This window comes from Gasterosteus aculeatus, chromosome 17, assembly GCF_964276395.1.
Source record: "Gasterosteus aculeatus chromosome 17, fGasAcu3.hap1.1, whole genome shotgun sequence".
Classification (NCBI taxonomy): domain Eukaryota; kingdom Metazoa; phylum Chordata; class Actinopteri; order Perciformes; family Gasterosteidae; genus Gasterosteus; species Gasterosteus aculeatus.
Window position 1 is genome coordinate 14,717,888 of NC_135705.1, and position 226,263 is coordinate 14,944,150.

Sequence of the window (226,263 nt, forward strand, 5' to 3'; positions counted from 1 at the left end):
AGCAGTACCATTTACATTAATGCAAGCCTTTCATCACCAGCTCCCCTAAAGCATGGCCTCTCTCCTTCTAATTTACTTTAAACACACACATTAGTCTCATCAATAAACACTAATGGCTCTTTATCAAACAGAGGTCTATTTCCCATTTTTCAAATGAAAACCCCTTGTCCCTGCAAAGCCTCCGAGTCCGATCTAATCCATCGCCGAGATGGCTGATCCATCCTTTCTCAACATCCTCCACCACAGCAGCAAAGTGAAGACAATAACCAGCATGCAGGCCTGTCCAAATACAGGCCAGTGCTCGCTAACATACAGCCCTACATCATACATGCGTGTAGACAGTAATGGCTTTTCGTAAAATACCTCTTATAGCTCTTCTTAGCAATTTACATGAACACAAAAAGGTAGCTGTTTTCTTCTAGTCCATATTTCCCCATTGTAACAATCTTCCTGTGATATTAGGATACATAAACAAAAGGCAAAGTTACCATGATGGCGCAGCTTTTCGTTTTTTGTGAATTAATACAGTAATACTGGATAAAAGGGCTTTTGTGCCACACAGAGCCACTAGAGAACAACATACTTGGAAGATGAAAGCGCTTATCTTTGAATGCAGCATTCGACAAAACAATATTGCAAGAGAAATCTGTAGTCTGCAGGAACAACGATGGGAAAATACTGGCACTAAAATAACAGCTCGGTGCAATTGATTTAAATTGCAAAACCTTAACTGGAATATCTTTTTTCTATTTGCCATATTTTGTTCTTTATGTGCCTTCACAACTGAATGATTATCTATTATGATTATCCGTCTGGAGCAACGGATTTATGAACATGTTGTGGGTTCCGAGGTTTGCTTTAGGATTGGACCACATGAAAGCCGAGGTGAAGGTCAGTAGCGCAGGCCTACTGTGGCTATGAAAACATCATGGGTGTTTTCTCACTCAGAGACAGACCCCTCATTCTGCAGGGACACCTTAAGGAGAGTTGGCCAAAAAATAAAGTGGGGCAATTTCATGAGCACCTTAAAGCAGAAATACAATCAATGGCACAAAGTGTTGGATGGAGAGGCCGGTCTCTCATCAGTCATTGCATCTTTAGCCCAATAATTTTGGGCTTTGCCTGTTCATCAAATATCCAAATTAGCTTCATTGGTAAATAATATTTATAATAATATTTTACCCCTGGTATTTCAAACTGAAGGAAGTATTGTTACTTATGCTTGACATGTGTTTTTATGTAGCATTTTAACTGTGAAAGGGAAGTACTTTTAGCTACTTCATACACTCCTGTGTTTGATTAAGGAATGTAAAAAATCTGACAAATTAATTAAGCTGTAATATAGCTGATAAATAGAAAGCAGATAAAAATGCTAAAATCCAACTAGAAATAGCAATACAGCCCTGAATTCAAACTCTGACTCTAGTACAAGTATTTTCAGTCAAATGTAGCCTGCTTAAAGAATACTGTGAGTGAAATATAACTACAGCTATCAGTTACAGTTCACAAGTAGTGCAGTAAAAAACTCTGCTATTTCTACTTATGTTTTGGAGTAACAGTATAAAATAATATTAACTGGGAAATATTTAGTACAAGTACCTATAAATTGCTGTATTTGAGTCAAATGACAGTACGTCTGTAAGAAGGGGACGCACTCAAAGATAGAATGTGTTTGTGTTTTGGAAGTGCAGTGCAGATGTTGTCATGATGCGGTAACAAGAATCTACAATTGTTTCTTAACTTGGAATAAATAGTTAGTCTGTGTGAGAGTAAACCAGTGGTTCCCAGACTTTTTTCTGGCAGGGCCCCTTTTGAGAATATAAGACCCCCCAACCGCACCCCCACCTCCTGAAGAAAATGGGGTCGTTTATCCTTTGTTTTGAATGAATGGCATTATAATATGTAAACTATATAAAAAGTGTTTTTATGTATTTATTACACATCACTTTACTTTTCCACTTTCAACCTTAAAGTCTCTCTCTCTCTCCATCTCTCTATCTCTGTCTCTCTCTGTCCCTCGCTCTCTGCCTCTTTGCTGTGCTCCCCCTAGTAACCTGAGCCAGGTGTCTGGGGGACGAGGTTCGAACACAACGCATGTCAGTTCCGCTTCCGTTTAAAAGAAAACTTTAAAAGTGTGATCACATGTTCAACTAAGGTATGATTCAGGAAATAATCCGTTCAAAGTTTCACATTTTTACAAAGACATCCACACAAACTTACTGACTTCATCACAGAAATGTATGTTTGACAAACAGCTCGGATGTGATATAAATCTAAAGATCCCAGTGGAATGAACCGAGTTCTTCTTAGTCAAGTTTTGCATCAAAGTGCAATCTAAAAATTTATATTATGAATTTATTTCATCTTGTGTCCTTGCTATCTTGATTATATCTGTTTTATATCTCATCCATCTTTCTCAATCTCACCTCTGTTTCTCTCCTCAGGAAGAAAAGGGATCCAGTCGGGCCTAAACCCACCCGGGGCATTGGAGGGGGAATTACAGAGCTTAGTTCTCTCAACTTGACCCCGCTCCTAATTACTTGTTGGATAAGTCTTTTGGCTCCTAGCGGAGTGTTGTCCTAACCTCCACTTGTCTGCTTTGTGTCCAAACATGGAGAAAGGAAAACACGTTCCAGTGTACCAGGAGGCTTAGCCTCAACCCAGCGTTCTCACAGTCTAACGGCCCACCGCAGGCTCCCAGGGACACACGCAGGTTGGACCGAGCACCCAAGCTTACCTCGGTTTCATCTGCTGGAGAACAGTGATGAGACATTTTAAATGTCTGGTTTTCATATTCAACACTCTTTGCAGCAAAAGACAGAAACACAAACATGTACAGTGCAAGCCGGAGACAGCTGGCTGGCTGGTGTGGATGGTTTCGACGCTATATTCCCTTTTAAAAAGCAGTAACTGGCGGCAACCTGCGGGGAATTTGCCTTCGTCAGGACATATTGTCTCAGATATTTCGAAACCCTTTTTGAGAACCTCCCCTGTAATCATGGCGACTTCAAAGACAATTTTCAGCGCGACAGCTGCGGTGTAATAATCCCTAATGATGGATAATCACACAGCACACAGAAAGAAGAACTCATCTTTGCATTGCTGACATGACTTTACGCTTAGCAGGGACGTGTTGGGTTTTTGTAATTGGTTTTGAGTAATTTGTAGCATGGATGGTTGACTGAGAGTCACTTCCTCTGTTTTTATGAGTCACACGTCTGAGTGTGAGTTGATACACTGGTAAATGATAAAGTATAGCTGAAATAATTTTTACCAAAAGAGTAAATTATTATGACTTACTGATCTTATCTTCTCAAGTCATCCCACCCCCCAGTTCCACCGCTGGGAAAGAGCTTTCTGCGATCACCGTACTTTAAATAAAAAACTCAAAACAGGGATCATCAGGTTTAGGGATTATCTTTTAAATGAGAGCTCCACAAACATCTTACGGCATGTCTTCAATTCTATCAAAAAAACGACAAGGAACTTTGGTGGAAAAAGACAATCCTCCAGGGACTGAATAAGTTAAAGGAGAGGAGTTTGTTTCATTATTGTCTAATAGCTTCCATAGCCATCACCCTTTACCCCCAATAAAGTTTCATTGGCCTGAGGATTGAGTCTGGATTACATGGTAGCTCTACTAATAATGTCAAACACATGAAGAGACCTGACCCCAAAACTCACCCATCAGCACAGCGAGCAAAAGGTTAACCTTTCACCGGAGTGTTGAGAGTAACACACTGTGTTTAAGCGAATGCAAATGGACATGAAATTATAATGCATTAATAACATGTTGTGCTCGGCATGTGACCTGTATTTAGGGCTTGCCGTCTCATGTAATTGGCATTTGTTTTCTTCAAGAAGAGCTGCGCTGTAAGAGGGACAAGATAAAAAGGCACAATAGCCTCTGCCTTTAGTGTTGGTGTGTGTGTGCGTGTGTTTGCGTGCGGGTGTGTATGCGTGCATACCTCAGTTTGTAGGCTGCAGCAACTGTACGTCCCCCCCCTGGGGCTGCACTGAGAGGCTGGTGCCAGACAGTCTCACCTAGTCAGGTTGGCCTGGGAACGTACTCGTACCGCCTCCCGTGTCTTTCTTCCACTCACACATGAACACACACTGCTTGCACTGTCACATGACTGCATGCACACTGTGCACATCATAAGCTAATGAGCCATTATATTGTCATAAGTGTTTTATTTGCACCACCCTGGCTTTCAACTGTGTTTTACAATGTTCATAAGGCGATGACTCAGACACTTAGCAGTTGTTTCCAGTTTGTCTCCACACTCAGGTGCACACATTCGTGACTGCATGCGGGTCTGCATGCTCTACGTTTGTATTGTTACATGTGCTTGATATCCAAACAATTTTACATGTGTCGAATCTGAATCCGGCTCGATGTTCACAGTCCGGTTTGCGATGATGTTCCCCCGCTCAGGCTCAGGAACCATTCATGATATAAGAATTTCTTTATGTACACACGCTTCATTGTCTTTGCATCTTCAATAGGTTTCCCAACATTTCTCACCTAAATGATGGAACACAACCACCCAAACCAAGCAATCACACATGTAAAATAAAAAAGGGATGCTGGTTATGTGGCAGACAGTTAGGCGGTCTTTCGTTGCATGCTCTCAATTTGCATTTAATGCCCGAGTGGGCATCTAAGAAAAGAAAATGATGACTCTACATACAGTAAAACTTTGATGAGGAATGCTTGGCAATGACTTCAGTCATCGCATTCGTCTCATAAGTTGAATAAAGTGATTTGTCTTCTCGCACAACAGTTCACATTGTATTGAAAATCTGTCAACATCATTGGTTTGCTAGTGTAACCACAACGTGGAGCAGAGGGATTGCCGTTCCACCCAGAGGGAAGGGCGCACAGAGCCAGGCTCACGTTGAGCAGACGGGCTCTCCCCAGTGTTCGCTCGGAGGAATGCAAAGTGTTGACAAGAGCTCTCAGTATCAGCTCGATTCCTCCCACGCACCGAAACACACACCCAAATGCTGCCATAGATTCACCAGCGGACGTTTTTGTTGAGATGCATTTAATCTCGGCGTCAACAAGTTATGCCAGAATACGTTTTAAACTGAGCTGATGCGATGAGAAAAGCCACACCAACGTGCAGGGGTGATTTATATTGAGCATTTAAAGAGCTGACGTGGGGTTAACTTACAGTAAAAGTTATTCCGGATAGGCTACCTCGTAAAAACTACAGCACGAATGAGTGCCCATTGCCGTTGGCACGGATACCCAAAAGCCTTCTGCTGGGTTCCACTTGTACCGTTTATCACTGAGCTGGAATCCATTTTAAAAGATCAAAACTACTCAGGCCTAAAGGTCTTAGATTTAGTTTCATGGCTTAACTCAGCTTTACTAATGATGCTAATAAGAAGTTAATGTTTATTTAAATCAAAATGAATTCATAATTTGTTACACGTATTGTTTTCTGTCACAGAACTGAGATGAAACCTGCAGCGTTTTTGTTATGTTGCGCCTTGGTACATTTGGCTCATCATCTTGAGTTGTTGGCAAGTGACCCAGCATTTATTAAGTGACAAGGTAATAAGGCTTCTGTCGTGCCAACGGTTCACTTTCTCCTCCCACAGTGTTTTTTCCCCCTCTAAAGCCTTGACCTCTCTCAAATGTTCCATTTGGTTACAGCGCACAAGATATTTCTCACTAAAGCTAAAGCAATAAGTTTGTGACCAACACACTAATGTCCGTAAAGTGCGGCTATGATAAATGCAGCTGTTTTACAATTGGAAATTAGATTGTAATTAGCTTTGATTGATAGCTTTCGTTAAAGAATGTGTGATGATGCTGTTGTGGAAGACATAATGGAATAGCAACTGTGAACACAAAGAGCAGCGCATGTGATTCTGTTGTGCTCTTATACAAAGGTTATTGGGTAGAGTCAGCTTGTAAAAAGTCCTCAGAGGAATTTGCAAACAAAGTATATATTTAGCTCTAGTCAAAGCTGGACCGGCTCTCACAGCCTGTACCTCGGTGAGTCAGAGTTTCAACATCACCTGAAGAATATTTGGCACAACTACTCAGCAAGCGATGGAAAATTAAAATGGCAGTTAATGCCTTTGGGTGAGAAACTATTATGGGTTTGTGTTCATTACAATGCTGTACAAAGGGAATGAAAATTCCTAAGCTAAGTGTTTACCATCAAAATGCCAAGAGTGAAATGATTGTAATTAAGCCCACAAATACCTCTGGCTTTTGTAACAAAGCTGTTTTACTGCCTTTAGCAGCATGCAAGTACTTTGCCTTCACTGAGTGGTCAATGCGAGAACTTGGGCTGGGAATGACTCTGGAATCCTACCAATCAACATGTTATTTTATATTGTTCATGTGTGTTTTTTTACCGGTTATTGCCAATTCAATATTGTGATTTTAAGTATCTATAAAATGTTCTTACTGGATTTGTATTGCAGGTCTTTCCAGCAGTGATGTGTCACAATATAATATTAACAGTTTAACACAGAAAAGGAAACTTGAAGAACAGCCAAACACTCAATGTGGAATATTGGTGGTTAAGAAAATAAAAAACATTTAATTAACCTAAAAGAAGGGTTTTAAGCTTTGCCAAGATAGAAATAAAGATCATGTAAAAGATGCCGGGGACCCGAAATGTCAGACTGTTTGTTTGTTTATGGTCCAGCTCTGGAGCTTGAGGGCTAAGGAGACCCTGTATTCTTAAAAACATTTTATTACACTTAAAATAAAAGGCAATGTTTGAATGTCACTTTATTCAGAGAAAAAATGAAACACCGAAACAAACCGCAGCATCATGAGCGTAAATCTGTATTACATGATAGAGACGAAGTATAAAAGTTAAAAGCAAGTATAAAAGGAGAAGTTGTCTCTTTTTATTGCATCCGTTGTTCGTGGCGCCTACAATAACCAAAATGCAAATTAAACTCCTACAGTACGGGAGGAGATTTGGATATATTATATTATTAGCAGCTAATAGCAGATTGTTTTCTCACATGTGCACACGCAAATGATCCTGGATCAACTGACATAACATAGGCCATTTATCAGACTTCTACTCCCTCTTGAGCCAGTTTTATAAACTTTCTTGACATTAACAATGCAGTTATACAACTCACGTTACTCTTCTGTAGTTGAATGAACAGGGACCCTATTCGCTCATATATAACATGATGCCGTGTGTTAATACAAACAGTGTTGCATTACTCTCTTTAATGTTTTTTAGCCTCCACACACTAAATATGTATTTTAACAAATTAGGGGACCTCAGAAATTCAAGGAACCAGATCTGCGTAATAGGAGCTACAATTTAATTTAATTTATTAATTCATTCTGCAGGGAAAAGGCACATAAATCAACAGTTAGACAATAGACCAGAGCAGACATAACAGGCTGCAGAACGGTAGTGCAAGCACAGTGCAAGCACATATAGCATTCCACTGAAGCACATAACATACAAACATACATACAACAAATATACATACATACATACATAGCAACACTGATCAAGACAAATGCACATTTAGTGTGGCGGCCAAGCATTACACCAGTCAGCTGCCTTCACACAGAACGTAGATCGGCCGAGCTTGACTTTGTGAAATGAGTGACACAATTCATAACAACAATAATGCAAGCTTGTAACAGTTGTTTCATAGTGAATGTCACATGTTTGCACTAATACATAGTGTGTTATGCTGAACATCAAAGGGCTACAATTAAAAAAAAAAGGTGTCAGTGCATCATCCATGTCACCCTCAGGATATTTGTTACACAGTTTTAACTTTGCTGCTCAGGCCTCAGCACTTGTGTGAAAACAGCATTTCAACTGAATTCATGAAACAGTGAATGAATATAAGTAGAAGCGTGTGTGTGTGTGTGTGTGTGTGTGTGTGTGTGTTTGTGTGTGTGTGTGTGTGTGTGTGTGTGTGTGTGTGTGTGTGTGTGTGTGTGTGTGTGTGTGTGATATGTGTGTGTTAGGGGCTTATTGTAAAGCTTAGGTGTGTGCTTGTTTGTAAAAATAGCATTTTGTGTTTCGCTGCCATACGGAGTATTAACAAGCAGATGTCAGTAACGGTGAGTCAAAACCCCTTGTGAGTTTAAAAGGAACAACAGAAATCTCCGAGGCTATGAGCCTATTAGACACAGCATGTTTTATTTCATGTGGACTTAATTCTATCAATCCCACACTCAAGTATGCCCTTATATCTGAGCCCTGCTTTTCCCTCAATTGGAAACATCTTCTTAGAGATACATAAACATACTTAAAAAGGCCTATTTTGCTCTCCATTTGGGTCCTGCCTGAGATCTGATTTTCCTCTCTTTGATGTTATGTTCATATTCTTCCTCCTTCCCAGCAACACATGTCCCTCGTTACATGACGTCATGGCAACGAACAATCAGTTTGTCAAAACACATCTCCTGGGCACCAAGAGGGGAGATGAGAAGGCCGAAGAATGGCTGAAAACGGAGGGGATTGTCTGGAGTATTATTGAAGCAGTAACAGATAGCTCCTCTTAGCGTCGCAGTGCCAGCGGCTCCAGGGCCTCGGCCCCCGGCACCTACTCCTTGATGTTGGCAACGGGCCGCTCGGGGATCGGATCGGGCCGGCTCGTTGACTGACAGCCTCAATAAGGCTAATTACAGCGGGCTGCGGGGCCCGGGCGAGTTGTCTGGCGACTCCACCCACTGTGGAGCCAGAGCGACTGTGTTAACTACGGTGTTAGAACAAGGTAGGCATCCGCCAGCCAGCGCCGTAAACACACACACACACACACACAGTCCAGGGCGCACAGCAGGGGAACGCACTCACGTTAAGACAAAAGACAACCCTCGAAACAACGATGCCAATGTGTGTTACGGTACCAGCAGTAGTGGAGTATAACATTTGCTCAAAGGTGGTTCACTACAAATGTAAAGACACTTTTAGTCCACTGCATTTATTTGACAGCTTTCAGTTATATTATGTGATTTATAAGATATATTAAACTGTTACAAATTCAATTTATGCAGCTACACATTAATGCATCACTGATAATTATATTGTGTTAAAAATATTGTGTATTGTTAAAAAACTAACCTCTGGCATTTTTATTTTTCTCATTTTTCCACCACAGTACTGGCATTTCTTATCTAAGTAAGGAATCCAAACACCTTCCTCCCATCACATCTTAATGCCACGTGCATAAAGTATTTGTGAGACTGAACCTATGCTCTTTTCCTATGAATATTAATGATTTTTTTTTCTTGATTCTAGATGAGAGCTTCTTCATGTCGTGGAACATTTTGTAGTAAGTAAAAACGCTTTAGCTTGATATTGGGCACATGAGCGGTGTGTGTGCATGTGTGTGTGTGTGTGTGTGTGTGTGTGTGTGTGTGTGTGTGTGTGTGTGTGTGTGTGTGTGTTAGACACGGCAAACTAAGGACCAAAGACTATCACAATGTTTATACATCTGAATGTCTTGGGTTTGTGTGTTTACAGAATGTTTACAACCATGTCCTTTTGCTGTAATCACTGATTTGCTTTGTTTTAGATGTAACATTCAATCAGATATGTTGAGACATTTTTAGAATGAACATTTTTAGGAGACAAGAAAAAAACTCTTTGGAGCAGCTAAACTGCTTTGTTTCGCATAAATCATAAATCAGGTGCAACCTTGCCTGGAATTTGTGCTTAATTAGAATTCTGCTAAATCACAGTCATTAAGGCGTATTATAATTAATTATGGTAATTGGTAATTACCGTTTTCCCAACGCTACAACAGCACCAGCATGTTGCTTCATTTATCATTACAGGGAGTTTTAATTTAATCGGGGACAAGAGGTTTTTTTGGTGCCGCGGTCGGACCACCTGAACTTGTCTCTCTCTGGAGAGAGGATTTCAAAGGTTTAAAAATTACACTTGGTCGGAAACACACAAGGCTGACACCTGCCAACGTGAAAGACGTTAATGTCTTGTCTGTTTCAATAAATTCCTCGTGCTGAGCTGGGACGCTACATGACACATCATCAGTGAAGACGTTAGTCGGGCAAACCCACAGAGAGCGGGACAGAGATGAGTGTGAAGTGAGTGGACCGGTGTGGGAGGCTCATTCCAAAGTCTGGAGTCCCTCCGGTCACTTTACTATCAGCCCAAGGCTTTGAATCGGCCACCAATGTTGGGTCGTCCGTCTTCCTCCCTTTCCTTTTCTCCGCTGCTCTTCCTCACCTTTTTCCTGCTCCACGCCGCTTTGTTGTGTCTAACTTGCCTTTCCCATTTCTCTTCTTATGCTTTGCGTTTTGTTTCCTCCTCACATTTCACTTAAACGGATGCTTAACACAAATGATATTCTGTGCAAATAGGGCCTTCAAACATTTAGTCTTCACCGTTCCAGAGGAGATTTAAATGAGAACTTTTAATCCCTGAATCCATCGTCAGTTTCTGTTTATCGTTGAACTGCCAGTAAACCTGTTCCTGTGTGTGTGTTTGTTTTTGATGTACACAAGTGATCCCCGTGAGCTTGCGTGTATACAATAATGCTTTCAGGGGATTGGGCCCTACGTTGGGCATTTTAACTTCAGTCAGCGCTGCATCCTGATATCCTGGTGTGACTGGTTTGAGGGGGTAATTCACTCCACCAGGAACACAGGCTTTTAGAGGTTCCACATGTGCCTTGGCACCAGACAGAAGAGAGGCCGGTTGCTTTCATTAATTGCGGTAACATTCCTGTAGTGTTGTCGGGGAGTTTTATTAGTATTAGCTTTGCCGGCTCGCTGTCATTATGCACCATTTAGAAACCAAATCCTTCCCACGGCTGTCAGGTCTCCGCCGTTAGAGATGATAGTTAAGCACTAAAAACATAATATTAAGTTGATAACGTCAGGTCAATCTTATTGACTAATTGAAACTATCCACCAATCTTAAAACAAGGCCGTGAATATATTAAGGGAAAATTAATTTCATCTCAGCTCACAGTCTCACTGTCACTGTTTTTTTTAAAACAACAAGAAAAATTGCAGAAACAAATTACCTGCAAATTAGGACTTAAAATTGAATTATGTGTACCGAGTTTTCTTTTGCAAAGGTTGAGTGACAACATGTTTTGCAGACTTCCCTTGTCAAACATCCCAGAAGAAATGTCAAATGCTCCTTTAATCCCAGCGGCTCACTGGGTGGATTCATTGAAGCAATCATCCTAATAACAGTAAATCCCCAATAATTGACATGTCAAAATGACTTGCAAGAATGGACTTTCTTTCTTTACGGACCTTTAAAGAGGCCAAGATGATCCAGCAGGTAGAAAATGAAAAGCAGATTGACTGTTGCAGACGGCATTAACCCCACCTCTGGTTGAATCTCTTCAGGTCGGGCCGGGCTACTGAAACTGTCGCGCTCCTCACTGGTTTGATCCGAACCTGTTGACAAGGTCAGATGTAACCGGCTGAGAGGTTGTCATGACTGACTGCAAAGCGCTCTTGACTCATCTCATTTTTCAGTATGTGATTTAACTCAAATGTGAGGGTTGAGTAAAAAAAAACGCCAAATCGTCATTGAAGATTACATTTTAGAGTCTTTTGTGAGCACACCGATAATCCTCAACATGTAGTTTGGGATAAAAAAAAAAAATCTAATATATTTAAACATTCAATAAATAAACAGTTTTTACTTGGACTGCAAAGCAGGTATCATGTGCCATCAGATGCAAGCAAATAAATGTGATGTAGTGGTGCTTCTTGTGGTTGTCTGGATATGATTTGTTTGCACCGTTAAAAGCGGGCAGGAATTGTTTGTTTTTAATGACCATGTTATCCACCATGGAAGCATGAAATTTTATGTCTTTTTTCCATTGAAACCTCCAAAATCAGCCCAGAACTCAATTTCACTTTATTAGAAGTTTAGTTTCTTTAGCATATAAGCGGGTATTTGACTTTTATATGTTTATTGCATGCGAGCACAAGCAAGATCTTTTTGTTTGATTTACAGCCATTTAAACTCATTACCTCCTGCATCATCGAGACTTGGTGAGAAGAAAGCAAACTGCATGTATGTGTGTGTGTGTGTGTGTGTGTGTGTGTGTGTGTGTGTGTGTGTGTGTGTTTGTGTGCGTGTGCAGTACGTGCGCGCTGCTTGCCCGGTGGTTTGCCGTCTCTCCGCATGGAGGAGAGACTTGAGGAGTGAAGGAGGAACACTGCTGCCATCCCACTGCAGATCAAACACACACCAGGCGGCGCGAGGACGGCAAACAGTCAAAACAGAACCTGATCTTTGGGGCAATTATCAGTGTTTGCTTAATCTTTGGAACGTGCTGTCGAAAACCAGGGTCAATGGCGCTGCTTGACTCCCCCCTTTTAGCATGGGGTGAGAGCAGGGATTATTACTCATTAGGACTTCACAGTTAGGTGTTTGAAGATGTGGGGGTAGCGGGGGAATGCGTGTGAGTGGACTGACGCGTCTCGAGGCTTTATTGCCTCCATCAGACACACGGGAGAAAGAACGGTGGGTTGTCTGACGAGTGGTGTGTTTGTGGAGGACACAATTTGCGTGATATTTGGTTTAAATGGACAACAATTAAAAATCTCATACACAATTCGCGTCATAGATTTTTTTATTTACTCTTGTTTTGGTGACACTGACACTCTTTCAGCCTTTTTCAACGTTAACCTGCTGGCAGTATTCTCCCAACGATTCTGTTACCTGTTTGTTACCTCAGCATCAATTAAAGCTATTTGAAACCTCAACTACCCAAAGGCTCCTGCACCGTACAATTAAAGGTGGCGTGAGACCCGGGTTTGCTTCACACTCATTTCACACAGCCTTTAGTCGAGGGGCCTTGAGGGCTGTGTGAACGGCTTTATTGGATAGCAGAGGATTGATAATTACCTGCAAAAACTAATTCCACCCAGCCTTCGGGATATTAGGTTAGGTATTTAGCTTAAAGCTGCAGTGTTTAGTCTCTGATTGTATTTTAAGAGGTGTGAATATTGAAAAGGGTCTTTCATTTAACGTTTAAAAGGCCGATAAACTATACGTCTTTTTTTTGTGGGACACTTTAGAATTGACTTACTGTTAATGAATGTTATATTTCATAATATCAAACAGCTATCAAACTAAATTACTTCATCTGGGAATAAAACCTTGATCCACATATCCAGAAATAAACTATAAAAATAATTCAGGAGAGAAATCGTATGCCTGGCTAATCAACACAGACCGATTGTTTACTCTCAGATGGTGAAAGTAAATGTTTTATTACCAACAGGATAAATTACCAAAACCATTGCAAACAAGATATAAAGTACTAAGTAGTACTTTTCACTGTTCCTCTTTCCTCACAAATAGGAACTCTCTTCTTCTCTGTCTCTTACTCTCTCACACACACACACACACACACACACACACACACACACACACACACACACACACTCAAACATCTTGTGGTCATGTAGTGACTAACCCGGGGGATGAGAGGAGGCTTCATGCTGACAGGATGTCGGTGCTCAGTGGGAGATGGCTAACTAGTGGGAGCATCAAAGAATAGCTAAATCACCGCAGCGCGGTCGCCGCATTCCTCATAGGTGCAGATATGAAAGGGGTTTGTGCAAAAAATGTGGACAATCTCAGATAAGATTTGATCTTAGCCAGTAAAAATAGTAGTTAGGATAGAAGTTTCTATCCTCAAATGTCTAATTTCTTTCCTGAATTTATCACCAACCTACGTAGAATTCTCAGCCCTCGATACCTATTTTTCCTTGTACTTAACAATGCAATGTGTAACCGTACAGCTGGCTTCACTTTGTAGTTTACTGTTGCCTCTTTTCAATCCTTTGGCAGCAGTAACACAGTAACCACCGTCCTTATGAAAATCTCATATACCACTCAGCACACACTGAGGGGTCGCGTGCATACATGCATACTTCCAACAGCTTGGAGCGGTAAAAGTTGATGCGGAAAGGAAAGGAAATATAATGGGACATTTATTTGGTGACAGCTTCACTCACTGTTCCTCTGTTTCACGCTGCCGCCATAAAATAGATGCTAAATGGAAGTCATGAACAAACGACACCACATTGATTTTAAAAGTAATGGCTCTCAGATAGCTGTGCCAGGGATGTATTTAAGTAAATGTGTTTTAACAAAAAGAACCGGTTAAATGCATTATTCATATTTGTTTGCATGGCTCTTTGCTCGTTCAAGTCAGATGACTTTTACAAGTGACTCAAAGTAACTGCAGGTGACTAAACATTGACTTTATTTCATCAAAAGCAGGGTTTTTCCCTCCGCCACATCTCAGCCTCACTATTGTGTTGTGGCCATTCTCATTCATCCTGAACTGCCGCCTCAACCCCAACTCTCCCCTGCCAAGCCAGTCACACAGCCAAACAGGACGGGCTTTGACTGCCACTTAATTACACACCGTTTTACTCCACAGTTTACCAGTCAAAAGGAGGGGCCGGCTGGGGGTATGTGGATGGCTGGGGGGAGTTGGGCCGGGGCTACGGGCCCCCAGTATCCTCTCCATCAACGTCGGCAGCCCCCACAAAGGCCCTCGTGACAGAGGATGAGTAGTTATAATGCCGTGTCCGTGCCTGCCGCTCAAAGTCACCCCATTCCTAATTGCCCTCAGAGACGGCAGATAATGGAGGGGCTTTGAAGTGAAAATGGCCCCTAATGAGCGAGAGAGAGGCAGAGAGAAAGCCAGGGAGGTAGGTAAGGAGCATGCGGGATCACAAGGGTGTACATATGTGAGGATTGCCTGTCAACCTTTTTTACACGAAGGAGAAAGTAAATGTGACAAGAAAATGTCAGATAAATGTGGAAGAATAACAAAGGGTGTGTGATGGGGGCTGCTGCAGTCCTGGGTCAGTCCCACTGTGCTCACGGGAGCGCACAGGGGCCTGAGACGGGAGTCTGAGACGGACACTCAGCAGGGGTCCGCTTCATCTATCTTCCTGGACCCCTCCGTCTGCAGTGTAGCCTCCAGGCACCTGCCTCCCCCTTAATGGTTTGCCTCGGAGCTCCTCTCTTGGTCTTTGCCTCCTTACATCATACTCTCTTTTCTTTTATCCCTTTCTGTCAGTCTGTCCACCCATCCATGCCTTGGTTCCCATCCCTCCCTCTCTATATGGGTTTCTGATGGACAAATTGACAATGGCACCGCCGCTCGGTCTGGCGTCAGGGCCTTTCCATCGCAGAGACACGGCTGGGATTCTTTACGTTGGCTTGCATGCTTTCACATGACGCCAAGGGAACCCAAATGATTTACACACAATGCATTTTCCTTTTTACTGCAGGCTCCTTTTGTCATGGTCCTCGCTACTGTCTTTTGATTACCTTTTCTTTGTTATTGTGATGAAGCTCTCTCACCCTTGTCAGCAGGCAATAAAGTCAATTTACTCTCTGGGCCTACAGTACTACTATTACTAAATACTATTACATTCGAGACACAGAGCTTTGTATCCGATTTTAACAACAATTAGTCTTGCTCCGCAGGTATTTACAGCATTCTCAAAGAGACTTAAAATTATTATTATCTGTTACTCAGTTTTTTTTACAAGTCAAGTTTTCTTTTTTTAAATTTAAACACGGACAGGAATCAAAAGGGACTTTTTTGCATTTCTACAACTTGAACCAAAATTTTTATCAATTATAGAGGTTTACTGTATCTTTGTGTGTTTCTTTCCTTTCTCTATATTTCTCTAGACTACAGTTAACATTTGTTTTGTGTTTTCCACAAAGAGAAACTCTGTGCCAATGTTAAAACATAGTTTACCATTTTCAATGATACCTAAGTTGTTACGTGTTAAAGCAGAAAACCAGCATTCCTCACTATGAGCTGAAGTTATCTGATCCCACATTAAAATGGACTGAAACTTTAATTGAAAGCTTCTCTTTAAACTTGTTGTCGAGGCACCGGACAGTTCTAGTGACCTTTTGTCGCGACCCGTTCTTGTTGAAAAATGAAACACAACTCACTCGGTTAAACGACCAGTTAACTGTAATCTGCTTCATCAGCCGTCGTGATACTCCCCTTAGCCTTTGTCTCCCTCTCCCCAAGATGTGTTTTTGGTATGGCCTGGCATTTCAAAGGAGGCCCTCTCTTCTGGACAAAGACCAGAGCCAGCGGGGCCCTTCTGAATGACAATACTTTGAGGAATCAGTTGGTATTTACTGCTCAAGAGGTGGAGTGCATTAAGCCGAGAGACTGATTGTTGTCCTGTTTGCCTTTACTAATTGGCTCGAAGGCAGTGAGCTGCTGATACAATTCACAGGGAAAACACTGATCACAGGAGGAGATGGGGAGGGGGGGGGGGTGGAAACTCCAGATTAAAAACTGTATGGTGGGTTGGCCCTCCGAGGACTGATGAGAACATTTAGATTGTAAGGACATATGGCAGACAACCACGTGCAGTAAAACCTTGTTTATTCAATACTACATTATACTGTGTGTATTGCCCGATGCTGAATGAGGTCACGACCCACTTTGCATCCAATTATATTGTCTACATAACACCAATCAACCGCCACAGTGGCGAATTCTTAAAAAACGTTTCATTTCAGGATCTTCCACAATCCCTTGTCCGTCACAGAAACCTCAGAGAACGTCACCCTGGAACTCGAAGGCAGGAAAGTGAGGACCAGCGAGACCTGGTTCTGTCTAAACGGGAGTACTTGTCTGCGTAGTAATCAGGACAAGCTGTGGTGAGACTTGGCTTGAATTCACAACCCCAATTTCTTCCTTCGCAGTGGAAGAAGACATGGAGGAATAACAGAGGGGAGAACGGTGAGCGATCGTTTTTGCTGGACGAGCAGAAAAGTCGCCATACATGTGATGAAAGCCACAGGTTGAAGAGGGCCGCCGTGTATCTTTGTGCGTGTATCTGTGTGTGCAGAGGTGTTTTTTTGTGTGCATGTTTGTGTGTGTTTCAAGTGGACGCAAAGACATGCCCAGAAAAACAGAGACGCTACTCATCAACGTTTAGGTCACAAGAAGCCCAAATTGAGTGTGTGACATTTAGCCGAGAAGGAGACGGGAGGAGGAGGGGGGGGGCTCGAAATCACTGCAAAGCCAAGAAGTTGGGCCCTGAAATGGTCATGGTTGAAACCAGTATTCACAGTGAATTTCCGGCCGCAGTGCCGTGCCTAAGTCGCCTTGATTATTTTCTGGTTCAGGGGTTGCCGCATTTCAAAGCCTCCTGTCTGCCCACGTCTGTGATTCGGTCTTTTTAAAAGGGCCTATATTTCAGCGGAGAAACGCACATGAAGACTTTAAGCAAAATTAAAAGTGACTCTCAATCACACAAAGTCCTCAGTCTTCCCTTTGGGGTGTGGTGGGGGACCTGGACGTTGAGTAGGCTGATATTTGAGTGTGTTTTGGAGTAGAAGGTTAAATTTACAGTGAGACAGGAAAATTGGGGAAAAGTTCTTTAATGCAAGACAGCCACGAAGCTCAGCTGCTTCAAACAGTGAGTAGGTCTTTGTCCTCTGTGAAGATGCATTGCTAGAAATGTACAACCACTCTTTGTCGAATGGAAAATATAATGTGCAGCAGGCAGATATAATTGCTTGCATCTTATGTGAAATATTTGTTGGATGTTTGTTGACAGAACAGGTCATTTTTGAATTTCAGCCACGATTAGGCAACGATGCCTGCTGCGCACAATAATTTGCTTCGATTAGATTTCAGGGACATTTGAACTATTACGTACTATGATAAGTATTGTTAAATTAAATAATTATCTATCAAAATAATAATTATCTATCAATCTAAAAAATACAGCGCAATATTTGTATATAGTCTTTGTATATAATGTGACATCCTTGCCATTTCAGATGGTGCCAGTGAATACAGAAAGACTGTTCTTTTTTTCTTAAACTTACTTTCAATGTTTTTTTGGTAAAGAATATTCTTTTCTATTTATGATATGATATGATATGATATGAGTTCTGTAGCAAGGCACCTTTGAATCTCACTATATGATTGTATATGCGACACATAAACATTAATTGATGTATATTCAGAGATGTGAACAAAGAAAAGCAACTTGTGCTCACATTTGAAAGATGAAATGTACGAGTTGCGTTATATAATAGTGTCCAAAACACTTCTGTGGCCTATATTTTTGCACAATAAAAAGTCATGACAGGCCAGTGGCATAAAGTGGGTATGAAAGATTTACCCATTAAATCTTGAGAGAAATTAATTATCCATCAAAACTCCTGCAGGGTACGAAAGGGGAAAATGAAAGCATTCAGATGAGTATGAGTATAAAGTATCTGTTTCACATAGTCCCTGTCGTTGTTCATGCCCCCCCCCCCCCCCCCCCCTCTCAAGACATGAAAGAGTGAGCCTCATAATAAAATGGAATAAACCATCTTCCAAGGTTGAATTATTGTAATTACACGTAATTGAGTGTTTGGCGGCAAAACCATTTCCTCCTCAGATCCCGCATGTACTTTTTGAAAATCACGATCACTTTGTTCTTGGCCCCAGCCACCGATTGACCTTCTCCGATTGCAGTCTTTCCTGAACGCCTGTGACATGAGACAGAGTGGGACTTGGGGGGCTGGTTAGGGTGGGGGGGCGGCTGCGTGCTATGTTGTCACAAGATGAGTTACTCTTCACCAGTTCCATATGGTTTCATTCATCTGTTGGGCTCATTTCTCTCCCTTTCCCCTTTTCGCTCTATTTATAAATACATGAAGCCGTGTGCAACGTTTTAGCCTTGGCCAGAGGCTGGGGTTAAGAATGGGAGAAACCACCAAAACACAAATTAGTTCATGTTTCATTCCAGTGTCTCTGAGGAGTTTGGTTTGTTCTGGGGAAGAAGCACATGCCTGTACAGTAGACGTGCCGGAGCATGCATAATAGCGGCCATTGTTTTCAGGTCGCGCTGGTCCGCCAGCAGCCTCTCAGCAGAAGAGTACCAGTTCAAATTGACCGACCAGTTGAGTTTTTTTCATTCGTATTGTGCGGGTCAACAAAGATTACATGAAAATTCCAAACAGTTATATTCTACCACAGTATAACATTCTCACTATGAAATAGATTTTCCGAATGAACCCGCTGACTTGTGCTAAGAAACTCAACATTACGTTTTCAAGGGTGCAGCAGTGAGGATGAGGCAATGGGGCCGGGCAGTGACCTGCTTTGTAAATGCTTCCATGGAGCTTTTTACCCCTCAAAGACAATTGTGGCAGTGTGACTGTACTCGTCTGTGTCAGCCCCGTCAAGTTGTAATGGGGTGATCGTGCAGAAATTGCAAGAAACTATTTAGTGAATCCACAACCAATGCCGTCAAGTTTAGCTCAGAGGGAGAAGCAATATAATTGTCGTTCCAGTGGTGACAAGGAAGCAAGATTAATTCTGCCTGCACAGTTCATTCATAGAATGCCTGTTTTTGCTATAATAACAGGATGTGACTTTTTAGTGGAGCTAATTAGTTTTTTCCTTAGTTGACAGGATAATAAACTATTCATTTTTGGTTGAACGACTATTGACCAGAGTTAATATTAAGACCTTCAGGGAAAAACAAAAAGGCTGCATTTCAGTTCAGAATATTTTCTTTGCATTCATTATAAGCAGCAACGGTCCCCTGCTAAACTTTCTACAAGAATATCCAAAACACTTTGGATAATCATAGGAATAAAAAGTAAACATTACATCAATTTGTCTTTTAATGGATAAAGTTAAAATGCCTCTTTGATCTTAAAAATAAAAGATTTCTTAAACAAAAATTGTAATTCCAGTATTCGTAGTCGATTTGTCAGTGGGTATCACGCACTTCACTTGATTACATGGACTCCAGCTCAAAAGTAAGTTGCAATTGGGAATGTCAGGTTGCCATTTTCTTATGATTGGCTGATGAAAGGTATAATTTAAGACTGCCAAGAGAGCGACTTCAAAAGCTTCCAATGCCACATTAGGCTGGAATGTGAAAGCTGTCCAGGCAAAAAATTATCCAATTTTCCACTGGCTTTAATTACAAAGAGGATCCCCTTTCATTGGTGGGTCAATTGCTGTCCATTTCTGAAGTCTATTGTAGAAAATGATTAAGTCAAGCACATCCACAATGCTTGAATCTGGACTGTCGTAATGTATCAATGGGATGATTATATCATATTTACAAACTCACATGTCCACAGTCTGCAAAACAACCTCCAAACGGATGGTATAAAGAATCAAGAGACATTTGTGTGCCTTACGAGACGAAATGATGACATTGATGGCCATAGTCCAACCATTCAGTGGCATGAAGTAGTTACTTTAATAACTGTTTTGTTTGTGCTTGTGGTGAAGGGTAAGACAAAGTAAAATAAATGGGTAAAGGGTCATTTGCCCTGTAACCGTGTCTTTTCACAAAGTTTCCCTTTCTTGGCTCTCACTTTGCCAGCAAAATAAAAGCATGAATTGTGGTTAATCCCTGGAGGAGAGAGACATTGTGCCTGAAGCCGGTTGGTAATGGGCAATGCCCTCTCTAATCTAAATAAAGTTAAGCGTCTGCATTATGGAAAATCCAATTTGTGTTTGCAACATCTGTACTTAACCTATGGGTTCTTTTTTGTTCCGAGCAGCTAAACTGCATGTATTTTCCGCAATTACTTTTCCAAGAAACTTACATGCACATGACCTTGCATGCAATGCTTATGATTTATATGCAAAAACTGGGTCCTGGCAATTATGATACTAAAAAAGAATTAACATCTAAATATTCTCAGACATGCAAACCCATGCACAAATTACAGCACCCTGAGAAACAGTCAAAGCACAAAAGAACCTTTACCTCTTCTCACACAGACGCACAGTCATACATAGTTTCATCCAGACAACATTCAATCATTTATTTAATTTCCATTTGACAATTAATAGTAATAATGAGTATTTAATTGCCAATTAAATGAACATGACTATCACAAACACTGTCACTTTCGATCACTACCTGTTAAATCCTGTGTCAGGAGGGGCAGGGCGAGAAGAAAGGCGACAATGTTTGGTACGTGTCCAGAGGCTTTATTGTAAGCCTACAGGGTGTGGCAGGTAAGCCTCCACCTCAAAGGTAACAGCTCCCTCCCATGTAATTGCTCTTCATCAGATCAACTTGCAGGACATTCCTGCAGACGGTTTCAAGGGACTACTGCCAAAAGAGTTAACTGCCATCAAAAGGAACAATCTACAGTTTGAATCTGCGGTGGTGGATGGCATATCATTGCGTCGTTAGCGCAGGTTTCGGACCACACCCCAATCATAAACAATACAGACAGCACTGAGGGACTTATCCAAGCAAATTCAGAAGGATAAATTTAGACCAACAAGCAAGCAACATGCAAAAAGACAGAAGCTCTTTGACAAAAGACTGTCATTTGCACCAATGAGATTTCTTTTGACAGAACTGGGACTATCCAAGCGAGTCAGAGGAAGGATGCATCCTCAGGCAAAGCAGAGATAAAGGCCTTTGATAGAATTAAGCCAACGTCAAACAGCCAGTAGATGAGTCCTGTGAAGATAGAGCATCCAGGACTGACAGGTCTGATAATAGTCCAAACAAAGAGAAAGTGGAGATTAAGGGGTTCCTTTTCAGGCAGTTAAGTGGACTGCCCAGAGGACACTCCAAAACATGGCTCATCTGTCAGGGACGGGAGCCATAGATACCGTCACTGACTCTTCATCCAGGGGCCAGATGGTATCTAGGTATTCCTATGCTGTACTGTAGTTTTTAGGGTATTGTCAATCCGCTTGATCAGCATGTTTGCAAGACAATATTTGTTAACATTGAGCTGATAACATTAATTAGAGGAATAATAAATAAAGGGAATGCAATAGGCGAATAAGAACTATATTGGAAAGAGTTAGCATCCAAGCAAACAGTACGTAAGTGCAAGGGTCAAAGGGCTGGCAATATTCATAGCTTTATAATAAAATAACTATGGGGGAAGTGTAAGTGATCGACTCTCAGAGCAACGATTCCCAATCATGTCCCCCAAGCAACTAGCTAGGGAAAGCTAAACTAATAATAAAAAAAATATTTAAAAACAACATCCACATGTTTCTGTAGGGAAGGAATGTAAGAGCCAAATTTGAATACAAATTCTGTCATTTACAGTAACAAGCAGCCGAAGTACTTTTACTCAAGTACTGTACTTAAATGCAATTTTTAGTGAACTGCATATTTGTATTTTAAACTTTTCTTTACTAACCTCTAGAAATTGTTTTGATATTACACAGTTTTATATCTATTCGGTGGTGTCTGATAGTATTCAGTTCATATTCCATTGAACGTTTTTGAGTGGTGGGTTCATCAGAAGAAAAAGGCTGAATTGGAGAATAAGCACGACCCGGGAAAAGATGGCTTCTTAACAAAGCCTTTGAGGCTATGAAACCTATTTAGATAAAAATGTGACGTTAAACAGCAGCCTGACGTACTTTTTGCCATTCCGAGTACAGCACATGCTTGCAGCAAGCTCAATTAGTGTCTATCCCGTGGTGAGATAAAAGTTTGGAAACTTTAATACTCCTCATATTAACACATTAAGAATAATACATGTAGCCTTTTATGCCCAATATCTTTAGTCCTCAAAAAGCTGTTCTCTTTCCACAGTGAAGCGAAAAGAGTGAATGAAAAAAAAATGACAGAGTTAATGCTGAGCGGGCCGAAAATGAGACAGTCGCAGTACTCAGTTTTAACGCAGTCTAGCAAAACACTAACAAAGGAAATGAGCAAACCACACAGCAAGTAAGAGGCTTTTATTCAACACTTGGGTTCTAAACTGCTCACATCTGGGTGCCAACTCCTGTCACTTACAAATGAATGGATTTATGAGAAATATTACGCACAAATTACTACATTAGTCTAGACAGGACATTATTGTAGCTTTACTTACATTGGCATGACTGAGTTCAGGTTATTTTAAACAAATATGTATATTGGTATATGTCAAACATTAACAGCTTCCAAATTTGCACTCAGGACTAACTGGCATGAATCAGTTACTACTAGGCTACATTTCTCAGTGTAAAACTATACATAGGAGTTAGATTTCCATGCCAGATGAAACAAACTCATTTACACTTACTTCAAAGCATAATATGATTTTGAGAATTTTAAAATTATACAGCTTTAATTCGGCAGTTAAAATAAGTATGGTTGTGTGAACTTTTATTGAGGTGTCATTTGTTCTCCTTAAACCGTGGTTTATATTCTAAAATATAGTGTGTGTCTTAGCAATATAACCCTGCCCTTAGTAAACTGGAATATCTTTAAACAAATAGTGAGTTTCTAACCACATGGAACTGCCAGAAAGGAACAATGCTTGGCAGGCATCTTAAAAAAAAAAAAAATTTATGAACTGTTTTAATTGATAATGTCCTGCAGGTACAACAGTTCAAGGACTTCAGTCCTTTGAAAGAGGGTGTTCCGTTTGCTTTTTCATCAGCTTAATTTTCAGTGTGTAATATTCCTCTTGCAGCTTAAGGACAGCCTCTTGTCTTCTTAGCACAGACATTTCCAAATCCATTCGCTCTTGCAAAGCTGTGCCGTTCACTGCAGGTGGAGGAGATGAGTACAGAGTATCTACAGGTTCTGCAGAAGCGGCAAAGCCATCAGCACGATGAGTGCTAATATGCACCGCAAGTGATTTTGAGACGTTATCAAAATCTGTCATTTTATGTTCTGCTGGAGAAGTGGATTCATCTGAATATGTGGGGAGCTCAGGCTCTCTCAATGGATGATTATTTGAGAATCTTTCATCTATTTTCTGGTCCTTTCGATCTTCATCGCTGGTGAAAAAAAGAGTTTGTCAACAATAATGTTGGACAATAATATGTATTTTATCTTTAATGTAGTTGGTTCTTGCAAATTACCTATACCTATAAAGGACATTTTGTTGCAATGCTCCACTGAAAACTGTTCAAAATAAAGTTTGTGAAGAACATAAATGTAACCAGGACATCATTTGAAGAAAGTGGGTTTTGTAGTTGGAGTGAACAAATCTCAATAAATGTATTTTCAATAAATTACTGTATACAAAGTTATACTTTGTTTCAGTCTAAGCAAATAAAATAAAATGAATCACCTGTTTTTTTTAATCTCCAGCAACCCTGAGCTTGGAGAGTTTTCTGTATTGTGGTGCAGCATATCTGAAATGCCCATCACGGAAACCACCACTTGAGTCACAGTAGTGAGCTGGTCAACGGACAGGCCTTGTATAGGTGAAAAGTCAATTCACGCATTAGTTCATAATAAGCACAATACTATATATTTCAACTCAAACAATGATGTTCATGATTTTCTTTTTAACTCAAACACAATTTTTCTGCAACTATTCTCACAGTCTTGCTGCAGATTTAATGATACGGAGCATTACACTTTTCTCTTCACTTTCGCTAACAAAGCGCATTCTCCTCACCTGTGCCCGCTTGCCTTTTCTGGCGTTTGATCTCCACTTTAGACTTTGCCAGTAGATTTTCCCACTTTTTGTTACAGTCATAAACTGTCCTATGAATCTGTGGAAAGACATTGTTGATGGATTGGGCTACTTGCTTCCAGGCTTGTCTTTTATCCTGTATTGAAACTTCAATGCCGCACTTCCCTCTGATTGCTTCTTTTCTCTCCTGCAATAACTGAGCAAGAAGAAGACACTCCTGCTCTGTCCAGTTAGGTTTCCGCTTCCTGCTGGACATCCCTTCAAGAAGTTGTACGGGCAAGCTTCTGGGAATGGGAGACATATTTTGAACATTTGAGTATCTCACCTGTATTTGGTCATTTATATCCTTACCAAATGCATACGGTGCAGAAAACTGAACACATCTAGATGTTGCTATACTATTAAACATGCTATTCTAATTGAACGGCTATTAATATAAGTAGTTTCTTTTTAACTTAAGTAATTATATTCAAGATGCTTTTTTAATTTAAGATTTTACCTACCTGGAACCCAGTGACAGTGACGCAAGTCAGACCTTTGCTTGATGTACGTGTTATTAAGTGCAGGAAATGCCAACTTGTAAAAGAATCACAAGTAAAACCGTAAAATAAAATGTTGCTTTCTTCTCCGTCTCAGGGAAAATCCACAACGTCGCAGGACGATGACGTCGTCTCCTGGTGACGTGTCACTTTGTTTACAGCGTGCCCTGCGCTGCAGCTGCACAGTTATGGCTGTGGATATAACTTTACTTTTCAAAGCCAGTGTCAAGACAGTAAAAACCAGGAACAAGGCAATAGGAATAAGCGTTGACTCTACCAAAGATGAAATATTCAAGAGGATCAGACCCAAGAGTGGCTTTTCTCCGAAGGCGAAAGAAGTGGTGAGTGTTTCCTCAAGCTAACTTTAGCTAGCTGGGCTAGCATCGAAACAAACTTTACGCTTTACTGACAATTAGATATTGGGCTGTTTTATTGCCACTGTTGCACATGCTGTACTGTAGAACCAACAGTATGCCTATTAAACGTGTACAGTAATTTTATCAATTCATTTTGTACCACAATTTGCTAGACCCCTCAGCATTGTAACGTTACATATCCTTAGACAACCTTTTTTGACTGCATCGTGAAGGTAAATAGGAGGGCAATATGGATAAAATCTACGTTACTTATGTGATGGTATATTAAATCAATTGAATATATTATATATGATGGCACTCTATTACATTGATATTAAAATCATGGCTACGCCCATTATTTTGCCATTAAGCAGTCATGCTTGTGGATTCCTAACATTGCCCAATACACCCAGAGACATTGAAGGAAGAGCTGCTGTGGTGTTTAACTGTGTGGCAAAATCTCTGGTGAAGTTCTATACTCTTTAAATTGACCATTACATTGGCCAACCCCAATGGGACTCTTATATCATCCTTCTTGCTTTTGGACTGCAGGTATAGCTGGAGGGTGTTTTGATGCTCGCGTCAGCTATATTTTTATTTACTTGTCTGGTTACTAAGCTGTTCTGAAGCCTTCTCCTATTTAGATCAGGGTTTGTAATAGTACACACTGACCATATACGTTAAAGTGTTTCATGTTTTAGATGCCAAAACATTCCAAATGTATTTGCTGTAAATTGGTTCATGGAATTCAAGTAGGCTGTCAAATTGCAGTACACCAAATATAACATGTAATGGCCTGGTGAATGCCAGCAGATATTATTCATGTTCATGAAACACTTCCCAGTATTAAACAGAAGAAGTATTAACCTTATTGTATCGACTACGTACTTTAATCCCTTTCAGAGTCCTCATTCTAACCAGAAACCCTAGCTTTATTTTTGTGTTGATTATTTACTCAAAAGGAAAATACTTTTCCTCGAAGTGTTTAAGGATGCACCGTAGTTTGACAAGATCCACCGTCATCGTATTTGTTCGGAACAGAGTAACCTTCCAAATAGCCGTTAACCATAGAGAGCAGCTCGCCTTTGTCCCTCTTTCACTGCGTCTCTTGGCCTTTAACACACTCTGTCTGTTTCAAGATGTTTTCCCCTTGCAGGGTGCCCACTGCTCTCGTAAATGCGCATTGCAGTTAGAAATGGGCCATGGCTTGAGATTAAAAATCTTAGAGACGGCATAGGTGTATTCAATCCATTTGACTCATATTTACATCTTGAGCACATCATGTCTACCCACTCACAAAGATTTGAGGGATGTTGCCCCACACTCCGAACTACATTTTCTGTCTCGCACATAGCAAAAACGTTGTCTTCTGATCTACCTGCCTGCTTTTGTTACACGCCTGCTTGGTGTATTACAACAACTGTACTGAAGTCAGTGTGCTTCTATAAAAAAAAAAAGATGTGTTTTTTCGAACATGTCATCTTCTGGACACAACATACTACCAGTTGAACGTTTGGAAACATTTTCTCATTTAATTCAATGAGAAAGTCTGTCAAAACAACATACTATTTTTACTTAAACCTTGGTTTAAGGCTATAGGTATTTTCAGATCCTGCCCCGTGTGCAGTTCAGGAAAAATGACCGCTCTGCATGATAACTGGGAAGACAAAAGTTGTTTAAACAAAAATCACACTAGGCCAACTGGCCAGGCTCAGCAGTTTTATACCCAGAATACTTTGTGCCAACTGTCAGGTCCCAGCGCCAGTGCTCCCCAAACGTTGACAGGCCAAGATTCTGGGCTTTGAACCTACCCGGAAAATTGCCCAATGAGATCTGGACTTCAGACTGCGGAAGCCAAAACTATGCTTATAAAACGAGCAAAGAGCTTTCTCCTCCATCTATCTAGATTTAAAAGACATGGCATGTTTTTATTATAATGTTCTGTACTCGTTAAAAAAGGATTTCAATCCCAGACAAATATTCAGCTCTGTATTTACATCGTTAGTAAGGACATTTTTATTTCAGTACCTCTGTTGAAACACACATTGCTTTAAATATATATATTTTTTAAAAGTCGCGTGAACCTTGTGCTTAACCTGTCGGAAGGGCCTTCGCGGGTGTTTAATTAGTTCTTGAAATCATCTCACTGAAGCGACGTGGTCAGCGGTTGGCAGTAGGTAATGGATCATTGGGAACTACGAGACTTCACTCCATGTCGTGAGAGTTGATCCTCTGCCAGAAGTCCGTATGCCTGCCATGAATATCGTACACATAGTAACACAAACCTCTTCAAAGGCACCTTGAAGAACCACTTTACGTTTCCCTCGGGGAGTCAGGACTTTAAGTTGTACCCGATGTCTCCAACCATCAGTCAGGGGCAAACGCAGGCCTGGTCACAGCAGCCCTGCACAACTAGGTTTTTGTTAAGTTCCGTTACATTGATATTAGAAATGGAGGTTTAATAAAAGCAGTGGTGCTGATTCAAAGAAACCCAAACTTATCCTGTGGTGCCGGCCCTCTACCCCCCCCCCCCCCCCCTCCATCCCCCCAACTGCTGTGTCCCTCACGCTGCAGATATAATCTCAAACCATCTCGCTGAAGCAGCTTTTGTAGAAATTGAAATTGCGAGCCTGGAATGTCCTGACTGCTTACAGTTATGTCGTGGTTTTCACCCACATCTCGGCTATCAATTCTTCTCTGTACAGACTGACATAGGCAGCATTTCTTGGGCAAGTCCCCGCTTCACATGTATGATTCCATAAACATACTGCAATAACATTTTCTTTCGGCTCTCCAACAATTTCTTAGGGAAAGCCGATCCTCCCAAGAGCCAGTGATTAAAGGTGGAAGATCAAAACAGAGAAAATATTAAATTAGGTCCCCAGTAACAATGTTGACGGCCGGCACCTAATGCACAACAGATGTGGGTGCCCTTCAAGACGTGTACAACTCCAAGTTCCCACTGAAGCTTCACAGGAAAATAGAAGGAAAACATCACATTTGACAACTACACAGTGGACCTAATGAGTCTTTTTCCTGCTCAACTCCGCTCAGAGAGAAAGGAAATTCAGCATCTTTCAAGGCAACAAAAAAGGGCTTGATTGGCTAATAAGAGGGCCAGTGTTTACAGGGTGGGGTTCGGACAGGGGAATCTTTTACCTCACAGGGGTCCGTTTGGGGCACTGTGATCTCCATTTCACCGCTCACCTCGTCTCTCGCCGCAGCGTGCTGCCCTTCTCGAGTTTAAATGGAGAAGGTCACTTTAAAATTGGTAAATTGTGTGTAGAAAATAGTGCTTGGTTCCCCACTGTGCCTTCATTATTTGAATGCCAAAATTGGCTCCTTCTCACAGTGTTTTCTTAGAAACCCTGAGAGTGTGGCCATTGGCCTGCACTTAAAAGTATGTTGTGCTTATAGAGATTCCTCATGATATCTTTCATATTGAAATAGTATGCTTCTATATTGTTAAAACATCTCTGTTAGAATCAAGTTTACTTTATGTTTTGTGGATTTTGTCGAAGTTATGTTTTGGGACTTTATGGCCCCAAATGATTTCTGAAAAATAAAAGTGAAGTATTATTTAGCCAATAAAGTAGAGTGGGATATGTTAAATCTGCAATGGCACACTCAGGGCTGGAGAACAAACCTCTCTTTTTATGCTTTTAATAATGGTGTCATGAAGCGGGAGCGTGTTGGCAGATTGTGTTTAACAAGCCTTGATGGATAGATGTGGTTTATGTAAATATGCAGCCATTTAGGGAAGGTATGGAAATCTACCATAAAATAGATTCATCTTAATCGCACAGGAGAGAAATTTGTTGTATTACAGCAGCTAAGGGAATAGTGCTAAGAAAGGCATCAGGACAAAGTAATAATAATAAATAATAAAAATAACTACAGTTAAGATAGATAAATGGATATATTTAAAAAATCTAGCATATTTTATAAATATAAATGATTATATAATTATAATAATTGATATAGCCCGGTGGTAAATATTGATAGAGATTGTCAGTTTTTAGTGTTTATTGTGCAGTCTGGCAGCAGCTGGAAGCTTCAAACGCTGCAGGAGAAGCAGCCTGTCGCTTAACAGCCGGCCCTCTGCTTGGTGTGTCCTGCACGTGGTGGTGCTGCCGCTCGATCTACACCTCCACTGGATGGAGGAGGCGTCCCTGGGCAAAGCGAACCCATTTATCTTTAAAATGTTGGTCCTCTTGTTAAATACATGTTATTGTTGATCAAGTAACAAAGTTTAAACATTGAAAGTAAAAGCCCAAAGCGTAAGTTTCTGTGTAGCTAAAACTTTCTGACGGAAATATTCCCCAAATAGTATTATTAATGTCAAAAAATTATCTCAAGACTTAAAAAAAACCTCATCCACATGGTAAATAAAAAGTTAAGCCGTGAGGTTGTTGGAATATTGTCTCATGAAACATGGTATATTATTAACCCAGTGGAAGAGTGCAGCTTAAAACTGTATGGAACATTATCTACAAAAACTCTGCTTCATGGGTGAAACCCCAAAACACTTGAGCGGTCGCATGCAGGTAAAAATGTCCCGTCGTACAGCTGTTGGGGAGGACTGTGCTCCATCATGGCTTCGGCCATAGAGAAGTGATCAACCGGACGAACCTGCTGGCAAATCTTCTCTTTACCAGTTGGGTTAATCTTCCTACTGTTTTCCTTTGAAAGCCGGGTAAATTTAATGTTGACGCATCCTGTCAGGCCCGAGCACAAGCTTGGTTTTGTTCCGCTGCGTGCAACAAAATGCTTTTGCATGTTTCAGGTAAAGAAAATAAAAGAGGTAAAAATGGTGAAAATGCAGATTTACAGAAGTCAAACTCTTAAATCATAAGACCGACACTAGACCCTGCAGACTAACTAGTTTAAGCGGAAAAAAGTAATGCCCAAACGAGCAGTCTGAATAAAAAAAAAAAATGTAAATATGTCGTACGACTAAAACAGCAGCTGTTGACACTTTTTGAAGAATGCTGTGAGGCTTTGTTGCACAATGTGAAGTTATGTGATCTACGATTACTGAAATACTACCGAGGCAGACGACAGCGAGTGGAACACTTGACCCCGACACCTCAAAACACCGAGTCCGGAGCATGAAAGCACAACAGATGTCTGCTCCTCTGCTTGAAGATTTGTGTTGTGTGTGTTTAGATTAAGACAGAAATGCATTAAAGTGAATGCATCAATTAAAGCTAAAGTCAAAGTCACTGAGCAAACAGTCAACATATTGTTTGCTTACTACACTATGAATTTATAGTCGACGAGAGGCACAGAAAAGGATCGGGATGAGTTATTCTAATTATGTAGATTACTTATGGGATTTTAGCGCAAATTAGTTTGTGTTTGTTGCTGTAATAGAAAATAAAATAGAGCTATTTTTGTCTTCACTGACTGTTTGATTCAGGTTCCATGATTCACTCACCACGATTCTTCTCTAAAACTCAAAACAAATATTACTTCAGCACATATCTAAAATGGGGTCAGGAACCCCGTTCATGACTTATCCGCGATCTTAGTCTTTGATGCCATTTTGTGTTTGTTTACGGAGCTGACTAAAGCGTTCATACCGGGAGAAGAAAAAAACGAAACCCATTTCAGAGTCAGACATAAACATGACAAAAAAAAATTGTGCGTCTGAGTCTCCTCCACTGAAGCATCCTCTCTCCATCGGGCCCACGTACCCAAACGCAGCGCGGCGTGGCGTCAGCGCGGATCGCCCCCGGTCAGGACAAACCAGAGCATGGTACTCATCACCAAACTCTGTCAGTTACCTGCATTTAACAAAACAAAGGGCCGGCCAAGCGCTTCAGAAATCTGCCAGCTAAACCTTTTCCCTTTTCTTCCTCATAATAATCCCCCCTGATGGTTTGTTTAGGCTCAATCGGGGCTGGAGGGAACCGGGGGGGGGGGGGGGGGGGGAAGGAGAAAGTGAGGAGGTAAAGTGGGGGTCTTTGATGATGACGAGATTAGATGCAGCCCGGCAGACTGTCTCCTGCTGCCGTCGCTGCAAGCTCTGCCTCACACACATACGCACACGCACACACACACACACACACACTTATGGAGGTTGCACGTATTCGCACGGCCACGAAAAAACTACATACACACATATTTGGTGAGCCGCATGCACAAGGCCACCGCCTTCCTCATTGTTGAGGAATTACTTGCTCTTTAGGGTCTTAAGTTACAAGAGCAATTGATCCCTCTGACCCCCTGCAAACCCTTGAGGTTGTGCTGGGAATCCGAGCTCCAATGTATACACACAGGAGACGGCTCAACCCCCAGAGCAGCACTCTTGACACTCCCCGGCACCCCCACGACATGCGCACACACACACAATGCACTCTTTCTCTTTTTGTCTCTTCAATGCTGTGTATTTAGCACTACCTGCTGGGCCAAACGAGCAGTTCAATGGACAAAGTTTTGCTGGCAAATATATTCGGTACATATATAAGAGGCTGAAGCAAAAAAAAGGGGTTATATTTTGTGGTAGGCGAATGTCGTCTCAATAACACAGAAAAATGTGCCTCACAGTGGTTTTCTTGTTTATATCGTTTCCAAAAGGCTCGGAGGCTTTTAATAAGATAACATCATGATAATCGGAAATCTGCCACATGTTTAGTGCTCAGATTTCTGGGCAAATTTTTCTCTTTTTCAAATATCAAATCGTTGACATCAGGGAAATAAACCTACGTTTGTTTTCATTGTCCATTAATTCGATTCTTACTTTGTTTTACTGGAGAAACTGTCCGTAGACTTTCAGTATGTAGTAAGCAATTTCCCCCATTAAAGTTCTATTTCCTGAATTAGTTCAAGAAAAATACAGAAAATATTCCCATTTGAGACAAAGGAGCCTTTTCTTTCTTTTTGAAACATTTTTATCAAATGAGTTGTACATTTTAACGAACTGATTCATTGAGTTCTAGATCACACTAAATACTTTTTAAGTAAGATTAGATGTGAGTGTTTCATCTTAGAGGTGAGAAGAATCACAAGTGAAAACGATCACAGACGATAAATGGACCAGAAACAGATGTTACAAACAAAGACATTTGTCAACGATTCATTGAACAACCAATATGTTATTTGTCTCCTCTTCAAAATACATATTGCAATTGCAATGGAAATCAATATTACTAAATTTGTATAAAAAGTAAAAAGAATCTTTCTAACCCACTGGATCTGCACATTTGGGCTGTGACGCTGTAGTTTTGGAGAATCATATCAATCTTGTAGGAGTTCAAACTTCTCTCGTTCACTAAGATGCATCGTAATGGATCATTTTTTGACCAAAATAAAGGTTCTCTTCTCCCCTGGACGTCCCTCTAAGCTCAACTGCTCCGAATGACAATTAACTCTTGACCTCAAATAATTGTATTATTACAAGGGTCGGTTTGCCTTAACAGCCCTCGCCTGAGTTGGTGCCCCGCAGCGGTGACATACGTCACCAAATTACCTTCTAAACCAAAGAAGGAGTTCTGGCTTTCTAACAAATTGCTCAGCTCTGTTTTCCTTGACACCTTCTTTCTGCGTCGAAAAACATGTCATTTTTTTAAAAACGTCGGCTCGAATAAAAAGGCGCTTCAGGTCACGGCGACGCTGGGAATGAATGTTTAGAGACATTATTGGACTGCCGGTGCCAGGTTACCCCCTTACAGCCAAGGCAATTAGATAATTGAGGTTGTTAGAGTGAAAAAGCTGAAGGCTGAAGACAGTGATGTTATGATATCCAAATAGTCTCCCATGCTCCGGGGTCGCTGTCACAGTCCAACTCACTGTGTCATTTTTCAATCCTTAGCTTGTCTGAGTTCTGTCTTCTCGGGGATCTAACAGAGCCCGCTGTGTGCATATTCACACCCACTTGTGCCCTGCCAGCAGCGCTCTGTGGACAGGGAAGCAATTTGGTCTTTTTTAATATTTAACCAAATTACAGGAGCAAATATTGGATTGGACCAAGTTTCCTCCGGTTAGCCTGTGCACATACACGCTGGGACATTTTCTCTGTGATAAATGGTAACAGGTCATGAATTTTGAGCTTATTAGAGATAGCTCTGTATGCGGCCGCTCATGGTTGTATTTATGAGTGCTGTTTGACGAGGAAATTGCAGGCTTGATTTTTTTGTATGTCCCTGACTTGATGAATTGTCAAACGCAAATATTGAGAATTCACAGACAGACACTGGTCGCCTGTCACATTCAATAAATACAAAATGCTACATTTACTCCGGCTCTGTCTGAATGTATTCAGGAGAAAATAGTTTCTTGGTACGAGTCTGAAAACCTCTTTTCTTAAGCCTTGTCGTGTGGACACATTTGAAGGAGCAACAGAGGCGCCGCATATAAAGAGACTAATTGACACAAAGTGAATCAACTAATGCTTCTTCTCCCATTTTATCTTGGCAGATCTCGAACATCACCAAGCTCAAAGACTTTCTGCTACAGCACAGGAAAGATTACGTGAGCGCCGGAAGGTGAGTCCCGGCGAACAGTCCCAGTAATCCACCACAATCAACAACAGCAGCCGGTAAAAACCCCTCGGAGGCTGCAGGGCAGGTCGCCGCAGACAAAACCCTTTGATTTTCAGTCAATTCTGAGAAGGTCAGGAGTCAGTGCTACTTGAAGGTATCGTCAAATCTGTCTCCAGTGTGTGCGTGTGCGCGTGTGCGCGCTGTCTGCTGGCACAAGGTCAGCAGCGAGGAGGGTGGTCTGCAGCGGCCGGCTCCAGTCTAATTGTCTGGAATAATTGAGCTGCAAGCGAGTGAAGAACAAATCACGCCCTGGGACTAATCCCGGCCTTCCTCCCTTTCGAGGCCCCCTCTGTGTTCTGTAGGTGTGGGTGTGTGAATTAGCCTCTGTTTTGTTATGTTTGTTGATAAAGCCTCAGCAGAACACATTAGCTGAACATGAGCGATGTCAACGGGTGGAGTGCAGCAGCATTTAGTGGTGGGAAAATCCATCAAGAAACCATCAGTCATGGTGTGTCCGCGAGTCTCGTCTGCAGTCAGCCGTTCCCGTCTTCCAATTTTCTTATCGACTTCCGTTGACCTCGTCACTTTGACTTTGCCTGATAGAATAATGAAACACTATAGATAAAACTAAAGGCACTTCCAAATGTCTAGTAAACTATCGCAGCCGGTCATCATTTTAGACCAAGAAGGGCTGTGGTTAAATTAAGAGCCTAATTGATGGTGCCGTCAATCTATTCCAATAGAATGTTACATTATGTTACAAGTGTATCAACCAAAGATCCCGCTCTCAATCCCATAAGTATCAACTTTTATCAATGCACCATTGTTTCTTCATGTTGTTTATTAAGTTAGCGAAAGTTACCGTGTTAAAGTGTTTGGTATTTTTACTTGAAAAAGGACTTAAATGATGTATTAATCATCTAAATAGTTCCATCTTTACACCAGAATAGATTATCACAAGCTCTTTAATGTGTCTTTGTGTGTACAACAAATGTTTGTTGTATGGCAAAGGTCCACCAGAGGGGGACAGTGAGTTGCAGCTATGGACCACTGCCTGACAGCCTGGTGCTGTGTTTGTTATCGTTTTGCTTATGTCTGCGTGGAGCATCATGTCAGCTGAATGAGGAAAGTTGTAACGAGCCTGTTCGTGGAATGCAGAGGAAGAGTAGGGAGGAGGAAGGCATCTGTCAGTACTAAGGTCTTTGTTAGGATATCAGTCAAACGTTGAGCTTTTTATACATGCCCACAAAGTATTTCAACCTACTGTGATTGTTCTTGTGTGCTTTACAGTCTCATCTCGTCAGATTCAACCCGTATGACGGAGAATGAACGAGACCAGATTGACCAGGATGCTCAGATCTTCATGAGGACCTGCTCTGAGGCCATCAGGCAGCTACGCAATGAAGGTGCATGCTTGTTCTTTGCCGGTTTAACAGTGCAGTACGTTAACCCGTTTAGAGAAAATATACTTATATTAATAGTTTTGTCGTGCTTTGACTTTTAAATCACCAGCAGGTGGCTGGAAATTGTATCTTATTTTTATTTTATACTATCCTATACAAGTTTGTCTTCAAAAAGCAAACGTTTCATTGTCTCAATAGCGGAGAAGCAAGTGACGTCAGCCCAGGTAAAGGAGCACAGAGGGGCGGTGCTGGACCTGATTGAAATGTATCTGAGAGGTGAGTTCATGCGACTCTTTACAGTTGAAATGCTGCTCTCAGGTGTTTTTACTGCCCATCCGTTTGTCTTTAGTACGTTTACGGGCTCGAGTAGCTGCCTAATACGTACTTCATACCTCAAGTCACTTCACTAATGTTTCAGCACTAAGGACTGCATGGTTTCATCATGTGTACCTGGTTTGTTTTTAAGGAGTTTGTAAGCTGTACTCTGAACAAAGAGCCATCCGAGTCAAGAGAATGGTGGACAAGAAGAGGCTGTGAGAATGCGCACACCTCATTCACAACACTTGTTAAGTACTTTAACAACTTGCTCCTGATTCACGTGACCCCTCGCTCTGTGTTTCCAGGTCGAGACTGGCCCCGGAGCACCGCAGCAAGGTGGAGAAACCGCCGGCGGTGGAGCCCAAAGAGGAGAAGACTGTCAGGGAGGAAAGTCCTGGTGAGTCAGTAAGTCCCCTGACATAGATAAATGACTCAATAACTGAAATGCACATAATGTATATAGATTAATGCTGGAGGAAGTCCCGACGCACTCTCCTCTCCGTTTGATGAGACATTAGCATCAAGCACCACAGAGAAGTCAATGTGTTAAAAACAAGTCAAATAATGTGTCATGATATTTCGTTCCTCCCCCCACTGAGCTTCAATGACCTCCCGTTTTTTGGACGGCACCATGAAAATAGAGGCAACCAATCACCGTCTCTCTCCATCACTGCTTCATTATTGTAACACATTCTTGTCTTAGATCCAATGTGGTGAAATGAAAAGTGACTACAAGGATACCCAGTCTAAATATATCCATCTAAATAAATCCCTCTAAATAACCACTCTGTGTTATGTTTTCCCCTTCAAAGTGACTTGAGGTTCAGATCAAAGTGAATGACTGAGTAAGTGATGAAAGACATATTGTTTTCACTGTTCCTTCCTGCAGAGAAAAGTATGTCAGAGGTCCTGGACAACCCTGTCAGCCTGTGGGAGGAGAGCCGAGTGGAGGACGAGCTCTCTCCTGAGGAGATCCAAATGGTGAGGCCCAATCATCCTTGTGTTATACAGCACATGCGCACAACTGTGGGATTTCGCTCATGCACAGCTATATTTAGAGAGCTTTCTAAATGCACCAAGGACAGGCACACATTCATTGCATCACTGTCGTGTTTAAATCAAGTCATCGCAACGTGGCAAACACCAGCGATGAAGATGTGTCATTGTTGTGTGTTTCCGTCTAGTTTGAGCAGGAGAACCAGAGGTTGGTGAGTGAGATGAACAGCCTGGTGGATGAAGTGAGGTGAGTCCAACTCTGAACACTTCATTTTCTTTCCTAAATCTGTTCTGATGGATACATTTGTTACCAGGGGATGTCAGTCATTTCATTCTGTTCACACGTCTATATTGTTACCGTGGTAGCTGGAGAAAACTGGCTGGTTTGTTCCAGGTTGGATAAAAATGGTCATACGCCACCTATTGCGCGCCCCTGAAATATTAATGCCAGCTGAAGGGGCCTAAATATACTAGGTACTCTATTTTCATGGGATCTTTTATGCATTTCTTTTGTGCATTACAGGCAAATTGAAGGGAAGGTGGTGGAGATCTCCCGACTGCAGGAGATCTTTGCTGAGAAAGTCCTGCAACAAGTGAGCCGAGTTCCTTCTGTTTCATTCACACGGACGTTTTATTTTGAGAAGAGGTTGAAGTTAAACTCATCGTCCGTTTAACTTTCTGACAGGAAACCGAGATAGACGGTATACATCAGCTGGTTGTGGGAGCAACAGAAAACGTCAAAGAAGGCAATGAGGATATACGAGAGGTAACGCCACTAATCCGTTCTACATGTGGTCTTGAAACTGTATGCTACGTTTTTCCTTTGACTCTATTTTGTTCCCCAAGGCAATCAAAAACAACGCGGGCTTCCGGGTATGGATCCTGTTCTTCTTGGTCATGTGCTCTTTCTCTCTCCTTTTCCTGGACTGGTACGACAGCTAACACAACTAGCCAGCACGGACTCTATTTGACAGGAAACCGTCCGGGACTGGCACATATCGGCTATCTCAGAGAGAGGTGAGACTGAATGTACAGTCTACCATGTTGGAGCTGCTGTACAAAGTCTGTGAAGATTCTGTGTTCAAGTGGACTTTGGAGTTCTTCCTTTCCCTGATGCTAACTATCTAATAGTGTTTGTCTAGCACATTTGGGGATCCAATGTTTAAAAAGCCCATCCATGGAGGCAATTTGTCCACTTTTAAGAGTTTTTAAGAGTCTTTCTTTCCCACTAAAGCAGCAATGATGATGTAGGATTGGCAGTTGCTATTTATGTCTGTCTAACTGAAAAAAAAGTGTTTGGACCAGACTGAAGGAAACTGTTCAAAATAGCTTTGCCTTTACTTGCTGTTTCATGTACACTATTTAAAAAGTGTATACACTTGTGTACCTCAATGACACAAATTATACTTCACTGTCAAACCCTGATAAATGGTTTGCTTCATGGGCAGCAGAGCAATTTATTCGATATGTTATCACATAACTGTACTGACACTCTAGTAAAACTGAGCAATAGCCTTGATTCAATTCTGCGTGTTCTTTCTTTACTGGGGGTATCAATTTATACCAGATATTCCATCATCACATTTCATATTCATGTCAGGCTTTCAGATAACATCATGTGCAGCAGAAGGACGCGGCCTGCCCCGGTTCATGCAGCTAACGATAGAAACCATCTACAGATTTGATTCACTCAGCTTTTTAATATTTCTGCTAATCTGTTTATTAGGATTAATGACCTATCCCAGTGAATGCACTGCAGCGCTTAGATTGGTTTTCTCTGATCTTAACTCAAGGGAGCTGTAGCGGTAAACTGTATTTATTTTTAGCACCGAGGGGGTTTCAGCATCACTGGCGAGATTTCCTCTCGAATTGGTAAATGAAAATGTTCTTACATGCAAGCCGCTTGGACATGGGTAGTGAAATGTGGGCACTTTATTTCATTGAACAATTCTTTTACGTAGCAAATGCACTTCAATGGTAATTGTTACATTGTTTGAAAAAGGTACATTTGTGACAGTTCAAGGTAAATGACAAATGCAGAAAAAAGCAACAGGACAAGTGACTGCCGTCAGATCGTTCCACTACATCAATCTAAGTCTAGTCTCGGTGATGGCTACAAACGACCATCTATGGTGACATTAATCAATGCAAAGCATTGCGCAATACAGTGTCTTCACTAGCGATGCAAAAACATTCAGTAGCATAAAATGTGTGCTGTGAAAAGTGACCGTGAAGAGGCCAGCAAAGAAAAGCACATGTTGTTCACAAAGAGTACAAATGGCTGGAGACAATCATTAATGCTGGTTGAAAAGACTCGATGCATCAAATACTAAAGACTCCTTAACAGCACTATATGCAGAGAGCCGTATGGGCTGCGTCAAAACAACACAATTAAAATAGTATATTCTTTTTTTTTGCTGGTTATAAGGTTTCCTCCAGGTCGAGCCTCATTTAATCACAATATCATGACAGTAAAATGTTTTGACACAGATGACATCTGAGGCAAATGTGCTCTAAACTTTGTCGCTTCATGAGCAATTTACCACTGAGGTCTGACATGCACAATCAGTACTTGATCTATTTGAAAAGAAAAGGCTTAGAAGCCAACAGAAGTCGTCGCTGCTTGTGCATTAAAACAAGCAACGCAGACACAAGATGGTTCACAGTCGTTTCACAATGTGAGTACTAAAGTGAGTTCTGTTACGTGTATACATGTGTGTGTACAAAGACAGTAAGTCATAGTGTGTGTGTCCCTGTGGCTTTTCATACATGTTAGCCACAGTTTCAAAGTGTAAATAAATAACAACACATGCAATTCAAACAAACCATGAATCCACCCGTCGGGGAGGCTTGGTTTGCTGACTAAATTTCCCGCTACAGTAAACAACTCCCCAGAACTACATCAACAAGCCTGCAGAGCATCTCCAGGCAAGGTAAGTCGCTTCCTCACAGAACAGAAAGCCCCAGGACTCTGAGGTTTGCTTGAATGGCACAACCATATTATTTAATCATTTTTTATTTGTTTCTGAAGCAGGTGAGTCCACCTCCTGATCCCAAGTGGGTTAAGCCAGTTTCTGGGCGGTCTCCGTCTCCTGCTGGGTGATCTTTTCCTCAGACATGATGGTCATCCATGGAGATACTGACCGGGTGATGGTCTGCTTGGCTATGTTGTAGTGGTTGATGAGGGTGAAGAGGCGCCCGCGGCCCCCTGGGCCCTGACGGGGGTACATGCCGTACATCCCAGCCGGCATGCAGCGGCCTTGCTGCTCCGAAGAGAGCGGGAAGGAGATTAAAACAGCGGAGATGGGACAATGTGAGAAGAACACACAAGGTGACCGCATTATTATTCAGGACAGTGGAATTCAAACTGTGATTCATAATTCACGGATAAACAAGAAGGAACAAAAAGACTGTCAACACAGCTGTGCGGTTGGTAAGAGCGCAAAAGGGAAATGAATAGCCAGGAAAACATCCCTCCATCCATCCATTATATTCAACCGCTTAGAGGTCGGCGGACTATGACCGGGCACCAGATACAACTCAATAAAAGCTATGCTGCATTCCCTAATGTAAAAGGATGCATGTGAAAGTCGAATAATAATTAGGATAAAATCCTAAACTACTGTAATGCAGGTTGAAAGGAGTCAGCAAAATGCAAAGATGGTGGAAATCTAAATATGTTAATGTTAGTTTACAATAAAATAAAATCACTATCTCTTGCAGGGTCACTAACAATGATGCTCATAAGTGTTTACCGTGTAAACAAAGCTGTCGGGGCACGGCTGCTCGTACTGGTAGACCTTGTAGACGACCAGGAACACCACACACACCAGGAAGGCCAGGGCACAGATCACCAGCAAGGTCACCTAATGAAGAATAGGTGGGTTTATACGTAACAGCAACTCGCGGCCAGACGGGACTATAGTGTTCTGCATTTAATAACTTCAAAGGAAAACTGCTTGTGACCACCTGGACTGGGATACAATGTACTTGGATGTCCTATACTTTTTATGTGTCTGTACGAATCCCGCAGTTACACACAGCAGAACAGACGCAAGCACAAAGCACCGCAACAGGACATTATGAAAGGAACTATCTGCCGCGAAAGGGATGAAACGGATGCAACATTTCAAAGCGGGCTGATCAGAGGATGTGAGCTGTGTTCTCTGAGACAGTGATGTGCCTCCTTTCCTTTCAGATCTTCAGGGATTAAAGCGCTATAACGGAAGGAAGGGTGACACACCTCACAGAAGCGGTTTCATCTGTTGCTTTAGGACGTTGGGGAAGCGTATTTGCTTATTCTGCATGCAGACCACATGGTTCATGAATTTCAAAGTATGCACGGAAGTCTTCCGGCACCCAGGATTGTGTAGAGACAATTTCTTTTTCAAAAAGCATATGTTTTAATCATTATATATTGTGTGTAAGCCTTTAGCCAGCCAGGGGGGCGTTGAGGGAGGTGGGAGAGATGATGCCGTTTGGAGGCCATCGCCATGGCAGCAGCCGAATGAATTAGAGTGTCGGGGCGGGGTTAAGTGAATCATTGTGCATTATGTCTTCCTGTATGGAGGACAGGCTGCACAGGACGCAGGACACTCAGGTTGTCTGAGCAAAGAAGAATAACGTGAATTGGTGAGGGACTATTGTGACGGCGGTCTGCTCTGAGGACATGTGCGTGTGTTGAGTGTGAGAAACATGGGAAGTGGGACGACGCATTTCTTACTTTGAGTCGCTCAGAGACGCCTTCAATGATGCTGATGGAGAATTCTGCGATTTTAGGAGATCGTAGCTTCCCCTTCTTGCTCTCAATATAGTCAGCCTTTGTCTTCACCACCACCTGGTAGAAACACAGGACATGTGACATGTGACATGAGAGGAGATCCAATCAGCTGGCAGTTATAGCCAGAAAATGAGATTTCACAGAAGCGGGATGGGTAAAATGTTGTATTGTAATTATGAACACAAATTGTACTGTACTGTGGTAACACAAAAAAAAAACATTTCCCTTAATTCGATGCTCTCTAATTGGATGATTGCTGAGCAGAAATAAAGGAGCGCTCGCTGTGCTTCTCCAAATCAGTAGAAACATCATCACGCAGCAGAAATAATCAGGAGGGCGACCTTACCTTATCCGGTGGAGGGAACTGCAGCTGACTGGCATCTAATGGTGTTATGAGAGGGATGGTGTCAAACCCGTCTTCAGACACCACCTTCCCGGTATTTTTGTCGCTGAAATTATTCCCCAGTTTGACCATTTTCTCTGCAGCAAAAAAAAACCCGACCTGAGGGGGGTAAACATGTGCGTATTACTTCTGAACGAACGCAACATGGATCATTTTCTGTGTCCTTTCCGCTTCACAAATCCTATTCGTAATCATGTTGGCTTTCTTTTATTTTTCCACATGCAAACAGCAGCACAATCCCACGGAACGACGAGAGGCCCCTTGTGGCCCAAGAGGAAGCCCGTTAACGCACAAAAGCGCAGGAGAGGACGCGCGCGGCTTCGACATAAAGGGACCGATGTGTAACCGCGAGCCGGAATAGATCTGATTTCCCGCATCCGAATACTTACCAGCTCAGCAGAGAAGCGTTTTGGAAAACAGCGTGTTTCTCCTGGTGTGCTGAATATGTTGTCCAGTGCAGCGATATATTTTTTGTGTTGTAGGTGTGACGCAGCCGATTTGCGGGGATCTGGTGCACAATATGGCCAGCTGGCTGTTACCTCCGAGCTGGATGCTGCTGCTGGCGTCTGGCTGCACTGCAAGTGATGTAACATCCTCAGCGCGTCCATCCAGCCACACGCCTCTGATCCGCTGAATAATCACTGAATGCGATTAACACTCATGTTCCAAATGTATAGAATGCTTTATTATTATTATTATTATTATTAGAGGAATTCGAGTTACCCTAAAACCAATAGAGGGCTGGAGGGATGTTTACCGACAATTGAGAGTCAGTAGGGTTCATTAGGAAGTGTCTCCTATAAAATACATACTTTCATACAAATAATGATGATGATACTTAAAATGAAACTTGGCATTAAATCTAAAATGAAATGAATGAAACATGTATTGCTCTCTCTTTATACTCTGTACAGGAGGAACACAGATCTATATATTTCGGGGGGTGGGGGTGGGGGTTGTGGTGGAGGCAGCAGGTCTATGAGCCAAGATGGTATTTTCTGTAGTTGTTTACATTTGAATGCAAAATCTGTTCAGCTGTTAAAATGAAGGTAAACAAACAACCCAGCTGTCACATGATGTGATTTCATCTTTCTCTAAGGCATCAATACATATAATCTCATTATAATCTCATGTATGTTCAGTGCTCATTTGAATGTTTTTAGAAATATGTTTTAAAATAAATTGATCTGGACATGTGCAGGATTTTTTTTTCTTGACTTTCCTTCAGACCTTTTCATGTGTTGATTTATATTCATTGGAAAGTGTCGTGCCTGCGGACTTGGAGTCTGCCTCCTGCCATCCATCCAGTTCAGTTTCTCTTTGATCCTTTTTTTATGAGAAAAGCTGAGAATCCCCTGTGATTATCGGCATGCATACTGAGAGAGATACTCTCAGGTGTAATCTGCAACCAACCAGTGAAGATCTTTGAGAAAAAGATGAAACAGAAATCTCTCAACTCAAATGCCAAAAACCGTTAAATGTGTTGTTAAAAAAACAGTTGGTTATGGATCCCATAAGTCACTCAGTAAAATAATGATTGTTGAAGGTTTTGAGAGCTAGTTCTGTAGTGATTGGCTGTCATCTTTCCACATTTTACACTGTGGACTGCATGCTTATACGTATATGGCCAAATGGGTATATTTCCCTTTCTTGGTCATACAATGAATCTTTAATCTTTAAACATGTTTCTACCAATTTGTCTAAGATACAATGTAAGTAAAAAGAAAGTAAAATAAAAATGCATTTCCCAACGAGCACATAATCATTGTGAGAAACATGTAACATTTAAATGTTTACCAAGCCCTTTATTGGACCTCACTGTGTAGAAATGGAGAAATGAAGCTGTGTCTGTGGAGAGTTTCCAGTAGACTGTTGCCAGGTTACAGTGCAAATGAAAAGGGTTAAGAGAGGGTGCATAAATGATTAAGTCCAGCCTGTTAATCTAGTGAAAATGAAGCAGCAGAAGAGAAAATGACGAGATGGAAACCTCAGGTCTTTAGTGGACTGATAAGCAGGCCTGGTGGCTCCTGTGGATGCTGCTTGCTTGCTTGAATGTCTGATGAAGAGGCTGCGATGAGTCCGAGGTAGAAATGAACTTTCCCTCCCTCGGGTCCGAGATGTCAGAGGTCTCATAGGTTTCTTCAACAGGAGGACGACTCTTCATACAAATGGATTATTTGAGAAGTGTCACCCTTATGTCTTTTAATATGATTTTTATTAATATAAATATTTAATATTTACCAGTCAAATTATTAACAGTAAAGTGCAATGCAGACGTGTATATTGAATGTTCCCTTTGAGCTTTCGTTTTAGGCTCCTCAGGACAATTTTCCACTAAAATTAAATTACTTGTCTTGGCCTTGTACTTGTTGAAGTTGTTCTGATTTATAGCTTCAGACTAAAAACACATAGAAAACACAGAAATGTTTCTTTGTTTCATTAAGTCAGGACACTGTACGATGCACAGAATATGTATTGGTAGCAGTATTGCACAGATGTTTCTGCTGCAGTTGCCTTCTCTGGACTTCCCACTAGAGGAAGACACTCATTTACAACTGCTCATGGCTGCTTTTATTATGCATGGTGGGATTGACCATCAATATGACAAAATGTAACATTGATGCCGCTAAATGACCTAATACACAATTAAACAAAATCAAACTTTTAGTAATTGTAAAATTAGTATACGCAAAACCAATGCGCGTAGTTATCAAATACATGTACAGTTCCAGTCACATGTTTGGACACCCTTTCTCGTTGAATTGAATGAGAAAATGTTTCTAAACTGTAGTTACGTACTGTAGTGGAGTAGAAAAGTACGTCTGTCTCTAAATTTCCCAGTGAGCACAAGACGTAATTTTAACATTGAAATCTGGTTAAAATTACCTCTAAGACCTCATTTCAAGGTGGATGAAACATCAAAGTGCCAAAAAACGTCCATTTGTTGATAAATGTGTCATGTTGTAACGTAAGGTTGAAAGTCATTCCATCTTCCTCTACCGTCTCGGTCTCTCATATTTAGAGTTGCGTGGCCGGTGGGTCACAGTGGTACAATCCAGTCGTCCGCACCCCACAAGACGCTGCAGAGCTATCTTTTGTTTTTTATTAACCGTAGTGGGGTTTTCCTAAATATCATATTTATTTCTTGTGTTCTATTTAGTCAGCTAAGCATTTTGTTTTGCTTGTCTCGGACTTCCACTTGCCTATTTGTCCTATTGCCACTCCATCACCGTCTGGTACGCTGCAGCCACAGCCAAGGACAAGGGCAGGCTGCAGCGTGTCATCCGCTCTGCAGAGAGGGTGATCGGCTGCAATCTGCCGTCCCTGCAGGACTTGTTCGCTTCCAGGTCTCTGAAGCGTGCTAAAAAGATTGTGGCCGACCCCTCTCACCCCGGACAAGAACTGTTTGTGCCCCTTCCATCTGGCCGGAGGCTGAGGTCCATCAGGACTAAGACCTCCCGCCACACCAACAGTTTCTTCCCGCAGTCGGGCTCATCAACAGAGCCCGGTCCCCCACTGACTGACTATAACATTCCACCGGTCACTCCCCTTCACACTGCACATGTCACTTTAACTGCAATTCATCACTTTGTCGTCACTCGTCACTTTGTTACTTGTCTGTTACTTGTTCGTTAGTGCACTAATTTATGCTTAATATTTTTATTTTTAACTTTTTTAATATTTAACATTTTTAACTTTATTCCCTTGTTTTATACTAACCCATAGCCTTATTCTACTAACATTAACATTAGCATTTCATTCTACTTTATCTTATTACTTGTGCACTGTTGTATTGTCTGTCTACTGTCGCGCACTAACCGCCAAGACAAATTCCTTGTATGTTTAGCATATTTTGGCAAATAAATGTTTCCTGATTCCTGATTCCTGATTCCTGATTCCTATTCATAAAATTGCCCTGCTGCCACAAGACCACTAGATGTCAGAGTTTATTCAAAAAATACTATTTTTTAAGGTTGTTTTTTTTCAATGAAAAGTGCTATTGGAACTGATATTCGGTTACACATGAAAACATACATATTTGCATGATCAATAAAGCTGATGTTGACATAATAATAAACGAGACGTAGATTGTCAGGAAGGTTAACATTGTAAACCAAAAAAGCATATAAACGAATTAAACAAAGACATGAAAATGAATCTACAAATTAACTAATCACACTCTTCAAATGAATATATCTTATTATAATATATCTTATTATTATATATAATTATCTATAAAGAAAATGACGGTCCTTGTACAATGAGATCATTGTGCGTCCGCAAAACCTTTCTCATACCTCATCCCAGTATATATGTGGGGGCTGGAAAAGAAGACCTTCGAGGAGGCTTGGCGCATGACTTGTATGTGTGTCAACTCTGTCTTCTATTTGCAAACATTAAATGTCCTGTTTTTGATGGTTTTACACCGGTGTCGAGTGAGAATTTTTCTAACAAGTAGAAAAAGTGAAATACTGAATACTGCTGAAAATGTCTCACCTGAATTCACACAGTAGATTGTGACCCAGCCTTATATAGACCTGCCACTGCTGTGTCTTTAAAATCCCAGACTACTCTTGGCTCTTTGCCCAGAAAGTTCATTTCCAATCCAGCCACATGGACTGGTAAGCTCCGCCACGCAGAGAGAACAAGCGTTTTCCGTCAGAGAGCAGCAGTCAGAGCACGGACTCCCCTAAGGACGTCTGCCACTGATCGAAGGACTTCTCCATCCAGTGGGTTGTGAAGGACACGAACCTCCCGGCAGACCCGTCAGTCCTCTGAGAAGCCGAGGTATGATTTACTCCCTGAGAGTGTGACAGACACTGTGCCTGTCAGGTGCCTTTTATTCATACTGTTGTGTGCTTTGAGTACAACATATGTTCGCTGAAGTCAACTTTTACTGCTTGTGGTCTGCTCACTTTTGGACAGAATGCCAGATGACTCATTCAAATGTGTTGAGTCCGGTTTAAAAGTCCTGCCGCAATGTGGGAGCTATTGTCTTTTGCATGAACACAGATCCTCTTTTCATGAATGTATGATTGCCCTCACTAGTCGACCCAGCAGTGAGTGGCGGGGGTAATGTGCAGTACCTCTTCATTACTGCTCTTCTGGTGAAGACTTCCAGTAGCAAGCGACTTACGGACAGATGTTTGTCCTACTGGAGTCCCTGAGATCCTAACGGAGAACCTCGGCGTGAACAATAAGGTTCAGTTTTCACAGCCGGCAGCAGTGACCAGGCAGTGTAAACAGGATGGTTGTTGGCACGCACACACACACACACACACGCACAGACACACACACAGACACTGGTTGAATGAACAGTCGGCAGCGCTTTCGTATGTCATAAGCCAAGCGAGATGTTGATTCAATAAACTGAGAGGTTTGTTGTAGCTGACATGGAGGCTGCATCATGTGAGCGATTGTGCTGCTGCGGCTTCTGGAGGATTTTCTGGGAAGATGAGGTCACCGGGAGGCACACCCAGAGGATCGGCCTCCGAGCAGGAAAGGCCAGGGGGAGACGTTCGGCAGCGGCTCTGACTGAGTCACATGTCAGGAGGAAGCCATAGCTTTGTTGGAATTTCCATTCAGTTTGGAGAACAAGAATTTAGGTCTGGGTCTCGTATTCATACTGAGAGACATTGTGACGTATTCAGGGACGTTTCCCCCTCGAATCCACAAACGGAGGCTTTGACGGGATTACATAATGTGCTTTACCTTTACACCAGGAATCTGTGTGTATCATCTGTAGTGCCATCTAATTTCCTAACATTAAAAAAGGGCCACTTTGAAGAATTGTGCTTCATCGAGTATGAAACATATTCAGACTGGAATGTGGTTGGAATGAGGATCATTTCCCTTTTGCCAAAAACATCAAGTTGAATGACGTGTCAACTCTGTGGCATTTAAACCCCCCACTTCCTGACATCTCCGCTCCTCACGTGCATGTTTGCATCCAACAAGTGCATTTTTGGTGCTCAGATCTTTTTTAATTTCAGACAAAGTTTTCAAACGTTGCAATCGTGTGCGTTTTGAGCCTGCGTGCTGTGTTCTGATTTAAACAGAGGCTCGGTCACCGTGTGGACGGACACGGCTTGGAGGGCTGGCTGAGCCGGATGTTTGGGGGGAAGTTGAGTCAACACAGGACTGTTTCTCAGACTTGTGTGGCTTCTGGTCTCATGCGTCTCAATGGCCTCACAGGCGGAGACTGAGAATGCAAAAACACAGAGTTGCAGACGCAGGCAGAAATATGTGGTCTGGTTAAAATGAAGTGAAAGTGTATTGGGTCAAACTGGGAGGGGTCATTTTCTGGTTCTGGATCAAAAAGAGGGAGAGGAAACAAGCAATGATAGAAGAAGCATTTACATATTTGACTTGAAAAATATTGCAAGTAAAAGCTTTGCATTAACTTTATTGTTGCACGTTGTAAAAGCAGAGCTGGTTTGAATAAGATGATGTACAGCTGGGTACCCTTACCCATATAAATATAGTAATATAAAGTAAAAAGTCCACTATTTGTCTCAGAAATATAGAAAAGTACAAATAACGTATTGTAAGTACGCCTCCAAATTAAGGGCATATTGTTAAAGTTGTTAGAAGTACAACTGAAGCGCAAGTTAATAAGGCTCTTATAAATAATTATAAGAATTGTGTCATCCTTCATCGGGAATACCGTTTATTCAGACTTTATTTTGATCCATATTAGCCTATTCATGCACCAGATGACAGCGCTCCACTCGGCTGTGGTGAACCATCACATTCCGTAGTGCAGTGGATCACAAAAGAGGACTCCCATCTGTCCATGGCCATTGTCTTCATTTTGTGGACGTATTCACTCACGTGACTCCCTCATTGTGGATGTGTACACCGTATATTACAGAAGAACTTCATTGTCTTGCACAGCTGGCTGACTGGCTCTGTTATACACATTGTGAAACAACGAGCCACGCAGGTCACCACACAAATCCAAATGCATGCAAACTGAATTGTATTCATGAGGTGCATTTTCCTAAAATACAGACTCCCCAAAGCCGAGCCGAGTCCTTGATCACAATGGAAATGAATGACTTCCTGCCCGGTGTAGAGAACGATGACGATGATGAGTGAGTTGCTCCCTTACTATTTCTGTTTGCACGCTCGAACACAACGCAGACCTCTACTTATTTATTTTGTTTTGTTTTTTTTTAATCTTTTTTGTCTCACACCACAGCAGAGGTGTGTTCCACAGTCCAAAGTAAATGGTAAATGGCCTGTACTTGTATAGCGCTTTTCTAGTCTTCTGACCACTCAAAGCGCTTTAACACTACATGACATCATTCACCCATTCACACCCATTCATACACTGATGACAGGAGAACCATACACAGTGACACCTGCCATCAGTAACTACCATTCACACGCTGTAGTCGCAGCTACAGGAGCAATGTTGGGTTAAGTGTCTTGCCCAAGACATGCACATCGACATGCGGGTTAGCCAGGCCTGGGATCGAACCGACAACCCTCTGATTGGAGGACGACCGTGCTCCCCACTCAACCCAGTCGTAATTGTAGTGTTCAAAATCTACCATTTGATGTCAGGCTTCTTCCATAACAGATCATGAGCATGTATGGACAACAACTTCCACAATGGTGTGACAGATATGCGTATGTGGGTGGCAATATTTACGTCTTAATAAGAATCAGATCCGCTCACTGACAAGATAACAATCCAATAACAGCGGAGATTAGAGATTGCACAACTCTTCGCAGTCTGATGAACAGGAAATATCCCAGCGTTCTTGATCAACGTGCGCTGAATGGCAGGAAGTTGGTCAAAACAAAGTTGAATGTTGATCCGTCCGTCAGCTTTACCCATTTGACTGCGATAAAATGATTGATGTGAAATGAATGAAGTGAAAACCAGACAAACTATATACAGTAACATGCACTTTAAAAAAGAAAATTATCTCAATTTAATTCATCACCAAAACGTATAAAATCACAATAAGATTGTATGACCCCCTCCCTCACTGTCTGACCTTTGGCCCAACAAGCGGTGAAATGTGCTTCAACGTGGCTGACCAGGCAGAGGAGACGTATTACTGTGGTATCATTGCGACAATAAAACCGGTCTGTAATGACAATCTGGTGATTTTCCTCTAAATGACAAAGAATCCCTTCCCAGTTTTGCATAAGAACTTCTGAAGAACAGCACCTTGGTGTTTCCTCTGAAAGCGCTCTGTGTCCGGATCTGGTCGAGCCAGATTTCTCAAAAGCCCCGAGCCACAACCTCACCAAACAATCTAATCTCATCACTCACCACGCGCGCTTTCTGCTCAACCCCAGCGGATCCTTCCCTGTTTTATTACTCTGCAGTGGAGTTTGCCTCCAGTCAGAGCAGTTGAGGGAGGAGATTTGAAGGAGGGTGGGACAGGAGGAGTCACCTGTCAAAAGAGAAAGAGACCGGACAGCGTCTCACCACCACTACAAGCTGACCCGCCTCACAGAATATACGCTTCTATCTAATGTCCATCTGGTGACTGGAGGGATTAATATGGGTGGTAATATAAGTCAGAAGAAGGGCAGCGGGCGAGCCAGCGCGAGGAGTCACACCCACAGCGTCACGTGAGTCAAATTCCTCACCTGTGTAGTGCTGATTTTACAGAGAAAACAGGTCTGCATTTCTGCGTTGTGTTCAGCTGTACCTGTCTGAACTGACGAGCACATATTTGTGAACATATATGGAGTTATAGTCTTACAGTAGCAGTGACAAGAAGAAACACGCAACTGTTTTTCCATTTGGTGACAGATCGGCCTCGGTGAAGAGCGCACACTTGCAAACACATGCAAATATTCACACACCCGCACTGTTAACCCACAGATAAGACTGCAGACGGACGGCCTCACATGCGTACGTGTGCGTCCGTGTCCATTTTCCCCACTTATGACAATAATCAGAGGCAAAATGTTGATAATGTTCAAACTTTTATGTGCACCACTGGTTTGGTTTTGTGGAGACACCGACACCAAGTTGGGAGTGGTTTTACATGATCAGTTACAGTCCGGTCTAAACCGACCTGTTGTTTAATCATAACATGATCTCACCCTGAGAAATATAGCTCATTGTCAATATTTGCTGGAGGCAATTTGTGTGCTGTGTGATTGGTGAGGCATGACTTCAGACACACTGGGCCGTGAAACAAGCGCTGCTGCTCTGCAGCTTTCTTTGAGACTGTTCAGAACACACAGTTCACTTATGGAATAAAAACACATTCTACAACCACCGATAGTTACATTTACAAATGATGTTAATGCACAGCAGTGGACAGCTGGTTGACAGCGTTTTACAAAGAGTCCTGGTGAAATCCCGGCTTCGCGACAGTTGCGAGCAGAGAAATAGACTTTGCTTTCTGTCCTCAGCGAGGAATCTCATGAAAATAGTGTTGTTCAGGCAGTAGAGAGAGACACATAAAAACCTCAGTTTATTCTCAGTCATTCTTAACTTTGGTCGTTTGTATCAACCCCTGCTTGTGTGTTTGGGGTCTCGGTCTCTTCTCCTTTGACCCAGGCTTTGGGTGACTTGTTCTTCTGTTGGTTGGGTGACAGCAGGTCCGGCTGGCATGAATCCGCAAATCTCTCTCGTGCTTTCTCCCAGTTCTTTTGGGACTTTGATTTGGTCACAGAGACGCTGTCTAAAGACATGGTGGCGCCGGCCCCCAAACCGGACTGCGACTTTCGGATTTTCAATTGAATCTGTGGTGAAAGAAATAAGGAAGAAATCAAAATCATTGTATTGCAACATGTTTTAGTTGATGCAGAACCTGCAAAGAGGACATCCACAGGTCGTCTTACCGGGTCTCTCATCCCAGTTCCTTCTTTACCCAGTCCCTCCCCTTTCTTCCAGCCCATCTTTTCCAGCATTTTCCGTCCTTTGTTGACTTCGCTGATCTCCCTTTGAGAAGACAAAGACATATTACTTGGTTACTAATTCATCCATCGTTGTCTTTCTTAAGCGATTAGTCCAGAGCAAATACACTTACTGATGAACAGAAGCCGGTGCGTCGTCCCGTTGGAAAACACCCTCGCTGCCCACTGTCTGCCGCCGAGACTCTGCTCGATCCTGGTATCTGGGGTTCTTGAGAGCTTTGGCCTCCTCAAACTCACTGCTCTGTTTATGCAAAGACAACCGGGAGGTGAGAGGGCATAAAGAGAGGAGGAGCTCAACTGGCTGGTGCCAAGTCTTGATACCACTCACCTGCAGGCCGTATTTAGCCTTCATCTGCTTCAGCTCTTTTTGCCTCAGTGCTTCTTTATCCTCTTTGGTGAGACTCGGGCCTTTGGGGAGAATACAGCGTAAAAACTCAAATTATTTTCTTCGCATCTCTTCAAACATGATGAGGTTAAAGAGCCCAACTAATGAGTGCAATGTCGCATGGAGGTTTTGCTCGAGGAGAAAAAAGGTTTATTAAATACTTTTAACAAGTTTAGGCTTCCATGACTCTATACAAACAAAAAGAGGTGCTCTGTGGATGTGCCTCCGCTCCAGTTGGCTCACCTGTAGTCTCCTCTCTCCTGTGCTTGCTGAGGTGAGCCATCACCTGACCAGGCTCACAGCCGTCGCAGGTATCTGTCCCCGAGTGGATGTGAAAAGACAGCACAGTGTCTCCCATCTTCACCTCATCGCCGTGCATCAGTGCGTGTGGCTCACATTTGGTTTTGGGCTGAAGAAACATTGATTGATAACGTCAAAGCTTGAATTTACCGTTCTATTTAGAGGCGACAGCCAAGAGACAAAATGTTGACCTGCAAGATCCTGTTGCCGTTAATGACTGTTCCATTCTGGCTTCCCTGGTCCACCAGCATGTAGGCCTGCTGCTCCTGGTCAAAGTATACCTCTGCATGGAGCTGGAAGCAAACACCGTTCAGTTAGGGACATCAAATACACAAGTAAATTATAAAGAACTGGACAGAAATTTAAAAAAATGGTGAGTGGTACCTTGCTGACTCCCATTTCTGGTATTCTGATTGCATGGTCCATGTCCTTCTCTCTGAAACATAAGGACAGCAGGTTGTGTTGTTTGTGACTTACAGAGACGTCACATACAGTCTCTCAAAGGGGTATCTTTCAATTAATGTACCTCAGGACAATCAAACCCTTCTAAAACAACGTACATTACGACGGTTTCATGTCATGTTTTCGGGCGACAAGGCAACGGTTCACTAACCTGCCCATGGTGGCTGTAGAGTCGGCCGTTATGATGAACAGAGTGCCCACCTGCAGCACCGGGGATCGGACCACCGTCACTCTTACACAGGGCGGCCAAATGTCTTTGACTGCAACGAAAAGAAACCTGTGGCATTGTCAAAGGAACATGGCAGCCACAAGCGTTGGCAACTAATAACAGCATATGATCTCAAGAACACAAACAAAAGTAAAGATTCAACATTTACCCAAGACCTAAATTTGGCTTGTTTTTCCTCTCACCTTCATGACCATGAGTCTCCATTTCTGACTCTGGGCTTTCCTTGGAGCTGGAAGATGAGGAGGACGAGGGAGTGGACTCCCACTCCTCTTTCTCAGACTCTGTGATCTCACCCTCCTCTGGTTCACTGTTCCCCTCAGAGTCATCGCTTCGAGTCGGACTCTTTTTCTTCTTCGCTTTTTTCGATTTGGATTTCCTCCTTTTCCTCCTTGATCGATCCTTATCACCTTTGTGTGAATCGGTTTTCTGCTTCTTCCTCTTTGATGAGGATTTTTCACTCTCCTCTCTGTGTTTGGAATATTTCTTTCTACGTGGAGACACATCTGGACTGTGGGACTTTCGTTTCAATTTGGTGGTCCTTTTTGTGGTTTGCCTTTCAACCCACTCAGTTTCTTCTTCTTCCAACTTTACCTCATCCAAGATGAGTTCCTGCCATCGGACAGTTAACAGTGAGATTACCATCTGCAGTGAAGTTCACTGACAGGGCAAACTGGCTTTGTAGATCCCCTTTTTCTTGTCATTATCTGGTACAGATTTGTATATGGTCTCAGTCTTCAAAGACAATCCACTGAAGTCCACCAAATGACACTATTCGATTATAGGGTCCGTTTCACAAGTTTACTTTCTTGGTTGGGCCATTACACAATATTGTGTTCAAATAACCTCACTCACTTTAAGGCTGGTTGAACAAATGAACGTGAAAACTCACAGTCAATGTTTTTCAAAGGTATTGTTGTAACTAACCAAAAAAGCCACATTCCTTGGAACGATTTGAGTGTTATGTTAGTTAGGATTTTTCCTATTGAAACTACTTTGAACAATTGCTTTGTTGGAATTAAAGGGCGTACCTCTTTCGGAAGCAGTATTCCAGCAAGAAGAAATCTTCATTTTAGCCAATGAGTAAGCCACCTCTTGCACCTAAGCCAAAGGGTAATCATTTAGAAATCTAACCTCAACTTAAAAAAAATAATTAAAAAGAGCATTTGAAGACTGAGATCAATAGATTCATGACTATTTGAATCATACAGGTTTTTAAAGGGAACTACAAAGTCAAAAGCCAGCTGTCAACCACAAAGCATGAAATGTATTCATGTTGCGCTTGGGTGAAAAATCCAGGTGTTACATACCTTATCATTCTGGCGGGATGTTTTCTTGGACCCTTTCTTCAACTTTTTGCCCTTCTTTTCAGCAGTGCTCTTGTCATAGGAAGGCTCTTCAGCAGTTTGTACAGCCGCCACCTCAATCTTGGAATGAAATTGGTATCGTCCACTCTCTGCATCAAAGCAGTAGTATATGCCTGTGTTGGCATCATAGTACAACTGACTGGCCTGCGGGACATTCAAAACATGCACAGGATCAACAGACGTGTACACAATGACTGTCAGAGAAAAATAGTAATTGCTGAATGAATTACTCTATAGACTTAATTTGACTAACCGAGTCGTAGTAGAAGCCTGTGCTATGGTCATAGTACAGACCGGTTGTCTCATCGAAGACAAACCCAGTTTGTGTCATGGCCTCTTCGGCGGTGGCCCTCAACATATCAGCTATGGATCCTCCATTATCCTCCTGGAAAAGATAATGCTACTCATTAAATCATAATGTAAACTCCAATGTAAAGTTAATTTATCAATTCACATCAACAACACAGGATGTGGGACTAGGGTTAATACAATTAGCCCATTAATTAAGTTGAACAATCACTTGCAATGCTAATACGGATTTTTTATTCATTAAGAAAGAAACCGTGACTTCCACTACTTCAAGTAACTTCTTAAAATACAACAAACTTTTTAATAAAGCAAACCTCTGTTGTTATTGCAACACTGTCATCATGGTTAGCATTAGCAGGTGCTGCTTCAATCGGGGTTGAAGCCTCACTGCCATTCACTGCATCCACAGCTGCTACTGCGTTCAGGCCATCTTTATTGTCTGAAGCCTCTGGGTCCTGAGAGTGGCCTCCATAGTAGTAGTTGTAATAATCTGAGGAAGATGGAAAACGTGCAATAGCTTACTCACTTTCTGAAAAACAAATGATCATCTAATTTATTTTATGTAAAAACAAGAGTAACGCACCTGATTCTGTCCATTCATATTCTTCCGTCTGAGTTTCACTGTCGACTCTGTGTTGATCTTTCTTCTTCCGCTCATGAATCTCTGCGCTCAGCTGGTCAACCTGAGAAAAAGCATTTTAAATCTATTCAAGTGGCAGAAACTCTTTAAGTCACATTGATCGGGTGGGGGCATAAAGAGTTATAACGATTAACTAACTCAAAGGGATTTATTATCGAGCTTGAATAGCAGATGTGGTGAATAGCAGCGGTGGACCAGCTTAAAAGAAGACCACCTGTACTGAGGTCGTGGTGGTCTTGGAGCTGCACTCGCCTGTTTCCGCAGGTCCTCGTTGTAGCTCTCCGTGTTTCGCTGCAGCCGTTCGGACTGGTTCAGCAGCTTCTGCAACTTCATCAGCTCGGCTCTGCAATCGTGGAGGTCCTGCTTCAACGACTCCACTTTTAGACGGAGCTCGGTCTCTTCAGACTCTTCAGAGTCTTTTTCGCCGTCGTCGTTCTCCATTAGTTCAACTAGAGACGTAAACAACACACGTTGTAACCAATAACGTTTAAGGAAATCCGCATCCGAACATTAGTTAACGTTACATTTGAAAAAGCTAGCTCACCTAGCATATCTGTTACTTTTCACAAGACTGTGTGCTACATGTATATTGTTCAACACCGAACTACTGCTAGTCAAGCAGAGACACGGGTTGATGTTAACTAAGTTAGTGCTTAACCGTGCTAAAGTAGCGCTATAGCTAGCATTAGCCCTGTCTTCATTCGCTTACCGTTTGCGTCGTTTCGGTCTCTTTTTCAGTGAGTTTCCTGTCAGCACGACAGATGAGCCGATCTGAAAGTTGAAAATACACATTTTGTAACTATCCTGCTTTTCCGACACACTCGAGCACATGTTTTGATGATAATGAAACAGTTACAGTTATAACCGTGGTAATGTTTACTGTCCACCCTGTTCACAACCGCCATGTACTACAAGCTAACTAGCTAATTGTACAGCAGGAAGTGACTTCTTCTTTTGCTTTGGCGGACCTCTTCTCTATTTTCAAAATAAACTCCACTGCAACGCATCGACATACTGCTGTAGCTCAACGTCAGTAAGAAAACGTCAGGCATCTACGTTGTACACTTCATTTGTTTACCGTTTAAGCTTTCTTTAAATTACCATAGAAAAGGGTCCCTTTACTTTGCCATCCCTTATTTGTGGTCTTATGGCCACATAAGCCATGAAGTCCCTCTTACAAGAAAATCAGCCCTAAGGAGTGAAAGCACAATACTGAATAGATTATAATTTGAATGAGGTTTCTTTAGGGTGGACGTAAATTTGCCTCAAAAGCATTAAAATACGCTTAGTAATTATAACTTGTGGAATGTACAAATTATCATACACGACCTGTTTACTATAGTCTAACTATAGTAAAGTCTATAGTCTATAATCACAACAATTTACATTATACAGTGTATTGGTGTATACTTTTATGCTATTTGAATATACATTAGGTTTGTACTGTCTAAAGTTGTGTCAGGTAAAATATGCTATATGCTATTTTTAAGTTTGTGTATCCCTTTTCTTAAATGAATGTTTGCATTGATGATATTTATTGATATCAGTCTCTGTATAATGCATTTTCAGCAATGATTTTACGTGCAGTGAAGTACAGTGTCCGGGTATAACTATGCACTCTCACCACTAGATGTCAAGGCGGTTCTGCTTTTTGATAGCTCAGAGTGAAACTAGGAAAATGTATGAGGAGCCTACCTTCTCATTTGAGAAGGTAGCTATTCATCTCTGGCAGGATGTGGTCATGACTGAGTCTAAGCCAAGCGTTTTTCCGTTGCTATTGCTGATGAATATTCACTTTCACACCGTTCAGTTTGTCACACTTGTGTTATCAGATTATACTACCTTAAGGTAATTGTTGCACACATCCCCTCTGTCACGGTCTATGTTCGATTAGTCCTTCCTCTTCCTTATCTGTTCCTCAAACACACACACAAATATTTTCCTGGTTGCATTTTGATTCACTTCCTTCCTTTATGTTTTTTTCTTGGTCCCCCTCCCCCACCTCCATTGTCCTCTACAGATAAAATGCCCACTATTCATGGCCTGAGTGTTTTCAAAGTATGTTACTGTAAACACAGTGCTAATATTGTCTCTGCATTCTTGAGCCTTGAAGTTACAGGAATACTCGGTCATAAAAACTGTGTTCATTCTTTATTTTCACATGAATATCAGACATCAATGTGTCTTTAGTCACATTAGCACAAAATGCAGGCAGATTTTGTGTTGCTGTGACGAATGAGAAAAAGATTCACAATGTGTTCGGCAGGCCTGAGTTGTTTTTCTTGCTGTTTTCTCAAAATTGCTTTTGGGTTCCTCCCACTGTGTTTGAAATCTGAGCTCTTTGAGTTCTATTTGGATTTTGGTGGAGTGTCAGACTCCTTGGCAGGACCTGTGGTGGTGGTGGTAGAATGGGGTGGCCTCTTATCCAGACATGCACAGCTGCCTCTTGCTACCTACTGATGTTTATTGGTCCCATTTTTAGACTATAAAACGGGCGTAACGCTTTCATTGATGACTATTAGTTTGTGTTTAAAGAAGTGGAAAAGATGGCTGGGCTCTATTGACGTTTTTAGTGTGTTTGTTAAACTGACTTGGCAATGAAAAGTTATAAATGTACGTCAGAGATGGTAACATCAATGCAAGCAGGGCTCCCCTCATCCTCACCACAGCCTCAAGCCCCACCAGACCCAGACAGAAATACACGGGCAGAGGACAAACTCCTCCCTCTCTGGTCCAATGTGGAAACTCTGAGCCTGACTGAGGCACGTGTCCCTTCTCCTCCATTGGAATTTGGGAGGAGTTGAGCTCCTGCGTGGCCTAACCAAACCCTGAAGGAGGAGCACACTGTTGGAAAACAACAGGACACATAGGATGCATTTGCAGACAATATGACAAGACACGCCAGATAAGAAAATCTCCCAAAATGGCATACACATGTTCTTGACAATGCATAGAAGCTGTGGCCACATCGAAGCTCTGATATGTGCTTCATTTTATTTTGAAAACTTGCATATTAAAATACTGAATGCTGCTCAAATTTTAACAATGATGATGATAGAAAGATAGTTTCTAATGTACTTCTGAAAACACTAACAAAGTCCTATAAATAACATAATCAAGATAAAATGACAGATGGGGCTCAGGCACATTCAGCAGGGACCTGCATGGATCTGAGGCTGACTCATACGGGAGCAATCAGGCAACACAAAAGCAGGTCCATGAAGTGTTTTTAACATAATCAGTATAATCCCAAACTCTCAATTCATAAACAGAATAAAAACAGTGTATGGAGATGTGACAGAAGCTATAACAGGGCCAAAACAATTTTGTTTTTGGGGAATTTTCTAAAAGACTGGTGGCTGCGTTTTGTACTGGCTTAACATAAAAACCAAGATTTGATGACATAACTCCATGCATGACCTTCTTGAAATGCTCCCCAGGTCGAGGAAATATGAATGGAAAACACATGTGACGGGAGAGGTCATCGTCCAACGGCCTGGCTTGAGGGTGTGGACTTTGTAGGACCAAATACAATTATACATTGATTTATCTTAATTTAGCTGGAGGACATTTTAGGAAATCAAGCCTTTGATTTCTGGTAGATTAGACCTTAAGTGACATAGGCGATCTTGGTTTGACAAGAGCATATGAGGTCCATCCATATAAGAATGATGGCTGTTTTATTTGCAAACGTGTTCTAGTGGGAGCATCGAGGGAACATCAGGCGGGCGAGGATGGAGATTTTTTGGAACAGAGGTGCCACAGAGCAGAGGAGGCATCTTCAACAACTACTTTAAAAGTTCTGTGTGAGAAGTTTGATTTAAACCAGAGGCCGACACGTCGTTCAAGGCCATCCAACTAAACTCAGTTATTTTGGAGAACACTGTAGTACTGTTGACTTTCATACGCACATCCTGAGTGATGTCTTGCTTTCTCTTCCTCAACCACAGGTACCTGTGTCAGTGCCTTTTTATTATCAGCTAATGAGTGCATTGAAGGCCATGCTTCCCTGCGCCTTCGCTCCTCTGAATTGTTACCGCAGACAAATTGACTCCATCCAGGTGGATCTCCTGGGGCTCTCCGCCACAACTGGTTCCCCTGGTCGTGCCTGGCTGCAGAAACGCTAAACTGTGAACAGCTCAGCAGCCCGGCTAGCAGGCTTAGAAACTCGCCCAACATTCCTTAACCTCCCTGCAGAGTGAGGAGCCCCAACAGCGCGGCTCCTCCTCCACCTTCTGTGTTTGTTTTCTTTTGACTCCCTCCTTCTGCCTCAGAGCGGATCGTACCATTCTCCAACCACGCGGGGGAACTCGTTGCGTTGAGTAACAACGTGCCACGTGAGCCTTGAAGGGCTGCGGGCTTCCGGCCTCCCCCGCCGTGCGGCGTTTTATCCGTGGACCGGCCCGAGGTGAAGGGGAGCAGTCGAGAGGAGGGAGGCGCTCAGTAGAGCAGCGCTTTGAAAGCCAGCTGATCGGAGCCGCGCCGTTCTGCCACAGAGGCACGAGGAGAAGGAGCGGAGGAGGCAGCTGCATTGGATTGGAGCGATTTACAAATAGAAGAGCGGAGGAAAAAATGTCTCCTTCCCTGCACGGGGAACCGGGAGCTCGTGTGAAGAGAGAGAGTCTCTGTGGAAAGATGTGAGAGCTGTGGGCAGGAAGGACATCTGAGGAGGAAACACAGGAAAGGTTCGGTCCGTCTCTGCAAAGCCTTCCAGGCGAGACTTTAGAGTCCAAAGGAGGGGACAAGAGGAGACATGTCGTGGCTGTCACCTGTGTCGTGGGCCAAATGGACATGGACGGCGGTGAGAGGGGGAGAGGAGGATGAAGAGGGGCAGGAGGCCAGCGAGCGGAGGGAACAACGTGAAGAGGAGGAAGAGGAGGAGGAGAGATCTCAAGGCTGCAGGCAAGTGTCGTGCTGGAGTCCTGAAACTACACTGACGGTGTGATTCACGCTCTCTGATTAGGGTGGAGGATGGGGGATGGGGGGGGCATTCTCACACATGTGTGTGTGCACCTGTCGGATTGAGGAAAGTCTACTTCTAGGAAGGAAACGAAGGGGTGAAAAACACTCTTTAGCTCATGAGTGCCAACATTTGTTGTTTACATGCACATTTCCTAACTGTGTTGTTGTTGGGTGCTGAGACACACATTTGGTGTGGCTGTTGTTTAGGCCATCACAGTGTTGTGAGCTGGATGTTTCTCTCAGCCTCAGTGACACTACATCCTCATTTCTGTGGCTTCACACGGAACAACACTCCCACTGTGCGCTGCAGCCTGTTTGGTTTAGTTTAATGAGGTAATCGTTGCTCACAAACATGACACGCGCTCAATGCATCATGGCCGTATTCTCTCTGCTGCTCTGCTTTGATAATTTCCTCGCTATTGTTCTCAGTTTATTTTACTATGTTTGTGTGCACTTTACCCCCTTTGCTGATCAAATCCTGTAAATGTCCCTGCTGCGGGACAACTAAGGCATTATTTTATCTTATCTAAAAGTTTGATCTGTCTTCCACACTTTATCATTTACCAGAGAATGTATCGCCACTCTACATTTCATGCCAAAATCCATGTTTCATTTCCATAACAGTTATATAACCAAAGTCACATCAATATCTAACTGCACTGTAATGTGCCTTACAGAAGTGATCCGATCAATTTGAATGTTGCAGCTCTACAACTGTGCAATGTGCACATCTATCAAGATAAATACGTATACAATAAATAGTTTTTATGGTGTAGTCTACTGCAGTTTAGAGTGACAGGAAGGAGTGGGCTGACCCATTTCCTCTTTCTGTCTTTCTTTCTACTACTACTTTCTTCTTTCTCTCCATTGCTGTCATATAATCAAATTGTGTTACAAAAGCACAATGTAACATCAGAGGAAAGAGTATTGGGTGTAATATTGATGGATTTTGGACAGTAAAGACCTGTATGTGGCACATTAGTGCTTTTTGTCAATACAATATTAAAATATGTACATCAAGATTATAATCAGTAATCTTCAGATTTGTATCCAAAACATCAGAGGCTTTTTTCGTGGTATCATCCTTAATATCTTTTTTCTTTGCTCTACTTAAAAAAAAAAAAAAAAAAATCTTTTTTAAACCCTCCAAAATAGACCAACATAGAAGGGACCATCACTCTTTAGCTGAACTGCACTGATGAGGGTTCAGGGATGAAACAGAAATAGCTTTTGTCTTCCATACTTGCACATTTTGCATATTTTGAATGCAATTGTTTTAAAATGACTGATTTTCAGTACGTGGTCCCAGTATTCATGATCAGTTTCTTAGACATTTTTCTCCTCCGGCTTCCTTCTGTTTTGAAAGCTTGGGAAGTTCACACTCTCTCGGTCTCTTGCTTCCACAGCTCTGACTCAGAAGGCCAATTCGACACGCCTGAAGCAGCAACTCCTGTCCACGGCCCTGCGACCTCCCCGCAAGAGCGGGAGAACAACAACACTGATGCAGACAAAACAGGTTAGGCCACTGCTAATAAGTGAAAATAACAGACGGAGAGAAGACGAGATAGAGTTGGAGTACACACACTGCAGACTCAACACATCGGTCCATTAACATCACAAATAACAGACCGATAGGAAGAAACGTCATTTCAAGCGCCCAATACAGATAGTGTCCCTCCTTGAAGTTGCTATGGAAACTAGTCTTTTGCTGGTGCTCTTGATGTTCAGCCATCACGTGTCTCCACATGTGTTTGGCTCCATTTTCAAGAAAAAGGAAAATATAAATGTTTCATAAATGGGCCAACTAATCTTTGTATTTTAAAATAGTAATATAAAATAGTATTTTGTGGTAATTATGAATTCAACTGCTGTATCTAAACTGTCTCGTGGTTCATCAGCTTCACAACATCAGAGCAACACACAGTATTTTAGGAATGTACCTACCTGCGGCATTTTGCCGCACCTGCCTTTATTATTTGACTAATAATGCGCAAGTAGTGAAACATGTTCTGCATGCTTGGTATGTAAGATGGCATGCACACTGAGTTTATGATTAGCTGGTGCATTGCCATTTGAATCACCGAGAGGAGGAGCCTATTGCAGAGTGTGGGAATGACCCTTTCTGTGGTATGCAACAGGTTCAACAAAAGCTTTGGTTTGCCTCCCATTGTATTGGTAATAAAGGTCACAATTAGGGGAGTGGCTGAACAAGGCTTGTTATCAGGATGAAGCAATCTTGTAGTTCACTTTTGAAGCATGTTTTTAGAAAACCATGCAATTCTTATTTTGGTTGCAATAAATACTTCCTTTTAAAGCAGCTCCTCCAACATTTTCCAAACGTATACATTGTGAAGGTTAGCCAGTATGGAGCAAGGAAGGAGTTCCCTTTTTGTTTCCACCCCAAACATCCCTTCCTGCACCTGTGGATGAGGAAGTTTAAATCCAGGCAGGCAGGAGTTGAAGTGCCTTTGGGTTCTAAACATGTTGCTTACAGTGTTTGTTTGCGCCCATCCAACATCATTACTACACCAGCATCAGTCTATTCATGCTGTGACAGTTAATGTGTATTTAACAGATAATTAAAGCCTTTCCCAATGCCAGAACATTAACTTAATGTTAAAATACATTACATTAACAGATACTTGAAAATGACTTGGTATGTCTCCTGAATCGATATATAAACATTTTTGGTGAAATAAATGATCAAATAACTTTCTTGAGTTAATTCATGGATTATTATTAACAATACCATTTGTATACTATAACTATGTAAATACTATATTTTGTTTTAGTTTGAATAAGATATTTTGAGCTCCAATTTATGTAGGTGTGTGTTTTGACTGGAAACCACTGTTATGCACAGCTACATACATACACTTTTTACACATATTAAAATCATTGAAGTAGATCGTAAGAAAATAGTATATAAATGCAAAAGACTTCCATTCAGTAATCAAATGATATCATATGTTTGGCATATTATTACAAACAGGCCTTGCATGTGAGTGGGATTTATTCCTGCTGTGACATATTCTACCTTTAAAAAATGAGTGAGAGAACTAAAGGCAGTCCTACTTTTTTTCCAGTACGATTGTAGATTTTGATTAGGAAAATGTTTGTATTGGCATGTTGGTCTGCAGCAATACTTGACATGACACGGTCAACATGCAAATGTTTGTGGAAGTAGGTAGAAATACAGCAGGCTGTGCCGTCTCCGAGCAACATAATATTACATCACTTTGGCGGGTGTGACGGACATACTAAAACATGTTGATGCATCAAAAGGTTCCCTGGACGCAAAACTAGTTGCTCACCCTCTTGTCTTAAACACAATGCAAAACAAATCATAGCTCTTCTTTTTTTCACCCCCTTTTTCCAAATGCAGCCCATGGTTGTAATGTGTTAATTACCCGTTGTAAGATATTGCCATGGCAACAGCAGTAATATGAGCACTTGGCATGCTAGGAACCAATCAGATGTTACCTACATCTGAAAATGGATTTGATAGGAGGGCCATAGAGAAGAAGTGGGCATGCAGTTTTAAATATTGCATTATGAATTGTTATCCTTTAATTTAATGTTTTTTTTTCGTTTTTTCACACAATTCTTCTTTTAGATGCGGATCACGAGGAGCAGTTAATAGTGACTGCTCCTGTTTGGGATCAAGATATTTTCCTCAACCACAACATGGGTCAAGATGAGCCTGCAGTCCCCATGGGGGGCCCACTGGAAGTTAACATCCAGACCCTCGAAGCAGAACAAACAGAAGTCCATGACTCTGTGGCTGTTGCTCCATCCTCAGTGAAGGAACTTGCCGAAGTGGCTGAATGCACAGCGCCGTCAACAGAGCCATGCCGAGCCCCAGTCCTAGTTGCAGATTCTACCCCGGAAGTGGCTCCAGCTCCTACTTTAGCTTCTGCTTTAGAACCTGCTCCTACTTCTACTCCTGCTTTAGCTCCAGCTCCTGCTCCAGCATTAGCCCTGGAAACAGACTCGGTCCATAGCAGTGAACCTGCAGTCCACACAGCTCCAGACCCCCCTGAGCAGAAACCTCTCACTCAACCAGAACCACAGTGCAATGGCCTGGACCAGATGGAGCCTACTCAGAAGACTAAAACCAGCAAGTCTAAGCCTCCACCCCTGAAGGTAAAGGCCTCTTTGATCGAGCTTCCCCAACCAAATGAGGAACAAGAACTTCCTGTTCCCATGGGCACTTATAAATTCGACCCTGACCAGCTGGATGAGAGCTTTGACCCCTTCAAGTGCGGCGGATCCAAAATCCAGAACTCTCCCCCACCGTTCGGTTCGAGCTTGATGCCCAGACCCGAGCCAATCGGTGGCTCCACGCCTGTGTGTGAGGCCGGCTCAGCAGCTCCAGCAGAAGCCGAGGTGATGGCGTCATCGTCAGAGGCCAAGTCTGTGATGCTGGAGTTCGGCCTGGACGAGGGGACGGTCAGAAAGCCACCGCCGAGGAAATTGGGTGGTAAAAAGTCAACCGGCAAACTTGGAGCCAAAAGACAGAAAGCCAAAGGATCCGAGGCTCCCTGCAAACCCGCGCCAGAACCCACACTCTCAGAACCAGCATCAGAACCAGTTCCTCAAACATTATCACAACCAGTTTTAGATCCTCTTCCAGAAACTCCTTTGCCAGTTTCAGACTCTACTGCGCCAGTAAACCTCGATGATATTCCTATTGCTAAGTCGGGAGCGTATAACTTTGATCCAAGTCAGTGGGACGATCCAAACTTCAATCCGTTCGGAGGCAGTAGTGCAACAGGTAGCTCTCCGTTGCCCCCGAAGAGCTCCTACAGTTTTGATCCGGACAATTTGGATGACTCCGCGGACCCTTTTAAACCCTCTAAATCTATAAGCACCGAGGACTCTTCCAGTAGCCCCCCTCGGCCGGAGAACAAAGGGAAAGACGGAAGCAAGCAGAAAGCAGGCCACCCGGCCGGAGAGAAGAAAGTCAGGCAGATTCCCAAGAAAAACAAAGAGAAGACGATCACGTGAGTCCACAGCTAAATGAAAACATTCTTGCTTGCCACAGGAGTTTTGAGGCCGTGACATTAACAGCAATATTAAAACTTTTGATTTAACGTGTTTAGTTCACGTGTAATTATAGTTCAAGATTCACTTTTCTGAGAGTCCTCTTCTTTGGTTGCATCTGTTCGCTCTGAACACGAGCCAAACAACCACTCACAAACCGATTATTTACAGGCTGTTAGAACCACTAATTTCAGCTTTTGCAGGTCTGTCAGCAGCGTGCGATTTATGCTCAAATTTTAAATCAACATGATGAGCTGAACAAACACTCTCCTGTGTCTCTTCCCCCCGATCTGTTTTACGTTCTCTTTAATCAATATCCCTTCATTCTTCATCCTATCTACTCTTGTCTGTAACGCAACCCCCAACTGCTACTTTCTTCTACTTCTGCTAGCCCCCGGACATCTGAACAAGTCAAGTTTCTCTGTTTTCTGTTGTAAGTACTCTCACTATCAGCGCACTCTTTCTTTCGTGCATGCTTGCTTCCCATTTTACTCTCAAACATGGCATCTGCTTTGGCGCAACGCAGAGTAGAGCATGTGAGGGGGATAAACATCATTGGTTCCACCTCAACTCACAAGGTCATCAAGTTAATTTGTCCTTTCTTATGATCCCTCCCCAAGTTGGGCACCACCAGAATGGTTATATGCACCATGTAGCTCAAAAAGCCACAGACTCCCTTGCAGCTCTGTGGTTGTAGAAAGAGGAATTAAACGTTAAAAGTTTTTGCCTGCTTTTAGATCACTATATTCTGATTATTGCATTGTTGCCTTGTGCTTGTTCTGTAGGAATCCCTGTAAAGTTCAGAAATACGAGGACAGCCAGTCCTTGGTGCTTGACGTCTGCAATCAGGTGTGTTTTGTCAGCTGAAGTGATTTACAGTACTGCACTGAACTAGACACTGCAATGTCCAGTATCCAGCAGCTGTCCGACCTCTTGGCTTCACCTCATTCTACACACACACACACACACACACGCACACACACAAGAATACACTTTGACAAAAGCTGTCAGGAGCATCCGCAGAGGCTCCAGCTCTGCACGGCGGTTTTGCATGGCGACAGATGTGTGACTTATAATTCTAGAGTCAAATGTAAGTCTACTGCTACTGTTTGCCCTCAACATTACCCCCCCCCCTCCTCAGTGCCGAGGAGACATCCGTAACAATACTGTGTGTTGCCAGATTCTCTAAGATAATATATAGAAACAGTTTGTCATTTCCCACTCCCCCAATAATACCGTTTACTAGTGTAACTTTCTCAGGATAGTGCATCTGGAATATATTTATGAAATGGAGTTGTGTTTAATCATTGAGATTGCAATAGGTTATACTTGTTTATAGCTAAAGAAATGTACTACATCTACATTTGTTAAGATTTTTAATTCACAACATCCAATTTAAGAAAACATTTAGTTTACGCTGCTTAAAATCTTCCTGTAAGGAGTTCACTATGTTTATATTTACTTGCGTTTGATATTTGACATCTAATGAAGGGAATGCTGTCATGAATCTCATTTATAATGTGGGTCCTTTATCCTCCTCTCTTCTCTCCAGGAAGAGGAGGAGGAGGATGAGGTGGTGGTTCACACCCCAGAGATTAATCAGAGGGTTCATCACGCCACTGATGAGGAGAAGCTTGCCTCCACTGGCATTAAGGGCCAGACAACAGACCAGGAGGAGGGAGGAGAACCTGAATGCAAAAAAGCACCTGTGAGGAAATATCCAATCGATGATATTTCTTTCATGGATGGTACGTTTACATCTTCAAACCATCAACAGAGTTTTAAGTTTAAATTCCCTTTCGATGTAGCAATAGTGTTATTTTAGAGGACTTGCATTGTGAAAGGTCAGTGTCATGGTGCTAAAGTTGATAGAATGAAAATCCCATCCTCTGAAATTGTGGCCCCATTTAACACTATATACAAAAACATGGGAAGAAATAAAGCCAATTTCTCCTATTTCTTTTTCCAAATTCAACACACACACAAAAAAGTGTGCTTATGTAAGCTTGTAAGCAATCTGAGGGGGGGGGGGGGGGGGGGGCAGTTCCAACAAGAAATGGAAACTGTGAACAAGGAGAGCGATTCAGTAACGTACACCGTCTCAGTTACTCTGTTGGAGAACTAGAATCTGCAATCACATCATGTCAAACGTACTGAAGAAATACAATGGTTCCAAACCCTGTCCAGGATAGAAGAAAGTTAGAAACGTAACACGGGGGAAAAAATGCTCCAGATAGAATAGAATAGAAACCAGACAAATAGTTCTCACGTTCAGATACGTTTTTGACATTGAGCAATGAAAGACTACTGTGTGGATGATTCATTTGTGGTAATATAATGTGTAATTATTATAGTTAACAGCTCTCATTGAGTCGTGTGTTTTTTTTCCTCGTCAAAGGTCTTGACATTAAGATTACAGATCATAAGGAGGAGAAGGACCCCTGCAGCCTGAAAGAGGATATGGTAAGTATACTATAGGAACCACAGGGAGGGAGCAGAATAAATATTGAAACTTGTTTAGCACCACGGTTTGATCTCATTTAGTAAGACGTTTGGGTAATAAAAGCTCAGCATTGGTCAGTAGGATATACTTTGTTCAACTTTTTCACACGGGACTGTGTTGCTGTCTAATGTACTCATAGCTAATATGCTACAATAATTGAATAGTTTACTGAAACTGTATTCTAAGATGATCCTACTTTTGTATGTGTAAATTTGACACATTTGTGAACCGTTTTCCCAGAGTACATCTTGTGGTGATGTGATCTGAAATGAAAAGTTAAAGCAGCAGACGATGTGATTTGTGACATGCTATAAGGGATCAGCAAGGATCTTGACCGAGCCCACTGTATGTTTTCTGCACATTTCACAGAGTGAGATATCTATGATCCAAACAATAAAGATGGCCAGCGCTGAGGTCCAAGCCACAGCAGCTCTGTCTGCAGGACAGGACAACATGCATCTGAGTGAGATGGACAAAGCAGGAGTGCTCAGCTTGATTAGAGAAGAGGTACGCCACTGACCGAGGGAATGGTTCTCATTTAATTATGTATATCTCAGAATGGGTCAATTTATTTTATATAATATATATATATATATATATATATATAATAAAAATTCACCTTGTCATTGCCTGTCTTCCAATCAGATCATCACTAAAGAAGTTGAGGTCAGTGAGTGGAAGAGAAAGTATGAGGAGAGCAGATCTGAGGTTTTGGAGATGAGGTATGGAGCTTCAGTTTTTGTCTTGAATTCTTACTTTACTTTTAAAACTGTGTCGTAGACAATTAATATCAATGCTGTGGAGGCATAAAGCTGACCAATGTTGCACTTTCTATATTTTTTTTGTCTTGACAGGACAATAGTTGCTGAGTATGAAAAAACAGTTGCACAGATGATTGGTAAGTTGCTGCCACCCAGTGGTGGTAAAGTCTACACGGGTTGGACTATTGAGGACACAAATAGTGTAACACATGTATATGTAAATATATACACTTATTTATTCATACATATATATTTAAAGTTACATTTAAAATAGCAATGCCATGTTTCCTATTATTGGTTGCCGCTAATCTCCAAATGTGGCATGCCTCTGTAAATCTGGACCTTCATACTAAGGAAGGTGAAGGCTGACATTATGGTCGTTCCTTCTTTTAAACATCCCTCGTTCCAGGGCATGTGAATGAGATCAGGCGACCGGAGGTAAACCTGGGCCCAAGCGGTTCCTGTTCTGTTGAAAGGCGTCTAGACTTTAGCATCACTGGATCAGATCAAACATAATGTGCAGCCGGCAGATCCAAAACAATGTAATAAATCCCAGTGCTCCAGACTTTATCAATACAGTTTAGGAATGCACTAAAATCCTAGTAATTCATCTAATGATGAAACCACATAATTTGGTTTGCTTTTGACTTCAGTCTGTCAATCAGTATGTATACATCCATCTCGCCTTTCAAATGTTGTATTTTGACTTGTCTGATGTTTACAGAGGACCAGCAGCAGCAGAAGTCGCTGTCCTGCAGTAAGTCAGTCCGGCAGTTGACCGCAGAGAGGGACCAGGCCATAGCCGACCTCAACTCGGTGGAGCGCTCCTTCGCTGACCTCTTCAGGAGGTACGAGAACATGAAGGGAGTCCTGGAGGGCTTCAAGAAGGTCAGTGGAGCTTCAGCATGAATCCCATGAGATGCTCTACCTACCCACTGCCACAAATGAGCCAGGTCACCTGATGTTCTCCACGCGTCTCTCTCCAGAATGAGGAGGTGCTGAAGAAGTGCGCACAGGACTACTTGATGCGGATCAAGCAGGAGGAGCAGCGTTACCAAACCCTCAAGGTGCATGCTGAGGAAAAATTGGACAAGTAAGCTTCCGTGTCTGCTGTTTGTGATTCCTGGATAAAATCGTTACGCAGGTTTTTAAAAGATGAAAGCTCTTTTGCATTCGAAGACCAGACAGGATCTTTCTCTTTAACAGGGCTAACGAGGACATAGCCCAGGTACGTGCCAAGGCCGACTCTGAGAGCGTCGCTCTTAACGCCAGCCTGAGGAAGGAGCAGATGAAGGTGGACTCACTAGATAGAGCTGTCCTTCAAAAGGTAGGATGACTGCAAACATGATTCACTGTGTCGAACTATTTAGGCGCATGGCAGGGTATGCTGAAAAAACACTGGATAATTAATGTCAAAACCCTTTTAAAATAAAGATTTTAGTTTGAATTCTCTTTTGAATTCAGAAGTCTGGTAAAAAAAAATATTATGTTAAACAAATAAGATCACAGTCAAGATGATGTGTTGGCATCATGTCCAGTGGTCAGATTCTGCAGTACTGTTTTTCAAAGAGAGCAAGAGCAAGATTGTTTCTTTTGACGTTTGATTTTCTCGTTAAGCTTAGTGGAAGTGATGAGTATCTTCTAACCAGCCTTTTTCTTTTGGCTCTGGAAAGAAAAAGAAAAAAAGAAGATGGAGAGGAACGCTTCAATTAAAGTGTTTTCGAAAGTACTTTATGTACAGAAATCTGCTATATTAATCTCAAGTGATTCATCATCATCAAAATCATCATTTAGCACAGTTTTTAGAAATGCTCTTCCTCCGACACGCCTACACAATAGCTAACACTAGGGGGCAGTGTTTAATTTAAACCAGACTGTGGAAGTTAAGAGGATTTAAAGACATACTCATGATTGATCCCTGAACACAAATGACATGTTAGTTGAATGTTGTAGGTTGACACATCAGCTATGCAAAAAACGTCTATTGTACCTGTGCAGAATGATGTTTCTGTCATGAGGCTTTGGCCTATCCCTAATTTTCAAACAATCTTTTTCCCTCTGTCTCACAGAATCAAGAGATCGAGGAGCTAACAAAAATATGCGATGAATTGATCGCCAAGCTGGGAACAGAATAAGAGGCCTTTAATTACACCCTTTCTCTCTCATGATGTAAATACTGTACATGATCACACATAAGCACACCTTTTTCTCTCTCCCTGCTCACAATCTTTATTGCAAATGAACAACCACCTTTGGAATACAGATGGTTGCTGTTGTAACACTTATTTAAAAAATCAGGGCAATTATTTTTCTAACTTGGTATACTGGCTCATGGCAGTTAAAGAGGCACAACTTATCAAAGGCATGTTTTGATTATTTAAAAAATGTATTGATCTCGCGGAGGATATACAGTAATTTAATGGCACTGTTGTGTGTGTGTGTGCATCCGCATTCGCATGACAAAGACAAATGACAAATTTCTATTTCTGTTTATACAGTGTGTTGGGCACAAAACTGTAGGAAATAACAAGGGAGCTGTGGGAGAGAGGATGTGGACACACAGCATGCACATCTTTTAGCACAGTGCGTCTAGACTGTACTTGAATGTATAACAATACAAAAGAAATAGACTGATACAAAAATAATCCCTCTCAACCCTCACTTATGAACCACTAGAGGTGTATTACGATATCTATATCTCCAGAGACCCTGACCCCTGCCTGTATTTCCTCCTGTCGTCTGATTTTGCTCCTGTGGGCGTCTGCAAAGAAAGTAACCCCACAGCCAATAATCACGGTGTGGGGCCCGTTCTCCCTCCCAGGTCAAACAGACCAGTCCGACGCAGACGGGTCCATTTGGGATGAGAGGTGCCTTGGGCTGTTTAACATCAGGCATCCCACAGAAGGTTTGTGAAGAGGTGCAGATGTGCTTATTTGTGCTTCAAAACATAAATGCAGTGAAACAATGACAACATCTCACTCCCCCTCTCTCGCCTGTCGAGCTGGTGAGAATTTGACTACATATTCTACCTTTAACTGTGTGGGCGATGCCGTCTTTATCAAGGACATGTCTCTATTGATTGACTTAACTGGCCCTTGAGTATTGGTTTCCTGGTTTATTGGTTTTCATCCAAAAATTAACTATAAGGTAATTCATATTACTTGTATACTTTATATAGTATTAGTATTTCTTAGGTTACCTTTGAGTTTGTTTGTCTTTGTTCCACACTTTAACATACAAGTGAGTGGCATAGTGCTACCATAAAATTGTAATAATTTCATGATGCATCTGGGTTACAATGCAGGAACGTTAAAACTATTAAGCTGTTGCCGTGTACATATTTTTGGATTGTATTCCTATTTTGTGTGAACTGATGTTGCTGGCGTGCCTTTATGAAGTTTATTTTGTAACATTGTGGCCAACGTTTGCTGTACAGCTGTACAGTATAAATGTTTTATGATCAAAAACATCCAGAACAGTTATATTGTGGAATGTCTGTGATCAACCAGAGTTAATCAGTAATATGTAAAAATTATTATAATAATAATAAAAACAATACCCTCATTGCTAACGTAAGCATTTTGTGGTCCCAATGAATTTGAGGGAGCGCACAGGTTAATTTGATATATAATGGACAGATTCTTCTGTGGATGCCTTGTTTCGTCAGCACAATCAATTGCCAAATGTCCTTGTAAAATTACATGAGAGTGACTGTGTCCTATTATAGTGGTCTTACATTAGTCTGAAAGTGCTTTTTCATGAAAATACATTGTTAAAGTACAATATGTGTACATTTTATACTTTATGAAAAGAATATTGTTCTTAATATTTGTAAAAATAAAATAATTAAGTATACCCAGATTGTATGTTAACAGCTATATTTTGTGCAATCCTCAATAAATGGATAAAATGTAATATATTTCCTCCTTTACCTGAATAATTTAAGCTGAAATCAAAAACACACTGTCCATGTTGTTCCTGAAACCCTGATCACTGCACAAAACGGGAGCAAATTCAGCCGTGGTTTCTCCAACAAGCAAGCAAGAAACCAAATTCCGGCAAAGCCTTCATGCATACACATCCTGCTGCTTTTTACAAAGCTGTCATTTGTGGCATTTTGTTTGTGAGTCAAGAGACTAAAGCTTCCTCCAGCAGTCAAATTGAACAATTATAGCAAAAACGTATGAGCAAAACCATCTCCGGTCAACTGCAGTCCAAACAATATTCCTCTTCTATTTTAACTTGATTACAGGACAACCCTTTTCCTGCTCTCTTGGGCTACAGCAGAACGGCTGACCATCTTTTTAGACATTGTTAACTACACAGTGGATCCGTTCAACAGAAGAATGGACAGACTTTTTATTCTTTACCTTTACAATCCACAACAGGTTCATGATGATTACTCAGGCAAAACGTTTGAAACAGGATGCAAGTTTTTTTTTTGTTGTTGTTGCATCTATTTCTATATATTATATTATTTATTATTATATCAGACAATGCAGATAGAGACGAGGAATATCTAGATGGAGAGGACAAAACCCTTGAAAAAATAATTTAAAAAAATGGACAGTGGAAAAAAAAACTCATTAGTGCAAATGCATCAACATTTAAAAAAAAATAATGTTCATGACAATTGAATGGAAGAAGTCTCAAGGAATATTCAAAATATTCCCATAGTATACATGTACACATTAGACAAATTTATTGGAACCTTCTTACCACTTGGTGGTGTCCTTAAACCTTGCAGTGCCTCCAACACACTTTAAATAGAGTTTGTTCTAACAGATCAGTCAGGAAGGTTTAGACGTGGCAGTAGTCTGGAAAGCCGGGTTCCACATAGCTCATTTATATTTTAGGCACAGCTGCATCCTGCTGCTGAGCACGTCAAGAACCAAGATACACTGGTTCTGCATTGTGAAAGTATTAACATTCTTTTTTATCATTCATTTCTCCCACAAGTTCTTAAGAAAATATCATTTTTTCTATCCGACTGGTTTAATCAGCCACTCCTATATCTGATCTGTCCTGTCGGCTGTTGCAACATAAGCACAAATCCAGTGCACTTGACTGAGCTTGTTTGCTGGAAAAGGTTTACAGTTTGTATGTGCACCAAACAAAACCAATGTAGAGTCAAAAGTGTCACTTTCACTTTATACTATTTGAAAACCAATTTTTGGTTGCATCCTCACACTTGAAAAATAACTTGTTTGATCCTATCTAAAGTGCTAAAAAGAACATTAAAGAAAATACATTTTCAAAAGTTACAAGGAAGACAATGCTCACTTTATTTTTTCACTGAATAATAAATAAGTTAAGTCCACGAGCAGTCGATTTGATTTTTCATAACGTTACATGACAGATTTCATGTAACTCACAGTGTGCTTTTGTAACCCTGGTGATCGGGCCAAAGAAGGCGGGTCCTGGATGCTGAGGCGGCCTCTGATTGGCTGCTCTGCGCGGTGAGAAATGTGGCGTTAGCGCGCGGCCAGCTGTGAGGGGAGCAGAGCTAAGGAGAGTACTAAAGGGACAAAGAACCGCTCCCCATCTCATCCTCTCCAACAGGTTGGAAGTCCTGGGAAGTGTGTACAACTTGTTCTCCGTCTGCCGAGGTAAGTGTTAGCTTTCACCTCGCGCTACTCAGCTGCTGATGGGAACTCTTACGCGCATCAACTTGTGACACACTCAGACACCTAATAGCGACTTTTCTTTTCCCGTCCTCTGGATCCTACTTAAAACATAAAAGCAAGCTAAATTAGCATTTTCTACTTTTTAAAATTATTTTTATTTCCTACTCTGCAAAGTTTTTAACTAATGTAATTGTCTCAATGTTAGATTAGACCGAGCCTGGGCTACTACAGTGTGTTGACGTTTCATAATAAAAGAATAACCCAAACCAAATGATTATCATTACTCTGGTAATTACTTTGGTGCTGACATTGAAGAAGCTTGCAGTTTTACTTTAACTGTGGAGGTCAAAAGTCTTTTTTGACACTCAATATTTGGATCTGTGCTGACCGGCTTAACAGACGCTTGATGGTTGACTTGTGCTTTTCTGAATTGAACAATAGACTATTCAATAGCAATAAATAAATGCTGCATGTTGGATTTGACATTTTCCATGAGCATATTGTTGTCAAACAGATTGACATGTTTTCAATTCAATGAGGAAGTGTGTCAAAACCTTTGACTGGGACTACATATCAGTGTTAGATTTGCAAAAATATATGGGTATGTTGAATTGATTTATTCAGAAGTGCATTCTGAACTGTTATAAACCAATTTACAGCATTCACCTTGTTAGTTTATCAGTGTTGTGTTAAAAGGGCAAATTTAAAGAGTTCCTTCCTCCTGCAAAACTTCATGAGAAGACAACCAGATGTTTCAGATGATTTCAAGTGACGACTCACACAGTAGGAGAGTTTTTTTTTCAAGCGTGTGCGCTTTGCTGTGTGTCTGTTTGGCTGTTGCTATGACGTCAACTCCCCCCACCTCCCCACACACATATACACTTCCTCTCCTTAAAGCAAACTAAAGACGTGGAGGTCTCCTTACTTCCACTGTCTTCCTGGCCTTGCTTTCCTCCGTGATAATTATTCCCTGTGGGATTTTTGTCCCTCCGTTGACACTTTCATGGTTGACCATGAAATATCGGGGGCGGAGTCAGCTTTCCCTCTGAACGTCAGCTGCGCACCCCTCCAGGCACAGATCAGCAGAGATAAACTAGAGAGCCAGCCCCCCCGCCCTGCAGGAGCCCACATTTGGCTGCCAAGAAGAGAGACGGAAAAAAGTCCTTGTCTCAGCAGCATCACCCGTATTCTCATCCAAACATTTCAAAGTTTCTTCTTCGGATGTTTTCCCAGTGTTTTATTGAATATATTCAACACTTAGAGGCCAGTGTGCAAACTGGAATTGGAAAACAATTTAAAGAAAAAGAAAAGAGAGCAAGAAGAAGCGTTGTTCAGAGCTTGATCTTCTACTACAGATGTTTTCAGTTTTTTCCCTTGTTATCTCCCCTATGTCGCAGTTTTTTCCTCCCTCGTCCTGCATCATGCTGCGTCCAGTTGGCATCCACTGTCTGCTCTGCACCTTGCTGTGCATGTGGCCGTCCTGCAGCTCCCAGTCAGACTCCAGCGCCCCTGTAATCCAGCTGCGACTCGCCGGGGAGAAGCGGAAGAACTACGAGGGCCGCGTGGAAGTTTTCTACAACGGAGAGTGGGGGACAGTGTGCGATGATGACTTCTCCAGATCCGCTGCCAGAGTGGTGTGCAGACAGCTCGGCTTCATGGACGCAGAGTCCTGGTTGCCCTCGGCCAAGTACGGAAGAGGAGAAGGTAAGGCACTAGAGTTTATTAGAAACAAATGTATCCGAGCATTGTCAAATATAATCCAAATCCTCCTTAAATCATCTCATCAGAATCATGTTATCCAGCTGTCTAAGAAGTGAGGTGAGGGTCAAACTACAGTCCAAGAGTCTATCGCTTCAAACTGTTTCATAATTCCATGGAACAGAATGAGGTCCACGTTTCCTCCTGTCTGACTGCTAATGTCTGTCCTCGGGCACTGGTTTCCCCATTAGAGGAGAACTGTGACACGGCAATCACCTCTGAGCACGGCGGGAGGGGCCCGGGGGGGCCTAGAAACACTGGGCGTGTAGATCCAAACCAAAGACGTGATCTCACCTTCTCTCATTTTGCCCATGAACAAATTCCCCCATCGCTGTAAAGACAGTGATGAGATTCCCAACTCGATGAATGTGCCCACTGCTGCTGGTGGTAAATGTGAGCTGGTAGCTGTTAAGTAACTTAGTGTACCTTGTTAAAGGCACATGTTTTCCACTGGATTGGGCCAACCGGCCACTTTAAACGTGAAGCTATTCACTTTTTGGACTTGCTCCCAAAGGCAACACAGCCATTAAGTGATACATCCTGTGAATATAAGGTGGCACGCATATAATATTTTACATGGCGCAATCAAGAAGCAGTTGGATGTAGACGCCTTTACTGAGTAACTTTCATGGCATTAGATTTGTTGTCTGATCTCAGTCTTACTGTTTTCCTTTGTGTGAATGTAAAATGCTTTTATTTGTGCTTCCTTGTTGTTTGCGGAGACACGTGACCAGAAGCATTTTCCATTTCCCATCGTGTTGGTTTACACAATACACCAGTGAAAGAAACAACTAAATGTTTTTAATTGAAGACACAGCTACATAACAAGTACATGGACATCCCTTTAGGATGAGAACGTTTTTCCTGCAGGATCAAATCCTCAGCTGCCACAGCTACATTGCTAAACTTTGAATTGGGAAAGCATTTGTGTAAAATAAATATTAGAGAAGGTTCTTTCAGGCTACGGTTAAAAACAGGATGAAACGTGAACGCACAGAATTGGCTTTATTTAGATCTTTTGAGGAGCACCGCTGTGACAAGTTGTTAAAATTCACAGTGTAGGGGGGCTGTAGTTGGTGGCTGAACAGGCCAATAAAAGTCAACTGTGCACTGTGCTCGCTGTTCTTTTCATTGGCGTGTATATAATTACTTTCCCATAAGGCCTGCTTCTTTTAACACAACGATATATATATATATATATATATCGTTGTGTTATATATATATATATATATATATATATATATATATATATATATATATATATATATATATATATATATATATATATATATATATATATATATATATATATTCAATTTGTTTAGACAATAGTGTGCTGAGACCATTCTGATTCTCACTTGGAAACTCCTTATTAATAAAATGTTCCAGCGGTAATCAACTGTGTGCCAGGAGGCGCCTACGTGACCGTATAACATCCCCTCACTTTTTGGGATGATTGCGATGTTCCCCACCAACATGTCCGAGTGATGAGCAGTCTGTTCGTGGTTTCCATGGCTACAGCTGTGTGGTTTCCTTTAGGGCTGATTCAGAACAGCCAGCTGGACAGCATATGATCTGCTTCAGTGACCAAACATTTATTTGGCAGGTTTTTGCTGAAAGAATGCAACAGGTTATTTTGAAAACTAAATACACATTAGTATTGTCTGTGTAACTAGACTTCAGTTGAAGGGTGTGATATGTGGCTTAAGCCTTTAAGGCACAGCGTTACAAACACCCGTTTATAATTCCTTCCAAATGAATTCCTTATTAGGGGAAGTTACTGAGAACGGAAGCTGGTGGCCACATGAAGCTTAGCGAGCAGAGGCTTGGTTTGTGATAGCAGGGGTCAACCAACCATGGGATTGCATCTTAAATGTCCTGAACCACAGTATATCCAAGAAAACAGCAGCAACTAATCTTTTGCTCACATTCTCCTCTGCCTTTGATCCAGGTCGTATCTGGTTGGACAATGTGCACTGCTTTGGTACTGAGAAGAGCCTGGCTCGGTGTCATTCCAATGGGTTTGGAGTGTCGGACTGCAAACATTCAGAAGATGTCGGAGTGGTCTGCACCTCCAAGCGCATTCCAGGCTTCAAGTTTATCCGGAACCAGGCCAGCAGCAACGAGGTACAGTAAATAAATACGTCGGTAGAAAGTCACACAAATGTAAACACCGGGGAGGTCGCTTGATCCCCTCGTTAATAATGCTCAAGTGGCATTAATAATAATAATAATAATGGCATTCACTCATGGTTCAACAGCACAATGTTCTGCACAATAAAAAAGGGAACAGAAGATATGCTCATGATGAATGAAAAACCTTATCCCGGCGCGTTGCTCCAAGCAACTCACGGTGTTTTCTTCAAACCGCTGCAAGTCTTCAGACTGAGCCAGACAGATAATTGGATTGAACTTAATGTCTGTCTGTCTTTCGCTAGACATTAATATGACAAGTTGTATTCCGACAGTAAGACTGCCTTCAGATGGCTGTGAGGGTCCATGACAGCAATCATGATGCATGTCCTCAGTAATACTTAAAATATTAAACTAGTGAGATATAGTATGTGGGTCAGAGAATGTAGTATCAGACTGCATAAATATATTAACCAGCCTGACCTATGCTGTTTAATCGTTTAGTCGAATGGGGCTGTTGTTTCCTCATTTGAGGTATAATGTCTCGCTGTTTCAGAGATGTAAGTTAAGAATTTCTCTTTCTAATTAACCAGCATTTTAGTCAAATGTCTGGTCAGATGTGTCAATCGTGTACCATTACCATGTTGTGAGCTTGGCTAGCTGACTCTCCAGCAGTTACAGTTTGTAGGTATAAATATTCACCAACAATTCCTCTCCTTGTTGTATGGGTACTAAGCTAACAAAAACTTTTTTTTTTAGCAATGGAGTGTTTTGCAATGGCTACAACCTGTAGTAAAAATAATTGCCGAATGAGTACAAAATCCGTATTTGCAGACCAAAATGATACAGCAGTTATTCCATTAGACGTTGTCGCATTCATGACATAAAACCTGTGAAGTAATCCACAAGTCTGCATGTCATGTTGAGTCCACTCCGCCGTTTGCAATAATGACTTTGCCAGGCTGCTATTAGTCTGCCCCTGCCTCACACAAGGCCCCACTCAGGAGCTTGGGATATTTTGGAGATGACTCATTGAGGGGGAAGACCATCCTGTCTGGCTGCAGAGAACGCCTTTGTACCGGATGGAAAGTCAGGGTGGGTTTGTGGACACGCGGGAGAAAGGGAGGGAGGGAAGAGGGTAGAGGTAATACTTTTGCTTGTCTGAGAACAAGTTATTAAAAGGACTTTTCCTCACAGGGTTTCCCCTGGTAAAACCAGACTGATCGAGATGATGTCATAAAATGATGTAACTGCATTAATACCAGAGTGAATTGTGTGTTCATACACGTTGGGTGGGCAATTTGGCTGCGTGACCAAACTCTACAGCAGCCAGAACAGTGGCCGAGAGTTTTACTGGGTCGAGTAAAGGCAACACGCCGAGGAGATCATTCGAAATTCCTGTTCATCTTTCTCATGCCTAGTGGAGTCTTGGGAATGGAGGAATAGAAGATAACATGAATTGAACGTTTCTTCACACACTACTGAACGCTATTCGTAATGTTCTTCTTCGTACAGGTATGTAAGCAGCGACCTCTTGTTCCCTGTTGGTCTTGCGTATTTCGGGTCTCGGGGTGTTACTGCGATTCAGTCCCCCGCCCTGTAAATATTTCCCTGGTCTGGCAGTAGCCTTTCAAGTCGCAGGTGTGTAGCTACACCTCTCTAACCATTCTTGAGCTGACGTCAGCAATGGGGAGCACAGATCCTTCAATGTGTTTATTCACACCATGAATTGGCATTCTGTGCTCAATCGGGAAAGTTAACACCCTGGTCAAGCTTGCGCCTCGGTCCATGTAGAGGTCACGATTAAATGGGTGAAGAAATTGGTCCTTTTGCTTCGGTGTGAATGCTTTCAGCCTTTCCAGATTATAAATCTGTATATGTTTCAGATACCAGGAGCTTACCAAAGCTTTGTCTGCACTATCTTAACTGTTGGTGTTAAGGACGTGTCTGTTCATCTCGCCATGGTTACGGTTAAGATTAGGCCTTTGATTCTGTTTGTTCTGCAGGTAGTGACAAGTTTTTCAGTTCTGTATGTCGGGATAAATCAAGACATCACAGAGTTGCCTGAAACTTGTTTTTTTTAATGAGTGATACATCACGAGGCTACTTAAAAGTAGTTATAGTAGTTATAGGAACTTTGCTCTGGCAAGTTCAGCATTGACCACACATACCACCAAAAACATCTGTCTGTCATTAATGAAAACAGCAGCTTCCACTGGCATTGGTTGCAATAAAAGAAGTGGTGTCTTATACGCAGGCATAATATGAAGGCATTATAATTGACATAATATGAAGTTGAGACAGATCAGGTTAATTGGGGACTCTAAATTGCCCGTAGGTGTGTGAATGTGAGTGTGAATGGTCGTTTGTCTCTGTGTAGCCCTGCGATTGGCTGGCAACTGATCCACGGTGTAACCCGTCTATCACCCGAAGTTGGCTGGGATAGACGCCAGCCCCCCCCCCCCCTCCCCCCGCGACCCTGTGTGCAGGATAAGCACCATCCAGGACGATGGATGGATGGATGGATGGATGGATGGATGGATGGATGGAAGTTGAGACAAGCATCGCATTCCGTTGACAGCTAATCTGTGGCTTTCTTTCTTTGTCAGCCTGAGCTCTTTTTGTTCCCCACTGCTGCTCGATCTAAGTAATGTCAGCGTTTAATACCATCTGCTCTCCTCTGGAGATAAAAGCCAAGTCTGTTACCAGGGCAGCTTTTGTCAGCTAGTTATGCAACACTCCCAACAAAACAACAAAACAGACATTCCTCGCTGACTGAATCATTGTCAACAATAATGTTAATTATTTTAACATGTAGCATCCAATGCTGATGCCCGTTGCGTCCTACTATTTTCACTTTGGACTGTCTACCCAGCCACAGTTGCTTTATGTATCGGCATGTGTTTGTTTGGCCTTTCAGTCGGCAGTGGGGGGAGACATTTTTCAAACAGAACCAAACATTCAGATGGCACAAACTTTGTTTATCATCTGTCTTTGGGGACTTTTCAACTAACTCTTCCAGATGGGTTTTTCACGTGTGAATGATGCGCTGCATGTCATCAGCGTCTACAGGGTCTTTTCAGTCTTTATATGTTTGATGTTTATGAGAGAGGATGATGTGTCATTTATGGATAGTTGGATAGAAAGTGTATGGTTACATTAATCAGAGTTATTCCAGGATATTCTTTACTGTGTTTTCCAAAACGTTGTTATTCTTGCAGAATAGAAATTTCCACTCTTATTCCCTACTAAAAACAATGGCAGAGAAAATAAGCAATTTTTCGATTAATTACACACTTCTGCTTGCAGAACCTTGCATATCATTATTAACAGATTACAAGCCTAGAGTAGTTCATCTTCTTCCTGAAGGGATGAGAAAATAAATAAGAAACATCAGCAACTCCAGCAGCTGCAGTCTGCAACCACAAAACTCAGTGTGTTCACTCCAAACACTTAGAAGACGTCCAAAGCCAGTTGTAATAACAGTATGCAGCGGTTTGAAGCCTTTTGATTCGATGCACATTTAGACGGGGCAAAGGTTGCTCTCATTCTAAGGGAAACATCAATTTAAAGGAATTCCATTTCTTCACATTCCCGAGCTAAAGTTGGATTTGTCTCCAAAAAGAGGCTTGTGAGGAGTAGAGTGATCAAAGGGAGAAAAGGTTGGTGTGTGTGCTGAAGCCAGTTTCTCTCTTTAGAGAGTAGCAGACGGATCGACCACATGTTCAACATCTGCAGCAGATTGGGCCTCTGCACTCAATTATTTATCATTATCAGTTCATGTAAAAAAAAGTATGTGCAGTTCATATATGAATCAAAAGTTACATTTCATCACAGAATGTAAGACATTCAAATGTAAAATAAAGGTACCAACGAGTCAAAGATAAAAGGTATTAAAATGCTACTTTTTGAAGTAGCACAAGTGATTTAATGAGACAATTATCATGATTTAGTAATCAGTGATGTTTCCACATTTAATACAAAGACGTTTAGCATACCATATAAACTAGTATATCCCATCACAGCCAGAGACGCTGTTTTCAATTTAACCTATTCTTATATTTATTTCAATTTTGAAATATTCCCACACTAATAGATTTTACAATTGATTTAAGACTAGTTTCAGATTAGCTGTTCATGCGTGTGTCAAGTCTACCTTATGATTATTTTCCTTTTCGTTGCCATAACAGGAGTCACTGAGAGATATTCCAGATGCAAAGCGCACCTCTACACACAGATAGACACACACATACACACTTCCTCGTTCAAGTGAGTCAGGCAGACTTAGGGCCAGTGAGGAAGTGGGGTGAGGCAAATGTGAAAGTCATTTGAAAGAGCCTTGCTGTTCTCCTGCCTTTCATCTGAACTGTGCAGTGATTATCATTCGTACTTGTTTTTTAAGGTGGGGTTTGGGTGAGTGGGCTCGTGTCAGCAGGCACGTGCACATAAACGTGCAGCGGGGCTGCAGGGCTGAATAAAGCAGAAGAAATGCACAACAGTGGAAGCATTAGTGTTAAGGTTTCGGAAGCTCTCGAGGGAGGACTCAATCCTTTGTTCTCGTCCCGGCCGGAAACGAGGACACGAATGAGTCAATTCGTTTAAATTCAAAAATCAAAAGTTATTTAATAACTGAACAACGTAATAGGGATTACAATTACAAAGTGAAATACTAAGCGAACAGTGGAATATTTCGCGAAATAGAGAATCCTCTGAGCAAGTCTGAAGTGACTTATCAACGCGGCTGCAGGAGAAGTTCTAACAGTCTTTTCCCCGCCATGGTCCTTTGAAAACTCTTGAGGTGTGTCTTCCTTGGTGCATTTGAATGTCATTGGCCTCTTCTCCAAAGGGTCACCTAATCCATTGTCCCCTTCACGTCGAGGTGTGATGCTGCAGCTGTAACCTGAAACCTCTCTGTCCTATTCGTCCCTCACATTCCAATGCACTCAATGTAGATACAGTTGGCTTTATGCCCCAAGGAGTGAATTTAACAAAGCATACATCGTTTAAGTCTTCATCTTATAAATAGTACACTTTCATTACAACAACCCATCATTAATGATCACCGCTCATCACACTTCATCATAAGATCTAAAACAGTTCGTGTGGTTCAATTTTCAAGACATTTGCCTCAGTCGGCTGCCTTACATTAAGTTGTTCATTTTATTACCTGACAGGAGAAAAAACTCCCAAAAAACCCTTTTTGGGGATAAAATTGGGAGAAATCCATAAAGAACGGCAATTGGCATCCGTCCCCAGGTTTTAACATCACATTGTGACAGAATGTTAATGTGTACAGTGTTTATATGATTTAAATGACTATGAATTGTGTTTGATTGAAATTGCATTCACTTCATCTAACATGTTAATGTAATAACTAATATCTAACATCTCACAAACTATAATTCTAACACTAAACATCATTACACGTACTATAATTTCCTGACTAGGGGTGCACTTCTGGCTTAAATCCCTAACAATTCCCTCCTTGCTCACAGTTCACTGTGAGCATCTCTCAAAGACAGAAAAATTATCATACAGTCACATCCGTCAACAGTGATTGTCCCTCATCATCTACTCGCTACCGATTTCCCTGTATACTAGTCTCACTAAACACAATATCGATCAATCCCTGCAGGAATCCAAGGATGCAGGAGATGCAGCTTCATCCGTAGTGGACTAGATCATGACTGTAACACAAGAAGGGTTAACGCAGACAGGAATGCACTTTTCCGTTGTGCAATAATACTGACAAACCCGTTGGTGAGAGGATTGTCGTCGCCTTAGTTGTCTGTCAGCTGCTGGTTCAAGCTGGCAGTGGGGCTTGTGCTCTGGTCACCAAGCCACCAGGAGCTGTGTTGTTGGAGATGATCGCACAACAAACAGATCCAAACATTTTGCAGAAGTTACCGTTTCCAGCTAACATCATGTCTAAAGCCACTTTATTATTCTAGGCCATGAGTCTCATTTCATCCAATGACTCATGCAGGTCTTCATTTGTAGCACCTGTCTGTCATTAAATGCAGTTTCATCCTATCAACATTTTATTATTGTCCACAAATTCAGCTGTGATCTGATTCTGGAATTCAACATCATCTGGCACCCTCCTTGGCACCTTCTCAGCATCCTTTTCGCTTATTTATGTGACCTTCAGACTAATGTAGATCTGCCTTTCTTCTTAAGACTTTCTCTGGTGGTGTTTATTCCTGGTGATGTGATCTTAACTACCAGTAACTGTGTCTACTGTTAACCGCATCAGTGTCATTGGTAAACCGTGAGTTTCCCCTGAGGAATCGGTGTAGTTTGTAACACATAATTCCTTATTCAATCTTCTCCCACATGGCTGCTGTTGGAAACCCTCCTGAAGATGTCCCCCTGGATCTCTTAGTGAATCTGGTCTCCGTCGCTTAAAGTTCAACACGTATCAACACATTATATAGGGACAAGGTATCTGAAACTAAAGGAAAAACACTATAGGACATATATTTTACCCCCCCCCAGGGGCAGCTCTGGATGTGTCTTTCAAGTGATGCTCACATCCCTGTTTGTTTCTGGAGGGATGACATCATCAAACAGAATAACCGCTCTATATGTGGCGGTGCCACAGTGATGCTTCAAGTTGACAACACATGTTGTGGAGGAGAACATAACCAGTGGGTCAATGGTTGAGACCCTGCCCTTCATAGTTTACTCTCTCTCCATAAATGGACACCATCTCTCCACTTGTTGTCGTGTGGATCCACCTGCATTGAATAATGATCTCAGCTCTGTTTGGAGTGAAATAGAAACAACACATACAAGAACTTCTAGCCTCCTAAAAACAATTCTTACTTTCAATTCTTACTATGATATATGCCTTTCAACCGAGACAATGCTGTAGTTATCTGAATAGGCACAATTCTATGAAATGGTGGACTTCTCTCCCCTCCTTCTGTCCAAATGTTCCCAGTGAATGTGTCTAATGCTACTTAGTTTTATCTTGGTGATGATTGGTCATTGCAACCGAATAGACGCTCTGAACTCAAAATCCTCAAATTCTGATACTGTAATATCGTTGGCGTATGTTTGCATCCTGAACATTCTTATCATATGTGTTTATCAAGTGTCCCAGCAGTTCCCGTTCCTTCTCTAATCTGGAAATTGTGTGTCACATTAGCTCAGTGTTTGTGGATTTCTTCGTTGTATGTGTGTGCCTATACTTCTCCCCCTTGATGTTCCTCTGTTGGAACATCTGTTGTTGTCAGCGGTTTGGTCAGATGACACGTAGCTGTCATCCTAGACGTGTGATTAAGCTTCACGCTCCCTCCTTGGACCTCGGATCACCTCAGTTCCTGTGAGCAGACTGCTCTGCTAACCGGAGGTCCCATTAGGACAAGATTCCCCAATCGGCTGTTGAATAGAGAACCACAAGTGGTGCAGCTATGTGTGTGTGTGTGTGTGTGTGTAGGTATGTCTAGATGTGCGTGTGAGTGTGTGCGTGTGTGTGTGCTCTCCCAATTCATGTTGCTCTTTCTGGTTTACCAAACTCTTCAAGCAAACAAGTTCTACCATCTAGTGTGTGCATATTTAAACATAACTGGAACTCAACCTTTTACCCACTTATTTCCCAGTTTTAGCGTTTTCTTTTAATGTGGAGTAATTGTATCATCTGTGTGTCTCATCAGTCCTTGTGTCAGTGTATGAGAAGAGCAATGTCATTACACATTCGTTCCAGGAAGAAAAGTTCAGGTTGGATCTTCCTGCGTTGGCCATCGTCTGCTGTTATCCCAAAAATGCCACTTGAGTAGCTAAACTCTAACATCTAGTGTTTTCCTAAAAACATTCTAATCAATTTGTGAGTTGTTTCATTGATAGAAAGACTGTATGTTCTTCTTAACACCTTAAATCTATGTCATCTACACATCTCTGTTGTTTAGAATCTTATGATTGTGTTTTTCACTGCATGCAATAATGTTCCCAAATCGGCAGATACTCTAGTTGTATTCTGTTCTCCCCCAGTCCCTCATGTTGAGGTAGGTGTAAAAGCATCCCTTCACATAGCGTTTGGTGATGCTAATCACCCCCAGGCCACCTCCTGGCTTATCTAACAATGTCGTAAAACCCCCACAACGCCGTTTCTACTGGGTGTCGTTGCCGATCTGGACCGTCTCGCATTGGAGTCGCCTGTTCCTACTGAAAAGCCAAACATAGTTAACAATTGCCATGCACATGTATTCGAGGAGAAATGTGTCAGTAAATTTATCATAGTGAAATAATTCCCCCCATACCAACCGTGTGTGATTCTTAAACCTGTTGGGTGACTCTGAGATGAAATACAACCTGTGGATGGATTTTATGGCTCCGACACTTCCCCAGGATTCCTCCTCTTATCAGTTGTTGTTTTAGGGAGGTCTGCTCACTCCCTCCTCGACCATGAGTCGCCATCCCCTTTCAACCTCTGCATCCCCTTTGAAATCTATCCTCGTCCCTAATTCACTCCCATCTCAGCATCTGCCTGTTGTTTCTTTTACTGGGAGCTAAACTCCCAACAAAGTCATCATTTGTCCTGACTCCTGATGTTCACCTGATGGTGGAAGGAGTTCTCTAATGAACATAATAAACACACATACCTACCTACTACTACAACTGAAGAATTAGCACCTGGATGACACTCACGAATGTTGTTTTCTTAGAAGGAGAAATCCCTTCTTTGTTCTTGCTGTTCTGGTTCTGTTCCCTCTTGTTCAAATTCACTTCCTGCGAGTCGCTTTGGATTAGAGCCTCAGCTGAATGAAGAATGTGATGCGTTGACGTAAAGAATGCCTCTGCATATCTTTATCTGCTCCTAGAGTATTTACACACTGTTTTGAAAAATTGCCTTTCTCAAACGGCCTTGTTTCCAATCGATTTGAGGAGCCATTCATCTATAGAAATTTGGAATCTTCGACATAACTGATTATTGACCCCCATAGTCAACTCATGAAAAATGAACACCAACATTGCCTTCGTGTCCCCGTTCAATGATCCCTTTGAGTTTTTGCTTGTAGGTCTCACCCTCATGGTGTATGACTGTTCCATGTCTTCATCAACTAATTGACCAACCCAGTTCTCTTTGTTCATTCTAACCTCGAAGCAATCTGCTCATTCCAAGTATACACAAAAATGTTACCTCACATTCTCACCTTCACAGTCAATTTCTTCTCCTTTTACCTTCAGCCTGTTTGCTCGGTCATGATGACCTTTGAAAACCTATGCATTACTGCATAACTCTTCAACCTGTTTTCCCATTTTTACCACTTCCCCATTAAAATAAACCATTCGATGGCCTCACTGAAGGCCTCCATCATTATAGTCAATTTGCTGACCTTTGTGACCACTTTCACAAGTGGTCGAGCATTTGCAGTATCAGTCTCTAAAACTTCAATCAATGTATCAGAATGTGAACCTCAAACCCCGGTGATATCAACAAAAGGTTCTCCAAACCTTCAGGGTCATAAAACAACAATGAAGATTGTGAGTCCCCTGATCCCAAAAAGTACCAGGAGATAATAAATCAACTTAGCATCAGACCCATCTGTTCCAGACCCCCCTCCAGTGTTAATCTCCACTTTTATTGCTCTTCAGCCCAAAAGCAAAGCAGAGGGTGGGAGACGTGTCTGTTACCTGCAAACACAAACTCAGCTCATGCTTAGTTTGATCCAATCCATTCATTCATTACTGATAGATCACTAACCTCTCATGGTTAGCGTATCCAAATGTAAGGGTGTACTACTTGTTGAACATTACAGGATGACCGTCTGTAACAAATTTCCATATTTCGTGATCTGGTGCTATAAATGTTCCTTTGATCAGACATTTGCTTCCATCATCAAGATACTGTATCAAGTGTATCGTGCACTATACACTCAATAGCAGCACTCAACAATTTACCGCCCATCTCTGAATTCAGGAGAAAACTCGAAAAACTACAAACATTAATCAAAAAAATCGACAATATATACAACAACTCTCCTAATTCCTTATCACCTTCATTCCTCCTTTAAATCTTACACAACCTTATCTCTTAATTTCAATGACTGATTTCCCCTTTTTAAAATCAATCTTCCCTACGGGTTTAAGTCTAGTTTCAGCTGACACTCTCAGCAGTGTATAATCTCTAGTCTCCATTTTTCTGGAATGTGAGTCGTAAACCGTAGAGACTGAGGGTGCTTATCTGAGCTGTTGGAAAGCAGCGGGGGTCGGTGTGTCACCAGTTAGTTGTTTAGGGCTCGTCTGCTTTGTCTCCATCAAAGCAAGTGGCATCTGTTGCTGTGGTCACCACATATGGGGAGGTGGAGGCTGGGGTGTGCCCAACCTCTGGTTCTGCCTGGACTGCAGTGAGTTGGGAAACCTTCCTGGAGGAGCATTTGACCGTGTGTTCCCTTCATATTTCACTGGACACGTTCTTGACCAATGTCCCACCTGCCCACATATAAAACACACATCAACCCCATACCCTCCTTGGTAGTATCCACTCCCTCGGTTAGATTCACGGCCTCTGTCTCTCCCTCTGTACTTTGGTGGTCGCTGGTATCCTCTCAATTGGTTTCTCACTGCTGGACCTACGGTTGGATATGTGGCTTCTGGAGGAACAGGGTATTGAGGTTGTTCATCTCTCACCGACAGTTGTTTCCTGACTCTCTGTTTTTTCGTTGCTTCTGCATCTGCTGCTGCCAGTTGGATCTTCAGGAGTCGATGCGTCATCGTCCCCAGTTCTTCTTGCCTCCTTGTCTCCGCAGCTCTCTGTATTTTGTATAAGTGGGTTAGATGGTCTCTCCATGTGCTTTCATCCATGTCGTCCAGTCCCACTACTCCCTCCAACGCTGTTTGAACAGCCTGGGGCAAGCCTTGCTGCACAGTGTGTCGCCAGGTTACTGCAGTAGATTTGTTATTGTCGTGTCTTTCTCCTGTGGCCAAATGCCATTCTGTTTCTGCTCTCCTCACATATTGAGACATGTCTTCACCTTGTTCCATACTCAGACCCATCAGGATGGACATACTTGGCTTTGTAGGCCAGATGTTTCGCATTGTGGCCCAAAATACTCCTCTGACCTTATCAAACGGAGCCTCATCCTCTTGGTTGGTGGTTCCCGCTCTTGCTTCTAAGGCTCTTAGGTTGACTGTTCCCTCTAGACGGGCTATTAAGGCTCTCATATCTCCAAGACCCAACTTATCTGCCGTCGTGTATTTTTCAAAGAGCAGGATCCATGGGTTAGCTCCTTCTCCCAATGGCGGCAGTCCCTTCTCCAGCGCTTCCATGTCCCGATGACTCCAGGGCACAAACTCGCTCTGACCGTTGGCTTTTCTCAGTAGTGGGCACTGTGGGACAGGGGAGGCTGCAGGTGGCTCATTTCTTATAGGGAGAATATAGTCTGCATAGCGTTCTGGAGTCTTCTTCACCAGGATACAATGTCTATTGTGATGACATCCTCCATCAGCAACCTCTCCTTCTTTGTCGTTGTTTGGATGGGTCCTCTGCACGTGTATTTTGATAGTCAGGAGTCCTGAAGTAATATACAGCTCCTCTGCGGCCTCCTGGTATTCACTTGGTGTTTTACGGCCATGTTCACAGCCACCTGCTTCCTCCTCTCTGGCCCTGCCAAGCAGTTCCTGAGTCGTAAGCGCAGCCATCATGCAACCTGGAATACTCTAAACAACCGCTAAGCTGTCCCTTCTGTCCTAGGTGTTACTCTGTCACTAACAGCAGGAAAAACCAAACCAAGTCACCTCCAACAGCTGTCCGAGGAAATGTCAAATCGAACCATCGACCAGAATCGATACAGTAAAACAAATAACCAAATCTAAAAAGTAAGGAGGGCAATTTACAACATCAAATCAGTCCAATAACTGCTGTGTAATTACTAAACTATCTTGTTAGACCACTAAGTTAAATCAACTTATCAGTACCTCTAACCAAAAATTCAAATCAATCACGGAACTGTAAAAATTAGTATAATCAATGATCCACGCCAAAGACTATGATTACAATTAAACAGAGGAAAAAGAGAAAGAATTAACTATATCTCAAATCAAAACTCAATCTTCATTCAAAATTCAAAAGTCTAAAAATTAAACTTCAATAAAGTTAATCTTGATGTCTAAAAATGAATTACTCCAAATTATTAATCAAGGTTACAAAATTAATCAAAGTTATGATGATACAGTCAAACTGCCGGCAATATCAATCAGGAAGTATAGCAGAAGCACTCCCCCACAAATGTCGCCAGAGATTATACCACAATATAAACAATGATCCACCCCCAACCCAGAGACAATGCAATGACAGTCAATCTGGTTTCAGCTAAACATTGGAGATCGAAATCAAACAATTCATAACAGCTTCTCAAAAGCACCACATCAAAATTAAATCAACCTCCAATTCCAATCCAAAATCGATGCAGAACTATAGTACAAACCAAATTCAACGTGACATTACAGCACTTTAATGTTTCAAATAAACGTCAACACCAATCCAGATATCCGTCAAGTTGTCTTATCAATCTTTACACTATCCTAGTTAGTAAAGGCAAATGTGCATCAAAGTCAACGTCCGAACACGGAGCAAGTGAGGAAATTGAACTCCCCCCTCTTGTAATTCCCTCTACATCCACCAGATGGCACACTCAGGGGCTTTCCCCCCACGATGTGCACTTACTCCAACCAAATGTGGCGCTGTTCAGCCGATAGCTGAAGATCGAACACAGAACTACCAAAGAGGAAGTGCCTCACACCTCAGCACATGGATCGTAAAACGCTGTGTGCCGGCGTAGCAAAGAACAATGGGCTCAAGCTAACTGCTAACCCACAACGTGGTCAAGCTATCAGCACCCCGCAAGCCCCGCTATTTCCCCAGTGGAATTACCAATGAGACCCCGTTAGCCGCTAGCAAGGCAGCCCACGTGGTCCGGGTTGGACTACTCACCAACACCTTAATATGCTACGGTTTTACAACCCGACGCCGGAGATGATCAGTCTCCAGTTCGGATTCTATACATATATATACACTGTTAAACAATCACATACACATAGTAAAACATAATTTGGAACATCCATACATCAATCAAGCACATGCACCCCGCAACTCAAACACTCACGCACCACGTACTAACACTCACTCACACTCACACCAGCATTCAGATGTATATACACTATCATTTACACTAAAGCGCATATCCGCCACCCACCCCCTTCTAGACAACCTATATACCTAATTCATAGGATTTCTAGGGAGTGGAAAATGTTAAGCAGATCTTACCAGTCGATGCTGGATTTCTCCTTTACTATAACCTCCACCAGTCGCCGCTGGATTACCTTTACCAGTCGATGCTGGATTATCACTTTACCAGTCGATGCTGGATTATCACTTTACCAGTCGATGCTGGATTATCACTTTACCAGTCGATGCTGGATTATCCCGTATGCCAATCCCGTAGAGCAAGCTCCCCCCCCCCAATCTATTAAATCCTGCAATACCTAATTGTGAAGGACTTTATGCACAGAGAGGGGAAATGAAGAGAAGAGTCTTCCCTAAAGACGCCGTAATTATTGTGGGAAACCTAGTGGACAACATGCGCATCGTCACACCTCATGCGAACCCCCTAACCAATCCCATACGGGTCTACTTGTATGATTTTATCCTGCTGGTCTTTATGTCTCAGCAGACCAGTTCGCCGCCTGGATTTTTCTAACGCTCTAAGTGTGTACCTGAACGCACCAAACGCGCGTGTTTGGAATTTCTAAAAGCCGGCTCCCATTCGCATTCACTTTGCAAAAGTATGCCCCCACTGTTATTCAATATCAGCTTATTATATTCACCCAAGTCATTAATGTACTAGCCTTTAGTCTTTAGCATCTAAGGCCTTGCCTCATGGCCGACTGCCAGCACCACTCTAAATCTTCCCAAACCTACCTATCACAGAATTCATGAAAAAGTTTGTTTTACCTTGTTTGTACCCGTGGTACCTGCAGTCAAACCTCTCAGCAACGCCCTCCCCCAACGAGAGCCCCACGTTGGGCGCCAACTGTTAAGGTTTCGGAAGCTCTCGAGGGAGGACTCAATCCTTTGTTCTCGTCCCGGCCGGAAACGAGGACACGAATGAGTCAATTCGTTTAAATTCAAAAATCAAAAGTTATTTAATAACTGAACAACGTAATAGGGATTACAATTACAAAGTGAAATACTAAGCGAACAGTGGAATATTTCGCGAAATAGAGAATCCTCTGAGCAAGTCTGAAGTGACTTATCAACGCGGCTGCAGGAGAAGTTCTAACAGTCTTTTCCCCGCCATGGTCCTTTGAAAACTCTTGAGGTGTGTCTTCCTTGGTGCATTTGAATGTCATTGGCCTCTTCTCCAAAGGGTCACCTCCTCCATTGTCCCCTTCACGTCGAGGTGTGATGCTGCAGCTGTAACCTGAAACCTCTCTGTCCTATTCGTCCCTCACATTCCAATGCACTCAATGTAGATACAGTTGGCTTTATGCCCCAAGGAGTGAATTTAACAAAGCATACATCGTTTAAGTCTTCATCTTATAAATAGTACACTTTCATTACAACAACCCATCATTAATGATCACCGCTCATCACACTTCATCATAAGATCTAAAACAGTTCGTGTGGTTCAATTTTCAAGACATTTGCCTCAGTCGGCTGCCTTACATTAAGTTGTTCATTTTATTACCTGACAGGAGAAAAAACTCCCAAAAAACCCTTTTTGGGGATAAAATTGGGAGAAATCCATAAAGAACGGCAATTGGCATCCGTCCCCAGGTTTTAACATCACATTGTGACAGAATGTTAATGTGTACAGTGTTTATATGATTTAAATGACTATGAATTGTGTTTGATTGAAATTGCATTCACTTCATCTAACATGTTAATGTAATAACTAATATCTAACATCTCACAAACTATAATTCTAACACTAAACATCATTACACGTACTATAATTTCCTGACTAGGGGTGCACTTCTGGCTTAAATCCCTAACATTAGTCAGACCAGTCTCATGTTCACACATCTACATACTGGTCAGAAAAACAAGTCTACTCTCCATTTGGAAAGAGTTTAGTAATGGTCAAAGCTTACCCCACAGACCAGTAAGGCAGTGGGGTCGTCGTGGCGCAGGGGTTAGAGAAGGTGTGCTGGGAAGCACAAGGTTGTTGGTTCGATTCCAGGCTGCCCATGTTCCATGTCGAAGTGTCCCTGAGCAAGACACCTAACCCCTAATTGCTCCCCGGGCAAAAATGTGAAAAAGCCTTGGGTTTAAAAGTGTAATGGAAGTCGCTTTGGATAAAAGCGTCTGCTAAATGACCTGTAATGTAATGTAATGTAGTAATGAAAAGAACATTCAAACTAGGCCAATAATCATTTTTAATTCAGTATTTCCCACACAGACTAACTAAGTCTAAAGATTTCTCTTGCGACATATGACAATTTATAAATGTTGGTTTGGAAGAGAAGTGCTTTTGCAAACAGGCCAGATAATTAATGAATCCCTAGAGACCACACAGACAGGAAGTGACTGTGAGATGAGACAACCTCTTAGAGATGTTGACAATTAACCTCAGTATGACCTGGAGATTTACCAAACATATTATCTGTCAATTGTGAACTTCAGAGGTGCTGACGATATTTCCATGTATTTCAGACATGGTCCATATTTCTGTCAATATTTCTACATTGTGACTTGTTCTTTGTCATGTATAGTTATATTTTGTGGTTTTCCACAAGGACTGCTAAAAAGAGGGACCAGTGTGTGGATTTGCAGTCTGCTGAGTTTATATCTGGTTGTCTGGGTTTTGTGGCATGAATGCCTGGACTGGTCCCAGCTGTGGATATCGGTCCTCTTCTCTTTAGTCTCACACGTTCAGACGCCTGTTTCCTCGCTCTGTGCCAAATACAACACTGGCCGGACCCATCTCAGTGCTGCATTTCATACTCACCTCGAACCCCATGTCCTGTCTGGTATTTTTTCTTCACACCTGGTTGCTCACATGTTGCATTTTATTCCATCTCAAGTATCAGGTTTGCTTCAGGTAGTAATTTATGAGTATAGCTTTTGCATTTGTCTGGTTTATTTCTTTGTATTTCATTTACTTACATGTAGCTTTAAATGTAGCTTAAATAAAAATGTTCTACACTACAAGAAACTATCTCTACCTTGTTTTACCTTTTTTTTAACCCTAGCTCTTGATCGTGATCAGGATCACGTCTCCTTACTTTCCCGTCGTGCCAGACGCTGACGGAAAACCCTGTGTGGCTATGGCCTGCAGGAATCTCTCCAATGAAAGAGAGTTTTTTACCCGCTCTAACCACGGCGGTCGGTGGGAGGACTACGGTCACTGTAGAACCCGTCTGACTTCGACGTGGCTCCTCCTGCATTTTCATTCTTTAGTGTTTGGAGACTCTGAAGCCTTGAACATTCCCAGAGGCTGACGCCATCTCAGGAAACCACCCTGTGGGCGAACGTTTCATATTTCTGGGAGACAGGCCTGGTTGTTAGTTTTTTTTTTTGCAGAGTTAAGTAAGCGAGCCCTTGACTTAGATCAGCATTCCCATACCACTGAAGAGCTCAGAGCTTCGGCTCTTTTTCACATCCACAGTGCAACACTCCCACCCAGCAAGGAACCAACTACAGGACTTGGTAGAAGGAGGGACATGAACAATGGTAGCAGTTTAGTCATGAAGCCCCAGAGGTCAAAGGTTGCCATTCCTTCCCAACTTGGGGGTCTTCAGGATACATGATACTGACTGGGTTGGGTGACTCCGGTCCGACCAACTGGCTCTTTATTGTAGTCTCGACCATTTTAATCTCTGTCAGTAGCTTCTGTCTTAGCCTCTCTTTAAAATCTTGATAATGATTTCATGGAATATCACTGCCACTCTATTGTAAAACATATATAATGTTCCATGTATTCCAAACCAGTGTTTTTATTTTTGTGGTTCATTACAGGTTATTGGCTTACTGACAGGGATATACTTCAAGTAATATGTCAATATCCAGTGTCTTTCAGTGACCTTCAGCGAATATATATATATATATATATATATATATATATATATATATATATATATAGAATAAGAGTGAACAAAAATCTATTCATTCCATTTCTTTGCTGTGGAAACCAAAACAATTGGAGCGGTTTTTGTCAGATCTGTCCTGTCACATTTGATGTATGTTGCCCTCTCACTCCCTTTGGGCCCTTACAGTTGCAACAAGATAGAAACAAAAATTCCATCCATTCATCCAATCTGCTTTGGCCTCTCGGCAACACTTAACAGGTTCCAACAAAGATGTGGCCTTCAGATTTTTCAACTTGACGTACAGTATTTTCAAGCATATGTAGAAACATGCAGTCCCTAAAAAAACATTGGCATTCTCTCACAATACGTTCTCTCTATTTGACTCATAGGCCATATATTTACAATATATATACTGTATATATATTGTAAATATAATATATCATGTGGAACAGTACATGCAAAGTCCAGAGTACAGATAAAACTGGTCTTTTTTTTATCAGGAGTTTTCAAACATGCTGGGGCCAGGGACTCTTTACAGGGGAGAACATTTCCTTTCTTAAATTAAACAATTGAGATTTATTTACCATTTGTTTTGTTAGTTGTCATTAGAACAATTTGTATTCTAAAACATGTCCACCGAAATACCCACGGCCTGTTTCATAGTGATGAACAGAAACACATTTTAAGTTTAGAGAAAATGTCTCTTTGCTCGTCCCACTGCAGAGAAAAGTTATTAAATGATGATATCGGTTGTTTACCTTTTTAAACAGAGGGTGGTGGATTTATTCAAATACCATTTTGGACTCAGCGTGACTGCATTCATTGTTTACATTTCAAATGATCTTGATTTTTAAGAGCTTTCTGGGAATTAACAGTAATATTAATATTATATATTTAAACTTGCCAGTCTAAAGCTGACCTTCAGCAAGTGCTTCAACTTAGAAGTAATTGACTTATTGCTGTTTGTGAGGTCCTTTAATCACATGATTAGTGGTTAAATGCTTGGCTCCTTCTGTCTCTCCATGTCAAGAGTTCAGGCTGATGGCAATGGGTATACATTCAGCAAAGAAGGTAAAACTAAAACCAAAAAGCATGTTTATGTAGCAGTGTACTCTTTGATTAGCAGATGACTGAATATCCTGCTTAAAAAAAATTCCATGTTGAGCAAAGTTGTCTCCTTTGATTCAAACTAGTTGCACATTACCTGTAAAAATGTATATAAAGATGATCCTCTGCTGTTCTTTAGGGTCTGCCGGTGCAGGTGGAGGATGTGAGACTCAGAGCCACTTACTCTCAGAGGAAGAAGATTCCCATCACTGAGGGCTTTTTGGAGGTGAAGGACGGAGGCAAATGGAGGCAGATCTGTAGCGAGGAGTGGACACAGACAAACAGCAGGGTCATCTGTGGCATGAACGGCTTCCCCGGGGAGAAACGCGTTAATACCCGACCTTACAAGTGAGTAATGGGGCCTGACGCCAGCAATAGAGTTTGCAAACGCCAATTATGTCTTCACAGTTGAACTCCAACTTGAACATTTAGCTTCTAGTTAGTTACAGTGTTTCGGTGATGGGAGTATCGTGGTGCTGAATATATAAGGAGTTTTAAATTCTCACACGTGTCATCAACATAATTTCCGGCACATCACACATTCCATTACAAACACTTTTTTTTATTGGGAATATTGCATTTCCTGTTAGTCAGTTGGTGGGAATGTTTTATCATAGCAAAGCGACGTTGCATAACCGTGCTTGTTTACACTGGTCATCGCTCAACGAGTCATCTGTTTTCCAACTGAGATTAAACAGCCTTCAGTCTGGAGATTCTTGACAAGAAGCCAAATACTGCCAGAGGAAGCTTTAGCGGATGAAGGATGGAAACCTATGAATGCGATGCCCTTTGAAACAGTGGCTCTTTTGGCTACATTTCATTGTTTCCCTCTGAGCAAAACGTGACTAAGTGGCCTTACACAAAACCAGCTATTCCTCACACACTTTGTGTCTTATCATTTTAAACAGCTACTGACGGCATGTGAGACAATAACCAAATGGCATTTCTAGTGAGAAATATGCGTTATATTTTCTTCTATCAGAGAATGTAGAAGACCTTCCGTTTATTAGTTTCTAGTGACGTAGTTGCAAGGCAACGTGAATGAATGGGCCGAAATAAAATGTAGCATTGTCACGATTTTGGGGATAAAGCGTGAGAATACCACGTTCCACAACGTAGCTATTATACGTTTTGCTGTGAGACTGGGTTGCCCAGAGCCACAGTCCAACCACAGTCAGATTAAGACCAGAGAGACATGAGACATGCACTAATTAGCTAAAGACGAGAGTCCCCAGAATGATCACATGTAATGGCGTCAGGTTTTCACCTTTTAACTGAAGGAAGCACCATATACAGCGCATTAAACCAGAAACATGTGCATTGTTTTGTAGTTTGTTTCTAGCCTGTGTGGGTTTTAAAGTGTGTGGTCTCATGGCTCTCTCTCTGTTACTGAGGAGAAAGATCACATTCAATCTGTCTTTTATCTGGAACCACAAAGGACAGCGCTATTCAGCATACGTGCAAATAACAGTCCAATGAAATTTAAAAACTCAATCAAATCTAGCATCTCTTCAAATTTCACAGCCCACAAACTGTTGAAATTAGTCTGAGCTACATTCCGTTTCCAGCACCAAGCTGTAAGGGCTGAACGGCCGTAAATGGACCTCATGCTGGTTTGATTACATGGTCGGCTTCTTCTAAGACCCGGAGCTGCTTTTTTCAGTTGAAGACCTCCATTCAAGTATGGAGGTCATGGGAGTGTTAAGGCACTACACACAACACAACAACGCCCCCATGAGCTTCACGGCGCCGTGTGGTCGTTGTTCAACTCCTCACTTTAAACAGTGTACTATGCTACGATGAAATAACATAAAATAACAAAAAATACAACGTGTTTGCTGTGAGGGATTGCTCCTCTGAATTATGTTTCAAGTATGCAGGTTTTGGCATAAAGGTTACCAGAAAAGGTTGGATGAACTGAAAAAGCAGACAGTATATTTGGCGACAGTTTTTTTTAATTATATCATTCTCTCCCAGATTGCTGGCCAATCGTCGTAAGAAAAACTACTGGGGTTTCTCAGTAAACTGCACAGGCAACGAGGCCGACCTGTCAGACTGCAAGATGGGCAGAGAGATCGAGTTGAAGGGCAACAGCACCTGTGAGCAGGGCATGCCTGTCGTGGTCAGCTGTGTGCCCGGACGGGCCTTTGCTCCCACCCTCAGTGCCGGCTACAGGAAGGCCTATCGGGTCGAGGTACAGTTTCTTGTTTTTACAACAATGCATACTGAAATAATGAGAGAAAAGAACTGCAATATTTGCCGTAAAGTGTGTTTATAATGCTCAATGCATTTTCTATAGATACCTTACTGTTTGAATGTAGGCAGTGTGTCATGCAAAGGAGAACAGTGAAGGTCAATAACTAATTCTTGATCCAAGTCTTTCTGGATTCAAAAGCAAATAAGATAACCCTTCATCCTTTATAATTTCAACATTTTCTACTTAATCAAAGCTGTAGTCAAGCATCTAATACATTTGAGAGGACGAATGCTAAACATCTGATCTGTATACAATTGGATAGTCAGTGATCCTGTGTGGTGTTTATAGTTTATAGATTACCAAGGGAATACTTATTTTATATTTACCCCGCAAGACAAAGGGTAATGAGAATCCAACATAGACCAGATAAAATCAGGTGTTCCTCAAGATATTCTTTTTACACTTTCAGCATTTATGGGCAACTTATTTATTTATCCTGAGCAAATCCTATTACAAGAAATGAACGATAAAGAATATATTACATTGTTACTGAACGCTATAAAAGAAAGCAGCCCAGATGCACGTTGCAATAATATCCATTTTAAAAAGTTAACTTACTGCGGTGAATAAATACAGTTAAATCCCATTTTCTCACTTTCTGTGGTTTTGGGAAATAACAACATATCCGACTGTTGTCATTGTCAGCGTTTTCATTAATTTTAGCTTTGGGTGCATTGTTTCCGTAGCAACCCCTGGTGCGTCTCAGAGGCGGCGCTATGATTGGCGAGGGGCGAGTGGAGGTGTTGAAGAACGGGGAGTGGGGTACGGTGTGTGACGACAACTGGAACATTCGAGCTGCCACCGTGGTGTGTCGAGAGCTTGGCTTCGGTAGTGCCAAAGAGGCCATGAGCAGCGCCCAATTTGGACAAGGTATGATCCACAGATTAATATAACTACTATAACACAAAGTACAGTTGTAAATGGTGGTATGTTTAAATAAAGTGTTGAGTAAAGAGTAAAGTGATTAAAAGAAAATACGTTTAGGTCTTGCAAACCATTCATATACAATGTGATTGTTATTTTTTTCATGTTATATTATGATTAAACAAAAGAGCTAAATAACAGCTATTTCAGCCTGATTACACCCCCTCGACGAGTACAGAAAATTAATTTAATTGTTTACCCTTTTTTCTATTCTTTTTAAATAACAAGAGTAGATTTAGTGTTAACTGGATCTTCCAACACAGACGAATCGGGCTTGAATGGTACTGCCTGCCCCACAACTGGGGTAATAACAGTTTTGCCATTAAATAGTTCAGGGCATACTTTGGTCTTAATTCTTAAATATCCATATTGAAAGGATCATCACATAAAAAAACAGATATATTGTGAGCAGTGTTTTTTAAACAGATCTCCAGTCTAGAAGAAATAATAGGGTTATTCTGGTTACATGCGCTGACATATGAGACCGCAGCCACACATTCTCCCTCATACAGGTAGACTATAACATTTAAATACCACCCAGGCTTTTAGCTCTAATGACATTTTCACAATTATCACTCCAAAAAGGATCAGGCACAACTTTAAGCAACTCATTCCCTGCTGTGAAAATGAAAAGTGGAAACAAGAGATCCATCTTTCCACATCCTGTTTTTGTCTCACTTCAATCAGCTCAGACCTTCAGTCAGAATTATAATACATTTGGGAATGTATGCAGCAGCATATTAATGCTTATGTTTTTACCCAGAACCTGAATCTGTGAAATGTAATATACCACACAGCCTTATAAGAATCACATGTGCACTGGATTAGTTGTCCTCTCCTCTGCCTTACGCTCACACCAAAACACAAGAGCGCACAAAATGTTCCAGCAGCAAGAACCCAGCCTTTATGGGTTTCAGGGGAGGAACTCTTTTCTTGGAGAACACAAGGTTATTTGAGGAATGGATCTCTTTATGACCTAACCATCCGTTTCAGAAGTCACTGAAGTGGACTAAATAAGAATATAACGGAAATGATAGTTGTAGGTGATTACAGATTAGTATGAGGAATTTGTTCTCAGGCTTTGTTCTTATACAATGTATTTCTATGACTATCATTTCCTATGCCTTTCACTAAAGGATACAAACATATTTGTATTTTTGTGTGTTGCATTTATTCAGTTAGATGTACATATATTACTTTTAATTTGAATCATCAGTCAGATCTGACTGACTGACTGATTGAAGCAGCACTGTGTTTTTCTCCGCTGGCTGTCTGTCCGTCCTGGTGTCCGGTTGTTGCTCGCATCACTAGAGACATTCCTGCTCAGTCACATGGGAAGAAAACCAGAATGGAGAGAGTACACACGCACATGTTATTATGGAAACTTAATTTTTCACATGCCTTAAGTGTGTAATTTCCATTAGACATAGCTGACTGTGTGGCAGCTGTGAATTCTAGAGAACAGGAAATCTCACCATCTGTCTAGATGTCTGATGCAGTTTTACTCAGGAATAGTGGGCAGTTCTTCTAAGGTGATTGTCTGTAATTTACTGTACATCATGCTCACGCTCCAACTGGTTTTCAAATGCTTAAGTGACAATTAAACACGATGCCCGTGTTTGTTTCTCTGCAGGGACTGGGCCGGTCCACATGAACAAGGTTGAATGCTCTGGGTTTGAAAAGTCACTGACTGAGTGCCAATTCAACCGTCACGATTTGGGCTGCAGCCACGAAGAAGACGCGGCACTCAAGTGCAATGTCCCCGACATGGGCTTCAACAAAAGAGTGAGGACCTCTCTGCATCCCTATGGTATGAATAATATTTGTACACAACTGGAGGAAAACGTCTGTCTATCTTTGTCCTTAGCTCCGGTTAAATGGCGGCCGTAATCCCTTTGAGGGCCGCGTGGAGGTCCTGGCAGAGAGGAACGGCTCTGCGGTGTGGGGCTCTGTGTGCAGCGACAGCTGGGGGACTATGGAGGCCACGGTGGTGTGCAGACAGCTCGGCTTGGGCTTTGCCAGCCATGCTTTCCAGGTAAGGTGTAAACAACACTGTCAACACCTTAATGTCATCACGTAATATATGCACCTTGTGTTTGTAGAGAAATGAAAGCCGAAATATGTTTGGTAGAGGGGGGCCGTAGCCGCTTGTGGCCAAAATGGGTTTTTCAACACAGTTATCTACACGGTCCCTGTTAAATTAAACAAATAAACAAAAATAAAGCTTGGTTGATGAACTTGGACATTCAATGAAAATTAATCGTATGCATAAAATGAGAGGAAACCACTGTTGCAGCACTTCCCATGTTAATGTCCATGTGTGTGTATGTACGTGCGCTTGTTTGTGTGTGTGTGTGTGTGTGTGTGTGTGTGTGTGTGTGTGTGTGTGTGCCATTAACTCTCACTTTAACAATCTGAACTGCAAAAAGAGGTTAGAACTTTCTAGCTGAAGAGTTTAGCTTTAAACTCTTCAGCAGGAGTGGTGGGAAAACTTTTATGGGATGTTTGTTTAGTGGAGTTTAGTGGAGCTTTCTAGCACTAAAGCGTGTGGTATGACTTCATGTCACAGTAATGTCCTGCTTAAGTTCATGTCTTTATTGTTAAAGGACTCCCCCAGTGATGTCATAAGGTGAGAGGCAAGTTAAGTTAAAAAAAAAACATGTGTTCTTTATATATTTCTATTTTGAAACCAGGGTTGTGTCTGTTGTTTCGGATGATATAGGTCTGTATGTGTGAGGTCGGAAAGGTCGGAAAGTGTGTGTGAATCACAGGGACAGTTGTTGATAACAGGGTAGTGGAACTTGGACTCGATATGTTGCTGACTATTTATCTCCCTAAAATGCACATTTAATGAGTCTGTTTGCAGTCACCCCTTTAGTCAACACTGTGTTGGCCAACTTGGATTTTATGTAGATCATTTGCTCTATAAAAAACATAATAAAGTGCCAAGTCAAATAACCAGGTCATGTTATCACAGTACCATGTCTCTTTATCACTTTCAGTAAGTTGGTGGAGTAATACACTGTAGGTCTGCTCTCTCATTATTACCCTGGCAGAGCAGGGACACTTTCCAGTTTAACATTCCAGCACGCAAACCTCCCCAGCAAATGATACTGCTGTCTGCCCCTCTCCTCAGCCCACCAGCAATTCTCCCACATCCCTCAGCTCAATGTCTTTTTCGTGAATCGTCAACCTTCTTGGAAGATGACGCCAAGGGAAAGTATGAGTGGGCTTTTTTCGCAGGTGGTTTCATTGTGGTCTGCACGATGTTGTAATGAGGCTGAGTCAGCACTGTGACAGCAGAGCTCCCCTCGCTGTGTGTGTGTGTGTGTTTAGGTGTGTGTGGGATGTGTGATTTATCTATGTGCCCTTTGGGACAACTCAGATCATGTAAATGGTAAATGGCCTGTACTTGTATAGCGCTTTTCTAGTCTTCTGACCACTCAAAGCGCTTTAACACTACATGACATCATTCACCCATTCACACCCATTCATACACTGATGACAGGAGAACCATACAGAGTGACACCTGCCATCAGTAACTACCATTCACACACTGTAGTCGCAGCTACAGGAGCAATGTTGGGTTAAGTGTCTTGCCCAAGGACACAACGACATGCAGGCTAGCCGGGCCTGGGATCGAACCGACAACCCTCTGATTGGAGGACGACCGTGCTCCCCACTCACCCACAGTCGCCCACATGTCTGCAAATGAAATACAGGAAGGAAATTAAGATAATGTTTCAGCTTAAAAGCTTCCCACACAATTATCCAAAACAGCTTGAGCAACATGATCTTCATCCGTCTGAGTCCAGCTGGCTCGAGCGTTTATATTGTAAGCTTGTTACTTTGAATTAAGTCAGATTTAAATTAAATGTCATTTTGGAAATTAGGCCAATTCACTTTCTAGCAAGGAGTCAGATGAGAAGATTTTTACCACTCTCGTGTCTATATGATATTTGTAAAGATAAGGCCTGCAGCCAGTTAGCATAGCATAGCACAATAGCAGGAGGCCCGGGGAAACCTCGCTCTGCCCAGAAGATAACAATACCTCTGTTGTGTAGTATGGTATCACACAAGAAAAAAACTACAACTAGGTTGTATCGTTTTCTTTCAGATTTAGAATAATTGGATATTTTAAATTAACAAACTTTCCAGGCGTTGCAAGGTGGAACGAGGCTTCACTAGTCCTCAGACCTGAAAGCAAAAAACAAAGCTGTATATGACCTGGGAAATGCCAGAGCATATAATGTTGGGTTCCTGGTCTGTGAATAGACACTAACATTTCTGTGCTTCCCTTTTATCAGGAAACATGGTACTGGGAAGGAGAGTCCCCAGATGACGTAGTCTTGATGAGTGGAGTGCGATGTTCAGGGACTGAGTACACTCTGGATCAGTGTCTACATCACGGGAAACACATCCACTGTCCCAAAGGAGGTGGACGCTTCGCTGCGGGCGTCTCCTGTACTCAGTGTAAGAAATAATTAGTCTCTACATTCAGAACCGTCTTTTTTATTTTGATGAAATGTCACAGAAGGAAAAACACATGTGTAAATTATCAAATCAATGCCTTTAACCTGTTAAAGTTTAGCTGCTTCAGTTTCAGGGTCCTGGTGTTGTCAGCGATGACTCGCCGTCCCTTTGTCAGGAGTTACTTTAAAGAACTGACCAATCATTGGTGTCATTAGCACTTTTCCTATCGTGGCGAGTTGACATGTCAGCCGCAAAGGAAGTCTATGAACTTAACAGAAATATGGTTTGAATTCAAAGTTAATACCGTAATTTGCCGATGCATAAGAAGTTTACAACATTCTTATTGGATAAAGTATTTTAAACATCTTGTCAAAAGTTTTTGCCCTACAGCTAATTGTGGGTTTTTTTCTTTTTTTCTGTGATGAATGCTGGTCTTAACCACTTTGTCCCTGGTTGCTCTCACCCTCCCAGTGGCCCCGGACCTGGTCCTCAGTGCCCAGGCTGTGGAGCAGACCACCTACCTGGAGGACAGGCCCATGTACGCGTTGCAGTGTGCCCACGAGGAACACTGTCTCTCCAAAAGTGCTGAGACAGCGGACTCCAACTCGTACCGCCGCCTTCTCCGCTTCTCCTCCCAGATCCAGAACAACGGGCTGTCAGACTTCAGGCCGCGGGCGGCACACCACTCCTGGGTGTGGCATGAGTGTCACAGGTGAGACCTCAAGAACTGCTGTAGTTTGCTGCTGCTTTTATCATATTGGGGCGTCTGAAACCTGAAAACCTTGAAAACTGCATTTGTTGAACTGAATGAAATCTGTCTTTGCCACCAGTCGGCCTGCTCTTTCTGTAAACGTGGTTTTGTTCAGTGGGTCCTCGTGGATCGGAGCATGTGTGTTATTGCGGGGTTGTTAAACATAGGCACATGCAGGACGTTGTCTTTTGTCTCGTCCATTCCAGACATTACCACAGCATGGAGGTTTTCACCCACTATGACCTGCTGAGCCTAAATGGCACTAAAGTTGCAGAAGGACACAAAGCCAGCTTCTGTCTGGAGGACACTCACTGTGACGAGGGTAAATAGTCTCACTTCCCTGCGGCTCTGTGTCGAATCCTGCTAAGTTCTGGTTTAGCGAGATTCCGCTTTCATATAAAGAGAATATTGTTTAAGAAAAGAAAAAAAATTGTTTTAAATGTCAATGCCCAAACTGTACACAGGTATCCAGAAGAAGTATGCATGCGCTAACTTCGGGGCACAAGGCATCACAGTTGGCTGCTGGGACACATACAGGCACGACATCGACTGTCAGTGGATCGACATCACGGACGTGAAGCCTGGCGACTACATCTTCCAGGTGCGTTCGTCTGGCCACAGTGAAAAACCAAACATCTGCTTCTGGAAAGATGGTCCAATAGACCAAACAGATACCAAGACTTCCCACGTCTCCTCATCGGCTCGGGTCTGTTATTCAGCCTGAGCATGAGACCGAACAGCGGCTGTTGAAGGACACAGAACCTCAGTTACATTTCCAGTCACTAGATTGACTTTTTTTTGTGGCAGTGAAACTCACTAAAACAATTTTTATCGGTCCTTAGTAGCACTTACAAACTGTAAGGAAAAGAGAATGCTTCTTTCAGACAGAGCATTGTTTTTTTTGTTCTCCCAGGTTGTGATAAACCCAAACTATGAGGTTGCAGAATCCGATTACACCAACAACGTTATGAAGTGCCGCTCCCGGTACGACGGACAACGGATATGGACGTACAACTGTCAGATAGGTGAGACCCTTACCTTATACGCAGCACTGTGCTTTCTACACTGGGTTCAGGACCTTATTAGCTACGATGGCAAGAGTTCCCCTGCAGGGTTGAAGCTAAATATTGAATATGTTGATTTAAATACGGTTTCTGAAATATGTTAGATACAATTAGATATCTGATAGATCTAAACATCCTCATATTAAAGCTTAGTTAAGATAGTCAACATTTAACTTGCAACCTACCAACGTAGAGGCATTCAAAACACACCTTCATTTCCTTTAATCACTGCTCCTTTCTTTATTCCAAATGTTACATCACTGAAACTTATACAGACAATAAAGATAAAAAACATGTGTGGTTTATATATTTTATGGGATCTTGGAGAATGTATTGATGCGATTCGTATTCTTTTACTTAAAATGACACAACGGATGCAGTTAAATCCTACACTTAGTGGACATAAGTACACACCACAGAAGAAGTCCTGTCACTCCTACATCAGCCAATTGAATTTCAGGGAAATCTTTCATTTTGCCAAAAACACAAAACCCTCAACTTCTTCATTTTACTAAATGCAGAACGGGTACAAAGGGTCAAACATTCCAAGTCCTTAAATCTTAAACTTTAGTTATGTCATGTAGAGTGAGTAACAACTTCAATTATTTTTAAGGCAACAATCCCACGGTAGTTTTGTGGAAGACAATAGATATGATAAAACAAATTGTTAACAACAATTTAAACAAACTCTGGGGTTTCCAGTGTTTTTTCTTACGACTGGGTCTGGCTGGCTTTTGAATTTATAATTAAAATTATCTTTTTAACAGATCTGCTTCATATTAATGGATGTCAGTTTGAACTGAACTCTATATAAAAATCTGCCTGTAACAAAAGTTCCAAACAAATCCTGAGAATGTGTGGAGGAATTCAATACTTACTAGAATTATGCAACCGTCCTGCATCACTTGATACACACTGAAGTTTAAATCAAAACAAGCTAAGATCTTCTCCTGCTTTCTCCATTGGGCATTTCTGTTTACATTGGAATCTACTTTCTTTGTGATTATTGATCAGTAAACAACTGGAACTACATCAATAATGACCAAAGAGGTCAGGTTCAGATTTACAGCAGCAACTTCGAGGCTGTGGGGCGTGTTGTGATTCAGCGTCCTGCACAAACACCCTTCAGCAGTGTGGATTTTGCTGATGTGTGACAGTCAACTCTTGCCGGTGCCATTCTTCACCGTGCGAAACATGCTGCACCAAGCGGAGAAGGAGGCAAACCGTGCTGGACCGTAGTCATGCTCTTCTTTATCAGCTGGCTGTCTGTGGCCGCTGTGGAGCATCTGGAGGCCCAATGAACGGGGGGCCGACCTGGGCTGGACTGCCCTGTAGAAAATAGACCACCGTGATTAATGATATAATACACTACCGTTTATTACAATATTTGCCTTTGTTTTTATGATGCTACATGGTTAGCATCTTTCTCACTCATCTTCTCCCTGTGTGAATTCGCAGGTGGCTCCAGGAGTTCAGACGCAGAGGAAATGTTCCCTGGACTGCTGACTAACCAGGTGTCACACAGTTAGAACAAGGAAAGACGACGCAGCCAGAACTTATATTGATGTTTGACAACCACTAGAGGGAGCTTTGCCGTTTTGCTTCCTTGGAGCCTGGATTGCTGGATTGTTTTTTGGGATCAGGGCTCAACTGGTAGAGCGGACAATGATTCAGTGGCAAAGTGAACTGCTTGCTTGCTTGCAAAATCTATTAACCACATTCAGCTGTACAAAAGTCCATATCGCTTAATGTCGTGGTGCCTTTGCCGTCAGTGACTTGGTGCTTACCCGGGGAGATGTCAGGGAGGATTGCAGCCAAATAATTTATTATTATTATTGTTGTGTACTGTGCCAAAAGTTTTTTTCCAAGGCAAACTTTAAGAAAAGTCTCAAACCAGCCCCCAATTAGATGACACATTCACGTGCATGTTCTGTCTGCTGTAATAAGCATATAAATAGTCCACTGTTGGACTAAACTTGGTGCTACAACTGAATTTTGGACACTATGCCCCCACGAAAACAGTTGAATTTAAATTGCATTTGCTTTTGCAAGTATTACATGCTTTAAACCAAAATGGTAATTCATGCTACCTAGATTTATTTTCAAATGTAATGTCAAGGCTCCTTCAGTGCTGAACACAGGGAATTCCTCACCAGTTAGTTGCTTGCTTTGATTTGTTTCCTGCAGTGTTTTATGTCAATCTGTAAACATGTTCCATTCTCAATAGCAAGAAATAAGCGTGAATAGGCTTTCTTCTACCAGGGTTTTGTGTTCCACATACTTGAGCTAGTTTTTGAAAGTGTTTTATTTATTACGTTTTTTTATCTTGGTAGTTTCAGTAGACACACGTGTGCATCCCCTCAGCTTATTTATCAATGTCTGAGTTTTATTACATTATTCGTCAGGGACTATGGTAACATGGTGGATGTAGTGGAAAAGCCACAAATGTAGGTGAAAATGTCTCGTCATTGTTTTGTGAACTAGTTGTGGGTTTTTCTGTCACAAATTCAAGGATCCTTCATTTTTAAAAGAGTGATTGTTGCTTGCTGCCTGACTGGATATGTCTTGTGTGAATGTGCAAAAGTATTTACATTTTTAAAATAAATATTGGTGAATGCAAGTTCAAAATTGAATTGCTGAAACGTATTAATAGAAAGTCTTTGTGTGGGAAGCATTGCAGAAGTACTGAATATGTCACAGTTTTATTTGTGCTATCCCAAGTTAAGTGTTCTGCTCACTAATCACTGTGCTGGTTATAGTAAGTCAAACAGTACCGTAGTTAAAACTCCTCACCTAACCTTAAAATGCTTAGAACTTCCCTTTGTCACTCGCGTCAGTTCACCTGTTTAAGCGAAGAGGGGTTGCGTTTCCCTTCAATATCGCTGCCCTCTTCGGCCTCGTCCCTGCATCCCAAGCGCTCTGGTCACCATCCGCCTGGCAACAGCACAGTCGGTCCGAGGACGCTCCTTTACTGGCTGGATAAATTCTGGAAGATGGCAAAGCAAAGAGAATTTCCAGGATTAACACAAAATACCACGTAAGGGGTTCCAAGACATGAAGAGATTCAGAACAGATATGTATTCCACGCAGCTACAGGGCTTTTACAATGAATCACCTACCTGCTCGTCTGACGGCCTTCCCTTTGGCTTTTTTACTCCCTTCATTCAACGCTCTGGCCTTCAGCAATGGATGGCAAATGGAGAGCGCCTGGATGGCTGCACGTGACATTGCTATATGTTAGGACAATCTTTTGAGTCATTCCTCTCTTAACCTCAATCTCAGCACAACATACCTGCCGTCTCATTGGAGAAAACCCCCAGGGCATGCGTGTCGTCAACCCACTCAATCTTCATTCCACCATCACTGTGAAATACGGAGCAGCACTAATGAAGTTTGGTAGCTGGACCATTTGTCTGAGAGCTCAAATTACCTCACAATGGAAATACAGGATGTTTTCACACTAAAGGCCGGCGCATGCTTCTGCGTCTGCGCCGTTGCGTCGACGCACTCGTTTCAATTCATGGTTCTAAAAGGCTTGCGTGTGTTGCAGAGCAATCCACGGAGTATCGTGTTTTTGTTGAAGACGACCTAGAGAGTCACGTCTATTTATTTATTTATCATAGACTTTATTGCCCCGTGCATCGCAACTATTGCTTTTCATCGCGGACACGTTTATCCCGTATTTTCCTCCACAACTTTGTGCACTTCTCGACCGGCAAACCGCCGTTTGTGGCGATCTCCCTCTGTGAATCCAACCCGCTTCTACAACCCGCCAATGACGGCTTGTATGAACGGTCATATTTACATATTTCTTCCGACAAAAGTTCTTCAATCTGATCCGTTCTCTCGTAAACATTCTTCGTTTTAATAATGGCGGTATCGGCTATGAAAGCGGAAATGTGAGACTCCGTAAAGGATGTAGTTAGCGGACCAATCGGCCTTGTGCGCTGTCTAGAAAAATGGGTCGGCACACGCAAGGACGCAAGGAGGTGTGAAAAGGCACACAAGGGACACGCAAGGGGGTCTTGCGTCTGCGTCGCTCTGAAAACGCAGAAGCATAAACTAGGCTTTAGTTTGTGTTATTGTGTTTGCAGAAATATTTCTGATATATATTTGAAGTTGAATAAATGGCAAGACGGTGACCTGGTGAAATACAATGGAAACTTGATGCTCGCACCTGTAGTCTGCGAAAGCATCCAAGAGGTCATCGGTTTTGAAAGTCGGGGGAAAGTGATAGATCTCGATCACGTGGCAAAGCTTGTCCGGGATGATGAAAACACTCTCATACATGGAGTAGTCATTCTGAACATGCTGAATGGAAATGGTCTCCAGTTCTTTTAGATGTGTCTTGATCTGATAAGACAGGAAAAATACATATTATTAGAATTTGTGATGCTAATGTGTAATATGAAAAACAACAAATAACAACAAATTGAAAAAACACGCGATTATTACTGTGTAGATCAGTAAAATGCATGAACAATTAAGAAAGAAAAAAAACAGCAGGCATACCTCTTCAGTTACATCGTCTGAGTCCGTGCATTCGTCCTCCTTGCCCGTCTCATCTTCCTCCAGAGTCATGTCATTGAAGGAGGACATTGTCTTCTGCCAGACTAGGGGCTCATCTTCATCCACAGTCAGCAGCTTTTCTTCCTCTTCCTGAGGACAGATTGCTGAACTGTCACCAGCATGGTGGGAGATGCCCTCCGCTACACTGAGGGGACACTCCTGTCTGGATGTGGTTGAGGTTTTTTCTGCCGTTTCGGTACAGAAAGAAGAGTCACACGAAGTGCTAATGAAGCTACTTGAGGCTGGACCGGGCAACCCATGCTCTCCCGACGGGTCTTGTGAGCTCTGTAAGGAGAGTCTCTCCCGAGCGGCTCGTGGCATGTAGAGGGGTTTGTCCGGCCTCTTAGGTCCTCGGCCTCGCGATGAGATAGAAGATTTGGGCTTGGCGTTGTCGCCACCCGTCTCCTCCCGGTTTCTTAGGGGCTGTTCACACAGGCTGTCGTGGCTCTCCCAATCATCGGCTTGCTCATCCACACGCCTACAGGAAAATACTAAAAGTTTTATCTTGGCTTATTCCACTAAAGTATGGCAGCAATTTCAACTAAGACAAAGAAACACAAACGACAAACAGCACATACTAAGCAATACAGCAAAGTGGTTGATAGCACATCTAATAACCAAGATGTTGTCTGTCCCGGACCTTATCTCAGAGTGGCAGACCACCACCCTTCGGCACCAGCTGCCCCCTACTGAGAAGGTGGTGAGCCCCGGCAGGTCCTCCAGGGTCCTGTGGATCAGGTATCGCAGTCTGCTCGGTAGAGGAGGGAACAGGAGCACACTGACGGAGACACAGAGGGCACGTCAACACAGACAGAGACACGGAGGGAACCGATTTTCAAGATTAAACTTGGTTTTGAAGAAAGGTTCTATACAAGGAAACTGGGGGGCCTTTTACTGCATGGGAATAAATAATTACAGTAATACAACAAACACAGCCAGTCACACACAAACCATCGCCTTTGTAATTAAAAACATTACATAGGGTCATGTACTGAGAGGCAGACTAGTCTCACGAGTTTTTTTTTTTGTAAAACTGAAAAGAAAGTTACGTTATTGCTGCAGCTTACAGGGTTAATTTATATGTAAGAACAGTGTGTGACGACATGGTGCACGTTTTAATGAATGAAAGAGCGGCACTCTGTTTCTGCAGTGGTCCATTACTAACGCTTAACGGTACAAATGATAGTTTCGCCTCCACTGAGGCAGCGTCAAAACCAACTTGACATTTACCTCCTGTGGTCGCCGTTTTCCTGCTGGTATGTTACCAGCTCATCATTGACTTGATGAAGAAATGCAGCTTCTTCCTTCGGAAGATAAACGCCATCGAAACAAGGAAAGGCCATGGTGAGCAGAGAGGGCGGGTCCTGTGCAGAAGTCGGTGTATTGATGATCTAGGAAGAAGAATCACCCTTAGCCAAATGCTAATTCATCTCGGCCAGTAACGTAAGCTAGCAGCCGTGGCTTTTGAAAACGTAACGTGACGATGTGATGATGCCGGTTTACTAACGTGAGTTCAAGCGATTGGTCACAACTAGCTGGTCACGGTGCGTATGTTTATTACGTAAACCGCACGTGAACAACTCAAAACAAAGCTAGCAGACTTTGGATAACCTTATGGGGCTTCTATGCGGCGAATCGCTGCCAACATCCGAGAGCGCATATCAGGTTCATGCGCGCGAGCAAATCAAACATTCACGGGCAAAAGTCGGGCTCGAGAGCAAAAGTCTGCCTCGCGAGAGAAAAAGTGATTTGCCGCCATGGGCTTCGTGAGCCGTCCAGCGCGAGTTCGCCCGAGCTCTCAGTTGTCGTGCCTACCGGAGTGGTTGAAGAGCGCTTTACTCTTTTGAATTTGACTGGTGACCGTAACCAAGTTAACTCAGGGGTAGAAGCAGCGGCATTCAACGTTAGTAATCGTTCCGGAAGCAGATGTTTTTTGTGTTTCCTCAGAAGCCGCAAAATATCCGGTCGGAATTCTTCAAAATAAAAGCGACGTTGCTAAAACGCAACTATTATTTGAGTGGTAATAAATATTCTAATCAAATGCTGGGCTTTGAACCCATTGCCCAAACAAAATGCTACTGCTTATTCTATTTAAAGCCAAACACAAGGAACACTAATTTTACAGGCAGGAAAAACATTTATTTAGATTAAAAAAAGAACAATATTTGTAAGAAAAGTATAACATCTGCATCAAACACCAACAAAATCAATCATCTGTGGTGTTGAGTGTTTAAGGTTTCTGTGGCGATTGTGAGAAAGGGGACATTGACATTTGCAATGTAGATGGTTCATCTTATGAGAAACCTGCAACAGGACTTGAATGTGACTTTGGAGATCTAGTGATGTTGCACTATGACGCAGATGGTAGAAATCTACCAGGTCATGCTGTTACATTGTGATGGAGGTATTAACAGTATACATGCTCCGTCTTCAGTCACATGAATCCAGTTCAGAAATTTCAAGCGCATATTTCACAAGACATGACTGCACAACACCCCCCATCCAAAAAAGAAAAGTCACATTCATGCACTGATAAGAAAACAATAGCCTCAATAAAGGCTACAACCAGCATGTCAACACTGAGGAGCACTGCCCATAACAGGATTACCATTTACAGACTGTGCCAACCACTTTCTTAACAGTTCTTGGTGGCTATATGCATAATCTTATTCTTAATTATTTCCGAATACATAAACAAGTGAAATCACTTATATTTACCATGATCAAAACATGACATTTAACACAACGGCACAGTTCATAAATACCGGTCTTGATCAACTAGGACATGTTTCATACATCACTGCATGTGTAAAAAGACATGAAAGCACATTTCCATGTAAGGATAGAAAGAGTAGATTACTTATAAATAATGGCGAAAGGGATTAGATCAATTATATACAGTACATCCATTAAGGTGAAACAAACATCTGAATATGTGCTGCCAGACGGATGATGCATATCTGGCCAGGGTCACCAGCCTATACAGAAAGGTAGAAGGAAAGAGGAAAATTCTATCATGAATAGTCAACGGGTACAGACGATAAAGATTCTATCGTTATGACAATGTGTTTTGACTAGTGGATATTAGTAACGTAATTACTAAGTAGTAAGTATTACTAATAAGTGATCAATATGAAATCATGGAATTAAAAGTGGTCAGTCATCCATTTGACCGGGGCTACAACAAACAAACTGGACAGCTGACTTATATTAATTAATTCAATAATCAGATCACTTAATAATAAAACCCCAATATCTTGGGTTAGGGGCTAAAACAGCAATTTGTAGACAGAGGACCAAATTCTAAATATCTATCAAAGGGCTCCATACCCAAAGTTATTTATCTTCCTGAACCAATACTTCTGTCTTCAAAGATGGTAATTTCAACCTAGAAGATGGCAAGTTAAGAGAAATACACAACTCTACATTGACATTTTATTTATAGAGTTAAAAGCTGGGGTTTTTAAAGTACAATTCTTTTATTTATTGAAATCAATAAGCCAAATGCACTGACATCCTCTGTAGCTGTTACAGGACTGTAATAAGCCCGACACATGAGTGTCTCCCTACTTACATACCTGCCTGCTCTCTGCAGGCAGGTATGTCCACGCCAGTCTTTTAAAAGCAACTAGCTTGACACCTGTGTGTGCGACCAATAGGTCTGTTTGTTTACGTTCTTGGTAATAGGTTAACATTCTTGATAAGCGCAACCTGGAAGGACAGGCTGTCAGTTACTGACCTGTCAACTTTCTAGATAAATATGGAGCTAGTGGAGCTGGCTGCTTTCTTTGGAAATTAGTTGGTAAAACCGGACTAAATATTTCATATATTTCTTAAAAATCTAGCTTATTCTTCTCTCAACATAACCAACCCTAGCTTCAAAAGATTTGTTTGTTTTTTTAGTTTTAGATTTAGTGTATTAGCCACATGTCAAAGAATAACCTAGCAAAGAATGTAGATCTAAATATTACTAGAGGAGCCAAGCAACATCACCAACACGTGTAAGTCTACATCAGTATATCTTCATTACTTTTCTACCCTGGTGCATACTACTATATTTCAGCAGAAGGATACGACTCTGAGGCCTCGCTCTATGGGGTCGGTCAACAGCAAGCCCCTGGGAGCGTATATCTTCTCATTCTGGTCCTTAATGTACCTAGAAATCTTCTTTAACACCTGCACACAGAGAGGAGCACACACATTTAGGACATGCATTGTTAAAAAGATGAGCATTCGATAAACACAGCATAACATTAAAATGTCTTTACCTTCTCATAATGCGTTTCCATACAGAGAAATATTGTATAGGCAGTTAGACAAGCCAGGCAGCCCTCCAAATAAGACTTCCCCCCTAGTTTCTCTGCCTCTGCATACAAGTTGTTGAGAGTCTGGATTGTTTCCTCAAACTGCTGCTTATCAAGCTGAAACAACAGTTTGGATATTAAACACAATCTTTTAACATTCTTGGCATCTGCGTAAACACTATAACTTACATACCCTCGACTCAAGCTCAGAGGGAAACTTGGTCTGGAATTTGGAGATTGTCCCTGAGTTGTAGTCTCTCTGGACAAACACCTTGGAGGAGACAGCTGGCTGCCGGAGGTCCTGCAAACTGTGGGTCTGGAACATAAATCAATATTTAATGTGGCTGGATTCGAATTATCAAAAAAAAAGACCCCTTGAAGTTTATTACTGAGCACTATTCCTTCACCTCAGGGAAATATGGTTATGAAAATTCATGAGGATTTAGAAAAAGAAAACCGCTGTTTAGGGAATGTTACTCCACTTTTACCAAGCCACGTAACCATGATGCGACGGGAGACGCATGTTAGTGACGTTGGTCTGGAGCGGCGAAACTACAATTTCTCCGAAGATGTACTACAAAGATTTGCATTTAAGATGCCTTCGTCCATGTGTTGTTGGTGTCAATATAAATGAGCTATGTTAACGGGTAATTAACGTTACACGATCTGCGTTTCTCGGTCATGATCGTTATTTCTCGTGAACGGCCGAATAATATGACACTATTTAAATATAATTATATAATATAGGAATTGTGGAACGGAATTATTACCTTTACTTTCTTAGAGCATAGTCCTGTGATTCCTATGTTAAAGGAGCTAAGTAGGGAAGCATTGAAGCTCCTTCCTTAGCATTAGAGAATCCAGCCAGTCTTTCATGAAAGATACCAGTCTGGCGGCTTTACTCCGTGAAACTAACCACACAAATGATCACATATGGGATGTTGACATTGTTGACGCAGAATACTCGTGACATTGGGAAACAATACTACAATATAATCAAAATGAATGAAATACTATGATCGGCCTGTGGTGACTTTAGCTAGTTAGCTAATAACACGTTAGCTCACGTTTGCTGGTGCGTCAACGGCGCTGGAAAGTATGGCCAGACAGCCTTCAACACCATCCAAACCAATAAGTCACCGTAGACATGTTGACGTTACGAATTTAGCTATCCAAACACGTGTTAATCTTCAAAAACGAAAAACTCCCCAAGCCCACCTCAACAATAAAAACCTTACCTCAGCCATAGTGGACGCTTTTCTGTTACTGCTGCGCATCTACTCTCCAGCGCTTCCGACGCAATGCGACTTCCGGTCTGTGTTTTCATAATAAAGGTCTTTTGCAAAAATATATTGAGTGATCAAAGTGACATGCAACAGCACGTCTCGCTATGCCGTTAACGATATACGTTTCAATATTATTTTTGCAAACCCTCCAGAAGGATCATGTTTTATAAGATACGACGTAAGTTAGAACAAACCAAAAAGTGATTCAAAGGCTTCATCTGCCGTGTTGGATCTTAACACCCAAAGGTTTACGCTGATGGACACCGCCAGATAGTAAACTAGTAGCTGATTCAGATTGACTGGAAATAGCAGGAGGACTTGAACAGGAATTTCCCTGTTTTGCCCCATGCATATGTATGTGCTTACGCTATACTGCCTTATAGACATGAAGTGAACTCAATTGTAAATGGAGACATTCCTGTGAAACAAATTAAATTTTCTCAAGCCAAACATTTGGGTTCTGATTACTGAATGATTATGACCGCTGCAAATAAAACAAGTACTTTATTTCTCATCAGGCTATTACATTACTCATATGATACAGCTCAGTGAGCATTGTGGGATTTTGAAGTCTGTGGTTTTGTTTTAAGTAAATGCTTTACTTAATACGTTTGATCCATGATGATCAGGGAAAGAAACATGTCACCCGTCGGACTGGCTGCTTGAACACAGTAATTCAATACACCTGACAAGCACAATGACATGAAAACACATCTCTCCTGCGAGGAGACGTTGTGACCTGAAGTCTGTAGTCTGTGAGCGCTTGGAGCTTCCCAGCCAGCTTAGAGAGTTGCGGGCTGCTATCCAGAATCTCCAAATATCCCAAATCCTGCAGCTGGTGAATATGTAAGAAATCTCTTTCTGGTACATGTTCATGGCGGAGTTTAAGGCTTTTGAGCTTCGGAAAAAGATGTGGGATTTGAGCTGTGCGAGCTCCCAAATGTGAGGGCCAGGGGTCTAGGTGAAGGTGCAGGAGATTTGGGACCTGCACTGCTACAGCTGCCATGTCCTCTGAGGACAATCCTACAGCACACAGTGTAAGATTGGTCACTGTTGCTGGAATGGAGGAGACGTAATTCTTCACAGGTGGGCCCTTGGCAATGACCAGGGTGGACAGTTGAGGGAGGTCGCTCAGCCATGTGTTCAGTGGATGGCGATCAGGTGATGGACATCCTTCTGTCGTCTCCTGATTTGAGCACCTGTAGTAAACAGCAAGAGTCTTAAGGCCAGGCATCAGCCTCATTACATCTTCTGGTAATGAATGATCTATGCAGTGGATAAGCTCCAAACTGGACAAGACTGGGGAACCAGCTCCTCCTACAGGGCCGGGTTTGGGTCCTGAAATATTGGAAAAGGCGAAGAGTCTTTGCACAATGGACAAAGAGAGATGCTTCAACTTTGGCAGGCAGTTCAGTATCGAGTGAATCACCCAGATGGTTTCTTCAAAGATGCCCACCTGATGACAGACCAGAGATGTAAGATTTGTAAACTGGGATAGAGCAGAAACAAATCTATCCAGACCTGCGGTGGGAAATTTCACATCACACATGCTAAGTTGGGTCAGCTGCTGTGGGTGATAAACCGTAGAAGCATCGAGCAAGAGGTTAGTGCTGCTGCTTCTAATAGCCAGACGTTTCAGATTAGTAAAGTCCTTAATGCAATCGAGGCTGGCGTGGGAGCTCTGGTCCATTACCACTGTGGTGAGAGAAGGAAGGAACAGGGCGAGTTGTTTCCAGTCCTTGGCTTTGGTGCCCCTCATCACCACACCGGCGACTCCTCTGCGGCGGAGAGTGGCCCAGAATCGACTGTTGTAAGCCCCGCGTTGGAAACCCAGAACTACTGACCAGTCTCTCCAAAGGGTTCTTTGGTCAACAAGATGTTTGAAGTACTTGCAGGACGCCCGCACACTAAACCGGTCCGCCGGGGACAGATGCCTCAAAACGTGGATCCAGATCTCTGGCGGAAGTCCCACAGTCGGCTTTCCCATCGTTTGTCTGCTATCGGATGCGTTTGCTAGTAAGCGAACATCGGCCTGTATTTACCAAATGCCTGTTAACATCGACCGTTCCAACGCCAGACAAATGTAACAAACGTCATTTTATTTCCCCCACGTTTCTTGATCGTCGATAGTTGAGTGGGGCTTCTTCTTCTGTGGTGTTCAACTTCTTCTTCTTCTTTGGTGTTTATCGGCGGTTGGCAAACCATCTTAGTGACGGTGCGTTTCTGCCACCGTCTGGACTGGAGTGTGGAGCAGGAGTTTATCCATCCATCCATTATCCATTATCCCACCATCTGCACACCGCTTATCCTGCACACAGGGTCGCGGGGGGGCTGGAGTCTATCCCAGCCAACTTCGGGCGATAGACGGGGTTCACGCAGGACTGGTTGCCAGCCATTCGCAGGGAGCTACACAGAGACAAACAACCATTCACACTCCTACGGGCAATTTAGAGTCACCAATCAGGATCAGGAATCAGGAAACATTTATTGCCCAAAAATGTCAAACATACAAGGAATTTGTCTTGGCGGTTGGTGCGTGACAGTAGACAGTGTAACAATAGACAACAAGACAGCAGTGCATGATAACATGAAATGCTAAGTGCAAAATAACATGAAATGCTAATGCAATGGGTTAGTAATTTAAAGTATTTAAAAAGTTTAGAAATATTAAACAAAGTGCGCTATCGAACAAGTGATAAAGTGACGAGTGACGACAAAGTGACGAGTGAGAAATGACAGTTAAAGTGACATGTGCAGTAAGACGGAGAGTGACCGGTGGAATGTCAGAGTCAGTCAGTGAGGGACCGGCTCTGTTGATGAGCCCGACTGCCGACGGGAAGAAACTGTTCGTGTGGTGGGAGGTCTTAGTCCTGATGGACCTCAGCCTCCGGCCAGATGGAAGGGGCACAAACAGGTTTTGTCCGGGGTGAGAGGGGTCGGCTACGATCTTTTTAGCTCGCTTCAATCAACCTGATCCCCAGAGCAGGTCTTTGGACTTTCTTCCCAATTTACCAGACCTCCATTCCTTTCATCCCTTGTCTTTGCACTTCTCCCAGCCTGTCCTTCCTTTCCGAGCTGTACAGTTGTTGTACAGTTTCTGGTGTCTGGCAGTGTTCACAAAGGCCGGGTGGATGCTTCCATTGTGCAATGCTGCATTCCTATTTCTAGTCTTGACATTGTAATTTATTCTCCCCTGTTTCCTCCCCTGAATTTTACACTGTTCACTTTAGAATTAGAATTAGAATTGAATTTAAGTGCCCCCCCCCCCCACCTCGTCTCTTGGTCCCATTGTTGTTGCCATACACAGTTGATATTTTTCCTGACGATGCCCTTTTTCCTCTGCTTTAGATAGCTTTATTTATATTTTTACTTTTATTTAATTGTAGTGGATTTGATCTTATCGGTGATAGTGTGGCAACAGAAGTGATCGACACAGCAAGCATCCAATAGCTGGGAAGCTGACGCCCAAAGCTCCTCGTTGATTGGACAGTAGATTCATATAAACTCTGCTCGCGTCTTTCCGCTTCCTCTTTCTTTCACGCGACCCTCTTGTGTGAAGTAAGGACTTGGTTTCGCGCTTTCACAAAATACCTAACATGCAGTGGAATTATCCTATATTGTGTATATATGGATTGTTAAAATCGACACGTATCCAATCTAACACTCAAGGTTCAGCATGGTCTAACGTAAACACTACTGTGCTAATACTAAGCTACTGTGCTAATACTAAGCTAACGCTAATGTGCCGCGGCCTGTGATTGCTAGCTGGCTAACGCCACACGCTAGCTGTCGACCTCGTGGCGGAAAGTATAAACGTTAAACATATTTGTTCCGTTTCTAATGTGCATTTAGTAACTACTTTATTCTGTGTGTTCAGGTACTACCTTGTCTTTAAACCAGCTTTAAAGCGATCCTTGGAAGCACTGCAAAGATGCCCAGGGAAGACAGGGCCTCGTGGAAGTCCAACTATTTTATAAAAATAATCGTAAGTAGGCCCTGACTCGTGACATTTTATTGAAACTCTAGCAAACCTAATGTATATACTCTACCGTTTAATCTTAACATTGTGTTCCCCTCTTATTTGTAGCAACTTTTGGATGACTATCCAAAATGCTTCATTGTGGGCGCAGACAACGTGGGCTCCAAGCAGATGCAGACCATCCGCCTGTCTCTGCGTGGGAAGGCTGTGGTGCTGATGGGTAAAAACACCATGATGCGCAAAGCCATTCGCGGCCACCTGGAGAACAATGCTGCCCTGGAGAAGTGAGTCTTTTACTTGAGCTATTTGACATGTTTTTGTCAAGCAGGATAAGTTACAATGCAGTTAGTGGAGTACTGCTTTGTCGTTCCCCCTGCACACAATAACCTGTTTCCACGCTATACCTGTCAGTCAGCATCCCTAGACTGCCAGGCACGTACGGTTTCAGACAATTTACACGATATGTATTTGTAGATATGATTATCTGCACACCTATTGTAACCGTCAATTCCATGATTTGATAGGCTTCTGCCTCACATTAAAGGAAACGTGGGCTTTGTCTTCACAAAGGAGGATCTGGCTGAGGTCCGGGACATGCTGTTGAACAACAAGGTAATGAAAGTGAAAGAATCTCCAAATACCGCTCCTGATCAACCATGATGTTTGAGTAAAAGATCCCACATTTTTATAAAGCAGGATAAGTTACAATGCAGCTTGTGAAGTACTGCTTTGTCGTTCCCCCTGCAAACAATAACCTGTTTCCACGCTATACCTGTCAGTCAGCATCCCTAGACTGCCAGGCACGTACGGTTTCAGACACCAATTAACGCATTACGTTAGTCTCAGGCAACCAGGCAGCAATTTTGTAAAATATACTTATTTATATTCAGGAGTCGCGTGCATAATTGTCCCCCTCTAACAACCCAGGTACCTGCAGCTGCCCGTGCTGGAGCAATCGCCCCATGTCATGTGACTGTGCCAGCCCAGAACACCGGTCTGGGTCCAGAGAAGACCTCTTTCTTCCAGGCTCTGGGTATCACCACAAAGATCTCTAAGGGAACCATTGAAATCTTGGTGAGTTTGTAACGGTTTACTTGAAATGCTGAAAGGATGACTAAGAGAAGCTAATGCTGTCACCGAAATACTTCAGTATCAGTAATTAAAAAGTCTCTATCCCCAGAGTGATGTCGGTCTGATCAAGACTGGCGACAAGGTTGGTGCCAGCGAGGCCACGCTCCTCAACATGCTGAACATCTCACCGTTCTCCTACGGACTCAACATCCAGCAGGTGTATGACAATGGCAGTGTTTACAGTCCTGAGGTGCTCGACATCACAGAGGCTTCTCTGCATGCAAAGTTCCTGGAGGTGAGATTCTGCCATTGGTAGTTTAATGACAGTTTTCTCAATGCCCAATATTGATTGCTACCAGTGCATGGAAATTAACCATTGTTTATTTTTAGGGTGTGAGGAACATCGCTAGCGTTTGTCTGGAGATTGGCTACCCCACTCTGGCATCTGTCCCTCACTCCGTCATCAATGGCTACAAGAGAGTTCTGGCTGTTGCTGTTGAGACGGATTACTCCTTCCCCCTGGCAGACAAGGTATGCTTGTTAAATCATTAGTTGGCATAAATGTTACACTTTAGTTATACCTGTGTCTTGCATGTTTAGGAAGCAGTTTAAATGGAAAACTTTAATATATCTTGTTTCCTTTATAGGTCAAGGCCTTCCTGGCAGACCCGTCCGCTTTTGCTGCTGTCGCAGCCCCTGTAGCAGCTGCAGCAGCGGTGACTTCTGCAGCTCCAGCTGCTAAGGAAGCGGTTAAGGAGGAGTCTGAGGAATCAGATGACGATATGGGCTTTGGTCTCTTCGACTAACACAGCGAAGAAACCAGATCTGAGTCAAACATGATTAAATAAAATCTGTTAAATCTAAATTGTTGTTTAGAATGAAGTTATTTTAAAACATAAATTTTGGCGGTCAAAGATTACAGGTTTGTTAGAGTCCTGAATTCTATTCTGATAAAAAGTACTACCTGGAATTTAAATATTAATGACAAATTGTGTCATAGAGTGGATACCACAATCTGGAACAAGGTTCTAGAGTTGTTACACTACGTAACACTGCTACGGCAATAAGTTAATTGTTACAATGTATACCTATTGCGTTAACTGACATGTAACTTTTAAAAAGCCGGTTTTGGTAAACATTCCTTGTATTCCAACTGATTGATTTCACCAAAGCCTTCAGTTCATGGGGAAAAAGCTTGCCAGTTTATCCTGGCTCTGTTGCTATCGACATTAGCCCATACCAGTACTACAGTGCACTATTCTAGATTAGCAAGGAGAAAAAGTACAGCCTACTGACTGGATCACATGATGGGACCTAAATACAAAGAATTTAGTCTTAATCTAGACAAAGCACAAGTGTAAACTGCTAATTGTTCATTTTACCAATGGAAACTTCTGACCAATTTATCACAATGCAATATAACTGTTAAAGGAATTCAAACTATCAGGGTGACATGAATAATCAGTTTCAGGGTCGTCGTGGCAGAGCGGATGCGCTGGGAACTGCAAGGTTGGTGGTTAGAGTCCCGGCTGCCCCAAGTCATTCTCCCTGAGCAAGATGCCTAACCCTAATTGCTCCCCGGACAAAATGTATAAAGCCATGGGTCGCTTTGGATAAGAGTCAGCTAAATGACCTGTAAAGTTTAGAACTATCCTGGAGAACCATCAGTTTTAGGGTGGAGAGGTTTGTTGCTATGGACCGGAGGGCTGTTTAGAATAGTTTGCAGCTCAACGTTTTTTTCAAACACTGGAGGAATTTGGCCTAATTTAAATATGGTTTACTTAAATTCCAAAACTACTGTAAAATATGACAAATTATACTTCAGAGAAAGTATTATATCCATGTTGCCATTATCGATTTGTCTCACTGCAGTTTACAGGTAGTTCAGATTTAGTCCTGCGGAACACAAAAGGACTACTTTGCAGTAGAAAACAATGTCAGACATTGAAATACTATCATTTGACTTAATTCCATACAATGTATGATTTCCAAAGGTATGGACTCATTAAAGAAATCAGATGGGTGAGAAAATATCCTCTAAACCTTTAGTCCTTCAAACTTTGCAAAAAGGTTAAAATGGTGATTCCTACTATATGTTGCCAGATGCAATAACTCAGTCAATTTTAATGTGGATAGCCATGTCACTTCAGGGTAAGTGAAGCTTGATTCCATTTTAGTGTGGCACAACAGTAATTGGTATGCAATATTAATCAGCATTAATCATTAAACCTCTGAACAAGCATGGGTTAGTTAACCACTGGAGGCAAATAAAGCATTTTTTTTAAATTTCCGTTTAAATTAAGGATAATTTCACATTCACTCCTATGGACAAAAACTCATGCACTCATTATGGGCTTAAAACGAGACTCAAGTCCATCCTGAGCGAAGGAAAATAAAAATCAAAAGACACAAAAACTGGGGTATTTGAGATTTTATTGAATCATAGTTTGGCTCAAATCTGGTTTCTTTGTCAGTCGAATAGCCAAACCACCATGTGGTCGGGAAATTCCTCAGACTATTTCTGAGCAGCTCCAGATGTTAATGCAGCATCTAAAATAGTCTGGTCTACCAGGAAGGCCTTTACCTGTAAGGAAATAAAGTATATTTTAAGTTTTCCCCATTTACACTCAAGTAACATTCATGCCAACTAAAAGGGACAGCCAATGATTTAACAAGCATACTTGGTCTGCCAGGAAGGAGTTATCAGTAACAGCCAGAACTCTCAGCCATTGTTCCGGAGTGGGGCAGCAAATCGGCAGACAAACACTGAGGTTCCTCACACCCTAAAAAATACACAATGGTTAGTTTCAATGCACTGCTGGCAAGCAATGTTGGACATTGAGCAAAAGGTAATCATTTAACAGAATCTCACCTCCAGGAACTTTGCATGCAGAAAGCCTCTGATGTCGAGTCCGGAGGAGGACGGTTTTCTGGGATGGCACATTCACATGACAAGTGGAGTTTGCTCTAGCATGAAAGCTGCAGGTACCTGGGTTTTTAGAGGGAGACAGTTTAATATGAGACTGGGGCCAAATAGGAATCCCAATGGTAGGTTTTAACATAGTTACCTGGGACTCAACATAAAGCGTTAGTTTAATTGGTGTCTGAAACCGTACGTGCCTGGCAGTCTAGGGATGCTGACTGACAGGTATAGCGTGGAAACAGGTTATTGTTTGCAGGGGGAACGACAAAGCAGTACTTCACAAGCTGCATTGTAACTTATCCTGCTTTATAAAAATGTGGGATCTTTTACTCAAACATCATGGTTGATCAGGAGCGGTATTGAGATTTTCACTTGCATTACCTTGTTGTTCAACAGCATGTCCCGGACCTCAGCCAGATCCTCCTTTGTGAAGACAAGACCCACGTTTCCTTTAATGTGAGGCAGAAGCCTATCAAATCATGGAATTGACGGTTACAATAGGTGTGCAGATAATCATATCTACAAATACATATCGTGTAAATTGTCTGAAACCGTACGTGCCTGGCAGTCTAGGGATGCTGACTGACAGGTATAGCGTGGAAACAGGTTATTGTGTGCAGGGGGAACGACAAAGCAGTACTCCACTAACTGCATTGTAACTTATCCTGCTTGACAAAAACATGTCAAATAGCTCAAGTAAAAGACTCACTTCTCCAGGGCAGCATTGTTCTCCAGGTGGCCGCGAATGGCTTTGCGCATCATGGTGTTTTTACCCATCAGCACCACAGCCTTCCCACGCAGAGACAGGCGGATGGTCTGCATCTGCTTGGAGCCCACGTTGTCTGCGCCCACAATGAAGCATTTTGGATAGTCATCCAAAAGTTGCTACAAATAAGAGGGGAACACAATGTTAAGATATAACGTTATGAATTATTTCATACAATTGCAGCATTAAACGTTATATTAGCTTGCGTTTCACAATAACTAGGAGTCAGATGAGCCTTACTTACAATGAATGTTAGCTAAGTAGCAAGTTGGGAGCTCCACGTGGCCTCGTGTTTCGTGGGCATATTTGCAGTGCTTCAAAGAATCGCTTGAAAGCTGATTGTAAAGACCAGCGAGAACCTGTATACACAGATCAAACTCGTTAATACAACTAAAGCACATTAGTAACAGTACAAACGATAAGGTTACACCCGCCATGAGGTCGACAGCTGACTAGTCCCACCACCGTGTACTAAACAACCTTCATTCAGCGTTAAATGCTGTACGCAGTTATCTCATTAAGCCATACATCTAAAATTGCATTATTACACTACGTTTTAGTTTCCTCGTCTTTATTACTGAAAGCGTGACGCACAGTACTTACTTTCAGGAGCTGAGGTTGGCGAAGGAGACAGGAAGAGAACCACAAGACGAATTTATATTAGAACCAACTGTCCACTCACGACGGAGCTGCGGGCGTCAGCTGGTCAACCATTTGATGCTCGCTGTGTCAATCACTTCTGCGCCACACTATCACCAATACAATGAATTCCACTACAACCAACGCCCCACTACTTCTTCTTCTTCTTCTTCTTCTTCTTCTTCTTCTTCTTCTTCTTTCGAAGGCGGTTGGCAAAGAATGAATTGGCACAATACCGCCAGCGGCTGGTGCGGAGTGTGCACCGTGCTGTGTAGTTGTTGGAATGCTTTGAAGCAGCGATTCCCAAAGTGTGGGCCGCGAAGGTACTGCATGCGGGCCGCGAGAGGTCATTTACAATAAATAAATAAATAAAATGTTTTTAAAAATATTTTTATTATGGCTAACGCCCAAAGCTCCTCGTTGACTGGATCTGACTGTGATATTAGCTTTTTTTGTGGCCTCTTTTGAAGCTTTATATGTCATTTCATTACCTTTTGCCCCAAAATGTGCTTGTACTCATATGAATACGTCTGTCAATCCCCATTTTATTTTGTATAATGATTTTTATATTTCAATAAGGATGTCTGGTTGTTCTGAATGGCTTGTTTAAAGCTTACTAATGATGAACTTAAATCTGAACAACTGATTGCTCTCTGTGGTCTTTTGGCCACTGTAGTGGCCAGCATGTTTCCTGCGTGCATCAGTGATAATGTGAACCTATTTTAATATAAAATTCTGGAACAAAAATGCATCAATTAATAATTAGGTATCAAAATTTATCTAGAAACACGGTGAAAAGTTTATGTTTAGTACATGTGTCTTTCGAATATCCAGATTTCAAAATCTCAAAGTGACTGAGCTGAGCTTTATCATAGAAGTAATTTAATTATTTAGTCTGATTTGGGCTTCTGCTGCATTTCCCAACCTAGGGTTCACTACCGGACAACGGTTCACAAAATAAACAGGTAAAAGAAAAACACAAAATTACATTCCAGACACAAAAATGCCAGAAACACTTGTTTTATTTGCAGCAGTTATAATCATTCAGTAATCAGGACCCACATGGGCTTACACCCCACCCACACAAAACGGCAGAAAAGTTGTGGCTCATAAGAAAATGTAATTTGTAAAGTTTCACAAGAATGTCTCCATTTACAAAGTTCACATAATATTATTAACAGTAAAAGGCTTAGATTTTTTTTCAATGAATTATTTGACAGGATCCAAAATGATAAGGCAGTATACAGTAAGCACATACATATGCATGGGGCAAAGCGAACTCATAATTCCTCTTTATGTCCCCCTGCTACTTCCAGTCAATCTGAATCAGCTACAAGTGTACACTTTACTCTCTGCTGAGGGACTCGGTATGGACCCCTTGTCCATCAGCGTAAACTATTGGCTGTTAAGTTGCACCACAGCAGACGAAGCTCTCCAAGAATTCAGCCCATAAAGAGTCGAATCAAACGAAAGGCTGAGAACTCCACAGTGTATAAGACCTTATTGCATTGACGCATTTGACACAAGAGAAACATCAAAGTAAAAACAAAATGAATGTAAATACTGCATATTCACTCTGTGCGCACACAGTGAATCAAAATTACAAAGTATTATTGTCCCCAAAAAAAGAAAAGCAATCTTTCTCATGTCACGAAACGCAGCTTCACGTAAAATAAAGGTGAAACGAGTCATAACATCAATGTCGCTAGAGGCTTGGCTGTGGCTTGGTGTCGTATTCTGATTCCTGACCAGCAAACACCAAAATCCAGCTTCCATCAGTGAGTCAAGTACTAACATCCGCTCAGGGTCATAGTTCATGACTCAAAGTGATAATTAGGGCTGCATTTCCTTGAAAGTCTTACACACTGGAATCAAAGCTGGTACTTGTGTGTGAGAACTGAAACTACTGTTAGCCTGCATGCCAATAGAGCCAGCTCTTTGCATATCAGTGTAAACCCAAACAGCTCAAAAATATATTTATACGTATATTTTTTTTCATTAAAAAGGTGACAAAACACGGTTCTGCCGTCTAAATACAAATTTAGATTCTGATTGTACCAGCAACTGGCAGCCACTGCTGCTAAAACTCCACATATAAGAAAGCATGCTTCTAAAACACAATCAGATTGTAAATCTTTAACCAGGGTTTTTAATAGAATCAATACAGTGATAAATTCATGACAGTAGCAATAGTAAAATATGGAAAAATGTTGAACAGGAGAAACTTCTATTCTAAATTAAAACTACATAAAGCATGAAAATCTTTACTTTTAAAGTGGAGTAAAGACAATCAACTTTGTTTTGGCTTGTTTTAAATTCATATTGTAAGTTCAGCCGTATTTGCCGTAATACATATATTATTCTTATTGATTCCTTTTTGTCATCATCAGTCACTAGCGTTTCATTTTATTTGAGGGTAACTGACGCTATGCAGACTTTGTGGTAAGCAGGTACAACTTGGCCTAATGTATTTATATAGACTCATCTTGGATCTCTCTCCCGATGGGCAATAATGAATTCACAAGAGCACAAACATGAATCCTACGTATGCTCAAAACCTCTGGGTTCAATTTCATAGTAAAACAGTAGAAAAATAACAACTAGCTAACATCTGGCTCCTGTAAAATGCACCTTAAGACTGTCTCATCAAGAGATCTATGGTTGGAGTGTGCAAAGTTTGAAGTGGTATTTTAAAGAAGTAAAGAAGAAGACGGACACGTTTGGTGTGTGTGTCTGTGTGCATGTATGTGAGTATTTTCACTGTCATTTTTAAATGGCACCTCAATAGTTTCTAAAGCTAAAAGAATACAGGAGGGGGGGGGGGTATTTTCTTTGCTGCACACTCAAGGAAAACCTTAAATGAAGATCTCTTTGGGCTCTGTTAAAAATGTCTTTAGCAAAAGTGTGAAAGGCCAAGCCTGAGAGGTCGGACATCCGGGGGAAGCCCCTTCCATGCCGAGGGGCAATACCGAATGACGTGACTCACCGACTCATACATGCTAAACACGTGAGTGCACACACACATCCACACGTGCATTCAGACTAGTAAAATCAATGTGTGTACGGGTGTACAAACGCATTTATACACGAGCACACGGTCTAACTGAAGAGCTTAACGAAGCAGCCTTGGCAGTACGGCTTGTCGTTCTGCTCCTTGAAGGTGCCTTTGTTGAGCTGCTTAAGGCAGAAAGCGCACACAAAGTGCTCCGGGTGGAACTTCTTGCCCATGGCGGTGATGCAGCGGCCCGTGATGGGCTTCTGGCAGCCGGAGCAGAGCGAGCCGCGGCGCTCGTGGTAGTGCGACTCACAGTACGGCTGGCCGTCGTGGTCGAAGAAGCTGCCGTTTATGAAAGGCGTGAAGCACTCCTGCAAAATCAGAAGAGGGGAGGTTCAAAACACGCGCCGACGGGCTCGGTTTGCCACGACATTTGTCGGACACGTCCAGTGGCTCACCCTGCAGACGAAGCACTCGGGGTGCCACAGTGAGTTGAGGGCAGAGATGTAGTTCTCCAGGATGGCACGGGCACAGCCACCACATTTAGGGGCGAACATGTCGAAGTAGTCCTTTCTGCAGAACGCCTTCCCGTCCTTCTCATGGAAACCTAGAGGGCAGCAAAGACACACAGGGATTCGCCGTATGCTTCACTTTTGACATTTGCCCTTATTTTACTCAGCAAAGTGTCATGTTAATGATTGATGAACGCTCGGTACCTTCTGGCCCGAAAAAGGCTCCACACTGGGCACAAAAGAAATGCTCTGGATGCCAAGTCTTGTCCAAAGCGGTCACAACTCTCTGTAAAACAAAGGACAACCAAACGCTCAGTCGTTACATCTGTGACCCAAAAACAGTGGTTTGCAAATGGGGGTACGTGAAGGCACTCTGAGGGAGATTTGTTCTTCAATGAATTTAAAATGAGCATTTATTCAAAACGTTTTTTTTTTTCTTAAGGGGTGCTCGGCTGAAAGAAATGTTTTTTTACATCACAAAAAAAAAAGGTTGAGAGCCACTTAAAAAATGTGTCCGCTCTAAAAGATAGTCAACATACGGCATGAGCATGTATGTTTGCAATTAGGGAAGAAAGAAACGCAACGGAAAGTCCGACGCCAGGAGAGGGCAGGGGAAGTCCACAGAGGCAGAGTGGGAGGTGCTGGTCATTGCTGTGACTGTTAGCTCATGTTTTCCAGGCTGATAGCAGTTCTCAGCTGGAAGCATATTCATATTGTCAGAGGAGGTATTAAAACTTCCTCCGCTGCTACGTTAGTGGAGCTGGGCGACAACGGTGAACATGATTCTTCACCACCAGTAGGTGTAGTGTTGAAAAGTACATAGAAACCATTACAACAGTACAAAAACACAGAATGTAAATCACCAAAGTCAACTTAAATACAAAATATGGGGTTCAGAATCATTAGCAGTGAACAATTTACAATCAAAATAAATGTTTAACACACATATAAAAAGAAAGAATAAAAGAAGTGGTGATTTCGGGTAGTGTGCGTGTGTGTTTGTGTATGTTGTGTGTACAAAGGCTGGAAACTCGCTATGTGGAGTAGCAGGCAGTGAGAAGATAGGAGATAGTCCGTCTGTATGCAAATACTGCCTCTAGGATTGAGTGTGTGTGTGTGTGTGTCTGCTTTAGCAATAAAGGATGTAGTGATTTTTCCAGTAAGGCCTTGATCCATTAAGTTATGAATAAATACATGTAATTATCCACCCTTCAATGGTGAATGTAGCAGAGTGTGTGTGTGTGTGTGTGTGTGTGTGTGTGTGTGTGTGTGTGTGTGTGTGTGTGTGTGTGTGTGTGTGTGTGTGTGTGTGTGTGTGTGTGTGTGTGTGTTTGTGTGTGTGTGTGTGTAATTTAATGTATGCATTACTAACATCCAGTATGGGTCCATTACAGTAGTGGCATCGTGGTGAGAACAGGTTGTGGTAGTCCTTCTCACAGAAAGGCTGCCCCTCCCGCTCAAAGAAGTTCCTCGAGCCGATCTCATCCTGGCAGTGGGTGCACACAAAGTGCTCGGGGTGCCACGTTCTGCCCATGGCCGTCACCACCTGGTGAGGGAGACACAGCGCGTTAAACACACATGAACTTCTGGGGGAAAGACCTGGCTCAGCCTTGCATGCAAGAAAACCAACGGGATATTGCAAACTAATATCATAACTCAATGTTTAACGCAAGAACCATTATATATTCAAAGGTATTGCAGTCCATTGCAGATGGATCACGGTGCACAGAAAATAATATAATCCTGCTTCTTTAAACAGAAGTCTCTTCTTACTACGTTACCGAGTCGCGTAATGAGAAACAATAAAAGCTCTAATTCAGTATACCCTTGTGTGTGTGTGTGTGTGTGTGTGTGTGTGTGTGTGTGTGTGATTCAGCGCTATCATCACCTGCCCAACGATGGGTTTCTTGCAGGCTCCGCAAACACCTTTAGCCACCGTCTGGACTCCGAGCCGGTTGAGGTCGGACTGCAGGCTTCCAAGCATGTTGTCCAGCTTGTTGGCTGGTTTTGGGGGGCCGGTGGGAGAGGTCTTTCCCTGGGACAGGATCTGATGGACAGAAAATACCAAATAGGCTTTAATATCAAAGGACTACGCATGCTCATTTTTTAGCCTTACCTTCCTGTGACCGTGCATCATTTTAGAAACATGGTCATCATGTTTTCATGTAACTGCGTTTGTAAATGTCTGTTACATTTATCTGTCCCTGGATCGCTTGTAGGTAAACCAAGGAAGATCTGGTCGGCGGTTAGCCGTCTCCTCTTACCAGTAGAAGAGAGAAAATATCAACACAAGCCATGGACAAATTAGCCGGGACGAAAAATGTTTGCAGGATTCGATGATGATGTCCAACATCAATAGCCTGTGTTTGAATGCGCGTCTGGCCAGAGCAATGGAAGCAAACACAAAACCATCTCAAATGATGATTGGAGCTTTGGGACTCTTGAAAACAGCATCTCTGCTCCGCGTACTCTATCACGCACAAATAAAATAGCCAGGCTGGTACACAATTATACCGCAGCGCTCATCTATCGTCTCATTCTGTTCAAGTCCTCACCTGAACTTCCTCACTAAAGACAGAATGGATTGTTAAAGGAGGGACGGTACAGGACATTAAACCTCTAACGGCTTGTACCCGACCTTGTCCGACCTGTTGACGGACGTCCTGTGGGAGAAGCTATAATTGTGCTGGTAACCGTGGTGTCATGGGGCAGATGGGGTTTCAGTTGCACGCGAGTCTACCATTCCTGCACATGGCAGGGTAACAAGAACATGGGGCAGGGGGGGGGGGGGGGGGGTGTTACACTCCTCTTGCCTCTAAACGCTTCTCTCCACTCTGAACGCACAGCGCTCGGCGCCGTCAGAGGTCGGAATTAGAAAAGGGGGCTCAGTCTCTCCAGCTTGAATGTCAGCAGCCACCGCAAACCGGCCTGACTGACTGGAGTTCATACGGAGCTTTTAAGAGACTACCTGTGGCAACTTGGCACGAATAGACACCGGCGGTTGAAAACCGACCAAATGACCAGACAAGTTATATGACTCGACTGCTTGGATTTGAACCGGATTACCGCCAAAAAACCACACTAAACCACTGAAAGTTTAGAAGACAGAAAAGAGAAAGAAGGAGAATGGGGGTCCATGCCTGCATCGGTGGGAAGATGGGGTCATACTCGGTCTGACAGCCCACTGACACAAAGACCTTGGGAGGCGGAGGTGGCGTGACGGGCTTTGGAGGGGGGCTAGGTGCTGGAGGTGGCTGGAAAGGGGGGGGCGTAGGTTCCCTGGGGGGTGGAGTATCTTCCTTAGGGGGAGAAGGAGGGGGAGGGGTCGGGTCCTTGGGGGGAGGAGGGGGAGGTTCTCGAGGAGGGGGAGGGGCGGGTGGGGGAGGGGGAGGAGGTAGTGGGGGAGGAGTCTGCTTCACGGGGGGTAACTTTTTGGGCGCTGGGGGAGACTGCGGAGGGGGGAGGATTTTTCTCTGTGGGGCGGGGGATTCGGGAGGGATGATGATCTGGGGGGAAAGAATGAAACAGCAAAGACAGAAAAAGCACAGATGACAAAAGCAGACGTCAGAATGAGGGAAAGGAAATGGTAAAAAAAAGAAAGAAATTGGTACAACAAACTGAATTGTTTAGACTGAATGTCAACAGAAAAATACAATATTTCTGCCAATATCCTGAATCATTATATCTATTTAATTTTTAGGCTAAAAAAAGAAAAGCTGAACCACCAGAGTGACGAACTCTTGGTTTAAGATGGTCCCGGAGCAGCACTGAATAGCACTGGCTCCTACTGTGCTTCTACAATGTCTACCTTATCCACAGATGGCTGGAGCCTTTCTTCCCGCGTTCGCTGAGGGTTGGACATGACGATGACTCCCTCTGTCATCCAATCGTCTGGCTGTTGTTTGCGCTTGCGCTCCACTCGCCCAATTCCCAGTTTCCCCTGCAGCTCCACAATAAGTCGGTCTTGCGAGTTGCTCTTATTCACAATGACCGGTCCCATTTTACGTCGCAACATTCCTTCCCTGAACATTGGATGCACATTGGAGGTCTCTTTGGTGCGGCGGATAACCGACTTCAGCTGGAGAGCAGATGATACGAGGAGTTTTCGGTAGCTGAGATTTTGCCACTCACCAGAAAGTCCACGACGGGATGCAAACACGCGCAGAACAGTGCCGGCACACCGCGTCTCATTCGTGTGGCAAAAAGGCTCAAGCAGTGGCTCCAGAACTTACTTTTGTAAAAATGTTCCGGAAGTTTTGTCAGACACTCAAATATTCAATCACATTTGCCTGCAGATGCAAAGCACAGCGCTCCATATCAGAGGCACGGCATGCTCCATAGCACGGCTCAAGACAACACAAGTCCGTCACAAACTGCTTGCAGATAGGTCTGCACAGGTCAAAGACATAAACATTGTTCTTGTATGTTCTTTCAATTGCATGTGCACATTCATAGTGCATACTTGCATTAGCAATAGAAAGAATATTCACCCTACAGTATTTGTAGCACCACCATCCGGGGCCAGGCCAAGCCCTGTGACTAACACAGCAATGTGGACTGAAGCAAGTAGGGGCGTGCAAAGACCTCGCCTCGAGCAAAGCTTTCGACATCTGCCACAAATAGTGTTTACGGGGAGATTTCTCCTTAAGCCATTTTGTAATTGTAATGCAATGACACCACATGCATCACGCCACATAGATGGAGGGATTTCCCTTGTGTGCTTTTGCATAGCTCCTTTGGTACGCGTTGGAGCCGCTCTCCCAATATAAGCTTATTTTGGCTACACTCTGTGCAACACGGCCATGATTGTGTGGGAATCTCGTCTTAGGCCAAGTAATAGAAAGCTTATTTTGGGAGAGTCCAGTTGAGAGTCCTACTTGGCCAGAAGCAGAGAGTCGATCGACAGCAGAGGGCTGCTGTGCGGGAAGGTCCAGCGTTGCATCTGGTGTCCCGGGGCAGGTTGAAGGGGTGAAACACTCATCCATCCAGCTGGAGTCAGTCATGGGTGTCAGGGTTCCATCTTGGCTGAGATCAGGGTAAATTCCGTCTTCCTCCTCCCAAAACCGGTCTCCATCCCCGGACGTAACCGAAGAAGGTGGCAGGATGTCACTCATTCGGGAGGAGTTGGGGGCTAAGAGCTTGTCTAAAGCATCGTCTAATAAAGGTTCCCGACATGGCCACATAGAATCCATCATTTCGCCGTCCTGCTTTTCTGTAAGTTGGAGGGACAGGCTGTTTGATGGTACAGCTGGAAGCGGTGAAGCTCTGGGACTACTGGTACCTGGGACTGTGTAATTATTTCTGAAGACTGAGGCGGGACTTGAAATCCTTGGGCAAGCAGCCAATGGCAATGTATCGGGACAAGAACCCTTGGACACCCGTGCTAAACTAGAGACATACGGGACTGTTACAGGACTTGCAATGGGTGGTACTGGACTTGAAAGTCGTGCAATTGACACTGGACTAGCACTCTTGGGAACTATTTCTGCGCAAACACTTTTTGGAACTGGACCAGCAGTCTTTTTACCGTCTACCGGGGGATGACTTATAGAAAGTGGACCGGAGCTTTTAGGGATTGGGCTTGGATTCTTTGAAGACCAATTTAGACTGGAGCATTTAAGATCAGGTGGACTGGGACTCTGGGTTCTAACAATGGTGCTGGGGTTTATAGAGAGACTAACAGGACTGGAGCTGCCTGAAACAACTACTCGACTGGAGCCGCTGGTAGTGGTTACTGGACTAGAACCTCGGTCACTAGCGATCGTATTAGCGGAGACTAGAGTGATGGACGTGTGTGTCCTGCTGTTGTCTTCCGTTTGACTAGGAGGCTTTGTGATACTAGAGACACTGAAGCTCTCCTCCCGAGTGCTCTCACACGTGACACTGACATCATGATTCATCTGTTGGATCCGGGAGTGCTGAAGGCTCTTGAACGATTCATTGACTACAGAGGAAGCAGCTGCAGACGGCGAGGCCGAAGTACCATCTTCATCTATATGGAGTTCCAAAGGAAGAGGGCTACAGGGCGGCGTAGTGAAACTAGAAGCTAGGAGAGTATGCACTGAACCAATGTGAGGGTGTATAGACAGGGTTGTTCCTGGGGAACCAGCTACCAGGGAAGGGTCCACTGCCTCCTGATTCACAGATGACTGAGAGCCAGACTGAATCAGGTGCATTGACACAACGGCCGCAGTGTACAAACAAAGACGAGACATGAACAGTGGCAGAGGAAAGAGAAAGAGACCAGATAAAACACATTGGCAATGAAGGGACAGAAAAGTTGCCTGTCAAACAACACCTAGCAGGGTTTCTTTCTATGCAATTCTTCTTGAGAAATCATTCTTTAAATACTACAAAAATGTACTTAAATTAAATGGCTTTCATTTCATTTGAAAAAATGTAGTCTGAGGCGGCAGAAACGATACTTTCTCGTCTAAAAATGACTATGAGTAACACTCCCGTGTCTAACAATCTTCACAAATATAACATTTATGGTTTTTAATGGAAAATCATGTTAGTTTGTAGTTAGTTGCAAACCAACAAAAAAATACGTTGTATTTACGCTGACTTTGTTTCACTGAACGCATCATTTTCTCCATGAATTGAATTATGAAGCTCCGGTCACTTAATGTATGTCTTTGCAACACTGCAAAAGTTGATTGGGTTATAATATTATATAATATATAATTATGAGATCAATGTAAACGAAAAGCAGCGGAATATCTGTTCAATGGGAACGTTTCTGTGCGTTTCTGTGCCAGCTACAGCATTTTCATTTAACCACGGATACTGAAAAAACGCTGAATGAAATGAGTTTGACCCCACTTTCTAGAATTCATTTCCCAGTCAAGCAACCCCCTAAACATCTGCAGTGCAGTTCTAAACAATTACACAATGCCAAAAATAAACATCCTCTATCCAGTATGCTAACCCCTCCCTGACCCAAAAATCTACCGACCACCATACTCACATTGCTTTGGACTTTGAAGTCGGACAGGGAGGCCATCAGCTCATCCAGCTCTCGCGTGGCAGAGGAGGCCGACATTCTGGCTTGCTGCTGTGCCGGAGTTTCCTCTTGTCCATCCGTGTGTTGCTCTGACACAACCAAGGGCGTGGGACTGAAGGACAGAACGCCATCATGAAACGCGACACCCTGGATTTAAACAGCCACATGCGATGGCAGGATTTCTACATTGCTTTTCACCAATTTGTGGCCTTACATGGGTGAGGGCACCGAATTCTCCAGCTCATCTAGAAGGCTCTCTACACTTGGTCGTACATCCTCTATTGCCCGAGCTGCAGCGCTGCGCTTGGGCTTCTCCAACACGCGTGGCGCGACCTTGCCGGAAGTAGAGACGCCGTTTTCCTGGACGTGGTGGATGACGCTGCTGGCGGGCAGCGGGGGAGGTGCTTCTTCTATTACAGAGCAAGAATGCAAAACACGTTTCCTTCACGAATCCACGGTGCACAGTTTATCATAATGATAACCGCCAAAAAACACTTAAATACGGGGGAGTGGAATGGACACTCCGGTTTGACACCACAAAAAAAGAAAGAAAAGTATTTTAAGGGAAAAGTAATCCCCTTGTGTACCTTCTGTGGGGAAGGCCGGGGTGCTTTGCTGGACAGCGTTGAGCTCCAACAGCAGGCGGTCCAGCTCAGACAGGTTGCTGCCCAAGGCGGAGTTCATGGCAACAGCTGATGACTCACTATTTTTCTGCTTGTTAGGGAAACTACAGAAGAGGAGAGAATATTTATAACAGAGTCACCGACAGAGTGATGCTATATTTTGACACTGCATCATTTGGACAGCGGCTCTGGCTCACAGACGAGTCAACACCCAAAGGGAGATTTGTATTCCAATGATGTGTGTGTGTGTGTGTGTGTGTGTGTGTCAATAACATGAAGCTCATCATTATTATTCCTCCTTTTATTGTCCTCACTAGAATTTGCTAAATACTGTATACGTTTTCCACAAAGATCCAGCTAAGTGATATAATCTATAAGAGTTCGGCAACTTTTGAATAATCTTTGCATATATATTTATGCAGCGTTGTGACTCAAAAGCCTACCTGTACACGTGGTCTTCTTCACCAACGGGTTGAGTTGGACTGCTGCTCTCTCCAGACAAAGGACTTCTCTGAGCGGAGCTGAAGGACTGAGGGGAGGGTGGGAGGTCACTTTAGTACCCAGAAGTAAATTATGGAATGTTTTTCACTGAACAATTCCATTTACCAAACAATGAGCTTGTTACCTGTGTATCATCAAGTCCGTTTAGCTCCGAGGGCGGGACTTGGAGTGGAGAGCAGAGGTTCTGACCCCCAACAGGGAGGGAGTACGCGTCCTCCTCAGCCAGGAAGAGCGGACGCTTGGAAATGTGGGATGTTGTGGACTCAAGGTCCGCCAACAAAGCATCTGCAGGAACACAAAAAATAATTTCTTAATCACAGGTCCGGAGCGAAAGTATATTCTGAGACGAGGTTGGTGCCAAGGACGGGACGTATACACACACGGGAGAGAATAACGACAGCGTCCGTCGCAAACGGCCAAAAGTCGTGCGCACTGACGTGAGGGGAGGTGGAGCCGCGGAGGTTGAGTCACGCAGACTGCCGCTCCTTCGGTTACTCATTGACCCTCGTCCGCCTGCAGTCTTGACATGTCTTCAACCCGAGAGACGCTGTCAAGTCTGCAACCAGGTACACACACACACACACACACACACACACACACACTCTAATCTACCGTGTCCACCACAACGTCTACCGTCACAGCACGATGCGGGTAATTTGTATTTTTGGAGAAACACCGACTAAGACAACAACTATTAATTTAGCGGTGCTAACCAGCAGGTAGAAGGACACATTATAGGGCATTTAATCAACAGCTCAGACTGTATTACTGGACACCTGGGCTTATTTTAGCGCGCTCACGACACCACAGCAGTGTTTAGTTTCTCTTCCAGAATTTCACAAGTCCATAAAAATATATTTGAGGCCGATGAAGACAATTAGAGTTTCAATATGAAGTTAGTGATTGAATGTAAATTCTCGATAAAACCAAATAAACCATAGTGAGCGAATAGCTTACAATGAAGGACAATCAAGTTGTATTGTAAAGGGTGGTTGTTAGGACGCCTGAAGGGTTCAAACTACATTTCCTTGTTATGTCTTTAATACGTCACACCGCCGTTTCCCCAGTAGAACTAAATTGATCCAAATATACCCAACTGCAAAGCTCTATCCTAAAATAAAGCAACAGGGCAAGAAAGACAAAACCATAGCGAAAGGAACAAGAAGAAGGAACATACCTTGGACTAAAGACAAGAAGGTAAACCCAGAAGTGAAGGGGAGATAATAGATGATTCACAAGAAGAAAGAAGAAGTGGAGGGAGAGAGCGACCCAAACCGACAGTCCGCCGGGCAGGAACTGCTTTCCTTAACTCTACCATGAGCATAAGAGATCAAGAGCCGAGAGGAGGGTGGCGGGGGGGGAGAGGGGGGGGGGGTGCAACTGAGAGCAGAAGAGAGAGTCAGGGTGAAGAGGAGAAGGAGGGTCTGAAATGAATGCCGGCGGGTTAGGGTCGACCCCTCGGCGCTGCTATGCCAGCTCCAACCTTGCCGCCTGAAAGCTCAAGTAAGAGATACTACTCACGACGAGCCCGCTGCAGCAGGTGAAGGAGAGAACGCCGTGAAATGAGCACGGTGAGGAGCAGGCAGAGCTCTTATCAACAGAGGCATGGCCAACTTAGGGAGTGGTATCACAAAAAGGTCTAGAAATGTGCCCCTCCTTCACGGTGTCCGCACACTTTCTGCTTACGCTTCCCATGACTCACACTTTTGCCACATCATGACGTGATAGTCTTTACGTAGCATACCAATTATTGAGATATGTTCTTTCACAACGTCGAGACTGTAACCAACTAGAGTTACACATTCCGATTTGTAACCTTTAACCACAGATCGGTAGAGTATCCTCAGTCGAGGAGTAACTTGGATCGCAGTGCCCTCCGGACTGGGAGGAGACACAGCAGAAGCAGAGATCAACACCAGATCCACTTGGCCCCAGCTTACCACGGCTGACCAGGTTTCACAGCAGAGCCCCGAGCACACCGTTTCATTATGGACACCAGCATGTGTTTGTCTGTGTCCTGCACTCTTACTTGGTAGTGGCAAAAACAACAGAACAATAACGTTTCATAAATCAGAACAAGTCTGGGGATTGATAAAACGTACCATTAAAAGACGGACAGGTGTGCTCGCCACGGCCGTCCCTACAAGCGCTACTCCTGGTTCCGTAGAAGAGGGTCAAGAAGTCAGCAAGAAGAAGAAGTCAGCAAGATCAGGAACTAAGGTCTCGGTTTTCTTATGTTGAAAACAGAGATTAGGACATGGTCTTCCTGCAACCATTTACGCACAATGCAACAGAGTTTCTTTAGAATGAGAAAACATCACCGAGAATGTCCGATATGTACAGATGTGTGGCAAAGTCTTCATCAAAAGGTGCAAAGATTTCCATATTCCGACGCATTTATGATGAAACGGAGACCAAGACGTTTTCATTTGAGACTTCTCTGAAATATTGCATGAATAAACAGTGAGCATATCTGAGGGCCTTGGCACACATCTGCTGCAAATGTCAGAACAACGTTTTACTGCAGCTGGTGGAGACCTCAGTCAACAGATGTCCGTCCAGATTGTTAACACAAGAGATGTTAATCAACTTAGCCCTGAAGCTGAACTGGCCTCAGCCCTGGTTACAAAGATTCTTCTGCTGCAAAAGGGAGTTAGGCTAAAACACGAGCCCCCGGGCTGCATACAACACATATTCTGGTGCATTTATATCTAAGAGAGGTAATTGAAATCAGCAGCTCGCTGCCCACAACAAAGTGGTTGGAAAACACACCTATAAGTTAAACAAGAGTATACAAGCGAAGCATTAAATATAGATACTAGCAGCTTAAGGGTTCCGTTTATTCACTTAACACTGCATGCTGTGACCCATCCACAAACTACATAAACACACGGAGGTGTGTCCGCCTCATCTGGCAAGGGAACATACCGTGACACACACACACAGACTCACGAGTTCCCCAGTGACCAAAAATGGAATCACAGTAAAATGAGGAACTCATAATGAGACACCCAAGTAAGATGAGCCTCCTGAATCGCTCTTAGCCTCCGTAAGGGAGGCATCAACTTTGGGAGACGCAAGATGGGACTTGTATGAATGGTTTGGATAGGATAGAACTTCTGTTTTAACCGGTTTGTTCCTGAGAAGCACGTTGTTGTGTGAAGGTGACGGATCTACCTCTGCCTACCAGAAGTAGGCTTTGTCCACATCTAACACACCGTCTACAACAATGTAACACAGGCACTCCTCTGTCAACAACAAAAAACACAGTGTCCACAACACGGGAACAATGAGGAATGGCGCTGGGAGTGAAACTGGGAGGTGTGTGTGTGTGTGTGTGTGTGTGCGTGGAGCAGCCGACAAATCCTCAGAGGCTGAAATGTGGGTTGACGCAGATTAAGGAGACTCCCTTCCTCCCAGAAGAATGGTGTGCATTTTAATTACATAAACGCCGCTCCATATGGGGCTGCTTACAGGAAAGAGAGAGAGAAAGATATACAGGGGACCGGGAAGATTGGAGCGTGCAGAGGAAGGGATGTACAAGACGGGGAGATTACAGATGAAGGGAGGCAGATGCAGGAAAACGGGGGTATGGGAAGGAAACCATTTGAAGACTCGAGCGCGTCAACGGCAGAGGGGAGGAAATATGGTCGATCAAGCACTTTACCAGAAACCTTTCATAGTCAAAATCAACATACAAATTAAACAGAAGTGAACGAAGCAATCCTGTGGCCGTGCTTTGATTTTCTGATCAATAACAAGTCCAGAGAAGCAGGCCTCCATTACCCCTGAAAGCGCCTCAAGCAGCCGGATGTCCGATCACTGCTGACCAGGGCAGAGAGTGAATCAAGGCTGTCCACTACTCAACACACATCGTGTGTATTTAGCCGTCTAGCACTTCAGGGAATGGCTCCTACATCACTATTGGCCACCTGCAGGGGGCGATGTCGGGTCGTGTGAGAGGACCTGGCTTTTTTCTTCTCAGGGCTGCGATACAGAGCGGCCTTCATCTGTTCACGACTGCCTTGCCATTTCCTGAGATATGCACTGACACCAAAGTGAAACTAACCGGATGAATAATCAGTGGCAATATTCGGTCCGTGCAGCCGCTTTACCGGTGTCCTCTGACCTCCTCTCCGCATCTCCCCACCCTCATTCCTTTAATTTCCTACCTCGGAATCTGATGTGTTGCAAGGTGCAAAACGGCTGATATGAATTCCTTACGTGCCACAGCTCGTCTTCCAAAAATGAGAGAAGGAGCGAGAGGTGGAGATAGAGTTGAGCTGCTCGTCAGCCGAATAGACGGTGGGATAAGACTGATGAGGCAAGGTGAGAAAACAAATAGTCGGCTTTTAGACAAAGCCATTCTTTTAAAAAAGACGATGCGTGCATGTAAAAACAAGGAACAACCTTCAGCTACTCATCTGTGTGTCTGCGTCAACATGAAGTGACAGCCTTTCATGTTCTGTTGGGGGAGACGGACTCTCATTGTGACATTTTGACAGACCATCCCAGAGATGAACAATCCCTCTCTTGGCTTCCATCAGAATCCAAACTAGATGTGCACATATGCATTTACACTTCACTCCCCTTCTCCCAACAGCAGGCCAGGGCCAGCGTTGGTTTGGTGCGCCTCAGTGGGCAGACGCAAATTAAATCACAGTAGAAACACATACACAGGTGTTGTGGAATAGTAGAACAACAACAACAACAACAACAACCCTGCGCACAGGTGCCTCTCGGCCAGCGTTCCCAACGCATACCAGAGACAGACTGAGGCGTCCAGGCCCACTATAAATACCTCCCCGCCCGACCCTGACCGGGAGCAGGGACATACAGTAGATGATGGATGGCCACGCCGGTCAAAGCAACAGCAGCGTATTACAGACCACCCAACCAGCTTATACCATGGATTCAATTACATTTGCATTACGGTCTCACCCTGTTTAACTGGGATGAAGACGAGTCTGGATGGAGTTCCCTTATGTTCTGATCCGTGCAGTGCTGCCACGACAAACGCTACTAAATTCAATGGCAGCACAGCACGCTCCTGCAATTAATTCATAGAATACAACTGCTTACACAGCAGCTTGTACTCCATTCTGAATTATTCAATACAACTACGGGACAGTCTGTTCAGACGCATGCAGTCCAGCACTTACATACCGAACGACAACTACGGCCGCGCTGTATTTCTCCATCAACCAGTCATGATGCAGTTTACGTTCAATGTCTGTCCTAATCTAGTCTAATCTAGTCAGTTCATCCAGTCCAGCTAGATGTTTGTGGAAGAATATGGTAATGAAAACTGACTGAGTGCAGTTAAATACCACTAAGAGTCGTATTTGTAGTAGTGTGCTTACTTGCTGCCTCTGCAGGGCGTTTTGTAACTCAAATCAAATCAGGGAAAAATGATATAGATTTTGAAAAGACAAAATACCAGCATGCATTTGTTTGTAGCAAACAAGCTTTGATAAATAAAATGTGTGTCACCTGCCCTGCAGCAGAGAGACACCGTTAGCTAGTAGCTGGTGAGAGTTTGGAGCAGTCGACAGCTCAATTATCAGATATTTAACTCAGGAGTTGATAGATGCTAAAAACTGAACTAAAAGAGGGTAAATATTGAATTTATATACACCTTCTGGTCAGAAATACATTTTAACTCTAGTTGTACAGCTTTAAGAAAACAATAATATTAATCAAGAGTTTTCCCTAAATTATTTTTAATTATTTTTCAAATTGCAGGATAACATCAAGGCCAGTTTTACATTCACATTCTTGAATTAGAATTTAAGTCACCCAGTTTCGGTGAAATAAAGTTATCACCTAACAGATGGTCCTACGTGCCTTCTGACAGGTGAGAAGCAACAGCACACAAGTGGCCGCGACCTCGACACCTCTTCTCGGTTCATTTCCTCACAGAACGCGAACCCCCGTTCAGCCTTGATGAGTCTACCTTCCTCCAAAGCGCTGAATGTTTGACTTCAGCAAAGTCTACCAGGTGTAGGACAGGACGTAAATGCCAATGTGGCGTCGTCAGTCGTCAGAGTAGAAATCCCCCGGGTAGAAATCCAATAAGCTCATACGACTTAAGAGAATTACCTTTCCCATCTGAGTGGGTTATATCTTTAAAAGTTATTTTTCCTTTTGCTACAGTTGCAATGTCTAAATGCGAGATTTTGGATCATTTCATAATCTGTATTTGTATGTCTCAATTGCTCCTGTAATGTGAGGCACTGCTAGCTGGCAAAAAGCTGTCATTCCTTTTTAATTTTTACTTTATGCAACCCAACAGTAGACTACAAATGATAGCTCCGATCGGCCACAGATATTTGAATAGTCATTATCACACTGTAGCATTTAGTTATTTATATCACTTCCCCTCCTGTCGGCTTTTCAAACACTTCTGCTTAGCTGTCTGATACTTTTTCTAAGAAGTTCTCATATTGGTTTTACTAACTGCTTTCGTGGCTTATAACCGGTGTTTTGTAATGTTTTATAATCCCTGCTGCAAATAGATCTTCAAACTAATGAAGTAAATCATTAAATTGGAGAAACATCTAAAATGGACTACCTATGACTACGACAACCGAAAGAAAAAAAGTGAAGAGTATGCGTGACTAAAACAATAAGAGTCAAAAGACAGACGGCGGTCTCGTCTTCCTGACTCCGCTGCCCTATTCCCCTCAGTGAAGGTTTACAAAGAAGAGTTTGTTGGCACAGAAGCTTTCCTGTGGTTTACATGTCGCCCCTGTGGTTATTTTCAACATCTGTGTGCAACAGTGGTGGAAGCACAAAATAAAAACATTTCTGAGCACTGACGGTGCATTTGTTACAGACAGTATGAAGCATTCATGTTCTGTTGAAATGCGTATTTTTCCTTTGACTTGAAAATAACATCCAGCCAAATGTACATGTGAAAAAGTCACAATATTTACTGTCTGCATAGATTTCAGGTTAGAATAAAACTATGCGCTAAACTATTGTTGTAGAGGCTTCTTCAAACAGCGTATTGTGCAACAGCTGGACAGGAAATCGCCAGCATTTAATAATAATACAAATTATTGTGAATCTTATCTAAAGACTATGAAATGTTTGCTCTGGTAGAAAAACGTCTGTATTAGATATTCCTTTCCCCTAATCAGTTCTGTCTGGTTCTGTCTGTTGTGGATTGAAGTAGGTCACAACACCCGGAACAGGCGGCTCTTTGTCCCCCTTTGGCAGGACGAGGACAAGAGGGAAGAGGATGGAGACAACGGTCTGTGGAGTCTGCAAAGAAGGCCAACTCATCCCACTGGAAAACGGTCCCTTCAGCCGCCGAGCTGGAAGCGGCGTGTGTGTGTGTGTGTGTGTGCGCAGTGTAAACTCTTGAAAAGCCAACCCCCCCCTGTAAACCTGTAGAGTAGTAATCCTGACACAAGCATCACTGACGCGGTCATTAACTTGAGTGGGGTCTAGATTGGGCTTCCTGAATGAGCCTCATTAACAAGCCAGATGTCGATCGTACATCCAACAAAAGGCACAAGCGATCTGACACGCACGCATATATAGTTATGCTCACTTTCCCCGCACCGCCCCTCCGACTGCCCGATTCATCAGAGGGACTTCATTGTGGAGGCTTTATGTCCCAAACAGGACCGCGGCAGCGGCGTGTTTCGGACCGACCCGAACCTGCGGGGAACAAATCCATTTCCTAATAAAACCGCAATGTGTTTTCTCGGCCTGCAGCCAATGAAGGGGACAGCCTGAAAAAGAACATACGGGTGCATTTGAAAGGTCGTCTGACACTGTAGGAGATTTATGTGACACAAAGGCATTCATTGAACTGGGGCAAAAGGATCTTTATTTCTGCAAATCTTTTTGAAACCCTGTTGTTTTGATTAGAATTGAAATGCCACAACGTCTTTATCTCCTACTACTACTACTACTACTACTCCTACAATAAAAAAAACGAGTTGCTGTTAACGCTGCATCAAAAGCATCCGCAGTATCGCATCAACGCGGCTGTCAGTCAGTGTCAGACGGAGTGCTGGGATGAAAATATCACTCCGTCAGCAGGGAATTCAACTCATCAGAGCACAGCAGGATGGAGGACCAACAGCTTTAAGGAGATCTATCCATCTATCTCTATATATAGTACCAGTTAAAGGTTTGGACACACTCTGAATGAGAAAATCTCTCTCTCTATATATCGAGATATAAAGACACACACAGATATATATATCTCACAACATCGGTTATAACTCCCCCTTATTTTCTCCCCATTTTGTTTCACGTCTTCACTGACAACATTCTACATCAAGCTAATGATCTGTTCTTGTCGCCTGGAACCAAAACGGAAAATAGCGAGAAAGAAATACAGAATTTAATGAGACTGAATGCGAACCTTCACTTCTGCCAAAAGAAGAAGCTGAGGCATGTCCACAAGTTCGCATGACTAACATGACTAACATGTCACCTACAATAGGCTATTCTTTTGGTTATCGCGGGAAAGAAACTACACGAGCGGCAGAACAACAGAGGGGTCACTGAAGACCACTTCCTGTCATGAAATGTGCGTCGAGCGCCACGGGAAGCCGCCCAATAACAATGGCCTCACTGACACAAAAAGCAGTAACATCCCTGACAGAGTTTGCTTGTATTCTAGTCTAAATATGTTTTTTGGCTTCAAGGCCTATTTTCAGATAAACCAATGGCTTCAAAAAAAACCCGCTGTTGTTAGGACGCGCTGGGCCCGGGAGAGATGACATGACGGTTGGCCGAGTGCAGAGCTGCCGCTGCTTAGTCAGCTTCCCCCTCAGAGCGGTCTGTCCACACCCCGCGGCCTGTGATGAGGAGCGAGACTCGTGCGAGGGTTTGCGTGCCCGAGTGTGTGCGCGCAGCCCACCATACGTTTTAAAGGCCTGCAGCATTTTAGCTTCAAAGTCAAAACAGATGGACCAACGCTGGAGGAGATACAAGAGATTTTCTCAAGCCTTCAGAAGATTGACTGTGTGTGGTTTGTATGGCACACACACACACACACACACACACACACACACACACACACACACACACACACACACACACACACACACACACACACACACACACACACACACACACACGAGGCTCATCATGGGAGGCTCACCTAAAGGGTTAATTTACCAGAGCTCAAGTGAAGAGGAAGATAACTGAAAGGGTGTTTTAAATCAAGGGAGCTTACTTTTCTGGACTGACTTTGCACTTTTAAAACAGTTTATTTCAGTGATTTCATATTAGATTTCCATAAGGTTAAGGGGCCTATAAAAGGCATAGAATTGAAGCAAGAGAGGGAGAGCTATCATTGTTCTTAGATTCTATTATGGTTCAACTTGCCAACTTCAACAAAAATGCCGGATCACACACTTCCAGTAATGCAAACCCTCAGGGTTTGTTCAATGTTTGGGCCTGTTTATAAACCACCATCTGCTCGTAACCTTTAAAAGGTCACTGATTAACACGTAGTAGATGATTAATCACACAGAAACCAACCCACACTTTGACTTCTTCTCTGCTAGAACAAGCTGTAGGTTTATAATCAGCAGGTGAAGACGTGCCGTCTGCTGCTTTATATTTAGCATTCAGACACCAGAGTCGTATCAATAAGGACGGCCTTTGATTTGTGATCTGATTGACAGATCTGTAAAAAAAAATAAGAGTTACATGAAAGCACCACGTTTAATCTTTCTTGGAACAGAAAAATCAGCTGAGAGGGGCGGGTCTAGTAGCAGTCTTCTGGATAAGGGAGCAAGTTAGCACACCTCCTAAAATATCAAACTATCCATTTCAAGTTTCAAACTGTTACTGAAGAAAACAGAACCGTTGTTGGGCAGAAGGGAAATTTGGTCATTGAATCTGCACCGCACAGCTACACACGAATGGCATCAGTGTCACAAGAGCTGTCTGAGGTTTTTCCTTTTGGTGTACAAACAATGAACCAAGCTAAATTTAGAATCCGTTGAGGATCGAGGCTAATTCATATCTCATTTGGTGTAAGCAAAGAACTGCCGCTCACGCCCAAACCATGACTGACACTTCCAACGCCGCTGCGCTGACGGGGCTCGGGGCAATCACTTCACTTCAAATGATGCCTCTAAAAGCGACGGTAAAACACATCCGAGAGACACAAACAGAGCTGTTACTGTACTTGCGGACACATAAGAAAACACAGAAAGGCACTGAGGATCAAAGTGAGTGAAAGCACGTAAAAGTTGGAGGCTATTTGACATTCATGTCTTGTTGGTGCAGGCCCAGAGCAGTGAAGCAGGGCAGCGCTGATAGCCGGGGAGGGGAGGTCATTGAAAGTAAGAACATACATCAGCATCAAAACAGCACAACTAAAAGAAGACACAATAATATAATTCGAGCGTAGCACAAAGAAAGAAACATTTTAAAACCTTGGTTCCCGTGTTTAATCAGCGTCTGGAGTTGAAAGCTGATCGTCGCAAGCGATCAAGCATCACAATCTGCCTAAATCCAAATCTTCCTAAAAGCTAACCTGTTCTTCTGCAAACACAACCAGCTTCAAATTGTCAATAGGTTGCAGCCTGCAGCTTCCTATGTGGTTAGCCACAGGAATGGTGGGTGGTGGGGGGAGAGAGAGAGAGAGAGAGAGGGTGGGGCAGTGCAGTGTTTCAGGAGGACACAATTTGGCTGGAGGCCCAATCCCTACATGGGGGCCTGATCCACACCGGAGCCCCGCATGTGAGCAGCGCCGCTCTGCTCCCATGGCTGGTTTCGAGGGCAGCGGAGGGGAGGGGGGATTAAGCCCAGAGTGAGAGTGTGCATATCACAGGAAAGGTGGCGTTTAGGGAGGTGTCCTATGCTGCTGGCGGAAGGGCTTTTGGTCTAATTGGCTCTGGAAGAACTCCTTTGCTAAAAAGTTGGTGACCGGTAGTTGTCCTCTCTGAGGTGGACGAGTGGTGGCGGTTCCTCTATTTGGCTCTTTGGGAAGTGCTTCTTTAAATCACTCGAATGTACAGATGCAGAATAAATGTCACCATGACTTTCATCCCCGCACCATGCAGAAGGACACAGGTGATGTCTGCAGCCTACCAGCGCTTTACAGGCCTCAGCTAAAACGATGACAGAATTTACAACCCCGCGACATGATAATTACTCTGGGTTGAGTAACGCTCTTTTTAAAGCTGCTACTTTAAGGAAAGCCCTTCGCCCACGTAAGCCGAGATGGTATCCATAAATATTGACTGGATATAGAATGACCAGTATTCCCGGTACACTCTCGCCACCAGTGTGTCAACCAGTGAGCCGGGTTCTATCCTAAATTAGATGGATCCAGGTTCTGCTGCAGAGCAAACATGATGTGGACATGTAATGCAATTTTTTTTCTTCTTTTTTTTTGTTTTACAATCAATCAACCAGGCCTGTTCAAACTTCTGTGGAACAGAGTTGCGAGGTATCTGGAATAGCAGATACGCCTGTAGCTTCCTAGACAATTTTCGGACGCCTTTTTGACATTTATCCTCTTTCACATCATGCATGCATTGTGGTATTTGTTTTTAGCACCCAATGAACCTGACTCCTTGGATGCATATCGGCGTGTCCTGCTAAACTTAACCTGACAGTTGCCAGGGAACAACCCAAACGGCACAGTCAATACAAGTAAATGAATACTTACACACTGGAGAGTGAACTCAGAGTGGCTTGTAGCAGGAATTGTAAACTTAGGAAAATATCAGCAGAACATTTCAGAGGAAATGTGGAGAGGCGGGTTTCTTGTCTGCATTGTGTTGAGCCCTGCACACCCTTCCCGTCACCATAACGTGGCCTCGGGGATTAGATTTTCTGCTGTCATCAAGTTGGCAATGATTAACCCTGTTACGATCACCTGTGCAGGCAAGGGGGCTTTAAATAGACCCCCGATCATTGTGACCATCATCAATGATTTCCCTGTAGTGTTTTTAAACCTCTGGAGCCAGCTGTGCAAACCTGACAATCCCCGCGAGGGGCTCAATAGGTCACCGTCTCACTAGATTGTCAGACGACCTGTTGTCTGATTTTTAGCAGGAGCCCCGCGGTCGCCTGAGGGGCTTCAGCGGAGCACCGCGTCCTCTCACGCACGACTCCTACCTCACCAAATACCAGCCATCGCGCACGTCAATCGGGATCACTGTCGCAATGGAAGCGATCCCGGGGGATTCCTCGTGTCCGCACGCACGGCCTTCCCGAGCGTGTGACCTCGCGCGGAGCTCAGGGGAACCAGGGGGAACTTAACCCACCTGGACACGCGTACGCGGCGGACCCCCGCGAGGCAGCCGCATCAGAAGCCTTCGCTCGGCTCAACGTTGCGCCGACTCGGGGATCGATTGTTTGCGCCAACAGTACGCGTACACACACACACACACACACACACACACACACACACACACACACACGTCGTGTAAATATTGCGTTCACTTACCTAAATCATCCATGATGTCCCGGAAATCGTTCCAACGCCGAGAACCGGACCCCGGTCCTCTTGTCGGTCTACAGCGGCGCTGTGAGCAGCCGATTCCGGGCCCGATCGGTCGCAGATGTGCCTCTCGCTGGACGCGGGGAAGTTTTCAAGTTCCCCTGCTGCTCGACGAGCCTCAAACACGCTCACAAACACGCACACCCTGCTGCGCCCCCCACCCCGCAGTCACCGCCATTCTACAGCCAGCCCCCTGCTCGCCCTGCAGCCCCCTTCCGCGGGGACCAGCGACATCTAGCGGCACAGCGCGGTACTCGAGGCTGCCCGTGCAGCCGGTGTGGCTTCGCACAGGATGTAACACCACCTTAGTTCTTGTAATTGAGCTGCGCTTTCTGCTCATATACAGTGTGCAAAAGTGCACAGCTCTAAATGATGTGTGTAGCTTTAAAATATTAGGCTCAGCAGTATTACTTCAAGATCATTCTATGCAGCCCACATTGAGTTCAAGCCAGGTGAACACACTCTGTTCACATTGATCACGAGGGTTCATTGGGCTGGTCAAGGTCATGTAACCTGCGATGCATGTTCAACAAAAAAACATGATGAAATATGATAAAAGTGCAGGTTTCTTTTTGTGGTAAAAATTCGATAGTGTCCTTAGGTTGTCCTTATTGTGGAGCCTCCACCATTGAACCTGCCCCATTTGTGCTCAGTGATGCACAAATCCAGAAAAGTGAAGGAGATTATTTGGAGGGGGACTGTGGGTGAGTGGGGAGCACGGTCCTCCTCCAATCAGATGGTTGGCGGTTTGATCCCAGGCCTGGCTTTCCTGCATGTCGATGTGTCCTTGGGCAAGACACTTGCTCCTGTAGCTTTGACAACAGTGTGTGGATGCTAGTTACTGATGGGCAGGTGTCTCTGTGTATGGTAGCTACTGTCATCAGTGTATGAATGGGTGTGAATTATGTAGTGTTAAAGTGCTTTGAGTGGTCAGAAGACTAGAAAAGCGCTTTACAGTCCATTTAATAGTTTTAATATTTAGATTGCGATTGACGTAGTGCAGTTAATACTTTTGAAACAACGTAAGCACAATCAAGGCTCCTCTTTTAACAAATGTTGTGGCCGACGCCATTACTCTTCAACGGGTTTCATACAATCAGTTGTTCTGGAGTAGTGAACCAACAGCTTTCCGTCCCAAACAGAAATACACAACAGTTACTTTTCGTTTTGAAGAGTGCAAGCTCAGAGAATGACTCCAACAATGAGAGAACCACATTGACTTAAGTTGTGGAAAAAGTTTATCAGGCTCTTCACGCCACAATGGAGGAGGAGCAACTCGAGCAGGGACACATCAATGAATTATCTTTACTCAACAACTTATTAATGTTGAATATATTTTCTGTTTGCACATATGGCACATTTAAGAGTCGTCACAACTTGAATAGTTGTTGTAGCTATTTGACCATATCTACTAGGAGTAAATACAGGATAACACCTTATCTTATAAGCAACAGGGGAAAAAAAGAAAAGAAAAAAAGAAAATCGTAATGTTGTAAACTAAAATATTCAATAAAGGGGCAAAATAGATTTTTATTTTACTTACCAATCTCCTTTGGGTTTCCTGGTGAATGAAGTAAAACACGACAGAAGGCCTAGAAAAACATGAACAAGGGGCTGATATATACAATTATTGCACAATATGGTGTAAAATTGAGTCCTTGGATATTTGAAGAACAATGCCGGAGGAACACGTATAAACAGCCATTTTCTTCTTTTAAGACGACAAAATTAATAAAACTGAAAAGGATTCTTTACACTAATCCCACCCAAGGAATAAGGAGAAAAACTGAGTTCTCCCAGAGAATTGATCCAAGGATCTAATACCACTTATGAACTGTATTAAATCTCAATACAAACCACAGTGAGGAAGTGTTAATTGCACCCTGAGCTAACTAAACGCTCCCTGATCATTGATGGGTGTAATATTACAGGGAGCTACAGACATGCATTTGATATATTCTTTGGAATGCTGATTCAGTCGAGGGTGTTGAGGGTCCCTGCATCTCCCTCGAGCTTCGTCGCCCCCGTGCACAACAACGACGTCCTCTGAGCGGACCTCCTATCGAGAGACGTTCACCCATTACGTTCACCCATTACTCAAATCAAGCAATCATTACCGTTTTAAAACATGCAAATAAACTAACCCCAGCACGTAGGCGTTGCATTTTAATTCAAAATATTCTTGTTCTTATTTTTTATTTAATTTCCACTTCAAATCTATCACAACATCACTTAAGCAGCCTTCGCTGTGTGTAGATTGGATGGTGGACCAGGCCTACCTCGATAGTGGAAAAGGTTGTGGACCGCAGTCTGATCCTTTGCGGCTTGAAGATGGGACACTTTGACGTGTGCCCCGATCTGCAGCCGCCATAATGCAGCATCCCTCCAGAAACCCAGAAACATCTGGGCTTTCCCCTGTAGAAGGTCATGTGAAATAATATTTGAACTTCATTTTCTCCTCTCTCTGTTTTTTTTCTCCATGGACACCTGAAGAAAATGGATTTTTCCAGTTAACTTACATTTTATGGAAATTTGCACAAACTTCTAGGCCTGTTGCCTTATTCATACCAACGTAGGCTTAAACTACATTCACCTCCACCACCTCACCCTCCACGGTGATGAGGCCCCCGGCGTCCATGCAGATGCTGCTGAGTGGGGTGGGTGGGGTAGGGGGTGGAGGGAGAGCCCCTTAACCACGTAGCACCCACCCTCCTTAGTTTCCAAATCCCTCATTCACCGTGACTTTGGCCCCGGACTTTCCGCTGGAAATTGCGGCCAGAAGATTCATTTTGGTGCTTGCGGGTCTCGCGCCATGCGAGTGGAACTCCCAGGACACCACCCAAGGCTGCTCCACCACCAACACCACACAGAGGTGGATGGGCGGGGGTTTAAAATAGGGCGCCAGAGGCTTTGTCCACGGGAGTGTCTTTAAGGCCATTCTGAATTAATAAAATGAACACAAACTATTAAGAATAAGCTATGCGTAGCATAACGTCATTAGCATGTGGTTATGGTTGTGACCACTAAACAATTGTAGCCACTTCATTGTTTTTGTCGGCAAAACAAATATAGGCTGATAGTTTGTATAAAAACTGGACTCAGGAATGATCTCATTTAGAGAGGGACAAACTCACCTCTGTCAACTTTCACAGGTCTGGCGGCTTAAGGTCAGTGAAAATAAATCACTGCTGTTAGAGATCGTCTCATCTTTTCATCTCACCGCTTTTGACCCAGCAACCAGTGGCTGGGTGCGTTTTATTGGAGAGAAATGCACAATACAGTCGGTGATTGAGCAAAAAACATGAACAGACGCTCGCACACGCACACAAGGTGCCATCTCGAATACAATGGCTGGTGTTTGTGTTTGTCCAGCCTGGTACACGAAGTATGAGCTTCCTGTTGCTCTTTCCAAAACTAAATTTAGCTTAGCTTAATATCCCTAAGGTAATAGTGATATTAACTGAACATGTCACAAATGAACCTGTCTCGTTGAAGCAAAAACAATCTTGAATTCATTTTTGTGTGGAGGCCAAAAATGACATCATAAGGAGTCTGCTGGTAAAAAGGGCAGTAGGCTATAGTCGGCATCCAAATGCCATCCACTACCTCCGCATGGCTAACACTAGCAATAGTGGCTAACGCTGCCATTATTTTAGCTAACGTTAGCTATGTTAACTGACACATTAGTAAGGCGAAAAACTAATATTTATCAGTTGCATTAGTTGTTTTAATTGTTATAAACCTTTGAACTGGTTAGCCGTGTAACTAATTTGATAAGTTAACTACTTTTATTAGTTAATATGGCCAGAGCCTGCGTTAGTGATAGCGTGATCAAAGTTGAATGCACGTTTTGGGATATCTGTAAGAATTTAGCCAAAGTACTTCTCTCGTTCTGGTAGATTAATTTGTCAGATCATAGGTAAAGTAATCAGAGCTGCGTTTGCAAATGTTGTATTCAAAAATGAAGAAACGCCGGACGGACAGAGGTCATCGCTGATCAAAAGGTTAAAATCAAATGTATTTAATAAACGAGATGGTGTTGTGGTAAAAAGAACATCTCAGCTGAGGAGCCGCCGGTCTCAGCAACCAACAGGCCCCAGGTCAGTCCTTTTGACCATCCCTAGTGCCCGTTTGTCGCTTCCACCAGTGAACTCGAGAACAATGGTTCCTACAGGTATTTATAACAATGCTTAAAGGTGTGAAAGTTAGAGTCCACACCTCTGGAAGTGGTCGTCTGGTGAGTTCAATGTAACTCGGATTTCGAATGATCCTTAGTCAATATAAGTTGTTGTGCAAGTATTACATGCATGCATTCCAGTTGACACACATTACATCAAATACAATCATAACTGTACATTGATATTATTCCATTACAGTTGCAGAATTACAGTTGTTTTACAATATTGCCATTACTTTATTGATTACACAGTTTCAGAATCATGGCTGTATTCTTGTGTACACTATATGCATTTTATTAATTTTATGAACCGGATCGTCAATTTGTTTCTAATATCCTACACAAAGGAAGTGAACAGACTGACTATGATCCTTATAAAAACAGTTTCTGCCTGGTTAGCACTAGTGCTTTGATTTCTGACCTTGCGTTCCTCAACCAGGATAAGACAGTAACTCCCTAAATGAGCAGTAAGAAAACGTTATTGTAGTTTGATGTTAAGTCACAGGTTCGTGTTTGAGCCATAAGATATTACATCCTTCCATTCGTGTCAAAGTTTGTTATGAAACGCGTCTAATGCTTACCTACGGTATGTTAATGGAAAATTGTTTTGGAAAAAGATTTTTTTTTTTTAAAGAATTGTTTTTTTAGTTAAATTGCGTTGACTAGTTTGTTTGGCACGGGTGTTAGTTAACTTTAATTTACTTGTTTGTTAGGTACTAGTTAGCTAGGTGTGAAATTTAACTGAAATTCTTGTAATTAGTTCAACAATCAGAATATTCTACTCATTCAGGACAAGAAGGACTCTTCCTTTGTTGCCAGTTATACATTATAACTAGTAAGTTATGCAGTTCAATGATTTTAGTCTTCAACATTTTGTCATAACGGTACAGCTTTCAGCATTCCAATGCATTTTCTGCAGGAAATGCATTTTAGTTCATCTTATTTTCCCTCGGTGGCAGCTAGGGGATGCTCTCATCCAGTGGAATACTATACTCAACATTACAGATGTTGTTCTATGAAAGTTTCTTTGTTTTTCAGCACCAAAATGTCAGTCCAATTTAACACACATTTAGAGTGGCTAAATTGTCAGTTCCAAAATAATCTTTAGAATTTAAAGATTATTATTAGGTTATAAGTGTTATTCTATTACTTACTTGGTCCAGAGGATTCAAAATGTAACATGAAAACATATTTTAGAATGTTTGTGTTTGAATCGGAATGATGCTGTAACGACAGAAAGTCAGCCCAGACAAATATTCCCAAAGAACGATTTGCTCATATTTTACTCTACATCTGGCAGATAGGTGACCATCCCCTGACATGTTAATGCCCACACCGTCATGTATTATTTGTACTATTATCTGTCATTAACTTTACATTAAATATTGCCACGGTTTTTAGATAAAAATGGCAAAGGACTGTTTAATGAAGCAATACACCAACTTACGGGAGAACAGTGATCGACGTGAAAAGCTAATCTGCGAGGAGAAGGAGATGTTGGCCTCTCTGGATAAGGAGGTAAAATACACTGGTGTACAACGGCACTGGCTCCGAAATCGGTTGCGAAAGATAGAATTGCCCTAAACTGAATATTTGCGGTGTAATTCATACCACGTCAAAGAATCTACGATCATTTTCAACGCTGTTTTTTTTTTTAGATTATGATACGATATGCATACGTTCGTGTAAGTATCAACTTATTCGTGGCAAGAGTATATGTAATTGTAAAATACCAATAACAGAGGTTGATTGTAGTGTACTTGTATGTTTAATATGGTACAGACTATTTTATTAAGTTCAAACCAAATAATTGTATCTTGTCATGCACTTAGGAGTTGACTGCTTTAAATATATTTACACACATGCACACATGGTAAACCATGTAGGAATAGTAATGAGTTATCGCCCTGTTATATGACTGGAATGGTCAAATATTGTGGGAGTATGTATTTTAGGGGCTACAGTTTGTTCGCCGGTGAAGTAACCTTAAAGCAGAAAGTTCTGTTTCATTTAAAATGAAATGGGATACAGCAAACAAAAAAGGGATAGGTGTCAATGTCTGTAACATCTTATTTTCTGTGTGGCTCCAGAAAACTCTGTTAGAGAGCAGGATTCAAGAGACGTCAGCGGTCCCCGGTGGCATCCTGCGGCACCAAGGGGACCACAAACGCGACTTGAAGCACATCAACGACTTAGAGCGCAAACTCCACCTGGTACTAATCCCCAAAAAACTTCTGTCTGCGTCAATCAGGTTCTCCCTCAATGAATAGGTATCTGTTGTTTTGTAATTTTAGGAAACACTATTATTTGATTGGATTAGCTTCGTTGAGCGTAGAGTTATGACTTCACCAGGAGGTCACCCACAAAGAAACAGTGCAGCAACGTAACACCGCATTTAATATGTTAGTTAGCCTCAGAGGTGCTAAAGCCCGAGCTAGACTGGCTTCAAGTTGTAGATAAGATAATGGGCTGTAGCCTTATACAACAGACGCATATGAGACCGGTATCAATCTTCTTGGGAGAGAGTATAGTATAAGTATAAGAATATTCCTATGAAGGTCAAACTGTTCCTTTAATAAAAGCCCTACTTTTAAACTGAGACCTCTCATCACAATCTTGACTTTTACAAAAAGTCTATGATTAGTCCTAGATTTAGACCTCAACTGCACTTCTTTCCTCTTTTTCCTTAGGAAACTATTACATTTAATAAGGTTATGTGCAGGAACACAGAATACCGTAAAGCAGTTGAACACCTGCTACAGATGAAAGACTCACTGTGCAAAAGTGAGTCCAACAGACAGTTGGCCCATCAGAAAATCCTGTCAGAGAAACTGGAGCAGGATCTTGCCCTCCTTTTCGACCGGAGGTAATTCAAGTGTTAAAGGGCAGATCGGAAACATATAGAGATGTTTATAGAGATATAAGCTGTGTGTTTGTGTTGCGCTACAGGTTACATGTCGAGACCCGCATTTCAGAGTTGGAGGAGGACCTCAAGGTGGAGACGGCTCAGTTCATGACGAGAAGGTCGGCGCTGGAGACGCTCATCAATGCCCAACTGCAGAAATTCCTGAAGACAAAACTCCGTAAATTTCCTCCTTTGGAAAAAAATGAAGACTCAACGAAGAAAAGTACATTATATCTCTTGATTAAGGCTTAAACGCGCTTCATCTTTCCCTAAGCACATATCACTTTACAAGTTGTACCGTTTACTTACGTTGTCACAGAGAACAAAACACCACACCTGAATGGCGCTGAGAACCTGGAGATGTACAAGCAGGGCTACAGAACGCTAGTGGAGGTCACCGGGGAGACGGAGCTGTGTCAAATGGGCCTCGTGATTGCCCAGAAGGAGCAGAAAAATGTCACTCTTACCAAGTACATCAATGAGCTGGATAACAGAAAGCACATGCTGACGAACAAAACCGAGCAGTTAAAGGCATGTGGATATCGTGTTAACACACTCACACACGCAGTTGAACCTCGTGTTATGTTTTGTTTATACGCACGTTTCTCCCTCAGAGTGATATCCTGTCCTTGGAAGAAGAGAACAGAAGACATGATGACCAAATCAAGAAGCATCTGCAGGTGATTTCATTGCGTCACCTGTCACATAATCCAGTAGCTTCATAGTTCCAAAATACACCAACGCAAACTGTTTATTTTCTGTCGCAGTGTTCTGTTGGTTCGGTGTAGCTGGATAGGATTATAGTAAGCTGTAAATATTGTACAATGCTAAGTAGCTCACAAGAAGTAAACATGGATCCAAACAGTTTCCATAGCAACATGTTTTCCAGGAACAAACCTTTTTTATAACACTCATGGAATTAGAAACTCAGCCTGGTTGGCCTGACTTAAATCGTTTTTGACATTACCGTAACCCAGCTGCCATGGTTGTGTGACCAATGAGATGCAGTTGGCAAATGTTTCTGCCGATAGTCTCAGGTATTTGTTAGTTAAATATAATTAGAGTTTGTGCAAAGATTAGATGCTCTTGGTTCTTAGAAACAACTTAACATTGTCTCTTCCTCTCCTGTCTGTCTGCGCTGTAGCCTGAGCTGGAGGAGAATAGCTGTCAGTCAGAGGCCCTGGAGAAGCAGCACGCTGCGGTTCAGAAGACACTGGACCAGCTGGCGGCCGCCATCAGCGACCTTTTAGGCGACGTGATGCGAGAAGTTGTCGTCGTCAATTCTGACAACATTGTACACAATATCGGTAGGTGAACTGTTGACCTCCTGAAGCTGGCCCTGAATGTACATGTTTCACACTTCCACCTGCTGTCCCCGTGTCGCTCCCCCAGGTATCCTTGAGGAGAGAGTTGGTCACCTGCTGCTCCAGGCCAACAATGCCAGCAACGAGAGGATTATGTTACTTCAGAACATGCTTTTGGCCAACTTTGACTTGCTACCAGGTATGAAACTTAATCCATCACTCTTAACTGTGTGATGTGTGGTATTCTGTCCAACCATAAACGGTGTTTGTTGCAGGAGAGGAGGAAGTCATGGAAACGCCACGCAGCAGGTCTGCTTCACGTTCACCCAAGGAAACCCGATAAGACAGAAGATGGTGTCGTTTCATCCTTCCTCCCTCCGCAGGGGTTCAACAGCCTCTCACACAGTCTAGGTGGCAATAAACAACTCACGACGGCGTTACACACGTTTTCGTTTTTTTTTAGCACACAGAACAAAAACGCCGTCATTGAGAATTAAATGAGAATTACTTTTTATGTGAATAATATATTATGAATTTGAATCACATATTTCTTACTCTGATATCGATTTAGTCAGTGAATGAATATCAACGTTTTCTTGGGGGTTACTTTGCAACAAGCCGTCAACAGATCATAGCCTGTTCACTCATTATGGATAAAGTTTCATGTTTCTGGCCAACTGAGGAATCTTCAATATCAGCTCTCCTCTTACTGCTGTTTTGTTCTATTCCATCTCCTGAGGTAAATCCATTATGCTCACGCTAAGCTGAACATGTAGTGTCCAAACATCTGTGGATGCTAGAGGTACACAAGAGCCTTCTCTTTGTGGAGTAAAAGCAAAAAGAAAGAGCTAATGTTATTTTGTACAACGGAGTAGAATTGCAGCACTGAGTGACAATTAAGTTACAAATGATCCGTTACACATGACACGTTGTCCTTTCATTGATTAGTGCAGCGATAAGATGAGCCCTGCCAGCAGTTAGAACTACGGTCGAAGGGCCACATTGCTATTTGTCCCCAGACTCCTCAATGGCCCCAGTCTCTTCTTGTTAAAACAGGACGCTCAACTGATTTGAGCTCAGATGTCTGAGCTGATCCGCACTTATGCCTCCTACACATCCCCCCTCCTCCCCAGCAGGCAATGCTTTAGTCTGAGGTTGACAGGCTGGATCCCCCCCCGCCCCGGACCCTCCAGCTGCCAACACCCAGGGATTTTCACCCCGCCCAAGTCTGGCAGGAGGGGTAGCTGAGGGAGGGAGGGACGGATTGCTTAGTGGCATCCTATTGTGTGCTCCACAGTGTAGCATTACCCTCGTCACATCATCACAGCACTAAAATAACATCAGGGCTTTGTCTCGCTTGAGCCCCCCGTCTCAGTGGCCAAACGCTTAAATGTGCACGCACAATGCACGCGTCTTAATTTGTGCACGCATAATGCAAGCAACTATACAATGCCACACACACACATTTGGAAACAATCTCTGGAGGATTTCAGTGGACCACCAACAGCTATTCTGGAGTACACGTTCACTACCCGGCATGGAATTAAAAGACTAGCTGGCATTGCCATGTGTTCAGGCGGTTTTCTGGTGATCCTATAAACAAATGACTCTCAGGAATGTTACCTCTATTCTCATTAAACCTTTCGTTTTTGTCCCGTTGTTTTGATAAAAATCAGAAAGAAAGCAAGCTGGCTTGTCTTTAAAACTTTTATTAGTTGACATCCACAGGCCAAACAAATGGATATCTTATAGAAAAATGGATGTATAGGTGGTGTGGAGTGTACAAAACAATACAATACAATAATTGAATTAATCTCGGGGGGATGTGGGAGCATTCTGGGGATGAAGCAGAAAGGGAACTCGCAACATGGCAATTATGGAAGCTTTTGGGTGTTGACTTGATTCTACTGTACAGAGACAACGCTGCCAACAACAAGCTGCATCAATAAACCGTCCACTTCTCCTCCGAGGGCAGCGGGGCAGTTCCATGTCATTGACCAGCAACAAACTGACTTTGTATTTGATGCTGACAGAAATGTTTACTCCTGGTCCTTCTCCTCTCCGTGGGTAATGATGTGAACCAGGTTATTGTAGTCCAGGTTTCCTGCCACATCTGGGGGGAAGGCAGCGAACATCTGCACCATCTAACCAACAACAGAGTGTGTTGACAATTCACAGAAACAAAAGCTGGGCATGCACGAAAAGGAGTTAGGGTCTTTCACTGAGTGTGTATAAAAAATGAGTCCCCCGCCACCCCCCCCCCACACACACACTTAAACATAATGATGATGATTAGGGGAGAAGGAGCACAATGTACCTCTTCGGGGGAGAATCGGTCCGCTTGTGTCGTAAGCATGTGAGTCACACTGAACAGAAAGAAAAAGGAAAAAACATTGAATGAGGTGACGTGTTTTCGCGTGGAGAGGAAATGAGCTGCTCGTGAGTAACTTGTACCGGTATAAATGACTGCGCTTAGACTGGCGCGCAGTCATATGTTGTGAGGCTAAAAGCTTACACAGCAACCATCGCAGCGGATTTGCATATTGCAAATTTCCTTTGTGTGAGACGTGGAGTGTGTGAGTCACTCACTCGTCTTTCCTCAGCACACCTTTCCCCTCAGGGTCAAAGACTTTAAACGCGTTGAGGATGGTCTCCTCTGGATCAGCACCTAGAAACATTAAAGGAGTCAGTATCGCGTTCCTAAAAGATCTCAAAGTGAAAATCCCACTTTTTGTGATATCCTTTTCGTCATTAGTCTGTACGTTCATACCTTTCAGCTTCTCACCGAACATGGTGAGGAAGACGGTGAAGTTGATTGGGCCAGCAGCCTCTCTGAGCATCTCGTCAATCTCTTCCTGTTTCACGTTGACACGTCCTGAAACATTCAATATGCCAATGTTTCATTAAAATCAATCAATAAAATCATCTCTCAGCAGACCGAACATACCTAGAGCAGCAAAAGTGTCCCTCAGATCGTTCTTGTCGATGAAACCGTCTCGGTTCTGGTCCATGATGGTGAAGGCCTGAGGTCAGCACACAGGGGAAGACACAGTAACACAAACAGGAATCACAGCCACACGCCTCACATGGTTTTAGATTCTCCTTCTTTACGGGAATATTTTACAGCCATCTTCAGAGATGAGCACTGTTAAGTATTTGAAACTTGTGTTCCCCCCCCTCCATGGTTAAGCCGGGGATCCAGAGCACGCCCGGCATTTTATGTGAAGCCTAATCGCTGGTGACACAGACGGGATGTCTGGGCAGCGATGACCGTCATACCAGCATTGCACAGCCTCCACTGCCGCAGAGCCAGAGATGCTCCAAATAGACAGGTGGGCATAACGCAATGATGAACAAAGGAAGAGGACCGAGGAGCCCAGCGCAGGGAAGAAGTCATCGTAATACTCGATGAGGTTACATGTAGAAAAAATACACCATTTCAAATCAGTGTGAGAAAAATAATTGATTGGGCAACTTTCACCTCTTTAAATTCCTGGATCTGAGCCTGCTCAAACATGGAGAACACATTGGAGTTGGCTCCCTCTGCTGTCCTCTTCTTGGCTTTTTTGGGGGCCTTATAGCACACAGAAAGTAGAACAGTTAAGCCAGCATAAAGTAAACTCTAAAATATTTTGTGAGAGGTGGAAAATAGGTTATAATCAAAACACTAGTGCATAAACATGCCATCTTAACCCACTTCACTATCCTTTTTCAATCATTTGTCCTGTAAAACATACTTTGTTTTATATCAACCAGGTGTAAATCTCATTAAGTTACTGACAAAAAGCATGTCATGATGGTTAGGGTATTGTCTTTCCAATATAAACTTATTAAATCATCCTTGAACCCCCCAAAAATGATGTTCCATATCCGTCACAGCCATCAAACAGCAGCTCACACACACACACACACACACTTACCATGCCGTAGAAGCTTGGAGGTCAGAACGACACTGATGGAAGTGAACAACGGTGAGATTGTGCGCGCCCTTTTGTAGCCCCCAAACCTCAACTCCACTGGATGATATTTATAACTATGTCCTCTTTAGGAGGTGACAGGTAAATGATGGTTCATACAACACAAACAGTAGTAAATGCTCACATGCAAAGACACAAAGACATTGGAATTACTGGTTTCGAATATCTGGAGCAGAAGGTTAAAGCACTTAATTACTTTACAGTTCCCTCTGTCCAGAGACCAGTCTTATAGAAATAATGAACACGATGAAAGGTATGTTATCAACACCATGACACAAAAATGATGCGACTGCCACCCAGGTTGAGTCAGACCACCGAGGGGACGAAGTCAGAGAAGACAATGATTCTTCGTATGGTACAAATAGCGATGATCTCATTTAAAATACTCCATTTAGACACTTTTTTGAATTAAAAAAAAAAAAAATCTTACTAGACTATAGAAAATTGGGTAAATCTAAACAGATAGCTATGAACATTAAAAGGGTGGATTAAATCAGTTTTTCCCAACTTAGTTAAAGGAATGTATTTGTTGAGGTAGGTGGAATTAACTAAACGTTTCTTTTTAACTTTTTATAAAACTAACAAGACTGCCTCGGTATATATATACACACACACACACACACACTTTAAAAAAACAGATGACCTTACGCCAAGGGATGGGATTTTGATCTTGAACTAACAGAAAACATATTGGGGAATCCTTGTTTCTTGCATACTGAGTACTACGGCGATACAGCCAGCGCTGTAGACGCTTTACCACCCAAACGTCACGGCAGCTTTATCTGGTTTAGGACCCAAAGAAGCAGTTTTAACCATGATGCTGTTTGGCACAGCGGTTCTCTAGAAAGCTGCAACCAGCCCGAGTGGCCGGTCTGAGGAGGCCAATGCACAAATTCTTAAAAAGCCACTTGTACCATCCCGTCCACTACACGGGTGTTAACTCTAAAGCGCTTGTGAAACTTTGCTCAGTGTCGTCAACAGCAGCAGGTGCGACATACTCGAGCGAGCCGCTGCAGACACTGCACGCATTCTTACAACGTGCTGCAGCCGTTAACGCGCCGTCCCCTCGCACCCAGGTCAGGAAAAGTGACAGTCTGTGAGAATGAGCCGAGTGGGCCGAGGTGTGGAGGTGAGGCCCCGGACGTGTGACCTATGAAGAGAGAGGCGCTGAAAGCCGCCTCGCTCTCAGTCCACTCGCTGTCAGATAAAAGGCTGGTGATGAAGTGGCAGCAGATGTGTCTGCTATGCTCTCACAGCAGGGTGCGTACAAGCGGGTCACAATTAGATGAGTTATTGTTGCACATGCTGTTGTGGAAAAGGTTTTACCCCCCCACCCCCCTCCCAGCTCTTCTCCGTTTCTTTTTGCAGCTACCGGGACTGGAATGAGGGGCCATTGTTGCGCTGGCTGAGCGCCGGGATCAGTCTACTATAAATAGACTAACCTCTTCCAACACAATGGACGTGGACAAATGGTCATTTGGAAGGCAGCAGAGTTCTGTGTCTGCAGCTTCTAATGAAAGGAGAGCAGTCACACAAGTACAACACAAAGTGAAAGACAATGGTTATAATATTTAATATTCTGTGACAAAATCTCTACAGGGAACGCTAATAAAACATTTGTTAGCAGACATCAATATCATATCCAGCGTTACAGCATTATGATTCAGGATCACGTGAACTGAAATACAAAAATAATATTAAAATAAAACAGGAAGGGAACCCGTTTGAGTTCTGTAGAGGCCAGTGGAAAACTTGTGCAATCTGTAGCATTGGGTGCATTTGGGACAAATGAGTCAGCTTTATCTACTCAGCTTTAATACATTCAGGAAGTGTTTGACTGCTAAAAAGAACACGTGTGGATCCAGAGTTGAGGAAACTTCTTCCTATTGATCGCCGAAATGTCAACAGACACACTGGGCAAGTTCAAGTGAGGCATCTTATCTGCATATATATATATATACACACACACCGACAACCAAAATAATATTCAATTCAACTTCAATTTTTCGGTTGAAGGTGAGCAGCTTGACTGTGGAAGCCTAAATACGTTTGGATGTATTGAAGTGTCTTTTAAAGTTGGATCGTTGTCTTCATAAAAGGAAAGAAGAAAATTAAGAAATGATACTTGAATTGACGAGAAATGAAAGGTTTCTTTCATGTGCTTTGTTGTTAAATAGTGGAATAAAAATTATAACCTAAATGTGGCAGAAGAGAACACTCTGATTTGAGATATACGTATCCATGCCATTTACGAACCAGGAAAAATGAACAAATATTTGAGTTTTCACTTGGAACAATTTGGGGTTATATACAATATAAGGGACATCGTAGAAAAAGAAATGCTCAAGCACTATGTTGTAAGCTTCAAACATGATCCCATCTTCTCCTCCTGTCGCATTGTTCAGCGCTGAGGTTTTGCCTTGGACGGATTGAAGTGCATTTACACGAGCTGGATCCGCATACAGTTGATAGAGGACGCTTGGACATGTTAAAAGAATACTCATTGGACATTCAAGAGGACACATAATCACTTTTTTTGTTTTTAACAAAAATAGACATGGCTTATCCAGCCTTGAAATTCCTTCTCAATATATATAAAATTATGTCTCGTCTATTTACAGTCAGATAGCGTTCTGGAGGTTTAGAAAGTCCTGCTGGGGATTGTGGGTAGCCCAGTTTTAGTGTGGACTTATCCGAGGGCAGGGAGGATTCAGCTACTTAAATTGAGACGAAATATCTTTGTGCTGCGGCTGCGTCCCGTCACCGCGACCCCTCCGAGTCGCGACCGAGGAGAGATTAGCAGAGAGCGGTCGTGTGTTGACACGTCTGCGCGGGAGCCAGAAATGTCATCAGAAGTACGGCGACGTCCTGCGCTGATCTGTGGCTACCGGGGTCAGAGCTGAGCGCAGAATTGAGCCTGACGTTTTAATGCTATTTCAAGTGAATTTCTGTCATTTTCACGAGCGTTGGACTTAATTTTAGGCATTAACTTGTGAGATAAAGTTGCTACGGCTGTGCTTATGCATCCTCGTCACTGCTGTGTGGAGTTCACAGTAACTACCGAAACCCAACGGGGTCTAAAGTTGAGAACATACTGGGATTTAATTTTTGAAGATGAAATTTATGAAATCCTCAGCTTAGGTGTGTGGCAGTGTTTCGTCATGGATTGGTGACACTGTCCAAGGATGCGTTTCTCTGTCCGTGCTGGGGGAGTGGCTCCGCTGCCTCTCAAACAGATGATTGGTCCCATACCTGTGGGATCAAATCAGTATATACAGTCAGATCAATACATGCACACGCATGGACTTGATTGTTAGCATCATTTGAAATACTTGAACGGCAAATTTGAGCCAAAGCCGACAATTTAAACAAGACAGGAGTCAACAACTGCGGAAACGTTAACAGACCTTGTTGACCGGGTTTATCGGCGTGCGGCCCGAACCGGTGTGAAGCCTCTGCCGCTCCTCAAAGCGTCCAGGCGACCTCTCCCTGCGCACGTCCATCACCCGGCCGGGGGAGCGGTCCATCCGGGGGTCCGCCATGGCCCTGCCTGGGGAGCGCTCTAGCCGAGGGTCCGCCATGGCCCTGCCTGGGGACCCCGCCATGCGGCTCTCCAGCATCCTGCCGGGAGACTTCTCTCTCTCCAGCGGGCGGCTGGGGGACTTGTCCCGCCGGAACTCTGTGCGTGCCTCTCTGTAGCGGTGTGGCGTGCCGGGATCGGAGTGAACGTGGGGATTGGCTGCCAGTCTTTTAGAGATGTGCTCATTGTATGAAGGAGGCCCACGCTTGTTAGGGCTGTTAGGGAGGAACCGAGGACACAACAGACGGGGTGTCATTGGTCACAGGAAGGCGAATGCGCTGTCTCGGGTAATGGGCTTTGCTTGGCACTGTAAGGGTCACCGGATACAGTGAGGAGGAGGGACTCGCGTTCAAGCTCCTTTTACAAGCGTTCGCAGTTTGCTATTCATGGTTTCAAAAGACTGAACCTGAAAACAGTCACAGGCTGAGCGCAACAACTCCAGGGCAAAGCCAGTTTTAAAAAACAGCCTTGTGAATAATAAAGGCTCAGTTGTAGGTGAGATTCAAATCGAAATAGACAAGTCTCAGTCGGAAGTCTTTATTCATCGATTCTTTTGTCTACATCACACAAGTGGCATTCTAAAAAGCAATTCTAATTTAAAAAGACTGTACTCAGGATTTGTTACAGATAAAAAAGGAACTCTTCCTCCTGTAAGGAGCAAAATGGAGGCGTTACTCTCCTATTTGATGACCAAATCAAACAAAGGCCAAAGGCCACAAATTAACGATCACCTCCTGTGGATGCCACCTTGTGCCCAGAAGTGCCAGCTTGTCCCATTGATCGTTCAACACCACCAGTGCACATGCAATCATGCTGCTCTTCTATAGTCTCTGCATGGCAGGGAGAACCAAACCTCACCAAAAAATAAATGAATGAATATCGTAAGCAAGATGCTCAAGTAAACTTTGAATTTAATAATCAAATAAAAAAATAAAATCGAACACACACACATATTATCTTTTAGATGAATTCTCCATTTGCATGATTTATCTTTTGTACACAATTCCTTTTAGCTTTGTAGGACTTTGTCCTAAATTGTCATCTGTATTATTTCCAAGACACAAAATAATGGATTTATCAACATTATAGTGATGCAGTTGTCCATCAAACCTCATCGGATGTGAATACTGAGTGAATACAGAGTTATGGGGTTAGACTGTGTTTGTGCATTATGTTAAATGATCAATTAATTTGTATTAGAGCATACAACTTATTCATTTTATTTATTTTCCATATATGATTGGTTCGCCACATTCAGTGCCATTCTTTAGAAATTATTCTGAAATAACCAAAACTTGTTTAGATTCAGATGAATGATAAACTATATAATCAAACTACAGGATCCTGAAAGTGACGAGATAATTGAAAGAATGTGCTACTTGAGAGTTTCCTACTGTAGGCGTTGAATCTAACTTAAAATGTCAAATAGTGTTACAGCTCAACACGCGTTATGGTGGCGAAGATGACGAAGTTCAGAGCAGAAAAACGTCATCAAAGCAATACCCAAAAGATAGAACAGTGTAACTGTGTAAATAAGTTCGCCAACAGACAGTGAAATAACCTGGAGCTGGTTTAATAAGTAGTGTCCTCACCTGCGTCCCGATCCGTTTCGCTGCAGGTCCCCTGCACCCTCTTGGCTCTGGATCAGGTTGCCCTTGCAGCAAATGACCCGCAGTTTGTTCTGGTAGGAGGAGGCCAGGTAGATGGCCCCAGAGGAGATGGCTGGGCCCAGGTAGCGGGGGTTCGGGATATCCAGGTGTGCATACGAGTGGGGCCTGGAAAGAGGAGAACATCAGATGCTAAAAGAATTAAAAAAAAAAAAAAGAAGAAGAGCTGTGACTGAAATGGTTAATTCTTGTTGAGGCGTTTAATGAGCCCTTTGGCAGTAATGGGAAATTAACAATTAATCACTACAATATGCATTGACACTAAGTAAAGACCCACAAAATGATGATGATGTGACTGGGTGAAAACTAAACTTAGTGTAAACCCTAATTGATGGACTGGCACTGACACGGGAGCAGAATCTTACCCCAAAGCAGCGTGTCCCTGGATTTCAATAACATCCAGAGAGTTGAAGTAGGTCACAAACAGGTAGGGCTCCCTATAGGCTGGAATACCAAAACATTCACTTAAAATCATATCAAACATTGACTGTCACAGAGAAAAGGACGTTTTCTCATGTATACACTTACCAAAGGAGAGAGGCAGGCGGCTCCATTTGATATCTTCACTTCTGCTTCTGCGGCCGTAGGCGTCCACAAACACACCAAACTCTGCAAGAAAAATGTCCTGGTATCACACAAAAGTGCCTTTTTGAAAGTGCGACAACAATGACTGTTATAATTTTAAGAATTAAAATCTGCTGTTGCTATAGAGGCAGGTTTCCGCTTTCTGATTTTTGTTTGTTTTCACGTTGAACCGCATCCACAACGCACTGCGCACGTGTGCCCAAACAAGGAGGACCAGATTCTAACCGTGGAAACACAGCAGGTATTCGTCTTTCTGTGGCGCCGTGGTGACCTGGATGATGGAGATGGGGAAGCTGTGGGAGGACGCGGCAAAGACAGCCGAAGCTAGCGTCACGTCGTTCTTATCCAGAAACTCTGTAAACAAATGTGTTGAAAGGGAAGAAAAAAAAAGTCACTCAGCTCCTTCAGGTGCGGATCTTGAAAATTCACAGCGACAGTATTGCCACTTGGTGGACAGAAAGAGTTATTTATTCACACTATTAATGCCAATGCAGACCACGAATAAATCACAGCGGTCTGCGACCCACCTTCCAGCACATACTGCTTCATCTCGATCTCATAGAACTTGTTGGTGCCAATGATGATGCTGTAGCCAGTGAAGTGGATACAGCTGCAGGGCTCTGACGTCTCAATCTCCTGCAAACAGACGTTCAAGCTCAAACTCAACGCTCCCTGCACCAAAAGAGCCACTTGGAAAACACAACCTTTCCTTCATGACTTTATCCTCTCCTGATCCATCTTCAAAAGCCCACTCACCTTCCGGATGCAGAACTTGTTCAGGCTTTCATTATGTCGCAGAATTGTAATTTTGTTGGGCATAGCAGCACAAATACAGATCCCATTATCAATCTGTCAAGAAAGAACAACGTCACAATCATGGCGGCAGCACATTAACTAAATAACCGTCTAACGGGGGAAGAATCTCGCTCTGCTCCAAGTAGCAGCAACGCAGCCCACCTTTCCAGAGGAGAAGAGATGGCAGCCCTTGACTGTCTCAAAGATGAAGGGGTTGAGGTCGGGCTGAGCCGGGAGATGGGACTGCGACAAAGACTGTTTCACCTTCTTGATCTCCACCAAACACAAGGCCCTCTCCTCTCCTGGTTGTCACAACAAACACAACCCGTAGAATCACACCATCATATATTTGCTACAGAGAGGATTATCTGACGTAATAATTGCAGCAGAAAAGGCTTTTTTTGTGCCACTAAGCTCCATTTTCCAAACATTTATTACATCAAATAGTTGTGTGTGTGTGGAACAATAATTTATTACAAAAAGTGTGTGGCTGCACAATAAATAAATGATCTGGCAGCGTAAAAAGAGCCATGTTGAGTCACTAATGCATGGGTCTTGCTAGCTTTCACTGACAAGAGAACATCAGTTCACGACTTATAATGGAGTACAAGTTGTCCATTTAAGATCATGTACTGACCTGTGATCATCAGCAGCTTATCAAGCTCCTTGAGGATTTGGATCTGGAAGACGGAGGTAAGCCCGGGGATGTGCGTCAGAGAGTTCTTTATGACGTTAAGAGCGTACAAACCCTCCTCAGAACCAACCAATACAATCTAGTGGAAAGGACGGGGGCAGATAATACGATTAACAGCTGGAACATACAGACAGCAGTGTAGATGTCAGTGTCAACATGCCAAACAGAACACAAACAAAAAAGTGCCATCATGTTCCTGTCGATGGTTTCTGTCTTTGTACCTGGTCAGTGAGAGGGAGAGTGCAGTTGATGTCCAAACGGTCATCACCCTCCAGCTTCAGCAGAGAATTACCAAGAAGTTTCTATAAAGACAGTCGGAGAGGGAGAGGGAGAGAGAGAGGGAGATTATTCTTCAACAAATCTGTTGCTTTAAAGATGCCCCAGCAGGGATGACAGTAGAGAGCCCTAACACAGAGATGTACCCTATTTGTATTTGTGAATCCATCTTTCAATATCAAATCAGAAAAGGTAAGTGTAGGAGGTTTGCACCAAAAAAGAAAAATAATCGTCTAATTTAGGAGGAATATTGTGATATTTAATGCCTCAATACCTCAATGTCAATGTCAAAATGTTACAATTACAAACACATACAGCATAGTATGTGTTTAATGTTTTCTTGACACAAATAATTGTTTACTTTGACTAAATACAACATTATTTGTAAAAATAAAAATGTACATGTGTGTTTGCCCATATGTGGCAAACTTAGTACTTGGTAGTTTCTGACTGTACAGAATATAAACGGTTTCTTAATTAGCCGTAACAAACAACCACTTCACAGAGACAATAGCAGCTGCAAAAGCTCAATTTGTTAAAACATACTGTTGAACAGTATGCTGCTCATCTCAAGCTGTCCAGTGTGGATGATCATTTTCTAATAGATAGCTAATAATAAGTCTCTCAGCGACTCCAGTGTGAAATTGAGCGGGGTGAAAAAGGGGAGAATCAATGAACAAACCATGTGGCCAAAAGAAGACACTGATATCCACATACTTTTGTGTACTCTTCTGAGGGTTTTTAGGGAAATTAATGCTACTATATTATTATACTAGCAAGGGGATTTGCACAAACTGTATGGAAAGCATACAGGCACGCCTCACAAGTTGTAAAGGCAGCTTTGATCCTCAAGTAATACAACTCAGTCTGTAGGGGCAGGTAGCTACTTAACCACTGTGCTTAATTCCTTGTGTGTAACTCTTTCTGATGCCGACTGTACTTCATATACTTTGTACATCTTGGTCACATATTATTCATGCCGTGGAAATTCACATTTGCAGCATAGGTTCAGTAATCACATTTTCAGGTGGGGGGTTCAATACGTTGGGCCATGTAGTGCAATCTACTGTCAAGCCAAAATGATTGAAAAATAAACGTACATACTGAACTTTAAAATCCATATTTTACGAAATAACACAATTAACAAGGGACGGGCAACACCGTTTGGTAACGCTGGCATATACAGTACCAGTCCAAACTTCGGACTGGTACTGTAATTGAGAGATATTGCAAAACTATTGATCAGATTTATCACAGAATGAAAGAGGATGGGAGAGTGCTCCTCAAAACAGCAATAAACACACAATCATCAATAGCAGAAGCCTGCAGACTGGATGAGTGTGTGAAGGTGTCTTAAGGTTTTAGAGGAGGGGGCTGCAGCATTGCATGGCTTTTGCAGAAGCATGCATGACATTGCATATGACACCAGACCAGAGGTCACAGCAGGGACTAGTCACATGCATGCACTATGTAGGTTTACGAGTGTATGTTATAAGTGATGCGAGCATGTGTCTCACAGGCCAGTTACATCTGTGTATTCAGTATATACACTCATAAATTAGCCCCCTGGGGGCTGCATTGACCCGTGTGCGTAGATGTGTACAGCTACTGCATGCTCAGTCAGCCGGTGGACTGAAGCCCGAGCGTTCGTGCAGCTACTTACTGTACCTGAACCAGAGGGGAAAGGTTCTTCTGTCTTTTAGAGACACCTGCCTATAATATGATCCACACAACCGAGTTGAATGGAGATACACACGTACAGCATAGATCACATGAACAAAGACGATGAGAACACACATATTAAAAAAAAAAAAACGTGGATGTAGAGAACATGCAGAGAGAGAAAGAACAGGGAGGGAGAGAAAACGAAGTGAAGGCAGTGGCTGATGTTTAATGGAGTCATTCATAATATTTGATCCAGTCTTCACCCAACAATACAGTAACCCCTGGATTCATTTACTATGTGAAAAGAGCATAATTAGTGGGTTTGTCTTCTATAAAGGAGACACTCCCATTGTGAAAGAGGCCCGACACAAGAAGAATTTGAACATATGGTACTTACAGCATCGGAGTCCACTTTGTCTCTAGACCCACGGCTGCCAGCCACTACAGACTCCAGTACAGCAACCCAGCGCTGCTTGTCGGGGAAGCTGGGAGCCATGAAGTAGATCGATTGGCCAGGCCAGCATGTGGTGTGGGGATGTGACTCCAGTTTCAGCACATACGGTATGTCTGCGCACACACATGTAGAAAGACAGACCGAATGGCTTGCTTGCAAAGAGCTTAATTTCACTGTCAACATGTTTTTGTATTTTGAGATTTAAAGTACAGATTGGACATCATGTGGATCTAATTTGAAATTTGGGGAAAGGATGATATACTTAAATTCTGAAAACAGGCTCAGTGCAGCAGGACTAAGTGGTATTGATCCAGTACCTGACTTGGCAGTGTTGATCAGCTCGGAGGCTCCAACAGCTCCGTGAACGGTCACCTCTCCGTCAGGCAGACAGAGCTCAAACTCTTCCTCCATCTTTATATAGTCTAGCAGAAGAAAAACAACAACATTATAATTAGATACTGCGGCTTAAAAACGTATCTCCCTCTATTACCAACAATAAAGTACTGACCTTCCCTGGGCTCCGTATCAAAGATGGATACTCTCGTTCCATCGAGCACCACGTATTTCCTCTCCCAGCCCTGCTGACCACGCTTGCCATTTCTGTGTGAGCAAAGACACAAATGTACACTGCTATGAAAGCTGTGAACAAAAATGATGGTGATCAGTTTGGTGGTGCAGGATTACGGTCTTATGTTACCGTGGCTGCTTCATCCATCCCTCCAAGCGGACGTGCCCACTGGCCTCTTTGACCTGCAGTGCAGGAGAGTTGGCCTTTTCTCGGCACAGAGCCTCTGAAAAGTGAGTGGCATACTCGGCAGGCAGACCGCAGGTGGCCGGGAGACATGGTGAGCACTTTGGGTGACACAGGGTGTGACACTCTATGATACAAAAAAAAAGTCATAGATTAGAGGGGGATTGAAGAGATGATTTGTCTTCTGAAATACTCCCACGTGCATTTCTACCAGCCACAGTGCTGGAAACAAACCTAGACAAGTAGCGGCCTGTCGTCCAAAATGCACAGTGTCCAGGCAGACGGCACACTTGGCAGCCCTCATGTTGAGGCCCACGGTGAAACGATGAGGGATGTTGTGATGCATTCTCTCTTTCACGCGACGACCAAACTCTGCAACGCAAAGAGTGACGAAGGAGTGGGTCTGGGTACGAGCTACTGAGAGAGAACTATCACACCGGAATATTTTGTTACAGGCTTTGATCATGTGATGCAGTTTTTCTCCAGGAACCTTAGGGTACAGTAAATAATTACCTCTGATATTGGGTAAATTCACATTTAAGAATACTGATATTATAATTAAAAATCCGATTATGCATGCCAATGATCAAAGCATTACAGTGTTTCTGGGTGAAAGGCTACCTAGCCAACCAAATGCTCTCCAGTAATGACTTCAGGTACGATGTTTAAAAAAATAAATAAAAAGAAGGGGAGTACATCAAGTCAAACTTGATTTTTAAGAATGAACTCTTTGGTCAAGTTACAGTTAACGTGACAAGACGCAGTATGCAGTATGATCCGCGCATCTGGGTCAGATGTGCAGTGCGACATGCATGGCGATGAGCTCATGCATGTGGGATGGCACACGGTGGTGACTGCTAACTTACTTTCAAAGGTGACCCTCCTCTTTTCTGTGAGGAGCGGAGGGGAGAGACAGAAAGGAGAGAGCAGTCTAACAATAGCAATGTGAAAGCAAAGAAACCTGGACAGGAAGGAACCTGAATCACAAAGCAAAGCTACACGGCACATCACAGGGTTTCATAACTAATATAATGCGGTAAAAGATTAATTTGGTCTGTGAGGTGCTGTGTGACACCTTTCACTTCAAAGTGAATGCAGTATTTTTTGTCGAGGATTTTTTGGAAACTGGTTTTCAATTTTTCAGGAGATGGGCCGTCTACACTGAACCTGCTATACAGCCATGAGCCAAGTAGACAGGGTTCAGTGTCCATGGTGGTTATTATCATATCAAAAGGGGAATGTCATACTACACAGCACGTATTAAAACCAATGTTACCTGGCTAATCTACCATTTTTACTTTGTGAGACAGGCCCAAGCAGGGTTACAATGTTAGCTGGATGAATTCACAGTGAAAAAAACTCCAAATAGTGTTTTTTTAATTTTTTTTCCAGTTCAGTCCACGTCCCTGGTTTGGAGCAAACTCCAGGTTTAACATGAGCCGAGTTATCCAACTTCATTCAACTTCATAATTCTGCTTTGTGAGACAGGCCATAGGAAAACACACACACACACACATGAACACACCACATACAAACAAAGTAAGGGAACAGAGAGTTCATTTGGGCTGCAACTGATAGCATCAGGGTGCACGCTCCTATGGAAGGCACTGTACCGCTTCAGAAGAGTAACTCCTAGGTTCTTGTCAGGCTGATTGGCATCATTGGGTTCACCTGTGTTGTGTGTAAGACTGACCTTCAGGTGTGGAGGTCTCCTTGCAGCGGGTGGCGGGGTTGAGCAGGCTGCTGGGGTTTGGTTGGTGTTCTGGGGATTTCACAATGGCGGACATGAGGATTTGATGTCGGGCCTGGGCCGGCGTGGACGGGGCCACGTGTTCCTGGGCTTTGAAATGAGCGGCTGATTCCACATAAACAAATAAAACAACCTCATATTAGATCAGCAGCTGGAAATGTCTTGCTCCATTACCAAAAAAACAAAAGATCCTGAAATGAATCTCATAGGACTGGGCAGCTGTGGTGATGGAATAAGATGCTGCCATGGCAACGCTGTTAAAATGCTGGTACAGATGAGGAAGCAGGCAAAATACAGGATTACCTGAGCTGTTGTCATTTGCCATCTTCCATTACAAATCTATGTATCTAACAAAACAAACAGATCTACCTGTCAAGAGACAAAGATTTTATTGATCCAAGAACAGCTACGACACGTCATCTCAGTCCTCTTTCCCGTATGATGTCAGAAGACATGAAGACATGAAGCTGACCCCCTATCAGGTGCGGTTACTGTGCTGCCCCACACTGGGACCTACCCTCTTCTCTGAGGGATCGAAGCTCGATCCTCATTTTCTGCAGAGCGTCTTCCAGATCAGCGCATCTCGATCGTTCTTTCTCAAAAGCCAGCTTCATGTCGCCGTACTGCATGGGGACCACTGGCTGGGCCTGCGGAGCCAGAGCCCCGTTAGTCGTGGTTCCGACATCCTCCCGACGTCGTCCAAATATACCCTATTCAAAGAGGGGACATGTTGCTGAAACTATGCGAGAAAAATGCAATACTGCATAAATATGGCTTAAAGCTGTCATAAAATGTTTTCCCAGACCTTCTTTTTTTTGGTGGGCTGGTCCATTTTGGCTTGGAGGAAATCAATGAGTTTGGTCTGCTGGGAGATTGTCCCCTCCATCTTCACCTTCTCATGGGAGTATACGGCCTACAGGAAGGAAAACAAACCTTCAGAGAAGGAAGTACCTCGGAACACTACCTTGAACAAATTTGTTTTGAGGACACATGAATTGGGATTTCCTTTATCCTCTCGGCCCCCTGGGGAACATGGTTATTCTAATATCTAACTAGGAGACTGTCCCTCCCCGGAGACGGCTGTATTTCAACTGATCGCAAAGGTACTTCAGTGAGTACCTGAATGTTCTCCAGCTGGTACTCCAAGTCGGTCCTCTCGGTCTTTAGCATGTCGGTCTGGTCCAGGGCGTCCTGCAGGCCTTGGGTGAGGCGGAATATGTGGCTCTTCTGAAGGTCCATCTGCTGCTGCAGCTTCCCTTGCTGTGAGGACATCAGCAGATCTTTGAAGCAGGAAATCTGATTCTAAATCAGCCACTTTTCAGGAGGGTGGAAAATATCACTGACTCAAAAGAGGACGTGTTTAAAACAGACGCCCTAATCAGGAGACCATTTTTAGCCTCATGTTTAAAAGGAATTTTATTAAAAACACATTAGTTCAAAGTACATTTCTTTAACAAGTCTGCTAAATGAATAAATACATATGATTTAAGCTTAATGAATAGTATTTTTTCAATTTCTACCTCCTCCATCAGCCTCTGCTTCAGTTCTCTCTCTGTCTCCAGTTTCTGCTGTAAGCTGCGGGCGTTCATTTCCAGCATGGCGTGCTTCTTCTCAAGATCATTGAGCTGTGAGAACAAGACGAGTTTGTTTAAAATTGTTTAGACCGAAAGTTGAATTCCAACTCCAAAAACACAAGCATGGATTTTCTCGCTCAGTAGGAAAATTGTTTTTTTTTCCCTTGGAGGACTGCAGATAGGGTTTGAATCAACACTGCTTCTTATTGAATTGAATGAGAAGGTGTGTGTGCAAATGTTTGGCTGGTACTATAAGTAGTGCACAAAAGACTCACCGTGTCGGACAGACTTTCAGCCTTCAATCGCTGCTCCTTCAAGGCCTGCTGTAAGGCCATTATCTCAGCCTTGTGCTCTTTGACTGCCAGCTCCACTGCCTGGCGAGACTCAGTGCTACGCTGGTCAGCACGCAGCCTGTGAACAGCAGCATGGCAAGACTTATCATTTCAATACATGGTGTATGCATACGCACATTCTCATTTTATAATAACTGTGCAAGTACGTTTAAGTGTTGATCTTTGTACATCACCTGTTCTGCTTCTCATTGTCCATCAGTCTCTGCAGGTCTCTGGTGCGTCTCTCGGCTTGGCTTTTTTCGTCCTCCAGGGCTCCTCTCCAGGCCTCCCACTGCCTCTCCTTCTCCAGCAACTCGTCATTTAGTGACTCCAGCTCCACCACCTGCTCCTCCAGCATGCTGCAGGTGGTCTTCAGGGTCTCAATGTTCTGGGAGGATAAACAAGAAAAAGCGAAGTCTTTCACAGCTTTTGGGCCAAACTACATGATGATGATGATGTCAGTAGGTGATGAGGTTTAATGATTCTATTAAATCACATTTGAGGATAGAAACTGTTCTATCTTTAACTTTTCACCATACTGTGTGTGTGTGTTACCTGCTTCTGGTTGTTGAGATGCATCTCACGGTCAGCCACCTCCCTCCTCAGCCTGTCCACTTCCTGGCTGAGCTGCAGCTGGTCCTCCCTCTCATCAGACGCTTCATCCAGCTGTTTAGACAGGTAGAAGTTCTGGCGGTTCAATTCAGCATTTTCCTGACTCAGCTGTGTGAGCTGCTCCTCCAGGTCTGTGATCACCTGAGGACACACAGACAGGTGTTAGCCGTTCCTGGTTGGAGGCAAATGGATATTTTCAGGGTAAAAGACACAAGAGAAAACGCTTATTAAAACATAAATCTTTACGATGCTTTTATGAGTGTGTACAATGAAGTTATGTCCAAAATGCCACAAGTACAACACTTGTGTTGGCCAGGAGTTAGGAAAAGGATGTTTGGTCAGTCAAAAAAAGAAAAAAGGATCTCGTTGATGTTTTATTTGAATGTTGAAGGTGATTTGTTAAATGTTTTCATACAGTAATCCATGTACCCGTTGTTAATCGTAACCCTATAAGCTACAAATACATTTACCATATGGACTCAAGTGGTAAAAAACAGAATGCCAAATGAATGTGGTTTGTTGCCAAAGGCTTGATTCGGGAGCCTTCAATGCCCCATTTGAATGAACGTTAATCACAGTCTATTCAAATGTCTTGCAAAACCTTTTGAAAATGGTTCTGCTGCCGCTGAAAGCAGAGACAAAGGACGGCACTTACCGAGCAGCTGTCTCTCAAGGCATCAAACTTGCGCTGAATTTCATCTCTATGATTCTGTAAGAAACAAGAGCAAAAAACTCATCAGATGGCTACATGATGACAAACAATGGTGCTGACCGTATTATCTGAAATAGACAGAAAACTGGCCTTTCCTTCGGTTGGCGTACATAATACAGATGACCTACAGCGGGATATAGCTAAATGTAGGGGCACCTTTATTTCAATGACTGATTGCACACGTATGTGCGTGCACATGTTTGTCTTACCCTCAGGGCGGTGATCTCCTCCTCTGCCTCAGCAGTGGTCTCTTCCAGCTCGGTCTTTGCTTGCTGCAGCTGGCTCTCCAGGGCCAGACGTGCCGCCTGCAGGCTGCTGATCTGGGACTCGCGCTCCTGCAGGGAGAGGGTCAACTCTGACACCTGCCTCTTGATCTCCATCTTCTCTTCTTCATGTTCTAAGCCCATCTGCGAGGAAACAGGACAACGGTGAATGGTGTGTATGTCACAGTATAAATCATCAATCAAATATTTGTTTCAGCGTTTCTGATCACCACATTGTAGAAGCTTAGATGTTAGGACATCAGGACAATTCAGAAATTGTAATATAAAGATTGTTTAACGTCAATGTAGGACAGCTTGAAATGATTTGACCCACATCGGTCTGATTTGCACAGATGTTATGTTATAGTTGATATGAATTAGAAACCAAAACTTACTTATGAAGCCACATAATGGCTACTTTGGCATCGAGTAGGTTTGAACACGTTTCAAGACTTTTTAGGAACTTTCTTAATAACGTCCTAAATTGAGGACCAATTAAATGATCCCAGTAAAGAAACAAAGCTGAAAAAGTATCCAATTTAATGGTTTCTCTGATGTGAAACAAGCTGAATGGGAAGTATCGGAAAAACAACAAAAGGAGAATAATTAGATGTCAAGGGGACACAAGTTCAACTAGCAGATTTACTAGAAATGCAGACAGCTAAGATAAATTCAAGTGCACAGAGGAGAATAAGACCACTGGTAATTGGATTTAAACAATAGAATAATTTAAGACCTTTTCAAGCGTTTTAAAAGAGCGAATTCAAACCCACTGGTGGTAAAGAGTCCCAAAAAACAAATAAAGTACAGAAACAGCTTCTCCCTATTGTTCAGACTTACAGAGATGGTACAATGGATCTCATCTGAAAGTATTTATTTGTGATAGAGAGGGGACAATATGCGCGAATATGTTTGCATGTGGGAGTGTAGACGGGCCCGCAATTAGTGCCAATCCGTGTATCACGTCTCAGTGGGGATGAGTGTGTGGAGGTAGAGATATGGCATCCAGTCAGCAGGCTGTCAGCTGGTGAGAGCGGCAGACAGCACACCGGGGGGGTGAGAGCTCTCAAACAGGCAGAGTGGGGGCCGGGGCATTGTGGTTCTTCAACTACAGTGAAACATTTTTATTTAGCGCAGGTTTTCAAACTGGATCCATCCCAGCTAATGGATTTGATAGGAGATTTCTCAGAACAGGTGGGATATGTTGTGTATTTTTTTATTTTTTTCTAACGTATTATGAATTATTTATAGGCAAATGCCATCTGAAAGAGGCAAAAGAGAAGCTTGGTTTTCTTTGATGTATAAATCTATCTTGCTGATGGATTTCTGCAGGGTGGATGCTTGAGAACATGATAGTCTTTAACCGCTGTCAACTATTCACTGCCGCGCAACATTGTCCTGCTTTATTTTCATGTGTTTAAACATATTCTCACCTGCAGAGTAGTTATGTTGCTCCACAGATAACCGATGAAGGCTTAACTGGACCAGCAGACGCACAGGCTGAGTACAGGCCCAATGGCAATCGTGTAGAGGTCCATTACAGACCTACAGTATTAATTAGCGGGTTTATCTGAAAGGGTTCTGAACTCGCTAGCTGATCAGTTGCATTAATCCCTTTTGTGCATTGTGATGATGCGAGGCTACACTGTGTGCTAGTTGAAGTGAATTACTTAATCTTAAGCCGGGTATCTCTGCGTTCGCCTCACCTCCCGCAGCCTGCTCTCCAGCTCCAGCAGACGGGTCCTCTTGGTCTGCTCCTGCTGACTCATCTTCTCCAGGTGCTCCTCCAGTTTGGCGTTTTGGGCCTCCAGCTTGCCAGCCTGTGACTCCAAATAGAACTTTTGCTGCCGAAGCTCTGAGATCATCTCCTCCTGAGCTTTCCTGACAAGAATACACCCAAACATATGCCTATTTAGAAGCAGCCTTCTTTCAAAAGAGCAAGTCCCTAGATGTATGGACACAAAGTCAGTAAACAGTTACATCATGTCACGGTGTGGATTTATTTCCTGTCTTATTTTGTAGTTTTCTGCTTCTTGTCTCCCTGGGTAACTTCACTTTCTGCCTTGTCCTGTGATTGTCTGATTGTTTCCACCTGTGTCCAATCACCTGCACCTCCCTAGTGTATTTAAGCCGTGTGTGTCTCTTGTCGCGTCATTGTCTATCGTCCAGGATGTTCGTAGTTCCCGCCTGCTGTTTTTCCCCCAGTTACTGTGTGTGTTTTTGCCCGTTGGCCTTTTGCTTTTTGACTATTAAAGTCTTTTTTGCTTTAAACGTCTGCATTTGAGTCTTGCCTTCCCCACATCCCTGACACATCATACCAACAAAACAATGTTATTTTTAATTAAAGTACTTATTTCCTAAACTAATATTAGTAGAAGCAGCATTTTTAAACCTGTGATGGATTTGTACCAAGCCAAATATAACGTGTGCACACAACATCATATTTTAAGTTGATACATCTTGTTAGCAAACATTTGCTCACACACTATGAGAAGGGAGAGGGAACCAAAATAGTGAACTTGCCAGTCAAAGTGCTCAACAATTAGCTTAATCTCATTGTAAATATGTTAATTTGAGGGCTGACGATAGGTTCATGAATACGAGAGATGAACCTCTCACACCGTTCATGTTATCAAAGTGTTGATCGTAGTTAACCTAAGAGATGATACGCAGTGCACACATGGGAGCACAAAAATGCGAGCAATAATGGAGCAATTGGAAGCTGGATGGAGACAAAATCAGTGTGGGTAGAAGGTCTAGTTAACTCACATATTCTTCTGCGTGTAGATGCTGCTGTTGGCGGCCAGCTTATTAGCCTCCGACAGCTCAGAGATACGCTGCTCCAGGTTCTTCATTTTGGAATCCATAGCATTAAGGGTCTGCAAAAAGCGGTAAACACAATAACACATTTCAAAAGAGATATTCTAAGCCTTTTAAATGAAAATCCCAAATGCCACTAAGAATCATGTTACACACATATTTCAGCAATACCATTTTTTTTACTCAAAAACAGAATGTTGTACTTCAGTAAAATCCTATTAGAGAAGGTTTAAGGTGTTGCTTGAATCTTCTACCATCAACGTCAGATGACTGTCTCTAAAAGCTTCTTAACTACCTCAATTCTACAACATTAACCAGATTAGGACTTGAGCTTAGGCTTTGTAGTGCAACATGAAGTATATTACAATTTAATCCAACTACACATTCCAATGCATTTGAACCACTATAACAAATTACTGTGTGAAGAAACAAAACACCCTGAATGAGTCTACTTTTCAAATTCCCAGAAAATATTCTGTAGAGAAAAAAAAGGTATCTTATTTACAAGCAACTTCCAGCCATTGAGACATTAGCAGATTAACTTCCATAACAAAATTGATTAAAAAAGATGCTGCTGTTTTATTGGAATTATTCATTTCTAATTTAATCATCATTTCTAGTATTTTGTTGGTTTACGAAAAATCCCATAATCAGTACAAAATGTAGCAAATATCCTTCATCGAAAGCATGTCATGTTTCCTTACTGCTTTCTGTTCACTGATGAGTTTGCAATTCTCCCTCGACTCCTCCTCCTGCTGGGCTCTGCGGGCCTCGAGGCTCTCCTTGTCAGCCAGGTCCTCCTTAATTTGGGCCTCCAGAACCTGAAATCAGACAAAACATGCCAATGTCCATTTGGCAAATTCACATTGAGGAGGAAGTCTGTAATTATCTAATCTGATAAATCAATCATGGTGAAAGAAAAGTTCAAATACTGACATCGTTGTTAATGTACAACACACAGACACACACAAACCTCACCTTGATCTTATCATCATAAAGCTTCTCCTTTTGAACCAGTTGGGTTTCCATCCTCTGGGCTGTTGACTGGGCATCCCTGAGGTTATCCTCCAGTTCCTTTAGAGTGTAGCATTACAAATATTACTGGACACATTGAACCGACAGACAATAAGTCAAAATACAGTGTCCACACATTACTGTAACCATGCAGCATAGCTCTATTCATTACCATACAATCACAGTGTTGCCTAATGTAGCTCATGACAGCACAATCAAATGTAAAACACAATCATTAAAACAGCTTTCATAACATCAAATGCATTCAAATCAAAAAGAAACAAAGGAACTTGCAGTGAAAAGATGGAAATCCATAAGTCGACTGGAGCGATGCCTGCTCATGTTGAAACCGGTAAAATTGTTAAAATCTATTCACGTAATGACATCGGTAGACGAGTAGCCACTTGAGGGGGCTCAGCTAGCAAAGAGCTCCTCAGAGAGAGATGCGTGGAGAGCGTTCATGTGTGTGCTAAGATAACTGATGAGAAATACATTGGGAGAGGGCAGGATGAATGGGAGGGGGGAATTAGGAGTTGAATGGGTCAAAGTATTAGCAAGCCTTATCTCTAGTTCTCTCACCAGGATCTTTTCGGCCATCTGCTGGATCTGCTGGGATTTGGTCTGAATGTCATCTTTCAGCTTATTCTCCCGCCGCTCCACCATCTCCAGCCTCTTTACCTGGTTCTCCAGGGTCTTCCTGCCCTCCTGCTTATGCACCAAAAACAACAGAATAGAGTAAGGCTAATCACACAGATTAGTGTTGCGGTGAATCGTGGGAAACAGCATTGGACAAATAAAAAAATAATTTTAGCAAAGTTGAAGGACTGTGGGTTTACTCTGGTACCTCGGTCTCTCTCAGGCGGCGCTTTAAAGTGTCGCTGGAGTCGGTTTTGCCTCGCAGACGCTCCAGGTCTCGTTCCAGCCGCTCTTTGGCCTGCCGGACATTCTGCAGCAGCTCAGTGGCCTCTGTGCTTGCTTTCACCGCCTGGGGAGGTCATGGGGTCAAAGGCTGTTAGTAGATCCCAAGACAAACCTCTTGATATGCTTCACCAACTCCAACCCACTGAGACATTGAAAAAAAAGAAAAGAGCCTCTACGGAATAAACAGAGCTACAGCAGACTGGAGAGATGCAAAAGATGATATATCTATATATCCATTGCGTTGATCTGCCTTTCAAATTATCAAGAAAAGACAACAAATTCACTTTCTCTGAAGAGCAAATTATCCTGGTAAATATATAACCAAATTCCCAAAAATATTTGAATAAAAGGTTTTCTTGTTACATGACAACAATTAATTCACCTTGGACAGTTTGTCCTGGAGCTCCTGGATTTTCACCTGTTGCTCAGAATTGGTCTGAAAACCCAAAGCACAGTGAACTCCATCAGGAAACCATCACGGAAACAACAACAGCTCTAAGCATGCAGATTAAATAGGAAATTACTGCTGTGTTACCTTCTCTAGCTTGGAGAGAAGCTCCTCCACATCAGCTTTACCCTGCTCTTTAGCCTGTAATAAATTGTATGGCATGTTGTGGAGACCGATCAAAACATTTATAATCCATTCACTTTATAGAAGTTGCAAAGAGGAGAGGATGGTATCAAACATATACAGGCTTTTACAAATCATGGGCGGGGCTCTTATTACATTTTTTTTTTCATCTGAGAGTGCATTAGTGCATTAGCACGACAGGACCTAGAAGCACCTCTGATGCAAACATACCTTCTGGATCCTCTGCTGGTATTCCACAGCTTTCTTCTTGAGTTCCTCACTCGTTACCCGGGAGTCTCGAAGCTCGGACTCGTAGAGGTCGCTGCGGCGGCGGGCAGCTGACAGGTCCTCCTCCAGCTGCCTGATGGTAACCTGCATCTCCTCCAGCTGAGCATGGTACTCCTGAGGCCAAAGACAGCACACAGTGGTCACCTACGTGGGAAAAACCCGACTGTACATCCACGAACATACTAGGTCCAGTTCAGCTGACACTACTTTGTCTATATGCTTGGATTTCCCTTATATAGTCATAGTTTTAAGCTATTGCATCTTGTAAACAGAGCCATGTTTAAGAAGCTGTGGTACGCAGCAGGGGTTTTCTTAAATTACATTTGCTGGCGTATTTCAATTTCTTCATGTTAAAGATATACCAAGAGAGTTTGTTTAGAGGAACTAAGCTCTCAGCAAAGGCAACCATTGCTGCAATGCTTTGCAGACACAGATGCACTTCACAGATCTGCTGACTGCAGTGATGCAGAGAAACTGCAGTGCACTACAGCAATGACCGTTTATCACAAAAAGCGTCCAAATCAACAAGTTAACAACTGCAGGATTACCAGCTGTAGTTGGTAGCTTTGCACTGCAGAGACATATCTTTGGTTAGTAAACTCGCCACTGTCTGTCACTTAAAATGTCGTACCATGAACAAATGGAGAGAGAACTATAGTTAGTTACATCAAGCTACTCCAGTCTAGGGTCTAGATCAATAAATTACATCGTCTTCCCAGAATTCATTTGTTCAGTGTATTTTTGTCTGAATGTATTTCAAAGTTAAACTTAAGAATTATTTTAGGACACATTTGTTTCATATTTCATTCATAATGCTTTAGAACAATAATTACACACTGACGTGAGAACAACCACACATTCTAAAGCATTTTATAATCACTTATGAGGTCGGGTATCAAAATACACTAATAATTGCATGACATTTTATTTTGCATGGATAATGGTGTATTGAAATTGTAATTGTTAATGTTATGATGTGTTATAATGCGTAAAAATTATAAGGAGACTCGAACACCACATGATAAGTATTACAACACCTTACAGAAATGTGCGTCATAAAAGGGGATGTTCTGAATGTTGTGAAGACAGAGACATACGCTACGTGTCCTTCCCCTGGGAGGAGGGTGGGCAAATCTCTTGAGTAATGATCAAAGTCTCCCACCCGTTTGTACCTTGCTGGGCTGCCATCTGCAGGGATGACCTTTATGAGTGTGGAGGACAAGGGAGTCCTCCGAGGGGAAGCCCTGCCTGTGTCACATGGACCCACTGAGACTAGCACAATCTCACCGCTGCTGCGCTTACTCCTTTATCAGCTGAGACAGTGTAAAGGCGACACTGTGGAAAGGAGAATCTCCTCAAATGAGACTAGGGCGTAGCGGATGACGCAGAGGAAGTGCGGAGGCCCCCCCCCCCCCATTCACTTCACTTTTTTCAGTATAAATAGCTTGAAGTGTCAATTATTTTAAAAAATTGAGAAAAAAATCTCCAACCGCACCACATCATTATTGTGATGAGAGGGAGGAGACAGAGGTTCGGTTGAATGGGACAATTTACATACTTGCTCTTTAATTTCCTGAAGCTTGTTGCTCTGTTCGCGGATGTCGTGCAGCAACTGCAAGGCCTTGTCATCCTCCCTGGAGACCTCCACACGCGCCTCCTCTAGGCTCCGCTTTAGGCTCTGCAAAAGACACATAAAAGGTAATGGCTGATGTTCGTCCGAATCAACGTGGATCTCTGAAGTGTTGTGGACGGGCATCGCACGGCTTGCGGTTTTTATGTAGCATCATTAAGTTTACACATTACTTTAAATGCTCCACACAGATGTTACGACGACTTACACTGCACTCTGTGATGTACGTGGCGAGGTCTTGCTCCAGAACATTTCTCTGAGTCTCGGATGCCTTCAGCTCTACATCCTTCTGGTGGAGCACTGACTCCAGGTCAGTCATTTTACGCTGGAACCTGGAGATCTCCTGCTCCATCTGAATCCACCGGAGAACCGCACAACAGTTTCATTGCAACTTAACAGAAGGGTGACAACTTAGAGGTTTTCAAAAGTTAATCGTTTGAAATAAAAGTTTACACCTTGAATGCAGCAGAATTGTCCAGCTAATAAAAGGAGCCATATTATTGCCTTTTACCAGACGTTTCAATGGTTCTTTGTGGTTTCAATGAAATGTCTAAAACATACTTTGGTCAAAACACCACAAGTATCATCATTAACTGCACCCTCTTCGCCTGAAACGACCCGTTTGATTCCGGAATCATTCCTCTGTCAGTGTGTTTACATGATGGTATAATTCGAATCTTTGCTTAGTTGGACTATGCTATCTTTCGGGGCAAGTGCTATTATCCCAATATACATGGCAGTGAATAAATCGAATCATTGGCCGAAAGCATGTCCTATCCGATACGATAGGTGGCGCTGTTTTCATTACAACTAGTTGTGATACAGCCATTTCCGCTTGACCGCTTCACCACTACCAACAACAACCAACAACAACAACATCAACATTACGAGAAAGATGGCGAACGGAGAGCAAGGTGAAGCTACATCCCTCTACTATTTGTGCATGACGTTAATAGGAGTACAGCGAATGCGAATGGCGCTATTGGCTGATTTGATAACTGAGAGAAGACGCCGTCGGGATCTCAAGCATGCGCAAAGACGCAAAGTCCAGTTCCTTATCCGATTCACCGTTACATGCCGCAATAGTCGAACTACCAACTGGATCGGATCGAGTTCCAGGGGTGTTAGTCGGATCGTAGTCGGACCGCACATAGTCGGACAAAGGTGTTTACATGAAACGGATAATTTGATTTCAGTCCGACTAAGCCAGTTATTCGAATCCATGTAACCACGCTGTGTGATTTGAGCCTGGCCTGGCATGGCATGGCATGCCTCCCCTGTGTCATCATGATGCAATGTAAAAAAGTAAGGCTCCCACTTTGTGTGCGGACATCGGCAAATCCCGGAACTGTCAAACGAGTCCTTTTTATTGGTATTAATTTAAAAAAAACACACAAGATGTTTTATCGGTAGACTTCGTAGACCAGACTGACGCATTAATGGATAGAAGACCTATTAAAGTGAAATTTTCACAACATGTCCCCTTTAAATTGTTATTTAAATCAAGGATAAGGGCCAGTCAACAATAGATTGTGATTATAGCTGAAGTATTTCACATATTACCCAACCAACAATGCTTCACAAACATGACTAACTTGGCTAATTAGAGCCGCACCAGAAGCCTTTTATCTGTCAGTCAGCCAGAATAAACACAGAACGTCTGGTAATAAAACCCACGGTTGAGTATTCTCTCTGCTCCAAACAAAGTCGAACACTGTGAATATACACAAATACAATTTCATAGTCTCCAGTGGTCCTGCTCCAATTATCTCTGACCGGCCTGATTTGTTTCTTTGTCATAAAGACTTTCAATGAAATACTGAAATATAAATACAAGCATAAAATAAAAGTCTTGAACCGACTCACCTTGTGACATTTGTCTTGAGTTTCCTGTAATTCTCTGCTTTTAAGATGCAGCTTCTTTTCAATAGAGTTGGTCTTGGCAGGAGAGTTGAGGCCTGCAGACACCGACCTGAGAACAACCACATATTTTATTACCATTAATGCCAAATGCAAATACGACCTGCCTCATTTGAACAGCACCTTCAAACATCAACATGGTGCCCAAGTTAGATCGTGATTGATCGATACACTTCAATGTCCTTTGACAAAGTCAAAGACATTAGCGGATATGGTTTTGTGATCAAGCATATCAGCTACATCAGAAGAGGATGACTGAAAGCCTCAAACTGTGACCGAGAGCCACATCATGTGACAGTATTGCATCTTGAATAAATAACAATGCAAACACCCACGCATTGTGCATGAGCAACAGACAGTTTCCTTTACGCGGGAGATACTAAAATGAATATCACGTAGTAACAATAAGCCTATTGACAATAATAAAGCTCAAGGTTTCTTTTGCGTTGCATTGAGGACAAAACAGACTGCACCAACCAAACACATGTGGAGACCTGGGAATTCTTGCTGTTTGCCGAATGAAATAATGTGACTGGAGATTTTGTGCCTGTTGCTCAGGGTTGATCCATACAGAGCTTTCTAGTGTTTCCAACGCACTCATTTCTGTTTATGTAAGGTCCTATTTTGTTTCTGTTCTTTGGCAATGATTTAAGGCAAACAGTTCTTATTTTCAAATTCTCTCATGAATAGAAGTTCTCTAAATAAATGAATGGGTCTGTTCGAATGAGCTCATGAATACAGCAGAGAGATCTTCAAAAAGTTGACTCAGACTGAGTCATTGTTAAAAATAAATCACAAAAAGCAAGCACTGCTCCCTTCGCCTCTACATCAAATCCCCCTAAAACACATACAGGATCGAGATCTGTCTCTCTCTCAAAAACAGCAAGACCCCAAACAGTCCTTTTCCCAGGAATCCAGATGCACCTAGAACTTCCTTGTTCACGTCGCTTGGCTGTGGCCATGCGAGGGGATCTGGCCGGGAGGAGACTCGGGAGCGTGAACATGCATCCTTGGAGAGACTAGAGGCTTTCATTGCTTAATTGAGCAGAATCTATTATTGTATTTATGTGTCCTCATCAATTAGGAACTTCAACCCAGAGTGAAACGATATTTCGTACAGAACCAAATGTGGAAATTGTAATTAAATGAAAGGGTGTAAATAAATATACATTGTTTCAAAAGATAATAATTATAATAACACTTTCAAAATGCCATGTCAAAGTCTGAATAGTAGTGACCTTAAAGATCGAAAGTTTATAATAATTTGTCAATAGATTAATCTGCTTTGAAGCAAAAACGGGCTCATTCATTTTTGTCCCATTTGTTTTGGTTTCTTCTGTCCAAATGGACAATTTGGTGTGACGGCGGCACTGGAAGACGTGTCACAGAGTCATCTAAAAGATAAATGTCCTCCAAAGGCCACAGATGTCTGCAAAATCGGGTCGTTTGATCCCGAGTCTCCACGGCAAGGGGAAATTCTTGATGATAGCATTGATGAAATGGCAGTCGACTGGTCACACAATAATTAGCTATTTTCCTCAGGGGACTATGAATATCTACACCAAGGCCATCTGGCAGTAACCATGCATGCCGATCTAGTCAGCAGTTCTGATCTCCAAAAGTGTTAAAAGAAACAAAGATATATGTAGAAAAAAATAAGCTATACTGAAACTTGTGAAATGCATTTCAAATAAATACATTTCGAAAACACAAAACTATTAGTATCCTAATATAGTATATTAAAAAGACAGATTTACATGCCTGCATTGAAGACACTTTTCAGAGATGGTTTTCAGACACTAAACCACAAACAGCTTCTTATAAATGTGAGGAAAGCTGTTAAGGGGATTTTGATGATGAGTTTGACTAATGTGTCAGACGGACAAGTTAACACAGAATAAAAAAATAAAAAAAACAGAATATCAGAAACCCAGAAAATGTGAATCAGAATTTAATTATACCTGGCTCTGGGTTCATTTATCTTTATCCCTTTTCGGCATGGTACAGATGAATGTGTGTGCATGTATTCATGCACCAACACACAGATTTGACACAGTCCATGAGCTGCGCTCCTTAATCATGTGCAGCACAGAAAATGACTGGCTTCCCTTAAAAACCATGAACAGACGACTGATGGTGCAACAGCAAGGGACAGAGGCATTAGGAGAGGGAGAAAATAAGAGGAGGCGATGAGACGGGTAAAGATGGGGGTGGGGACTGAAAAAAAAAAAAAAAAGAAGAAGAAAAGAAAACATCACGGTAGTAACCATAGAAATAGATTCTCTCCCACAATCTGAGCTCTCATCCCTTTCCCCGTCTAATCAGCTAACGCTTTTTCTTCCCTTTCAGCTGCTGCTGTCATGATCCGCAGTCGCCAGGACCATTAACCTGCTAGAGGACTACCATGGGGGCTGCAGAACACAAACCAATCCTCTCTCGTGATTATCAGAGGTTATAAGCCAAACACCATTAGGGATAATTACAACCCCAAAACCCATGCAGAGTCAGGTGCTTTATATGCTGCACGGTAACAGAAAACACACAATAACAGCAGCGAGGGAGGGAGGGAGTGTGTGTGTCTGGGGTTCCACGTCTCAGCAAACCTCATTGACACACTCATCCGCATACCAATCAGTGCCAATGGCAAGACAACGCCAGCTCGCTTCCTCCGGTCCATTCATTTTATCCATCTATGGATCGGATCAAATACGTTCAACCACAAAGCAAAAAAAAAACAGAAGAAAGAAAACAAGAGCAGCGGAGATCCGGGGTATCCCTCCCCACCCCGTGCTCCTTGTCAGACACAGCATATGGCCAAACCCATTTTGGCCCCAACAGGCATAACGCTAATGACAGGGACACAACACCAACTGCCCAGGCTCCACATTAGGTCGTCTGAAACATGTTGCCACAGTAATGAGGGGTCTAACCTCAAAACAGCAGCCAAAGGCAGCACAAGGTTTCTGACCAACAAAGATGCATTAGAGAGGTGTATGCAGGAGGTCTCTGCATTGACAACATGAAGAAGAGGGGTCGTCTTTGTAAATAGGGAGAAAAAAAAAGCCCAACAATGCCAAGTATAGTGGTACCACTTACTCAGTTTTAGCCAATGTTGTCAACGCTCTGCTGAAGAACCATCCTAGAAAGGGAAGATCCTGACCCTGGAAGCCCGCTGGCAGAGCTCCTCGCTGGGCTGCTGGGGCTGGTCGGGGGGCTGCCTGCTCCGGCTCCTCAAAATTAGAGGTGTCATCTTCAGCGTGCAACGCAGGAACGAAAGGCGGGAGAACTGCAGGAGAAAGGATGGAGCGATGGAGGGGGAGGGGGGGGGGGGTTGAAGCAGCAACGAACAAAGTAGTACAAATTAAATGTAAAAAAAAAAAAATTTAAAACACAACAAGGAGAAAGGGGGAAGGAAGGGAGGAAGGCGTAACGCTGCTGTGGGAGCCTAGAGTGCGGTAAGTCGCGCGTTGATGCACATGCTGCCCCTCTGTCTGTGTCTCCCTCCCTCTCGCTCTCTCTCTCACACACACACACACACACACACATGCTCACCCGCTCTCCCTCACTGCAGCAGAGCAAGCTAATCAGCTGGAGCCAAAGCTGAGGTTAAAAAAAGCTCCATTTGTGTCCAACTATCAATAAACCAAGTCTATATCTATCATATAAACAATGCAAATATACATGCACATCATCGTTTTCTTTTAGATATATATTTGATCCGATTTTTTTTCTCTACTCAAAAGGAATTAAATCGTTTAAGAATTTTATAAAATTGAATAAATCTCGACACATACGGGGACAAACAGCTCCTCCGGTCTAAACACTGTATCCTAATCTGCTGATAACAATGAGCATTTTGAACAAACAACTAGTCATTAATATTCAGTGTTCGTCGGAATATTATAACTGGAAAACAGCTCAGAGGAAATAGCCAACATGGTAATGTTTGACAATCGCTCCAGAATCACTAAAAAGAAGGTTTATGCATCCCAAGACACACAGTGTTCCTCTGCAAAACAAAATAAACACTCATCACCGATGCTGCTCCACGCGTGTGAATTACAGAACCATTGCTGAAAAGGTCCACCGGTCACAATGTTGTGGGTGTGTTTTACCAGAGCCAGGTCAGGTGAAAATGTCACACTGTCATTTGGTGCAGTCTCAGATTTGGCTGGCAACAAGGACGACCAAGAAACACACACGGACATTTCCCCCATGCAGGGAGCGTTAGAAGATCTGCGCTGCGTCTGTTCAGACGCAGACGAGTTGCAGATCTTAGATCTGTCTCCCTCGCTTCTTGCCTCTGCCTTCCTCCCGTTGCAAGAGCTGGCCTGCTGCCAGCGTCATACGGAATCTCATTATTTCACTACAGACTACAAAAACTGGCAACGCAATCGTTGTGTATGTGCAGTCCCACATGTGCGCCTACAACGCACTTATGTATCAAATTAAAAAAAACATTCATATTTGAGGATTGGTAACGAATCACCTGTCCAGCAGCGGGATTGCAGCAACCCCCGTCGTTCCGAGCTGGATTGAGCAGTGGAAAGTCTTAAGTGAGAAGAATTTCTTCACCTTGTCTCAAGTGGTTCCAGTCCACACTGGAGAAGAAGGAGTGACAGCGGAGTCCCTGGAAATCCAGTCGCTCTTTGGCTGCACAGAGCAAGCTGTGCAGCAGGTCTATAAACGGCTTACTGGCCCGCGGCTCCTCCGGAAGCTTAAGGAACCGCTGTTGGCAAAAACAATTTTAACCATGACGACGTGATCAGGTATTACTTCAGGTAAATAAGACTGTAGACCAGGACGGATCAAATAGAACCAGCCACCAGTAGAGGTGCCCGTCTACCTACGTGGAAGTTAAGGATGTTGTGAATAGTCTTGGCTGAGGTAGCACCAGAAAAAGGCGACCTGGCGTAGATCATCTCATACGCCATGACCCCAAGGGACCACCAATCACACTCAACCCCGTAGGTGCTCTGAAAGCCCCCGTTACTGGCTGCCAGGACCTCTGGGGAGAGGAAGTCTGGTATCCCAGCAGGCACTGTGGGAACCAACACCTGGAAACACGTTGATGAAAAGAAAAACAATGAGTCACCGTCAACCATCCTCAAGTGGGAATACGCTGAGCGAACCCTGTAATCTTCTTACGGTTTTGTTTGCAGTCAGCGTGGCAGCGGATCCAAAGTCTGCCAGCTTAATGTGACCGGTCCGATCGATGAGAACGTTCTCTGGCTTAACGTCTCTGCAAGTGGAACGTTTAGAAGGGATTTGACAGTGTTTTTACAGAGCCATAATATGTCTACTGCTCTGCTGATAATTGAATACATTTGTAAACTCCAGTAATGGTTTTGTGTTACATAACAGCACAATGAATGCTCCAGGTTAAATGACTGCTACATTTATCATTTCCAGTTCACCTTTTCCTGAATCATGTGAAAACAAAAGGCAAACAAAGACATTTAGCGAGGACATACGAGTATGGATAACACCTTTGTATCTCTGGCGCTATTTCCAGAACTGTATTGTTCCTCAAAGTCCTGAGATGTCAAAAACTCATCAATGAGAGGTTGAGTTTGGCATCTTACCTGTGGACATATCCCAGCTGGTGGACAGCATGAATGGCCTCCACCAGCTCGGCCAAGTAGAACTGAGACATGGACTCATCAAACTGATCCTCGTATCGGTTTAGCAGGGACATCAGGTCACCGCCTGGCAAGTACTCCATCGCCTGAAGACACATTTGTATGCAGTCATTAACTGGCAGTATAAAACTATGGTTGGCACTTGCAATTCAATTGAATGCAGGGTTGAATGTGACTTAAATGAAGAGGTATCCCACGCTGTTGAAACATTTATGACCAAACAGGACTATATATAGAAAAATAGGGCAACAAGTGTAGAGCCACGTGTGTCTGAGCTCACATCAAAGCTCCATTTCAGCTTCAGCTTCTAGGATGGCTCTCTTTAGTATGCATTCAGTTATGCAAGACCGAATACTATTGGAGATTATCTGTGACTCTGCAGTCAGAGGATTGGTCTTTGAAAACTATAAAAACACCAACACTAACTGAAACATCCTTGGATGTCTGTTGTCATGGTCTATAACAAGACACATTTACAGTCGCAGCCATTGCCACAACAAGACCGCATCAAAAATATCTAATTTAATTAAGCATATTTAAAGTTTGGAAAACACAAATCAACATCGGCCCTGTTCTTTTTTCTGCCGCCTGCATCTTGAGATGAAAAGCATCGGCGTGGGTGATTTGAGCTATATGGTGGCAGCCATGCAGCCACAACAAGCCAGAGCCTCTGGTGCATGAATGGTCGGCCAGTCTGAATGAACAGGAGCATTCTCCAGTGTTACCTAGCAACAGGGAGACTGGGTGCCTCTGACACACGGATAAAGATGGATGCTTTGTATTTTCCTCCATGCTCAGTTAGGAGGCAGAGGGGGAGTGAAAAGAAGGGACAAGAATGAACGGTGACATGCAGGGGGCATGAAGGAAGGTGTAAGGAGAGGGCGAGCGAAGGAAACAACAAAAAGGCCGGTATACCACATGGGGCTGGAATAGGGAGGAAAGGCTCCTTTTCCGCTCCCTAAGCCGGTCTAACGTGTTATCAGGGAAAACATAGATTCTCTGTGAGGTTAACAGCCTTCACTGGACATCCCCTCAAAGGAGAACATTTAGACTGTGCTACAATGCAGGACAGACTATTAGAAGGACACAATCTGAGAAATATGCCTGGTGCCTGGAGATGATCATTATCTCACGCCTTCAGTACAGAGATTCAGGGGGTGTCTCACCAATAAGTGAAACACACAAAGCTTTGGGGAAACAGTGAGCTCAGCTTGGATTTTTATCACTTTTTTTTCTACAGTTGTAGTAGTTTCTTGAATGTGACGTTGTCATATTAAGTAGTTATTAGCTACTGAATCAGTTTAAACAACAACAACGACAGCAGCAAAGCCAAAACTCTGCGGCACATCAGGGGTTCTGTCCTGCGGAGTGGCCCACATCGAATGATGTTGTTAATCCGAAAAGAAACCCTGGTGGGTCTTGTGCGTACTGGTAGCCAGACTGCAGGCTGACACGATACTACAACACAATCATGAAGTTGCTGGAAGGTGATTCTCTTCAGAAGCCCCGTGCTTCAAAGCATTTCTTCCACATACAAGTTGTTCCTTTCAGAGCTCAATTCACATCACGTCCTGTAGCAGCTGATACACTATTCTAAGGTCTTTACTGTTCTAATAGTCGTGTTAGGAAAAGGAAAAAGGACACGTTCCAATGTAGTTTTCCCAAACACAGCTCTTTGTAAAAATAATCTGCACTGTACTATGTGCATAAAACACTTACAGGAATATAAAACCCACCACAGAGGTTGTGGAATCAGGTATCTTAAACATTTGAGCTCATTTTAAAACAAACATAGCGTGGCCCAGACACCACCAGAAGGCAGGTCAGTTAAATAAATACGATAAATACTTTTCTAAGTGAATAGGCAACAACTCAATCTCTGTGGCAACAGTAAAAACTACTGTTTATAATATGTGTGGAATGGGGACAATTGCACCGCCATCTGGTTCACTTTAGTGAAAAACATTCATTCAGAAAAAGATTAAACACTCTTTTGAAAAAAAAATGGTTACGCTAGGGACCGCAGCTTTTGTTGTTATAAGTATAATTCAGTTAGTAATTTAAGTACTCTCAGACCTACTGTGCACCATAAAGGTCTGTCACAAGCCTGAACATTCAAATGTATAATACACCTACCAAGTACTAGCATGTGTCATTTGCTTGGCATGTTTATTACCTAATTACTCCCTTTTGGCCTGTGGCAGCTTGAAAAAGACCCGTTAAACGTTCTTTTTCCATGATGGATTTAAAAAAATATATTAAATTCGCTCGAGCCTCAAGATGAGAAGAAAAAGCCTGCAGTCTCACCAGGTAGACATGTTCCTTATCCTGGAAGGCGTAGAGAAGTTGAGGGATCCACGGACTGCTGTTCAGACCCAAGATCCTCCGCTCCTCCTCGTGAAAAACCACCTGAGCAGAGTCAAAAAGGCCATCAGTATAAAGGCAATAGCACTGCTGCACAAATATGTTGTTCTGAGAAGTGTGTTAATCACATAAACCTGCACGTCTGAAAAACTTCAGCAAAAGCTACCACTTTTAAGGTTTAATGAGGGTTTACATGTAACATAAACTGTGGCGAGAATCACACATTTTAACACCAAGAGTTCACACTTTTTGTTCCTAGCTTCAATTATTGGAAGTTTTTTAATTGGAAAGTAACTGGTGGCTTGAAAAGAGATTTCTTTATTTGATGTATTGCTCATTTCAGATCTCTTCCTATCACCACTAGTGTCATGTCACATTCTGACTAAGATCTACTCCATTAGTCACATGACACAGAGCCCAGCTGTGAGATAATGTACCCACATTGTGTTATGTTGTTCTCAACCCTACAGCAGCCTCCAGTGGGCATTTTTCAGACTACAAATTTTGACAACAAAGCACAGAGAAGCTCAGATTAAAACAAATGCAGGGAGAACGACTTAATTCTCTGCTCAGACGCTGCATCTTTACACAGCAAACAATCTTTGCAGCTATAATAATGCTCTGATTATCATAAACTGCAAATCTTTAATTATCGTTTAGAATCCCTGAACTGGTTACCTTTTGATACTGGTTGAAAGACACAAAGAGCCATTACATTACATGTCATATAGCGGACGCTTTTATCCAAAGCGACTTACAGTAAGTGCATTTTAACCATAAGGATACAAACTCAGAAGAGCAAGAAACAACAAAGTGCAATTTAATCAAATAAGCCAATTTACAACTTGTTAAAGATAAGTGACACTAGAAGTATAATTTGTTAGCGTTTTTAGTCAAGGCCCCGTTAGTAACAACATTAACTACGGCGACGTGTCTCAATAAGACATGAAAGTATGACGGCACAACTCTGAATCCGTCAAACTAGAACACCTCAAAAGGAGTTCATTAAATATCATTGGTATAAAATGCCCATTATGTGACATAGCCAAATGCTTCATGTAAAAAATAAGAGAAACATTTCTATTTTGAAATTTCAATACTTTACTGCTCAGTTACTCACATTTCCTTGAGAGCGTAAAACTTCCTTATCCATGACCTTTAGTGCACAAACATCCCCAGTGGCCTTCTCGCGGACTACTTGGACTTCGCCGTAGCGGCCACGGCCCACCACCGCCCGCAGTTCAAAGTCATCAGCGCCCGGCTGCATTGCCCGCAGTTCTGAGACCACTTCGGAAACTGTTTCACAAACATACACAAACGCACCGAGTTTTTTCACACACTGTTTCTCCAAAGCAACATGTAAACTTAGTACATACATACCACAAACAAGCAAACAGAATCTAATGAAATACACTGTTACACACACATACACTTAGTATTAGTTTTTTTTTTTTATCCATCTGGAGTGTATTTAAAATAACAACAATATTGTTTAATGGTCTGTACTCACTAATTGTGACACGTACATTTTAATGAGCTCTTTTGAGGATGTCACCAAAACATCTGACTAGAAACGGTATTAAATGCAAAAGCAGAAAGTGTACATGTTTGAAGATAAACTAACGACCTTAAATCAAGTGATCAATGCAGGCTGTACTAAGGCATGGGATTGGAAAATATTAGATAGGCCTAAACAAACAAATCAATCCCACAAACATGTCAACTGTATCCTCACACTTATGGACAAAATGTGCCACATGGTGGATCTTCATCAGCTCCGGGGAGACGCACTCCTCGTAGAGAAGCAGCAGAGCCTCCAGGAACTCCTCCCGGCCTAAGCTGCACTCTCCCCGCTGCCCGCTCAGGCTGACGCGACCCTGAGGGACAGCACGCAGGAAACGGAAGTCAGCTTCTTGACACATTTGGGGAGACTCGCTTCATGCGGCACAAGGTGACGCATAATACACGAGGAATTGCGTCAGGACGTGAGAGATCTCACCTGAAACACTTGGTTGAGTCGCGAGCTGCGGATGGTGAGGGGGTCCGCGGAGGACGGCAGCGTCGTCATGCTTCCCTGATTCACGTATTTAAACTTCAACATGGCTTCGTAACAACAGATAGCCTGGGCGAGGGACAAAGGAGTAGGTCGAAGTGGAAATAAGTAACTTAACGTGTGAGAGTTAAGTGGTTAAAGGTATGGAAAGCTGTCAGGAACCGTCCAAAGCGCGTCCGTTTAGCGTGCTAAGTTAACGTTAGCTAACTTCGTTAACCAACGAGGACGTTGACGCAGCTTCATTGCCGTTCAGTTACATTGACAGAGACTTAGCGGTACAAGGTTCAAGGTTACTTACCGAACTGCCATGCAATAAATTATAATGTAGCTTCTAATATAACGTTACACAGCAACACAGGAACCGACATGCTAGTAGCACACTGTTTTCATCGACAGTTTCCGGTAAACTTTCAAACTTCGCGCGTTCGCCGCCTCCCTCTCGAGCGTGGATAATGAGGGTGGCGTGTGATTGGATCCCTGGAATATTCTGGGCGGGTCCTGCTGCTGATCTAAACCAATGACTGATGTTTTGGACACATCCCTCCTTAACGTGACAAAGATGAATAGGGAGGATTTTTATGTAATGTACATGAACAGAACATGAATTACCTGTTTAACTGTTTGAATTGGAGCGAAATAATTAGGTTGAGTAAGATTAATAATTTCACAGATAGGGTTACTCCAAATGTCTAATTGGTTTTATATTGTAGCTAATGAATCTGGTCTATTTGTTGGGACACATGTAAATGGTTTTACAGGGAGATTAAAACGTAGCCTCTTTGCTGATTCATAATTCAGACCTGCCATCTTCCCTTTTTACAAACTCAATGAAATATAACAGATTTGTCATAAATATATTTTAAAAACAATCAAACAGGCTCCACAGACAAAGAATCATCACACGTCTGTGAATCAAACCCATCCCCTGTATTCATTTTATAATAACAAATAACTTCAGTGCCAAAACAAAATCAGTGCCAAAACCTTTTATTTTCAACACATGTTTCATTTTTTGTCAGTCAAAGTTTTTCAAAATTTCAGGGTCAAATATTCTATACTAACAGTTTGCGTAGTGAAGAGACCGGGGCCTTTAGCCTGCCCCAGGAGGTGCTGGTGTTAATGTTATGGTTGAGTTTTGGATTTGGGGTTGGGGTTGGGAGCAGGGTTAGGATTGGGAGTAGGTTTGGGGTTGGGAGTTGGGTTGGGAGCTGGGTTGGGAGCGGGATTGGGATTGGGATTGGGAGGTGTAGGGGCGGGGGCAATATAGCACCCTCTCTTGTGCCACTGCATGTCCCGCACACGTCGGACGGACTGGATCTGAGGTGCAGTGGCTCCCCAATCGTTCCAGTGCTTGAACTCTCCATGCTCAAACACATACTGGCTTCCTCTGTAGCCTGGATACATGTATCCTACCCACCTTCAGGGGGCGGAGAAAGAGCAGTATGTTACATTATCTTCAAAAATGTTACTTAAAAAAGCAAAACAATTTCGTTAATTGTAAAAAAAAGAAGGTTTAGCACTTGAAAGGGTACATCTTACGTTCCACTGATAGCCTTGGCACTGGCCACGCGGTCTTGGAAACCATAAGCCCAGAGACTGGGGACGTCATCATCAACAATCTCCATCTTTCTATTTTCAAAGCCTGCATTTTCAAACAGGTGCAGCTTGTGATCTGCACTGTCCTGGAGGGGAACAACGTAGGTTTGAGCATGTTTGTCAGGATGTTACATCTGCTCATATTGCACTGACAGCACTGACCACTTTCAGGGGCCTGAATGAGCTCAGGCTGTAGATACTCAGGCAGTTGGTCCAGGTGCTCCAACGAGGATACTCTCCTTTCTCCAGCACAAACTGCTCTCCTGCAAAACCCGGACGCTCAAACCCCACCCACCTGAAGGAAAAATGAAAAAAAATCATTATGTAGGAATACACACAGTAGCCTTAAACAAGGGCAACAACTAGAAAACAGTATGTAAATGTAGTAAAATATCAATTTGAAACTTGATAGAGCAAAACTTTATCACTCACGGTCCAGACTCCACAATGACCGAGCCAATTTTCTGCGTCTTCTCCAACACATCTTTGCATTCACTGGACAGCTCCAACTTCTTTCCACGAAAGTTCTCAAACTCAAAAACCGCCAACTGCAAAACAGGTGGAGAGTTGGACGATGTGTGCACAACTGCACCATCTGCATCAATCCGATGCATGATTTTCTATCTTTTAAACATATGTAGTAATTTGCTAAATGTTCAAGGTTTTTGTTCCATTCGCTACCTTGTACGTGGCTCCGGCCCCTCCTTGGCCCTTGTCTGCAGGCAGCTGGTCTGGGTTCCCTTGCTGGTCTGTCATTTTGCTTCTACAAAGCACAGCAGTAACAATGTTTAATGCTAAAGTACTGACGGATAACATTTAGTTACATTCATAGAGAAAAGTGGTGACATTTTAAACTTTAAAACTGGATGACAGGTACCATTTATCAGACCTGGATCTATAAATTCTAATCAAAGACATTTTTACTTACTTATCTCAGATCCTACTTGCGTCTGTTGTATAAATTATTTAAGAATAGTAAGTTAGTAGTGCACACACCAGATGCTATCTAAGATTCATTTGCGGGAAAAGGAGAGAGAAAAAGAGAAACGCAAGAGAGGGAGGAAGCTTCTTTTTTACCTGGATGGCTTGTGCTTCACTGCACCACGTAAATGCCACGCTCTCAGTCTTTCCTTTTTCTTTTCTCTGTTTCTTGTCCGTCTCGGTGTTGAGGGTGCGGGTGACTGTGGAGGCCGGGCGAGCGATCGTTGGAGGCCAGCGGGGGTATTTATGGTTTATTTCTGGCCACAGCAGCAAAAAGCCTGTTGATGCAGCAAGTCTGTCTCACCCATTGTGTCCATCACACTGCTTCTCAATAGGCTTGCCCCTCTGTCCCTGGCACACTGGCACACGCTGCCCTGCTCTGCCCATGCTGCCATCCTGACCATGATCCCATAGTGGGCACACGCACTGACTGCGAGCCAAGAGAATGAACAGAGATCAGGCTCACTCAGCAGTATTGGCCCCACCCAGCTAATTTGCACTCACGTTTCCCCTCTTTTATTTGTTTTTCTGCTTTTCTCTTCATCCGGCTTTCAAAATGTTGCACTCATTAGGGTGGCTTACAATGTGTGAATGAAAATGCCAACATTTACGATATATACACATGCTCCATGCTGCCCACATTTTGAGCTGTGTTGGTAAGCTTCCCATCAAAAACATACGCTCGATTGCATTTCATAGAAAAGTTTTAATAAAATTCCCTCGATTTCCATTTGTCATACAGCATGTTGATTTCACACAATTACAGCATGGATGACAGTGACTTCACATCAAGCATGCACATAAAAACATCAAGTGAAGTAATCTGAGTTAAAGATGTCCCAAAACACTCCCACAAATATGTGCTCAAAATTCCCTCCAAGCTCATTTTTTGGACCAGCTATTGGGCTTTTTCATGAAAAAAACATGATGTACATCTTTAAGTTGTGTGAACCTGGAAAGAGATGACCGATATTCATGGTGTAACAAATATAAAGATTCTCATGACCATGTATATTACAGTTAGGACCTTGATTGATTCTATTGCTTTGTTGTACTGTGTGGATGGTAATTTGTTATATATATATATATATATCTTTTTTTTTAAAGTGCTTAAAAGTGTACTTGAGACAATCTGTGATTGAAAAGATGATGTAAAAGGCCTTTTGTCCAATTTAAACTAAACACACTTAACGTGGCATACAGTATTCGTAGTCATCATTTTCTGTACATACATATGTAGATATCCTGCTGAAGGCCTAGTGTCGTCAGTCCCTCTCACTATATAATGGACTAAAACATTTAAACAGTAAAACAATCCATGGCTTTGCTCTAAATTACGTTAGTGTCCTCCCCCTCCATTGAGTCTCTGTACAACAGTAGATAAAACATCTACTTGGCATTAACACATCACAGTCTTGGCACAAAGCCGTGGCACCATATTTCATTTACAAGCCAGGAAAGTTCTTGATGGCCCCTACGTTAAGCAGAAAGATCCAAGTTAAGGCACTCAAAGATGAAAATGGAGCAATCACGGCAAAGCGTCTGTCAGCATCAGCAGCTGAGATGGATTGATTCGTGCTGAACAGCAAAGTCACAGTGTCTTCTAAAGGAAACAGAGAGAGAGAAGATGAGTAAAAAGTTTCCAACTCACAGACTACAGGAGGTGTAGAATTTATGTAACATATTTCATCCCAGGACATTTGTTAGTATTCTACACGCATTTGTTTTTCAGCACCAAGTGGCCCTGATATCCATAAACATGTTACATCCACACGTCCTTTCCACTTACTGTCGCTGATGCACATGGAGGAAAGAGCAAAGCACAGCTGCAAGCAGCAATTCCCCGGAGAAGCAGAGCAAACTGCTTTGAGGCCCAATGAGGATGTCTTTACCCATGGTGCAATTTAGATCATGACAGCAGAAGGCTTTTCAAAAATATGTCCCACTTCCTGTTTTGGTCCTCGCTGTCAGTATTTTACACTGTCACATTAAATAACACGCGTTCTTGACAGCAGTGCCGCAAAGTTCAAACTATTCGCTTTATCTTATCGCAAACCTCTTCAGATGTCTTGCATAATGACTCTCAAACAGTAATTCAGGGTATAATTCACATGTCAAAAATGTCTAAATGTTCTTGCTCAACTATGGCTGATCCTTTTAAGTTCAATATGTCAAACCATTTGTCGGTTATGTACGCTCTAATGGGTTTGTTGTTAACCCAAATATCTGAATTTTGTTGTTAAAATAGAAAAGTCACCCAAAACATAATGTGCCGATTGGATTATCTTTGTATGAGAATAAGCTAAAAATGGCTATAGGACAGTATTGGAAACTAGAAACTAGAAAACAAGAAAGAAAGAAATATTCTCATCACATCCGTATTGCTGACCTGCGTCTGGCTAAGTCCCGCTGTCGTACTGACTGAGGCGCTTCTTAGACTTCAGTTCTTTCAGCCAAGCTGGAGAGGAGACGGGCCTGAACGACACACAGAATCAGAGGAGCCTCACGATTAAAACACGGCCGCATATTTTTGGAAGTGCGCTGTCACGCTATTTTTCTCACCCTTGGTCCGCGGCGCCTATGGGAGGCAGCACTCGAGCAGCCCCCGCCAGATGAGCGGCAGAGCGAGAAGAGCGGGGCAGTTGTGAGGGAGATGGTGCCACTTCCTCCTTTCGACTTTCCTTCACCCCCCGTCCCTTGTCTTCTTCTGCCTCTTCTCCTCCTCTAGTTCTTCCTCCACTTGTCCTCTTTTTTAACTGAGCCTTGGGGAGAAAGTTAAGGATTTTTTACTTACACATGCCAACCACCGTGTTATGCATCATGCTATATATTATGAAACGGACCATTCCAGTAAGCTCATCTTAAACTTACTATTAAGGCTGCAGGGTTCAAACCTGGAAACATGGGGACTCTCTGAGAGGTGGTAGGAGGAGGAGAACAGACTATTTTCGGTTTAGGCTGCTCCTCCTCAGAGTCTAGATCCCTTTGCTTAGAAGATACCTCCTTTTCATCTGAAAACAGAGAGAAAGTAGACGTAACGTCCAGTCAGAACATGCAGTAAAATCACATTTGCAGACCCCTTTTAGCCTGGAGTGGAGAGTCTTGATTGCTCCAATGCTCATTCATTCTGAAAGTTTAGATGACATTATGGATAGAGCAGTAACCTGTGGAGTCGTCAATCTTCCAGTCCCTGCTTTCCAAATGAGCAAAACCACCATGCAGCGAGCGTGACGGACGTGTCCGATTTCGTTTTCTTCCCAGTTCGGCTTTTGATTTCTGTGCGCTGGTGTTGAGGAGATCGGTGGAGCTCTGCGCACAAACATAAACATAAAATCTAGCAAGCAATGAACAGAAAGCACACTAAATCCCCGGGTGTATGTGTTTTTCCTGGTAGGATGGCAAATGAGCAACAAAACTACGTGTTCATTTTTGCAGTGTAGAGTTTGTGTCCCCGTTACGGAAAGATAGAAGAATCAGAAATAAAGAATCACCAACCTCAGGGAATGGAGCGTACTCAGGCTCCCTGTTAAAATCAGTGGTATCAAGGTCCTCAGAGACTTCAGGAACCTGGTCAGGGACGAGCTTTGGGCTGAAGAGAAACAAGCTCAATCAAAATCATGTGTGGGCACATAATCAAATTATCACTAGAAAGTAGATTGTTGGGATGCTTTCAGTTGAAGTTTTGGAGTTTTCTTGGTTCACTTTTTGACTTCCTGTGTCGTGCTCTATTTGCCACAAGGGGGCACAGAGAGCTCAGCTCTTTCATATTCGGGTGTGCAGCTACACTGTCATAGGGTTTATAAAGCAGAACTTGCTAATTGCATGTCTCCCCATAATGTATATTTAGGTTTCACAATTGGCTGCACTACATAACCCGCTGATTATTCTCCAAACCCCAACTGCACTTTTAAAGCTACTCACTTTAAGACCTAGATACAGAACAGAGTTTCTGTTTGCAGGTGTGCTCACTTTGAATAAAATGTGAAGCCACTCCTTTTGCACAAGACACAAACATGTCCGGTCCTGTCTGTCTCCCATTAGTATATATGAAGAACATGAAGCCACTGAAAGATACAGTGTGCAGTTCAAAGCATGTAAGTGTGTGCGTGTGTGTGTGTGTTTGGGTGTGTATTGTTTCCTACCTGTCTGTTTCAGATGTCTGTTCACCAGCCCCATTCTGCTCGTCTGGCTCATTGTCTATCAAAGCATCAGTGTCCTCGCTGTTTGTGCTATAACTGTTAACTGGTGCCTGAGACGGGGAAAGAAAGACATTCAAATTAAATGTGACAAACAAAACCAGAAAACATATCATGCCTCGAAACCAGAGGAAAACTCCAGATCACCATTCACTGCTTCATCACACAACAGCCAACACTGTTGTCCTGTAAATCTGCACATTGGAACCTCACACCGCCGAGCCGAGGCAGAGAGAGGCCGTTCCGTGTGCTGAGCCAAGGTCAGTGACTACAGAGGGCGAGAGGACTGAGGCCCAGCCGAGCATGCATCTTTTAATGAGCCGGTCACAGAGGCTGGACTGTGCTCAACAAACACCACGAGCACTCGCATACACACCTGTATGCCCACACGGACACACCAAACCCTCTCGTGCTGTCACGCCCACATGCTGGAATGCGTGGGCGCTCACTCTGTGTCTCACGCCCACACAAACAGATACACACACACACACCTTCGAAACAAAAGCCACTACTGTGTACGTCCATGCAAACATTCCTGTCTTATCAAGGAGCATCCTGCTGTTGTGTCGTCTGATATTGTCACCTGGATACAAAACAACACTGGCGTAAACACCTCAGGGCCCGTATGACTTCACCTCTCCTGCATAAGTCAATTTATTACTCCACGTCATTCGCACAATGCCTGTTATCTGGCAGCCTCCCAGCATGGATGAATATGCTTCTGTTTTTTTTTCCTCTAACCACAGACTGTGGATGCAGAGACAAACAAAGTGCGCTTAAACACAGAGGTGCAATTCCACCAACATGCATTTATTCTGAATCTGGCACCCCTTCACAGCAGAACTTTTTAAACCACATCATCTTTCAGCAAGTCACGTGGCTTGAAAACTTTCATTTTACACTCACGCTTCTTGTGGCTTTTAAGGGATTTTTTTATTCATTTAATATATGTTTCCTTTTTTGGCAGTGGTCTGGGTACAGAATACAACAATGGCCACGTGGATCTCAGCTGCACCTCTTTTTTGTGAGGCTTTCCTCAAGTCATGTGTGAGAAATGCAAAATATTACTCTGCCACAGAGAAATTTCTTCCTTTATTTTGAGTAAAACTTGGAGGCAATGGGAGAGACTTTATGGTATTCAGGGATATGATAAATAATTATTATGAATTCAATCATTTACCAGGTTGAATTCTTGAAGACGCTGCCCACTAATTCAGCCAAATCACAACCCAACCCAAGTCCTTTTAAACGACGTGTTAGCATGTGTTTATTTAGTGTCATATCTCACCTGGCAAATTACAGATCAATAATTTCTCTCTTTTAAATTAAAGACTTATTTTTAATTATTATTATTTTTTGGTGCCCTATACAGAGATTTTGTTCCTTATTTTATAATTATTGTAAAAGGACCCACACAACAACAACCTCTACGTTCAGATATTAGAAACAGATAAAACTACAACTCCAAACTGCAATAAACTTGTGTCAGTGAGAATGTTCCAGAATGCCTTTGAGGGCGGAGGACGTACAAGTCAAGACAGAGTGGGCTTTATTATAGTTTACCTCTGAAAGATTTTTGTCAACTTTGATGCAATGTGTAACACAGCTCGTTTGTGGTGCAGTGGAGGAGGTAACATCTAAAGACGCCACAACTAACCAAGACTCTGTTACCAAATAACAGATGACTGTTAACAACAAATCCCCTCTGATAAAGGAAAGTGATGATAAAGTGACGTCAAATTAAAAGTGAATATAGCCTGAAGGATGTTTTTGCCTTTTGGTCTTTGTGGCTGAAATCCACTTCTACAAACACATACACACAAACCCATAGACACACACGCACACACACCCGCATACTCACACTTACGTGCAGCCAGCAGCCAGAAGCGTCAGTAAACACAACAAAACTACCAAGACAGACTTCAGCTTGTATATGTCTCAAGTCCCCCACTGCTGATGGCAACAGGACACATATTTGTTTGTTTTTTTGAATCTCATAAGGAGATGCTAATGAGAAATACAGCAAATAGCTGCAGTGCTAATTTGGCAGAAGTTTTCTCTAGACCGTTACAACATGTTACATTTTTATAATATTTGTGCTTCATTTTGACGAACCAATATTATAAAATGTAAATAAACATGTGTACTGGGGTATAGTGCTACATCCAAAAATATCCCTGAATTATTCTTATTGAAACGATTATATTAAAATTGAATTATTATTCATTATCAGTATTATGTAAGGGCGGCATGGTGGCCTGGTGGTCAGCACTGTCGCCTCACAGCAAGAAGGTCCTGGGTTCGACTCTGCCCAGTGGCCTTTCTGTGTGGACTGTCTGCGTGCGTTCTCTCCGGGTACTCCGGCTCCCTCCCAGAGTCCAAAGACATGCTCTGGGGATCAGGTTAATTGGGGACTTTAAATTGCCCGTAGGTGTTTGAATGTGAGTGTGAATGGTTGTGTGTCTCTGTGTAGCCCTGCGATTGGCTGGCGAGCAGTCCAGGGTGAACCCCGTCTACCCCGTCTATCGCCCAAAGTTGGCTGGGATAGACTCCAGCGACCATGTGTGCAGGGTAAGTGGTTTGACAATAGATGGATGAAGTATTATGTAAGTAAAATGTTTATAATGCAATGCAAATGTATCTATTTTATTATGCTCTAATATAATATTAAATATAGGTGAAATTCTCAACATAATAAACTAGAGGTTGACACAGACATACTTGCATAAACCCTGTCTTCTTCTGTCTCCTTTATCTCTGACACACACCCCGGACAAGGGAATGCATGTCTGCTGATAAAACACGGCATTTGGACAACTTTATCAGATAACTGTGTCCTTGCTGTAACACTGCCTACACTGCAATCCCTTTTCACATTTGCATGGTTATCTGTTAACACACAGGTGGGGGATTCTTACAGCGAGGGACAAGGAGCGTTGGTGCAGCTTTGGCCCTAAAAGCTGCTATGTTCTTCTATCATTGCACCTACCGTCATTTAAAATGAGCTATTCATTTGAAATCGGATTGTCCTTTAAAATTGAATTATCATTCATTTCTGCTGGTTCACCACATTGGCTCTTACGCAGCAAGGCTCGGCGGCTCTCCTCCGCAGATTCTGCCGACTTCTGACGGAGAAGCGCCGGAGGGATCTCCTGCTACGTCGGGCAAAACCACGAAGCGGAGACATGGTTCTCTGAAACCTTCCTCCTCCATCTCCACCTTCTTCTTCCTCCTCCTCCTCTTCCTCCACCGGCTTCTCTTCTGCGTTGCCCAATACCAGCTCCAGTGCCCCTTGCAAGGAGCGTCGCACGCCCCCCACCCAACCCGCCACCTGGAGCTGGGCGGCCGACAGCTTCCCTCCAAAGTACTGCATGGTTTAAAAGCTCCAGCTGCTCGTCCGGGCACTGGGGGTCACCATGGGAAACGGGCCACTGTAGAAACTGAGGGTGAGCGTTGGTAGAGAAGAAGGTAATGTCTGCGATCTGCCTTTCAGTTGTGATTTCCAACTAGCAGAAAGGGAAGAGAGCACTAGTTGTATTTGGTGAAAAAGGTTTTGGGCGTCATACAACCGCAGATTTAGTCCGTCTTTCATTGGAGCGCGATCCATCCTCCATCTTCATATTTCTATGGTTCAGGTCCCACAAACGTCCTGGAACAGTCTACTCTTTACTGTCAGTGAAGAAGCAGATCGACTGACTAGCCATGTGTTTACTGTGACAACACTATTCCACTGGAGCATTCACTATGATGGATGTGACGTCCTGAACTGCAGCGTCCTGAAGAAAGACTTTCCTCATCATCACATAATGATCCATTCAAAAATACACAGAGAAAAAAAGATCCCTTGGCAGTAACAAAAATAGCAATGAAGCTGTTAGTCCTGCACACAACAGTTTTTAAAGATGACCTCTTTTCATGTGCACCTCCTCTCTCTCCTTGGATGAGTCGATCTATCTACGATCCCAGATCACATCACAACTCCATTTTCCATTCAGCAAAAAAGAGAAGATAAGCAGCGTAGGAGATAACTGGCATCTCAACCATCTGAAGCCAGGTAGAAAGAGGTTGATCACCCCTCCACACCTGCTCTCACACAACTTCACAACAAAGCAGAGGTCTGTGCTCGGATGTGGAAAATCCCAGGGGCTGGAAGGTGCGGTCGGCTGGGCCTGGGTGCTTTCTGCACCTCCCTCTGCTGCTCCCTCTCCCCGTAGGTAAATGATGCAGGTAACTCAATGAGTCAGGCCTTTGTGAGAGGAGTAGGCAGAGAGAACAACAGAAAACAGCGAGACTTTTGGAGAGTTCAGAGGCAGTTGGAGCGCTAGAGGAGCGAGAGAATGTGAACTCTTCTTGTGCCTGGTTTTGCCCATCCTCCTTTGAGTGTATGTGCAGACAGAGAGTCTGTGTGTGTGTGTGTGTAAGGGGGGGGGGGGTGAAGGGAACTCCCAAAACAGGGTGGAGAGACTGAGTAGACGGACAGAGACAGAGAAAGAGGGGCACCATGTATGGTCATTCTGACCCGCTGCCCTGCTGACCAGATCTAAATGAGGACACGATAACCACATAGCAGCTTGTCTCTTCTCACTGGAACATATATCTGTCTGTCTGCCTGTCTTCAAGTCAGTAACCTGGATGAGGGTACAGTAAACTCTCACTCTGTCCTTATAGAGTAACATCTGTTCCATGCCACACAACAGCATCTCTGATGTTGAGGTTTTACTTGCTGCATAAACATTTAGATTGTATTGAACTTTACTGTGTAGTAGTATTATAGTGGTGAAATGTGATCTACATGATATAACTTGATGGTATCGGTGCTGCAGAAAAAGGAAGTGCCCTTTTTAAGAGCAGCAGTGCCACTCAGTGGAGACAACAGGGCTGCACTCTCAGCTCGTCCTCCAAAGCTTCCATACCAACGACCTTACAGCAGCTCTGTGAGCACAATGCTTCCTTACACTAGCTCACTGGTTTTGTGAACTGGTTGGTTTACTTAAGCACACACAGCAAATAGAAAGACGATATCACAAAAATACATGTACAAACACACACTCACACACACACAACCACACACCAAGTTCAGGGCTGCAGAGTTTTGTGTTTTGATGAAGTTTGCAAAAATGTTGCATGTTCAAACTGGTGGTGAAGCGCTCTGACTCGACTGGGACGCCCGTCAGGTGTTCATTCACTCTGATGAACAATGATAAGGTGCCGCAACCAAGTCTTGCCCAGTTTCGCCTAATTTTCTTTTGTATGATGTGAGTTTGCTCATCTTGTTAGATAATATGCTTGACCTCTGAATTGTGTTTTTGGGGTTGTGATAGGCCTGTAATTTTCACTTTCATCTGTAATTCTGTTGTTTACAACAAGGCTAACACTTCTACAGTGACTAAAGTTGCCAGCGAAATGAGCTTACTATCACATTAACACTACTTCTTACTTCTTACTGGCAGTACAGCGATGACGGGTATTTTATGGGTGCACACAGAATTTGCTCAAACATGGTTGGTTGGCTTCTTTGAGTGCGACTCAGCTGAAGCAGAACACAGTCTGAAGCAGCATCATGTTATCCATATAGTAAGCACAGCAGCAAAAATAAAACACTATAATTCACTCATTTGTAAAATAAAAGTTTTCAGATTCTTCCTCACATCTCTACAGACGTAAAACAAATGACAATTGGACACAAGCTACAAATGAATACCCTTAATTATAAATTGAGAGGGGGTTAAATTGATTTTACTAGTCAGAATTAGAAAGTTTAGAAAACAGACTAATTGTTTGTCATTTTGTAACAAGTTTATATTATATTCCAAAATTGGCGTAATGTTCTTCAATTAACACAAAAAGTGAAATTTATAATTGGGTAATATTAAAATGCCTCCTTATCATATGTAACTGTAGAGATTGGAGAGGCTGACTTACTGTATTACTACTCTAAACATAGATCTAACATCTGATAGGTGGAAACCTCTCACTTTGTAATTCATGTTAAACCACCAACACTTGTGTTAGGTAACACAAACTATATTCTGCAAAAACTCACCCATAGCAACTGGAAATAGTCCACCCAAGAGGCCCGTGTGAACGAATCTATCCCCTTTTCACATGCATGTGAATAAAGATCTATTTTCTATTTTAAAATGCCTAAGACTTTGAAGATAAACGCACAATTAACAGCAAAAAGAAAGCATATGACTATTGCAAGATGTAGAGGAAGTTGTAACCTCACTTCCTGTAAGGACTTATTTCTGTCATAACCACACATGTACATTTCGTGCACCACTAGAAATGAATTTCATTCAGTTTGATGTATTATTACAGTTGACTGACTTATTTACCACCAACATATCGTCTATCGTAATTTAAGTGCAAAGAATCACACAGATTTTAAGTTTTTCATCTTTCTCCGAGAGTATTAGTGTGTTTTATTTGAATTTGAATGGATAAGATCTGGCTGTCAACAAGGGCCGATACTACTACTGACACACGAGCCATAGATGTATCTTTGCTGTCTCATTGCTCAATGTCACGCCTACACGAAAACACACGTTCTTAAGCTGTGACTGAAACATTGTGAAGCGAGAATATCGAGAGGTCTTTCCTGGTGCAACAGGAATGGCGATGCTGGTGAATGCGTGCGGCTGCCAGGATTGTATGATTCAGCGGCGAAACAACCACATTTACTTGTACACTCCTGTTTCTGTACTAAGCCCCACCCTGTGTGAGACGTTAAAACATGTGGGGTGGTGCTCACAACGGAGTCTATCAAGAGCGCGTTCCAAGAGGTTCCAATACGACTTTTCAAGTCCTAATCGATATCTGGGTATCGCTTGATACGGAATGCCAATCGGATCCTAGTGTTAAATTAATACGGTGTGTTTCTCACTGTGTGGAAGGGATTGGAATATTTAGTGAGTAAGGTAACATCAGGCTTGAATTAAATATTATTTCATTACTTAGTAAGTAATGTTGCATTTGAAACAGAATTGGACAGAATTTGGCATTTACCTCCTGCTCGTCCTCTTCTTCCGCTTCGTCCTCCCTCTGGGTCTCCTTTTCTTCTCCCCCCTCTTCCTCTTCTTCCTCCTCCTCGTCCTCCTCGTCCTCTTCCTCCTCGTCCTCCTCCTCGTCCTCCTCCTCGTCCTCGTCCTCCTCCATGGAGATGAGCTTTTCCTCTTCCTTCTTTGGATTTTCCCAGCTTAATGTAGGCTCTGGGCTCTCTGGTTTTTCCACCTGCTCCAGCACCCTATTTGTGACATCCAGCGGCGCCTGAACTTCTCCTTTATCCGCAGAGACAGCTGAGCGACGGTGGCTGAGCGGACTGGATTCCCCTTTGGCCTGCGAGCCCCATCGCTTTGGTTTGACTGAAAAGTCGTCAAACACAACTTGAGTCAGAGGCGGCCTGACGGAGAAGTCGTCGTACGCGACTTTCAGCTGACCCTCTGTGGGCTGATAGGACTTTGCAGCGGGGGAATTTGGGGATTCCGACTTCTGAGGCACATCTTTGGAGTCAAAGAGGATTAAATTTGACTCTGCTGTGTCCGCTGCGCTCCCTATTTCCTCCCTTCCTCTCTCCTCCTCCAGTCTCAACTTTTCCTCCAGGTCTTGTTCTCGCTTTTGATCCACTTCCTGCTGTACTCTCTCCAACTCTTGCACTCTTTCTCTCTCTGCCTGCCTCTTCCTCTCCTCTTCCTCTCTCTTGCTCTCTATTTGCCTCATTCTCTCCAACTCTTCCTCTTTTTCTTGCTGTTCTTCCAGCCTTTGTTGCCTCTCTCTTTCCTTCTCTTTGTCTCTTAATCTTTCTTCCTGCCTCTCCTCTTGCCTCAGTCTCTCCTCGTTCTGTCTCGCCCTCTCCCTGTCCTCATCTGTCTTTCCCTTCAGCGTCAACTCCTTCTCTTCCTCTTCTCTTCTTAACCTCTCTGTCTTTTTCACCCACTCTTTCTCCCACTCCTCCTCCCTTTGTTTCTTTTTGTTAATTTCAGTCTCTCTCAGTTTTCCCTCCATTTGGTAATCCGCATGGTTGCGAACCAAAATCTCCTTCTCCTCTCTTCTCCTCTGTCTTTCTCTTTCCTCGCTCAGTTCTTCCTCTTTTTGTCTCTGCTCCATCGTCTCCAACCCATTCTCTCCTCCCTTCTCCTCTTCTCCCCTCAGTCTCTCTGTCTTTTTCACCCACTCTTTCTCCCACTCCTCCTCTCTTTTTTTCTTTTTGTTAATTTCAGTCTCTCTCAGTTTTCCCTCCATTTGGTAATCCGCATGGTTGCGAACCAAAATCTCCTTCTCCTCTCTTCTCCTCAGTCTTTCCTCTTTCTGTCTCTGCTCCACCAGCTCCACCCCATTCTCTCCTCCCTTCTCCTCTTCTCCCCTCAGTCTCTCTGTCTTTTCCACCTGCTCTTTTTCCCACTCGTCCTCTCGTTTTTTCTCTTCGTTAATCGCCTCCTCGCTAAACTTTTGTTTTTCTCTTTCCTGCCTCAGTCTCTCCTCTTCCCTTTGCGCCTCCTTCAGCCTTTCTTTTTCACTCTCCTCCTGATCGTGTTGAAGTCTCAGCTCTTTCTGCTTTGCCCTCTCTCTTTCCTCTTCTCTCTGTCTCTGCAGCAGCATCTCCATCTGCTTTTCCCTCTCCATCTCTTCCTCTCTCAGCCTTTCCCGTTTCCTCTCCTCTTCTATCAACTGTTCTCTCTCCCATTCCTGCCTCTTCTGTCTCTCTATGCGCTCCTCCTTCAGACTGTCTCTTTTCCTTTCCTCCTCTTTCTTCTGCCTAGCCTTTTCTTCCTCCCTTTCTTCTACTTTTTCTTCTTCTTTTCGTTTCAGCTCGTCTTCCATCTTGAGTTGTGGCTGATCGTGCTCCTCTGATCGGCGCCTTCTTTCAAATTCCAAATGTTTCAGTCGTCCCTCTTCTTTGTCATCATCATCATCATCATCATCATCTTTCCTCTGAAGACCTCCCACTCGTCTGTAGACGGGCACCGAAACGGGGATCTCCTCCTCAGCTTCGGCCTCAGAAGCCTCTCCTTCTTCGTCGCTGGATTCAGACGCGGAGCCCAGGAACGTCGGCGGCCCGCCGTCGTCTCTCTCCACGACACTAAAGCGGACGGATCGCCGTTTGCCGTTGTCCCTCTTTGGAGCGTGTTCAGCACTCTCTGCAGAGTCTCCCTCATCAGCCACGGTGGGGGTTTTGAATGAGCTACGTTTGCGTAGCTGTACATCAACCTCTGTCGATCGGTTTTGCATACGTTCTACTCTCCAGCTTTCCGGGAATTTATCGTCAGCGGCAGCGTCTTTGTTTGTCTGCATTGGGATGTCGGTGGGTGGTTCAGCAGGGGACACCTTTGAGGGAAGAGGCACGGCCTGGCTGGACGGCGTCCCTGTTACGGGAGGTTCAACAGTTGGTATTTCGGGTGTTTTCACCGCTGTTGGAGCTGTTGCTGGTTGTAATCTGTGGAAGACAGTTCAAGGTTTAATGCCTCGGAGGAATTGTCCACGGAGCGACGGCAGAGCTCGCCGCTGACCTCCCAATACATACGAGCACATTTTACATCTCTCTCCAGACCGTGTGCGCAGTACAAAGCTACAGCCAGCAGCTGGTCAGCAAAGCTTGGCATAAAGACTGTAAACTGGGGAAGCAGCTGGCCCGGCTCTGTCTAAAGTCAAAGCAATCAGCACAGTAGCACCAAAACCTCAGGCATTTACATGCTATATATTTTTGTTATTTTAATCTATGCAAATAAAAATGAGTTCGTCTCAAGGGGAGCTACCTGCTGCGCTGTGACTACCTGGAGTCTTATCGTCGCTGTGAGGGTGCCAGGCAACGTGCCAGACTCCATGTGTTCATTTTGAGATGTTCCCCCTGTTTCATAGGGTCTGTGTTATGCTAAGCTAATAAATAAGTTAATCCCTAATACAAAAACAAAACCATTAGTCTTTCACTTGCCTCGTTGTATCTATTCAGACTATTTTTATTTATCAGATTTACGCCTTTAAATCACCCCAGTAGGGTTGGATTTCGTCTGAGGTGCTCGGCGCTCTAAAGGTTACATTTTGATAATCAGTGAACGAACTGTTTAGAGTTTGTATCTGTTTCTTTGGGAGAAAGAGGTTCCAAATGTTGATAGTGAAAACTCTTCACTCAAAAACTCAAACCAGTGAGGACTTGTTGCTGTTGAATCGTTTGAATGTCGTCCTTAATGCTGCAGCACAAATTATATTCACATCTGCTGTTGTTGGAATCATGGCGAGATACTGCAGGGACTGCACATACTCTGTATTTGTATTGTAGGTTGGACATCTAATCGTGATATTCACATTTTGAGCTGGTCTGGTTTGCAAACTTATCAGGACATAAATCTGACCACGTTTTTTATATCGCAAGCTATGTTACTCATTTACCACACTGTTACTGATGTCCAGACAAAGTACAAGTACTGTGTAAGAGACACAAAGGAGAAAAAGACAGTGATGGTGATACAAACAGTTCTACATTTGCAGTCTTCTCTGCATGATTTTTTGACAGAAACTGGGAGAAACATTGCAAAATAGCATTTTTCATTTACTCAAGTTGAAATGTCACCAAATACAAATTTTCACTCACCTCTTTGAGCGACTTCGGGGTGCAACCGGAGGCGGCTTCTCAGCCTTCGGATCGTCAGGGGTCGTTTCTGCGGCCCAGATTTTCATTCTCTCCTTTACACCCTTCACACCTCCCACACTATTTACAGCCTCTGGCTCGTCTCTCTTCGTCATGGGTTCTGGCCTCGACGACGAGTCAAACAGGCGACTGATTCTGCGTTTTATACTGCCTCCTCCACTGTATTCCTCCTTCGGTGCACCTTCGTCAATCTCTCTATCTGAGGGCTTCGGTGTTGTGCGGCCCGGCTCAGGTTCCGGGGCCTCTGGTTCCGGGGCCTCTGGTTTGTTCGCATCACCTTTGGTGCTGGTTGCAGGGATGGTTGGCTGGGGGGGCAGAGACACGCCAACTGACTCAAACTTTGAGGTGAGCTTCACGGACAGCCGCTTCCTGCTGCCGCCCCATCGATTCTCCGCATTGTCTGCAGAAGAAGCGTTGCTTCCCGAATCTGGAATATTTTGGACGGCAGAAGTCTGAGCCTCGTCTTCTGTCTTTTTTCCGTCTATCTGTGGTGTGTTTACAACATTACTTCGGTCTGCTTGGTTGACATCATCTTTACGGATTGACTCGGACTTGGGTGTCTCTTTTGGTGGAGCGGCTTGTGTGACTGGATCAGATTTTCCTACACCAGAATCGGGAGTGTCCTCTCCATCTGGGCTTGCTTTGCTCTCCCTGGCTGTTTTGGGCAGTTCTTCCGTGAGCACACTCACAGGGCTGGCTTGGGAATCTGAGGCGAGGGTTTTTTGAGGGGGTTTCTGAGCCGGGGGGGAGGCGGGCGGTTTGGCCTTAGATTTATCGGTACGCTGTGTCGTTGTCCTAGAGGCTACACCAGCCGCCTTTGGGGCATTGATGGAGCGAATGGTGGTGTTCTTCTGCAGGGAGAAGGGCTTGGGAGTGAGCAGAGGTTTGGGGGGCACAGATGGCTTGGGGGCACCCATCTGGGACACCTCAAAGGGGCTCTCCATTACTGAGTTGCTGGAGGAGGGGAGCAGAGTAAGTGTTAACATGCAGCAAGACTTCTTGTTTAAAGTGAAAAAATCTTTTCTCCCTACGTAGCCATGTCTTTTCACTCAAAGAGTCTGGTCCGTCTAAACTTTTGAAAGCACAATATCTCTAGCAGGGCAGAGACAAAGGTATCAATCACCCCAAACACAAACCGGACAAACCCTTGAGGACATGTTGTCATTTAACTGTTTGAATGTAATTGCTTCAAATAATTATTCATCTCTTCATCTATTGTACTGTCTATTGAATAGCAGCAGGATAATATCTCAAAACCTGAATGGCGAGATACTGGAGGGTAACTGGAAACAAGTTAAACTGCATATAGTCTTAACTCTGAACTTTTATTGTAGGTGTCCTATTTAAATAGTCAGACTTTGAGGTTGCTTAGTTTGCACTCTTATCTATACCCAGGACATAAATCTGACTACAGTTTCGATATTGTGAGCTAGGTGTGTGTTACTCATTTACCACACTGCTTCTAATGTGCAGACAACGCACTGTAAGTATGGAGGCACAAAGGAGAAAGGACAGAGCTCGCGACACTAACAATTGCAATAAGACAAGGAAACCCTTCCTCTACAAGCAAACTGAAGAAAATGATTCACAATGCAGATAAATGCACAATATTACAAAAATGAATTCCTGAGAAAAAAAATATCGTGAAACAAGAAGGGACATTAAAAGTCTTAAGTGTGGACATTAAAAGACTCTTCATGCATGTGATCACAGTTGAATCTGAAAGCAAAAGTGTAACCCTGCAAGAATCCAACCATAATAAGGACCCTTAAACGTCTTGCTTGATCGTACTTGCAAGAAAAAGTTTGCCTCATTTCTTAAATTATCACCAAACACAGTCAGCACCGTTGAAAAGCTCACTGTACAGGGGCCAACAGAAAGAATTCAACACCAGAAACTAACAAAAGTCTTCCTGCCGGGATCTTTTTTTTTTTCCTCATCAGATAAAGTTTTTAAACAACAACAACAAAGCTGTTTCCGACTAAAGAGGAAAGTATTTCAATGGTTATTTTCTTCCTCATTCCAAAAGAGCCGACCTGTCAATCCGTGACACTGATCATGGTTATGTCCTCAGTGGCTCATCTTTATAGACGATGTCCAAAACCTGACTTAAAGTCCCTGTGTGGCAAATCAGTCACAATTGAGAAGTAAAACAAAAACATATATCTATACTTGGTCCTTTCAAGATTGTATCTACGAAGTCTATCAAATCAAAATATTGAAAGGTCCATGTGTATCTCGGATAACATCAAGACTTCAAAGTGCAATATGAATGTGATAACGTGATTATGTGATAAGTAAACTTGTTCAAGTAAACTATTCGAAAGTACATTTGGATGGCCATTTTTAAAGCACACGTAACACTGAAATAAGAATCCCAGAGACAGGTAGGAGGCATATTGTTGATGAGTCATCATCCCTCACGTCAGTCTGGCCTGAATAAAACGATCCCACAAGATCTGCAATAGAACTGAAACTCCTGACGCACACACAAGCGTCTGCGCCAGTTTTACCGTCACGTGAGCGAAAAAAAGCTTTCAACTCACACGTCGTGTGAGAAAAGACAGCAGTAACCGATCCGATTTTGTTGCACGACATGCCAAAGGTGCAGTGTGTCATCTGGTTGAACCTGTAATACTTTTGGCTCCACCGGTAACTCCACGCCCCGAAATCGAACACTGTCGGTGTGCGTCGGTCCAACAAAGTCCCTCTGACCGTATCAACCTACAGGTGGTCTCTCGAGTCAGGACTCAGCTGTTTGTTTGTTTGTTTGTTTACCGCACAATGCTCGCTGGATAATAAGTGTGTGAAAGGCTCAGATTGGTATCTTTTAAACTGTGTCCTGCTTTCTTTTTCCGCTTTCATCTTTTTCTCTCCCCCCCCCCCCCCCCCCCCCCCCCGCCTTTTTTTTCTTTTCTTCTCCATCTGAATTCCTCAGAATTCATAAACACTGTCCGGCCAAACAAAGGCTGCAGATGATTCACGCTGCTTACATTCTGGCCACCTTCACGGACTGAGTGAAATCCTTCAGCCTGATCCCGCAGCGTGGGACACTTGGCGGTCCTCGGAGAGGACGACGTTTCGGCGCATTAACGCTTCAGCGGCGCGCTTTTATCGTGTGAACTTGTTTCACTCCGGCTTGTTTATAAGTGACTAATAAACGCGTCAGCGCTGAACTCCCAGTCGTTGAACCAGCAGTGTGTTTACTGGAAGTGGACAGACATGAATGTGACTTTACGTTAAATCCAACACACGATATAACGATAGTATTCCGTGAGGTCCACGTTGCTTGTGACGCTCCCCTAAATATTTACGTTACTGTGCTGCGGGAGTCAAATAAATATGCGCACCTGCTTTTAACAGCAACGTATTGAACGTGTGAGCTACTGAGCTGTAAGGTGTATTTACCTTTTGTCGTCACAGAGCCATACAGGTGAAGGACGGGGGGGAAGAAGTTTCAAAAGAAAAACGAGTCTCCTCCGTTTTCCGGGGTCGTCTCGTCTGCTCAGCTCCTGTCAGTGTTTGTGTACGTGTACGTGTGTGTGTGTGTGTGTGTGTGTGTGTGTGTGTGTTTTTCTTTCTTCAAGTCATTCACACGGGACGTCAGGCTGCTCAGCCGACACTCCCTCTGTCCTCCACGGTGCTCCCAGCCTCAAGCTGCACAGGATTAGACAGGAAGCGGTGGGCCTTTACTTCAAAATAAAGGCACAACATCGCTTACCAAGTGAGGCGGGATGCTGTATGCAGGTTTTCCAGTATGAGGTAGATCCAGTATGATTAAAAGGGGACCACAGAATGAGCACCAAGAAGAATGCCCTAAAATGCATGTGTAAATCATCATTAATACAGCAAAGATAAATGTAAATTATATTAAATCAACGTAATGATGGTTCGAAAGCATCGAAAGCAAAACTCTACATGTGGACAGTGTTACGATATGCCCTTTTATTTTCATAGTTTAGACCGGACGTGTTCCCTAAAATCATTGACGGTTCAAACCAGTAGACTGTTCATGGCTGAACATGGCTGTTCATTCAACAGGTTCTCCCAAATGAGAAGAAAAGCTACTTTAAACAAAGTTGTAAAGGACTTGGAGGCAAGTGAGCGCCGTGCTGAGAGTCCCTGGGGACCTGGGGGCCTCCTCGCAGCAGGGGGTGCCCGTCAACTCTCACGCACTGGGCTAACCTCATTTGCATAACACCTGCACCGTGTTCCATTTAGTAGTTGTGCAGGAAACGTCACACACAAGTCACGTGTTCGCTGCCATTGAGCAAAGGCGAATATAATTTCCTGGCGTGTGTATTTGTATGTGTGCGTGTGAGCGTGCGTGCGTTCGTGTGTGTAATATAACAAATATAACAGTATGTTTTATTTTAGTAATATTTTACACTCATTTATTACTATTATCATCGCTGTTAATGTTGTTAATTGTATGATCATATGTAATTACAGTGGTATGAATAACAGCCGGTGTTAATACTAGTGGGCCTACTAATAAATATGGACCTCCAGGTAGGACAGCTGTCCGGCGCCCCCTGGTGGACGTTTCACGGAACTGCGTCGCACCGCCTACGGCTCACCGGACGAGTTGTCACGGCAACTGTACAGCATGTGCTTACAAAAACAAGCGCTTGACCGTTCACCGACAGTTTTCTCGACAATCTAACGCTGCGACGCCATCTTATTCATCCAGCAGTTGTCAGTGGAGGACACCCGAGACGCTCGTCTCAACGGAGGGGAAGCCCGGAGACAGGCAACCATGAGCGGAGCCGAAGCCCGCAGCGACGCGCCTGTTGCTGAAAATGTCCCCGGTGGCGGACACGTCACCGCGGCTCCTCCGCGGGACCGCAAGCCAGGCGCGGGGCTTCTGAAGAGGCTCAAGTCCCGGAGGAACCAGATGGAGAGCAGGCCCGTGACGGAGGAAGACCTGCAGACACAAAGTGGACACATCACGCCCGAGGACGTGTTTGGACTGCGGGTCGCCGCGCGAGGTTTGAGTCTCCCTTGTTCTCTTGTGTCCGGTCTTGTCCCTCGTTGTGGGTTTACAGATGATGGTGAATGTGCTGCCTGGGCTCAATCCACTACTATCGGAACCTAATGGACCAGAGTCCCACAAACAACACTGGTTACATTAAATCTATACACGTAAAGCTAGAGCGCATGACGCAGGTTCACACCATAAACAATTATTACACTTAATTCTAAAATGTTCAATCATTGAAATAACAGCGTTTTTATTTTCAAGCAGCTTAACGGGGACAGCAAATTTAGTTTCTCTGTAGTTGAACTTTAATCGTGCTGAGACCATATTATGACGTCAAATTGTTAAGAAATGTCCAATGGACTACAAATAACGTCACAGAGGACTACAATGACATCGCAGACACCTCGAGTCTGTGTGGCCTGGATTGAAATGATTGACTAGACGGTAGATCCGAATGTGGTAAAGTTGTTCCACATTGCCAAGGAAAGGAGAGTGTGCCGGTTGAATGTGAAAAGTGTAAATTATCCATCAATGTCCGAAGAAAATCTTTCAAGAAATAGCACTAATAAAAACAACATTGCATTTCCACTTTCAAGCAACACCTGAGTCACCTGAGAGTGTCAACCTAGTCAAGCACAGTGTTTTGCATGTCATCTTTGCAGCATCCCGTGCACACATAATCCACGGGGGCTTGAAAATCATTGTTATGTTTGTTTTTTTAAACTCCTGAATGCTGTCTGTTGTTGTTGCAGGGTACCTCTGTAAACCTCAGGACAATATTTATAACATCGATTTTGTGCGCTTTAAGATCAGGGACCTGGAGACAGGCACGGTCCTGTTTGAGATTGCCAAACCCCCACAAACAGGTAATGTGCGTCCGCCTCCTTCCTTTCCTGTTTTAAATGGAGCTGTTGACAGATGAATGCTTACACTTAAAAAAAGGACACTGCTGACCGCTGCTGATCTTGTTTTCATCTTAAAATAGGGGTTCATAAACGTGCACGGTCATTCTAATCAAAAGTAGTCCTCAGTGTGAATTGTTTCAAATGTCTCCGTCCTACGTCGTGTGTCTCAGAGGACAACGAGGACAACGCAGAGGCGGATGCCAGCGCGGGGCGATTCGTACGCTACCAGTTCACCCCGGCCTTTCTGAGGCTGAGGACCGTTGGAGCCACGTGAGTGACTCACACATCCCCAGCACACACCTGAGAACAACACACTCACCTGCCCATTCACCAACAATGGAAACAATTGCACACAGAGCAAGACACTCATTTGTAACATAGCAATTACACGAGAACAGGCCTCTTGTTGGAACAACCTAGTATCCCTTCTCTCTGTATCATTCAATCAGCGTGGAATTCACCGTTGGAAACCGACCTTTAAACAACTTCCGCATGATCGAGAGGCACTACTTCCGAGATCACCTGCTGAAGAGCTTTGACTTTGACTTTGGCTTCTGTATCCCAAACAGCCGCAACACCTGTGAGCATCTCTATGAGTTCCCTCAGCTGTCTGAGAGCCTGGGTGAGTCGTTTTTTCCTGAATAATAGACCATATGGGTAGTGTTTTTAAATGTAGTATTTTGTTTCATGTATTATGTATACCACGCAAAAGAACAGATTAGTCTTTTTCACTAGCGATATTCCCTTTAAGGAGATTCATGACTCCTAATTAGCTGTGTGTCACAATGGAGCACTTTAACAGATGCAATGCTTAGTTAACAACTGAAGCTCATCCTTTTGAAGAAGCTGGAGGCAATAGAAACCTCTTCTCCTACGCTTACCATGTGGCAATTTTGTTTAACTGCGGTTTTAAAAACGCAGCTGAATCTACTACGAGACTTCAGGGGTCTGATGTCAAAGAATCAAGAGGGCACATTGCTCTATGGGGTCCTAGTATATTGCCATGGTCGAGTTCCAGCATCAAAGCCACATGCAACCACCAAGTAATATCTCTCTGCTGCTGGTCAGCAAGGAAACGCTGCCTGGGGAACTTCATCCTAACATATCTGCCTCTGGAGGACCTTCTTGATTAGGCAAGCTTAGACCACTGAAGCCTCACATCAGGTCAGGATGCACACAGACAGGACTGTGGATTTGTCCCCTATTTACGTCTTTTTACAAGGTAGTCACTTTGGGGGGGGGACGGTTTGCCAAAAAATCGTATAAAACTACCGAAAAAAATACGTTCACATAACGCACATTGGTATTTTATTAATCAGAGACGTACATACATTTGACACTGTCCTTTGATGCTTTCACATAAAAGACAGATAGTACACTTGTGTTGTGTGACAACAACTATGGTGGCCTTCATATTTGCTAGTACATCATTTTCATTATTAACTGGTTTTGTGACTTATTGTGACATTATTGTCATTATGGAGGGACGAAAGGGGTACTTGTAATGCCATGAGGGCCCCAATATGAAGCAGAGCAAAGAATTTGAGATATTCTAATAATAAATCCTTCAATGCTATTGACCCAATCGTTTCACACTGTTCTATGATCACTTCTACTTGCTTGGGTATTGAAACCAAAACCTTCATGCACATGTTGTCTGTTTTTCAGTCCGTCAGATGGTGGAGTGTCCTTATGAGACGCGGTCAGACAGCTTCTATTTCGTGGAGAACAGACTGGTCATGCACAACAAGGCGGACTATGCTTATAATGGAGGACATGGATATACAACACATGCACACACATGAGCATGTGCATGCACACACGTTCTCACATTCATTGACTTGCATATATATTATATACATACTTGCATGCATATAGTCATATTTCGCTGATCAGTTCCTGCTCTGACATACAAACAGTAAGCTTTTATTAGAAAAAGGTTCATGTGTCTGTTTTTAATTATGAACAGTTCTATTTTCAACCACAAGAGGACGCATCGCTCCAGGGGCCACGTGAAGTCTCTAACAGACCAAATGGTTATTAGATAGATGGTTATCTCCCCTCTTAGCCATTTTAAAAGTGTCCTATCGTCCCCTCAACACACACGCACACTCAATCCCCAAGTGACGCGCATATTGTTCACGCAGTGTTTGTCAGAAGCAGCTGTTCTCAGAGCTACCGCCTCCACAATCCACTCCAGATAACACCGGGGGAGAAAGAGCGAAAGCATCCACAGAAACACTGCTGTCAAAAACACATGGGCACTCCAGCCATTCCCCTCCCCGTCTACCTGCCCCCCCCCCCAGCTTTCACACGCACACACACGCACCACACACACATCAACAACAGTACTGTATACGATTTTGATCAAAGGTCTCTGACATCATTGTTTTTTGCAACACAAATCAGGTAACGGTTAACTGCAATGTGATTGTGACCTCTGACAGAAACCAAACACAAGGAGATATCCCCACGTTATTAATGTAGCGGCAATCTTAACTACAGGGAATATCATGCTGAAAATACTCATGAGTTCTGACACCACGATGCATGTGACGATATTAACCAACAAAAAGGGAAATGGTTTGTGAGAAATTAAATACTGAATAACAGATATACTGCGGAAAAAGTTTACGTGGTTGGGCATCACATCACATGTTGATTTTCCCCCCAAGTTGGAATCCGTCTGGAATTTGAGTGGTATTTCTAGCTACAGTAAATAGTGTACTTCCTCTTTGTACTTTGTAAACGTTGTTCAGGGTAAAAGGTGCTGTTTGTATATACATACACACATATATATATATATATATATATATATATATATATATATATATATATATGGTTTGTAAAAAGTGCTTGAAGAAGAATAAATGTACATTTTCAGATATAAGATGTGTGATGTGTTTCTTTCTGGGGAGGAGAAAGATGCAGGAAGTGGAGCTGATTTTTGGTAGTTTTAGAAGTCCCAGGAAGTGGCCACTAGGAGGAGTTTTGTTTTAATAACTAAGTTATAACTGATTTCAGTTAAGTTTCATGTTGGATTGTAGGAAAAGATCACAGCACGGACTCTCATCCTTCCATGGGAACATGATGCCATTTCTATCTATTTGCTTAAAGCTCCCTATGAGGTCATGACCCCTTTATATTCCTCTATGGCTGTGGTTTCACTGCAGAGGGCACACAGCACTGATAATATAATTTTAATTCCACAAAACGACTCCGTCTACAGGCCTCGTGTTACAATCTGAATAGCTCGCAATGCATTCTGAAATTTGTGGGGGCTTGTTACACTTTGATCACCCATTTCTGGAGTGTTGTGGGATTTAAACCAAAATCTGTGCCGCTCTCATGTTTATTCTTTCTCGGCCTGTTTCTTCTTATCTGTTTGTTCTTTGCTTAATCTCTCTCAGCTTCCCTCAGCTTCCGGCTGTAATGCCCAAAATCTAATTGTCTTTTCTCCCTTGTCTTTTTCGGTGTCTCTCTCCACACCTATGTAGCTCTCCCTCCCTCGCTCTCCCGCTCTGTTTTTCCCTTTTCTTTCCTCCTCTCTCACCTGGTAACCAGACCTCTGGAGAGGAGTGTTGAGTTTCCACTTTCCCAGAGAAGAGGACAATCTGAACCACACAAAGACCCACAATGGACCTCCTCTGCTCTCGCCTCCCTTGACTCTGTCACTGCACAGCTGCACACACACAGACACACACTGCTTGTTATTGCTGTTAACCTCCTCAGTCTGTTGATTTGACGTTCCTTTTTATGACGCTCTCCTTCATCTTTTCTCCGACTAAACCCTCCGTGTGTAGCTCTCCTTTAACACGTTTAGCTGTGTGCACTCAAATAGTATCTGTTGTAGCCCTTCTCCTCTCCGTTATACCCGTAACAAAGCTGAAATGGTCCGATTTAATTTTAAATTGATGTTTGTCATCTATCCAAAACCTTGCACACTTATAAAACTGCTAATGGCCTCGTGAGTCTGCAATAAACTTCATCAACCTCGCTTCTGCCGCTGCTGTGAAGCCATTTAAACTGGACGTGGTACAATTACATTTCTTTCTTAACAGCAGTAATAACTGATTTCGTTTTGGATGCCCTGGCGCAGTACAATTTAGCGGTAAACAGAACACTGACATATTAACGCTCATAAGGCAAATTACTTAGCCTGATAGCAAACAGTTGCCTAGTTACACATCCAGGCCCATCAGATACGTAGCAACATCAGCAGCCATGTGGAGCCTAGTTTTTGATAACCAAACGAGTGCAAGTCCAATACTTTTGTTTTTGCTTTGCACCAACTTATATTAGTGTATTAAAAACATATATCCCCCACGTTGTTCACTAACTTTATCTGCCATTCTTTTGCTAGGCAGGTAGCAGAGGCTTTTCATTTAAAAAATGGACTCCTGCAATGGAAAATGACGCTGGTGAGAGCGGTGAGACAGTGAACAAGGCAAAGACCAGAACAATGAGCTGCAATGTCCTAAAATGTTTGATAGGCCTCCTGCAGAGACGGGTGAAAATGCCCTGAGTCTGTTTGTGGCTTTGAGTAATTCTGTTAACGTTACACACATCAATTTGATCCACCGTTTATAAGAAAATATGGATCTGGACAGATTTAACGGGGACATGGGCAACTTTAGAAACACGTAACATAGAGAGGCTTAATACCTCAAAGCTAAACCCAACTAATCTCACGAATCACCACCGCTAGCTTCAAACAGCCCATGGATTGATGCTTGCACCCACAGGTTTATGCATCACACGTCTTTTCCTCCAAACCTGAACTGTCCCTTTAAAAAAACATGAAAAATAATGGTGTGAAGCTGTAATGTGTCAGTCGCTGATTAGACTACAGAGCAGGGCGCAATTTAACTGTGAGCTCATAAATCAATGATCACAGCCTTCCATCAGGCTGGAGGGCCTGCACACTGCAGCACGCAAGTGAAACAGCTGTACTGCACTGGGCCACGTGTTGGTATCATCCAAAAAGTGTTTACTTAATGTTTAGCATATGCACGCGCACACCCGGAGCAGTTAATACACACACACACACACACACACACACACACACACACACACACACACACACATGTTGCAACTCCCCAGGGATGATTAACAGTTCCTAGGCCTTGGTGGAATAGCACCAGTCTTTCAGCACAGGAAACAACCGGACAGGTGGGATAAACCAACCTCACTCACCCTTTCCCCTTCACATGCACGCACGCACACACGCACTCTCACACGGACACACACACCTATCTTTGAAACTGGATCCCATATTTCCTTTTCATTGAATCATACCACTTGAGATTAGTGTGAGAAGCACTGGTTTATTGAGGGTACCCTGAAACACACACACACAAACACACACACACAGATCAGGTCAGGAATAGGGGACGGGGGGGACAGTGGTCTCCTATAAATAGTCGTGAGGAATGGCGTTGATGGGTCCTGTGAAAAGAAATGGAGGGGGGAGTGGAAAAAGGATTAAAAGAGACACAGGGACGCTCTGCAACGCTGCCGGTTCATGCGTGTCTGTGTGTGTGTGTGTGTGTGTGTGTGTGTGAGTTACTTCTGGTAGAGGTGGTATGGATTTCTTGCTAAAAACAAAACTCTCTCACACTCTTGCACCCCCCCCCTTAAAAACCCCACTATTCATTCACTCTCTGTGTTACATACTCACGCTTCCTCATCCTCTCTTTCTTTCTGTCTCACTCTTCACTTCTTTTTTAAAATATCTCCTGCGTCCTGCTCCACGGCCCCCGGCGTGAAATCCATCATGTCTTAACACTACACGCGGCACATCTTGCAATAAAGAGATGATGAGTCACGGCACTGTCCTCTCTTTCAGGCCGGTACGACGATGGTCTGTATGTCATGATATAATTTCCAGCAATCAGTGACATCATCTCACCCCTGAAAGAGGTCCAGCCAGAGGATGGTTCACGGTAATACAAATTCATTTAAAAAAGTTAAAAAAACAAATCATGGATCATGGTAACCTCCTTCTAAAACACTCAAACTGTCAGTCAAGAGATTACACTTTGTTGAGGTATCAATGATGTGACATTTTTAAATGAACACTGAATGGACGCAGTAATTTAACGGCGTGCCAAGCGGAGCCATGTAGATGTGACAATAGATAACAGATAATGAGATATCTGGGAGTTAATGACGCACTCACTGCACCAGTGATGGATGGACTGATTTTCAACCAACTCTGACTCCCGTTCCAAATTCCACGATGGCAGGAGCCGTATTGACAATCTGTCTTAAACTGTTGGGTCTCTGCGGATTTGTAACCAGAAGCCTTTTGTGC

General features: G+C 43.0%; 17 protein-coding genes, 2 long non-coding RNA genes and 3 other non-coding genes across 56 annotated transcripts; 7 read left to right on the top strand and 15 right to left on the bottom strand.

The window, feature by feature from the left end:
• Nucleotides 1-22,710: 22,710 nt before the first annotated feature.
• LOC120835175 (uncharacterized) lies at nucleotides 22,711-25,079 on the bottom strand. The gene is made up of 4 exons (XR_013453148.1): nucleotides 24,908-25,079; nucleotides 24,387-24,688; nucleotides 24,054-24,180; nucleotides 22,711-23,757 (listed from the first exon to the last, which is right to left on the bottom strand). It is a non-coding gene; the product is annotated as an uncharacterized LOC120835175 (transcript).
• Nucleotides 25,047-38,021, top strand: stx18 (syntaxin 18). Its single transcript, XM_040203823.2, has 11 exons — nucleotides 25,047-25,284; nucleotides 33,721-33,788; nucleotides 35,076-35,191; nucleotides 35,387-35,464; nucleotides 35,655-35,721; nucleotides 35,812-35,903; nucleotides 36,396-36,487; nucleotides 36,691-36,749; nucleotides 37,026-37,095; nucleotides 37,188-37,268; nucleotides 37,349-38,021. Exons 1-11 carry the CDS (start codon nucleotides 25,066-25,068, stop codon nucleotides 37,442-37,444), a joined length of 1,038 nt encoding a protein of 345 aa, XP_040059757.2. The 5' UTR covers nucleotides 25,047-25,065; the 3' UTR covers nucleotides 37,445-38,021.
• Nucleotides 38,022-38,416: 395 nt separating this feature from the next.
• Nucleotides 38,417-42,309, bottom strand: LOC120835174 (neuronal vesicle trafficking-associated protein 1). Of its 2 annotated transcripts, none has more exons than XM_040203824.2 (5): nucleotides 42,075-42,309; nucleotides 41,629-41,784; nucleotides 41,226-41,339; nucleotides 40,258-40,368; nucleotides 38,417-39,765 (listed from the first exon to the last, which is right to left on the bottom strand). In XM_040203824.2, exons 1-5 carry the CDS (start codon nucleotides 42,291-42,293, stop codon nucleotides 39,565-39,567), a joined length of 801 nt encoding a protein of 266 aa, XP_040059758.2. In that variant the 5' UTR covers nucleotides 42,294-42,309; the 3' UTR covers nucleotides 38,417-39,564. The 2 variants fall into 2 exon arrangements, with proteins under 2 accessions (XP_040059758.2, XP_040059759.1); XM_040203825.2 differs by having other exon boundaries at nucleotides 41,629-41,762; nucleotides 42,075-42,279.
• LOC120835177 (uncharacterized) lies at nucleotides 41,603-42,562 on the top strand. The gene is made up of 2 exons (XR_005714546.2): nucleotides 41,603-41,801; nucleotides 41,915-42,562. It is a non-coding gene; the product is annotated as an uncharacterized LOC120835177 (long non-coding RNA).
• A 3,731-nt stretch (nucleotides 42,563-46,293) lies between these two features.
• tacc1 (transforming, acidic coiled-coil containing protein 1) lies at nucleotides 46,294-72,461 on the top strand. 6 transcript variants are annotated; one of them, XM_040204915.2, is made up of 14 exons: nucleotides 46,294-46,473; nucleotides 61,643-61,752; nucleotides 63,853-65,242; nucleotides 65,674-65,715; nucleotides 66,068-66,131; nucleotides 66,835-67,030; nucleotides 67,681-67,745; nucleotides 68,155-68,292; nucleotides 68,431-68,507; nucleotides 68,640-68,683; nucleotides 69,271-69,434; nucleotides 69,533-69,639; nucleotides 69,753-69,873; nucleotides 70,616-72,461. In XM_040204915.2, exons 3-14 carry the CDS (start codon nucleotides 63,924-63,926, stop codon nucleotides 70,679-70,681), a joined length of 2,403 nt encoding a protein of 800 aa, XP_040060849.2. In that variant the 5' UTR covers nucleotides 46,294-46,473; nucleotides 61,643-61,752; nucleotides 63,853-63,923; the 3' UTR covers nucleotides 70,682-72,461. The 6 variants fall into 6 exon arrangements, with proteins under 6 accessions (XP_040060849.2, XP_077947587.1, XP_077947586.1 ...); XM_040204914.2 differs by lacking the exon at nucleotides 46,294-46,473 and adding an exon at nucleotides 50,102-50,283; XM_078091458.1 differs by lacking the exon at nucleotides 46,294-46,473 and adding an exon at nucleotides 59,589-60,176.
• aggf1 (angiogenic factor with G patch and FHA domains 1) lies at nucleotides 50,631-56,331 on the bottom strand. Of its 8 annotated transcripts, none has more exons than XM_078091463.1 (16): nucleotides 56,131-56,331; nucleotides 55,984-56,045; nucleotides 55,527-55,723; nucleotides 55,218-55,317; nucleotides 54,949-55,124; nucleotides 54,579-54,710; nucleotides 54,269-54,469; nucleotides 53,144-53,570; nucleotides 52,884-52,992; nucleotides 52,655-52,706; nucleotides 52,462-52,563; nucleotides 52,214-52,379; nucleotides 51,914-51,993; nucleotides 51,699-51,826; nucleotides 51,511-51,610; nucleotides 50,631-51,411 (listed from the first exon to the last, which is right to left on the bottom strand). In XM_078091463.1, the coding sequence occupies exons 3-16, from the start codon at nucleotides 55,713-55,715 to the stop codon at nucleotides 51,157-51,159; spliced, it is 2,217 nt and encodes a 738-aa protein (XP_077947589.1). In that variant the 5' UTR covers nucleotides 55,716-55,723; nucleotides 55,984-56,045; nucleotides 56,131-56,331; the 3' UTR covers nucleotides 50,631-51,156. The 8 variants fall into 8 exon arrangements, with proteins under 8 accessions (XP_077947589.1, XP_077947591.1, XP_077947590.1 ...); XM_078091465.1 differs by lacking the exon at nucleotides 53,144-53,570 and adding an exon at nucleotides 53,990-54,059; XM_078091464.1 differs by having other exon boundaries at nucleotides 56,140-56,223.
• Nucleotides 72,462-74,000: 1,539 nt separating the features above from the next.
• Nucleotides 74,001-108,305, top strand: LOC120835740 (lysyl oxidase homolog 2A). The gene is made up of 14 exons (XM_040204922.2): nucleotides 74,001-74,155; nucleotides 75,571-75,877; nucleotides 77,883-78,058; nucleotides 96,348-96,556; nucleotides 98,186-98,402; nucleotides 99,152-99,335; nucleotides 101,023-101,174; nucleotides 101,257-101,424; nucleotides 103,697-103,862; nucleotides 104,334-104,574; nucleotides 104,820-104,935; nucleotides 105,078-105,214; nucleotides 105,527-105,638; nucleotides 107,136-108,305. Exons 2-14 carry the CDS (start codon nucleotides 75,595-75,597, stop codon nucleotides 107,204-107,206), a joined length of 2,232 nt encoding a protein of 743 aa, XP_040060856.2. The 5' UTR covers nucleotides 74,001-74,155; nucleotides 75,571-75,594; the 3' UTR covers nucleotides 107,207-108,305.
• On the bottom strand, nucleotides 85,233-87,450 carry LOC144388891 (uncharacterized). The gene is made up of 2 exons (XR_013453149.1): nucleotides 85,763-87,450; nucleotides 85,233-85,450 (listed from the first exon to the last, which is right to left on the bottom strand). It is a non-coding gene; the product is annotated as an uncharacterized LOC144388891 (long non-coding RNA).
• LOC144388890 (uncharacterized) lies at nucleotides 88,317-92,356 on the bottom strand. Its single transcript, XM_078091467.1, has one exon. The coding sequence runs from the start codon at nucleotides 89,711-89,713 to the stop codon at nucleotides 88,355-88,357; it is 1,359 nt and encodes a 452-aa protein (XP_077947593.1). The 5' UTR covers nucleotides 89,714-92,356; the 3' UTR covers nucleotides 88,317-88,354.
• On the bottom strand, nucleotides 105,893-112,200 carry r3hcc1 (R3H domain and coiled-coil containing 1). 4 transcript variants are annotated; one of them, XR_013453147.1, is made up of 9 exons: nucleotides 111,858-112,162; nucleotides 111,477-111,637; nucleotides 110,887-111,024; nucleotides 110,190-110,724; nucleotides 109,855-110,030; nucleotides 108,970-109,718; nucleotides 108,797-108,892; nucleotides 108,520-108,663; nucleotides 105,893-107,006 (listed from the first exon to the last, which is right to left on the bottom strand). XR_013453147.1 is itself a non-coding variant. In XM_040204925.2 (9 exons), the coding sequence occupies exons 2-8, from the start codon at nucleotides 111,587-111,589 to the stop codon at nucleotides 108,551-108,553; spliced, it is 1,242 nt and encodes a 413-aa protein (XP_040060859.2). In that variant the 5' UTR covers nucleotides 111,590-111,637; nucleotides 111,858-112,200; the 3' UTR covers nucleotides 105,893-107,006; nucleotides 108,520-108,550. The 4 variants fall into 4 exon arrangements, 3 of the variants coding, with proteins under 3 accessions (XP_040060859.2, XP_040060857.2, XP_040060858.2); XM_040204925.2 differs by having other exon boundaries at nucleotides 108,970-109,040; nucleotides 111,858-112,200; XM_040204923.2 differs by having other exon boundaries at nucleotides 108,970-109,040; nucleotides 112,062-112,198.
• A 163-nt stretch (nucleotides 112,201-112,363) lies between these two features.
• Nucleotides 112,364-115,963, bottom strand: LOC120835743 (golgin subfamily A member 7). Its single transcript, XM_040204928.2, has 6 exons — nucleotides 115,789-115,963; nucleotides 114,744-114,866; nucleotides 114,515-114,667; nucleotides 114,321-114,422; nucleotides 113,577-113,634; nucleotides 112,364-113,224 (listed from the first exon to the last, which is right to left on the bottom strand). Exons 1-5 carry the CDS (start codon nucleotides 115,825-115,827, stop codon nucleotides 113,587-113,589), a joined length of 465 nt encoding a protein of 154 aa, XP_040060862.1. The 5' UTR covers nucleotides 115,828-115,963; the 3' UTR covers nucleotides 112,364-113,224; nucleotides 113,577-113,586.
• Nucleotides 115,964-116,321: 358 nt separating this feature from the next.
• LOC120835742 (uncharacterized) lies at nucleotides 116,322-118,002 on the bottom strand. The gene is made up of 2 exons (XM_040204927.2): nucleotides 117,530-118,002; nucleotides 116,322-117,292 (listed from the first exon to the last, which is right to left on the bottom strand). Exons 1-2 carry the CDS (start codon nucleotides 117,821-117,823, stop codon nucleotides 116,513-116,515), a joined length of 1,074 nt encoding a protein of 357 aa, XP_040060861.2. The 5' UTR covers nucleotides 117,824-118,002; the 3' UTR covers nucleotides 116,322-116,512.
• Nucleotides 118,003-119,128: 1,126 nt separating this feature from the next.
• On the top strand, nucleotides 119,129-121,751 carry rplp0 (ribosomal protein, large, P0). The gene is made up of 8 exons (XM_040204053.2): nucleotides 119,129-119,394; nucleotides 119,714-119,821; nucleotides 119,924-120,099; nucleotides 120,340-120,427; nucleotides 120,743-120,889; nucleotides 120,996-121,181; nucleotides 121,277-121,417; nucleotides 121,534-121,751. Exons 2-8 carry the CDS (start codon nucleotides 119,768-119,770, stop codon nucleotides 121,690-121,692), a joined length of 951 nt encoding a protein of 316 aa, XP_040059987.1. The 5' UTR covers nucleotides 119,129-119,394; nucleotides 119,714-119,767; the 3' UTR covers nucleotides 121,693-121,751.
• On the top strand, nucleotides 120,138-120,267 carry LOC120835879 (small nucleolar RNA SNORA63). Its single transcript, XR_005714635.1, has one exon. It is a non-coding gene; the product is annotated as a small nucleolar RNA SNORA63 (small nucleolar RNA).
• A 1,551-nt stretch (nucleotides 121,752-123,302) lies between the features above and the next one.
• On the bottom strand, nucleotides 123,303-125,421 carry LOC120835271 (large ribosomal subunit protein uL10). The gene is made up of 7 exons (XM_078091470.1): nucleotides 125,179-125,421; nucleotides 124,820-124,934; nucleotides 124,519-124,694; nucleotides 124,191-124,278; nucleotides 123,759-123,875; nucleotides 123,568-123,669; nucleotides 123,303-123,470 (listed from the first exon to the last, which is right to left on the bottom strand). Exons 3-5 carry the CDS (start codon nucleotides 124,629-124,631, stop codon nucleotides 123,831-123,833), a joined length of 246 nt encoding a protein of 81 aa, XP_077947596.1. The 5' UTR covers nucleotides 124,632-124,694; nucleotides 124,820-124,934; nucleotides 125,179-125,421; the 3' UTR covers nucleotides 123,303-123,470; nucleotides 123,568-123,669; nucleotides 123,759-123,830.
• Nucleotides 124,351-124,480, bottom strand: LOC120835880 (small nucleolar RNA SNORA63). Its single transcript, XR_005714636.1, has one exon. It is a non-coding gene; the product is annotated as a small nucleolar RNA SNORA63 (small nucleolar RNA).
• Nucleotides 125,422-126,218: 797 nt separating the features above from the next.
• pxna (paxillin a) lies at nucleotides 126,219-149,600 on the bottom strand. Of its 10 annotated transcripts, XM_078091449.1 has the most exons (15): nucleotides 138,029-138,167; nucleotides 137,232-137,407; nucleotides 136,976-137,136; nucleotides 136,794-136,879; nucleotides 136,315-136,454; nucleotides 135,942-136,137; nucleotides 135,692-135,839; nucleotides 133,599-134,882; nucleotides 132,530-132,799; nucleotides 131,862-132,227; nucleotides 130,610-130,768; nucleotides 130,094-130,267; nucleotides 128,926-129,007; nucleotides 128,668-128,816; nucleotides 126,219-128,580 (listed from the first exon to the last, which is right to left on the bottom strand). In XM_078091449.1, exons 5-15 carry the CDS (start codon nucleotides 136,409-136,411, stop codon nucleotides 128,314-128,316), a joined length of 3,192 nt encoding a protein of 1,063 aa, XP_077947575.1. In that variant the 5' UTR covers nucleotides 136,412-136,454; nucleotides 136,794-136,879; nucleotides 136,976-137,136; nucleotides 137,232-137,407; nucleotides 138,029-138,167; the 3' UTR covers nucleotides 126,219-128,313. The 10 variants fall into 10 exon arrangements, with proteins under 10 accessions (XP_077947575.1, XP_077947574.1, XP_077947577.1 ...); XM_078091448.1 differs by lacking the exons at nucleotides 137,232-137,407; nucleotides 138,029-138,167 and adding an exon at nucleotides 149,294-149,553; XM_078091451.1 differs by lacking the exons at nucleotides 137,232-137,407; nucleotides 138,029-138,167 and adding an exon at nucleotides 147,270-147,409.
• A 9,822-nt stretch (nucleotides 149,601-159,422) lies between these two features.
• On the bottom strand, nucleotides 159,423-161,781 carry LOC120835062 (myosin regulatory light chain 2, ventricular/cardiac muscle isoform). Its single transcript, XM_040203583.2, has 7 exons — nucleotides 161,654-161,781; nucleotides 161,215-161,307; nucleotides 160,681-160,756; nucleotides 160,504-160,608; nucleotides 160,323-160,401; nucleotides 160,051-160,099; nucleotides 159,423-159,877 (listed from the first exon to the last, which is right to left on the bottom strand). The coding sequence occupies exons 1-7, from the start codon at nucleotides 161,654-161,656 to the stop codon at nucleotides 159,773-159,775; spliced, it is 510 nt and encodes a 169-aa protein (XP_040059517.1). The 5' UTR covers nucleotides 161,657-161,781; the 3' UTR covers nucleotides 159,423-159,772.
• Nucleotides 161,782-163,259: 1,478 nt separating this feature from the next.
• Nucleotides 163,260-197,090, bottom strand: cita (citron rho-interacting serine/threonine kinase a). Of its 9 annotated transcripts, none has more exons than XM_040203575.2 (50): nucleotides 196,942-197,088; nucleotides 196,590-196,712; nucleotides 196,326-196,467; nucleotides 195,711-195,886; nucleotides 194,534-194,635; nucleotides 192,170-192,312; nucleotides 191,733-191,826; nucleotides 191,435-191,641; nucleotides 191,160-191,313; nucleotides 189,681-189,870; nucleotides 186,531-186,636; nucleotides 184,873-185,016; nucleotides 184,593-184,712; nucleotides 182,978-183,148; nucleotides 182,711-182,764; nucleotides 182,558-182,611; nucleotides 182,099-182,239; nucleotides 181,834-181,959; nucleotides 181,219-181,314; nucleotides 180,945-181,061; nucleotides 180,190-180,299; nucleotides 179,127-179,301; nucleotides 177,367-177,564; nucleotides 177,101-177,154; nucleotides 176,389-176,586; nucleotides 176,028-176,221; nucleotides 175,777-175,912; nucleotides 175,448-175,552; nucleotides 175,047-175,187; nucleotides 174,733-174,840; nucleotides 174,445-174,637; nucleotides 173,871-174,032; nucleotides 173,044-173,067; nucleotides 172,412-172,549; nucleotides 172,124-172,304; nucleotides 171,935-172,026; nucleotides 171,744-171,848; nucleotides 171,370-171,539; nucleotides 170,976-171,020; nucleotides 169,253-169,333; nucleotides 168,975-169,110; nucleotides 168,500-168,639; nucleotides 168,299-168,391; nucleotides 168,070-168,178; nucleotides 167,768-167,896; nucleotides 167,486-167,566; nucleotides 167,323-167,401; nucleotides 166,883-167,065; nucleotides 165,118-165,505; nucleotides 163,260-164,962 (listed from the first exon to the last, which is right to left on the bottom strand). In XM_040203575.2, exons 2-50 carry the CDS (start codon nucleotides 196,689-196,691, stop codon nucleotides 164,939-164,941), a joined length of 6,411 nt encoding a protein of 2,136 aa, XP_040059509.2. In that variant the 5' UTR covers nucleotides 196,692-196,712; nucleotides 196,942-197,088; the 3' UTR covers nucleotides 163,260-164,938. The 9 variants fall into 9 exon arrangements, with proteins under 9 accessions (XP_040059509.2, XP_040059508.2, XP_040059511.2 ...); XM_040203574.2 differs by having other exon boundaries at nucleotides 181,834-181,962; XM_040203577.2 differs by lacking the exon at nucleotides 173,044-173,067.
• Nucleotides 197,091-197,614: 524 nt separating this feature from the next.
• crybb3 (crystallin, beta B3) lies at nucleotides 197,615-199,707 on the bottom strand. The gene is made up of 6 exons (XM_040203888.2): nucleotides 199,317-199,707; nucleotides 198,921-199,002; nucleotides 198,672-198,787; nucleotides 198,402-198,534; nucleotides 198,183-198,325; nucleotides 197,615-198,060 (listed from the first exon to the last, which is right to left on the bottom strand). The coding sequence occupies exons 2-6, from the start codon at nucleotides 198,993-198,995 to the stop codon at nucleotides 197,766-197,768; spliced, it is 762 nt and encodes a 253-aa protein (XP_040059822.2). The 5' UTR covers nucleotides 198,996-199,002; nucleotides 199,317-199,707; the 3' UTR covers nucleotides 197,615-197,765.
• A 199-nt stretch (nucleotides 199,708-199,906) lies between these two features.
• On the bottom strand, nucleotides 199,907-217,721 carry tnks1bp1 (tankyrase 1 binding protein 1). Its single transcript, XM_040203885.2, has 10 exons — nucleotides 217,467-217,721; nucleotides 214,002-215,012; nucleotides 210,425-212,849; nucleotides 203,363-203,469; nucleotides 202,716-202,809; nucleotides 202,385-202,529; nucleotides 202,092-202,231; nucleotides 201,783-201,982; nucleotides 201,610-201,695; nucleotides 199,907-200,823 (listed from the first exon to the last, which is right to left on the bottom strand). Exons 2-9 carry the CDS (start codon nucleotides 215,000-215,002, stop codon nucleotides 201,620-201,622), a joined length of 4,188 nt encoding a protein of 1,395 aa, XP_040059819.2. The 5' UTR covers nucleotides 215,003-215,012; nucleotides 217,467-217,721; the 3' UTR covers nucleotides 199,907-200,823; nucleotides 201,610-201,619.
• Nucleotides 217,722-218,510: 789 nt separating this feature from the next.
• LOC120835194 (protein unc-119 homolog B) lies at nucleotides 218,511-222,837 on the top strand. 2 transcript variants are annotated; one of them, XM_040203886.2, is made up of 5 exons: nucleotides 218,511-219,049; nucleotides 219,795-219,908; nucleotides 220,118-220,217; nucleotides 220,397-220,569; nucleotides 221,616-222,837. In XM_040203886.2, the coding sequence occupies exons 1-5, from the start codon at nucleotides 218,818-218,820 to the stop codon at nucleotides 221,750-221,752; spliced, it is 756 nt and encodes a 251-aa protein (XP_040059820.1). In that variant the 5' UTR covers nucleotides 218,511-218,817; the 3' UTR covers nucleotides 221,753-222,837. The 2 variants fall into 2 exon arrangements, with proteins under 2 accessions (XP_040059820.1, XP_040059821.1); XM_040203887.2 differs by having other exon boundaries at nucleotides 218,624-219,049; nucleotides 220,517-220,569.
• The last annotated feature ends 3,426 nt before the right edge of the window (nucleotides 222,838-226,263 follow it).

Excerpts from the sequence above, each read along its gene's own strand:
- cita (XM_040203574.2), bottom strand. The coding sequence starts at position 196,691 with ATGTTGAAGTTTAAATACGTGAATCAGGGAAGCATGACGACGCTGCCG. Across the intron at positions 195,887-196,325 it reads GGCACATTTTGTCCATAAGT|TTTCCGAAGTGGTCTCAGAA; the intron begins GTGAGGATACAG and ends TTTGTGAAACAG. Across the intron at positions 171,021-171,369 it reads ACAAAGTGGACTCCGATGCT|GCAGGTGTCTCTAAAAGACA; the intron begins GTAAGTACCATA and ends ATCATATTATAG.
- r3hcc1 (XM_040204925.2), bottom strand. The coding sequence starts at position 111,589 with ATGGCCTTTCCTTGTTTCGATGGCGTTTATCTTCCGAAGGAAGAAGCT. Across the intron at positions 110,725-110,886 it reads GTCTGCCACTCTGAGATAAG|GCGTGTGGATGAGCAAGCCG; the intron begins GTCCGGGACAGA and ends ATTTTCCTGTAG. Across the intron at positions 109,041-109,854 it reads GATGCTTTCGCAGACTACAG|TGATGGTGGAATGAAGATTG; the intron begins GTGCGAGCATCA and ends CGTATTTCACAG.
- rplp0 (XM_040204053.2), top strand. The coding sequence starts at position 119,768 with ATGCCCAGGGAAGACAGGGCCTCGTGGAAGTCCAACTATTTTATAAAA. Across the intron at positions 119,822-119,923 it reads ACTATTTTATAAAAATAATC|CAACTTTTGGATGACTATCC; the intron begins GTAAGTAGGCCC and ends TCTTATTTGTAG. Across the intron at positions 121,182-121,276 it reads TGCATGCAAAGTTCCTGGAG|GGTGTGAGGAACATCGCTAG; the intron begins GTGAGATTCTGC and ends GTTTATTTTTAG.
- tacc1 (XM_078091458.1), top strand. The coding sequence starts at position 60,028 with ATGTCGTGGCTGTCACCTGTGTCGTGGGCCAAATGGACATGGACGGCG. Across the intron at positions 61,753-63,852 it reads CACTGATGCAGACAAAACAG|ATGCGGATCACGAGGAGCAG; the intron begins GTTAGGCCACTG and ends TTCTTCTTTTAG. Across the intron at positions 69,640-69,752 it reads GCTGAGGAAAAATTGGACAA|GGCTAACGAGGACATAGCCC; the intron begins GTAAGCTTCCGT and ends TCTCTTTAACAG.
- LOC120835062 (XM_040203583.2), bottom strand. Across the intron at positions 160,609-160,680 it reads GGACACTTTTGCTGCTCTAG|GACGTGTCAACGTGAAACAG; the intron begins GTATGTTCGGTC and ends TGAATGTTTCAG. Across the intron at positions 159,878-160,050 it reads ACCGATTCTCCCCCGAAGAG|ATGGTGCAGATGTTCGCTGC; the intron begins GTACATTGTGCT and ends GTTGTTGGTTAG.
- LOC120835271 (XM_078091470.1), bottom strand. The coding sequence starts at position 124,631 with ATGCAGACCATCCGCCTGTCTCTGCGTGGGAAGGCTGTGGTGCTGATG. Across the intron at positions 124,279-124,518 it reads AACAATGCTGCCCTGGAGAA|GCTTCTGCCTCACATTAAAG; the intron begins GTGAGTCTTTTA and ends ATGATTTGATAG. Across the intron at positions 123,876-124,190 it reads ACATGCTGTTGAACAACAAG|GTACCTGCAGCTTTCATGCT; the intron begins GTAATGCAAGTG and ends CTAAAAACCCAG.
- LOC120835742 (XM_040204927.2), bottom strand. The coding sequence starts at position 117,823 with ATGGGAAAGCCGACTGTGGGACTTCCGCCAGAGATCTGGATCCACGTT. Across the intron at positions 117,293-117,529 it reads TTCCTTCTCTCACCACAGTG|GTGGGCATCTTTGAAGAAAC; the intron begins GTAATGGACCAG and ends GTCTGTCATCAG.
- LOC120835740 (XM_040204922.2), top strand. The coding sequence starts at position 75,595 with ATGCTGCGTCCAGTTGGCATCCACTGTCTGCTCTGCACCTTGCTGTGC. Across the intron at positions 101,425-103,696 it reads TTGCCAGCCATGCTTTCCAG|GAAACATGGTACTGGGAAGG; the intron begins GTAAGGTGTAAA and ends CCCTTTTATCAG. Across the intron at positions 105,215-105,526 it reads CTGGCGACTACATCTTCCAG|GTTGTGATAAACCCAAACTA; the intron begins GTGCGTTCGTCT and ends TTGTTCTCCCAG.
- aggf1 (XM_040204917.2), bottom strand. The coding sequence starts at position 55,715 with ATGGAGAACGACGACGGCGAAAAAGACTCTGAAGAGTCTGAAGAGACC. Across the intron at positions 54,711-54,948 it reads GTGTTGCAATAACAACAGAG|GAGGATAATGGAGGATCCAT; the intron begins GTTTGCTTTATT and ends TATCTTTTCCAG. Across the intron at positions 51,994-52,213 it reads CAGGAGAGAGGAGACTACAG|GCCCGAGTCTCACCAAAGAG; the intron begins GTGAGCCAACTG and ends TTCTCCCCAAAG.
- LOC144388890 (XM_078091467.1), bottom strand. The coding sequence starts at position 89,713 with ATGATGGCTGCGCTTACGACTCAGGAACTGCTTGGCAGGGCCAGAGAG.
- tnks1bp1 (XM_040203885.2), bottom strand. The coding sequence starts at position 215,002 with ATGGAGAGCCCCTTTGAGGTGTCCCAGATGGGTGCCCCCAAGCCATCT. Across the intron at positions 202,810-203,362 it reads CAGACATCTGAAACAGACAG|CCCAAAGCTCGTCCCTGACC; the intron begins GTAGGAAACAAT and ends GTTTCTCTTCAG. Across the intron at positions 202,232-202,384 it reads GAAGATTGACGACTCCACAG|ATGAAAAGGAGGTATCTTCT; the intron begins GTTACTGCTCTA and ends CTCTGTTTTCAG.
- LOC120835174 (XM_040203824.2), bottom strand. The coding sequence starts at position 42,293 with ATGGACGCGCTGAGGATGTTACATCACTTGCAGTGCAGCCAGACGCCA. Across the intron at positions 41,340-41,628 it reads AGTTCCCTCCACCGGATAAG|GTGGTGGTGAAGACAAAGGC; the intron begins GTAAGGTCGCCC and ends TGTTTCTACCAG. Across the intron at positions 40,369-41,225 it reads GCGTCTCTGAGCGACTCAAA|GTGACCTTGCTGGTGATCTG; the intron begins GTAAGAAATGCG and ends ATTCTTCATTAG.
- LOC120835194 (XM_040203886.2), top strand. The coding sequence starts at position 218,818 with ATGAGCGGAGCCGAAGCCCGCAGCGACGCGCCTGTTGCTGAAAATGTC. Across the intron at positions 219,050-219,794 it reads ACTGCGGGTCGCCGCGCGAG|GGTACCTCTGTAAACCTCAG; the intron begins GTTTGAGTCTCC and ends TTGTTGTTGCAG. Across the intron at positions 219,909-220,117 it reads TGCCAAACCCCCACAAACAG|AGGACAACGAGGACAACGCA; the intron begins GTAATGTGCGTC and ends CGTGTGTCTCAG.
- LOC120835743 (XM_040204928.2), bottom strand. The coding sequence starts at position 115,827 with ATGCGCAGCAGTAACAGAAAAGCGTCCACTATGGCTGAG. Across the intron at positions 114,867-115,788 it reads AAGCGTCCACTATGGCTGAG|ACCCACAGTTTGCAGGACCT; the intron begins GTAAGGTTTTTA and ends TTTATGTTCCAG. Across the intron at positions 113,635-114,320 it reads TAGAGCGAGGCCTCAGAGTC|GTTGAAATTACCATCTTTGA; the intron begins GTATCCTTCTGC and ends GCCATCTTCTAG.
- pxna (XM_078091448.1), bottom strand. Across the intron at positions 134,883-135,691 it reads ACTTCAAAGTCCAAAGCAAT|TCTGGCTCTCAGTCATCTGT; the intron begins GTGAGTATGGTG and ends CACCTGATTCAG. Across the intron at positions 132,800-133,598 it reads GACTCTCTGCTTCTGGCCAA|CTGAAGTCGGTTATCCGCCG; the intron begins GTAGGACTCTCA and ends TCTGCTCTCCAG.
- crybb3 (XM_040203888.2), bottom strand. The coding sequence starts at position 198,995 with ATGACAGACCAGCAAGGGAACCCAGACCAGCTGCCTGCAGACAAGGGC. Across the intron at positions 198,326-198,401 it reads CATTCAGGCCCCTGAAAGTG|GACAGTGCAGATCACAAGCT; the intron begins GTCAGTGCTGTC and ends GTTCCCCTCCAG. Across the intron at positions 198,061-198,182 it reads GCCAAGGCTATCAGTGGAAC|GTGGGTAGGATACATGTATC; the intron begins GTAAGATGTACC and ends CGCCCCCTGAAG.
- stx18 (XM_040203823.2), top strand. The coding sequence starts at position 25,066 with ATGACGTCGTCTCCTGGTGACGTGTCACTTTGTTTACAGCGTGCCCTG. Across the intron at positions 25,285-33,720 it reads CTCCGAAGGCGAAAGAAGTG|ATCTCGAACATCACCAAGCT; the intron begins GTGAGTGTTTCC and ends TTATCTTGGCAG. Across the intron at positions 35,192-35,386 it reads CAGGCAGCTACGCAATGAAG|CGGAGAAGCAAGTGACGTCA; the intron begins GTGCATGCTTGT and ends TTGTCTCAATAG.